Source organism: Aquila chrysaetos, chromosome Z (assembly GCF_900496995.4).
Source record: "Aquila chrysaetos chrysaetos chromosome Z, bAquChr1.4, whole genome shotgun sequence".
In the NCBI taxonomy this organism is placed as follows: domain Eukaryota; kingdom Metazoa; phylum Chordata; class Aves; order Accipitriformes; family Accipitridae; genus Aquila; species Aquila chrysaetos.
Genome location: NC_044030.1, coordinates 73,283,267 through 73,571,624, shown reverse-complemented (window position 1 = coordinate 73,571,624; position 288,358 = coordinate 73,283,267). Strand labels below are relative to the sequence as shown.

General features: G+C 40.8%; 3 protein-coding genes across 9 annotated transcripts in view; 2 read left to right on the top strand and 1 right to left on the bottom strand.

Annotated features, from left to right (window-relative positions):
• The window catches only part of WDR70 (WD repeat domain 70), a 143,717-nt gene extending 57,619 nt beyond the window's left edge, over positions 1-86,098 (top strand). For all 3 annotated transcript variants that reach the window (XM_030003416.2, XM_030003415.2, XM_041120828.1), the window contains exons 10-18: positions 25,401-25,575; positions 47,373-47,472; positions 53,774-53,858; positions 54,925-55,063; positions 71,906-72,006; positions 73,483-73,562; positions 75,744-75,860; positions 76,241-76,403; positions 84,279-86,098. In XM_030003416.2, the coding sequence (XP_029859276.1) occupies positions 25,401-25,575; positions 47,373-47,472; positions 53,774-53,858; positions 54,925-55,063; positions 71,906-72,006; positions 73,483-73,562; positions 75,744-75,860; positions 76,241-76,403; positions 84,279-84,363 (1,045 nt within the window). In that variant the 3' untranslated portion in view covers positions 84,364-86,098. The remainder of the gene's footprint in view (positions 1-25,400; positions 25,576-47,372; positions 47,473-53,773; positions 53,859-54,924; positions 55,064-71,905; positions 72,007-73,482; positions 73,563-75,743; positions 75,861-76,240; positions 76,404-84,278) is intronic.
• Positions 86,099-108,276: 22,178 nt separating this feature from the next.
• Positions 108,277-128,161, bottom strand: GDNF (glial cell derived neurotrophic factor). Of its 3 annotated transcripts, none has more exons than XM_030005395.1 (3): positions 128,056-128,161; positions 126,561-126,758; positions 108,277-111,167 (listed from the first exon to the last, which is right to left on the bottom strand). In XM_030005395.1, exons 2-3 carry the CDS (start codon positions 126,730-126,732, stop codon positions 110,683-110,685), a joined length of 657 nt encoding a protein of 218 aa, XP_029861255.1. In that variant the 5' UTR covers positions 126,733-126,758; positions 128,056-128,161; the 3' UTR covers positions 108,277-110,682. The 3 variants fall into 3 exon arrangements, with proteins under 3 accessions (XP_029861255.1, XP_029861258.1, XP_029861256.1); XM_030005398.2 differs by having other exon boundaries at positions 126,660-126,758; XM_030005396.1 differs by lacking the exon at positions 128,056-128,161 and adding an exon at positions 127,122-127,293.
• On the top strand, positions 127,662-269,762 carry LOC115337259 (cuticle collagen 2-like). 3 transcript variants are annotated; one of them, XM_030005401.2, is made up of 2 exons: positions 127,662-128,137; positions 269,694-269,762. In XM_030005401.2, exons 1-2 carry the CDS (start codon positions 127,769-127,771, stop codon positions 269,697-269,699), a joined length of 375 nt encoding a protein of 124 aa, XP_029861261.1. In that variant the 5' UTR covers positions 127,662-127,768; the 3' UTR covers positions 269,700-269,762. The 3 variants fall into 3 exon arrangements, with proteins under 3 accessions (XP_029861261.1, XP_029861260.1, XP_029861259.1); XM_030005400.2 differs by lacking the exon at positions 269,694-269,762 and adding an exon at positions 243,455-243,542; XM_030005399.2 differs by lacking the exon at positions 269,694-269,762 and adding an exon at positions 129,107-129,223.
• Positions 269,763-288,358: the final 18,596 nt, after the last annotated feature.

Sequence of the window (288,358 nt, the reverse complement as noted above, 5' to 3'; positions counted from 1 at the left end):
TTTTTCTTTTAAATTAACCTGCTGTAACTCAGATTCTTACTTGGGGATAGTCTTTAAATGCACTTGACAGTTTCTTTTGATTCCAGGTGATTAAGGATGTAATAGTATCCTTAACTAAAAATTCAAATGAAGGCTCGTAGAATTGCTATTGTAAAAGAAATATTTTGAGACGTCGTCTGTTTCTTGTGATTTATTCATGGCATTCAAATTTGCTCTACATTTAAAAAAAATAAATCCTATAAGTGGGATTTAACTGTAATGTATTCTAAGTTGTGGTTGTTAGGCTATTTGTAAATTTATTACTTCAGACTGCAGATATATGGGTTACCAGCAGGGAGTCTCATTGTGTTTTGTATGACTGTTCAAGGACACAGTGTGAACTCAGACTACATAAGAAAAAGACAGAGTTCCTTCTGACTCCTGTTTAAGACAAACAGAAGCTGGTCAGCTTACACGGTTGGAATAAGCCAGACCCTAGACCCGGGAGTTACAGAATAAGTCTGAAAACTCCTCTTGATAACTTGTGTAAGTTCATGTCCACCTACGCAATTGTTAGTGAATACATGTAACTTAGAGTAGCTCACTTAATTTTGTTTTCCTTGTAAGTGTTCCAGATGATGGCTTGTTAAAACACGTAATACCATGTTATAGGAAGGGGAAAAAACCTTATTTTTAAACAAATAGTTTCATTATTCTTGGATTAGAGGTTAATAATAATTTTGTTGGGCTTTTACAGATTGTTCAGAGTTTGTTAGCTTTTAGTTGCAGAAGGAAGTAAGAAATTTGTCAGTTCTGTAAGTAACCTGGTGATTAACCTTAAGTGTATGGATGAGTAACACTAATTAACCTAGAGATTTAGCCAAGGAGTTCTTTATTGAATGTATTTTTTAAACTAGGTTAAATCTTGTGCATATATTCTCAGAACTGTGTAATGTTGCTTTTAGCTTTCCAACATTTCAAGTGATTAGAATAAAAATGTGTCAAAGGAAAAGGCAGACACAGAAACTCAACTGTCTTCTCCATAGAACTTCAGTAACTCTGTCTTTAAAAGTTTGCCTTACAGATATGATAGTTTCAATTTTCACTAATTTGGCTGTTGTTAATTCATACCAACATTTCACTGTTTTTAAAGCATACATACAAAGCTCTTTTCAGTATTGGTATTAACTTGATGTAAACTTTCTTCTTGCACAGGCTGTCTTTACCTTTATGGCTATATGTTGCCTAGAACTTTAACCCACAGCTATTCCTGAAAGATCAGTCCCTTTTAATTGCATGTACTCCTTGCCATTCTACATAAGGTTCAGATACAGTGTGTGATCAACAGCATCTTTGTCTTTTTCATAATGCCTTTACCACATTATTCGGGTTTATTTGGAACATACACTTACTAAGGCAAGGGTCTGTCAATTTATCAGCAGTATGTTGAGCATGTCTACAGAGCTGCAATAAAGTTTGTAGTAACAGAAATGCCAACATTAATGCATTGACTAAAAGGGAAAGAAAATTTTGAAAATGAGAATGATTTTAAAAATTACTCTCCTCTCTAGAAATACACCTGAGCAGAGTGACCTAAAAAAATACCCTGTGTTTTAAGACATAACTAACTCCTTGTTTATATCATTCCAAAATATCAGTTGACTTCTATGTTAAAGGAGGAAGAGGAAACGGATAATTTTGTTTTCATTATTTGGATGTTTTCTTATCACAAATGTGATAGGTAGTGCTGTATGAATAAGCAAGAGAGCTCAGCGATATTAAATGTTCCAGCAACAGGTGTTCTATGTCCCTACTCTCATATATTTTTTCCTCTTAGAAGCAGAATTGCAGCGAAACTTGAAATTTAGCAGTCCTGAACTTTGTGATTTGTCATTGCAGCTAGGGCTGTGGTTGCTTAATAGCTGGTTTACTGTAGAAAATTCCTCTCACAAGTCTTCCCTCTCTCGCCCTCTAGTAAGTTAAGCTAATGGTCATACTCTTTAAAAGGTATCTTAGAGAATATTGACTGCCATCACCAAGTGACCTCTGTAATAAGTTATTTAGGGATAAATTGTGCGTCAGTGTAGATCTATCTCCAAGTAATTAGATGGATTTATTTCAGTGAAGCAGCTTCAAATATTCAGAAAAAAAATTTCACATTTAAGGTACAATTTAATCCTTAGACTTTTGTGAAATGTACGTTTCAAATATGAAGCTACTTGCTCCATGGGATAGGGTGTTAAATGGTTTTTTTTAATCATATACTGTTGCTTAGTATACGTTCTCTGTGTCTGAATGAAAAAGAAAGGGATAGATTTCTGCCACTTGGAGTGTTAATTAGAATAAGTGATGACCATAGAGAGTGTTCAGAAAGGAGAAGTGAATACATTCTTAAAATCCTTCTTTTCAGGTTTAAAACTGTTTTGACAGTGGTAGCTTAACTATCTTTTTTAATGGAACAGTTGACAGTAAGTGTAATTAAGTTTGCAAATATGACTTGTAGTTTCAAGCACGCAAAATATAATTTGTGAAGGACAAGTGGTATAGATAGTAGTTTTGCGTAACTTCCATCTAATGTTTGCAGGCATTGCTGTTTAGAAGAGTTTTCTCTCCTTCAGGACATCCGTTATGTCCTAGATACTACTTGTGGGGGCTTTTGAAATTTGATACATCTTAGTGAACAGCACTGTTTCATGATCACTTTTATCTCAGCTACCTTTCACTTTTTATATGTTAACCAATTCCATCCTATAAATGAGGTTCACGTCTAGAATAGCTGCTGTCTCGTTTCCTTCCAATTAGCTGCCTTGTTTCTATGTCTGTGTAGGTGGCAGCTATCAGTATATGACTTCTCCTTCATGACCATTGTTTTCTGGCAAGTGTTCCTTTAGTTAGGCCCAGAACTGCATAAAGGCTTGATAGCTTGACAGAAAAGAGTTTTGAGCAAGGTCTGGAATAGTACTGCTGAAGATGGCCAGCAGTCAGTTTTCCTGCCCACAGAGCAATCAGTTGCTCTTCCTCCCACGACGCTTGTCTTGAACTGGCAAGCTCCCTTCAGCCCAGATGATTCTGTTTTCATTCAGTTGATGAGGTCTGTGCCCCATAAGCTTTAGAGCCAAGTCACCTACTAGAGTTCACATACTTGCTCCTTAGATTTTTTTTCCGTGGTAGTATGTTCTCAGGAGAGCATGAGATTTGGTATCTCCAGCCTGCTTGGCCATGCACTGTGAAGGACAGCTCTGCTGGCTGTGAAACTGGGATTACATGGCATTTCTCCTGGATTTAGAGAATCTAATCTTCAGGTTACATACTGTCTGCTCACTCTAGGTTGATAGCTTCTCAGCCTAAGCTGATTACACTTTAAGTGAATACAACCCTGGAGTCTGTCTGGACATTGTTAAGGCCTGGAATAGCTTGGTTGACAACTGAGAACTGTAGCTATAATTTTACTTTTCTTTCTTGAATATTTTAAGTATCACTAATACTGTGCATATGAAAACATAGGTGAGAGCAGAATCTGGACTTGTGCAGTCCAGTGTAAGTGTAATTATATTGTTTTGCTGTTATACAGAATTTGAAGATTTTGTGAATAATGTATTGGAAGAAATATGACAATTAAACTTGTTACATATACCGACCTTTTTTTGTTTAAAAGCACCAAACAAACTACAACACTGAAGAAAGCTTTTGGATAAATATTATTAGTCTTAACACCTTCAGTGTGTTAAACATTTTATGTGTAATAAATACAGTTAACACTGATCAGTCTGCAGCTTTGAAAACTGCTGAGATCATTAAGATAATAATGCCAAGGCTACTACCAAGATGTTTGTATAAACTTTCTTTAGAACCTAAGCTTCAACACTATATTTGTGTTCACAAATTTGAAGACTAGTTGGCAAAGTGTACTTGAAAATAATTACTAATGTTTCACCTTTATCTAGGGGATAATTTAAAAATCTTTGTTTTATTGTAAAGTCTTAGGCTTGTGCTTTTCTGCAGTTTCTAGATTTAGTTCTTAAAAGAAGCTGCATGCAATAGAGCATAGGACCTGCGTTGGGGTCCGAAGTTACTGCTCCCCAGAAAGGTCACCCTGAATTATACCTAGTTGCATCATACTGCTTTATAGGGTAGGGAATGCAAATAAATTGAGGTGAAAAACTGAATTTGCCAGTAGTGTAGTGTGGCTTGGAGTTCCATCCTAGGGAAAAAAAAAAAAAAAAATTCTTGCCAAGTCATTTCAAGCATATATGTATACAGGTGTGTATACAAATACATGTTCGCTTCATGTGCAATATTCCATATGAAGATGAAATTATGAAGTTTGAAAATTTTTCTTCAAGATTTTTATGAAATACGTTTTTCCCAGGACAGTTACAGTTTAGGCAGATTTTCAGAATTAATTTAGAAAATAATAGAATACAGTTCCATTCAATGATTTATTTTTAGTCATATCAAAGTAAAGTTGTTTTTTATTATGGCAAGAAACTTGAAAGTTCTTTTTTGTGTCAGATGACAATATACATTAAAAAAAATGGTTGGCTTATCTGGCAAGCACAGAATTTAAATACTCACAGTACTTCAGTGCTTTCTGAACATGTTGCTCCTTTTAGAACAGTGCAGTGAGCAGAGCAAGAAGGGACAGCCTTTTCAAAGGAAGTCAGCTTTTGCTAGTCAATCACAACGTTCTTAGCTTAACATGGAAAGGCAGTAGTTTCAGTGCACGTATTTGCTTCTTTTGTCCCAGAACACTTAATATTTCACTTCTCACCTGTATTGTGCACAACTTAAGTTATATGGATAACCTTGGGACGTGTTCTCTAACTCCTTTCTGTTAAAATGAGACAGATTGGAAAAACTGTTTAATTATTACATCTTTCCTGGTCTTGGCTCACTTTGACTGAGATGGGTTAGATGATACTTTTGAGTAGACCCATTAGCAGATCTGAGGGGTAAGTAAATTCTGGCAGGATAGAAATGATGGGAGACTGGAATTTTTAATATTTCTATCAGCTCAGCTCGATAGCAGGTAGGAAAGAAGACAGGAATTTGCTGCTTTTAAAACTAATAGGAAATTTCCCATGTTTTTGGTCATATACAGATTTTTAAGCAAACACTTCCATTGGGATGACTTTGTTCCACAAGTATCTTTCACTAAGACAATTTCCTTTCCTGTCCTCTCCCATGAAGAATTGATTATGTCTTTTATTATATGAAGATGAAATCCTTTCCTCTCAAGTATTCACTGGTTATTTTAACCTATAACTCAATTTAAAGGACTGTTTTCTCATGAGATATGCATCTTATTTGAATGACCAGAATTCTCTGATTATTTTAGTAATAATGGGAAGTACAATAGACTTAGTAAACTAAACTCAAATGTTTTTGTTTGATAATGAGAAAGCAAAGTAGGGTAGACAAGAATTTATTTTGGCACATTTACTTACAAAGATAAAATATGTATTCTGTCTAAGAAAATAAAATTAAATTGCCATGATTAATGTTCAGATCTGATTCTGTGTTAAAGTTATGCAGTAATGACTAATGATAGCTAATATCCTGTAGATCAAAATTCTGGGAAAATATTTGCTTTGGGTTTTTTGACATTTGGAATTGCAGGTAATTTCATTGTTTGTATAATGAAATTCAAAATTGTTCCTCTTATCAGGGTCCTCATGATAAGGACATATTTATGTCCTAAAACATAAATATATGTTTTAGTTAAAATCCCACTGATTAGTTACTTGTTTAGTGCCTAAGAGATGTACGTCGGGTGGTTTTTGTTTTTCATGGAATGAATTGGAACAGTCTGAAGTTGCATTTCTCAATTGGTAGTCTTTTCAAAGCTGTATATATGGTTTCACTGGATGATGGTTGGTCTGGAAATGCTTTCAGTTCAGAAAATTCTGTTTAAGGCTGATAAATCCCATTTTGCAAGTGGGATAGAGTAACATGGAAATTCTGTATGGTTTTTTGTGAGAGAAACTTCTCTAGTTTATTTAATCAAACATTTTAGAAATTTTTGTATAGTAGCCATTGGTAAGTTACAAGTAGTAAATTACAATCCAAAACCTGTTAATTTTTTTCTGTTAATTCCAGTGAGTCTTGTTTGTGACTTTCAAAGGATTAATCTTCTAAATACATGTGAGACTTTTGTCATATCTCAGCTGGACTGGCTAATGGGAAGAGATCTTAAAACTGGTCATCTGAAGTAATCAAAACAACACGTTCTAATGCAGTTTCATAAGATTGGACTGTTACCTTAAAACTTTTATATTTATATAAATTATTTTAATTAAAACATTTTATTAGAGAAAGTCTGAATATTTCTAGCAAAATCTGAACACTAAGTATTAATCACTGATAATGAAAGCAGATTGGTTAGTGAACTGGGTGAAGACAACAGCATGTGAGGTCATACATGGAGAAGAATATTTTCAGAAGTAGACCTCTTTCCTGAAAGTTATCTAGGGTTAATTGTATATAAGCTCTTAGTATGAAGCTATGGAAGAGCAGATACACATCTTTTTAAAATCCATACATACACAGAGAATTAACTCTTACTAATGACACTGGTAAAGGATATGATGTTAATGTTTTGTTTCAGCAATTACCATTGAGACTACAGTTGAGTTCTGTGTCTAGTTCCAATGACAGCAGCCTTAAAAGGAAGTTGAAAGACAGTGAAAAGAAAAATGTCAGAGAAGAATCCTGAAACTTTGTTTAATAGAGACTCAAGGAGCCGAATGTGCGTCAGTTTATTGAATAGGATATTAAGAGACTTGGCAATGATAAAGAAATATTGAAATGGAGATAAAATGTCTGAGAGTTGAAATTTCTTTAAATTGTTAAAGACATAACTAGATCCAGTGACTGGAAGTTAGGAAGGTTTGAATAGGAGAGAAAAGTATTTCTTTGTCAACAGAGGGATTATGTGACTCTGGAACTGATTATTAAGGAAGGAATGCAGTAAATTTTTTACCATTTGTAGCCTTCACATAGAAATTGGTGGATGAAATTTCTCTTTTAATCATCAAACAAACCAGTGAGCTCAAAAAGCACCAGTTAATAAACCTGAGATTGGAATGGGCATGTAGATTTCTTGGTGATAAAAACTGATCCAACTCATATATGTGACTTAGTTACTGGTGGATAAGGGTTTGGGGCTTGAGCTGTGAATGTCTGTTAAAGTTATTCAACTTTTTGAGGCTAGGAAGAAGTCCATACAGAGAACTTCTTAGGGTGGCAGAACTGTCCAGGAGGAACTTCTGGTGGGGAATGGATATAATCTTCCTGTAGCACATCAGTTACAAGATTTTTTTTTGCTTTTTCAGTTTCTTGTTATCTCTTCAAAATCAATCTGCCTCCACAGTGTTATCAACCAATTCCTCGTTGACTTTTTACCTGATTTTTTTTCCCCTTGCTGTCTCTGAATCATTCCCCAGTAGATTGTTTTACAGTCCTTTTATGGCAATAATGTTAATTTTTTAAGCTAATTTTATCATTCAAGTATTTGCTAATAAAGTCGTATAGTAAATGCATTTCTCTTGAGAGAGATTATCTTGGTTTTGGAAACCTTTCATCTCCTTCTTGAAATCTTTCCAAACCTGTGATTTGTGAAATCTTCTGTTTGCTAGGACAGAAAACATCTGATTGATATTCTGCAGTTTAGCTCGTTAATGGTAGTGGAAACTTCTGGTCAGCTAATCTCTACAATTAAGATCTACATTAATTGGTGTCTGTGTAATTTAGAACCTGCTGGCAAACATTTCAGTCTCCTGAGATTGAACTTTTGGTGAGATAAGATGCAGATCTTATTTTATCATCATAAACTTACTAGACCATATACTTTTCTCCCTTCAAAATAAATAATTTACTTATACTCATTTGTAGCTTCCTCCTGTTGTATGATTCACAGTGAACTAAAGGGATAGCAGAATAACAGGTACTGAATAGTTTCAGAGAAGAAAAAAGGTCTTCCCTTTTTTGGTGGTACACACTAAGCTTTAAAAATTAATTCTTCTATCAGCATGTTTATTGTAAATCCTAGCATATAATTTAACTTTAAACAGAGTTGGTTTGAGTTAAAATTTGGCTTTGGAACTTTTTCGGGGAGTGTTTTTTATAAAAAAATACTTTATTTTTTTCATCCAAGTTATAATGATTCTGAAAACAGATTTAATTACTTGTCTATAAATTGATGTTTCATCCCAGCATGTGTCTGTCCACACCATGAGCTGCTTTTCCTTTGGAATTTTCTTCTTAATTTATTTTAAAGACACTGAATGAGTATAGTGCTAATATAAAAATACATTTTTTGTAGTTGTCTTTTTGGACCATGAAATCATACTTGCCATTGAAATACAGTGTGGAATATTTGTTTCCAGTTCTTGCATGCAGAGACACTACCTCAGAGGACCAGAGTGGACTCATACAGTCCATGGCCAGGGCTTGTTTGCTCCAGAAACTTTTCCAAGTAGACAAAGGCTATCTCGTATATTTTACATAGCTCACATTTATTTACATGAAGTTTAGCCATTGAATTAAGAAGTCTCCCAGTGACTCTAGAATAGCTAATTTTTAAACCCAGGACCCAGGTTTAGATGGATCTAGATGACATTAATAGTCTCCTGAGCACTGTACATGAAAAATAATACTATAGTTTAGTTTCACAGATTCTGGTATTTTGAGGAACAGTCCATGCAGTTGTAAAGTAGCTGTTTCACATGCAAACTCCCATTTTTTTTATCCTCTGCTGAAGGTTAACACCCTTGTGACAGAATAGGTGGAATGAGTGATGTGAACATTACTCATCTGCTTTGGTAGAAAGTTGGTGGCTTCGTTTAAAAAGCCTTCTCATCAGGTTACATTCAAATGAATGATTTAGCAATGAAACAGCCAGATGATAACATCTTAGACAATGCCAAGTAGATTTTCAAGTAGATACATAATACCATCTATTTATTCAAAATACAAATAAATATTTAACAGGTGCTTATTTGTTTCCCTGTTTCTGAGCCTTTAGTCTGAACTTGCTTAATACTAATACTTCAAACTCTTTCTGGTTCTTTCAAGTGAAAGGTGAAGTACTCATGCATTCTACCAATTTCAAGAGTGTAAGGTCTTGGGAAAGTACAAAATATTGCAAGGCTTCCAAAAGCAGTAGAGATGTGGTGGATCTGCCCACTTTGTTTGGAAATGCCTATAATTATATGGAATATAACTTCAAAGTTTTCCATGCATATTCAGTGCCATAATATAGGAAGACTTTAAGGTAGTAAGCCTTGCAAGGCTTTATTTCTTGTAGTGACTATTTGTGAACCAGAAGTTAACTTAAATAAGGCACTCTCAAACTGTTGCAGATAATATTACTTAGAATTAAATATCAAATGTATGTGACTAGTGTTACATTCATAAGATTCAAAGCAGGAGGAAAGTTAGAGGTACGTGAAGTAACAAAATGATATGGCTTCAAAGAAATCAGATGTTTGTGTGCATGCATGCAAGTAAACACAGAGAGTAAGGAACTGATAGTCTTGTACCTGGTCCCATGATAAAATAATTTTTTAAAATAATTTCTTTTTATTCCTCTGTCAGTTACAGAGGTTTTAGGTCTCCATCTCAGTTTTCACTTGCGTAAAATACAGTACTTTTTGCTTCCACACAAACCTGGTTTAACCAGTATTTTATATACTGTGTGCTACAGAGTTTTGCTTAAATATGTACATTGAAATACCATGCAGATTATCTAAAAACTTGCTCTCAGGAGTTGCATGAGGTAAAAATAAAGCAGAATTGGTATTTATGAAAATCAAATTACGCAGGAGGATTTGTATATCCACCTTATATATCCTCACATAGTTGGTGCTTTATTCTTTATTTCAGCCATTGCAATTCATCTGTTTCCAATTATGAGGCTTAGGAATTACATGTGTCAATTATGTTAAGTTCTGGTGACTTTTTTTCTCCTGTCTCTGAAACAGCACGAGTTCTCATCCTTTGGCATAGAAGCATGGTATTTTGGAGGAAGAGGGAGCATTGTGGTTGTGTAGGGGTAAAGTTCTGTTGCTCTGCTAAAAATCTCCTGATTAGTCAAAATTATGAGTCTTTGGAAAAATCACCTCTGGAGACTTGCTCATAATACAAGAGTGCCTTCATCAAGAAATCACTGCTATATCACGTGTATGTAGTAATTTGTACTGCACTGGCATAGTAGTTTGCTTTTTGTCTTGACATGTGTAAAGGTGTGAAGTCCACTCCAGATATGTGAGGATGGTTTTTCCTAGACTGACTTATCTATTTATAGATATATATGCAGTGCAGAGCTGATTAAGAGAGCACAGCAAATGAGCAGGCCTGGATGAGAGGAGTTTGAATAATGACTGTGCTGCCCTTGCTGAAAGCTGTATGTTTACAAAAGGGTTAGTAGAGCTATTTTCGTCTTTATAAACTATGTACGTTTATATTAATATTTTTCTGAAGTTTTTCTTGATTAAAATGTTCATTGCTGCAATAAAAAATAAAGTCAGTTGTAAGAGCTTGCATTTGAGAACTTTTTTCAACTGACATTTTTACTGCATAACTTCATTTTTAAAGGGTTTATACAGTTTCAGGTAGATTGTCTTCAGAACTAAAAATTAAGGAAAAACTTGCTGCAGTGCAGAGAAAATGGGAGACCAAAGCATGCAAAATTGTGCCAATTCTTTTTCTTCAGGTATTTAAGCAACTCTAGCTACTATATTGTCCATGGCTCTGTGGAAGTGAGTGTGGCTTGTGCTTTGTCCCTAGGCCCTATGGAATGGTTTTAATTTTACAATCCATATGCGTTTATGCACATAGACAGGAACAAAACTCTGCTTTCCACAAAGCATGGTTGAAGTGAAGTTGATCAAGTGGTTTTTACATTGCAGCTTATGTAAACACAAACTTTTGCTGAAGACTAGGTTTTCAGTTAAGCATTGTGCTTTGATATTCCAATTCATTTCGAGATTCTGCCCCTGGTCTTATATATTGACTCCAAGACCAGATCAGTTTGTTTTTCTGAAATGATAAGTTTAGAATTTCATGTTATCCACACCTTCCAAGTTTATCATATATGAAATAGGGGAGGCTTATTCTGTTTGTCAGTGTAAGACGGAGAACTCACCAAGGAAAAGCTAGGGAATCCACCCAGTGGTGATGGATCATAAATTAAGAATTTGTAGTTCCTTCACAGTAGTTTGAAATACACATATATGCACATCTATCTGATGTGTGTATAAATGCAGTGACTTTAGTAAGCATGTGAAGTTGTTCATGTTGTTCCTGTGCAAACAGCAGATGTGACATTAAAGTATAGGGATTTTTCCTCCATTTGGAAATGGAACTGGTTTTGTAAACTTAGTTTACAACTTAACATGATTTCACCAAAGGCTGAAAGTATCTGGTAAACTTACAATTCTTACACTAACTTCTCCGCTGCTACTGTACACACTTTCAAATAAGATGGTTCAAATTTTCCAGTGGTAGGAACTGAATGGCCACTTAGGAATGTCTATCCTGGGCTGTGTAAAACCAGCAGTAGCTTGTGGGTCTAAACAACCACTCATAGGTATGTGAAGAGGAGGTTTTGATATCTCATACACTTCTAAAAGCTGTTGTTATCTTTCCACAAAATTGAGGGTGCCATGCGTTACAAAATTGTGGAAGGGCCAAATTCAGCCTGGGATCACCAGTCTGGCCTGTTTGCATATATTATTGATGGCTGTCTTGCTTCAAGAGAAAACACATTTGGATTTTAAACATTAAAGTATGCAAAAATTAAAAATTGTATTTCAGAAATGGCTTATTTTTTAAGAGCTTCCTTAGCTACATTTTGCCGTAGTAGGAAGGAGCTAAACATACAAAGTGTCCTGAAATTGCTTTTCACTGATAGCTTCCAGTCAAGTGGAAGCTGGCAAATTATGTCCCAATTTTCAAGAAGGGTAAGAAGGAAGACCCTGGTAATTACAGGCCTGTCAGTCTCAGTTCAGTGCTTGGTAAAAATATGGAAAGGTTATTCCAGGAGTTACTGAAAAACACATGAGAGACAACGCAGTTGTTGGTCATAGCCGGCACAGGGTTTTTTGGGATGTTAGCAAAGCTTTTGCTACTGTCTGTCACAATATCCTTCTGGATAAAAAGTCCAGCATAGAGCTAGGCAAGTCCATAATATTTTGGGTGAGCAATTGGCTGATGGGTCAGGCTCAAAGTGTTATGGTAAATGGGGTTACATTAGGCTGGTGGCCAGTCGCCAGTGGGGTTTCCCATAGTTCAATTTTAGGGCCAATGCTCTTTAATGTTTTTATAAATGATCTGGACAGAGGAATTGAATATACATTAAGTAAGTTTGCTGATGATACTAAACTAGGAGGAGCTGTGGACTCCCTTGAGGGTTGAGAGGCCTTACAGAGAGATCTGGATAGACTAGAGAGCTGGGCAATCACCAACCATATGAAATTTGGCAAAAGCAAGTTCAGGATTCTCCATCTGGGACAGGGTAATCCTGGTTATATGTACAAATTGGGGGATGAGAGGCTAGAGAGCAGCCCTGCAGAAAGAGATCCAGGGGTTTGGCAAGTTGAGTTGACTCAACAGCATGCCCCGGCCCCCACAAGGGCCCGCCGTGTCCCGGCGTGCACCAAGCCCAGCACAGCTGGCTGTTCGAGGGAGGTGATTGTCCCACTCTACACCGCACTGGTGCGGCCCCACCTCGAGCCCTGTGTGCCGTTTTGGGCGCCTCAGTGTAAGGAGGACATCAGACTGTTCGAGTGTGCCCAGAGGAGGGCAGCCAAGGTGGTGAAAGGCCTCGAGGGCAAGACTCAAGCGGCCGAGGTCGCTTGTCTTGCTCGGCTTGGAGAAGAGAAGGCTGAGGGGTGCCCTCATGGCTGCCTGCGCCTTCCCCGCGGGTTGGGGGGGTGGTGGGCAGCGGAGCGGGAGGTGCTGATCTCCTCTCTCTGGGTGGTCGGTCCCTGGAACAGGCTCCCCAGGGAAGTGGTCACGGCACCAAGCCTGTCAGAGTTCAAGGAGTGTCTGGACAAGGCTCTTAGTGATATGGTTTAGTGTTAGGTGGTCCTGCGAGGAGCAGGGAGCTGGGGTCGATGATCCTGATGGGTCCCTTCCAAATTGAGATATTCTGTGATTCTAAGAAAAAAAGAATTAAAAATGTTGCCGATTCCCCAGGTAAAAAGGAAGGGTAGAGCTGGGCATTTACACTCATTTAAAGAATAGCTGAATTATTGAGGAGGCATCCATGAGTTCTAACTAGAAAAAAAAATTAGTTGAGAATCTTCCTACTACTTGATTGACCTGTGTAGGAGGGCTTTCAGATGCGAGTTAAACCTTGATTGCTGTGGAGTATTGTCGTGGTTTAAGTGCAGCCAGCAGCTAAGCACTGTGCAGCCACTCACTCACTCCTCCCTGCCGTGCTGCATGCCCCTGCCGTGAGATGTGGAGGAGAATCAAAACCAAGTAAAACTTGTGGGTTGAGATAAGAACAGTTTAATAATCGAAATAAAAATATAATAATAATAACAACAACAACAATTATAATGAAAAGGAAGATAACAAAAAGAGAGTGAAATATAACCCAAGAAAGACAAGTGATGCTGTCTTGCAATTGCTCACCACCTGCTGACTGATGCTCAGCCAGTCCCCGAGCAATGATCCACCCTTCCTGGCCAACTCCCCCCAGTTTATATACTGGACATGACGTCACATGGTATGGAATATCCCTTTGGCCAGTTTGGGTCAGCTGCTCTGGCTGTGTCCCCTCCCAATTTCTTGTGCGCCTCCAGCCTTCTTGCTGGCTGGGCACGAGTAGCTGAAAAATCTTTGACTTTAGACTAAACACTACTTAGCAACAACTGAAAACATCAGTGTGTTATCAACATTATTCTCCTACTAAATCCAAAACACAGAATTATACCAGCTGTTAAGAAGAAAATTAACTCTATTCCAGCTGATACTAGGACAAGTATCCAAATAGGTGTGGGGATAGTTGCTTGTTAACTACTTATGAGTGCAGAAGGGAGTGGAGAAGTAAGACATGTCATTTACATCATGTAGGAGTAACGGACTTGAGTCACCAACTGAAGTTTCTGCAGTTTTCCCAGTATCCATCTCCCAGTAGCTCTTGAAGTCAGTGATACTGATGCTAGTTGTATGTCTTTGTTGTGATTTTGAACTTACTTCTAGTCTTACTAGCTTTTGAAGACATTTATGTTGGTTCATAGAATTTTAGATATAAGAAGTGTGGGTCCCTGCCAAGAATATTCATGTGCTCTGAATACATTGTAAAGCACCATTTCAAGTTGTCTGGACTCACAGAATAATTTAGGTTGAAGAGGACATCTTGAGGTCATCCGTTTCAATCCCCTGCTTTGCGCAAGGCCAACTTAGATCAGGTTGCTCAGGTAGAAGCAGGCTGTGTAGTGAACTAAAAGGTGAATTTCTGAACAGACTGAAATTTCAGGGCTTAAGGCAAACAGAAGGCTAGAACACTATAAAGTAACGTGTCAAACTCTAGAGCTACTTGATTTTTTTTATCGGATTGGTCTATGAAACAAGTTGCTTGTCTGGTCTTTTTTATTTAAGAGGAAAAACAGAGTGTTAAAAATATTTTTTAGTTGTTTATGTCCTGTCTTTACTATTTTTAAATCTACACATTTTCAACTCCAACAAAACAATAACATTTCCCACATTGTGGAGAATATAACTGATATGGGAGCGTAAGTCCCTTAGTTTTCATCTTCAGAAATAATAAAATTTAATACTGCTTTGTCCACTAACCTTTTGCTTTAGACTTTTAACCATACACAAAAGTCAGAAAGGAATATAGGGCCTCCTTCAGTAACAGCAATATTGTGATGTGGGCAGACCATGGTGATGAACATATGAAAAAGTGATGGTCTGCGTGGTTATCCAGACAAATACAGGACTGTATCATGACTCTTTGGAGACCTGAGGCTAAGAACCTTATTTCTTATCTACAAAAGATGCTGTCTTCCTTTCTGAATTTGTGGGAGGAGGAGGGAAGTGTCATACACTTTGGTGTGTATTCCAGAAAATATGATAAATACATATATTTGTATTTACTTACACTTTATGTGTTGTAGTTTGGCCTGGTCTTTATAAGCCTTTCATAAGTTTTTATGAGGATTGTACTAAAACATACAAAGTTTGTTACTTCATACATAAATACAAAGTAAAACTCACTTAAAATTTTCTGTAGCCCAAAGTGCATAGATAATCTGTACAGCTGAGTCAAACTTTGCGTTGTTTAGAATAGATTCTTTAACTTTAAAAATGAAAATACATTTAAGACTTACAATTTGCTCTTTTGTGTTACTTACCTCTGTTAGATTGCGGTTCATTGTTAATGGAAAAGTGGCTGTTAGTGAGATCTAAGAGGGCAGCAAAAACAGTTAAAACTAACTGTCATGCATATAGGATCAGCTGAGGTGTTGCTTCAGAGAGACTTTAATGCTTGACAGCTTTAATTTAATTTCAGTTGAGTTTTCACTGGTTTAATGGAGAGTTCTGCTGAGTGTTAGTTCTGATCTAAGTTATTTATTGGAGTGAGGAAGAACTTGAGATCCAGATGAGCCTTAACTATTTTATAGCCATGACTAATCAGCTTTTTAGAAACCATCCTGTTTTCCTAGTGATTTACTCTTCCTGCTTTTGCTGTATCATGCAAGACTGCTCTTGAGTCATTTCAGTTCATGCAGGTGACAGTAACTTGAACTGTTGAGATGTTCTTTACCAGAAGTCTTCCCCTTTGATCTTAATGAGATGTACCCCACAGGGAGATTGATTACATCTCACTCTTATCTTTACTCAGGGGGAGATGAGATCTCAAGTTTGTTGCCTTCTTGCCCCATTTGGAAAATGACACAAAATATACCTCCTTTTACTGTCACAGCTTTCAGAAGTGAATCACGTAACATTTGTAATTCATCTAATGTTCTGTATCGAAATAATAATATTGAAATTAGAAGTTGCTGGAATAGTAAATGAAGGAATTCTTGTGTGCAAAGTGCTACATAGTCTCAGGAAAATACCAGTGCTCAGTTTTTTTAAATAGCACAGCGTTAACATAGACTTTGAATTATTATTATTTCAAAAGCATATTGACTCTTCATAGAGCTCAATATACTTCATTAAAATCACTGAACCTGTTACTCATTGGATGAAAAGATCTTAGGGGCGTGGTTCTCTAACCTACGCTATGGGTGGTTTTCTGAAGACTTGCTTAGATACTTTACTGATTTGAACTGAAGAAGTGATAAGCTTTCATGCAAGCATCCATGATTGCCAACCTAATTGCTGAGGCAAAGAAAAACAACCTCTTTCTCCAGTCAGATTTGTATGTGAAGGCTTCATCAACAAGAAACAAAGCAAATTAGTTGTCAGTGCCAGCGAGAAAGTAATTCAAAACTAACAAGTTTTTTTTCTCTTAGTGCAGTCTAGTTGCCCAAATGCTCATCACTAATGCAATCAAACATATTCGCTGTTTTAGAGAAATACAAAAGGAAATACTTTATATTTAAGGAGATACTAAGGGAGAAAGGCTTATAGAAATGTGGGCACGATGGGCGTGTTCAGTTTTTGCCTGTACATTGGCCTACAGAAGGGGTTTTGTCAAATAGACTGAATCCATTATAACTACCTTGAGTTAAACTTGAGAGAAAATTCTTCAAGGAAGAAACCATCACACCCACACAGTTTGGAACACCTAAATGAATTATTTTTTAGTAATCTATAAGCCCTGCAACTGTTGTTTTCAGTATACTATATGCCTTTAATTTGGAGACTGTTTTCTTAGTCTGAAGAGGCCTTTTTCTGTATCGCTCTTTTGGTAATCTAAACAGTCCTGGAGCATGTTTGTGGGTTTTTTTTAAATTCCTCAGTGATTTGCCTTCCAATTTATCTTCTATAGAATTTGAATTTATTTAAGATAGTGCTCAGTGCAGTGCATTCTCCTTTCAATAATATCTAAAGCTTTATTTAACATAATTTTCCTTTTATGTAATTTATTCTTGTGCACTGGTTCTTGAAGCTGTTTGTTGGTTTGGTTTGGAGGGTGGGGGTGTTTGTTCCCTCCCCACCCCAACAGTTATCCTGTCTTCAGAATGTAATCACTGTTTTTAGATTTATTCTATTTTTCTGTATTCTAAGCAGCACTGAATATAAGATGTGTGTGGAATCTTAATCCTCCTTCCTTAGAAGTATGGACTCTTACTGGCATAATAATTGCAGGCCTTTGTATCCTCTACTGCTGCTTTCTGTCCAGCAGTTAGCTTAGTTAACCTTTTCTGTTTTTCCATAATTGATCTGTTTTTCACTTCCATATTCCTTCTTAGCTTTCTTTTTTCTACTTGAAAGTTCATTCCCATAGTATTTCTTTTCATATCTTTTCTTCTGAGGTTGTAAAATTTCTCCCACCAAGCCTTTTGTTTTACTTATGTTCAGACTATTTGTTTTGATGTGAGGAAAATTCTGCTGGGCATTAGTAACTACATTGGAACTTTCCAGTAACTGTTAATGGAAAAGACATATAGTAATGTTACTCTTTTGTTTTTACTCAAGATTTTCTATCATTTACTTTCCTCTTGATCCTCTACCTTTCTGTATATGATTTATATTTATATTAATATTTATATTAATATGTTATCCTGTCTTCCAGGATAGCAATTACATTCTGAGCAGATTGCTGGTATCCTCATCTGTTAATAAAAACGATGTATTATATGTAATGTATTTTTTAGCTGGTATTAATTATGTAAGAACACTTGATTTACAAATAACTATTTCAAGATCTATACATCTAGCAAAACAAATCAGATATAAGAAAACATATGTATTCTTCTTTAGATATGTTAAGAGCAAGTGTAGTTTAAATTTTGAGGGTCTTTTGAAAATCTGTGAAGAAGGTATAGATAAAAATCTTTTTAGAAAGGAAAAAATGTCTTGTAAAACTTTTAGGTCCCAGGTGAAACTTACTGGCTTGAATTAAAGCATTCAGAATCTTTGAAGTTAAAGACTGGAGATAGCAAGGTATTTATCTGAATTTTGCATTGTGCAGTATAGTTCAGTGGGCATTCACAAGGGAGAAAAAAAGTCTAGAGCAGAATATTGGAATCTCTTTTATGATCCATTCTGAAATCTTCCCCATTGTGTGACTGAATGCTCTTTCTTGTGCTTTGAGTTAACAGCTGCTGTTGATAGTTGATAAATGTCAACATTTATAATGCAGGATTATGTTTTTTCTATGTTGTATTTTGTCATTCCTTCTCTCTGCCAATCTGAGTTTGAAATATGGCTGCTATAATCTTTGACTTTGATGGAATTTTGGAGTTGGTCATTTTGATAAGCTGATCTGCAAATACTTTGGGGAAATTTTCAGGTTTTAAAAGAAGTAACAATGTAGTTTAAAAAAAATTGTGCAAAATACCACAGTGTATTTTTTCTATCACTTTGGACAGGCCCCTAGAAGGGAATAGCTGAAATAGGTAAGTCATTCATATGCAAATACAATATCACTTTACGTACAGGATCTGCTGATTCAAGAAATTGAGAAAACATAGTCTTTCCACATTGGCTTGCTTTGTACATTAGTTGTGTCTCCAGCTCTGCTTGTATTCTCCAGGGGTGCTCTTCCTGTAATGCAAAAACTGAAGCAAGGAAGAGATGCATAGATGATGCCCCCTTGTTCATCACTGCATGGTCAAGGGCCTAATTAATTGTATGGACTGAAGAGATTCTTTTCTCTTATTGATAACCTTGAGGAAGGAAGGGACTGGATGGCTGAATGACTTAAGCACGTAATTTCTAAATCTGAGTTCTGCTTGGATGATATGTGCCAATATTAAATTGGTAAGATTTGTAGTATGTTAATTACTAGCTTATTTCTAGGAGGTTTGTTGCTACTCTTAAATTTTTACCCTCTTGAAGAATGCCTTTTTGTATTGTTAGCCTGACCAATGGTTTAATCTGGGAAAACACAAAAATTACTCAGTCTGGAAAGCTTGTGAGCTTTGCATTTTAATAAAAACAGACTTATTGTGCCATAAGTAAGAGGTTCTGTTGTCAAGTATTCTACTGTGTCTTTACAACTGTGTGCTTATTATAACCTGAAAGGGGTTATATAGAAGTATTGGTGGGTAACTCGTATCTGAACGTATCTGTTGACCAGTTCCTCAGCAAGAAGTGATTATATGTCATAACTTGCTCGTATTTGCTGCTGCTGCGGCTGTTTTCCGCTTGTGAACATGCTGCACAGCTGACTTGAAAGCAGTCATACCAAAGCTGGCATGCCATTATAACTGTTATATTCTGTTCCTTGCTTTTATTCTCCTTACCCACTCTGTCTCTTTCCATGTCTGCTCTTCTCCCTGACCTCCATTAGGGGTTCTGGTTCCTTAGCCCAGTTGATACTCATTCATAGCCAGTTCTTCTCTGTCTCCTTTTCCAATTTAGTTTTCCTCAAATCTTGCATATATTGGCCAGCATCAGGTTTTTTGCTTAGAAATTTAGAACATCTACTCTCCATTCTTTCTCAGACATGCTTATGTGTCATTTCAATTTTGAGTTGGTTGCTGTAATGGATTCGGATGGGACAATGGGAGTAGTTCCCATTCATTGTTATTAGATTTTAATCTAATCCCCCCCCCCCCCCCCCCCCCGAGTAGTCATTATAATTCAGCTGTAGTTACCCAAATGGTGGTAATCTCTCCTATCAAAAAAGGGCTACCAATTTTACTTGGAAATAGGGAAAAATATAGTTTCATAGTTGCTTCAACCCATTTGAAGCATATCACATAAAAATGAGTTTTGATGGTTTTGTTTGTTTCTTACTGTGGCAAAATGTTTTATCTGTTAATGTTTCTGTTTGGTTTTTTACATTTAGGGATTATTTAAGTAATAGAGAAGCTGAAGAATTGTTATAAATTATTAAGTTGTGTCATTTTTTTTGACAGTTCCTTCCATAGTTATGATTTTACTTATGTTTGATGTGACTTTTCTTGTATTCTGGTTTAAATTATTTTAACTCTGTTCAGATGCTGGGAGTAGGTAGCTTATTTAGAAGCTTTTCTGCCAAGCAAGTATGGAAAGTTTCTCTGGATTTCTCCATCTGTTTGTGTGTACAAATTTTTTCAGTGTCTGGCAGGTGATTCAACTGTCATTGGGTCCCATGTGCTCAACAGAAGAAGTCTATAACTTACTTCTGCTGAAAGAGGGCAAAGAGAATACAATAATGAAAGTTTTCTTGCTGACATAGTCTTGTACCAGCATATGCACGAAGTGCATGTTAACAGAACTTTTCAGCTATTTCTTATCTATCTATTGTCTTTACATACTCTGCTTTAGGTAATTTTTCACCATATTATGTAAGCATCTTAATTTCATTCCTGTGCAGGTAATGTTGGTTTATGTCATAAAAAAGATGAAAAAAAAATCTTGCTTTAAGATCAGTTACTTTTTTATAAAGAGGCTTAATTTAACACTTTTAAAAATGTGTTTTCTATCACTGATGACCTGGAATTCTGTGCTCTGCCAATAAATTCCATTGCAGCGGTAATTATATGATGATTTTAAAGTATGTTATAGCTTTCCAAGGTAGCCTTTTGGGCAACCTTATATTACAAAAGGTAAACACTACAATATATTACAAAGATAAGCATTGTAATACAATTACTAGATGTACGACATTAAGCCTGATCTGTACTTTTAGCAATAATGTATTCTGTTGTATTTTTGTATTTTAAGTGTGATAAGAATAGACTTAATTATTAAGAATAGACTTAATATATTTATACTACATTAAATGCCAGTAGCATTCAATATTGTGCAAGACAGTATTGCAGTCCAGTAGAAACAGAGGAGATGGGACAGGCAGAGAAGCTTAGTGGAATTCAACAGGTCAGGACTTTAATGTTTGAATTGGTTTACTCCTTGAATTCCAGCAGATTGTAGTAGAATAGGATTAGAATGGTCAGTGGCTTGCTGAATCAGGACTTAGAGAAATTTTCTGTGCTTGCAGGCTGGGAAATGCAGCTACATAAATACCTTTAATAATCTGTGTAATAGAGCAGCATTGTCAATAATTAATTTTATTAGAAATTTTGACTTAGTAATAACACCATAAGAACATTAGAAAAAAGGGGGGAAAAAAGAGAAAAACCGTTTGTGGGGGAAAAAAAAGTACACCCCACTGCGCATGCCGCCCCCCCCCCCCCCCCCCCCCGAACCCCAGTAATTGAATTAGTTGTTTATTATGGGTCATTTAACTTCTCAGTGGTCAGGAAAATATCCACATTACCTTTCCAAAAGAGCATTCCCATCTTTTTCTAAGTTGCTTTGAATTGCTCTTGGCAAATACAAGAACTTTATAAAATCTGTTTTCCAGATGTGGAATCCACCATTTTAAAAAGTTAAATTTAAACTTGTGTATGTGGAGCCTTTTTCATGGAAGTTTTCTTTGAAAAGAAATTTATGACAGATAAATTAAAAGTATTTATGTGACTGTGTGTATCATTCAGTATATTAAAATTTGATTTGATGACAGAATGACATTATATGTTGGACAGATAGTTTAAAAAAAATCCCTATATGATTTTTTTACTAAAGAACAAAGTTTCATTAAACATAGTTTGTTTTCAGATGGAAAAATCCTCATTCAGGAAATGTTTTCCTTTTGTTTTCAGTGGAGTTCAAAAATATCTCGGTTATACCTATCAACAGATAATCATTAGTATAATACTTCTGCTAAATGCTGCAACATAGAGTGTGAAATAATGCTATTCTTTCATCCCACACTTACTTAGGCCTAGAGAGATACTCTCAGTAAAAGGTTTTTTTGACCAAAACAAGTCTCCTGGAGCTGATCTGATTGATGCAGGAGTAAAATTTTTTGTTTGTTTCAACACAAACAACATTAGATTGGACCCAGAGTAGGTCAGGATGTGAAAATGGGACCTCTGTAATAATCTCAGTTATTTTTTTGTTATGTTTGAGGAGGAGGAAGAATCATTAAATGGTACAAAATATTCTGTAAAACAATAGAGGCATGATTACAAATTGTGCTCTGAGTTGACTGTGATAAGGTATGGTGACTGAGGGTCAGCAGCAGAAATGTAGAGAAAATACAGAAGCAGCCTTAGTTAGCATTTGTTTGCCATATTGCCAATTTAAAGACATCTTCCCTGAAGGAAAATTGGTTGGCTTTCTGTGCTTCCTTTCTTGTTTATCCCTTTTCCTTCTGGCTAGAGTGGAGGAGTTAAATATTAAGAAGTATTAGGTGTTGTGAGGGAAAGGGACTGGAAAAAGGCTTCAAGTAAGTTTCAAGTGTGAACAGTAGATGGGGGAAAGCATCGAAGTGCCTGCTGAAAGAAGAGATGGGATGCTGAGGTAGTTATTGACAGAGCATGGAGGCTAAAAGGGGAATGTCAGAACAAATTAGGCTATGTCATACTGAGACTGTGTGATGAGGGCCCTTAGAATGGGGTAGTGAAAGAATCTCCTGGAGGTACTTCAGTGATCCCTATGTTTCTAGTCCATCACAGGTCTGAAGGAAAATATAAAACATAGATAGTTTGTAGATGACTCCTAATGTTTTGGTTGGTGGTGATTCAGTCAGAAACTGTGGGCTGATTGATTCATGTGGTAAGCTGAAATTTTGTCTATAGTATTATGAGATGTGTTTGCAATATGATGTCCATTTTTTGATAAAAATCGGAAATGTTTCCATGAAGAATAAAAATACTTAAAAGATCTGAAGTGAAAGAAGAGATTAAAGAGCTCAGTCTTAGCTCAAGAGTTAAGGGCACTCTGGGAATGGTTGATCAATTTGTAAGTAATACATAGGTGATTTCTTATATAATACTTCTTTTATGTTAGTCAAAAAGTTTTATAGTTAGATCCAATAGCAGCAAGGCACCAGTAAACACACATTCAGTGTGGAGATATTAAGAAAACATTTGGGGGATGTTAAACATACCATAGGCTCTGCAGGCATTTTTAACAGGGCATGTAACTCTCATGTGAGGGGGTGTGGCCAACAGTCGGCAGCAGAAGCAGCAGCTCAGGAAACTTGGATTTTTTGTCTGACCTGCTGATACTACAGTTGATTTAGGGCTCACATTTTTTTAATCTGTGTTATAAGAGAGAGAACTATACAACTGTTACTTCTTTCTTTACAGCTGAAAAGGTAAAATGAGTAAGGTTTGAATATGCTCTATAGCGTTGTGAATGAGTTGAGGTTTTGACAGGACATTGGGCCCTAAAAAGGGGAGACTGAAGGATTTTAAAAAGTCTTTCTGTGCCAGCAGAAATGAAGGATTAGGATGGTGAAGGATTCTGATTATTTTTGGAATTGCAGCTGAGATGCTTGTGAGGCATATTAGATAAAAAGGCAAACGGGGAGGCAGGCTTTAAACTTCCCTGCACATAACCATGTCACCAGGTACACCATCTGAGAAGTGGGTATGCCAAGGCAGTCCTGGGAAACTTGCACTGTAAGAGAGGAAGTAGCTTTCCAGCAGGAAATGGCCATCACAAGAGGAGGAAGAGACCTGGAGGTACAGGACATTCAAATGGGGCTCTGTAAGGATTGAATATTATGAGGGAAGGGAACTGGAAAAAAACCTCAAGTTTTGAGTAAATATCAGAATGGGAGAAATTGTCAATGGGCCTCTCTAAAGGTAGGAGACTGAGATGGTTATTGGCAACACATGGAGTGGAAAAGGGGAATCTCAGAATCACATAATGGTTGAGGATGGAAGTGACCTCTGAAGATCCTCTAATCCAACCATCCTGTTCAAAGAAGGGTCACCTAGGCACTTAGCATATGGCCATGTGCAGACCAGACAGGTTTTGAATAACTCCCAGAAAGGCGATGCCATAATCTTGCTGGGCTACCTGTTCCATATAGCAGTGTGGATTTATTTAAGTGACCCAGTGAAAAAAAAGAAAGAAGAAAAACCCCAAAACCCAAACCAACCATCAGAACGCTTGCGTGTCTTATGCTAGAGTTCCAAATAGAGCAATGAAGTGATGCCTTACAGATACAAGATTTGAAGACTTTTAAAAATGAGACTAATCTTGACTTTATTATGGACAACTGGAGATTCATTTTATGTCAGTTACTGATTTCTCATTACTGTCATTAAATGTGCAATTAAATATAACTTCTATGAGCTATTTCCAGCTCATTTTCTTGTCTGTTTTCTCCTAGAATTATATATATGTCAGGTCTGTAGTCTGTCTGGTCTTTCAGATCTGATGGAAGTTCCTAATGTTATGCCACAGTGTCTTGTCTTGTTCTGGAGAGATGGCAGCCTTTGTTAAAGTGGTATTTGCTTTGCTAGAGACCAGTGAATTACATGCTGTTGGATCATAGGCAATGTTTGTATAGTCTAAACAAATGAGGTTGTCTTGAGAACTTAGTGATTTTTTTCTTTCTAAATTAATGATCTTCCTTCCTTTGCCAAATCCTGAAACTCTTCTCTGCATTAGATGCCAGAAGAGTTTTGAATTTTTTATCTGGAAGGAACTCAACATATTAAATGGACAGAAAACATTTGTATAAGACAGTTAAAAGAGTCCACCTGTATCTCAGTGGTTTAGTTCTCTCTCATTTGGATGTTTTTGTGTATCTAAGAAACATTGAAGATCCAGGCAGATATTCTTTTTCCATTAAAATGAAAAAGGATGTATTTATTTTGCTAATAATGTGGGAAAAACTCAACTTGAAAAAACAATGTTACATAAATGAGTCTTTGTAAAGTTTTACAACAGAATTCTAAGACCTTCAAGATTAGTGGAAGAGAACTACAATAATATTACAATTAATTGTTTAAAAATGCCTTTTTAAAATAAAGAAAAATCTGAAGAATAACCAGCCAGTTAAAAGCAAGTTTATCAGTTGTTGTTATGTCAGAACAATTAAGACAATCTGTTTAGTTAATGAATTTGTATAAACATTCATGCCTGTTTCCCGAAGTCTTCTTTCTTCTTAAGGACTGAATACTTTCATCTTCCTGATTTCCAGTGACAGTGGAGACTATGTAGTACCTGCATAGTAACTTTTTGTCGTTTGTCCACTTGTAAATAATTTCTATGTATTTACACAAGAGTTTGGGAAGAACTGATTTATTTTGTTTGTTTGGTGTTTTTAACCCTCACATGCATGTTAGTGAATATGATGTTTCCTACTTGAAAAGTTGTCATGTTAGTTTCATGACTGCCATACCATATCTTAAGTGCTATTTTGCCATTACAACTTTATTTGCACAATATTATATTTTTGCTGAAAAAGGTGTTTGATTATGTCATAAGAAGAATTATTTCATATGTATTAACTTTATCTAAAACAACTCTTTATTTAAACCTTTTTCCAGAACCGTGAGGACGTGGGATGTTAACAATGAAAAAAAGCACAAAAGCGTATTTAAACCACGATCAGTTCAAGGTAAACGGGTGATTCCTACAACTTGCACGTACAGCAGAGATGGTAAACTTATTGCAGCTGGCTGCCAGGATGGCTCCATCCAGATCTGGGATAGGAATATGAGTGTAAGTCAAGTTTTTGATTACAATATATGCTACTAATATATCAAGTGCTGAATGTTGAACCTGATAAAATAAATTTTGGTAGATTTATACTTATATTTTACACACCACCCCCCCACAACCCCCCCAACAAAAAAAAAAACCCTGATTAAATCATAAGCAAAATTTAATATTTCTTCTATATCTCTACAACTGATTGTTCAGTGTGCTGCGATTCAATTCAGAACACTGAGGAAACTCTTGGCAGTCTGTTTTTTAAAAAAAAAAAGTTGGACACATACGTGTATTTAGAATATTATTCATTTAAGATATGATGCTTGTGGAAAAAGCTGTAATTTCTTGTTGGTTCTTAAGTAATTAAAAATGTATACTTCCATATTTTATTTGAGATACTGAATACATTAAGCAGTAACTCATAAAACTTCATACCGAAATCAGTTATTCATCCAGATAATAGGCAGAGAATAGTATCCAAGCGGGTGAGGATAAGGGTAATGCTGCACATTAAATGCCAAATGTTGTTACATTGTCTTGTGTGAAAATTAACAGAGGCAAATTTGAACAATTTATGTAAATACAGTGTGGTCAGAAGGAGTCAGAATGGGAACTATTTCAAATTCTTTAAGATTATGAAATATACTCTGTAATTTCTTCTGTTCATATTGAACTTAAAATTGAATTTCCAGTAGTTACGAATCTAGCTAATCCTGCACTTCTATCTAATCCTGCACTTTGGTCACAGCAACCCCATGCAGCGCTACAGGCTTGGGGAAGAGTGGCTGGAAAGCTGCCCGGCAGAGAAAGACCTGGGGGTGCTGGTCGACAGCCGGCTGAATATGAGCCAGCAGTGTGCCCAGGTGGCCAAGAAGGCCAACGGCATCCTGGCCCGTATCAGAAATAGTGTGGCCAGCAGGAGCAGGGAGGTGGTTGTTCCCCTGTACTCGGCACTGGTGAGGCCGCACCTTGAGTGCTGTGTTCAGTTTTGGGCCCCTCGCTACGGGAAAGCCATGGAGGTGCTGGAGCGTGTCCAGAGAAGGGCAACCAAGCTGGTGAGGGGCCTGGAGCACAGGTCTTGTGAGGAGCGGCTGAGGGAGCTGGGGCTGTTTAGTCTGGAGAAAAGGAGGCTGAGGGGAGACCTTATCGCTCTCTACAACTGCCTGAAAAGGGGTTGTACTGAGGTGGGGGTCGATATCTTCTCCCAAGTAACAAGTGACAGGACGAGAGGAAATGGCCTCAAGTTGCAGCAGGGGAGGTTTAGATTGGATATTAGAAAAAATTTCTTTACTGAGAGGGTTGTCAGGCATTGGAACAGGATACCCAGGGAAGTGGTGGAGTCACCATCCCTGGAGGTGTTCAAAAAGCGCCTAGACAAGGTACTCCAGAACATGGTTTAGTGGGCATGGTTGATGGTTGGACTCGATGATGTTGAAGGTCTTTTTCAACCTAAATGATTCTATGATTCTATAACCAACAAAGAATATGTACAATTCTTGCTACTACTTTATAATCCAAGGGTTAGAGCAATCAGTGCTCCTTGTTGCTTTGTGTAGTATAGTTTACAAACCAGTCCAGTTCCAAGAGTTTAATTTTGCAATGTCAAGTGCAAATTCACCAGGCAAAGCTTTACTGCTTTTAAAATTAATCATCCTAATAATCATCCATATCTCCTTTATGCCCGTCTTACCCAAAGAATTGATGCCCAGTCTCTTTCACTTCAGTGGGATAAGTACTTATGGCATGCATAGGAGGAGAAAATGAGATTGGGGTCAATTTTTTTGGAAGCCAAAGTAAGATTACAGAGGAAGTGGGGAGGGAGGGCAGGATCCTTTGAATCAAAATGACATCATAAATCTTTGAAAGCTGTACAACTCCAATAGGATGGCTTTAGGGAAATAATACTGAACTAATACAAGTTACTTTAGTCTATTCATCTTTCAAAACATTTGATTTTAAAAAGGAAAACAGGCAATTTAGGGAACTTTTCACAAAGATTGAATTAAATTTGATTGCTGGAGGCAAGAGGAAATGTATAGATGTAAAAGAAGAAGAAAGCCTGTTGATCATAATCAAAGTACAGCCTGTATTTTGGCATTGTCATCTATTTTTATTTCTGTTTTTATTTCCACTATAAACCCAGTAAAACTTCCTAATGGCATTAAGCTTGAGAATTCATCCTAAGTGTAAACTTGTTCTAACAGAATAATAAATTTTTCAGAGACTGGCTTTCATCACCTGTGTATGTTGTTTATTTTAACATATACAGTATTGAAATATTAAGCTTTCTGGTGTAGTTTTAACAATAGTGCACTTGGTAGTCTGCTTTTTCATGTGCTTTTCCTTTTGAACTTTTGTGTGTCTATAAGATGACATATTGCAATGCTGATTGAGTGCAGTTTAAGGTGATTATGAATAATTTAAAGATATATCCTGTGCATATTGTGCAATTTTCAACTGGTGACCCCTGTATAACCATGCAAGACTAAAGTGATTTTCTAGTGGAAATGAAGTTGGTAGTGTCCTTGGGTTTGTATTTTTAAAGCCTAAAGAATTTTTGTCTTTGCTTTTGTTGGTGTCATTAAGAAATGTGCAAGATTTTTGTGTAAAGAGGCAGTGTGAATTGGTTTTTTAGTGACATTCTTATCTAAAGCTGCTGGTACCCTCTGGAAATCTCCGTGTATAGTTAAAATCAGGCATTTCAAAAGGCATCTTGATGAAATAATTAAGAAAAGAAAAAGCTTTCATCTTACATTTGGGGGGTGAGGGAGCGATAATGAAAAAAAAAAATTTAAAAGGAACATGTGTTCAAAGTAGGATTTAGAAAGAGGAGGATGGGATTGACGCCTGCACTGGGATGATGAAAACGCTTACTGGCCTGACAGGATGCAGAGAGGCTTGCAAAGACAAACAAGAAAATGTTAAGTCATGACAAAGTGGTGCAGTTTTGGGGGTATGAACTATATGAGAGACAGGAAAATAGGTAAAGCTGTGGAGAATCAAGACGTGAGGGTTAAGCTGCTTGAAGAAATATATAGTAGAAATACTAACTTCTGATTTTTGAAGAAGAATCTTTTTAATTCCTATCCAGCAAGTATCACTTGACTTTGTTGAAACAAGTGTAGAGCTGTATACACAGATTTTGCTGTACTACAGTACAGCTCTGTTTCAAGTCAAAATTAAGACAGCATTTGTGTTTAACTTGAGAAGGCTCTATTGAATCTGTAACAAAAATCACTAGTGTTTGAAAGCAGAAAATAGTTGCTATAGTTCCTTGTACTCGATCAGTTAAGAATGATTCTGGCATCATTGTTTTAGATACGGATTTGGCACATACACAGCAGGAAGGACAGATTCAGGAAGGTGTTTAAAGTTAACTGTAACTTAGTTGACCGTAGTGCCATGCGAGAGCTGATCTGATAAAGGCCTGTTTTGACTGTCTGAATTCATTTTTGCATTTAAGCAAAAATATAAATGACATTTCAACCCTGGTGTTGAATGCCCATACCACTGTTCCTGCATACGACAGTAGCAGCACAAACTAAATCCAGGAAGGTGTTCCTACCAGATATTATGGCTTACATTATGTACTATGCATAGTGCCTGTTATCCAGGTGTCTGTGAAGGTTTTGAGACACATTTATTTTTGACAGGAGTAAAAACTCCTGTCTAACTCGGAGCCCACTTCAGAGAGATGGAAGTTTCTCTTTGCTTCAGTGAAAATGTAAAGCCCCTGCTTTCCAATAGGAGAAGGGTCATGAAAACAGCAGTGCCAAGGGCAGAAGTGGATACCCTGATAGGAAGGAGGGTCTGATAATGCCACTTCCTAGAGTAAAAGGGGCACTCATTAGAGGCAGGCACACTGCTGCAGTGCTGGTAGGAAGCCACTCCTCCTCTGGGTGTTCACAAAGACCGTACCACTTTACGAGGTGGCAGAAGCTCCGTGATGAAGCTCCCAGAAATCATCTTTGCCACTGTAGCCATAGTTTCTGACTGCTGGTTATAGGTTTATTATCCTCTGCTCCACATAGGACTTGCTAACTTTACACCTGACTACATGAATCCTACTGATGTGTCTATCAAAGGGCAAACAAGTTAAAAATCAAACTTGTGTGTTGGTGTCCCCATCACCACTGTGGCATCACTTGCCTTTGCTGCTCAGTAGTGTAGAACTTGGTGCAGAATGGTGTGATTAAATAATTCTTTGAATATTTTTTTTTTATTTATAGAAACAAGATCTTTTCTATCCCATGTTTTATCATCCCTGCTGAAGTCAAAGTAGCTGTTTGTTGTAAGTCAGCATCATGAGTTAGTTGTTTTTCCCAAGCCACTTAGAGCTGCCTCAGTATCTGCTTTTCTTCAATTACGTTGTTGTGCCTAGGAAGTGATTTTGATTGTGATCAATTTCCTTCTTTAGTTCTGACTGGTAATGCACACCTTAAGTGTTTCATTCAGTTTTCTGCTTCCACAGTTTTTTTGGTGAAATTCTAAATCTCCCAGCTGTATGTAGTGAGAGTAAAAACACTTTTGGAACTTTTGGAGGAAGACTTTTTTGGTCTTCATGACACTGACATTGGTAACTTGCTAATGCTGAAGTTAGCCAAATGCATTCTGGCTCTGCCTTGTCTTTCTCCAAACTTCCTCAGCATGAACATGATCCATTATAATCACCTGCCTCAGAGGATTTTTTCGTTTTGTCATAAATCTGTGTTATTTTCTCATGTATGTTATTTTGTCAGTCCATGGTTTTTCTTTAAGGTTCATGTACATGTGCATTTACAGTGCACATTAGCAGAATGATCTGTCAGTGTCTTTGAAATATTATGAACACTGTCAACTTGGCTTAAAATAACAGCTTCAAAAGACATAAAAAATCACTTCCTTCAAACTTCCAATGAACAGTGGAAACAATAGTGTGAAATAGTCAATCATAACATAATACATTAGGACCCTCTCAATTTAAATGTTCTGAGATGTGGAGAAGGATCTGGCAAATATGGAGAGTTGGAGAGTGTTAGTGGTCAAAATAAGTAAGATAGGACCTTGAAAATTGCTGATTCACAGGGCAGTGCAGTAAAACCGCTAGATTTACCTGCAGTTCAGATAGGTTCAACTTCCTTATCTTGCCTGTGCTTGCCCATTCAGAGCTTTTTGCAAGACCGGTAGTAATACATATTGCTGAACATGCTGATCCGTGGAGCCAGTCCTTAGTATCAAGAATGAAGTGTGTCTTGCAATCAGTAAACCTCTGTGTGCCCAGTTTTCCTGTGTAGAAGTGGGAGTATCTCATTCACAGAGATACGGAAACACTGAAGTCGTTTAGGTAAAGACTTATTAGTACACTTGGTGGGGACGTTAAAAATGTATTGTGAGTTAAAGTTGATAAAAATCTCTTCAATAAACAAAAAAGCTCCCCTCATTTTCCACACTAAACAGGAAAGGATTGAGGTGTTTTTCATTGATTACAAATAGGATTTATTAGCGTGAAAAAGTTAAACTTCTTAGTTAGCCTTTCTTAGTCTTTGAAACCACCTGATGAGGCTACCTTTTATGTGAATTTTCCCTCCAGCTTTTCCTGGGTGCATTCAGCGTAAACAACTTCTCTGAATATGGCAGCCTGAGTCATGTTTAGCAGTTTCACACATCACATATTTTATGGTATATCATTGCAGCTGTGATAGAAAAATATTGATAAGGATGTTGGGGAGGGAGAGTCTGTAAGGAGTGGTGATGTATTTTAAATGTCTTTAAGAAAACAGCTTGTACACCCAAAATCTTGTTTGTTTTTTTCTAGCTATATTAAATTGGGTCTGTCTAGAAATCTTGAATAATTTTTATAAGCCTTTAGCTATCTAATGGCTGCATTGTAAGTAGTAAAGAATGAGCTTTGACAGATATATCTGTAATAGGTTTATCTTTTTATGTAGTGTAAATCTGAACAGGAAAGATGCGATGTTTTATGATTTTCAACATAATTTAATTCTCATTAAACACAAATTGATTCAGTGCTCAGGGAGATTTTTATAGCTAGTGATTAACTTCTATTTTTTTACTTTCTTGTTTCATAAAAGACCTAGTGGCAGGTTTAACTCCATTCTTCAGCTATTTCATGCTCAAAAGTGAGCATCTACTACAGTATTGCTGAACTACTGCTTTGCTAGTCTTTTCTTTTTTCCTGGTTTTAAAACCTTACTTTGATTTTAAATTGCTAGAATAATTCATGTATTTTGATCAGTTTTAAATTACTTAGCTAAAGCTCAGAGTGATTTTGCAGAACTTAAAATGCACAATAATAATGAAATCCAACACTATACTAATATACTGCCCACATGAATATCCCCAAAAGTGGTGTGATCAAGTCGTAATCCCAATAACCTGTTTTCCACATGCCCTTAAGCCACCCTATCCTCAAAATATAAGGGGAAGAAAAGTGGGATGTTGCAGTATGCACTGAAGTTAAGCAGATCTAAGCTCTGTACATTTTAATTACAAATACTCACGTTAAAAGTATTTTCCAAATAATTGCATGATTTATAGATGTAAGATAAATACATTTCTATATTTAGTGCTTGTTTGCTTTGAAAGGGTTTTTGTAAGCTTTAGTTTTGTGGCATGCAGTATAACGTTTTAAGGTAGAGTTTTCAGAGATGAAAAGTTTTACAAGTATTGGAGCTATTTTTAAGAAAAACTGTACAACTAAGGACACAGATTTAGATAATGCAAAAATATCATGTAAGATACTTCCCCCCCGCTCCCTTCCCCCCGCCCCCCATAAATACTGTGACCCTTTTGTTTTGGAATGGGAATACAAGCCCAGATCTTATTTGGAAATTTTTTGGTAAACTTTATTTTGCTGTTCTTGATGGATTTTACAGCTGATGCTGCCAAGACAGAGTAATGAAAACTAGTAGTAAGATCTGGGACTTGCTGTAAATATTTTCTTCATTAATTGGAAGGTCCTTTGAGGGGATTTATACCCATGCTTTGGGAAGACAAGATTGTTGGATCTTTGCACAGTTACAGGATGTTTTTTGCATATGCTGACAAGCAAAAGACATAGCTCTCAAGAATAAATTCTTGAAATGTATGTCTTATGTCTGTCTACTAGAAAGCTTTACTAGTGTGCATATGCCTTTGTAGATACAGTTTCTACCAGGCAACGATCATAGTGTGTCTCTGGCATCTGGTCTATCACAGCATGCCAGGATTATGCTCTTTTCACACCAGCTAGATTTTATTCATTATTTTGGCCATGGAATATTCACTTGTCTATTTGGATATTTTGTTTTGGTTTTGCTTATATAGAATTTGGGGGTTATATTGGTATCTTCACAGCATTAAAATTATTCCAGTGAAATGTCAAAATTTAATAAAAACAACTTACAATGACTATTCTTAAATTTGCTGAATATCATTACTACAGCTAAACAGCAGGCAAAACTTCCAATTTCCCCCAAGTATGTAACATGCTTCCTGCTTTGAAGAGGGCAGTCTGCCTACGTCTGGAAATTTCTTGTGTAAATACAAGATGAAGGATATCCAAATATACTATATTCCCTTTTCAAACTTAAGGTAAGTTTTCCATATCCATAATATCCCACCCTTTCGTTCCATATGTGTATGTGCCAGACCTCTGCTCCAGAAACTGGAAATCACACACAAGCTTGCCAGCAGCAAATATTAACAGATTCATATATTATTCCTTTTTGTATACGTCTAGTTTAGTCAGTACATCACTATCTATAGCCTGAAGCTAGCTGCAGTAAAGAATCTGACAATCATATGCTAAGATAAAATGTGCCCTGCTGTATTTCTAAGTGCATTTCTCTCTTATGTAATAAACAGTTTATAGTTAAGAACTATCTAAATGTTTGCACTATCTAATATAGTGATGAAAGGCAATTCTAAATCTCAAAGTCTGTCACACCCCAATGAAAACAGCATAAAGGATTTTACTTTGGTTTCATGTATGGTTAAAGGAAGAAAGCTTATCCCACAAGGATTGTATCTCTTTCTTTGATTTACTATTTAGAAAAATAACAGTAGAGCTTACAGAAATAATTTTAAAATGACAATTTGAGAAGAAAACAGTAGGCATTGTAGCAACATGATTGGCTTTATTAATATTGTAGTGTTATTAATATTAATGTAACATGAATAATGTTACAGAAATAGATAAAATAATGAAAAATAATGAAACAGTCTTCTTGAGCTAGCTCTGTTATTTTGGAGAAGATTTTCCTTTTATGCAGAGGCAAAAAGTTAAAAGTACAGATGCTACGTTTTGTTCTAACAAGAAGTGAGCTCCAGAGTGGTCTGGTTTATCAGAAAAATGGCTTTGGTCTAGAGCCTGATAGGATTTGTAAATTACAGAAAGAATTTTGTGCTTGATGTGTGTATTAGGAAGCTAGTTTTGTGTCCAAATGTTTCTCATTGTGGTTCATAGTATGTCACTATTTCTTGAAGCCAGTGAGGAGATGAACAGCAGGTTTATACTGTGAATTTCATAAAAGCAATGAAAAGTATATTTCTGTACAACTCTTGGTCATTAAGTTTGTTTTATTAGACAAGCCTAAAACTCCTATTTTTTAAAATACTTAGGAAAGGAAAGCTGGTACAGCTTGATCAAGTGGATTTATTTAAGAACAAAGAAGGTAGGAAGTAATGACTTCTGATCTGTGGAACATTATGAGTGAATATTAGGTACTTTCTGTCTGCATATGCTTGCTCTATCTCTTGGGTTAATTTATGGGCCCTTCGCCCCCTTCCAGCTTCATATTTGGATATATCTCTTGCAGGCTTCATTTTCTCATTAATTCATAACTTTTAGAAAGCTTCCTATTTTGGGATATTCATAAAGAATAATGTGAAGTGAATTTTAGAAAATAGTGTACTAGGAGCTAGCTGGGTTGGGGGTTTAGGTTTGGGTTTTCTTAATAGAAATTAGAAGTAAGGGTTTTTTTAATGAAATGGTAATTTCAGACAATACAAAATCTCAAAACTAAAATAATGATTTGGAATTTTTAAAGTTTTGAAATATATATTTCCCATCTCAATTCTTCTCATTACTATAGCAGAGTAAACTTTCCTTTTACCTCTTATTTTTTCCTGGTCTCATTTTAAATATTACCAAATATCTAACTTTTCCAGGTCTCATGTAGAAGATTGGTAACAAATTATTCCCATTTAAGACTTGTGGGATATTCATGTATTCCTGTGTCACTGACCACTATCAGAAAGTGGATGCTGGCCTAGGAAACCAATAGTTTAACGTTGTGCGGTGCTTGTGTGTAACCTTTTTCATAACTGTTTAATTTAGAAAAAAATAAACTTACCAAAGAGAAACAGACAGAAAAGTGTTTAAAATTTTTTTTAGTTCAATTGAATAAGAGTGGTTTATTTTGAAATATGCTCAGTTTTATGACATTAAGAAATATACTCATATTTTTAATACAAAAATATTCCCCATGAATCAGTTAAAAATTGACAAGCTAAAAAAAAAAGATAAATTATAATGAACCATAGCTTTTGTATGTAACATTAGGTGACATACACTTGACTCAGAGGAAGTCTGATAAAAAAAAAACACTATTTCTACATAGAGAACGATTGTTTCATGGCTGCATCCATGAAAAGATACACTTCTGTGAGGATACAATTTTAAATGTGCTTAAATAGTTGGCCGTAGTACAGTACTGACTGTGCTCCATGTCTAAAGAACATCTCATAAGAGTTAACTTTAATTTTAAAAAGTTTGCATGGCATTTGTAGAAAATTCATAGTAAGATTATAAATCAAAGAAGTTATTTTTGTGTCCATGATTATCAATGAGAAGATAAACTACAGAACTACACTATCTCTTGGCAGCAGGTACAGAACTAAACCAATCATATGAAATGAAAAGTATTTGTAATAATATTATATTCTTTGTAAGACAGCCTTCAGTGAGCAAGTTTCTTTCAATGCTAGGTCTAAATCTCATAATTAAAACCTACTTGAATATATGTGAGGCTTTCTTTACAAATAAGTAAAACTTCTTCCAGTGCAAAATGTTTTAAAAGAAAGGGTTTGTTTCGTGATCTCCCTGTTTCCTAAAATTTGTTTTCAACAGATGTTAGTGCTAAACAGTTAGCAGAGAGGGTGGTGAAATAGGTGGAGCATTGTCCAGCTGTGTTTTATTTAATGTATGAGTGCAGTGATACTACACAGACTGAAATCGGATACATCCATGGAACAGCTGCCTTCCTTGAACCAACTTCTAAATTTCTCATGAGATAGAGAACTAGATTTGGAGTTGGATATGACTACCTATATATTTCACACATTATGCATAAATACATATACAGTGTCTCTGTGTGTCCAAGTATGCCCACAAACTTACAATGAAATTCTAGTTTAATAGAATTTCTGAATGTGTGTAATCATTCTAAGAGGTAGTAATTTAAACAAGGTACTCTTTGATAATTCAACGTATGTAATTTTCATTCAGATTAAACAATATGTAGGCGATTAAAAATTGCCTTTCTGGTTACTATTTCACTTTTTACCATGTATATGTATCACTTCCAGATTTGGCTTATGACAGTTTTGTGCTCAAAGCAGTCACCTGTCATCAGCGCTAAAACTTAATTTATATTTAATTTTCAGTTTAATGCATTTTATTAAGGTTGGGATAGGATGGCCAAATTAGAAAGTACTGTGCTGGTTCACATACGAAGAGTGAAATATTCTGAAAAAATCCAATTTGTTGTATAATCACGGACTGTGCTTTTTATGGACACTAAGACCTCCTGATGAATGAAGCTACACTGGTAAGAGCAGATAAATGGCACTGTATCCTAGCTCCCTAGTCGTGTTTCATTGTCCTCACCAGTATGCAGGTGTGTGGTCTTGTTTGGAGACCAGATTGAGCCCGAGACCTGTAAGCAAACTTCACCTTGTTGAGGTCACTAGAGTATACTGCTGTGACCTTTATAGAGGCTGTTTCACCAGGGCTTGCAAAAGCACAACTAGTACAGGTAGTGTGTTCCTGCCCTTGTAATGGGAGGACTGGCTTATATTCAAGACCACCTTCAACAGCCTGAGTGATTTTTCAGAAGTAGGGACACCTGTTTTAGTCAGCAGAAAGCATTGCGTTGCCAGCCATTGGTTGTCACTTGTCACAAATGTGCAAATGCCTGGTTGATTTTGATATTTGATGTGTGAAAGTGTGGTGCCAAGCTGGGTAGGAGTTGACAGGGGTGTAGGAATGTTTTCTGTACTCCAGACAGGTCGCTGTTGTTTCTTGGCTATTGCTTTGAGGTAGGAGAGCAAGGCAGGGCTGTGCTAATGTGTGCTGCTGCCTGCATGTATAAAACAAACTTCAGTTTTGATTGTTCTCCTTCCGAAACAAATGTGGTAATGTCAGAAAATGAATCCTTTGATGTCAAGTTGCTAAGAGGTTAACACCGACAAACAAAAGCAAGGCAGTGTGCAAACTCAATGGCTACTTGTCTCCTTTTTTTTTGTCATTTTTAAATGATAGTTTAAGTATGTCCATATGTGTTATGGAAAAGGGAGTGGTGGGTATGTTGGTTTTGACGTTTTTCTTTATGTGGGTAAACCACAGATGTGCTTGAGGATCAAGTGAATGATCTGTAATTGCTATTATTGGAAGAATATATATTTAAGTCATTGGTAAAATAGAGCTGTTAAAGAATACAAAAGGAGGCAACAGTGGACTGTAAAAATAAAGAACCATCATCAAGGAAACAAAGAGGGAAAAGAAGCCAAAGTAATAATACTGGCAACGGGTTATTGATTGGATTTATTACAGTGTGGTCTAGAATATGTGACAGAAAGGAAATGATATGTTGTGATGTGTATAATAACATTTTTCTTATGATGAATGGTTAGAAGAAGTTAGATCTTCCAGGGAAATTGAGGAGATATGGTATACAAGTAAGAAAATCAGGAACAGCTTTCATCATGTTGAATTTAAGTTGCCAGTTAAGCATTCACAAAGTGATGTCAAGATGAATTAAGATGTTCAGTGGACAGAGAATGATGTACCTTTTCTTGGAAAGTACTTTAATGGCATGAAAATATTGGTAGTCGTGGTTGTGAATAAGGTTTTCAAAAATACATTGTAGAGTGAGAAGTTCAGTGACCAAGGGGATTGAGTAATGGTGAAAAGCTAGTGAAACTGAGAGAGAGAATATCATGTACCAGAGGGAACAGTGAAGAAGGGAGCCAATGTGTAGAAGGTATACAGGAGATACTGGATCTCGTAAAACAATGAAGGGGAATAGAAAATAAGCACTTTTTTCTAAGGCTGATGAGAATGAGGATGGATTAGCATTGTTGGATTTGTCAGGGCTAAATCTGTTGAGACTCAGGAAGGATTTTAAGTGGGATTGACAAGGAATGAAGATGGAGGAGAAGGCAGTATTGGATGAAAAGGCCAAAGTATGAAAAAGAGTAATGGACAGAAAGAAACATGGAGCTATTTGGTGAAAAGTGGCTGATGCAAATGAGATTTCTGAGATACAACTTTCACAAACAAACGTATCTCCCTGTTCTCTGAAGTTGCCACTGCTGATGGAGAAGAAATATGAATTTGCCAGGCATGAGTGTGAAATACTGTGCTGAAATGAAACTGGAAGGCTAGGATGAGAAAATGGAAGGAATCTTTTTGTTGGATGGAGAAGAATTTTAGGGATGCTAGTGGTAAGAGAGAACTGTAGTCAGGAAAGATACTACAGAGTGTCATAAAAAATGGAAATAGGAAAAGAAGAGAAAAGAGGGTTTCAAAGCAACATTAACGGTAGAGGAGAAGGCTAATTGCAGAATGAAAAATTCTGTAGCAGTTCTGTACTCCTCAGAGACAAATTGGTATGGAGATACTGCAGCCTATTTGAGGGAGTCTTGAATATTGATTAGGACATTTTTACATTACCATAGTTTTGATAATGAGATTATTATTTGTATGAAATGAGAAGAGATTAATTGATTTAAGGATGTTAATTCCAAACAGAAGAATTCTATCCTCTCATATTTAAACAGTAATCTGTCTTTAATGTCTATTAAAAAGAAAACTAATTTTAGAAGTGATCCATGTTTGAAACATATTCAGGAATCTCACTGTAGAACAGCAAGCCACATTATTATGAGTTTTTTTCCCTCTACCTGATGCTTAGGTACTTGATTGCTGCTCTAGGCTAGCTTGGAAACTTGATACGACAGAGTGCTGTGCAGTGTAGATGGATAAATATACAGCATGTTTTAAGATGGAAACATTCATTTTCAGGTCATTTCAATATTGAGTGTCAGAAATCAAATCCAAGTATACCCAAGCCTCATCTTGCAGAAGCAGTGAAATCTGGGGTTTAACTTTAACTTATTTTACAAAGTATCTTTAATCATGAAAGATTTTAGGGGGTTTTGGGGAGTTGAAGTTGATGCTATCACAAAACCTGGCAATATTCAGTTGTAATTTGTTGTATTTGAACAGAACCACATTTTGTCAACAACTGTATGTTGTATGCATGGAATCAGTGATTAACACTGTAATATTTTACTTGTAAACCCAGTAGATATGTTATCTGTAACTTTGGGTTTGAAGCTAAGTGGGAATTTCTTTCTTTTCCCTGTGGAACACGGTGTTTAGTTAGTATAAGCCACTTGCAGAAAACAATTTTCGAAAATTTTTTCCACCTTCCCTATTTTTTGCTTACAAATCTGTAGGGTTTTTTATTTGTTTGCTTATTTAGCTAGTCAATTATATAAAATTATTGTGAGGAAAAAAAGCAATGTCAAAGAAGTAATCATGAAACTGAGCTAGGAATATTTCTTGAAAAGAAAATGAAGTTTGCTTGAGTTACCTTTTTTTTTTTTTTTCTTTTTCCCAACCAACTTCTTACTTTTACATTTTACTCATACATAACTTTGGGGCCTAATCCTAAAGTTGCTGAACTCATCAGGTAAATTCTGAGTTAAAGGTAAATAAAATTGAGGGCATTTAGCAACTCTGCATCTTGCGCATTAATAGCAGCATATCTTTAGTTATTAAAAAAATGCATATCCCCCATCATCCACAAGTGCCCACCTGACCTGTAACAGAAGAAAAGGAGTTTCCTTTAAATTTTCAAAAACAACTTCTCTCAAGAACTTACTTTGCTGAATGATGATGGCATTTTTTGTTTTTTAGAGGCTTAAAAAAAAAATTTCAAATATGTAGGGTCCTTGAAAATCAGTGTTAAGTACATTGAGCTAATAATCGCAGTCACCTTATGCAACATTATTTATAAACCACTGAGGCTCTGAGTTAAAAATGCTCATTTTATCACTGAAATACTTCATGTGGCAAAATACCACTTACCCTTTTTAACCGAGACATTCTTCCTTCCTCGCCTTTCCACCCAAATAAATAAAACCAAATCCATGTTTTACAAATTTTATATTATTTTAAGTAATAAATAGAGAAAATACAGCATAATGGTTTGCAGTACATTTTTGTCAGAAAAATCAAATATTGTAGAAGAAAGAATAGCTCACTATATGTTACAAGAAGTTTAGTGAAAGTGACTGTTCATTTCTTAGAAATACACACATCTTGTTGGAATATACATGTTTTAGCTACTTTTTTTCAACAAGTAAGGAAATTTATTATACAGCCACCTTTAATAATGCAGGGCACTTTGATAACTACAGCTTTTTTTAGCTCAAGTGTTACTGAACGAGAAACATTAGTTTTTTGTGTATTTCTGTATATTTTCAGTTATATTTCTCTCTATTCACACTGTACCCCTATAAGATCACTAAAATCAGTCTTAAGCTTTGGGAGCACTGAAGACTGGAAGAATATGAAAAATTATATTGAATTATGGTGGGAATAACTTTGTGGTAGTTGCTTTTTAAATACACCTTTGTAGCTTCTTTGTATTTTTTCTGTTTATATTTTTGCTTGTTCATTGCCAATAGGCAAAAGGCTACTTCTTATTGATATGAAACATCTGGTGTTGGCATAGATGGTTTGAGGCAATCTGTGGACTTTCAGTGGGGTTCTCATATATCTTAACTAAATTTTTAATGAAATTTTTACAGAATAACATTGATTAGATTTGATTATTTTCTGGAAGACAAAGGAACCTTCAACAGCTGGACAAGCCTAAGAGTGATTATTTTTGAGAGAGGCAAAAGGAGGGTTCAGGGTTTTTTTGTTTTGTTTACAGAAGCCATATTTATGATAGTAAAAAGGAGGAAAATCATGAGTTTGCTAGGATAGCATGGGATGGGTTAGATAAGTTATGAAAAGATAAAAAGGAACATTTCTTTTACATCCTTGTACGTTTTTCTCATGCAGTGTAAAAAATCCCCAAAGGAAGCCAACGGAATAGTTTCCAAAAGCTATTTTTATTAGTAATATTTATCGGTTTTGTGGCCAAGATAGATTATTTTCTCAAATGCAAAGTTTGACAGTGCAGCCAAACATTCAGCTGGGGTTTCATTTTCAAACCATTAGGCAAATATTTAGCAATGCTGTGAAGAAGCCATCCTTCTAAAATGGTTTCCTAAAATCTTTCTTGATGAATTAACTTAAACAAGAAGAAATTGTCTCTGTGGTCAGCAATATTCTTCGACATTGAATGCTCTAAGTGGTGAAGGAAGTATGGGCAGATAGGAAGGATTTTCTCATCACTGCAGTGGTTCAGAGACTTCTCTAAGGCAAGCCAGCCTGCTTGCTTTCTTCTTTTGTCTAAAGCCTCATGTAGTCAAATGTATCAGGTGCCTTGCCTCATTGCCTTCTGTGTAGATGTTAGAGATTTTTTTTCGATAGAAATCTACTTTTTGTATCAATTGGAATTAACAAAATGCTAAATCATTTTTCACCTTGACTGACTACACTGCTGTATGGCTTCTGTTCTAAGAATTCTGTTTTCCGTAACAGCCCAACATTTTCTGACTAAGCATTTCACACTTGTGTTTTTATTTTCATTCATAGTTCCATCATATAATGCATGATTCATTGCAAGGGATTGAAGATTTTATAAACTTTAAAATAGTTACAGAGCTATTATGTTTTCTATTTTTTTTTTCTGGTTATGTAGGTTTTTCATTGCAAAACAGTTGCTCAAGAAAAACTGAAGAATATTAAAAAAAAAAAGCCAAATCTCTTATCTGTTCAGTAATTTCAAATAGCTAGGAAAAATTCTCTATGAAATACATGTGAAAGATTATTGGAGGGTATTGAACCACTGCTGAGTGTGAGAGATAAAGAAATCCCAAAGACTTGCCTCCCCTAGAATAGCATCCCTCCACCCAGAAAAAGGCCTTAGTTGCAACAGGTGAAAATATAATGGACATGCAGGACAGCTAAATACTATTGCCAGTCAGATGTCCTGGTTATGGCAAATAAAGTTAGGTTACTGTATTCATAGTTGGTTAATTAGAATTGAGAGAAAGGAAGGAGTGTTTCAGGTCTGCTAATGATACTTGTAGATGTCACTGAGTTAGAAAATCATGGAGAAGAGCAAATCATGTAGCATAGAATCATGTAAACACTAAACCCTCAAATTTCACAAGTTAATCTTGTTTTGCATCAGTATGGTCATTACTGAAACAGCATCTATTTCTACACCACGGGAAGTGGTATTGAAGAGCTGTCACATAAATTGAAAGTTCAGGGATCATGTTTACAGAGACTTAAGGAAAGCATCTGATATAGTCTGCAACTGCCTACTCAGGGAAAAAATTGAGAAATTCCTGAATTCAGCTGGCATATGTAGACCTGATAATGTGTAAGTGATATACTAAACCCAGAAAGTACAGTTATGTTTCTTTTCTGGATTATAATTGAGAGCAAAGCAAATATGCTTCCTTTAGTAGAGATGGTCGAAGGGGGGATGGGGAAATAGCCATTTGGAGAGTGTAACTCATGCCCTGGGAACCTGTCTGTCTTGTCAGCTGTGATCACAGCTCTGAGATTGCTGGCTGTCTCTGATGGGATCACTTTCAACAAAGACCTGGACAGCTTTGTTCAGTTGTGACTAAAAAGGTTTCTGGTTTGTTTGTTTTATTCTTGCAGCTTTATAGCTCATGCCTTTGTCACCTTGAGACTGGCCTATGATAATATGTTATCTTGGAAGGCTTTTATGTTTATTAAGAATTATCTTTTTTGCAGTTGAATATTGTCAGTGTCAGCTAACTTATTTTGCTGGAAGTATCTTAGTTGGGTGAAATCACCCGTTTAAATCTCAAAACAGCCATACATGGCTTGGGACTTGCCTGTGTGGCATCTCTGCCCAGCTAGTCTTGCCCTTCTTGCCTCCTGTTTGAAACCGGTGTAAATCCCGATTTCCAGCTCTCTCAAGGAGCATTGGAAACATTCCTTGATATGAAAGAGGGGGAGGAGCACGTAAGCAAGCATAAGAGGCATCTCCAGAGATGACCTTCCCTGTTCAGAATACACCTTCTTTGTGCTGGATCAAATTGGAGTAGATTGCACATTGCTAGTGGCGCACTCAGTATTGGATAGAGTTCCTTTTGCTGTAAACACAATTGTGGTTGCGTGGTTGATAGTTCACACTAATAAATAAGTAAAATTTTGTTATATGTCTGTAATACGAGGAAAGATTGATACAGCAATCTTTGTAGATCTCACTTTCCCCAAGGCCTCCCTTAATTTACTGCCTCTGCTTTTAAAAAAATCTTGAAGATGTTAGGAATAAGAAGGAAGAAGAATGTTCTGGCTGGGTCATTCATTGTTTCGTTAAAAGAAAAAAGGTTGGGGGAGCATTATAATCTTGGGAAGGTGTCAGCTTACTGTGAAATATTGTATCCTAGAAACAATGTGGAATGTTCAAAAATTTTATTAGTTAAGCGTATTGTTGATTTTCTCATGGATGTGGCTTGGATTTCTGAGGTGAACAAACTGACTAGGTCTATCTTCTGCTTTTCCTAGAACATGTTTTATTTAGGATTCTGGAGAAGAGAGCAGTTGTGTGGCGCAGAACTCTAACCATGCGGCTCTGTTGTAGGTCATTTATTTGTGATAAACACTTCATGTGGCCACTGTCGTCTTCACTTCCCATATTAGTCTTCTTCAATCCACCCAGATTTTTGTACAAAGGATGTTTGTTAGTGACGCTCCAGTCATGTACCTTCTCCCCCCACCACTCCCCTCTCCCTTCGCAATCCATTCTCTGGCTTCCTCTTATTTTCTGGTTCTCATCCTCTCTATGAGGACTGCGGCGATATTGCAAACCCTGACATTTATCTGTTATCCTAGTTTTTTTGATACATGCAACTGCGTCCTTTCTCACATGTGCTTCATGTTTTCTGCCTGTCATTTCATGTTGCACACAAGTCCAGTCAGCTGTAATTGCTTAACAAAAATATATGTGCTAATACAAAGCTAGAAAGAAAGTGCTTACATTGCTGGAGTTAGTTGCTAGAAAGCCTTCAAACAAGTTGCAGAAGATAGAGTGTGTTAGTGAAGAATTTGCTGAAATAAATAAACCTTTAAAAAATTTTACGGAGTGATGAACTTGTCAAATCTTCAATGGCACATGACTAGTACTCCATAATAGCAGGCACTTCTGCAACAAAAGGAGAGGGGTAATGAGGTAGAAATGTAGATACACTTTGCCCTAATTATCTTTACCTCTTTATCTAGTGTTTCAATGCTTTCTCCTTCCCTTTCAACATCAAACTTTTAAATTGTGTACATTAGTTCTGTTGTTTCATGTCTTTCCAGCAACAAACATTCTGGTAACAATTTTTTTTTTGCTAATGATTTGTTAGCAAGATTAGACATCTGTTAAAAATGTTAAGAGGCCAGAGGCCAAACACATTATTTTGTTTGAAAACTGCAGTGAACATTTGCCAGTATATGTAAAAACTTCTTGTTCAACCTTCTATCATTTTTAGACCAACCTTCAATCATTTTAGAATATTTGATTTAGTATTACAATTCAGGGTTATATTCCTTTGCAGAATAATATATGGAGGGCAAGCTTGCAGAGCTCAAAGTTAGGAAAACAATCTTTTTACTGGTAAACTGAGCAAATTTATTTTTAAAGACAAGCAGAATTGCTGATGCAATCTTACTGTCCCTTTCAGACAAGTCTTGTTTTACATGAAATCCTAAGGCATTGAAGCTGGGTAGAGTTGGGCTAAATTTGTTCTGTTGTTTTCATTTTTGTGATTAAGGGGCATATGTCTGAGTCTTGGATGTCTGTATGTTGCTATTTTTCTTTTTCTGTGGGACAGTTGAAAAAGGGTAAGAACTGTTCAAAGTAGAGGTACTTCATTGAAGGCTCCATAGTGGGGGACATATTTAAGGTGAACTGTTTAATTCCTGAAAGATACAGTTCAGGTTTGATTAATGGATTCATAAATTCATGCTAAGTAAAATCAGTATCTTTGACCATAGAAAAATAACAAAACTCTTGAAACATTATGTGATTTGCTATCTATCTACACATATATAGATGTTTGGGGTTTTTACTAGTAAAACATAAAAGAAGAGGCCTTGGTGCGACCCCAAATCTTTTTCTTTATTTTAATTTGTATCCAAAACAAAACAAAAGGAAGGAATTTCAGATTGATTAATGATGAAATGAAAGAAAAAAAACCCCACCCTTGCATTAAGTTGGTCAGAAAAATGAAAAAAATGTTATTTTAAAAGATGGATATCAGTCTGACATTGCCAGGGCGGGATGGGAGTGTTGAGTAGACAAGTGTTGTGGAGCCCAAACAAAGTTTTTCCAATTTATTTGAAATAGCTAAATACCATATTATAATCTTTCTGTCATTTCTTTAAGGTGTGATTATTAACCATTTATGATGTTTTTGCAAGTGTCCATGTTATTTCTTAGACAGAAAATACATAATTTTACTTGCTTGTTAATGTTTAACAAATATTACAGAAAATTTATTTTCTGATAGCCAATTCACAGTTTATCCTTTGTACGTTACCACATACTTGGGAAATTTTAGTTAACTGGATGCATAAAGTATGTTTCTTAGTATTTACAAACACCCCCACCAAAGACGTAGAGTTGTAAATTGCAGTCTGTTCATAAGAGTTTCTCCGGGATATGCACAATTGGCTGGAAGAGACAGTAATTTCAAAGCAATTACTACTGCTAAATGTAAGCTATTACATTCTATTTCCAAATACTCTAAGAAGCATTTACTTGGTGTTTGAAATCCTCCTTTGTTGAAGAGTCATTTGTGGAGGAAATTACTTATGTGAATCCTCTCAAAACTTGACTAAATCTGCACACCAAAATAAGCTTGCAATCATTATTAATGTCATTACACAAAGATTCTCTAGCTTTTGGACTGAATTTAGAACAAATATTTGAAAGGGTAAACAACATTAATTACTTTACTAGCTTGGGTGTTTTGCATACAAAATAGCCCTTAAAAAGTGCCTTAGTAAGGTGCATAGTCAAAAATTAGAAGATACAGTAACTGAGGATTCCTGTGCAAGCTTAATTCAGTCCATGTGTTTGCATTTCATGACCACAGCCTCTTTTTTTATTCTATAAAACTGTGTCTCTTTTAATGTGTAGATTGGATAGTAATCACTAAGCAGTGACAAAATACTGCTCAGTATTTTGTCTTCTTACTGTTTAGGGTGCGATTCTAGATCTGACTTAGTTCATGCTTTTCAAACCCTCCTCTGAAAATATATGCTTCTATGCCTATTTTTCTGTTTTGCTCATCACTGGTAAATAAAGGACTTTAAGGCCACTAATTTCTCTTCTTCCCCTCTATATGAGGAAGGGCATGTTTTAATCCTCGTCTTACAGATGAGAAGCTGAGATACAGTTGTACAGACAACCTTTAATTCTTGAATGTTTTATTTTACAACTATGTAAATTAGTTTTGTGTTAGGAAAAAAGGGCAAATGAGAAGTGTAATTTCCTAGGTGTTAAGAAAGGAGTCAACCTGTCTCAAATTCCTTCATCTCTGTCTTGTCCCTTTTCTTCCATTTTCCCTTCCTGTGTATGAAAGGCATCTTGGTATCTTAGCTGAGACCTTTGCTTTTGGTTGGGAAGTAGGAAAGCTTGATTTTACAAAAGTGCTAAAATTTAATTACAGGTTCCTCCCTTTTTAATAGAATTTTTAGGGATTTTACTAAATAGTGACTTAATAAATAAGAAGTCAGCTCTACACGGGAGCAAAATGTTAACTTGAAAGTAATTTCTACCTTTCTCTAGGTTTATCAGCAAAATAGAAATAAAAAATAAACATACATTATTCCCAAACTTGAATTTTATTGTAGCTAAATGGAATACAAACCTCAGAATATCTGAACTTTGTTCTATTATATAAGCCATGATTTTTGGCAGGGATTAAATTTGGCAAAAATAAATTCTTCCAATCCTTCTTTTAAGTCCTTTCCAAAGTATTTATATTGTATTTTGGTATTGTTTGTAACTATGAGCCTGCTTTGGGGAGTGTTGAGAACTATCTTAAAAATGTATTTTTACCTTAACCAGGTGTAACTTCCTTTATTCAGTGCTAGTGGGAGTTTTCCAGGAGTGCTGACGCTATGTAAATGTGGACTGTATAGTTAAATCCATGAAAAAGTAAAATTTTGCATTCAAGCTTTTATTATGAAAGCCTATGCTAAAACATATATGACATTTTTAAAAGGCTGTAGAAATATTTAGCTTCTGTACCTGCTAAAAATGCAGGGGTTTCTGTTTAAATGTAGGAATAGCAACAGGGTACACAAAATGCTACAAATAAATGTTTGTCTTATCTTGATATAAGCACATTTTCTAATGTTTTATTTGTTTGACAAACAGGTACACACAAAGTTCCACTGCAGGCAAGCTCATGCTCCGGGCACCGACACTTCATGCTTGACATTCTCTTATGATGGTACTGTCCTTGCCAGCCGGGGAGGTAAGTGATTGAAAGAACCCTTTGATGAGTTGAATGTAAGACAATTTTAACTTTACTAAGTGAAATGGTTCAGTAAGCAAACCATTTAAATCGTATCATCATTAAATGTAATTGTTTATGATGGAGGTAAGGTAGTGAAATCAGATACTAGTGATTTAAACCTGAAGTGTTTCACAATTTACATCTTTTATTTTGATACACTATGCAATGCTGTGTTCCTGAAAGCGCATTTTTCAGCGGTTAAGGAATATTTTAAGAGGACTTTGCTGTTTATATTACACAGTTCCTGATCTCTCTTCTTGTCTAGCATTAATAATACACCAAAAGGAAATTATTAGCTTAATTAAAAATAAAACTAGTCCGGTTTTGTTACTTAGTTCTTTCTGGGAAGCTTGCTACCTCTCAGTAACAGTATCTCTATTCTGGAGTTATTCATTCCTCAAGCAGCTTTCTTATGCAGTGTCCTTTTCTGTTCTAATTGGAATTTTTATCTAATTTATATTATAAACATCAAGAGGTGATGACTGGAAGTGAGTGGCCACGATGAACTTGAATGGCAAAAAAATTTGAAATGTCTACCGGACAGGAAAAAAACGCCTGCTTTTTAAACTTCATATAAACCTTCTATAAAAAAGTCTTAGATAACAGAACAAGTCTTGAGAAGGCAAAGGTGTATTTGAAAACTCATTCACTCCGGTATTAGATGTATTGGACAGGACGGTGTCTGCCTAAGACAGCTTTTCACACAGAGATTTGTCTACCCAGTATTTCGCAGGCAGGTGCAAGTATACAACCCAAGCTGTCTGGATGGAAACCAGCTGTAACCAGAAGCTATGTGTATGCATTAGCATGGCCCCAAGGCCAAATAAACAGGTCTAGGGAGAGGCAGTGTATGTTAATGTTGGCTAACATTGTGCCTCACATATGTATAGGACATCTGGTCAGTTTGGTACTTAGACAGAATGAGATTACATATACAAAACACCAGGACAGAGGTATTCTTAGACAGCAAAAGCTCTGAAGCAGGGGGTGCGCTTTCAAGCCAAGTGTTGTAGCTTGCAGTTGTTTTGTGTCCTCCCACTCCCCCTGCCCCTGATGAGTAGAGCGGCACTGGTGGCTTTTACAGCAATACACAGCTGCTCTTGGATGCTACCTCTGACTTCTTTGTATGTCTTGCCAGGTTTCTAAGATTCCAAACATTATGTTCCCCAGATCACATCTTTCAGAGTAAGATGATGGTAGTCTTGTCCTTGACAGCCCTAGACTTAACTAGGGCACGCTAACGGCACTTGGATTGTTTCTTAATTGCTGTTGAGGCTCTTGGATGCAGAGTTCTATTGCCACTGTACTCATCATGAATGAGTCCTAAGTGGTTGAGCTAAAAACTCTCAACCTTGCTGGTCCTTACTGAACCAGACATTTACTGTGTGAGAACCTTCTCCTCCTTGGAAAGTAGGAGTGAACCATCTGTCTTTCTGTTCCGGGCTAAGTGAAGCACTGCATCTGACTGCCAGTAGTGTTGGCCCTGAAAAAATGCACACAGACATACTTTGTAAGATTTAAAGAGAAACCTCAGTGTGCTTTTAAATATTAACGGCAAACACGATTAACACTTATGTGAGGAATATTCACTAGTGCTGTCTTGAAACCTCCATTTATGTAAATTCTTTTATGTTTCACATTTATGAATGTAGATCACATGAATGACCTTTGCTTTTTTTTTATTGCATGTGGCACTTTTGGTTGCCTGTTCTTCCTCATCTGTCTCCAGATTTTGTGTCGTGTTAAACAGACTTTCACTTACTTATGTTTTATCTACCATACTCTGCTCTAAGCTATGTAAAATGTTGATTGATTGTTTGCAGAATGTAAGACTGTACGGAAATTTGGCCCCTCAGTGTGGATAAAAGTGCTACCTTTGTCTAGTGTATTAAAAGAAAAAGCTCTGTGTCCACTATGCTAGAGAATAAGGAGGAATCATACCTTATTTTGACTTGTTTGGTTAGTGCTTTAATATGAGTATTGCTTTGGATCTATACCAACAAAAGCAGATGTGGATCCAGCATTCATAGATTAACACACCTGCCAAGTGCTGAGGATCAAAGAGAGGATAGCAGTTTGGGGAATGGGGACTTTCATTGAAAGCTTGATTGACTCTCCGGCATTTGATGTAGATTCTGTCTTGGATATGAGAGAGATGAGGCAGGGCTCAGCTGCAAGCACAAGGGAAAATGAAAAGCTAAGGAGCTGCTTATGAGAGTTCCCAGTCTTACTGTTCTTCGGTATTAGGTAGTAACTTGACAAAAACTTAAGAAAGTGATATTTTTGCACACTTGTAATCATGAAAGTAATTTTTCCTAAATACAGTGAAGATTGTATCTGAGGAACGTTTTCTTTGTTTAAAAGTGAAGAGATAAGCATTAGGACTAGACTTGGGGTCTTATAAAAATTATAAAAAAACTTTTTTTGACTTCTGATATGTGGAGTTTGTTTTTGTCATGATATGAAACAATGACTTTATTAATTCCATGAATCTCATGATAGCTATTAGTTGGATGGTTCATTTATTTTCTGTGGTATGAACAGTGTGCAGAGTCGTGGCATCATAATCAGTAAACTTATATAGGAAAATAAGTTCACTGTAGTTAAATCCAAGAAAAAATATTCACATGTAAGCCTATCAGATAGCTTATGCAGATACATGCTTTCTTTTGAGCTCAACAAATTTTTTTTTCTGTTTCCTTTTGATGTTTTTGGTTTGGGGTTTTTTTTTCCAGGTTTAGCTGTATTTCTCTTTTCACAATGTTCTTGAGGAAAAATAAAACATTTAATTTTGAAGTTGGTTTAAAAAGTAGAAGCACCTTGAGTACAGTTTCCTGTGACTTTCGATTTTGTGTAGAGTAATAATATATTGCTCTTTATGTTAAATACAAACATTAGCATTTTAAAAATCAAATGAATTTATGTCAAGTAATACTTCTTGGGAGCTGAACGCTGATGTTCATTTCAAAAAATGCCAAAAATGCATTTGTTAGCTTTAATAGACATAGTCAACTATTTGTAACACTTGGAGCTGAAATGGCTTTCTCAGAGTCTTCCAGTATCCTTCACTTCCATATGTTTAAAGAGGATGATGCACTTAAATATTTGGCCAGGCTGGTATGGATGCAGGTGACAGTAAGAGCTGTTCCAAGCCTAAGTGCAGAATCCCCAATTTCTGACTTCCCTTCGAAGGCCTTCGGCTCGGGGTGAGTGTGGTCCTGACCTCTGTTGCCTCCGAAGGTCATTCTTTAGCTGTGGCAGCTCCCCTTGCAGAACCAGTGCAGAACGCAGAAGCATATACCTTGTTCCATAAGGTGCCTCTCCTCACATACATAGTATAAGCCTTCACAGGAAGGCTCAGAGTTTATAAACATATTCTGGTGCTCCCTCATGGTAAGCCTTGTTATGCTATGCCTTTCCTATGCTGTATTTTCTTTTTTGAATTCTCAATTGCTATGTTTCTTTGCTTTCCCCAATGATCTTTGTGAATTTCTGTCCATGAGCTTTGCTTTCAACATAGGACTCCCTCTTAAAATAGGAGCTTCTTTAAGGGTGTTGCTGACTTTAGGCTTTTTGAGTTTCTGGCAGCACTTTTGCTCCTTTTGGGCCCACTTGCGTCCATGTACTTCTGGTCAGTATCTTCTGAAAAGAAAAAACAACCATGTAAGATCTTTGTAGTGTCTGTGCGTTGGCCTTATTTTGACTAAAAGCCATTTGCAAAACACCTATCCTCGCTCACTAAAGACTTTTTCTAACACCTAATTGTTAACCTCTTGATAAGTCCAGTGCTCAATACCATTGGCATAATGCTGTCTGACCTGATCGTATCAGACTAAAGCCTGTTTATTGATATCCTTCTTATTAAAAAGGCAAAGAATAGAGTTTGAAATGCTACTAAAAGCTATAAAAGCTTTAAATAATGTTGCCCGGCTTTAGAGAAGTCTGCCACTGAGAAAAATACTGAATTATGTGAGTGGACTATTTTGAATGCTTCATACTGAACTGCACAACGTCTGTTTATATGTTTTTATTTAAGGGTAACTATTTTTGTCCATGTATGAAATAATTAAAAATAGATTAGTACTGCTACAGCTCTCATAAAGAACCCCCTTAAGCATCGATGGAAGGATGCTACTGGAAAAAGTCCTTGCTGTTGTGGCAAGTAAGTATGACTGTTTTCTTAGTGATGGTGATTTCAACTCCAAATGCAGATTAGATTCACGTACCAATAGCCGTATTTTCAACACAGAAAATTTTAATTAGGAAAAGTGAATCTGAGCAAATGCTTAATGATGGTAAGAGTTTCACAGCATTGGCCTAGTCATTCTACTAGCATTTCTCAATTTCCAAATACTTAATCATCTATTTCTGCACAGTGTAAGACAGTGTTGATTTGAAATCAACCACAACTTTTTGAGTCCTTCTAGAGTCTTCTAATTTTTCAAACCAGCAGATCACATTTTCTTTTTAGCAGAAGTGCTATAGCTAAATGTCTGACTGCATCTCTCCTGCTAAAGCCTGGCAGGACTACAGCTTGAAGATCATGTCAAGGCTCATTCCACTGGGAACAGAACAGCCTTGGCTGCTAGCCTTAGATCTGTCCCTACTCAGGAGATTTGCAAAATGGCCAAATGGTATCCTTTGCATACATTTATAAAATGCTGGTGCTTTTGATATAACATCTTGCTGATAAGTGTTTTTCTGTTGGGTGTGGGAGGAAAAAGGAAGAGTTCGTATAACAAGACGAAATGTGCTTGGGATGGAGTCTACTGGGAAACAATAAGAAAATACATATTCCCAAAATAGGGACTCAATATTTTTCTTTCTTGTCATTTTTTAGCTTCCCAATGAACAGAAATATACTCTGCTCTAGACATCATTTATTTAAGTTGTCCACTTCTTAAAAATATTTTGTAGTAAGGAGTTATCCTAGTCTTTAATATAAATATACATGATGTACGAGGCCACACATTACTGCTTTCCCTGTAAAGGGTACTGCTGGCCTTCATTTCTTATGTTACAGCATGTTACTTTTTTCTTTTTTCTTTAACATTTTATTTCCAAGGCCTCCTTTAAGCTCTTGATCTCGAAGGCTGTGAATGAAACTTTTAGACAACAAAATTGCTTCCCTGCAAGGTTTGTGCTTTGGAAGGAAGCAGGTCTGTGGATTACCAGTCACTTGCCTCCTTTTTCCTCCTTGGTCAGAAAGATTTTGTAACTTTTTGTCTGAAATTAATCTCTGGATATTTTTAAAGGTAATTGTTGTTTGAAAGTCCTTCTTTTCACCCTTGAAAGCACTGAGGCACTGATGTCAAATGCAAGGAGATGTCTAGGTGCCCAAGTGAGGTGCTTCAAAGCTCAACTTCTGTAGCTCGTCTCATGCTGGAAATATGTATCCCAGAGGGATGATCAGCAGAGATGTAGATCTCTCTGAGAATAACTAAATAATCTCTTTTCTTTTTTTCCTGTTCTCACTTTGTTAATATGTCATAACTTTTCAAAAAGGAATAAACAGCCTGACTTTTACTAGCCTACAGTCCCACCATGTTTATCAAACACAGATGAGCATTGCTGTAAATGTCTTGCTGTAACCTCGATTTTGGCTTTTATGGCCAAAGGTAGTGTAGAGGACTGTGAAAAGGTTTTGTTATAGCAAGTGTGGGTTCACTTGCTTCCCTTCTCCGCCTTCCCCAAGGGTTTCTGACTGATGCCGGGCCCTGTTCTCCATATTGAGATTGCAGTTTGTTGGTGTTTACCTGCTAAAGAAGGGGAAAGATTTCATATGCCTTCCATTTTTCCTGATCATTTTTTCAGGGCAGGTGGAAACCAGACACATAAAACTTGTTTACTTTTTGATCTAGACCATCCACGGTAACATTTTAATTTCTTTCGATATCTTAAAAGTTAAATTTACTCCTAGTAGCAAAGCACCAATGCTCACAAACACAGAATATGTTAGTGTCTGGGGAATCTGACTGCACTGTGGCTGATGGTTCTTGGTAGGAGGCATTGCCATGATGGAGTTGAGCCACTGAGTAGAAGTTTCTGATCTACTGGAGTATAGCAGGTGGAACTTCTCATCCCTGCACTTTCTTAGTCATTAAGGGACAAAAAACTTCCAAACCATCCCCATTTTGAATGCTTCTACTGTGTCATGCTGTTCTTTTTGTGTCTGAATTAGAGGATTAAATTTTCTGCACATGTCTAAATTCTTGACTGAAATTCTTTATTGCTAACCTTCATCCCTTTTATTTCATAGGAGATGATACTTTAAAGATATGGGATATTAGACAATTTAAGAAGCCTCTTAATTCAGCGGGAAGACTGCCCAGCTTCTTCCCAATGTAAGTACACTAATTTAGTCCAGCTATTAGAAATAGCAGTAGTTGTGCTGAACAGGAGGGAATCTACTGGAGTTCTCCTCCTCCGTTCTCACTAGGTCCAGAACTGTGCAGCGTTGATTCTTGGCTACTTAGGACTTCACATTGCTTTAAAAGATCTCATCGTATTTTTTGTGATAATTCATAGCTAACTTTGCTAGTTTTATGCCATTTTTTGGTCTCATATATCTTAGGTCTAATTAGATTTGCAGCTTTTCCGGAGGAGGCCAGTTCATTGCCTTATGTTTGTGTAATGAGATATGTAAGTAATCCTCATTCTTATTTGGTCTGAGATTAATAAAAAGAAGAGCTGGATTGAAAAGTAGACATAACATGAAGGTGCATGATATGAATACAGATTATAATGTTAGAAGTGCTGATGACTGTATTCTTTGGTACTAAAATACCATATTGTACTGCATAGCGCTAAGTATCGTATTTAATATTGTTATTGGTATTACCTGCATCTCTATAGCTGTAGCACAGCCAAATCCAACTCTTAAGGACAATTTATACTTTTGAAATAAGATCTTGGAAAGGCAGGTCATGGACAGCTCAATCTTGACTGCTATTTGTAGCATAGAAGAATAGTAAACAGACAAACATTTTGGGGCACTGTTTAAACACACTGTCTTGCATCATTGAAGAATGTGTCACCGGCAAAACCAGATTTCATGGTTGATTTATTTTTTTACTTAATGATGATAAGCAGGTTTGAAAATACTTTTTTTTGTTTGTTTCTCATGTTGAAAATTTCACAAGACTTTTGTTGGGAGGAGAATTTTGTTGGGAGGAGGATTTTTAATGGATCTGCCAGTTTTGCACATTCTGTGCACAGCTGTAATTGTACATGTAAACTGTGTCTGATAATTATAGTAGTAGTTGGCAGCTGACAAAAGATTTTTTTAAAGCTTTGTCTTAAAAGTATTAACAAATAGAAAGGATTATTTTTAAGGAGTGCAGTTTATATTTAAGTTCCCTATATATTAATTAATGGTTTGCCCTGTATGATGATTTGTTTCTTCAACAGGACAGATTGTTGTTTCAGCCCAGATGATAAAATACTCGTCACAGGCACCTCTGTTAAGAAAGGTGGAGGCAGTGGGAAGCTTTTTTTCTTTTATCGGGAGACATTCCAGAAGTTGTATGAGATAGAAGTTACAGATGCGGTATGTATTTTAGTTTTCTTTTGTCAACTATTCAAACTATGAATGAAATCACATTCATAGGCTTTTTTCCCCTTGTGCAGGTAATGACCTACTAACACTACTGTAATTTTTCTACTCCATCTTTAAGAGGTAGAGTGGCCTGAATAGGTGCTACTCTCCTTTCAATTAAAAAAAAATAAAACAAAATCTTGGGACAAGGTGTTTAAGCACTAGGAGGTCCCTGCTTTGGTGTTACTATTGCATTTCTCAAGGATTTCTGTGAATCCTTCTAGGTCTGTGAAGTGAGGCATGAATCCTAAAATTCTTACATGTTTATGCTGTTTACTCCACCAGTTATCATGACAAAATGCCATATTGTGACAAAACTCCTACTTGTCCGTCAAACTAGACTTGTGATTAACTATAGAATGTATTTCAATGGACTCTATCTTGTGTAAATACAACAGTTTCGTGGCAAAAGGAAGGCATCATTAGGAATCCCTCCATCAAAAATACCATTCTCAGCACTAATATAAAACCCTAAAATTATGAATCTGTAATACAGAATAGTCTCTGTATACGCTGAACTGCCTACCTATTCCCTTGCGCAAAAGGAAAAAGCTTAATATCGTAGTTGAAAAAAGGTCCTTTCACTCTTGTGGTGTACACAAGTAAGCTTGTAGATTATAACAAACAGCAGTGGAAGAAATTCAAACAGAAGTGCCATTGCTTAAATATGGCAATGTATGCTTAAGTTCCATTAGTTGTTGCAGTCTGTCAGATAGCAACTTTGTTGCTTTGTTTCAGGATATTGTTTTCTCCTTCTGCACTTTTCTTAACCCAGCACAGCAGTCTTTTCTAGCACAGTGGACCAAAACCCCTTGTGCTGGAGATAATTTATACAGAATTTACATTTGTATTTACTTTTCTTTTCAAATCCCGTTTTCTCTTCTAATTCATCCTAAAGCAAAATCGGCTTACGGATGAATTTGTTATATACATCATTTCTGTGGCAGCAGTCTTGCAAATTAAAAATGCAGAATTCTTGTCAAAGCAGAAAGCATGTGTTTTTTCTGGAGGGGAAAAAAAACCCTTGTTTTTATTTTAAACTTGTATATTAAATACAGTTTTTATATGACATTCGAAGTTTTACTTAGTACTAAAGAATTTCTCCAAAGATAGCATAAACTGAATTTTAAATTTTTCTCCTATGGAACATACCAAACCTCAACTTAACTTACGAGGATTTGTCATGAATTATTATTTTCTGATACAAGTATTATAACCAAGTATTGTCACCTTTTTCTGAGACAAAACGTGAATGCCTCAGTATCCCCTCCAAAACCTCATGACAGAGAAAAGGAAAACAGCTATATAAGATAAAGTGCAAGAGGTAGATTGTTGTAGGAGCTCTTCTGTCCTTGGGCACAGGAGACAAAATAGCTTAGCGATTCCATTCACAATGAATTTGCACTCCTTAGAGCTAAGTGTCTGGATGTGGTAATGATGGCATCTCCATTTAATGGTGGTGAAGTCAGTAGCAGTGTACAGAAACTTCACTTGAGCTTTAAGACTGCAAGACTGAGAAGTTTGTCAATGGTGGATCCTGTATCTCCAAAAGAAATGAAATAGTGAGAATTACCACTCACCAAGCTACCTGTTTTGTGTTCAAAGGAAATATAATTTTCATTTGCTAACCTTGTCTTCAGAAAATTGGTTCTTTAATTCCCTGAAATAAAGGGTCTGTTTACATGCTGAGATAGATAATGCTCCAGGAGGGTCCAGCAAATATTGTTTTGCTCTCAGCTTCTCTCAGAATTGAGAGGTAAATTTCTGTTCTACTTCAAAATGCGAGAGATGTGGAGCTGAGAACCAACAGTAGGAAATTGTTGGAAAAACAAAATTAGGGGTCAGTAAGGGACTTCACTGGGGCCACTCATGTAGTAAAATTTTAAGTATGTGTACAAATCTCAGCAGGTTCATGATTTTATGCTATAAATTTGTATAGGTGCTGATATTTATATGGTACTTTTTAAGACTGTAGTAAATTACTTTTGTCTATAGAGTTTTAGTGCTGCTGTTTTTCTTCATTTGTAGTTATAAAATTTAAGACTGTCATTCTGCTGCTTTGAATATAATGGATGAAATGAAAATAATGGAAATAATAGGTGAAGAATTGAGACTTATAAATGCTGATTTTACGACATAATTTTTAGTGAGTCAGCACTAATAATATCTCTACAATCAGTCTTTCTAGCTCCCAGCTTCAACACTACACAACTAAGAAAAACACAGTTAAGCATATCAACCTGAATCTAAAAGAAGAAAAATTACTATAAGTGGTTTTATAAAATAAAAGCAGTATTTGTTATAAAATAAAAGCAGTATATTTTTTCAAGATCTTTCTATTGTTTGTATCTTTCGGCTTTTTCATTAGTGTTCTTGTCTTGTTCTTCTCAAATTACAGTGTTTGATGAAATATAAACACATAAAGGCATGCTAAAAACAAATGAATTTTCAAGAAGCTGGCTTTTGTGTTTTATAAGCAGTACATGCTGTTGGAAATATCATTGGGCTATAAATTGGTAGATTAATATCTTGTGTGTAGTTTATCAAAGTTTTTTCAGCAGTGCAGTAATTACTTGCTTTTTACAGTCTACTTTCCTAGTTTCAATTTTTTTCTTATACTCTCTTAAAAATGCAGATAGCAGTTAGTGTAATTAAAGATAACACATAATGTTGTCTAAGACTTCAGTTTGTCTTCTGTAACTCAATATCATACTTCTTTACCTTTTGTATGTTACGTAGTGCTTAAATATGTAGTTTCAATATTTCTATTTTGGGGTTTTTTAGGCATTGAATAGATGAAGTTATGCTATGCCAATATGTGTAGTAAAATACAAATACACCAATATGTATCTCTGCAAAGAACTTGATCTGCTCTCATTCCTCATGAAAATAATTTCAGTTATTTCAGTTGGATTTAGTCGCAATTGCTAAAGAAAAAGTGCATCATTAGTCATTTATTTCAAGTGTAAAATGAAAATAGTAAGACTTTTTAAGGGCAATTCTATACCAGTTTAGTGGTAGAATGTGTATAATCATAATAACAGAAAATCTACTGTGAAGAGAAAACATAAACTATTAATGTGTAACTTTTTTAATTTCACAATGATTTTTTAAAGGAAGTGCCGGTAAGCTTAGAAAATTGAAAAACACTAAAGAGCAGTAAACATTATCTTAAACCTCCTTGGTAAATAGCCAGTGCAGTTGGCCTTTGAATGAACCTAGGGGGTAATGGGAAAATATTTAATGGGAATGTTTGACCAAAGCTGTGTCTGGCATTCCTTTTCATCATACCACACAAACCTTTTTTCACCTTTTCTTTCAAGTTTTCATGGGAAAACCCATTACTGTTTCAGAGCTGCTGGAGTGAAACCTTGTGGTTTTACTAATGGTCTGATTAGTCTCTGCTGTTGTGGCTAATACAGAATATTAATTTGCTTTTCATTCCATGTATTAGCCTTTTTTTTTTTTTTTTTTTTTTGGCACAATCTGTGGCTAAACTAGTGACTATATTGTTGTGTCCAGTATTGAATGCCATCCCACCGTGTAGGCATTGGATCTTCTGTAGAACTCAAGCTTCTTGGATAAATAGCAATACTTTTTGAAGAAAAACTAAATAAATGTCCGAAGTGGTGCAGGCCATGGGCTCTGTCTCTGACCAGTAGCAGTGTGCCAGCAGGAGGACGTGTGAACTGGGCAAATGCACTATGATGCTTCTCTGACTATCCTCTTCTGCCTCCGGTGATCTGTGACTTAAGAGATATACCTTGATGCAGACATAGGAATTTTACAATTAATAGCACTCAGTGGATTTTTCTTCCATGAGTATATCAAGGAGTGAAATTACCCATGTTGCAGGTTACTGGCAGGGTCATTAACCTACTGCAGATTAGATCAAAACTCAGGGGTGGGAGCTCCTGCCTCTCCCATTCTCATAAAGAAGCTGATGCTCTGCGTGTGGTACTTCAGCCTTACTCTGGCTCAGTTTGTACTGTGACCATACTTGTGCATGCTGATCTGTACAGAATTCTTCTCTTTTTAACAAGAACCGAACTTTTAAAAAGCCTGTTATGCATGTGCAGCTTTTTCATAGTTTTTCTGTCTCTGTTTCTTCTATCTTGACAGTATTATCTGTGAACGGTCCTTTTGCTCTCAACTCAAATATCCACAAGAAAATATTTATATTAAACTTTCTCAATTTGAGCATTTGAGTCTTATTTTATGTGACTTACAATTGCATGCAGAATGTTTCTTCACTCCATATAGATGGATGAGGAGACTTAAACAGATGTCAGGAAATATAACTGCCAGAAGAGGGGTACAAAGTGTATGCACAGAAACTCAGAGACCATTTCCCTTTCCTCTCATACTATGTGAGGAAGGAAGACCTGTAGCTGCTTTGGGATGAGGTCTCATCTTTTGGGATGTGGTCTCACCTTTTGGGATGTCTGCAACTACACTCTTTTTCTGGAATGGAAGGGAGATTTCATTGTCAGATGCAAGTCAGGGAGGGTTTACTTCAAATTCTTGGTTTGGCTATGCAAGTATGAGATCTTCATGGGAACCAGTTAAAAATACCTAGTGTATAGGAAACAGAGTTGGGTACAGAACATTTCCCCCAGTGTCAATTTAATTTAAAATAGCTGTGGATAGCCACTTGAATCACTCTCACATGTCTATCATTCGTTTGGCTAGTTCAAACAGATCACCCAGTAGTTATCCTTATTACAGACAAGATTGATTTTGGCAGCAGTAGAGCAGTCACTTTCCCCATATGGAAAGGAGAAGTAGTACACCCTGTTACCGCCAAGGAAGAGGGGGCACTGAAAAAGCAAAAAAAAAAAGTTGTACAATTACAGAAATTGCTATTTTTAAATGAAAAAGTAAGTAATAATTTAATTCAAAAATGAGCCAAGATGATGAGATTGTGTACATTATAAAATGAGATGTGCAAGTTTTTAAAATATCCTGCAGGTTTTTGTAGATAAGCGACAATCCAAAAATGTAGATTTATGGTTGGTTTGGGAAACCTGTTTCTGTTAGGAGGATTCTTCAATATTTTCTTAGTTTCTCAAATATAAGCAAAAGTTAAATTATTAAATACTTCTCAAAATACCTCTAAGGGATGTTTCAGGAAGGTCTTCTGAGACAAGCTATAAATAAAGCTTCTTTTTAGACTAAAGAGTGAAAAGGAAAGAAGGAGTAGGGAATATGAAACTTCCAGCATCCTTTATGCACAGTTGATACAGGATGGCAGTGTTTCTTTTTTTGACCTCAAACGATATCATTTACTATTTATAAGGTGCAGTAATATTGTAAAGGGCTTTTCCACTGTGGCCCATTTCACTAAGATTTAAAGCTTTTGATTTTAAGAAAAATAAATTCTTTTAACTTCTGGAAGAGATCATCATGCTACTTCTGTGGGGTTTTTTGTAAGCCATTTATTTTATTTGAAAGGAAAATCCACATTTTCCACAATAAGGAAGTAAAGACAATATTTAAGGTCCAGTAAATTTTTGTACTGATTAAAGTAAAAAACCAAAATCTAGTATAAAAGGTGAATCACAGAAATGTGTTTTTGTAGTGAGGTAACTTGTCAGTTTTTATTCTATGCTTTCAGATATATATAAAGACAATGTGGTCCTTCCCTTTTTATATCTTGAAGCAGCATGTACTTTGTTTTAGGGGAACTGTCACTAGAGGTTTGAAGTATGCAAGAGAATTAAACTGTGCAGGTTTCCTCACTGTAACAGGGAGTCAGGGTTGTATGCGAAGGTTGTCTGCCTTAGTTTTGTGATATACTGTGATGAAAGTGTGGCTGTAATTTTAACTGAGCAGGTGCTTGAAAATATGCCCTACCTTGCAATTACAAGGAAAACAGTTTGCCACCTTGATTAAGTCACTTCTGTTCATTGAAAAAGGAAAGTGGTCTTCAGGGGCTCAATTCACTTCTAAGAATATATTTTATAGCTGTACCTTAAAAGGTAAGTGATACAGCATGGCTATCCATATGTTCTATATTGAGATCCTGCTTTAAATTATTGGCTTCTGAAAATGTTTTTAGGCTATTTCTGGTTTCTACATAGAAAATTGTAAATTTTATCCGTTTCTGGTCCCTTTTATATTGAATATTTCCACACATTTTCTAAGTCATGTTTCACAAGGGAAAAACATTAGCGTTGTTTCCTCTACTACTGTATTCTCATGAGTATTTTAAATCTAATGATAGCAGGTCACTGCATTCTGGATATTCCCTAACCTCCCACCTTATTTATTGTAGTTGGCTCTTTTCCTTGGAAGAGCTCCAGGGGAATCTCAAACCTGAAGATTTTTGCAATTGGGGTTTAAAGTAGATTTTTAATATAATATTAGTATATTTTTATTGTGTGAGCAGCCTTTTTTTTGGATCAGAGCGTGGATAGTGTCAACATACGAGTGTTAACCATCTTTTTGCTCAAAAGAAGAAACAAGGTGGAAGCAAACTGGTAGCATTTGTAGTTCAGCTTCGCAGACATTTGGAAATGGTATAGTCCTAAATCTGTTCTTTAATCTTTTTTTTAAATAAAAAATACAGCAGTTTTGCAAGAGTTACTCAGTCTACGTTTTTTCCCCTCCTCTGGTTGGTGGGTGCATCCAGGAGGCAGACCAGCCTTTCCCAGATACAGCAGCGTGGCAAGCCAAGTCGTTGGCTTTTGGATCACTACTGTGCTGTAAGACACCAGCGAAAAGAGATTACAGAGTGTGCGGATGGAATTAATGTAGTCTCTGAGCAGCATTATCTTTCTATGATTCTTAAGGTAGAACTTTTGTTGTTCTTGGAGGGGAGCAGATGGTTAACATAGCTGATGTTTCATGCAGGTCTTCTGTGGAGAAATCAAGGAAAGACCTATCTATATAAAAGCCTTTCCTTACTATTCTAACTTTATTGGTTGATTTTACTTTCCATTCTGCATGTCAACCATCATTATTAATGATCCTTGATTATTATGTAGAAATAGTGGTATTTCTGCTGGTAAGATTGCCATTAGCTTCAGGTTAGAATATTGAGTTTCTGATATTTTTTTTCTATAAATTACAGTTGCATAGAATAGGAGAGAGAATATCTCTTTGTACATTTGGGGAAAACTGTGCTGAAATGTTTGCTTAAAACTCTCTTAGCCCTGTTTCTGAAAGGGAGGAAATAAGTGTTTCCTTTTGAAGCTTTGAGATCTTGAAAACAGGTAGGAGTCACTCTGCTGCCTGTAAGTTAGAATGCTTATGGGCCTTTCCTGCAGCCCAGCATCATGAGATTGTTAGTATGTTTTGAGGCATTTTCCTCTTTTAACAAGTAGTGTATGCATTCTTGCTGACATGTATTTCATAAGCAGTTGCAGAGAAGTTTTCAATCTGTGAAAACTGTGAGCCACTTCAAACATGCCCATAAAGATTTGTACAAAGACCAGATTTGTATCCCCTGTACAGCAGTCTAAGTATCTGAAGTTTCGAAAGGGTTCCACACCTTCATTATAAAATCGAAAAGCTTGAAAGCCACTGCTTAAATATCTTTCCTAATTACAGAAATTTTTTTAAAATGGCAGTAGCCAAGCAAGGATGGGGAGCACTCGTTGAAAAGATTTTGTGGTAGTGGGAAGCTGTCTTTAGCTGTTAGCCTCCAAATATTTTAATGTTTTATTAAAGACATAGAAATCCTTTGAAATAAGTACATTTTTTTCTGAAATAACTTTGTACATTTCCTTTCTCTTCTGGGAATATGTATCACTGAAGTCAGATAGACTTAATGTTGTGCAAGTTCCAGAACCATAGAAGATTAAGCTGGAAGGCACACTGAGATTTGATTCCGCACTCCAGCAGAAGCTTGAAATTGCTTACCCCTCTCAGATATAAAGATAATATAATACAAATATAGGCTTAGGTAACAGGTAATGATAATCTGAAAGGTAATTACTGTTTCTTAAAAAAAGATACTAATAAGCAGTCAGGTTTCCTAGGTAGTATTGCTTAATTATGTTTTAAGCTCTTACGTGTTTAAAAGATATTGCATTGCACAAGCAGTTCTTCACCATGAATACGTAGGGTTTTACAAGAGGAAAGACAGAATAAATATTCTAAATAAACTGCATGCATATTTGCCCAGATTTTGACAGACTGAGGTTTTTTTCAGAAATGTTGGAATTTGTAAAAAGTATAGTTAAGATAAATATTCAGTTCAGTCAGAAAAGCCCCATTTGGCCACTGCTGTGGTGACCTGTCCTTACAGAGTCCACGACCATGGTCAAAATGTCATTTCACACGTTCACTATCTTCCCTGCTGACATGCCGCTTATCTGCCTGTCTGGACAGCCAACTGCAGCAAATCCAAGCAGCACTGTTCAAACAGAACCCATCACATACCGTCACGGCCATTGAAGCAAAGCTTGCACATAAGAAAGAGCGAAGGTTTGTTTAAGCTTTTCTTTTCCTAACTGAAAATATTTTCTTAGAGCAGCAGCTCTTGCTGTCACTTTTTTATTGTATAGCTTCAGAACAGATTCTGAAGGAATTATTTATTAGATTGTAGTTTAGGACAGGGGTAAGCAGTAAGGGCGAACACAGGCTGGATTTGTTTCTGTTTTATCCCCATTCACTTTTTAAGTATCTCCAGGGCTAGACCTGATCTTTCAAGCTAAGATTCTAAAGATTTGTTGGACAGTTTTAGCAGTTTGTATCTGCTGTATTCTTTCTGCACTAGGAGTATTTAATTTGGCTTCCAGGATCCTTTATCCTTGAACTGGAGAGTTTTATGTAAGTAGCACAACATGCTGTAATATAGATCCTTTTTAGATTTCTGTTTTTCTTACATAGTTATTTTGGCCATTGTAGGCTGTGGGGATTCACCTGACCAAATATAGATGTCTAGAGCTGATCCAGTCACCCTAGGCTCCTTTTCTAATCAGCAGAGAAAAATAAACACATCCAGACTGTCATTTTATCTCATCCAAAAATAGATATCTAAAATAGGTTAGATAAAGGCCACTGTAAAATGCTTATTTCTCTTGGTTAACTATAAAGGGAGGTGAAAAGTTGTAGGCATTTAAAGAGTAGACCTCTAAAGATTAGAAGTGTAGACATCTTAAGCTTAGTGAGGTAAGTCCCACCTAAGATCTCCACTTCCCTCCACTGAAGTTTATTCTGCCCTGCTAAAGCACTGGGACGTTTCATCTCTTGTGCTCTGACTTCACCAATAGCAAAGTAGAAGACAATGATTACTTTTGCACTCGTTCCTATTGATTTAATGATTTATGACAGTAGGCAATTTACAAATAAATACAATTTACTGCCACTCTATGAAAGGATTGCGCTAGCTGAGAGTCAAGTCTACGCTCTCTTCCTTGCTCCTAATTTCCGAACATAACTGTCAAAACATCAGCAACTTCACTTTAGGATTACAGAACTTTATCTAAATTTTAACAAAGGTTTTTTTAAATCAGTGGAAACATCACATGAAGGAAACTTCAAAACCCCATGAATTCTTGCTTCAACAGTTAGATGCGTGAAAGCCTAGGATTAGCATGTTCCATTTCCATTTTCACTATTTATCTGGAATTAGCAGTATTTTTTTGTAGCGGTAATTTTCAAGGAAATCACTTCTGCTTTTTTGAGTTTACAAGTGGGATGTTGGCTGCACATTCACCACAGACAGAGTATGAATATTAGCTGTATGTCAGCATCATTCAGTAGAGATTTCCACCTTCTCAGGGTGGTTTTCTGTGGGTCTGGAAGTAGATAGATGCATCTTCTCCATTTATCATATTTGTTTGTCTGTACTTTCATTTAAGCAGTTTTCACTAATAGCCGTGGGAGCAGATATTAATTTAGTGAACTTAGCCTAAAAGTCTGACAGCTGCGGATAACTAAGCAATCAATTCTGGCATTTTGGAGCAAATGTATAAGCAGGCTGAGTGTTGAGAACTATCAGAGAACAGTGAAAGGCTGTATGTGAGGTGAAGAGAAAGAAAAATTCAAAAGGGTTATTCCAACAGTGCATGACTGATACGGAAGCGTGTTTTTCTTTCCTCTTCCCTGCATGGCAGGAGAAGCTTTACTAATGAACTTGAAAAAGCTGATACATTATCATGCATTATCTGAAAATACACTTCACATGAAACGTTCATTTTCAAAGACAAATGTGAGGTATTTAACCTTAAAACTTAACTGTCTTTAGGGAGAAGGGGTTGTTTCCAAAGAAAACAATGCCTGATTGAGAAGCAGTAAGACCTCCTGAAGGAGGGAAGAGAAATTAAAACATCATTGTAAAATATGGCCCCTCTAATTTACTTTTCATTTTGCAGTAGCAAGGAAAGAATATAGCCCCATTGACCTAAGTACTGCAGAAGTGTATGGTGATTTGTATTTATGTCAGAAATATGAAAGTCCTTGGAATGCTTTGAGAAATGGTGAAACTTGATATCATGCCAGTCTTGCAGCAAACTATGACCTCCATATTCCATTATATCAGTATATGCATACACACACTCGTGTCTGTTTAATAAAATTTTGCTAACAACAAAAGATTGGCTGTTATCTTAGGGTTTGTATACGTATAAAGGTAGTTACATTTTGTTGGATATCAGTCAAAGTTTCAACTGAAATGGAAAAAAAAAAAAGAAATCGATGCTTTTGTACAGCTTCAGCTCACAGTCATGTAAAATGTTAGTATAGGAATACAAGAAGACAATGATGGAGGGAAACCTTAATTTTTCCTAGCTTTCTTGCTGTAGAGTGAAAGAGGATAGAGGTAATACTTTCAAGAGACAATCTTTATATACGTTCTCCTTATTTTGTTACATAACGGGCAGACTTACGTCTTGGTAGATTCAAAAGATACTAGTGAGATTAAGTGACTGCTCAGGCTCTGGAATGTGACAGAAAAATATTTTAGGCCTAAGAATTAATGTTTATGTGAAGGCTATACATACTCTATAATATGTAGGAACTAGGAATGCTTGCTGTATTTGCTCAGGTTTTTTTCTTAGTATGCTTTATGTATGTTTTCCATAGTGCATCCCCTCTGAAGCTTCGCACAACCCTCATAACCTCTGCCAGATCCTCTTCCTAATGCAAAACATCTCTAACCCTTCCTAGTCCCTCTTACTAGAATTTATTAACCTTTCCTCACCATGCTGCCTCCAACCTGTACTGACCCCACCGAGACTGCTCTTCCCATCCTGGATCTGCTCTACCCATGCTGTAAAACTGAATGTTTTTTCCTGAAGCACGGGCCAGGGAACTGAATTCTGCCTTCACTGCTGCAGTCTTGAACCAACTCTATAAGCAAAGATCCAGGAGAATTCTTTCAATCCTTGACATCAGTCTGTAGTTTATGACCTTACCAGCTTCATGGTTTCATCTTAGGGGTAAATTTTCCATTCCTATGCCACAAATCATTTTAATCTTTTCTTGCTGACCTTGTAAAATGCCCTCTCAGCATTGTTTACTCCTGTCAGGGTGTTACCCAAGGGCTCTGGACAGTTTCAGTTGAGGTAATTAGCTTTTGTTTGCTGAGAAATCTGCTTCGGTTATTCTTTGCTTTGCCTGTTAAACACAGAGGTATATTTCTAGGCCAGAATAAATGTCCCATTCTGTGTTACAGAAAATTATATTTCAGGCTTCAGTTTCTCATTTAGAGGCACTGCTGCTAAATCCCATCAAAGCACTGTTACGTGCATAGTACCAGCAAAGCCATTTGTGTAGTTGCCTAGTGAGCTAACCCAGATGGAGAATAACCTAACAGAAAGACTATTTGGTGTAGTTTGTTAACCTGCAGCAACAGCTCTGCTTATATTATACAAAGGGAAACACACAGGTGAGAAAGGACTGTTAGGGGTGAGACTATTTACGAACCACCCTAGAATTGCACAGGAGCTGGGACTGCACGTGTCTCAGAAGAAATGCAGGTGGAATAGCACACAAGGGAATAGTGATATCATCACTTTTGCCTGCCACCTTTCTACGTATTTATGAGTTTTAAGGTTTAAGATTACCACCTATTATTAAAGTTTTAAATTATTATAGGTAAAATTTTCTAAAACTGGAGTTTATTTTAAAAGAACTCGGAATCTGAAGCAAGTATAGCACTTAGTTTAAAAATAAAGTAAAAATTATGTATTGTTCAGGTAATTCGTATTTTCTATTTAAAACAATAGAACAGCAACTTTAGAAAAAGTTATGGCTAGTTTCAAGAACAATCAGTAATATGTTCTTATTTTATTAGGCAGTTGTTTAAGAAGATAAACATTTTCATCCAGATTGCAAAAAAAGATGTCTTTGTAATTGTGTAGATAATTTTTTAATTGACTTTCAGCTTAAGTAAGTATTACAAGACAATCTGTTGCCTGAAAATAATTACAAAGGCCTACTATCGATAACATCCACTGAATCTGTTCTAACCTCTTTCACAGTGACAGTGAAGAAGGTAAATTTGGAGTGTTTCTCTTTCAGTTAACATTTTTAATATTTACCCTGCCTGACTTCACAAAAATATTTTCACAGTCTTTTCCCAGTATTTCCCAATGCAGGCTACCGTGTTTGTGTGTGCAGTAGACATTGCCAAAGGCTTTTCAGATTCATTTCATTTGAAGCTTTTGCAACAGCAGAAATACCAAACAGCTTTTAAATTGTTACTAGTAATTGTCTTTTTTAATTGCTGTAGTTTCAGATCTTACGGTTACGAAGCTGGCCACATCAGTTCCGTGGATAAAATTATTTTCAGGATTTTTATGACAGGCTTCCAGGACTTCATGCTCCAAAGATATACTGTCCAAAACATCCACCCATTACATAAATCTTTTTTTTAAATGTTGATGGTTTTTATGTGATTATATATTCTGCATTTTATCATTTTTATTTGTTATAATAAGACATTATTTTTCATTTGCAAAGGTGAGATATGACCTGGAATTTTTTGGATTTCAGAATCTACATAGATTTGTTTCAGCTTTAAATGTTGTTAGAAACAGGTTAAGTCTTTCTGTGTTGAATGTTTGAATCTAGAATTAGTCAGCTGAAGTTTTTGTTGTTGTTCCATTATTCTTATTTGCTGAGTCTTGAAGCTGTCATCCACAGGATTTCCTTACAACCAGTACTTACGGTTAGTCAAGTCTTTTGTGCTTGGTTTCCATAAAGCAATGTTAGGCAATTTAATTCCCTGCTCTTTTACTTCTATTACCAGGCATGACACCACCTTGGTAAGTGGAGTGAGAGCTTGCAGTTTGCTCTTAACTGCTGAGGTTATTGCTTCCAGGCTAAGCTCCTGTCTTGGGACAATTAAAACTGAAGTACCACCTTGTTTGTTTTGGGTACCATTGCAGAGCACAACCTTAAAAGGGTTTGTGGAATGGCAAATCCCCTTTCCATCTCAGAGAAACAGAAAGTGGCAGCAAGAAGCCCATGGGCATTTGCATCAGGCAAAAGAGCATTGCCAGCAGGTCAAGGGAGGCCATTATTCCCCTCCACACAGCCCTGGTGAGACACATCGGTGGTGCTGGGTCCACTTCTGAGCTCCCAGTACAAGACAGAGATGAACATATTAGAGTGAGTCCAGTGAAGGACTGCAAAGGTGATGATTAAAGGCTTGGACTATCTGGCACAGAAGGAAAGGCTGAGAGAGCTAGGATCGCTCAGCCTGGAGAAAAGGAGGCTTACTGGGAACCTTATGTATAAATACTTGAAGAGGAACAGAAGGGTCAAGCAGGTAAAGCAAAGCTCAGTGGTGCCCAGTGGCAGGACAAGAGGCAATAGGCACAAAACTAATTACAGGAAATTCCACTTAAACATAAGAAAATGGTTTGGGGTTTGGTTTGGTTTTTCTGTGGTGGGAGTGGTCATACATTGTAACAGGTTGCTCAGAGGGGCTGTAGCATCTCCATCCTTGGAAATATTCAAAAGGAAACTGGACAATGTCCAGAGCTACCTGTAGTAGTTGACCATGCTTGGAGCAGGGGGGGTGAATTAGATTATCTTCAGAGCTCTCTTCCAACTGCAACCATTCTGTAATTGTGTAAAATTCAGTATCAGTAGGTGGGTATCTACCAATGTGCATAGGTAGGCCAAGCCAGGAAAACACTTCTTTTCCTGCTATTAACATACTTATTTGCCTGGAGAGCTGGGAGGTCGGACCTTCTTTGAGCTGGAATTTGATGTTTAGCATTTCCAGCAATAAAGATTTCTACCTGAGTTACTCTTAAGTGTAAACCGTAGGAAAGTTAGAGGCACTGAAGGATAAATACTCTTTAGGAATTAATTATTTTTGCATGATAAAGATTACCCTTTACCCCTCACTCCCAATGTTAAGAGCTAGTCTACAATGATCCCTTTGTTGTATAGTTGTTTAGAATTTTGATTTCTTTAGGATTAATTGATTGGGAAAAATTATTAGGATTTAGTTCAGGAATTCAGTATTTTAGTCTTTTTGAAGTATTGCCCATTTCTAAAATAATCTGAACATCTGCATAAGTAGTTTTTATTATTTCTTGTAAAGTAGGTTTATATGCCAGTGGATTAATAAAATTACTTGCATGTTCAGAGCTTGTATTTGTTTAGTTTTTAACAAATTATATTCTGGGGATGTTTTACGTTTTCAGAAGATTTATAGGGCTGCATTTAATGGCAGTTTCTTTTGCCTGCTCTGGAGCACGTGCCGTGGTGGTTTTAAGTGTGCTGTGCATGTTTGACAAGTTAGAAATTTAGCAATTCCCATCAGTGCTGAGCCACGCTGTCTCAGTCTTTGTTTTTGTTGGCTGGTATCCAGTACCATGCTATAAAATACATTTACTTGACAGTAGAAAGTGGAGAACCACATTAACTACAAAGTTTAAAAAGGCTGGCTAAACACATGCAATAAATATTAATAAAAGAAAAGGCCACCCACCTTTGACCTTCAATACTTGTTATTAGCTTTGTGTGTTTTAGAGTTACTGGAGCATTTTGAGCATTACATAACAGTAGCTAAGATTCTCTTATTTAAATCAAACAATTTATTAGCAACCCTGTATTGCTTATTTTGGTCACTTGTGGCAGGGATCATGGACTTAATGCATTATCAAAATTCTACTTTGTACTTCAGAGTTACCTGTAAAAGGATTGTTGTCCTTTAGTTGTCTTGTAATAAGCAAGCCAGGTTTATTTGTACCTGTAAGTAAATGGGAAGGTATAATGTTGTATGTATAGCAATGTAGAAAGAGCATGTTTTACAGAGGGACCTTGTAAAGAATGGTCAGTTGATTCATGTAAACTCATCTCACTCAATTTTTCTTCTTAAACAAGAACACAAAGCAGAAAAACAACTCAGAAGAGAGTCATCCATCATCTTGTAGTAGAATGAAGTTCTGATTTCTGATGGCTGAATGGGCTTCAGAATTTTTTCAATATTTTTTATGTTATGTGCCTCATAACATTAAAAAAAATGGTATCTAGACCAAACCAGAAATAGTATGGAACACAAAATGCAAAGTGATTCAGGAGTTGCAAGAGCTGATACATAAATAACCATTCTCTTCCAGATTAGATGGTTCTTATCTCCCAAGTTATAGGGCTATATTACACCCCTAATTATATTTTAACTTTCCTGTGTTTCTCCTGTTAAGACATGAGTGGTTCCAATTTTGTGAATTTCATGTGCTGTATTATGTAAAAAAAAAGAAAAAAGTATACATATAGATACTTCAATGATAGATGGATGATAGTGTTTGAATATTGAATTATTAGTTCACTTTGAGAAGAGTCAACTCTTGACTTTTGAAAGGAGAAGTTGTAAGCTTGGTGGAAAAAACAGGCTAGAAAAATGAGCATTGTTCAGTGAAATACTAACAGGATGATGCATCTTGCTAGCTCTGGATACATTTATTACATAGGTAACACAAACACTGTTAAGACCTGTCTTCAGTCTGGGACAATATCCCTCTAAAGAGTTACTATCTCTCAAAAATAGATACTTTTTTTTCCCTCAATTAGTCAGATGCACATACAGGTTTTGTGTTTAAGATGTGTTGTCCTTCATGGCAGATTGGAGCCACTTCTTCGGCTCACTCGAGTCAGAAGCTCAAGTCTTACAGAGTTTCTGTGCTGGCCTGCTGAATCAGACTGAATACAGTAATCACATGGAGATTCAAAGTCACATGGAGAACCATGCTGTGTGCATTAAAGAACAATACTCTTAATGTCTGAAAATTAGTTTCTCCACTGACCAGCTGGGTGACAGAGCTGTGAGACATTGGCTTCAAATACCAAGTTCTTCTGGGCGTTGTGGGGAAGAAAGAACTGAGACTGAAAATCAACTACTCTTCCGTTTCTGCAGTCAGCAAGTGAAAGGTCAGCGCTGTGTGAGAAGAAGGGAAAAACAGATAAAGTAAAGAACAGGGTGGAAGAATTAAGAATTAAAAATAAAAATGCAAAAGTCATGAAGGCCTGCCTTTTGCTATATCTGAAGCACTTCATTGTTCTCCTTCAAATCCCCCTTTAACTTTCCATTTCCATTATGCCCACGAAGACCCAGGAGCAGTCAGCCTGTGGAAACCACTGGTTATCACACTGCCACCAATCTGTACTTCCTTCTCTGCCTACATCCATGTGTTGTCACTCCTTTTACATTGTATTCTGCTCTGGAGAGGAACTTTTATTCATTCACATATTCGCGTATTCATTCACGTGCCTAAGCTTGTTCCTGCTGCAGTGTGACTTTGATCCACTGTTTGACAATATGAATATTAATTCTAATTTCTGGATGAATGACCAACTAACTATCAATGTGTTGCTTTATTTCAGAGTGTTGTGCGTTGCCTTTGGCATCCCAAGCTGAACCAGATCATGGTTGGTACAGGAAATGGTTTGGCCAAAGTGTACTATGATCCTGTCAAAAGCCAGAGGTACGTAATCGTGATTAATGATTAGGAACATTATTTTTTTCTCAAATTTAGCCTGATTCTGGGGTTCTGTGATTATACTAAGAAATGAGGAAAAACTGGTTTAGTAACATTTGTTTTGCAGAGTTTTACTTATTTAGTAAAAGTAGAAAGAAAAAAACCAGAACAGTTTGTTTCTGAGAAGTGGCACATTTTCCTTTGGGCTTTTCATGGTGTAGTATGCTGGCTGTGCTACCTGAATTTACAAAAACTTTCATTTTTTCATTGCATGAAGTCTGGAGTAAGAATAACCAACCTTTCATCTGATCTCTTGGAGGTTGCTGGTGTGGTGTTAATAAAAGGATATTTATTGTATTTAGTCATATTTTTGATGTCTTTTTTTTTTTCCTGAAGTAAAAATCTTGTTTAGAAGCATTAACTTAAACTTCAGTGTCTGTGAAGTAATACTGGAAGACCCAATTTGAGAGGGGACAAACCAAGGAAGCACATTGCCATCTTTCTGCTAGTCTTCTCCCCTACCCCCACCTGTCTTGTGTGGATTTTGCCTGTACATCTAATGGAAAGGTGGTAGTGATCCATCAGAAGGTGACTTGTCAGCCTGGAATAAAAAGAAGAGGACTTAACTAGTCTATAAATACTTCTTTTGCAATTAATTTGCTTTTACTCTCTGGATTGGCTGAAGAACTGGGGCATACTTCCTTCCTGTCAGCAGAGCGGAACTGTACACTTACCTATACTGAGTGGTATGAATAGGATGTTATTCCCCTGTATGCACTCATCTTTGTTTCACTGGCATCCAAAAACATACTGTGTTACAGTTCACAGTTTCTGGATACTTACTGTGACCTAGACACTTGGATGTGAAGGTAAACTCTGGTTTACAAGATTATGAGAAATAGGTTTTATTTTTCTGGTCTTTGTCAATTTAGAGAACAAGAGAGTTGGTCACCATTGTTTGGACCCCTCTCCAGCGGGCAGCCTGAGTCTCCAAGGCACAGACCACAAGAGCCCTAGCTCAGTTTTATGCCCAGTTTGCTTCCTGGTACTTACCATGAGTGGGAGGGTACCACCAGTTTAAATCAGTCTTGCTGCAGCCAGGCTTATGCAGTCTTTCCTGCTGCAGTGTTCCAGACACCTCTGGTTAGATAACTGCCACCTCTGCTGCTTAGGAAGAGTACTAGGAGCAAATCATTGCCCATGTTTGGAGAGGAGCGCTTTCAATGTGCACGCTACAAGTACTGTGGACAAATGAAGTGTGAAATGAATCTTCCACCCTTATTTCCACGTGTCATATAAACTGCTCTGTAACAGAAACACTAATCTCTCTACCCTCCTTCACATGTGCATGGACAGGCAAAGATACACACATTCATGAATATTTAAAGTGCTACATAATTTTGTTGAGACTATGTCTTGAATAAAAAATGGTTTCTGTTTGATATAAACAGACCAATGGAACTGCTGTATGTTTCCTCCTAGGGGAGCAAAATTATGCGTGGTCAAAACAAAACGAAAAGAGAGACAAGCGGAGACTCTTACACAGGATTACATTATAACACGTAAGGAATTTAAACATATCTTTATAGCAACATCCTTAGCTCTTTCTCAGGTTTGAAAATATTTGCAGATCATTTAGCTTTGTATTTTCCCCTCTAAAAAGTTGCAGTATTTCGTTAAGTATTGATAATTGGTGTGAGATGTTTGTGCTTTTTTGTAGGCTTGCACAACGAGGAAGGTATATATTCTGTATGCTCTGTAAAGTTATTAATAATGGTTGGTTTCTAGATTCCAATGCAACTGAAAGCCTGAAAGGACAACTGCCTTAAAACCAAAACAAAATAAAACAAAACAAAAACCTCCAAAATTTTGTAGCTCTCTTAAATCTTCAGTTTTGAATAACTAAATTGGTGAGTGTAGATGGTTTTAGGAAGTGTTTTGCCACTTGGGAACATTAACAGTACCAGTGGCAAAATCAGACATTATAGATAGGTCTTGAAAAAATTCCAAATGATTTTTCAAAATTTAGAACTTGCCCAGACTTATATGGGGTTTATATAGCTTAAATATCTCTCTGGCCTCAGGACTATACTTGTATAAGACCTTATGTTCATATTAAGGCTCACTGATGCATAATAGTTGTCACTGTTACTATAAAACGTTCAGTGATCTGCCTTTTCCCAAGGGCAAATTTTACAAGGGGACAAGGGGATTGACTGAGAGATTTTGGACCTCCCCATTAGCATTGCCCTGCGTAGTATTTCCTCATGTGAAATGAGAACAGTCACACAGTTGTGCTGTCCTGCTTCTTTTCATTCTCTTCCAGTTCCATGGTGTTCAGATTCAGCTGTGTTTTCCAGTAGTCTTGGAAATAGCTAAAACCATTTCTGTAGAACCAAGTAGTTGTTCGGCAGCTTAATAAAGAAAAAGAAAGTTTAGAATGAGAAGGTCTGGGCAGTCTTGGTAACCAGGCCCATATCAAGGCACTGTGGTTCTGGGTTCCCATCTCAGGTCCTTTCCAGCCACAGCTGTCTCCTACTTATCTCACTGCTGCAGATGTCCAGCTCCAGGTTTTGAGTAGCTGTGGGTAAAGTAGCAGCTGGCAAAGATCAGGGATATTCATCTCCTTTGGGACCTCGTCTCAATCCAACCTTACTACAGCCTTGACTATATCAGCACATGGTCTATTATCTAAATACTTTGTGTGCACTGTTTTTAGTGTTTATACTGTACAGAGCTTTTGTGATTTTTGAAAAACTTTCTGCTTAAAATCCAATGGAACTTGTGTATTCAGTGGCATTTATAAATGCCATTCAAAGATTTGGGTCCCAATTGTGCAAAGTTTCGGATTTTTATCACTGAGGTTTGGCTGTTTAACTGTTTCTTCCACATCATTTTGAGACTAAATAAGGATGCTTGCGTATAAAGGATTGTAAGGATTTGCTCTGCAAATTTTTAAGTTTGTTGCATCTTCTAGAAACTTTTCAGAGGTTAGATGTCTGTCTTTTAAGCTTACAGATAGAACTGGAAACAACTGAAGATCTCAGAAGTCCTTTTGCAAAGTGAACTGACCCCTTTTTCCTTCTCCTTGTCCTCTTTTTTGTTTTTCTCTCTTCTTTTTTTCTTTTTCCTTCCAACTTCTAGCTGCTCTTTAATCTCAGGAATGCTGTTTTGAGGGATTAGGTGTTACTTTTAAAACAGGAATATGCAGTCGAGGTATTCTTCCAACCTTGATTAATCTCCTAATTTAAGAAAGAACATGATTGTGACTTCATATGCACAAACATTACATTTTAGATCATTGAAGGGATTCCACACCTCTCTGTTTCAGATCCAAGACTGCATCTGGGGTTTTGTCATGCTCTTAGAGTATTAGAAAGCCGTAGAAACATGGAAAGTTCAGAAAAGAGCAACCAGTTGGTCACAATGCTAATGTTGAGAACTGAATGACAGAGGAATAAATTAAATATGCATGAACTGTGCAAACAGTATTTCAGATGAAAGGCTTCTGCCTGAAGGAACCCTGGAAATCTGGCTGCTTTCATCTTTGAAAAATTCAGCAGAAAGAAGCCCTCTAAAGTATACCTCAGTAAACCACTGCTTGGATACAGAAAAACTGGGAGGCTGCTTCTGCCACCTTTTCCATTGCAAGGAATAATCCCAGTCTTTGTCTTTGTAATTAAAACCTTAAAAAGAAAATGGAATTTCTAACATTTCTTTCTCTCCAAACTGTGACCCTTCAGCCCATGCACTTCCAATGTTCCGTGAACCACGACAGCGAAGCACAAGGAAACAGCTGGAGAAGGACAGACTGGACCCCATGAAGTCTCACAAACCTGAACCTCCAGTAGCAGGCCCAGGTAATCTAGGCATAATCATTTCAGACTGTCATATGCCAAAGGGACCATCATGCTTGGGTCCTACACTCATTCAGATTTGCATTCAAACTGTTTTGGGTGGCGACTCTACTATGTATGTACGGGCAGTGTCCAGCAACTGGAAGACGTTGGCCTTTGATTGGAGTGCTTGCCTGGAATAAATCAATAATCACAATGTCTTACTTTAATTTATATGATCAGTAAAACACTCAGGTGAATGCAACTCTAAATTAGACTCTTCCTATAGTATTAAATAACTTCTTTGTATCAGATCGCTCTTACAGACACAAAACAACACTTCTCTGTTTATTTCTTATATATTTTTCTCTAAAATACTCCTTCTTCTGCTTTTTTTGCTACAGGTCGTGGTGGGCGTGTTGGAACTCATGGAGGTACCTTGTCATCATATATAGTCAAGAATATTGCACTGGATAAGACAGATGATAGCAACCCTCGAGAGGCTATTTTACGGCACGCAAAGGAAGCGGAAGAGAATCCATACTGGGTTGCTCCGGCATATGCTAAGTAAGGAAACGATTAAAAATACAAGTAATATTTGTGGAGGCCAGTGGGAGTTTGGTAAAAATAGAAGACACACATTTTTAATGGTATGCTTTGCCTTTTCTGGATTGCTGCCACGTGTATGTAAACCAAGAATATGCCATACTCTTTTATGAAGATAATTAGAATATGAAGAGTTTCCAGGAGGTTAATTTGTTGAAATTTGACATTTCCATTTTTAACATGTACCTATCAGTGCTAGAAAATTAATTTAAAGCTTTCTAAGTTGATTAGAATTTAGAATCTTCTCCAAATCAATGTCTGAAGTTGCAGTATACCTTTTAATAAGGTACTGTCCCATTGACAGACTGGGATGATAAGTTTTCTAATATGCCTTCTAGTTCTGACTGATTCTTAGGTTAAACCTTCAAAATATTTACTTCATGTTATGACAGCACATTTTACATGATTTCTTGAATGTCATAAGTTTTTATTTGAATTTTTCCTACATAAGGACCTGAGTACCTGCTTGAATTAACTTGGTGTTAAAGGTATAGCAATATTAGATATTGCACCGATAAAATCTCCTACCAAAAATTCAATGTAAAGAAATAAGTGTTCAGTTGTTGTTACATGAAGTAAAGAGCCTCATCAAGATTATGGTAGTAAAATCTCAGTAATCCCACAGATGGTGACTTACTTAGTTTAAATTGTATGTGTGAGTGTGGTATTTGTGTGTATATGTTACAATGAAAATTGTGCAATATGCTTCTAGAATGCTTTCTACCAAAGATTTTTGTTTTCTAAAAATAGAATTCAGACCGTTAAACACATTCACAATAGTACTAAAATAAATACTAAAAAAATGCATTTCATACTAATAGCCAGAAACTGTCACTTTAAAAATTACTGAAATTTTCACATTTTGTCATTATTGTTGATTTTTTTTCTTTTTTTGCACAAAATCATCTCTCTAGTATAAGTAGTATTTTCAAAATGCATAAGGAAAAGGTTTGGAAGAGATGAAGTAGTCTGCACAGAACAGTCTGCCAATAACAAGCTATTTTTTCTTGTTTGCACCCCAGTGTTTTATCTCCTACACTGTATGTTCATTAGTGTTTTACTGGCTGTACTTTCTTTATTAGTGTTTAGCTCCTTAGTGAAATAATCACCACCTCTGTCCAGAAGTTCAAAATATGTTAAGAATCATAGCTGTTTCTAGTGGTGACACGACTTGACCCATGTGTTCACAAAGATAGCTGAATAGCTATTCCAAAGCAGCTTGAGAACATCAGTGACCTAGCCTGGCTTTGACTGGGTAATTAATAAGTATGGCATACTGGTAATTAATAACTATAGCATTTGATGTTGTGCATCAGATCAATGCATTATACAGTATCACCCTTGGTACCAAGGAAGGATTCTTCCTGATTCTGTAATAGTTGTTGTAATGAATATGCTAAATATCGATTTTTAATTGTTTGAGAGTTCACATTTGCTAGAGGTGAAATTTACTTTGAATGTGTAGGCACCTGGTTTCATTTGAGATGTGCAACTATCCCATCTCAAAAGTAAATACAAGCACACATTCCATCAGGTAGATGGATACCTCAGTATATTTTTGGCTCAGTAACTTCACTGATTGTATATTAAGTTTCATCCCTGACACCTGCAATGTAGTAGACATGAAAGTTTTAAAACATAGCTGTATTACAGAAGGCTTACTGTGTCAGGTGGGCAGATCTCATTACAGTTTCTTGTTAAAGATGTAGCTGCAGGGGAAGAAGAGAGCTGGCTGAGAAGTGGGGAGGATGCGAGTCCAGACTGCTATTAACTTACACACCAGACGGTGATATGTGTGTGGGGGAATGGGACTGCAGCCAACGGCATGCTGCCTTGATGGTTTTGTCAGCTGATAAATCTCAGGCGAAAGAAACTGCCATTATCCTTGCTTTAAAAGCTTGACTTTAAGATGTATTCTATGCAAAGAGCATTTTTTAAATTATTATTGTTGTTGTTGTTACTACTGTTGTTATTATTATTGGCTAAGACACTGCAATGCAAACCTTTTCTTTATAACTGTGTTATGTTCTTAGTTTTCAGAAATGGAGGTCTATATTGACAGCTGCAGACCAGTGGTGGTCAGAGGTTTTGTTAGCTGCTTGCCTGCACACACAGATAATATAGAAATCTGTGTTAATTATATCCTATATCTGACTTTACAGGGCATGTATGTTTACCCTGTGTATATAAAGCATATTACAGATGTACTTATGGATGCATCTTTAAGAAAATATGCAAATTACTAGTAATTTATGTAGATTACCACATAATACTGGATTGTAAGAGTGTCCCTGGTGGCCCTGTTGAAATTGGGAGTTCGTAATAACAAGCAGTATACAAACTAGGGAAACTGGCTGCTTTAGCTGTAGCATAAGATATACTCTAGAGTTAGGAAAGGTGATACTCTGATACATACTTAAAATTACATACTGTCTTGAGACGTAAAAAACTTACATCCAGTACATTTCATTTTTTAAAATAGTGTTTATTCTTTTTATTCCTTTATTTCTCTGCTATCCGTTTTTCCACATTTCTTGTAGTAAACTTTGACTTAAATATGGTATAAAACTATCCACTGGATATATCTCTTGTTTGACAAGGCTTTTGTTTTTATGTTGTCTAACGGATGGTTATTCACTTAATAGTTACTTAATTGTCTTCAGTATGGCTATTAAATAATTTTAGACTGAGAAGACTAAGAAATGCTATTTTTCTGGTTGATCAGAGTTTTCATAACTCTGATTGTGATGACTGGGTTAGAGTTTATCTGGTCCTGATTCATACTGATTAGGTCATTCTAAATCAGATAACTGATTTCATGCTTTTTAAATTGTGTTTTCATTTCAATAATTCTTCTAAGAAATACCTGCAACATGACTTTTGCTGTTAGTTTAAAAATTGTATGTTAAAATATTTCCTTTTTGTTGGAGTTAAAGGTGCCTAATTTATTCTCAAAGCCAAATAGTAATTTGCATTATGTATCACTTGAAAATTTTTCCAGGCTTGTTGTCATTACCCTGACCTTTCTGTTTCTCCTAAAATTTGAGCCAGAAAAGGAGGGGGAAGTATGTAAGAGGCAAAAGAATGGGTGAGAAAACAGATTCTGCTGAAAAGGGAACTGGGGATGCTAAGAAGTACATGCTGAATCAGGACATGATAGGTCACAGAAGCCCAGTGTGAATAAAGTGTCAAAAAAGATGTGATCAACACAGGAGAAAAGTCATAATGAATGAGGATAAAGAAAAGATCTTGAGATTTTTCAGGAAAAAGCTTGTTAGAGACCTTGGCAAGAGCTGTTCCAGTGGAGTGAAAGGAAAGGAAGGACAGATTGAAGATTTCAAGTGAAGAACTACAGGAAAGGAACTTGAGGCATCAGTTGTAAATGTTTGAAAATTACATTCTTTGTGAGCTGTTTGTTTTAACACAGCTGTACAGAGATACTATAATGACTTCAGATGTCCCTCTGAACGATCAGCAGGAATTACTAAGCATTGTAGCTGGGGACCAAATCAGGCCCAGATGTAGCTCCCTTCTGTACCATAGGGGAGGTGAGGGTGAAATTTCCCTCCCCACCAGGATAGATCAGAGTTCTTAGAAAATGCCTTTCAGTTCAGAGATGTTGCCCCTATTTTGCTGTCTTTGTCATTGCTGCTTGTCACAGGCAAAAGGGGATGACTTGAAGCACCAGCCTGTGGCTGTGGTGTGTTCACTGAACTTTTTCTCAATGGCAGTACCAGTGTGTAAAGTGTTAGTCATGTAGTGGCTCAAGTATCTTTAGTTGAAGAAGCAGGACTGAATAGGGAGTTTTGTAACAGTGATTTTGCTGGCACATGTTGGTATATTTAGGCTAAATCTTTTTTGGAAGTTGGTAATTTTGAGAGGGAAGCCCCTGAGAAAGTCTTTTTTCTTCGTTTCAGTGCAGTATAAACAAAAATTTCAAAAGTTACTGTGACATGAGTCACATGCCGTCATATGCAATTGTCATCTCCAGCTGGTTTAGCTGTAGCAGTATTTTTTTAGCTGCTAGTCTATGAACCTGAGATGTCATTGAGCTACTTTTATTGGATCCCTGAAAGGTAACTAAAAAAACCAACTCATAACCAGAGGGATTATGGTGACTCTAAAGCAGTCTGCATGGCCCCTGGAAATTTTTTAGGGGGCTGCTTAGCTGAACAAGTTGAAAACCACTGAAATAAAGAGAAGCATGCAGTATGAATAAATCATGTTAGTTTGTTTTCCCATTTTTGTTTGCAGCCTGTTAGTGTAACGCACAATAGGAATGCATTTGTCAGTGTATGAGATACTGGTTTCAGCTGACAGTCATGTGGAAACACAGGATCATAGAATAATTTAGGTAGGAAGGGACCTCTGGAGGTCATCTAGTCCAACCTTCTGCTTAAAGCCTGTTTGCTTAGATCGGGTTGCTCAGGTCCAGTTAGATTTGGGTTGTTCAGGGACTTGCCTAGCCAAGTTTGAGTATCCTCAAGGATGGAGATTCCACAACACCTCTCTGGGCAGCCTGTTGTGGCAGTTTGGATGGCAGGCATAGTATGCCCTTGCTAAATCCATGCTGGCTGTTCCCTATGACCTTCTTGTCCTTGATGTGCCTGGAAATGCCTTCCATGGAGATCTGTTCCATAGCCTTCCCAGGGACTGAGGTAGACCATCCTGTAGTTCCCCAAATCCTCATTTTGCCTTTCATAAAGATGATGATGTTTGCCTTTCCTAGTCATTGAGAGGCTCCCCCAATCACCATGACCTCTCAAAGATGATAGAGTGCCCTTGCAGTGACATTGATTGGCCAGCTCTCTCAGTACCTTTGGATCCATCCCATCTGATCTCACGGATTAGTGTATGTCCAATGAACTACGTACTCCCTGTCTATGTCTTCTTCTTTTGTTGGTAAAGTCTCACTCCCTCCCAAAGATTCTGCTCATAGTGTAGGGGTCCTCGGTGACCTGAGAACAGACCTTCTCAGGGAAAACGGAGCCAAAAAAAAGCACTGAGTATCTTGACCTTTTCCATATCCTATGTTAGTGAGTTACCTGCCCCATGGAGCACATTTTCCTTAGCATTCCTTCGGCGGTCAGTGTAGCTGTAGAAGCCCTCAGTGTTGCCTTTGACATTTCTTTCCAGTTTCAACTGCAGCTGAGCTTTGGCTTTCCTAACTCCGTTCCTACATGTTCACGTAATGCCTCTGCTCCTCTTGGCTAAGGCTGTCCCGGCTTCCTCTGTGTTCTTCTTTTGGGGGGTTTGGGGTTTATCTCAGTCAGAAGATCCCTGTGCATCCATACTAGGCTTCTGCCAGACTTTACTTTCTGCGCATGGGACGGAATGTACTTTGAGGAGGTTGTCCTCAAAGATCAACCAGCTCTCCTTGGGACCCTTTGCACTCCATGGAAGTATCCCATGGGATCTGCCAAGCGGATTCCTAACAAACTGAAATCAACCTCCAAAGTCAAGGATAAATAAAATTGAGAAAGTTGATGGGCAAAAAGAACACAGCTTTCCACATGAGTTATTTAGCCCTCAGAAATAAAAAAATTTGAAGTAGTAAACCTGTTCCAATAATTTTGTATAAATATCAATCATGCAGCAAACTCCTACTACACTAGCAATCTCTAGTGCAATTACTAAGCAGAACAATTTGTGTTTAAATTAAATGATCCCTGCTGATAATGCTGTAACAAAACCAGTGTTTTCTGTGCTTATATCTTTAAAATGGTCAGACATGTCGTTACCCTAGGTGCCCCAGTTATAGCTGTGTAGCTTGTGGAGGTGGAACAGTTTACATTTCAGTTGAGCTGCGGCTACAGCCATTTCACAGTAATTTTAAAAAACAAGAGAGCAAGCAGCCTTGATTTCCTCTGTATGTTTTTGCTTTAGCTGGTTACTGCTAGATTATGCTAGAATTCCTTTTTTTCTCTCACCCCACCCCACCCCCAGCTTTACTGGACTCAGCAGCATACTTATATTAGCTGAAGTCTGTAACTTTTCTCTGTGCCTCTCCTATCCTGGAAAATATGTACGTAGGTTCTGCTGCTTTTTTTACAAATTAAGTCATTCTTCTTGGTTGGAAGTTTCTAACCACAGTTATGACACTTGCAGGTTTTGTGGTCAGAAATGATTAGTTGTATTTTGCTAACAAGCATCTCAATACTGACCTGATGTGATCCTATATGGCATTTAGATACCTTTTGTCTATTGTAATAAAAGGAAGGTACACTGTTAAAATGGGCTAAGTAAACTTGCATCAATATGTTTTGAAAAAAGAAGTTTCCATACATTCTACCTCTTCAGCAGCTAACAAAATCCAGTATTTCGGCCAATAAAGCCTTCATCCCTGGTGTCTGTTTTGGATTGAATGATGATGAAAAAAAAATTTTTTTTTTTTAAATCCTCCTTCAGTGATTGGTTAAGTAGAGTTTATGTAACTATATTCTAATGAAATTTTTAATTGAAATTTTTTTTTTTAATCATAGTTCTGCTTTCCATGGAGAGCAGAATGACTCATCTAACTTCCAGTAGTGTAGGTCCTCATCCAGGTAAAAGATCTGACATAATGGGACATACAGCCTGCTCCCATGGATGATGTGCCAATAGAGTCCTGCAGTAGGACCATCTCTGGAACATCTTAGTATACTCCTCACATCCATGGCAAGCTTGGAGGATGAAGGAGAAGGCAGGCTGGTAGAAAGATCCTGTATATAAGGGAAGTTGTCTTTGACTAGTTTTGGTGACTTTAAATCTATTTTGTGCCACACATTTAACAAGTGAAGAATCCTGCTCTTCAATAGCTGATGGCTTGCTATTACTTTTCGACGTCAGTGGCAACATTGAATTTTGCCTATTGTGTTAAGTAAGGCAGATGCAATTTTGTTAAGGTTTATGCATTTTGTAGAGTCTGCCAAATAACAGTTGTTATAATAATAGTGCTTCACATCCTTAGACTGCTGTAAAAACATTAGTTAATACATTAATGAGATGATGACTGCCTTGGCTGCATTTTATACTTTGTTGTGTCTGTTGTAACAAGAAGTCGAGCACAGCTAGCCTCAGAAATCTAGTAGTTTCAGCTCCACAGTGATTGAGAATTAGGTTGGAGAAGGGGACCATTCAGTGATTAAAGTGTAAAACAGGGGAACTGAATGTCCAAACAATTTATTGAAATGCTACTTGATACTGTGTTCGTTTAAAAAGTAATCAATAATTATTTTTATAAAGTTTAAGTGTTATTTAAAATACAAGTAAACAGTGGAGGAATAGATACCATCAAGCTTGACTGTAGGATACACTGTGTTCTCATATGAAGATCATTAGGTTTTTTATGTTGTGGTAGTGCTGGATAAAGTCCCTGGAGGGGAAGCTGGTTTTTTCATGCATAGGTTAAGCCAGAAACCTGGCTTAGCTGTTCTGTTTTCACTTACGCGCTGCTGTCATACTACAGTGTATCAAAGTGGAGGTTTCTTTTTTTAAAATCATGGAATGAGAAGACCTGTGGCTCCATTTTTCTAGCATTGTATTGAATTGAATTGTTCCTCCCTTCTCTCTTAATTTTATTCATGGAATACACAGATAATGATTGTGAGCTGATAAGGAAATAATACTTGCAAAAGATGTGTGTTTGTTATGCTTGTTCTTTGCCTGAGAGCTGCAGGTTTCTTCACTTCTTAGGTTAGTTGATAGTTTTATGTTGAAAATGAAAAATGGGCAAGTCTAGGATGCTCTTTTTTTAAGTATGGAAAGGATGCCATTTGTGTCTAGTGCATGTCTAATATAGTTCCTGATAAAGAATTGTAGTGTGACCATTATTTTAATCATTTTAATATTTTGTAGAACGCAGCCAAAAACAGTTTTTGCGGAAGTGGAACCAGAAGATGATGAAACAGACAAGCCAGAGTGGAAAAAACGTAGAATTTGAAAAATTCAGCTTAAAGAATAATTTCAGAGCATTTGAAACAAAGTGCAGCATTTATTTCTTTGCTTTGGGTAGTGGATCAAAATTTGAAAGTAAAAATTACTTCAGTTCATAAAACTTGCTGCAGTATAAAAAGGGATTGTTGTATTACACTGGATTGTAATCCCACATCTGAATTTTGTAATAAGGAATGAATTATATTGTGCAAAGAACTCCTCTCAATGTCAGTTATTTAGCTTCGTGATTTAAATGAAAAATATTTCTTTATAAATAGAACTCTAGTGAATTCATTATATTGCCAAATGTTTTTTTAATTACTGCCAACTTTACAAATGCTGTGTCATGACAGTGTTCAATGATTTCAAATATATAAATAAAATATTACAGTTTCTCAGACTCCTTTTTATTTTTTCTAGTTAAGATCTAACAAATTACTCCCTTCGTTACAAGTGTAAAAGAAGTTTATACTTTCATTTAAATTAATTAATGTGGAATAATCCGGTTTAGTTCATTTGTGTGCTCACACAAGTTCCAATTTAGTTCACACTTCTGTCTGATTTTTGAAAATATATTTTCTAGTGTCTATCCTTATTTGAATGATGTTCCTTTTAAGTATGTATAGTATCTCACAGTAGTATTTTGTACAGCTTTTATTTTGCAAAAATGTGAAATAGGAATGGACAATTATATATTTTGGTTTAATAAAACTAACATGTTTATTGCCTAGTTGATGCAGAGTTTTGTTCAGGCTTCCTGTCCCTATTAGTTTGTACTGGTAAGTGTCAGGATAGAGCAGAGCTGTGTATTTATTACCAGATCTTTTGTATCTATTGACTTTGTTGTATGCCTGAATTATGCATATACTGCCTCACACTCTCGGAAGACTGGTACTATCCATTATAAAGTGGTTTCTTAAATATTGAAAGTTTTCATTGTTTCACAAAAAATTGCAATTCTGAATGTCATAAAGTGAAGGACAGATTTAAAACTAAAGTCCTTTAGAGAAGGAGAAAGGAACCTAGGTTAGTTTTAGGCATTTATATTGTGATTATAATAATACACAATATGCTAAGTATTGTGATTATAATAATATACAATATAGCAAGTACTCTGCATTTCCACTAAGATTAGAGAGTAATAGACATCATAAACAATCAAGCTTTCTTAATTATGAATAGATTCTGAAGGCATATTTTAAGGCTATATTTAGCAAAGCACTTAATCACCTTCCTAACCTCAGGCGTGCAGTCCTGATAGTCAGCAGAGCTTAGATTTTTTTCTTTTTTAAGCATTGTTCTGCATCACTATTTCATTGTATGATTTTCTTTTCCAGGCTTATCTTTCTTTTTCAATTATCATTTTTGTGCTTTAGGGAAAAGTAAGCCTGACTTCAAAAGGTGCAATGAGCATTGGCATAACATTGCCACGACAAAATATTTCCACTGCTTTCACTCAGTGTAGTCTTTTGATAAGAGTGGACCCTCACTAAATAATAAACAACTTGTGTTTGTCCCTTGTAAAAATATTTTATTACATGCTTATGTAGAATAGCAAACCAGAGCTTAATTTACAATTGCAGCTGTAATATGTAGAATGAAGCTCTTAATACCTAGGTGGACAGTAAATGGAGGAGAAAAAGAAGTACCAGATGAAAAGCAGCTGTTGTTGAGAAGATGTGCTAAAGACCTCCTTATGCAATGTACCCCTCAGCAAATAAACATTAAATGGCATTGTTTCATTTAAGGCTATTTTTTTGTCTTTTTTTCATGCAAATAATGCACTACAAAAAAAAGTGTTTTCAAATAAATTTCTATAAATCTTCAATAAAATTTTTAAAATATTAGTATGTCCTTGGTTTTAGGCTGAATATTAACAGTTTGTCAGTTCTATTGTTAGTTGTTCACTGAGGCAGTGTGGCTTAGGCAGCAGAGCTGCAGGGAAAGACAGGTGAGGAAAAATGCTGCAACTGTTCTCTGAGCTTGATGGGAGGTTCTCCTTCTATGTTATTTATTTGTATCAGCTAGGTCTTGTTTCTTAATTCTTAGAAGAATGAGTTCTGTAAGTGAACCCTGCAAAAGTTCTGTTAGAATTTCTCTAAGAGTCCGTTGTGACTTACAGCGATTAATTATCTTGAATGAGTGTTTTAGTGGCCTAGAATCTAAAAGAGTGCCTGTGCAGGTATGTATTAGAAAGATTTAAAACTAACTTAAATTGTACTTACACCTTCACTCTCAGCTTGGTTGTTTTGCCATAGTCCTTACACTGGATTTTCAGGCATGTTCACCAATAAGGCAAATAACACATTTTTAAAAGAAGTTTTTAATCTTCAACAGCTCAGTGGTAAGAGATAATCCAGTCAGGAAGGAGATATGAACAGTGTGCTTGACCATACTGGGGTGTCATGGTTTAACCCCAACCAGCAACTAAAGCACCTCACAGCCGCTCACTCACTCCCCACCACCCAGTGGGATGGGGGAGAGAATCGGGAAAGAAAAAGTGTTGAGATATGAACAGTTTAATAGGACAGAAAGGAAGAAAATAATAATTATTATAATAAAATGACAATAATAACAAAAGGATTGGAATATACAAAAAAAATTATGCACCATGCAATTGCTCACCATTCACCAACAGATACCCAGTCAGTTCCCAAGCAGCGATCCGCCCCCCACCCCGGCCAACTGCCCCCAGTTTATATACTAGACTTGACGTCACATGGTATAGAATATTCCTTTGGCCAGTTTGGATCAGCTGCCCTGGCTGTGTCCCCTCCCAAATTCTTGTGCCGCTCCAGCCTTCTTGCTGGCTGGGCATGAGAAGCTGAAAAATCATTGACTTTAGACTAAACACTACTTAGCAACAACTGAAAACATCAGTGTGTTATGAACATTATTCTGGTACTAAATCTGAGACATAACACTATACCAGCTACTAGAAAGAAAATTAACTCTATCTTAGCCAAACCCAGGACATTGGGACAGCAGACCTTTGAATTGTCCAGGGAAAAATCTTAACATGAAAAATATTAACATGATTAAATATTTGGTGTGAAAGATGGAACTCTACATGCAAACTGGAATATTAGAAACTATACTTGTATTAATATTTTATGAACCTAATTTTCTTTTAAGCTTCACAAAGGAGCTAGGTTTTAGTAACTGCCAAGCTTTAATCTTGGTCCTCCATGTGTCCATATTTAGTGTTAATGTGGCCAGAGTCCAGATGGGCTTTTGTTTCCATATTTCTGAAACGAGGTGGGCTTTTTTTGTTTGCTTGCTTCCTTACAAGACTTGCTTACAGAGGTGCCACAATCATCACTAGCTTTTTCGCATGCAGAATGGCTTCCATGGTGCTTTCTCCAAACCTGGCTTTTTCTTTCCATGTTCTGTACAGCTTCTAGATGTTTCTTTATAGCAATTTATGGTCTTCTGTTCTTTGTGCTAATGACTAGTTAAGACCAGCTGTTAAGTACTACATGCGTGTTCGTAGGACCAAGGCTTTTCCTGCCACATCATTGCAGCCCACGAGCTAGTGGTCAGCCTGGTTTCCCATTCCTTGTTTGTGTTGCTGCTGTTGGTATAGAGGTCTTAATTTGACTGTGTAGTCCTTTGTCTTGTCCTATCCTCCTTATTCCTTTGTCCTAACTTATTTTTTAAGTCTTCTGCAACAGGTGAGAAGATTGCTAAGGCTGTCTTTGAGTCCTGGCACTTTTCCTCTGGCTCTTTGCAACTACTTTATGGTTGTTTAAGTTCCTCCGTGGCCTACTTCCTATGACCTATAATTTACTGAAGATGATACTTTTGCCTCTGGTTTTTGTGGTTGATAGCAAGAACTGTGAATTTGTGCCCAGAGGCCTCCAGTCATTGGTTCCTTGCTTATAATTACATGCCTAGTTTGACGTTCTTTGTCACACCTGCCTTTTGTCTGTTGGGCTATAGAAAAATATGCATTATGGGAAGAGAAACCATGAATCTTTATCCTGTCAGTTCAATCTCTGCTGGACCCTGAGGAGTGTTTTGCAATGAGTGGCAGTGCTAAGCCAAACTGCCATCCTCTTGGTTAGATCTTTATCCATTAGTTTCTTTGACCTCTGATGCCTTTGGGGGTGTCCAGCTTGAGACATTTGTAGCTCACATCCTCCTTTAATACTGAATCATTTGAATTTTGATGTGGCCTGTTAGTCACAGTAGTGTTGCGAAATCCCTTTTCTATTGCCTCATTATGTTAAATGCCTGTATGTCCTCCTAGCCTGCTGCTCAGCAATGGGAACTTACTGAAAGCCCTACAGTTACCCTCATTAAAAATTAGCAGGCTTGTTCTGACTTTTTACCATGGGTAGGCTAGGATTTTGTGAGGTTCTGTCCCCTGTTATTGACCCCTGAGCTGCTCTCATCTGTTGAACTGTTTTATGCATGCATGTAAATAAAGAGCTGTATAGCTGGCTAGCAGAGATGTCCTTATGTTTGCCTGGCATTGAAGCATAGACGCATCTTATTACATCAGTTTTTAAATCTGCTAAGACTTTTGGCTAATCCCATTTAAACAGAATTTTGTATACAATATGCACTTCAATCCATCCACTGGGACTCCAGCATCTAATTGCTTCAAGCAGTCTGGATAGCTCTGAAACACAAGATATTTCTCTGTCCATAGCATATCATCCTGGTTGAAATTTGCTTCGGTTGTCAAAGCTTCCCATCCTACATGCAAAGGTATTGGAGCATGCTGACAGTCTTCCACTTTGGCAGCAGTGTCTTATACTCAAATCAGCTTGTTGGAATCTCCATAACCTATGTGTTGCTTGAGTGCCTTGGCAATAGTTTATGATTTTTTTAATGGCTGATGATCAGACCGTATGTTCATCTTGTACTCAAAAGAAGGCTGATTCAGAAAGCATAGCCAATAAGTGTCTGTTTTGGTTTTGGTTTTGGTTTTTTTTTTACCTTAGCTATCATGCAGGGCTGTTGTATATCAGGGCTGGTACTTAATGATTTTTCTTACTCTTAAAAAAGTATTCCTGCGGGCTCTGGCCTTTTTCCTTGTTATATCATGAAATAGTAGATGCAAGAGATGAATACCTGCAGTGGATAAACTGGACTGGATGGGTCCTTGAGAAGTTATGTAGTCCATCCTTGACTCAAGTTACAGTTATACCTGAACCAGTTCTGGCACATTTATTGGATCCACTCTTTAAATGCTCCCATGGTAGACACCGCACAATCTCCCTAAACAATCTGTTCCAATGCTTCATTCTTCTTAGTAGTAGAAAATTTTTCATAACCTCTAAGAAAAACATTCTTGCAACAATTTAAGCCCACTGTTTCCTATCCTGTTCCCAGCAGCCATGAAAGTCAGTTTATGACGTTCCCCTTTGCAGCAGCTTCTTATTATGTTTTAATTTTATTATCTTCTCCTGTGTCCCCTTATTTTTTCAGTTTTCCTTTATAGTTTATATTTTCTGGCATATCATCATTTATTTGCTTTTGTCTGCCTTGTTCTGATTGTCCACATTTCTTGAAGTGTAGTGCCTACAATGTATTCAGTGTTTCAGATGGAGCTACTTTTTTAGCACTAGTGAGTAAACAGGAAAAATGTTTGCATGTCTCATTACAGTCACTTTTTTCTCTGTAGTTTGGCATTACAGGTTTGTGTTCGGGTTCTAACCCCCTCAAACGCCAGAACCTCCACTGCAAAGCTGCTGCCCAGCCAACTCACTGTCTAGTGGTTATGTATTATTCTTAAGTGTTGGATTTTGTCCTTTATACTGAATTTCATTGCATTTTCTCAAATGCATCACCATTTCGTTCAGATTATTTTGAATTTTCTTCTGGCCCCAAAGTGCCTGCAACTTTTTACAGCCTCTAGTTGTCAGCAGATGTAACAAATGTATTCTTTGTTCATTCAACTAAGCCACTATTGAAGTTGGCGGTTAGTGGCAAATCCATAAGGTTTCCCATATGTATGGGAGAGAAATGTTTCATACAGTGTTAATTTTTTTAAGTGTTCATAAGCTTCTAGTTAATGTACTCAGAAATTTTTGGAAAAACAGTTGGCTTTCCTAGAAATTGTTGGATTGTCTTCATGTCCTTTGGTTTCAGGATTTTTTTAATGGCTCTGTCCCTTTGTGTCCAGCAGGAATCATTCTGACATTAACAGTTAGATGTGGGAGACCTCAAGACCTCCTTGTGTTCAGCATTTCAATACTGTCATGGTTTAACCCCAGATGGCAGCTAAGCACCACGCAGCTGCTCAGTCATTCCTCCCCCGGTGGGATGGGGAGAGAATCAGAAGAGTAAAAATGAAAAAACTCGTGGGCTGAGATAAAGACAGTTTAATAGGTAAAGCAAAAGCCATGCACACAAGCAAAGCAGAACAAGGAATTCATCCACTGCTTCCCATGGGCAGGCAGGTGTTCAGCCATCTCCAGGAAAGCAGGGCTCCATCACGCATAACAGTTACTTGGGAATTAAAAAAGCATCACTCTGAACATCCCCCCCTTCCTTCTTCTTCCCCCAGCTTTATATACTGAGCATGACATCATACGGTCTGGAATACCCCTCTGGTCAGTTGGGGTCAGCTGTCCCAGCTGTGTCCCCTCCCAACTCCTTGTGCCCCCCCAGCCTGCTCGCTGGTGGGGGGGGTGAGGAGCAGAAAATGCCCTGACTGCGTGTAAGCACTGCTCAGCAGTAACGAAAACATCTTGGCATTACCAACACTGTTTTCAGCACAACCCCAAAACACAGCCCCATACCGGCTACTATGAAGAAAATTAACTCTATCCCAGGCAAAACCAGCACAAACACTCCACATTCTGAACATATGTCCAGCCTGTCCCAGTTAGGTGTTTTGATCCTGAATTCTCACTTACTTTAATTCTTCTTCTATAATAAAAAATGTCGTCTGCTATAATCTTGTATAATCTGTGAGTTAGCAGTAAGGGCTAGCCACACACCTATAGATGTACATCTGGTCTGTTCTACGCTAGGACTGAATTACTACATTCACACCTGCCAAGAGCAGTGATACTGCTATGAGATCTGTTGCCTTGCTTGTGGTGGTTGTGTTGCCCACACACTGACTTCCCAAAACTCCAAGGATGATGGAAGCAGCAATGTCTCTTGTTCCACAGCTTTCCTGTTCACCATCTGCTCTTCCAGTGGCCTCAGGAGCATTTTACTGAAAATCAACATCTTTGGGCATTTTTCTAGCCCATTACTAATGCTTGTCAAGATCACTGGGACTGCATTGCAGCTGATTTAAGAACACAGGAGTGTACATGACACTCAGCTTGCAGGTGTTAGGTTACACTTAGTGTACGTGTTTCCATAGTGCTCAAATGCTGAGGAGCTTGGAGCTTGTTAGAGATCTTCTCTGGAAGTCTCTGTCTTCAGGCCACTGTCTGTACTGCTATTCCTTGCATGCCACTGACCACCCAGTATCTCTGTTTCTCACATCTCCAGGGGCACCGTTGTTCCTACACTGGAAATTGTATCTTGGTGTTCCTCCTTGATTTCTGCAGAGTATGCATCTGGCTGTGAAAAGTGCATTTCTGGTCCATCCCCATCCTGGGTTACTTAGCTTGATTCTGTGGATCTCTTGTGCAGCTTGGGATGCCCTTTAGTACAGAGTTGCCATTGCTAGTAAGAGGCCAACGTTTTGGGTTAAGCTAGCAGGCCTCAGGACTTGCCTGGGTTCGGACTTGTCTTGGGCTGCCTGCAGCTTTGTCTGAGCTTCTTCTGTCTAACGAGGTGACTGCTGCTTCATTTGTTTAAGGTTTTACTTAGCTATGTACAATGATGGGGAAACTCATGTTACCCTTCATGGCTCTGTAACTGGTAAGTAGTAACTCCATGTGGTTGTTCTGTGTTGAATGAACTATTGATGACTAGAATTAAAATACCGCATAGAGGAGCACAGGCAGGGGGTGACAGCAGAGGCTTTGAAGGTTTGGGCATGGGACTATACCAGCAGCCCTGGGGCTACCAGGAACTCGCCAGTGGTAATTACTGGTCATTCAGAGAATGCAACTTTGGGAGCTGGATAAGCTGGTTTTAGGGATGGCAAAGAGGAAAAAAATCAAGTATCTAACAAATATAAAGCAGGCCATATATAGTAAATCTGATCATAACGTGGAAATACAGAACAGCAAAGAAAGAGCAAGGGGTTAGTATGTCTTGCAAAATGCATAAAAATAATCCCATGCAGATTCTAGAGTGAGGAGGAAGAAACACCCCACCCCACTCCCCATCAACACCGATCTCCTGGCAAAGAGTTAGGGATGCTAAAACTTGTCACAACACTCATCTTCTCTTTGCCCCTCAGACTCGAGCCATCAGTTTAGGACCCAGAGGGATGGCAGATGGGTGAGAAGGGATACCTACTAGGGATTGTGTGTATAACAATTTTAACTGTATTGTTACACAGACTTTTTCTGTACTACTACTACTACTACTACTACTACTACTACTTGTAGTAGTAGTTGTAGTCGTGTTTGTGGTGTTGTATATACACATGCTTCTTCATCCCACATAAACTGCGCAAGTGGTAGTGCAGCCATTCTACGCCAGTTGGGGATTATTCTTTTTTTGTATTATTCACTTCCCTTGTCGCTCGGTGGCATCCCTCTAGTACAGTGAAACCTAAGTTTGCAATGGTTAGGCAAACAAAGGACTCTGAAACTTAGGAGTCTGCATGTGATTCTAATAAAAGACATCTCTTGGCAAACAAACTTCAGATTTTCTAACACTGTGACTTGTGGCATCAGTAAAGGGGCAACTCTGTGATGAAGTTGATAAACAGTTTGCAGGTGGCTTTTCATTTAAAATTACCTGACTAAGCAGAAGCAAACATCAGGAATATTCCAAATAGAGAGGTCAGCATCTTCAAAATAGCCTTTGCAAGCAAGGTTATCACAATGGCTCTAAGTTTTTATGGCATTTTCCAGTAAGATCTCCTTGATTATTCACAGAATAATTTCAATGCGTCTTGATATATATTTTAATCAAGTGGCTGAGTTAATAGTAAAAACATACATTTATTTTAACATTTTGGGGAGAATATGAAGTTTCCAGTTTGTTACAATAATACCACTATAATTTGTAACAATAAAGTGCCTATAGCCATGTCCCCATATCTTACAAGTACATCACAGACTTGGGACAAAACTGTGTTGTTATTGTAATGATTCAGAGAAATTTAATTCAGTCCTTAAAGGCACAATGTATCAGTCAAAGGAAAACCAGAAGCAAACCCAGACTAAGAAACTAAGGCCCGGTGACTCAGGAATTTTCACCTGAAAATGGCGTGTCATATGAACACAGCGTGAGCTCTTGCAGAAGACGAGGGAACAGGCCATGATAAATAACAGGGCACAGAGATGAGTGGGAGGTGATCGGTGGGATGCTGCAGGAATAGGGAGTTTATGTCCGGTTTTATGTAACATCATTTTAAACTACCCCCATCGAGATCATTAAACAGGATGTTAATGAAATTAACAGATGATGCAGATGAATACTGCAAACACCACTGAAAAAAGAGAAGCAGGAAATAACAAGGAGTGACCCTGACAAATGCAAGATAATACATCTGGAAAACAATAATTCAAAATGCAGATTATTTTTTCCTCTGTGGTGGGTTGACTCTCAGTTACACCAGAGCTGGTGGATGGCAGTTTGTGTTTCTGTGTTTCCTCTGACAAGGCAGACAAAAAAATGCACATGGAGCTTTTGCCAAAAGGATTGCTCCTGACCAAGCAGCTTGAGTGACAACCAGACTGGGAACATAGCATGTTCTGTCTCGCAGCCACTGTGGAGTGCAAAAGTGGTTGGGATGGCTTTCGTCTGAAAATCGGCTTGGTAAATACAGCATAGAGGGGTCTCCTTTTGTGAGCACCAGATGCTAATGTCACGTGTTCTACAAGTTAAAAGTACTCCTTTCTATTTGCAGTCTTGCAAATTTAGCTGGCTTTCTGAGAGGCAAACTCTTTTCTCCTACTGGCTTTAAAAATCTGCTTTGTCTGTCCTGCTGCTAATTGCAGCTCTTCGCATCCTTAAAATCCTAGAGTTTTCAAGGGAAGATAGGAGACTTTTTATCTCTTTCTTTCTGTCTCTAGTTTGGAAATTTTCACATTTCAGAAAGCAATTCTGCTGATCTCTTCCTAGTCATGCTGTTATCCATACAGATGTGCTTCAGGTGCTCTGTTTTAGAGTTTCTCATGAATATTGAGTTGTTGGAACAGATGTTTTTCCCTTGTAAAAACAACCTTTAAACATTTTGGGGATTTATCGTGTCATCCATCTGTCCATTCCCCCTGCCCCCAGCATGTATACAGTATATAGAGATTTCAAGGAAATATATGTCAAGAAAATATGATAATGAAAAAGTAAGCCTAATATTGGATTTGCCAGCCCATTATAAATTGTCCATATGTAGTAAGGTGGAAAATACTTCCTGGTTTGTTAATTTACTAAACAGCCCATGCTTAACTTCCAGATCCACGATCTTTGTAAAATTTGGTGTTTGGACAACGCCAGCACAGCAAGCTCCTGATTCACAGGAGGCTCTTCCTCATCCTGCAGTGACACCACTACTGGTGACTACCACAAGGCAGATTATCCTTAAATGCTAAGGATTGCCTAGAAAATTATACTGAAAAGAGTGTTCTGTGTTACACTGGCAAAAATTACATGACAAAACCTGATGGTTCAAATTATAATCTTCTTGCAGATTAACAGGTCATATGATAAAGTAACTGAGATCAGCTTTGTCTGTAATGTGACAATCATCTGTATACACATATGTGTGTACGCACATTGTTTCTTCTGTCGATGGGGACATGCTATGCAGGGAATTATGCCCAAGGAATAACATGCTACATATCTCAAGTGGTGCATCAACCATGTGGATGAGCAGTTATCTGCGGGGATATTTACCTTAATTAAGGCAGTATCTTCGGTGAAATGTAGAGGACCAGAGAAACTGAAGCTGCCCATGTAATCAATCAAAGGCACAGCCAATGAAGGAACGAGTGGAAGAATCTAGGCTAAGTATTTTAATCTGAGGGACATGAGTCTCCCTCACCCCAGCTGGGATACGCTTAGGCAAAACACTGATATTAACCCTTTGCAGAATGGAACAATGCACCGGAGTAGCCCAGAGAGCCACAAAATGGAAAAATAAAAATAATAAAAAAAGGGAGATATTTAGACTGACATAGTGCTGAAAATTATCTTGGTGAGATATTCCCCAGTGCTGAGGCACCCATTTTTGGTTATCCTCAGCTGTGAAGTTCAGGCTTGTGGGATCCTATTGCACTGACACTTTTCTAGGAAACCTTTCCAGGAGTGGTGGGGCTGGCAGATGGGCACCCCAGGCTGGTTGTAATATGAAGGTGAGGAATGAAGATGATGCACACTCATGCAGCACAGCGCATGGTCATAAAAAAATTAATGAGTCAACTTTCAAAGGTTCCATAATGTTTTCCAAAAACATTGTAAATCATCCTGTAATGCAAGAAAGATTACAGAAGAAGGTTTCAATGAAGGTGACAGCTGTCACATTCCCAAATGCAGTGAGAGATTTTGCTGTTCACAAGGTGATAATCTTTTTGGTTGAGGCTCTATAAAATGTCCATTTGTAGGATTCTTTTGTTAATATTTACTGGCTTTTAACACATGTTTACACTAAAATGATAAAAGGGAAGCTTTACTTCTGGAAATGAGATAAGTATCACAGTGGTATAAATTCTTTCTGTTTCTTTTAACCACTTGTTTTACTGTCCAGCATACTGTCCTACTCTGGCATACAAAAGAGTTTAAACAGTTCTGTAAGAGAAGTTGTTAAATGTTTTTCTTTTTCTTTGGGGGAGGTGGGATGTAAAATAACTTCATCAAATTCTAGAGAGTATCCCCGCTTCCCACTTTCCCTGTATCCTGTGCTACAAGAACCCTTGTCCAAGTTCAGGATTTTATTCTGTTAGGTGCTTCTCAAACTTATGATCAGAGATAGTATCATCTTCTCTAAGAATCTAAATGGGAAAACCAACTATTACTGCAACATTGAAGAAACAGAAATACAAGATAAGGAGAGTTAATCAAAGTCAGATCAGTGGCAGTTCTAGGAATATAGTTCAGCTATTTCAGTGTCCCTTTGGTGCTCTTTATGAGCAGCTCTCTGCTGCGGGGAAGTCTGTAAGACATCTTTTCAAACTAGGGAAATACTCTTATCTTGTTGTAATCTAAATTTTGTGTGTTTGTGCCTGTAATTGAGTTACAAACAATGCTGTGTAACTGCATCTTTCATTGTAATGAAAAACTGAATCCTTCAGGTTTTGGGCATATCGCACTGGCAACTGAGGTTGAAATGGCTCCTTTGGAAATATACCCTGACTGACACATCACGTAGTTCTGCTCTGTGCTTGTCTGCGTTCACTCTGCTCCTTAACTTGGTCCTCCTGGTGCCCATTCTCTGTGCCCAACCAAGGAACTTTTCACTTCCTTTGGGAAGCGAGGGTGCTCCCCGGGTCTCCGCAACCCAGGCTCAGCGCTGATAATGTTTATTACTGAATCACGCTGCACTACTTGGGAGCCAGGGTTTTTTTTAATTAAAAATGATTGGAATCTCAAACGTAGGGCCCTCTGCCTGCAGGAATGAATGCAGGGGCTGCAATCTGACAGTCCTGGGCAGAATCAAGCCTTGCTATTTCGCTTACGCTGTTTATAAATGCGTAGACAAACAGACAGGACCCCAGTGGGACAGTTAGACTGTCTTCCTTGTCCCAAGGCACGATCAGCATTCCTGTTTGCTTCGCTCAGCATTCCTGTATGGTTGGGCTTTGGTTTAATTTTGAATCTGTCGATTAAATGTGATTTTTTTACGGGGAATTTTATAGTCAGTTTTTACCACATGGAGAATTTTTATTGTTAATTACCATGGTATCATTAGACAGAGTAGATGTTTGGGGAGGGAAAGCTGTGCACAGCTAGTTGCCCTCTGCAGCACAAACATTCAGCTCCCAACATTAACATGATTTGTTTGACTCCTACTAACACCACAATCAAAAATATTGTGCCGGTAGCGCAGAGTGAACTGGAGTTCAAGAGCCAGCACCCCTGCTAATGGAAATGAGTGCTAGGGAGCTGCCATTGCTTAAGCCAGCAGAGGATGTTGCCTTGGGTTTTACATGTTTGTTTTTCCAGAAATTGTCACAAAGACACTAGTTTTGTTTTAACTAGACAGAAAGCCAGGCCAGAGTTCTGTCTGCAGATCGTAGCACTGCAAAGTGGAAGAAGTGAGTCTGCGCCAGCACAATGTGAGCATATCTCTGAGGTGAGCTAGTTGATTACACAAGGGATGGGGACCAGCTGCCAGCTCTCCCCACTGGAGAACAGTTCTGGGCAGCAGCGAGGGACAGTGTGCCAAGAGAGAAAGTCAAATGTCCAGTATGGGAATGGGGGGAATTAACAGACCTCTGGTTTTGGGGATCATAATATGTGAGTTGGCTTTTACATGTAATCTCCTTCTGCATGCTCCATAATAAAGCGCCTTGGTACAAGCACTGAAGATAGTCTTGTATATTTTCTTTTCTGTAATTGTGAAGAAATCCATCAACCTCTTCAATAACTTTCTACAAGCACAGGAACTTCTGAGCAATTAGCAATTAGAACTGAGATTTAGTGTGTTGAAGTTATTTACATGAAAAACACTACAGAAATAGGGAGGTTTTTAAACCTATGATTCTCATTGCTAGAGCATAGTTATGTAAAAATATCAGACAAAAAGCTGAAGGTAAATTGGATCAAATAGGATCACTGAATTGGTTTTGCATGTGGTGCAATCTGTGGAGCCTGTATATGCAGTGTGCATAATATGCAACTTACCTGGAAGGTGTGCACAGCACCCAGGGTGCAAATTGTGCATAGGATTCCTGCAATGAAAACCTGACTTTCTTACATCTTTTTCAAAGGTGGAACATCCATCTGAGGGATTTCCAACACTACTGCTAGCATGTGTAAGCTACCACATTTAATTTGTATCTGGAGTTTGTACCTATAAATGGCATCAAATATGCATGTGTCTGCTGTTAATTAATTGCAGGGAATAGGGCTTGCAGATGCTGCTGTTGTAGCATGTAGCAAAAACAAATCCTTGTCCAAAAATATTTCTGGTTTAAAAAGAATTTTCATAGATATTTTGTAAAACTACAAGAAACAGCTACTTTCAGCAAACCAGGTGCCTTTACTTGAGCATGTGTGTGTCTGGTGCTTAAATTAAAGCTTGTGTCACCTTGCTGTTTTCTTAAGTCTGTTCTCATTGACTGTCATTATAAAATGCTGAGGTCCTGTGCCATGAGCACCTTTACAACTGTGATGACCAACTAATGATGTGTCAAGGTGATCAGGAGCAGCAGAAGCCTTGAACATGTTTCGAAGAGGGGGTTTGCTTAAGGGAAAATAACACCTTAAGATTTGCGTAAGGAAAAAATTTTAAACCAGGAAAATAAAATAACCTTGGAAGAAGCATCTGGATATTAGACAGTTATTCAGAGCTCATAATACACTGTGGTACACTGTATGTGGCTCACTGAGTAGCTAAAATTAGGTGATTACGTAAGGAGACCACAGCATACATCTGAATAGCTACTGTATTGGGTTAATGATGTCACTCATCTTTATTGAGTCTTTAGCTATTCTATGGCTTGGCCGGGGTGCAGTGTGAATTCAGGAGTCATGAAATCATAGCCAAGTTAAACTTCAGTGAAGTAAACACAACAGAGCTTTTACAAGGGAAAGCAAAACAACTCCCAACCAAAGACCTCCCGTTGTGACTCCCAGGTGATGTTGCTGCCAGCGGTTATTCCCTGTAAACCTTCAGGATAGCACATTTATAGCTTTTAAACCAATGATAATAGAAATGCCACAATGAATCTTTCAGTTTGCAATTGGTTTGGAGAGATCAGTTGAGCTATTGATTTTAGCATTTTGATTGTTGACTATGAAATTTGTTATGTTTGCATTGAGGTCCTACCACTAAGACAACTTATGAACTCTGTACTGTATACACTGTTGACATGTATAAATAAATATGTGTATGCCAAAGGTAAAACGAGAATTAAATTTTATCCACACATACTAATACGCCTTAGCTTTCACACCAGATACAATCCAAATCCAAATTGAATGTCCTATCATACTTTTCATAAAAGTGGTTTATTTTCTCACCTACGTTACATGCTGTAGCTTTTTCACACTTGGCAGTAGTATATATGCCATACATTTCTCCACATAGTTGCTGAGCCTTTTTCTGAATAGTTGCCAATTTTATATCAGGAAACTGAGGAGGACCATCAAGTAAAGGTGTGGATGCAGAGACAGACAGGTTGGTTTCCTCAAATTTTGTGTGGCTAAGCAGCTCTGAGCCATGTCAGCAGTTACTCGTTGTCATGGCTCTGGTGCCTTCATCTAGAACGTTCCTGTTTAGACAAGCTTTGGGGCTGCCCTCTAAAGTTTCTCCATGTGTTCTCTCTTCCAGTGGCCTCGAATTCTGGTATCACAGGCTCTGGCAGACAAGGCCTCTACAAGGCAGAAACCTGGAAGTAAATGAAAGCCTGTTTATTCCTCAGAAGGTGTCCAGACCTGCAGAGTCACAGGGCTTTAAAATGCCAGAAGTACTTGTTTGGCGATAACTTGGCGATGAGCAATGAGTGTCCATGCTGGGAGCAAGGCGTTGATGGTGGCTGCAGTTTGCAGCCCTGGCAGTGCATGTGCAAGCGCCTGTGCTGGCCACAGGCAGAGCTCTGCTCTTCCAGAGCAGAAAGCAAAGACTGCTTTTGGAAACTTGCTCTTTCCCTCGATATCTACTCCCTTCTTTGAAGTAACCGTTCCCACGCGTTTTCTGTCAGGGGTTCCCTGGGCCCCTACTCTCTTTTCACTCCCTTCTTTTTTAATCCGGGAAGCTGCCTGCTTTGGGAAAGTTTGCCTGGGATTGCACTGTAGCCATTTGTTTGCAATGAATGAGAAGCATTTTTCATTTTCTCTGAATTATTGTTGCCAGATACCACGTGTACACATGTTGCAGGCCATCTTGCAGAGGGAGCTGGCAAATCTGCAAAGCTGATGCGCACGGCTTCGGCAACTGAAATGGGCTCCTCTCAGCCAGACCCCTGCTGAGGTCAGGAAACACACATTTATTGCTCTCTGTAAGATTTCAAAAAGAAGGTTTTCTTCAGCTGGGCTGAAATACTGAAATTGCAGCCCGGCCTCCCAGCTCCAAGGACCTTTCTGCTTTCTCACTGCACTCTCATCCGTCCCGTTTGCTAAGCAGTTTTGGCAATTCTCAGCAGCACAGGCAGTCTAGAGCAAGCATTAGGCTTTTGGGGAACACTTAGAAAGCACATGGATGATGAGATTAAAACTGTGCAACTTAATGCAGTATTAGGACTCTCTTTTCAAGTGATTTTCCTCCTCTTAAACTGATGATGTGAAAGTTGTTGCTGTCCTCATTGTCTTCAGCAGGGTGGTTCTGTAGTGGTTAGCTATCAGAAAGGAGTGGCTTTTTTCTGCTTTGTTTTGTTTTTTTTTTTATTTCACCATGTCCCAGAAAGTGTGAATATGACTACCCTGATTAGCATCCCATCAGTTGGCTGATCACAGGACTTAACATGATGGACACAACCTACTTGCAGACTAGTATTGGAAGAGAAGTGCCAGGAGTGGGTAGCTAAGGATTTCCCTGATGGGATATTTCATCTTTGCAATGCCAGAGCACTTTGTTTCAGCTTTGCCATATAGCCTGAAGTGCTGTGTGAGATCCATGGGAGAGGTGAGCTGAGCTCCCTTTTTTGCTTGCCATAGAAAGCCTTGGCTGAATGGATGGGTTATCACAAAAGGTTTCCGTTTTGCTGAGCTGACTTCTTCTGATGGAGAAACAAACAGCTGAGTTTGAAAAAGCATAGGAAAAACAGTCAATCTTTACTGTTCTTCTTAAAATATTTGTACATGGAAATGCTAAGAAGTCCAAGAAGCAGATTATTTGCTTGGTTCCTCTTGCTAAACAGTTGTCTCTGAGAATCCCTGTAGGTCTAAATGAGGCTGGTAACCACTGAAGCAGCATCTCTCCCCACTGATCCTTGTGTGCAATTCCTTGGATTAGGCTCAGAGGACATGCTTTAACTTGGTCAGCCCTGCATTAGTCAGGCAGTCAGACTAGATGATTGTTGTAGGTCCCTTCCAACTGGAATAGTCTATTCTATTCTGTTCTGAGACTTCATATGGACACAGACAGCCCCACAGCATCAGTAAACCCCTGAGCACAACAGAGGCCGCTACACATTTACATACCACCACTTTGCAGTGTCGTGCTACTGGTAGTAGACCTTCTGTTGGATGTGAATGCAGGCAACTGTTTGTATTTCTCAGTTGCATTGGCCTTGTTGCCCACAGTCACGGTGTCTGTGCTCAGGGAGGGTGGCAGAGGCCAGGCACGGAGAACAGCAGCCCGGTGCCATGGATCATGGCATGTGCAGCTTCTGCATTTGTGTTACTGAGCAGAGCAGGAAAGGGATTTTTCCATGGGGCCTCCTGAAGAAAGGCAAAATCAGTACACACAGTGAGTTTTCACTGCTGCTTACGGCTCTTGGATGGGGATGGATATAAATATCAAGACATCAGCTGGGCCATTTCTAGAGTGTGAGAAATTATTGAGCCAAAGCACTAAAAAGTGAAAAAGAGGCCCTGTTTTAAAAATATGCTATTTCTTGGGAAAAAAACAGCCATAAATGTCATCAACAGGCTAGAGACAAGAAAGGCAATAGTACCAAATGATGAGTGGGACTAGGGGGGGATGTGTGTTACAGAAACCAGGTCTCTCTCTCTCATAAGGAACAATGCTTGACAGTTTGAGAAGAGCTGACAATAAAACGCATGATTAAATGAGCACCAGAGAGCAGACTCAGCCATAAAACTATACATTTAGTGGCTGTCCTAGCTAAGCCACAGCAGTATTTATTGAGTTATAACACTGGAAGAGGTGAATAAACATGACTGAGACCATGTGGGCTCAGAGGGATTACCTTTGTTTTTAAGAGAGGCTTTACCATATTTGCTCAAAAACCTTCACACAGTGTAATTTTAAAGTACACATCTGACCCTGTAGTTAGTGTCAAAGAAGATAGCAGAGATTTATGGTTTATCATGAGATGGGTAAATTAAACTAATACATGAAACTTTTAATGACCTTTCTTGTCCTAAATACAATAGTGTTGCTGTGGCCTCTGATTCTGGCCACTCCTGTTTTCCATTTATCCTTCAGACAGTGGGGATGGGGAAACAATTTTAGGCTGTGCATTATTTCACCTTGTGCAAAAAGTACGTCAGGTAGGGAAATGTCATGTCATGTAACCGATGTTGTGTAGGAAAAATCTGAGATTTGTTTACATTAAATATGGCAAATATCACATCTATTCTAAAAGAATAGACAAAGATTTAAAGGGATTTAAAACCATCTCCGAAGAGCAGCTAGCCAAAGAGATATCATGTCACAGAGGTGCTTCATTGGTTCATACTAGCCCATAATATACAGACTCACTCACAGTCAAATATAAACCATGGTCTGCTACTGAGACTTACTTGCATTGTCCTATAATAGTCACATATTACTGACACTAAGAAATCAGCCTAAGGTGTTACCAAGCCTTTCTTAATAGATTAATGGAACAAATTCCAAGGTTTTGGAGAAGTTTTTTTTAACTATTCCAAATTTTGTTCCACCAGTTGTCAGAATCAGAAAGGGAGGTTTCCATACTCCTTGCAAAAATGCCTTGTTATCACTGGCTTGCTCTGGATTTTTAAACGAGATTCCCACTTGTAGAAATGAAACCAGATATCCTTCATAGGAAAAGACTTGCTGTTAGCAGAATTCGACCTCCTAGATAAACATGAGAAAAAACTGCTGCAGGACTTTCTTCAGCTCCCCCCAAATATCTGCCCCTTAGGTTGTCTTCATTTCTTCATTGTGGTAGGCACACAGTCCATGTGGGAGCCACAGAAACTTTCTCTTTTGGAAACATTTTTGCATTTACCCACTTGTTTCCTGGCCTGACAGAACCCCTTTTTCACTGATTATCACATCTTGGCGGGGTGGCCTGTGCCACATTTCGGGTTCTCCCTGAACCCCTTGTTTGCAGCAGCACTTGGTCACCCTTGCTTGTCCTTGGGCTACTGCCATATCCCTTCCTCCAGTAAGAAGGGCCTACTCATTGCCTATGATGCTTTTTTATTTAAGGCAGCCCTCTGGGTAGCTCCCAGAAGACAAGGTCCCTTTAATTAACTTTCTGTGAGCACAAGACACAAGATTTGTTCCTAAGTCAGATGGGTGCCTCAAACTTGGAGACTTGGGGTCTCCATGCATTGACAGCTCTGGGAGGTGGGTATCTGTTGGTACCGCACAGTGGCCCGGCCCTGGTGCAATGCCTTCTGGCCCCACAGCAACTGCACAAAATGGTTTCATATCAGTAAAATGAAATCTTCTTTTGGCTGCCACTCAATGTCTTGTATAGACCGACACAACTGTAGTTAGTTGGGTTCAGACCTGATATTTGGCAAAAAGTTCGGTGTTAAATGAAGGGGATTCCCAGAAGGATGCAATGTGTTGCCTCTGAAGCCCTGCCTCTGATGAGTCCCCATCCAGGACCTGAAAGGAATTATTGGAAACAGAATGGAGAACAGAACAGAAAATATCAATGTGCCTCTGTGGAAATCCAGGGTTTGCTTCCATCCAGCATCCTGATGGGAGCATCTTCCCCCCAGGAGGAATGTGGTCCAATTGGAAGAGATAGAGGAGGCATGGATGGTGAGAGGTATGAGGGCTCCTCAGATTGGACAGACCCACGTGGACTACGAAGGTGGAGGAAAACTGGCAACTCATCAGGACACGGTAATGTGTGGGCAGTCGATGAAATGGAGGTTTAGTGCCAGCAGAGAAGTGCTTGCTGACATTGCACAGAATTAAATTGCCCCAGAGTGCAGGGGAGCCCGAAAGAATAAATTGACAGAGGAGGACATTGGGTGCCTTCCCAGGGATACAGACCTGCCAAGGGCTGTTGGACACCAGTGAAACATCTGGCTCAGAAAGTTCCCTGAACTACAAATTGTTGGAGCTGGGGTGGGGTTTCCAGGGAAAATACCACTCCCAATTTGCCTTTTTATTCTACTCTTTCCTTTCCCAGCTGAGGGCTACTACCAGAGATAGGGTATTGGGAGATCTTCATCCTTGCCCTGGCTGTGCAGTCACTCTCACCCCCAGAGGACCTGCCTAGTCCTGCGGGTAAGGAGTCTCCATGTCTTTCAAAATTCAGAGTTATCCAGAGTTGATCTCTAAGGTCTGGGGTTTTTTTAAGGAATTTTTTCATCTCCAGATTAAAGCTGCTCTCAAAAATAATACCAAGTGCTAACAAGGAGTGCCTGTTGAATCCCTGTTTGTATCTGAGAGGGGAATGATTTTAACCTGTTTACAGTATCTGTGATGCCAGAGATTAATGTGGGAGTGATGAGACAGTCAAGGGAGAGAAAGCTGTGAGACAGCACCAATGGAAACAGAGAAAAGAAGGGGAAATTAGCAACATGGTAAGAGCACAGTGAAATGTCTTGAATCTCTGGAAATCCCAGGACATGTGAAATAAGTAAGAGAAATTTGGAACAGAAACAGAAGGACTAGAGGGGTTGTACAAGGATCCAGTCTTTGTATTTGTATGTGAATATTGCCAAGAAAATCAACAGCTCTAATATACTTATTTACATTCCCGTGAAACTGGAGTAACTCCACGACAGTCAGTGGAACAGCTCTGGTGAGCACGTTGGTGGCTTTAGACCTGCTAGGACCACCTGGGGATAAGGTGTGCAGCTCTGGGCCAGGGACTGATGTTTTTATCTACCTTCCCTGGGATGACAGAGAGGGAAGTGTTCCTCATCCAGTGTGCTGACAGGCAGGAAACCAAAAATTTGGGGCAGCAGGAGGATACCTGCACCTGTGGCCCAGGGCTGGGACTGCTGTCAAAAAGCTAGAGAAGTTGTTCACAAAAGTTCAGCCCTGTGGGTAATTACAGCATCCCTTTCCAGCCTTCAGAAACCCATCATGTTTTTTGCCATTACTTCAGCTGCAAAGCGGAAAGGTTTCCACACTTGTGACTGACCCTTTTGGGCGAAAGAGAATAAAATGCTGCAGTTTTGAAGTGAAAAACCCAACTGCAAGTGAAGACATTTCAGTGCTGACCTCGAGTACTGGTACTCGGTGCCTGCCCAAGGAAACTTCCCGGCATCAGGCTGAGCTGAGCACTGTGTTTCTCTCACTGGCCACTGCTGTGGCTTGTCCGAAAGCCACTGGGATTAATACTGCTAGAATATATGGTTTGTTTAGCTATTTTTATTGACCCATGAATACAGCTACTGTATAATTTATTGTAACGTTAGTAGTTCAGTCCTGTGATGTTTGCTAGAGAAAATCTTCGCTTCAAGCCAGTGGGAAATTTTGCTAGGGTGAGGAGTAAAGACCTGGCCTCTGCTTTGCCTTTTTTGTTTTCCATTGCAACACAATTAACCTTTTCATTAGAAGAGCTCTGTTCCAAATAAGCAAACTTCTCAATGTGCATTACCGAGCCATTTCAAGCTGTCTCTTGCTTTGGAACAAAACATCTTTGTTCCAGCCATGCATGACATTTGAAGACCTATTTATACAATGTGTCAGCTCCATTTGTTTTCTTCGTCCTGATATTTTCCTCTGTATTTTTGGTTAGCCATCCAGATTGCAAGGAGCAAGGTTGCTGCTGGTTTCCTCCTGTTCTGTTCCAGACCGAGGCACTGGCTGCCTTTGGCCTTTCTCCCCTTTTGCGGGCAGAGGTGAAACAACCCAAAATCAAACACAGTTTTGCCTACTTCATCCTCTCTGCACTGAGACCAGCACCACCAGACAGCTGTGGCATGGAGCGCACAGAGAGCTTGCAGAAGGACCTGGTATTATTACAGTTTCTCTCTTGATGCCCTGCCTGTGGGTGATGATGCCTGCAGGTGATGCTGCCTGCGGGATGTGCATGGCTGCAATCCCTTCTGCTGGAGGGGACTGAGGGCCAGATTTCCAAGTTGTGTCACTAAATATGCCCTCCTGCAAATACCTCCTTTTTCCGTAAATGTTCATAATTTGTCCCAAGTCTTAATCAGCCCTTCTTGTCTGACAGCACAATGCTAACTGATGCAACAAAACCCAATGCAGAATTAAAAAAAAATAAAATCCATATCAAGATGTTGAGTAATAAAACTTAACGTCCTCCTTATTTTAGTATTGTGTAAGTGTAGATAATTATTTAGTTTGGTCCATCCTTTCCCTTGTAAATAATTTATCTAACTTGAGACACATATTCTCCTTCCAGAAGGGACCCATGGTAGTGCTGGCCCTGCTAATCAAGCAGCAACATAATGTCTGTCCCAGCACTGGCACTATCTAGTGACAAATGAAATTTTAAGTCCTTTTTAAAATCTTCTACACAACCTGCCAGCTGAAGGTTTCAAGCTGCTTTAATGCATGCAGAATGCCAGGGAGATACTGCAAGCCTTACTTTAACCAGAAAATGAGGCTGTCAGCCTAGCAGTGGTGTGTCTGGGGTTGCAATGGCAAAACCACATGTGCTCTCTCCAATATTATCCTCACCAGGAAGGTTGGAGAAGGAGTGTGAAACAGCTCCATGCAAGCAAATCTGCTCCTGCCATGTATTATGTAGCCCACTCAAAGCCTTTGATGAGGCCAAGCAAGACTTCAGTGTTGGCCTTGTGCTTCCCCATCCACATAAGAGGAGACAGAAGGTGTGGGCTATAAGGTCAGAGATTAATCTTCAGAGTACCTCATCGTTGTATTTTATGTAGACACTCCCTCCAGCTCTTGGAAAAGTGCATGATCTCCTCTGAATGTGCAGGTCATTTTCATGTGAAACATTTAATGTGTGCCGTATCCAACCAGACTGCAATCAGCAGCCTTTGTGCGTGGTGGCTGGGCTTCTGCTGCAAGGAGCGGAGGCGATGGCATGTGAGGAAGAATGCCTTCAATACCACGTGCTTCAAAAGCAGTGCTTGGGAGCTTTGCTTTGCGTTCCAGTGGCTGGGCCAGAGCTGCGTGCATGGCCTCACTCGGCACAAATGAAACCACGTCATCCATATGCTGTACATTAAGAGAAAGAGTGTTTGATCTCCTGCTCACTGGCTCACTGCTCAGATGCTCCCTCTTCCTCTCTGTAGCAGCTTCGAGGAGTACGGAGCCTGGTGTCAAAACCTGTAAGTCTGCATGCGTTTATCATCGGCTCTGTGATGGGAACTGCAGCACTTAACACAAAACAGTTGAGAACATGTTGCTGGCCTCAGCCACAAAACCTGCCCTCATCTTTTCCGTGATGGTGGCAGAAAAGAAAATTCCTCAAGTTGTGTTTTCCCATTTAAAGACAAAGGGAAAAAGACTGCCAAAGTGGATGGAATTAAGTCCAACTGATGTAATGCCCAGGTTAGCAAAGCAAAATGCAGATCTCCGAGTGCAGGAATTGTGGCTGTGCCTAGCCAAGGTCACCACAGAGCCACTGCAGCCCCACATGGGCAAGGGACAGCTTGGGTAAGACCAGGCTTCAAGCCTGCCACTGGGTTGATTACTGTGTCACTGCTTATCATGCATTTTCAAGTCATTTATTGCAGTGGCCCATTAATGTTATGTTCTGCTAAGGAGCTACAGACATCTCTGATCCACATTAAAGATGCTGGTGAGATAGGAAGGGAAAGCTCCACTTTGTAGAGGACTTGCTGGCCCTTCACCATTGCCCCATGGGGTTGGGAAGCAGGCAATACTGTAACTTGGAAGTGGTACAATGGGGAAGAAGCACAAGCAACAACCAAGTAACAATAGAAATGAGTTTTATTTTGTAAAAAGTTATAAAATGAATATTGTACAAAAATAAAGTCTGTAGAGAACTTTGGTTGATTAACACAAATGACTGAGACATAAATCGCAGGTGAAGTAAAAAACTCCAGAAAAGCACACTCCTGTCTTCAGTAAGGTCTAAAAAACAGAAAAAAAAATCACAAACTTTACCCTTTTGTATTTTGAACATAGTGATTTGCTTTGGTTGCAGCCTCTTCAAGCTGCACAGAAAATGCTTTGGGGCAAGTTTTCAGCAACCGGGGCAAGGGAAAGCGCACCTCTGAGTGCTGCCGCTGGTCAACTACCCAGCAATGCAGCTGACCCTCAGCTTAGCAGGCTTTTATTGCCCAAATCATGCTGATGCTGGTGGTGGTATCAGCTGTACCAGCTCTGCCCAGCATGAAGGGTAAGGTATCCCCATGGCAGTGCGAGAATGGACTTCGTGGGTGGGCTCTGGGGCTGCCCTCCGTCCACCCAGGAAACCAGTGGAGGTCAGGGCTGAACCTGACCTGGTATATCATATACCTGGTATATCTTTCTATGCCTGTTCTGGACTTTTTTGACCTCTAGACCCTTCTTCTGTGGCGCCCCAACAGGCCCAGGGCAAAATGAGTATGGAAAGCTGTTGCATGCATGAGATAAAAGGTCAGACCATCATTTTTTGGTTTTCAGCAGGGATTTTTTTTCTTCCTGTTGTTTTTATGGGAGTTGATGCTTCACGGGTTGTCAGGTATGTCTAGTGACCTGTACTGCTGCTCCTTTGAGAAAAAAAGTCTCCAGAAAAAGAGCTTTCATTAGCGGTCAGTTATGAATGCCTTTGCTGTACAACCTCTCTCATCCTAAGGAAACTGACTGTTCTGCTGTGTGGGTATAATCCTGTAACGTTTCAGCAAATTATACAAAACACTTTGGTTATTTAACACAATTGTTTACCTGCAGGCTATATTAAATCCAGGGCTAACTAGTAAGAGGGATTTAACCTCTTCTATATGGAAATACGGAAGGAAAAGCTTAAATAAATATAACAAGAAATTATAAGGCTAAACGTGATTATTTTCCATCTGTCAATAGTTATATGAGGTCAGTTGGCAAAAAGTGTGAGAAAAATACGTGGCTACATTTAAATACGACTAGAATTAGTTTTCCTAACAAATCGCTAATGATGAGCCAAGTCCTGCGACCCTCACTTGTCCAGAGCCATTGCTGCTCCTGCGCATGTATGGCTGCAGTAATTTTCAAAAGTATTAGTGAACAGGAGGAAGGGCTGCAGGCTTTGGCACTACATTTTGTGCATATAATCAGGATTTTGTTTAAAAGAAAAAAAGGTAAAGTAAGTGATTTTTTGCATTCAAGTTAACACTTTCAATCAAAAGCATGGACCGTTGTTCCCAACTCCATTGTCTCTCTGTATCTTCCAAGCACCTTCTACTTTGGCACCTTTGAAAAGAAACTTTAATAAATAAGGAAAGGAGACTCATTAGTGAACTGTAATAAATAACAATAACTTAATCTCAATAAATATCTTCTGTATATTTATGACTCTGAATGGATGCATTGCATCAAGTAGTCTCTGCTCACTCACAATGACCAAATAGAAATGTAGTTACGCAAGTGACATTAGTCCTTTGTAAACCGAAAGAGACACATTTTTGTGTAGGCCGGGCTTGTTATTTCTCTCACCATACTAGGAAGAAGTGCTTAAAAACACAACGTTTTCACAGGTAGCAGAAGAATGAAATCCTACACTTGTTCTGAAGAAACACAAGATGAAAATAACCAAACTTAACCAGTAAGTGGAACTGTTTTGCTTCATATCGATACTGGCCCTAAAGAACTTGAGAACTGGGAATTTTGATATTTGCCCGATATCATCTTACTTACGAGGTTAATCTTATTACAGCTTAGAAATTGTCCTAAGTGCTTAGGAACCACCCTTCAATGAGCAGCAGCACAATGTGTCTTTCAGTAAAGCTGAGGGCACAGGGAATGACTAAGGTACTCCTAAGCTAGTCCACAGCTAAGCTTCCTGGCACGGATGGTGTAACTACAACACAGTGTGTTATGGCAGGGTTGTGTTTTTAAGCACATTCCTCATGGATCCGAGTCTCACTGATGGTGGACTGTGTCAAACGGGAAAGAGAGCCTGCATGCCATCCAGCCATCGGCATCTCCACCTGAGCTTTTATTTACTTTCCCGTAGAATGTCAAAAGCCTCCATCCTCCTATGCCGCCTCATGCCCTCCCCAGGCTCTCACGACCCCTCATTCTGCGTTCTTGGTCCCCTTTTCTCCATTCTGAGCAGACACATCCCCAGGAACCTTGGTCCCACTCTTTGCATCATAGCAGGAATGCAAAACTGGCACTGCCGCTGGCATGCAGCCATCAGACGCATCCACACCTTTTTGCGGAATGTTTTTTCAGTATGTGGTAAACCAGGTTATCGTCCAAAAAGGACAGGTCATCATCAAAGGCTGTGGGTCTGCAACAAGCTTGCTTCACTTTGTCAGTGACTAGTTTTTTCTTTCTCGTTAAGTTTTTTAAAATTTTGTCATAGGTGGTCTCAGCTGCGTCACAAGATCCACTGCAATACCGGAAAATTAGCTCTTCTTTGGTTTCGTATCCCAGATCCAAGTCAGTCACGTTTAAATGTATTTCTGTTAAGACGCATCCTCGATTTTTGCCCTTTTGATTCCGCCTTCCCTTTTTGCTGGAATTCTCTATGTTTGTGGCTGCGTTTTGCCGGTTTCTCTCCCGCCTAGAAAAAATCGGAGTCTGTTTATCTGGCGACCTCCTCAGTCTTTTAATGGTGGCTTGAATAAAGTCCACTACCTCATCAAACTGATCCGGATAATCCTCTGGCATATTAGCTGTTTGGGAAAGAGAGAAAAGGCTTTGTCACATGTCAGTTGTCATTAAGTTTGTCCATTCGTGGCTCAAGAACGTTAGACACATGCAAGCTGCTCTGCCCATCATTTCACAGCACGTACCCAGGACCCTCAGAAATCAGGGAGAATTTGGAATGGTTTAGATCATAATGGAAACTCATTTGGCCAAAACCAAATGAGATATGTATGTATCTCTGTAGGTGTCTGCTGATGTTTGGTAGCACTTCAGCACATCTTTCAATACTGAATGAGCCCTGTCACAATCGAGGGAAGGAAAAGCATGTCATGATACAAATATTAGTTAATGGGTAGATGAAGCTACTGTAGAGAGGTTTTACAGGCTCTTCCCAGCAAAGCAGCAAAAGGACGAGGGTTCTTTAAAGCAAATTTGTGATATAATTTTTAATGGTTGTCTTTTCACACCAGCAGCAGTTAGTATTGCCAAAGCCACCTACCAATAAGGTTTTTGGGCAGGACAGAAAGGGGAATTTCCTGGGTATAAGGCTGAGCTATTCTTGGCTGAATGCCTGCTTTTTTACTGCTTCTAGGGGATAATTATTATAAGAGCTTTTGAAAAATTTCTCATTGAAGTATTTTGTATCACAAGACGCTGATTAGACTGAGTAGAAATAGGTCAGAATAGCAGTATTATGTTAATTTTCAAGGGAAATGTTATTAATGCATTTGTTTTTTATGAAGTTAACATAAGCTATTTCATTTTTCGCTTGATATATACTCTACCAGGGATAAATTATTCAAGTAAATTAAATGTTGAAGTCAATGAAATGTTTTGATACTAACAGAACGAACCTCTTCAAGGAGGGTGAAATTGAATGTGTTCTGAAATGTTCTCAGATTTCAGCTTTTCAGCATGATTTGGAAAAAAATTTTATTTTGAAACCTTTAAACTTCCCATAGACTAAATCCCTCCGTCTGATCTGCTTTAGTGAATACAGTGATTTAATGGAGGGTCAGGCTGTCAGGAGCCATGTGTAGGTGCTCTTATGTTGTATTATTAATGATTGTCTCTTAAACACATAAACTACATTGCAGTATTGAGATTTTTTTTTTTCTCATTCATTGTGCCAAAAATCAAGACTTGAGGACTCACTTCCTTTGCAGTAAGACCTAAGAGTATGCTTCTTTCTGTACTTAACTCCTAAGTGCCCACTCACATAACAGACCAGTGTCACGCGCGCAGCCCTGCATGTACGGGAGCTCCACCTTCAGAAGGATCCCTACAAATATCCCAAGAACTGCAAACACTGGGAAAGGTGATACCCAACGCAGTGCACCTGGCCAGGGGTTGGTACCTCCACTAAGCCAGGAAGGCTTTCACCTGGTCAGGTGCTGAGACAGGAACAGCTCCTTAAAGGCTCAGCCCCATGTTTCCCTAATGAGCACTGTAATGGACAGGAGCCCTGATGGGAGACCAGGCAGCACAGGCACCCAGCCTATACACGGTGGAATGGACTCTGTTAACATGAGAGAGGAAGACATGAGGTTGCCTCCCACTGCCTAGCGAATGCGTACCTTCATATCCTCAACAGAAGCACCAAATACAGAGGACATGGGGGCAGCAGTAGTGCAAAAACCTGCTGAAACACAGTTGCATCTGCATGTAAGGAGGAACATGGACCCCTCTCTGAAGCAGCCACATCCTAGAGGCCCCCCTCCATGACAAAACAGTGATGGATCAGAAGTAGACAGTCTTTCATGGATGGCTCCAGCAAAATAGTACAGACTAGTAAAAGACTGATGAAGGCAAGCAACCTTGTACCTTCACATAATAAGGGTAGCACATGGGAAGTGGGATCCTATAAACTGTAGAGTTTGGGACTGGGAAAAGTGAATTACACTTTGTTTTACAGATATCCATGCTAACAGCAATAATCTCACAGACCAGCGACTGTCAAAAGACATGAAGGAGGGATGGCTGATATCTATACAGCTATATGAGACCTGAACAAGGCAGGGCCCTGCACCAAGCCCCATATTCCTGCGACACCAACGGTAAGCGCACCCTTTTTACAATCCTCTGTCATTACCTCTGTAGCAGGTCCCAAAATACCTACTGGAGGGGTGTAGCTTGGATAGATGTGTCCATTGGGTGCGCCACCCACCTCTGTTGCAGGACAGGCTGGTCTGGCTACACCATACGAATACTGCTGTGCTGAGCAAGGTCCAGGTCAAAGCGATGGGTGGGCTACATTCCTTAAAAGCAAGAAGGGGTTGACACCTTGCTAGACTCAGTCAAGCAAGATGACCCACGTGGAGCTGGCATACCCCCATTGCTGAAGTACAAGCTTGGCCCCGACACAGTTACAGGCTATGTTGGCTATGGAGAGTGAAATACAACCATCAGGGAAGCCTACTAAGGTTTAACAAAATTCATGCAATGGTCAACCATCAGGAAGGGGACAGGAGGTTGTTACAAGGAAACCCAACCTATACGTGGAGATTCTTGTCTGCAACCTTCAGCCTCATACTTATCCTAAGCCTGGTACACTGCCAGTGCAGTGAGGGGAGTAAGTGTCCCCCCCCTAAGACGGGAGAAACAAAACTGTGGATTACCTGAAGAGATAACAACCCAACTAGGCACATCATTTTTAAACTTGCAATTCAGGTGCAAAAATACCACCTACCCCTGCGACAGTGCTATATGCAGGAGTCTACTTTGGTTAAATATTATTCACACAGTTACAGGGTTCAGGCACTGTCCTGCCCAAGCGAGTCCAAGTGTGCCCTGGAGGTTAGATAAGGAGGAGCAAAGTCCCATGTTGTGGACTGTGTCCCTGCTCAGAGCCAACGCTGACATCTACCCAGGTTCATGCATGATCACCACCCCAACTGCACCAAGGGATCTAATGCTGCTGAGAGCCTTCTGCGCTGCGAGTGGCCTATGATATTTAAGGTGGAGGAAACATACCACAGAAGAGCCCTATGCAATGCTGCTAACGCAGGCATGGGGTGTCAACACTGCAGAAGGTGGAAGCAGTAGGGCAAAAAGTAGATCAAGTAATCAAGCCAACAGCATATCCAACTAGAGGAGCACTACCTACACACATGGACTTGCTGCAACCAGAAAATGGGGTAACTGGCAGCACAATTGATCATGCTAATCTCACTGGGGCTCTAACACAAACCATGCAAGACGCGCTCCAAGCTGTAACCTGGGATGAGGTGTGCATGACTGATATATCTAATAGAGCTGGGGACCCCTGTTCAGCTCATCCACTATTGCAACATCAGGCCACTTGGGAGACTCACTGGGAGGGATGCCAGCACTATGAGTAAGACGAACGCCAATTTTCTGTCTCCAGGGTTGACTTCCCCTTCATCCCAAGGGATTGAATAATATCCCAAGCAGATATCCAAATCTGTCAAGAGGACTCCTGCAGTGACCCCCAGTATTTAGAGATTACATCACTGGAGAAGACAGAAGGCACGTGGGTGATATTAGGGAACCAGTGGGAACAGTGGGCACAGAGGCCTCCTCAAGAAAATGTGCTGGACCTATTCACCCTGGTCAGTGTCTGCTCACCTACAACCACACATGCTGTTATATGTTAACACAATGGCAGCTGTTGTTACTGGGCTACTCAGTGAGTCCTTGCAAGTTGCTGTAAGCAAAAACACCCTTTGCCTGTGGGGCCCCAAACTAGTCATGATCAATGCAACGATACCCTTTTTGGCAGCTTCCAACTGGACTGCCAATGTACTCCAAGTTTGCTTCCATAATTTAGCACTGTTCAAGGAACACCTCCAATCCCCACAATCAGCTCGCAGGGGTTTTAAGGAAACCTTAACAGCCAAGAGTGAAGTGAGAGCTGACTTAGCAGCCTATGCCAAGGTGCCACTCATGACCCAGTAGGGATATTCAGCTGTCCAACAAGTATGGGTGCAAAGCCTGAGAGCCTGAAACAAAATGCTGTAAAAAAACCTGAAGCATGACCCTGGGCACCCAAGTGGAAATGCCAGCATTAACACCAGGCGTGATGGGTTGAAACAAGGCACTAGAGGTAAGTGCTGAAGAAGCTACCACCAGCCATCATACACGAGTAAGCAATAACCACTGACCAAGGACTAAAGATGGTAAAAGGCTAATGGACAGAAGGGAAGGTGGAGAAGACTGACAGCAGGACCACCCCATCCTGATGGGCACTTGGTAGATGTGCTCCAGGGATGCCGAGGCCTTTCTGCACCACAGCCACAACATGCTGAGCACTTTTTTGGTCTCTGCACTGTGGTAACTGCTGCTGGTGGTGGAGGGGGTGCTGAGCCGATCTGCATGGCCAGGGAACACCACCAGACTCATATGGGCTGCCTCGGCATCAAGTGCTGGTTTGCAACCTGAATAAAGCCACTTGATTGAGGGGCACTTAGTTACCCCTCCGTCTCCAACACTCTTTAGAAAATGTTTGTAGTCTCAGAACGAAGGCCAACAGCCCAGCAGCTTTGCTTCTCTAACACTGCATGGACTGTGCTGACTTGACTGTGCAGCAGGCAGAGCGTTCCGTGGGTATTTCACACCCCTGGGAGAAGCACATATTATTATCCCTTCCCATAACATACACAGTTTACATGTGTGTATATGTGTGCTGTATTTACACATACACACATACAAATATATCTAATTATACACACACTTTTTTTTTTCAAAACAAACTAGTTTACTGACAACACTTGCCTTCTGGTGGAAAAGCTGAGAGAACAAACACGACAGATGCCTGTCACACTGTACAAAGTGCCAGCAGAAAATGCTCACATACTACAGCAATAAAAGCAGTAAAGATCTCTGAGCAGGAGTCCTTGGTACCAAGCTCCAGAGTGTGAAGGAATTACAATTTAAAAATCCAGAGCCACCTAGGATAGGTCAGGACAGGATGGGAGTAGCCCACAACAGCATGTGCTCAATATAGGTTAGCAAAGGTTGGCTCACACAGGTGATGCACCTCAAAGCAGGTATTTCCTGAGGGAAAGGACCATATGTTCTAGAAATATAAAATCCTCCCTCAGGAAACATGGGGCCTCTTCGTATCTTGTTCCCAGCATGGGAAAAAGGCTCACAGACCCCACTGGGGCAGTGTGATGGGCTGAGCCCCACCACTTAGACTATGGTGCCATGAATACTCACAAGGCTGGTGCAAAGTCATGAGGTTTCTGAAAGCTGTTTCCTGACCAACCAAGTCACTGGGGAAATCCCTCGAAGGTGGTCTGCGTGGGCACGTGCAAGCATTCTTGCACCGCCTTTGCCCAGCACCCCACCAGCAGGAGCGTGGGGCAGGCAGCGGTGCCTGCGGGAGCTGTGGCCAGCACGTGTGTCCTGCTCCCGCTCATCTCGCTCTCCCACAGCTCCCTTCCACGGTCCCTCTTTCAGTGTCATGCCAAGGACCTGACCACCCAGGCAAGAACAGACAGAGCCTTTTCCTCTGGTGGCAACCAGAGCATGAGTCTGTTCTCTAGTGCTGGTGTATCAAGAATGGGGGGTATGGATGGCAGCCGACATGCTAGTCTGCCTCTGGGTACCTTTTCTGTCTCCCATGTCCAGCTGAACCAGTGCTCTTGATCTGCCAGAAGTTTCTCACATAACCAGAAAATTAATAAAAAAGCAAAAAAGGAAAGAATGAAACATCACAGCACTGGTGCACATGGGAATCTAGAAGAGTGACCAGGCTGGCGGCAGAGCTGATGAACACCAAATGTCCAGAACTCCAGGAGTCAAACAAAAAAAGAAGAAATGAGACTCATTTAAAATACTTATTAAAAGACCAAGAATATTTGCATCTTCTGCTTGCAGTCTGCAAGCTGTTTGCTTGCTTTCTGAACCTTTAGGGCACACTCAGATCATAGTTTTGTCCTCTTGGGTTAGGAACATCCCTCTTGAATGCAAACTTAAATTCTTGACTCACTGCTCTGCTCTCTGGAACCTGAAGCTTTGACCTGCCCGTCCCCGAGCACAGTCCCTGTCCCCTGGGTACTGCAAGAGCTGGCAGCGTGTACGGGCACAGGATCTTGCAGCCAAACACCTGCGGTGCTCCCCACCGGCCTCTGCAGAAAACCACCCTGGAGCTCTGCTTTGGGCACACAGGGAAACATGCCTTCCTCCGGGCATCTTCCCTGCTGCAAACCCCCCAGGGTCTGCCTTTGCATTTCCAATTAATTAGAGACACCACGTGCCAGCACGACCGGGGTCTGATGCCTGTGCTTTTTAGAAGAATAAATTAGACAGTGTTCAGATAGACTTCTACATAAAATAGATCTAAATGAGTATCCAAACCAAACTCGTCACATTCAAGAAAACAGTCTCCATTAAGGAAAAATGGACAATTTATTTCTGTCTGTTCAAATGTGATCACAATTACATTTTGCAAAACTATTCCTTTGATTTTACTAGCAACAGATTTATTTTAAAGCCAAATATTCCCCCGCAGTAGCAGTAACCCAGCATGGTAGAGCAAGAAACCCTCCGTTTGTACCTGACCACAAATTGATTTCAGTGGGAACAGATGGATCTTCAGCTTTTAAGCAAAAAAACCAGTTACTCATTTTGGTGCCTGATTATGGATTTAAAAGGCTAACTACAGTCTCTTCTCACCATGCTGTCTCTTATGGTTTACAACAAAAGCTCGAATTATATTAATTGCAAAATAATAATTTATATAAGTGGGTTTTCCCTTTTTTTTTAATATCATAAAACTTGATGCTTTGAGTTATTTGAAACTGTTTGTACTTTATAGAATAGTTTTCCTTACTGATCTCAGTAAAATGTAATCACATCACTGCAGCATCATTTGGCACTTTGCATATCCTGCACTAAAGTGATGTAATAGAAGGTATACTATAAATGATAAGGTATACTAAAAATGATAAAATTAGATTTTTGTTTTACACTGTAGCTTTTATGCATGCATGTGTGGCAGTGTATAGCTACTACATCAAAATGCCAGGCCAAACATTTAATAAAATTACCAGGATATTTCACTTAGGCACAGCTATCTTTCAATTAGAGGAGTTCAAACAGCAGCATTCAGACTCTAGTTTAAAGTACAATTTCAAAGTTCAAGAGGGTTAAACCAGCTCATTATAATGGTAAGCATTAGTTAGAAAATTCAGATCTAGACCTGTGTTAGGATCAAACAGCCCTTTTTCAAAAACAGTTCTGGTACTTTAATCTGCGCCCTTCATTGGGAAATATTTTAACTTCCTTTCTTTCCTGGTTATTTTTTTAAGTTTCCTCCAAAGTTATACTCACAAAGACGTTTCTTCTTACATTATCTGATAGTGGGAAATAGACAATTAATGTGCCTCTAACAGTGACTGCAATGAATCATCCTAATTTTTTCTTGCTTATGAAGATTACTCTGGTATACCATTTATTCATTGATTATTTTTGTATTTAGCTTGCTTTGCAGTAGTGTTTTCAGGTACTTATTATAGCGGACATGCCCTGTCTGAACACAGAATCCCTCCATCTCACACCACAAAAACGTGCTTTGGCAGACCCTCAGAATAACCCGTTTGTGGAAGCGCGATCTTAGTGAGGTTAAAATTACTAATGTGATGATCATTCTGCTTTGCAAAGTAAAAAAGCATTAACTGTGGTGGGGATAAACAATTTATTTTATTGAAAATGAAATATTTTTCATGAAAAACAAAGCCTGTCATGCAGGCATCAAAGCAAAGGCAGGTGTTAAAAATAGTTATGCTGAAAGGTTCTCAGGACTTAAACAATTAAAATACCACCTCTCTGAGGCATGACTTTGCTTTCACGCCTTGCATGAATATCCATGGGGCTAAGAGTGAAATGGAAACCAGTCGGTTGTGTCCATTAGGAAACAGAGCATCAAACACATCAAGGTCAACTCATCTTTAAATGTTTAATACTCCCTGCCTCACCAGCTCCCAGGACATGCTGTGTCCTCCCCTCTGACTCAGACAGCCCTTAGAAACAGAGCCTCTCACCGGTGTCACTTGTCTCTCATCAAGGAAAAGTGCTAAGTAACCTGGAGGATGACTCTGGGGCCGCTCACACCAGTCAGGTACGGTAAGGCAGCACTGGAAAAAGGCCCAGGGTTAACCATCCTGGTGGGCTTGCTCCTCATGGAGCAGCCAAGATTTGTGTTTGTAGCTCACTAGCTAACCCTGCCTCTTCCCATGTGTTGGTCATAATGGCAAATCTGCAGAGTACGTGGTATTTTCACACTGCCAAGCTTGGCAGTGCCTCCCCTTGCATCCTGTGCCTGCTTTCTCGCAGGTATGAAATGCTGGTTCCCACCAGGAGAAGAAAGGGGAGAAACAACAGGACCATCATCATTGGTCCCAGCTGGGGGAATTCCCCGAGAGCAAGGGGAAACAGCAAGGTCAGATGAACTGGGTGAAGAAAAGGAAGCTGTCTGGCAAGCTGACCTGTCCACAAGAGTTTCTTGTTCTTCATCCACTTCAGGTGGGGTCGTTCAGAAGATCCTGCCCGACATTGGGGACAGTTCTTGAGGTTCTATGACAGCTCCTGAAGCAGCTGCCAGGAGCCTGACTGCACTAGGGCCTTATTGTATGAGGCTGTGCAGGTGCTCGAGCACCCACGAAGCAGTCTCTGCATCTGAAGAAGTTACGGCATAAAAAGTGTAAAAGGGGAAACAGGAAAAAGTGGCAGTGCCCTGCCTGAAGCCAGTGATGGAGCAGGAGCCATACCGGGGCAAGGCACATACCTGCCTATTGTCTCCTTACTAAGGCCTTGTACCCCTCCAAATCCATACCATGCTGAGTAAATACTCAGCTTCCCAGTAAAATCTGGGTTTACACTTAAAATTTGGTTCTGTCCCAACCCTGCGAGAACCTCAGATGAGTACATATGAGTGGGACATGGAATCTGTGACCTCTATTAGCAAGAACGCATACAGCCAGCTAACAGGCATGGCACTGAGACTTTAATGGAGGAAATACTGTTGGTAATAAAAAGAAATTCTCTTTAGCATCCCTGGTGCAGAAGTGATCCAGCCCAGCCCTCGCATGACATCACTAAAAACCCACATCGGTCACCCAGTCCCACTTTAGTGCCAGCTCTCTGAATGGGAACAGCATTCCTAAATAAATAACAGCAGCTGTTCATGGGCTGCCTGTGCTCTTACACTGCATCTCCTGTTGAGTACTAGGGGTGTTCCCAAGGAACAAGCACAGGCAGCAAAGCAGCGGGAAGGGACCCTATCCCCGTCTCTTCCCTGGGGACAGTAAAGCAGAGCCGTCTGGGCAAAACCATGTCTGATGCCCCTCTTGTGGCAATCTTTGCTACAATCAGATTTTGATCTGACCTATAAACAATATGTGTTCTTCCATTGCTGCCTTTCACTACCTGCATTTCCCTGTGTTTACAATGGGAACAATACAAAAAGTTTTAATATTTCAGTTTGGAAAATGTTATTACTATAATAATCAGTCCCTGGCTCTAGGGCATGTGCTACGTGCTCCACTGCAGAAGGTCTCATGTTGGGATGTGGGGACCATGGCCTCCCAGACAGTGCTGGCGTGTGCTCATAAGAGCAAGCACCTTCTCAGCCGCTACGCTGGATCCACACCTCCCCGTCAGAAATTTCCTGAGTAATAGCTGGTTTTGCCAAAGAAATCTTACACGCTTGGGATGGGAGCAGAGGTAGTCCAGATGTTTGTGTGTAGCTTGTTAGTTAAAGGGGATACAACCAGCTTGCCTCTAAAAACGTGGCCACCTGAGAAGATTTGGCATACTGCTGTAACACTGCCTGGCCCAACACAGGAAAACGAGTACTTTGATTTCAGTGTTTGCTTCTTTTGAAGCTTATTCGTGTTCAATAATCATTAAAGCATTTGTACAAGTCCCACTGACTTCAGAGAAATGTACCTGCGGGCTTCAGTTTAAGTGCTGTACCAATACATACACCCTTAATATCTGCTAAATCATACAATGTGGCTTTATTCCTTGAAAAGAATGCTGATATTTGAAATGCCTCACGTAATTAATTTGCTATCCTTGATCTTAAAAACACACATACTTTAACGTGTATTTTGTGTCTTAATGCTTTGTTTGTACCTGTCTAAAAAAAATAAACCTTTCTGATTCTATTTTCTTTCTTCTTCTTTGTAAGCAGGACTGGATTTCCAAGAATCATTGAAATCTTTCCTTTGGTTCCCCTTACCAAATATCACTTAATCAGAGTCTACAGCGGGTTTTATCAAAAATGACTATTCTGCAGTGTCAACCACTCTACCAGCACTAATGTGGCAGTGGCCTATTTAGATGTCTGATGGTCCTGAACATGGTTATGCTGCAATATTTAGTATTCCTCATTTATTGCTTGCCATTAACTTATTACCTCAGAAGTGTGAGAATCCACAACAAGTGTAGTTATGCAGGGTCTTGCCTGTGTACTGCAAGTCTTAAGTTGCAGTTGCTTAGCTGATAGTGTGCGGGGAGGATGAAGACTGGTTATTTGCACTAGATGTCCATCCTTATCATCTGCAGTTTTGGGGGATGGGACTCAATGATCCCAATGGCTTCTCTCAGCCTCTCTAACTTTAAATATTTTAAACCTCCTTTAGCAGTCCTAATCAGGAACAGTATAATTTATAAAGACATTACAACCTTTCAATCCGATGATCCTCTTCTAGTGGACAAATCATGCCTCCCCCATCAATTCATCAATAGTCACTACGCAGCTGAATTCTTCAGCCTTTCAAGAAGGCTTTTGCAGCTTGTCATCTGCAGACTCTGAACACGGGGATTTCTAAAATATATTGAAGTGGCCTATGAAAGGTAACCGAGAAAAGCATGTTCAGGTATGTTATCTAGCAACCCATACCTGCGAAACATCTAAAAGGATCCACACTTCCACTGGGAAGTTTTTGAGGTCCCTAAATTGAAAAGCAGCAAAGACATAAAACTTTAAACAAAGTATAACTCTTAAAATGAGAATAAAAACATATTCTCTTGCACTTCCACCCTTTCCTCCTTAAGTCCTAGAATACCCTTCACAGGAGTATATTCAATATTTATACCCGAGACTGCAGAGAAGCCAGCTTCTAGGCCTACATGCATCTGGATTTAACCAGATGTGTCCTGTTCTTTCTTTTTCTAGAATTTTGCCCATGAATGGGCCAGCCTGAATGCTTGAGATTTCTAGATGCCTACATAACCTGGGTGTGCCTATGCAAACTAACTTTACTATGTTTATATGCTGGCCCAAGGACACAGGCACACTCTGTCTGACACTGGCTGGGTGCACCGGCTGTACCAGATACACGCAGATCAAATGACGCAGTGTGGCACCTGCTTGGTGTGGCAGATACCTCTCCCATGCATTGGATTTACTGCGCATGGGCAGGTTACCTCTGTAGCTTCTGGGCATCTTAAACTAAAGCACATCTGTCACACTGTAGGTGCGTTAAGCAGGAAAGCCTGGACAGAAACATGAGAGTTCTGGTTCGTAACACTGAATGTGCCTAATAAATATTGTAGGGAAGGAAATGCATTCAGTTGGAAGAATAATTTAATACTGGTTTTGCCTTGAAGAGCCCTACAGTATCACTGTTTATTCTAGACACTTTCCATATTAGTTGGTAAAGTTGTCAGCTAAATGCTTAACATTAAATACCCCTTAGCAGCGGTATGAAGAATTTTTAACAGAGGTATAATGTACACATACCATGGTGCGTTATAGCATAACAAACACACCAAAGGAGCTCCAACAACAAATGACCATCCAGTGGCCTTAGAGTAACTCAGATGTTATAATGCAAAAAAACACCTTTTCCTCCTATTAGGAGGGAAAAGTCCATGGTGAGATTTTTCATTTAATTCTACATGCTTACCACTAGATCTTACTAAAGATGCTCACTTGACCAAGAGACTATATATCATATCCTGGATCTCAGGATACTCCATCCTCACATACACATTGATTATAGCCATACAGCAGCAAGCAGTTACAAAATGTACTCGCTGGGAACTGCATGTAAGTCAAACCAAGTGTTTGGCTCCCTCTGCGCTGTCACGCTTCTGAAGCTGCTGACTTAGTATTCAGTTTATAATAATTTGGTTTATCTTTGCTCTGTCCACACTTGCTATTTAAGCTGTGTTCTTCCCCCAGCAGACTGTAGCATGAGGGAAACAAAGAAAGGGTTTTCTAACCTCACAAGCTCTACAGCTGCTCTTTGTGTGAAATAACCTACTCTATGAACACTGACACCTAAAACACCTACGAACACTGGATTCATCTCAAATGCACTGCATTTATGGAGGCTACTCTCACTCCAGCCTCCAGTCCACTAAAAAATGCAGAAGACCGCAATTGCCAACACCCTCTGCCATCTCTAATTACTGCCCTGAACAGCAAAGGTCAGCACATTACACCTGATCAGCACAGGAGGTTAGGACCTTGCCTGTAAGCTGGAATGAAGCAAGGGTTCGAGCCAATCTGAAAGGGATGGGGTAACATCAGGTGACCTCAGAGCACTGCAGGGAAAGCAATCCCACCAAATGTGAAGACAAAAAGGTGTCAAGGGCCTGGGAAAACTGATCTGTGCTCCAGCAATGTGTTTGGCCTGCCCTTAGGAGCAGGACTTGATCTCTAACCCCTACTAACGCCTGCTGCAAGCGGTATACGAGTGACCTGACCTCTCTGGAGTTAAGAGCAATGCGCACGGAGCGTGGCTACTACTCCCCACCCAGCCTGCATAGGGATTGCTTTGGGGGACAGCAGTGCACCCCGCTTTGAATGCACACAGCACCCAGTCCTGCTCAGCACCCACACACTGCCCTATGCAGATGAGCCAGCTTGGGTAATGACAGCACTCCCACTGCTTTGTGAGCTGCCTCTTGCAAAGGCCCTCGGCGAAGCTGCTGACCAACAGCATCCACAGAGATATTAATACAGGGCAGATCCACCAGCAGATGAGCCAGGGAGCTGCAAGCACGCCTGCATGCTCGTGGCACACTGCCCTCTGCTTGTAAGAGAAACCTTGAAGAGGACAGGGAAGTCAAGATGGTGTAGAGGTGACTCCTTCTGTATATTGTTATATGTCTTCCATGTGTTGAAGGGTGCATGCCACCAAATGGTAAGCAGAGAGAAACAAATATGTCAAAGACACTGATGGTGGTGACTCGAACAAAGTACCTCTGCAGTGGGAAAGCAGTGATGTGCCCAGATAGGATCAGCCTCATGGGCTCTGTTGTTTGCAGACTGCTCTGCAGGCACCACACACTTTCAGATCAACTAAAAATGGCGTAAAAGTGGATCAAAGTATTTCACTGCTCTCTTACAGCCGCCTTTCTGCAGGTCTCCTCTAACTCATCCGACTTGGCAATGTAGCAGAGAGGAGTTTCTGACTTTTGGGCATGGGTGCTGCATAAACTGCTGCCATGCAAAGACCACAGGAACTCCCTGGGGTTTCCCCAATTTCCATTGTGACGAACAGCACTGCTTACTTTCCCCTTACAGCCAGGCCTGTCTATCTGTGATCTGCAGGGTTAAGAGATTGAGACCAAACTATCAGCCCTTTCTCAAATGACTATCCTGGGCAATAACCTGCAACCCAGCTCTGCCTGGGAAAGCCTACATCTGTACCCTGGAAACACAGATTTCTGGAAGAGACTGTCTATTGATACTACCACCGCTCAGTTAAAACACAGGTCGTCTTTCTTCCCACTTCTTGTTTACCTAATCCACAGGCAAAACAGATGCAACAATGAGAAGTTTTGGACAGTAGGAACAGACAAGACTGCTACTGCTACCTGGGCCCTTGAGCTGCTATGGTGAAACCAGCTCCCCAGGAACCACTTTCCCAGAAGTAAGTTTCAAGATAAAAGCAGGCATCATACTAATACTATCACCCTGAAAAGATGGAGCATTAATGTTCCCCCACTCTGCAGCTTCTGCCAGACCTACAAACTGACTGGTGCCGCTCCCCCCCCCACAATGCTCTTCTTGCCACCGGTGGTGCAGCAAGCTTGTGCAGAGGGCACCAGCATAGTGGCCTGAAAAGCTGATCACTGACTTTTGTAGGACAGTACCTATCCCACCATGCAGCTCGCCGTGGACAAGGTCACCGTGACGGCCCCCCAGCCCTGGCAGGCTGGAGCCCTGTGAGGAAGCACTTTTGGCCAACCTCCCTGCCTGGAGGGGCTGAAAACATGTCAGGGGCTGCTGGTCTGGGACGGGCGGAGGCAGCAGCCTAGGCAAGATTCCAGCAGGGGGGAAACACAAGCAAGGAAAGGAAAGAGAGAAGACTAAATGAGGAAGGACATAGATGTGGGTGCAGAAGAGGAGATGGGTGTTGGGGAGGGAACGAAGGAGTCATGGCACAGGATTCCCCACTTGGTGCCTCCACGCTGCGTTAGCCTGGCTGCTCCCGGAGAGACCATAGCAGGACTGCCTGTGGCTGGAGCTGCGGCAGGCGCAGAGAAAGGACATGCCTCCAGCTAAGGCGATAAAAACGAATCCCAATTACTGGATACTTTCTGCATCCTGCAACGAGCTAAACAGAGAGGGCTGAGCAAAGGCAAAGGCAGCAACCTCCAAGCTGCGTCTGTGCCTTTGCTAAGTGAACATCTCCACAATTCATGTGAGTATTTTGCCACTTCTGAGTCATATTAGTTCTCACTTTAAAAAGCCACCAGAGTTAGCGTAACGCTCACATACCACTGTGAAAATCCTGTATCTGCTATTGTAGGAGACCTATTATTAGCGAGGCATTATTATTATCTGTCATTTGGACTGTAAGCTGCCTTACTGTGAGCTGGTTCATGTGGATTGCTCTGCACCAAGCTCCTAACCCTGCCACCACTACTATTCTGTAAATTTCCATGCAGACACATTAATTTCAGGATCAGGATCCAAGGAGGATTTAATGGAACTCAGCAGCGCTCTAGGATGTGTACAGTGCCTCCCACCATGGAGTCCAATCTCCATCAGGACTTGCGCCCACTATAGGCAGTGAATAATTGCATTGGCAGGTCTGAGCAGGGAAAGGTTGAAGCGGTGGGGAAGGAGTTTAAGTGCCTGCGCTGCGAGGTGTATGCACCTGATCCTGCTCCCGGCTCCTCTGCATACAACTACCTTTCCCATCTCTCCAGGTTTTTCAACCAAAGGGATCTTAGGACTGCCAGGAAAGTAGGACTGGAGGTGGGGGGGAAGGGGGAGCATTGCCACCACTATTGCCAACCCCAAGCTTTGGAGGATGACTTGGTTTGGAGCTGCTGGAGACAGACCAGAGCCAGTGACCCTACCTGGGGGAGAAGTGGGGGCAGAAAGTGGGGGGGGGGGTCCTTTCCTCACCCAGATGCCTGAGCAAAGGGGAGTGGGTTTAGCAAGACAGACAGCAGTGGCTACGAAGGGGAATGTTTCTTACAGTCACTGTGCACAGCATAGGGAGGCAGCAGGCTGGTGGGGGAGAGATCGTCTTCAGGCCCCTCTACCACTGAAGGGGGCCCCTTGACAGGCGTCTTACCGGTGGGCAGGGGCGAGGTGGAGACCGTGTTGAGCAGCACCACGCAGACAGCCACAACATCCCATAACTTCATCTTAGATCTCCTTCCAACACGGGCCCCTGGCAGAGAGGAAAGGCAGGGTTAGCCCCCAGCTGCTGCGCTCCCCCGGTTCTGCCCCCTCCCTGCCAGCCCAGAGACAAAGCTGAGCAGCCTCGCACCCCAGATCAGCCTGGTCCACGCTGGCCAGGCCCAGGGACAGAGCAGGGGGAAACAACCTGTGCGCAGCTCAGCCTCCCACCCTTATTGCCTCCCAGAGCGAGGGAGGTGGGCTCTCCCCAGCGAGAGGTGTGGGAGCAGGAGGCACAGGATGGCTTCCAGCCCCTCTGTGCCCAAGCAAGCTGCTTTGGGGGATATGGGCAGGCAGGTCCCATAAGCCTGCGGGTGGGGGTGTGACCGTGTCCCTGTGCTGGCAGGCAGGTCACCTTGTGCTTGTCCTCCTCCAGCACCCGGGCAGCACCACGGCACCTGTCCCTGGGCTGGGCCAGGGCAGACCAGGCTGATCTGGGGTACGGGGATGTGCAGATTTGTTGTGCTACAGGCAAACCTTCCCTTTCCCTCTCTTCTCCTTCCCTTCTCCTTTTCCCTTTCCCTTTTTTTTTTCCTGTTTCCCCTTTCCCATACCCTTCCCAGTCCTCTTTCTCCTTCCTTTTCCTCTTTTTCATTTTTCTCTCCTTTTCTCTTTCCTTCCCTCTTCACTTGCCACCTTTCCTTTCTCCATCCTCTTCCTGTTTCCCTTCCTTTCCCCTTTCCCTTTCTTCTTTCCTTTTCCCCTTCTCTTCCCGTTTCCCTTTCCCCTTGTTTCAGTATTTCCTTTTCCCTTCCCTTTTCCCTTTCCTCTTTGTTTCCATCTGCCTTTCATCTTCCTCTCCTTCTCGTTTCCCTCTCCTTTGCTTCGTTTCCCTCTCCTCGTTTCCTCCTCCTCTACGCTTCTTTCTTTCCCCGTTCCTCTTTCTTTTCCCCGCTCCTTCCCCTTCCCTTCTCCCTTTCCCTTTTTCTTCTCTCCTCCTCGCTCCCCGGTCGCCCCGCCCGCACTCAGCCACGGCACGCACCCGATGCCCGCCGCCCGGGGATGGCGGCCACCCCCAGCCCGGTTCCGTTCGGCCCGGACGGCGGCACAGGGCAGCGTCCGGCCCGGGGGGGGCAGCCCCGCCGGGGGGCACCCGCGGCGGCCCCGGCTCCCGCGGCGGGGCTCGGCTGCCGCTCGGGGCCGGTGCGCGCTTTCCCCGTCGGCCGCTGCCTTCGCACCTCGCCGGGTCCGGGGGCGGGGGGGGGCGGCGGGTCGGCCCTGTGCCCCCGGGAAGGGCGCCCGCCCCGGCCCGCCCGCCCGCCCCGCCGCGGCCCCCGCCTCGCCCTCACCTCTGAGCTGGTCTCGTCGGACCCGAGATGGACATTAACGCCGGGGAGCCGAGTGGCCGGACGGGCGATGCATGTGGGCCAGGTCGGGAGCCGACTGCCGGGACCCTCTTTGCGCGGGGGGGCAAGGGGAGGAGACGTGTGTGGGGGGGGGGGGGGCAAGGTCGCAAGTCTGGATGGAGGCAGAGGGGAGCCGCCAGCACAAGCCCCGGCGGCCTCCCCCGCCGCCGCCGCCGCCGCAGGTGCTGTGTCCGCGGCAGGAGCGGTGCCGCGGGGGTGTCTGCCCGCTCCGGCCCCGGAGCCGCGCTCAGCAGCGGCGGGAGCGGCCCGAGCCGCGGGGAGCGCCGCCTGGCAGCGGGAGCTGGCTCTGGGTGCTGCTTTTGGGACCCTGCCTGGAAATCTGAGAAAGACACTCCATCAACAACTGCGGGGAGTCAGATGAAGACATCAGGGCTCCTGTAACGCCAGCTGGTCCAGCACCGCGGGGAGCCGCGCACCGCTCGGACACGCACGCAACGGCGGGAAGGAAAAAACAAAAAAAACCCCAAACCAACCCAAAACAAAAAGCCCCACCAAAAAACCTCACCCCAGCGGAGGAGGGAAGGGAAAAAAATAACTAAAAAAAAAAAAAAAAAAAAAAATCAAACCACCCCCCTCAGCCTGCTGGGAGAATCAGAGGCCGGCGCTGGGATTTGTAGAGCCGGTAGCAGCAGCAGCAGCAGCAGCGAGGCTTCCTCCTCCAGATCTGGGGTCCCGTCGCGGCGAAAGCTTAGATCCAAGCGGGGAGCGCGGCGGGAGGCCGGGCCGGTGCCGGGGAGCACCCGCTCCGGCTGCCCCGGCTGGGCCTGGGCGCTCCCGGCTGCCCGGGCGCCGGCGGGGCTGGGCGGGCGGGGGCGCGGGGCTGGGCGAGGCGCGGGGGGCGCCGCACCCGCGGGCGGAGGGGAGCGCGGAGCCGGACGCGCGGACGCGGGGGCTTTGCCAGGGCGACTCGGCGCCGCAGATGGATTTATAGGGCCCTTTGGCAGTGACGCGCCCTCCGCTGATTCGCTTTCAGACCCAAACACACGCTGGCCCCCCGCACCGGACCCCGCGGAGCCTCCAAATATCTCCCGGCTGAAGTCACCGGCCCGACATACCGTGGGCTGCGCGGCCGCCGGCGCAGCCCCGCGGCACCCGCTGGCCCCGCGGCGGCGGCGGCGGGGCCGGGCCGGGCCGGGCCGGGGTAACCCAACACCGCGTCGCCGTCCGGCCCCCCCGCGCCCCAGTGCCGCTCCTCCGCGCTCCCGCCGCCGCGGACGGGCGGACGGACGGACGGACGGACGGGCGGCGGCGGGCAGGCCGCCCCCTCCTCGCCCCTCGCCGGCCGCAGGTGCCGCCGGCGCGGGTCGTCCCCCGGCAGCCGCGCTGCGCTGCGGGGCCCCTGGGCGCAGGGCGGCCCCTGCGCGGCGGGCGGCGGTTGGTCTCGCCGGAGGCCGCTGCAAAGTCGCTGTAAACAGTCTCGGCTTTCAGCCCTCCGCCGTGTATTTATGACTCACCCAGTTGTCCGGAGGTATGAGGTCCTCATGTCGCCGGTGCTATGAAATTAACGCGGCGCAGCCCGGGCGGGCGGCGGGGGAGCGCGCAGGGCTTGTGCGGCGGCCGAGAGACCGGTCGCTCCGTCCGCCCTGCGCTGGTGGCTTTTTAAAAATTTATTTATTTTTCGCTTTCGGGTATTTGTTTTGGAAGGGAGGCGCTGGGCTATGGGATGGACCCGCGAAACCCCCAGGACACCGACCAGCTTAGCTCCCGGAGCGCGCCGCGCCGGTACAGCGCCGAGCACCGGAGCTGCGGGGACGGAGGGACCCGCGCTGGGCACCGCCGGGCCGGGCCGGGCCGGCGGCAGAGCTGCCACGAGGGTTGTAACCTGGCTGCGGTTTTGTTTCCATATTCCCCCCCCCCCCGCCCCGCGTGTGTGTATGTGTGTGGTTATGGTCGTGCATTCACGTGTGTGGTTACGGTTGTGCATTCACACGGGTGCGCACCGGCTCGTCCCTCTCTCCCGCGAAAGGCGAGCAATCCGCGGGCAGCCCCGCCGGTGACTGCTGCCCGGTCCCGGCCCCCCCCGCGGGCGCGGCTGCCTGCTGCGGCGGGGGCGGCCACGGCTGCTGCCGGGGAGTCCGGCGGGGCGGGGAAGAGGGGGGAGCGGCGCCGAGGCTCGTCCTGCCCGGGAACCGTGGGCTGCCTTTCCCCGACTCTGCCCCCACTGGGCCACCTCGTCTGCTGTATGCCCCTTCCACTTTCCCTCTCCCTTCCCCTTCCCTTTCCCTTTCCCTTTTCCCCTTCCCCTCCCCCTTTCCCTTTCCCTTCTCCTCCCCTCTGCCCCATTCCCCTGTGTATGTCCCAGCCAGCCCTAGCCCCACAGTGAGAGGATGCAGGAGGCAGGTGGGACCGGCTACAGCTGCCTGTCCCAGGCTTTCTGCGAAGTCCTTGCTGCACTCCTTGCACCCTCTCTGCACCCCTTGGCTAGGAAGTAGGATGAGAACCTCAAGCATGGACCCCAGAGCCAGGCATGTGCACGCCAACAACACTTGTTTGCTCTTCTTCATCAGTGTGAAGCATGCAGAATCCTCCAAGCACCCAGTTCTGGAGGACATCTCAGGCTAGGGGCTGTAGGTCTGTAGAAGGGGTCATGGTCACCTCACCGGGTGAAATGGGAGTAAGATGCAATCCCTGTGCCCTCCGCAGTCTGAGAAGTAAAGGTTTTTAAGTTGTGTTTGTTGGAAATTTGGAGGGGTCTGCTAACGTCATCTGGATGGGCTGCCAGGACAAATTTTTCTGCAGGAGGCATCTTCTAAATTTCCATCAGATGACAAGACGGAGAGATGAACACGAACCTCCTCACGAAGCCCATTGAGCAGCATGGCTTTTCCATCGCTGCAGTCATCTGCCTGCTGAGGGGAAATTTCACAACTATCTTCCACTAAGTGGGGCATTTGTGATGAAGGGGGCAGCCTTTCTTGGGAACATGTCCCCCTCTCTAGAGGGGCAACAGATTTGTGACTCAGAAATAATACCTGAATGAATTACTTTATTAGATTTTTTTTAAATTTCAGGCTGTTTATTTTTGTAACTGTGCCAGTTGGGGAAAGACTAATTTGCACAAAAGAGATTTCTCATAAAAACAGTGGAGTAAAATACTTCCAAAAAGTTTTCTGCCGTTATAAATTTGAAACAGTATTATACATCAGTACTCAGTTAAAAGTCATCTTAACTTTTTTTCAGTACAGACAATCCAGTGATAGGCACCTGGAATAAGAGTTTCTGAAGTGCAGCCTCTACAGACAGCAACAAATGAGTGGAACAATGACAGAACAATCTGTTAAAAAGAAACAGGGTATGTGGTATCCATACAATAAAGACACAGCCATCTGATAAATGCATCTGTTTATATACATGTGCACATCAGAAGGGGACAGGAGAAGGCATTACAAGAAGCAGTGGTTGGTTTGGCTCAGCGATACCATTCAGGTTGTGCTACCTCTGCCACAAAGTTATCTACGCATAGTTGTGAGGTGGGTGATGGATGCAAGAGCTGTATGCACGAAGTGCTGTATGCACTCAGTGCCCATGTACACGAAGTGCTGTGTACACCGAGTGCCATATGCACAAAACCCCATTCCCAGCTCCCAGCCTGAACAGAGCAGGCAGAAAAGTTAGAGGAATGGATACAACGTGGTGCCTCTGTTAGGGGTCAGGGACTGAGACATGTCGAAATCAATGTCTCAGTTACCCCATTAACATGCAGTGAGATGGAGTCCTAGCATTTTAACTGAAAGACTATTATCTAAACCTTCCCTGCACATACCGGATAAAATGAGCTCGATGCATTATTCCTTTCCATAGGTTTTGTCAGTTCTAAGCCACTAATTTTCTTTAAATAACATCAGGTAATGAAAGCCAAGACAGAGATGTGGATCTGTAATACTGCAGGAGTTTATTTTTCCTTGCTATTAAAAGCTGCTGAAAGCCTGGGTTTTAACATATGTGTTATTTAGCTCACATGAACCATAGCAAAAGGAAATGTTATGCAGATGTCTTAGCTGCACTAATAGGATGGTCGAAGTAAATGGAGAGTAAACCCGCTAGTTCTTAATCACAAAAATAATGTGCCTGCCTCTCCTTATGCTGCTGTTGTGAGTCTCTTGGTAAGGTGGGTTACTAAGAGCCCTGCACACTCTTGCTTTGTGGAAACTAACGCAGCTGCTGGAAAATTTCCATAGTTCTATTAGAAGCTAACAAAAGCTACAAAAACTTAAGAATTGATTATATTTTTCTATAGAGATCATGAAGTTTTAAGCACAAGTGTTTAGGAGCTGCTTGAGAGAAAACTTTGGTGAAGAAAAAAAAAGAATTTCTACTCTCAGGTAAAAAACCAGAAAGAGAAAAATGACCCATTCAGACCTAAATAAAGTGTGTCTTTACATTGTAAAGGTTGCCTCTTTTAAAACAAGCTAAAAAGCTGCTTGACATTATGCAGTATGGCCTCATTTTTTGTTTATGTATGTCAACATGATGTATAGATCTCTTAAGATGTCAAGCGCTCCATATTGTAATTTCTGTTACCTTTGAAATATGAAACATGATTTCTTAGTTGCACTATGACTGCTCAGGCAATAAGCAGTTGTTTCTTTGGTCTTAGTAACAGAGGAGATTGTGCTGTTGTTGAAGCAAGTGCACTTGAAAGTCATCAGACTACCAGGGAAGTGCACCGAGCAGCTGCACGCCTAGGGAAGCAGTAGTGTTTTGGGCTACAGCTGCCTGATTGTGCATGATGTCTAGCGCCCTTGGTCATCCCTGGACCTGCAGGAACTCCCTGCAGGATTGGGCCATTGCATGAAACTCAGTTTTGAGCATTCATTCCCTTTCTTTGATTTAAGATGATTAAAGTTTGTATGAATTCATGTGTTTTGGGGACATGGGTGGCCATTCTGCCCTGCACTGGCATCCAACTCTCGACCTGCCGTTCCTGCATCCTATGGTACGTGTATTATGGTGACTTAACTGGTGGGCAAGGGGTGAGACCTTAGTTTAGGTAAGAACCAGAGTGAAAATGTGGCAGCATAGATAGCCCCTCCTTGAGCAGTGCAGGTCTGTTGGAGCCTATGAAGATTTGCTCAGGTGCCCAGCCTCTCCTGGAGCCCAGACTACCTGCATTGCTCAAGCAATCTAGTTAAAGCTAGCCCTAATTGCTGTGTTTATTAGAATTACTGTGAGCCAGTGCCAAGCTCTGTTCCTTAGCCTGGGGGCCAGCTGCTGCCGTTTGACCACATCCTTCCCATTCCCTCCCAGAGAGGGTGGCTGCATGCACATAGCCTTGGGAGTGGCTCCTGGTCCCTGTGGACTCCTGCACCCGTGTGGGGATGGGATTGCCTGGGATTGCATGGGCCCCAGCACGCCGGCAACCATTCTCCTAGCTTGATAGCATCAATGGTTGGGCCTGGCAGCATCCCTGGCAGTGTTTATTTTCCCGGGATAGGCGTAGTCAGAGTGTCTCCACATGCTTCAGGCAGACCTTCCAGTAGAGTGGAAACAAGTCCTAAGCAGGGGCTCTATTCTCGCTGAGGTGTGAGAAGGAGAGAAGACACCCTGTTTGTAAAATTGGTCTGGAATGTGGCAAATGGGGCTTAAAAGCAACCTTAACTTTTCTTCTCTTTGGGTAGGTATTTGCAGAACTCTATTGTAGATACCTGCTTGTACTGTTTAACTTGTATTTTTATAGGTAAAGTTGAACATGCAATGGGGAACACTGTAGGCAAGTTGCGTTTAACAGTTCATCTGGGCAGTGTCCTGTGCCCAAATTCCCCCCATAACTGAAGTTCCTTTATCCTTTAGGAGGCGTTTTTCGGGGAGATACTAGCAGATCATGCAAAGCTTTTCTGCCAAAGCCTTTCATGCAGTAGCTCTCTAGCAGAAAGCTACTCAAAGAAATCATGTATTTGGGACCTATTCGAGTTGCACACTTCAAAGAGGTGCCTGATAACAGTGTGTTTAAAACTTGCTAATTAAAAGTAATTGTATACAGCTGTGACATGCTGCTACTGTTTTAATTGGCATTCATCACAGCTGCATCTGTATTATGCTGTCACTGGGATCCTGGTGTATTTACTCTAATCTCAGAATGTGTCACCTTCTGAGAGATTAGGAGGTCATAAAAGCATGAGAGCAACATATTTGTCAGGGTTGAAGGTCACTAATCTGTGCCGAAAGCAGCCAAGAGGAGCAAGCCATGCAGAGGGACAACTGGAACAAGCAGCGACATTTTGCAAAAGCAGTGAGCTTTTCCATTTGGATTCTCTCTCCCAAGGATTTTTTCCATTTTTCTGAATTTGTTTTCTGCTGTCAGATGTCAGTGTAAGACATAAGGAAGGTGAATCAGAAGTATTCATTAGCTCGTTAAACTTAACTTCTGCCAGGCCAAGGGTGGTAAAAAAACCACCCCCCCCCCCCCCCCCAATCAAATTTTACAAGATTTGTAGCAGAAGCTCCATTCTTTTGGAAGAACATCCCTCCTAGCCTGTTACTAAGGGTAGGAAGAAGCACCTCAGCAGTCTGAATCATTGTGATACATTCAGCAGAGTATTCAGCTGTTTGCTTATGGCAGAGTTGCAGCTGTAACTGCGTTGTCCTTGTAAACCATTGGAATGTCAGATAGCAGTGGTTATCCCTAGCCTGGGTGGTTAGACAGATGTTTCTGTTAGGGTGAGCAGAGACACATCATAATTCGGATTGGTTATGAGACCAACTGGGCTATAAATCTTCTGCTCCTTGCTTATGTGTGCTTTGTCATGTAGAGACAATTAAATGATACTTTTTCTCTCCTTGTGAATGTGGAATTATGGCAATGTTTGCTTAATTTTTTTTTTTTTTTACATAAAACAGTTATAACGTGTGCTGACCATCAGCTTGTAATGCTTCAACATGCTGGCTTACATTGAGAAAACTTCACTATTTCTGAAACTAGAAACATTTCTTTGGTTTCTGTGCTCCGAAAGAGGCATTCATGAATATACTTTCACAGAGCAGAAGACTTATGATGTTACAAATTCAGAGGGAATAGCTGACAGGCAGAATAGGTATAACAATGATTAATAGAGCTGTGAACTTACCCATCTGAAAATCTTCAGCAGTTAGGAAAAAAGTTTTGAAAACTTGAGGCTGTAATCTGGCACCAAAACGCAAACTGACACATTTTATTTATACCAGGCTCCTTTTAAAGTCACTCAGTAGGAGCCAGTCACTTTTGCTTTGATTTTTGTCAAGTCTTTGCGTGCATCATGCATAGACCTCTGTCTCTTTTAGCAAGGAAAAGCGTGGGGTACTGTACCATGCTCTTGCCTACATCTCCAAGCTCTCCATAGTTAGTAACACTCTGAAATGCAATGATGTATGTGATCTTCAAGGAAGTTCCTCTGAAGATTACGTTTAGCATCTCAATTCAGCAAAGCAGTGAAACATTGACTTTGAGCCAGGGATGATTAGCATACTTAGACACATGGAAGCTTCTTGCTGAATTGGTTCCTGGATCTTTAAATGTCTCAGCATGGAGTTATATTTACACTGCTTTTGTGCAGGCGAGGTGAAAAAAATAGACAGTATTAATCAGCAAACTGAAATAGAGTGCAGCAATTTAGGAATGTAGAGGTGTGTAAGTGAGGGAAGGTGTGAAAGAATCCCAAATTCACAGGAAAGATACGATCAGTCATTTGTAGGCTGGAAAGAAATGTCAGAAATGTTATAATTTGCAACACAGCTTCAGAATAAAAAATAATCATATTGTATATCTTGGGATGGTAGGATGCTACACAGCTTCATGGATAACTGTTGCTAAATTTGCTATAAACCTTTCCAAGTATCAGCTGTCTTAGGTCCATGAAAGTCAATACAAAATCAGTATTGGCAACTGGTCTGCTGTTCTTACTCCAGCAATATTTCCATTGGCTTCATTGCGACAATTTCCTGAGGGACTGGTTGCTTCCAGAGTTAGTATGGTGCTGCTCGATGAGGGATAGTTCCAGCAGGCTTGTGCAAAAGCTATTTCCCGTGGAGAATTATTGCTGCCTTGGGTCAAATCACCCCCTCATTCCCACTCCCTCTCTTTTCAGATCCTGTCCCAACATCACTCTTCCTATAAAATATCTCACTTGTACTATCTGAGCCACTGTATCAGGTTTTTGAGAACTTCTGGGTTTGTTGGGGGAATGGAAATGAGAAATGGAAACAAGAGACATTATTTTTGTAAGAAGAAATTCACTCTTGTGCAGGAGTTAAGATTATATGATTATTAGCTAAGATCCCAAGGAATTCACTTTTCTGGAAATGGGTAAAAGGGGAATTTCCCCACAGCCTTCCTTCATTATGTTTCCCTTTGCGTTTTTCTTCTGGGATGTTTAGAAAGGAGCCAGGGAAAAACTGGCAGGTCTCCTCAGGAAGAGCATGTGATATCATGGTGGGAGCTGTTAAAGGTTGTTGGTTCAAGGAATCAATTATTTTTTGCTTGGCGTGTTTGAAGCCAAACTTGCATTTTTAGAGGGGGGATGAACCTATATTGCAAGACACTTCCTTCGTCTGTTCAGGAAAAAAACCCCAGTCCTTTGCTATAGGAATGGGGTCAGTTGTCAGAACAGTACAATGCATGATGAAAAATCCAGGGACACTAATCAAGGTAGCTTTTAATGTGAAGTCGAATTACCCCAAAAAATCAACAGATTCCTTAGTTCAGAGAAGTTCCCAAGATATCAATCTATCTGTTCCTGAAATCAAGGAGTCTTCACTTTCTGAAAGCCCAGGACACAAGCCCAGTTTTTGCCCCAGTCTCAGTCAAGATTTCAGTGGCATTTGGATCCTTTGATGCTCCTTCACACTTGTCTGACTGTGTCAGGATGGCCACAGCGGCTCTCACCTTTCCATACTGCAACCTTGCCCACTTCACTCTCTCCAGGTGCTGCAAGCAACACCTCCTGCCTGCTATTAGTGACCCTTGCATCGCTTTTCACCCCTCCCTTTATAGGTTCTCTTCTGTGCCTAAAACCTGCTATCTCCTCCTCTGCCACCCAGTCTTTAGTCTTCGATGATGCTCTCATCACGGCCACGAGGGGCTTGTGCCTGGGTGCTGGCAGCCAGCAGGTGTGCAGCTGGGAGCACCCACTCTGATCATGGGAGTACAGGGTGCAGGTACCAGGCACTGGTCCTCTCTGCTTGCAGCTCCAACACTTACCTCTCTGCTGGCAATATAAGAGGAAACAATCACTTTAAAAAACAACAACAACAAAAAACAAACAACAAAAAAACCAACCCAAAAAACCAAACAGTACCACCCCACAAAAACCCTGACCTCCTCCCCTAAAAACAAAACAAAGAAAAAGAAACCCCAGACCAACAGAACTGTTTGGTACTGAATGCTCTGAACACGTCATTTCATCTCTGTTCCCTTTATGGGAATTCCAACAGTCCTTATCACATTTACCACTTTGTACCAAGGTGGCTACAGCTTTTAATAATTTTTTCCTGTGTGTTTTTGGGGGAGAGAGGGACCAAGGGAATGGAAGTAGACAAACACAGACCCTTGACACTGATGCTTTTGGATCATCTTCTGCCCCTTTGATGTTGCCTTCTTTTGGGAAAAGCCCACTGAAAGAGGTTGAGAGAGAGAGAGATGCTGTGGGTTAGCAGCACCCCCAACCCCCTCCACCCCCCCCAGCTTTGGCAGGCAGCTTGGGTGCCCAACTGAGAAGCCAATTTGCCACAGGCTTTTTCAGTAGTTCATAGAGGATACAGAGGGCAATTCAGCCACCTAGGAGACAAACAGCAGCTCTGTGTCTCTTCATTGGTGTTAGAGAAACCAGAGGTGACCAGTCTCATCAGAGGCATCTCTGCAAAATGAGCTTGGATGTGAACAGGTCTATAGGATGGGAGCAGTGGAGAGAGGATGATGCTGGGGTACGCATTGTTGGAAACACACACACCTGACCTGCAGTGCCCTGCAGTCCTGAAAGCCCTTCCCTCCTCTGGCTCCCTCCCCTGCAGCCGCTGCTGCTGGGATGGCTTGCCCACCTAATTTCTGACATATTTCTGGCCTAAGATTTCCTCTCCTCTCTCTCTAAGCAGTGTCCTGGGATGAGTGCTCCTCTTGTTCAGCCCTTGCTGCGTGCATACACTGCACACATGTAAGCAACATATAGATATTCCTTCCTCCGTAATTCCCCAGAGCACAGTGGCCAGAGGGGACTTAGCTGTGCTTCTTCTGTCCTCAATTGTGCCAGGGTTTCTTGGCAGAAGGTTTGCAGGCAGCTTCTCACAGAAGAAGATATAGGCTGCGGAGAAACATGCATCTTGGCTTCTTCCCTGGCACGAGGGGAAATGCAACACAGGTGAATGGGAAAATGCAAGGGCATAGGCATTGAGCACAGCAGGAAATATTTAAGAATCACCAAGTTTAATGAATTCTTGCTAAGCTGATGATACCTTAGAAGACAAATGCTAACGGTGGTGTTAGGAGTGTGCAATCTCTCAGGTAAGATCCCCTGGGATGTCAGCGCCTGTCTGACGGGCAATGGGAAGCAAAGTGCCTTCAGCTTTCAGCAGCTGCATTCCCAATAACTGGCTGTACAACCATCAAAGCTGAAACAAGCTCTGCATAATTTCTCTGTCTGCTCTCTGTGTATCTGCTGCAGTTTATGCTGACTAGGAAATGGGAAACGCATGGGAGTAGCCCGCCCCCTTGGCTTCATCACAGCTATATCAGTTTTCCTGCAATACTTGGAGTTAACTTGGCACAAGCAATTTTAGCAAACTTCAATACAATTCAGGCAACAGTTTTTGTGTCATTGCCAGTCTGTGAAGAGAAAATTAATTGCAAAGGTAATGATCTGTCTGAAACAGCTGATTAGTTTTTGGAAATTATCTGAAGTGTTGGTTAATAGGCAAGTTTTTACTGTCATCTGTGATAATATTAAATAATATTAAATCCTACTGTAAAACATGGTAAGCAGCTGTATTCCTGGTGTTTTACCTGGGAAGAGACCTAACCCAAAATTTCTGCATGGGGAATAACTCTGTAATGAAGCCTTTTAGATGGGGAAAATCAGAGTCTCTAAGGGCTGATTTTAGACTGACAGCCCAAGGAGCCTGGGACAGTGTTCAGAGAAGTTGGCTGCTATATGCTGTGTTACATTTATTTCCCTGTGGACTCAGGCTTCCCGTGTGTTGGGAAGGTCATTTGTTTGCTGCCCTGTCTGTGGGGATCCCCAGAGGCTTGCAGCCTCTTAGCTGATGGTCCTTGCTCACCTGAGACCCTTCATCTCCCCTGGTGGGTCTCAGGGTCTCCTTTGGGGTCACTACTCAGGCTACTGTGTCATTGTCTTGGCTTCTGCTCTTATATCTGTACATGCTTCACTCAGGAAAATTTTGTGTTTTGGTGTGGTATCAGATGTTACTCATAAGCCTCTGTGTCACTGCTTTGTTTTAAAATTCTTATTCTTTCTCTATGCTGCATCAGGGACTAGAAAATCTAGAAATTTACCCTTGTTTACATCTCCAGCAATTGCCTGGGGATCTGCACCCCTTTTCCCCTGACCTGTCTGTCTTGGTGCTATTTCTTAAGGACCTTTATCAGAGAAGCATAGGTTCAGGAGGAAGATTTAATGTTTGAGTCATTGGTTTTTCCTGCGATGAACTCTAACTTTAACCTTTTTAGAAATACCAGCATGTCTCCTGGACCTGCAGCTCTCCCATTTGAAATACTTAACTGTGTATTTGTCTCGTTTGGATATGTTGTAATGAATTGAGCTGGCCGAAGCTCCTTCCTTAGAATATAATAGTAACTTCTTTGATTGGGTGTCTTTAAATTATATTCAGTATCTGATAATTTTTAAAAGTTAAGTAAGCGTTGCATCTCCTAGCTATTGCATTAGGAGATTTAAGTAGTAGTGTGTGCACAAAAGCATCATGATAAAACATAAATATCAAAACAATAAAATTCAAAGCAAAATAAAAGGCTTCTCACAGGCTGATGACAAAAAGTGTGTTTAGACTTTTTAAAGGGGATTTTCCCAAGGCTGACACAAGTTAGTGGAAAACTGTTTATTTTTGCCAGTGCACCTTTCTCTGACAACAAACTGTTTGTTTCTAGCTGTTTTTAACAGTGGTGCCTCTCATGCTGGTTTCCTGCACACAAAAAATTGCCATAATTTGTTTTGCACATGCTTCCAGGGTTCCGCCAGCCACTGGTGAATACTATCCTACTTCTTTGCTTACATTCAGTTTCAGTATTTCCTTTGAGGTAATTTGCTTTCTACTGACTCTGTGAAGCCCTTCAGGTTTCTCTCTGTGCAATTTGGTCACACCTTTCGCACTCCAAAGGGCCAGCAGATAGCAGCCTGCTTGTCTCACCAGTTCATAAATTTATGCGGACTGGGCAGCTGCTACTTCATCCATGAAAGTCTCTGCCCAAAGATGCCAGAGATACTGCTGCCCTTTCACTCTTTAAATCAAAACTGAAAGCTTCTTTCCCACAGTGCTCTCATCTGTCAGCTGGACGCTGCATGCCGAGCTATTCTATTGTGGATCATTTGGAAAGCATCTCTTAGCTATGATCCTCAGAGGAGTTGAGACCCCCGCTTGTCCGTGAACTTTGGTGGGGGTGAAGTGGCTTTGCAGGGAAGACCCCTGTGCTGGAAGGGGTGGCAGGTTTCCCACTGACCAGAAAAGGAGCAGGACTAAACTGTTCTGTTGTATTCTGCTTAAAAATCAAAGGTCACTTATGATCAGGATGTTCTAAGAAACATATCTATTAAAGGAAAAAAGTGTTCCATTACTGGGCACAGGTGACAAGATAAAACAGTCCAGCAGCTTGATTAAAATAGCTTTTCTATTTTTAAGGGCAATTCCCTTAAAAGAATGTTTGGCTTCTTTTGTGTGGGTGATAAAATTCTGAAAACCTCTCAGGATAGCACTTGGATTTGATTTTCTTGATTATAGGACAGTAACTATTGTGCTTATAGGCTTTCAAAGCAACACTACTCTGAAATAAACCTGCTGGACTAAGTACATTCATTTGGTTGAGACATATTTTTGAGCACTTAAGTTTTACTCATTAAATACAAAACCTGATGCAAACTGACCTTTAGCTCTCAATTGAGTCCAAACTATTAGAAATTCAACAGTTACGTTTCCAGTAACAATATGAATTGCTGAATGTTCTGCATTTAAGTGCTGGAATAACACACGCACTCACATGCATGTGCCCCCCACCCCCAAAAATACACAGGAGTGCCGACAGTAGCCTGGCTAATGCCATGGGAGATGCAGGATGGATTTTGTTAAGAGGAGAGGTATAGGGCTGGTCCCAATCTGGTGAGTTCGTTTATTCATTCTGCAACAAGATCAAAACAGTTTTAGTAACAATGTCAGCACACCACTGCTGCTGTTGACAGCAGGAATAAACACCACCTGAAGGGCATGAGAGATGCTGCCGTGCCCCACTGCCATGGGAGGCAGGATCACCTCTGTTCTCTATGCAGGATGTGCCCAGGAGATCTCATCATGGGTCAGGCTTCTCTTACACTAGGCACTATATGAAGAGAAAGGAAAAAGATGAACTAGATAATCTACCTGCTGTTAGGATGTTGTCTACTTGTATGTATTTAGCATAAAAATATTCTTTTGTGTCTTTTAAGAGAGAACCCATTGGCTTTTAGGAGTTACCAGTCAGACCTTGAATGCTGGCCCTGAGAAGCGTGCTGAAGAACCTGGAGTTCTTGATATTGGCTGTGGTGGTTAAACCATTGGTTCACATCAAATTTTTCTGCCAGAAAAACTGTTTTTAAAAATGCATTAGCTAGGATTCTTTTATGAGCAGAAATCTTAACTTCTGGTGGGTTTGAAATATTACACCACCAGCAATCATAATATTGTAATCAGTCATTTTACATTGTGATGAAAATGAGCAGGAGGAAAGGAGAAATGAAAAGTAAAAAGAAGCTCTGTTTGATACAAGCAGTCTTCACATCTGGATTTTGATCAACTCCATATACTACAAAAAACCCTTCTGCAGACAACTAATGACATGTATTAATGACTCTAGATGCTGAAAAGAGCTGTTTTCTGCATGCAGAAAATAATTATTTCATAGAAATGACTAACCTTTTCCTCTTCTGAGTTTACCAAAGGTCCAGTCATCACTTAGTATATGCAGATGCTGAATTACTGGGACCAAACTTTTAGCCTGACTTGATCAGGTATGACACTTCTGCCATACAGAAATTTGAGTTAGTTTTGCAGTGAGTAATTTGCACCTTCATTTGCAACTATCTTGGAGTAAATCTTTATCTGCAGCCAAAGGTTGGGGTGCTTAGACACCATGCCTGCAGCCTGTGCATGCAGTGACTTGCATGCTTGGTTTGCTCCCCATGACAGGGGCAGTTGGTGCCTGAAAATTTGTCTCTTAATTAAATGCAGGCGCAATTTGAATTTTGTCTTTTCAAACTATTCCCATGGAGTGGGGGGAGATATTTTTTCACTTTCATAAGTTAAAAGCACCAAAAAATATGAAAGCTAACTGCTGAGTTTTGAAACATGGCCCAAATGCTGTGGATAGACACAGGTAGAGAGAAAATGGGTAAGAGGACAAGCAGGCAGAGAGCTGCACTGTGGCTGCAAATACCATATTTGTTCTGTTTCAGGCCCTTGGGGTAGGGAAAGGGAGGGTGGGAGCAGCTTGGCTGGAAGGGGAGAAGGGAGATGGCTAAGAGTAGGTGTGCAGTGCAGAGGGGTGAGGGGACACATGGGCAGTGCAGCTGGAACGGGTGTGGGGTGGGACTTGAGCACAGGACCAAGCTGCACTGGGCAGAGGATGTCCAGCCAGTTGCAGAAATGTTACTGGGGCTTGTGGATCCTTTCTACTACAGCTTCTGGTATTTGTGAGTGGTGCTGCTGCTGAGTCAATGTATTTGGAGGGAAAGGTAAAACTACACTTGAATGCTTCCTACTGGACCCTGGAAGGTGTCCTCTCCATTACTGTGGGAGAAGGGGGGGTGATGATCAGCCACTTAGACTTTTCTTTCTTCCTTCTCTGATGTGCCCAACCTTGGTGTTGCTGAGAGCATGGGTAGAGCAGAAAACAGCCCAGGACAGTTCCTAAAGAGGAACCCTTCATTGGATGCAGAGGGGAATGTTGCCACCAAAGACGAGGAAAAGGCTGAGGTACTGAATGCCTTCTTTGCCTCAGTCTTTAATGGTGAGACCAGTTATCCTCAGGGTACCCTGAGCTGGAAGACAGGGACAGAGAGCAGAATATACCTCCCATAATCCAGGAGGAAGCAGTTAATGACCTGCTACGCTGTCTGGACACTCACAAGTCTATGGGACCGGATGGGATCCATCCGAGAGTACTGAGGGAGCTGGCGGAGGAGCTTGCCAAGCCACTCTCCATCATTTATCAGCAGTCCTAGTCAACAGGGGAGGACCCAGATGACTGGAGGCTTGCCAATGTGACGCCCATTTACAAGAAGGGTCGCAGGCAGGACCCGGGGAACTACAGGCCTGTCAGCCTGACCTCGGTACCAGGGAAGATTATGGAGCAGTTCATCTTGAGTGTGCTCACACGGCATGTGCAGGACAACCAGGGGATCGGGCCCAGCCAGCATGGGTTCATGAAAGGCAGGTCCTGCTTGACCAACCTGATCTCCTTCTATGACCAGGTGACCCGCCCAGTGGATGAGAGGAAGGCTGTGGATGTTGTCTACCTAGACTTCAGCAAGGCCTTTGACACTGTCTCTCACATCATACTCCTTGAGAAGCTGGCAGCTCATGGCTTAGACAAATGTACTCTTTGCTGGGTAGAAAACTGGCTGGATGGACGAGCCCAGAGAGTTGTGGTGAATGGAGTCAAATCCAGTTGGCAGTGGGTCACCAGTGGTGTTCCCCAGGGCTCGGTGTTGGGCCCCATTCTGTTTAATATCTTTATCAATGATCTGGATGAGGGGATTGAGTGCACCCTCAGTAAGTTTGCAGACAACACCAAGTTGGGAGGGAGGGTTGATCTGCTCGAGGGTAGGAAGGCTCTACAGAGGGATCTGGACAGGCTGGATTGATGGGCTGAGGCCAACTGTATGAGGTTCAACAAGGCCAAGTGCCGGGTCCTGCCCTTGGGTCACAACCACCCCATGCAGCGCTACAGGCTTGGGGCAGAGTGGCTGGAAAGCTGCCCGGCAGAGAAAGACCTGGGGGTGCTGGTCGACAGCCGGCTGAATATGAGCCAGCGGTGTGCCCAGGTGGCCAAGAAGGCCAATCGCATCCTGGCCAGTATCAGAAATAGTGTGGCCGGCAGGAGCAGGGAGGTGATTGTTCCCCTGTACTCGGCACTGGTGAGGCCGCACCTCGAGTGCTGTGTTCAGTTTTGGGCCCCTCACTACGGGAAAGACATGGAGGTGCTGGAGCGTGTCCAGAGAAGGGCAACCAAGCTGGTGAGGGGCCTGGAGCACAAGTCTTGTGAGGAGCGGCTGAGGGAACTGGGGCTGTTTAGTCTGGAGAAGAGGAGGCTGAGGGGAGACCTTATCGCTCTCTACAACTACCTGAAGGGGGTTGTAGTGAGGTGGGTGCTGGTCTCTTCTCCCAAGCAACAAGCGATAGGACGAGAGGAAATGGCCTCAAGTTGCAGCAGGGGAGGTCTAGATTGGATATTAGGAAAAATTTCTTTACTGAAAGGGTTGTCAGGCATTGGAACAGGCTGCCCTGTTGGGGGGCATGGTGGTGTTGGGTTGACAGTTGGACTCAATGATCTTTAAGGTCTTTTCCAACCTAAACAATTCTATGATTCTATGAAACTGGTGACGAGCAGGGGGAGTGCTCTGGTGAGCAGACAGTGTGGTTTTCACCACCCTGGAGGCTGTGAAATGAAGCTCTGCGAGGTGAGTGATCTTGGCAAAGGTTGCAACATCTCTGTTCCAGAGGTTATTAATCTAAATTCTGCTTTACCTTCGTGTAAACTATTCCTCTCTGGAGCAGCCTGCACTGCCGCAGCTACACATTTGCTTTCACAGACCCCAGACTGTCAAGCAACCTCACACAAGCAAGCCTTGAACTCATGTGACTGAGCTACATGTGTTTACTTTGTTATAGGTCAACCACTTGAGCCTACCCTCAAGATGAACTTGATGTTTGCGGAGGAAGGGCAGCAGCTATGTAATACTGGAACAGGCAGAAAACAGAATCATAGCATTGAACAATAAGAAAAATGCTGGCTGTCTTAACTAGGTATATTATTGCATATGAGTATATACACCTATAGAAAAAGTTAAACACTGCAGGAGAGTGAGACGACTAGAATATGGAAATCAGGTAGGTGAGGCAGGAATTTCGCAGTGCCAGCTTCTCATAAAATTGGAAACAAGATCTCTACAAAGAAGCATGCATCTGGTAAGTACTACAGAAAGGGAGCAAAACACAGCCATAAATAAGTGTTATTTTTGGCCCATTGAATATGGCTTAGCTTTGCACATGCTTAACTGCTTTACCTGCAGTGACTGATTATGATGGTGAGTCAGGGACAGAAGAATGAGTTATGTGGTGGCAAACCTTCCTTGACAATAAACCTGACTGAAAATACAAATAAAATTTAAAATGGATCTAAATTACAATCACCCTGAATTTAAGATTATTTTTTTTATGCCACAAGAACAGTAGTGAGGGCTTTGGTATGAGTTATTAAGTTGTACAGAAAAAAATTAATATAAACTCTTGTCTCAATAAAAGAAATTCATTTGTTCTAAAATGTTGCCATTTTAACTTGAGGAGAAAGGCTTAGTTAAACAGACAATTCCTGTTCCTTTTCATGTCCTGAGATTTTAAATGGAAGAGCCAAAATGACCCACTACATTGACTAGCTTTCTCATAATTAAAATCACAAAACTTACTACTGCAAACAGATATTCAAGCTTTTTCTATAAAAACCTATGCAAACATAAACACTGCTCTCTCTGGTAGCTCTTATTATTTGCATCCTAGCTTTACAAGTAAATTGAGGATTTGGGAAACAAACATTAAAGACTGAAGAGAGCTCATTCAAGCAGCTCTAAGAAACCAGTATAAGTGAAAAATTCCACTCTTCCTAGGTCTTGGGCTGTCTTAGGGTGAAAAAAAAATCCTGCGTAAGAGGTTAGGAACAGACTTGGTATTTTCTGTGCAAGCTGCTTCACAGACCTTCCACCCTTTGCTAGTCCTTAACCCTTTAAAATAATTTCCTAGGTGACCCAACATGGTATTGTCCCATGTCTGTACACTCCTAGTTCCCTTTATTCAGTGGCTGGAGTGGCATGGTAACCCTCCAGAGCTGTGGTGAGGGATACTGGACGCTCGCTGCACAGCTCCTGCTGGGGTTTGCAGAGGGCAGCTCTTCCCTTGATGCAAGTGGGAAAGCAGCCCTGAAGCTGGTGGGAACTCCTGTTCCAAAGCACTGCAGGGATAAGGGCAGCATTGTGCCTTCGTTTGCTGGATGGTGGAGAGCAGCCTATGTGTAACTTTTAGTCAACACAGGCACGCACAGATAATGGACTGTTTCAGCTGCCTCTAGGGAGCTTCTGTTATAATCTGCCAGAAGATTCCTTCTGTGGTTTAAACTTTGGCATATGAAGAACGCCAATACTTTATATATACAAAATGTCAGTTATGTGCCCTCAGGCAGCAAGCTAAAAATGATATTACCCTGTTGATGGATATGGGTTTAGATAGTTTCAGCCACAATAAGTTTCTTGATTTTAAATCCTGAAAATGGCTGTGCCCGTTGGCTAAAGTAAAAATTGCAGAGTGTCACTGTTTTTCCACTGATTTCAGAGTGCTTTGACTAAATCACCAGGGAGAAAAATAATTTTCTTACAGGGACTAGCATCCAATGTACCAGTAATGCACAGCCATGATGCCTTGCATAATGCAGCGGGATGAATGAGCTGCTACCCAAACTCTGCTGACCTAAAGCCTGATGGTGCTCCCGCTGGCTTCAGTGGCATTCGATTGTGCAGTGTTACTGAGTTTGCTACAGACAGTGATCCATAACAAGAAAGCGGCTGATGTCTGCGGTCATTGCTGCAGGAAAATTGCTGCTGCCCTGGGGGAAATTGTGTGTGACAATGAACCGCAAGGCAAGGCTCATGGTGCATACTCCCAGTGCTGCTGCCAGAGTAGCATGCCCTGAGACAGGCAGAGTCAACAGAGGACAAAAGTCTCAATAGCAGAAGCCAATCAACAACCATATGCATCTTATCCACAAGATGAAATCACTGTGCTGCAGAGAGTTACTGACAATAAACAGCAAAAAAACCCGCTAAACATAAAGTGCCCATTTCTTACTTACAGCAAAGCCACTTTATATCCCTCTGGAGTGTGTAAGTGGTCCTCAAAGGGGAGGACACTGCAGTAATTTACAGCCAGTGTAGAGCTGTGTTATTTTACAAACGAGACTTGGACCCCAAACAAGTAGTAGTTTGCTGATTTTGAAGTTTCTCATGCATATAGACTTATTAAAAAAATTTTGACAACACTTTAGTAGAAGCTTTAAATTACTAATAGGAATTTAGGCTGGAGGTTTAAACTGCTTCAGTCAACAAAATTTCCTGGGATGGACAGCTGATGTTCCACAGCTGGAAAAGACCATGGAGTGCCAGCCTCTGTGAAAAAGCCTGTCTCCAGTTTTAGTCAAACTATTAGCATCCAGGGTTGTGTGATTGGTGAAGTCTAAAGTGAGTGAAGATACAGAAACCCTGGGCCAGACTTTTGTCTTGCTCATACCAATGTAAATCCAGGCAAATTCTCCTCAGATCAGTGGAGTTATTCCAGGCTTATATAAGCTTAGCCAATATCAGAGTCTGATCATTTTATTTTGGGCTACTGGAATTCCCTAAGTAAATAATGTGGACAATTGTGCAAATTCCCATCATGGAATGAAGAAGTTTTCTACTAATAACCACATCAGTCAGATCAGGAAAAAAAAGGAGAAGAGACAGATGGTAGATAACGAACAAGGGTAATGAAAGAACTGAGCTGGGAGACAAAAGAGAACTCCATGAAATCTACAATGACATAAAGGAATTCCTTAAGCCAAGTATAGCTTGGGAAACAAAGATATAGATAAAAGACCTGTGTGAGCTGAGTAAGTACTTTCCTCATGCTGTCCCCAGTCTGGGCACCCTGTGTTTGCAAGTATGGCACTGCTGAAGATTTTACCTCATCTGCTGTAGCTGCTGAGTGTTGTGTCATTTCTTAGGACTGGATGACTGCAAAGATCCACCAGGGCCTGCATCCACTCCTACCTTATATCTGGCCATAAAGAAATGTAAGATCTTCTGCTGGCATAAACAGCGCAGTCACCCCAGTTACTGGACAGCCTCTGGCAACTGCAGTTCTGCCCCTGAACTCTTAACTGTGGGCTTAGGGCAAATGTAATTTTTTGATAATTCTTGAAGGAGTCCCGAAAGTCTTGTTGTCTTCTACAGATCAATATGAAATTGTCTGTCTGCTGCTCTTTTTACTAAAAAAAACCATTTCTGAAGTTTGTCACTCATCTGTGAATCAAGAAAATTATATAAATATACGGAACTGTATGTTCTAGTATATGCTGAGTACAAGGCCTAAAATTATATCTTCAAATAGTAAGTTATATTTTGGTTATATGTGTGGTAGTGTAGGAAGTATTTGCATAGCATTTTTTTTAATTTACACAGAAGGACATAAGTAAAACAGTGTTTCTAAGACATGCTACATGGCTTCATGAAAGAGTCCTTCCTGCGTGGGTAAGCAGGTGCCTCTCTCTGGCTTACTGACAGGTCAGCTGGGTATTTTCCCCTTTCCCTCAAAAGATAAAGAGAGTAAAACTAAAGCTGGCCGGAGTAGATGACTTCACTCTGTGGGATCAATACTATAGCCCTCCTGTGAAGTTCTATACCAGGAACTCTTTCAGAGCAGAGTGCTTTGCCCCTGCCTGCATCTGCTTTGCGGAGGTTGTAAGTGAGCTCTGGTCGATGTGGTAGTAATTTCACTGATGCTTTTCCAGCACCAGTTACCACAGAAAATGATTCTTTTCTGAATCACTTCCCTCTGTATGCAAAACTCAACTGAATGGAGCAAGAGTTGGAGAAGAGAGACACTAGCAGGCAGTACTACCTTTTAAGAGTGATATCACTTTTCTGAATACAGTAATGAAATTCTAGGCCTACTCAAAAACTCCTGTAAACTATTGAAATATGTGTGTGGAGAGCAGCTCATTTAAAGTGAGTAAAGCTTGTTGAATCTTCACAACTTGCAACTTTACAACAAGCTAGAGAAAGAGGTCTCAGTGACCAGTGGATTTGCCGTGTGACTAATTCAGGATACTGTCTGTTTGCCTTGAAAATGATAAATTTGCTCTCTGATTTGACAAGTGATAGAAAATACTGGTGCAGCTGGCTACGTGGGACTTATACAGAAAGCCAGTGTTACAAGGCAGGTGGCTGACCATAACAGCTGTGTGCACCTTTTAATGGAGCCATAGATGGTTGAAGAACTGACCAACCAATTTTAGCATCTGTTTTCCACTTGGTGCTTTTTTTTGCCAAACTATTTTTCTTATGAAGCAGCCCTAATGAAGTGAATGTCATTAAAAGCTCTTCCACAATTGCTATTGTTTCAGAAAGTTGGGCAGGGATATCATTTAAAAACACACAGGGTAGCAGAAATTTTTTCATGGCCTGAAGACAAACAGGCCTCCCATGGCAAGCGTGGCCAGGAATTTTTAAAGGAGCCCTGGGAAAGGATATGAATCACAGCTTGGATGGCTTTAGGGGTGGTGCATGAGTGGGACAGGACATACGTAGTCATGTCTATGCAGGAGAGGAGTTGTAGCTAGGACAAGAATAATAATTTCCACAATATAATCTAAGGGCTGTATAGGCAGGGACAAAACTGGAGTGGCTGAGTGGCTCTTCAGGCAGCACAGTGGGCTTATAAGAAAGACAGAGACTTTTTACCAGGGCCTGTAGTCACAGGACAAGGACCGACAGTTTTAAACTGAAAAAGAGACATAAGGAAGAAATTTTTTTACAATGAGGGTGAGACACTGGAACAGGTTGCCTGGAGAGGTTGTAGGTGCCCCATCACTGGAAGCGTTCAAGACTGGATGGGACTTTGAGCAACGTGGTCTAGTGCAGGGAGGGTTGGACTAGATGACCTTCAAAGGTCCCTTCCAACCCAAACCGTTCTATGATTCTATTCAGCTCCACCAAAGTATCACTTAAAACTCCCCTGGCTCCTTTCTCACCTTCCTTCCTGGGTATTAACTTTTTCCTGGGACATATTTTTCAGATGGGTATAGGAAGTAAGCAACAGAATGAAATGTGAGGTTGGATATGAAGATGTTTTGTATACCTTCATGTATTATGCCTCCTGATGATTATACAGCTAGTTTTCCAGATCCCTTCCATGGAAGAGAAACAGTAAAATGCTGAGCATGTGAACTTGTCTTCTAAATCCTCCTGAGAAGCATGTGAGCGATTTTCCATTCCCAGTTGCCCTGTGCTAGGGAGGTAGAGGGCCCAGGTGGGCAGTGCCAAATTGCAAGGACCTGGACTTGTTCTGATCCATTCTTGCTGCTGTACCTCTGTGCTCTGGTCACCTTCAGAGGTCTTTTTGGCTCTTTGTGGCTTTTTAGAAACTCTACCTGATGTTGGTAATGCTAAAGGTATGCTCTGATCACCTGTTCCAGAGAGGAGGGTTCAGAGATGTCCTCACACGTTCCTTTCTACTGCTATGATTGTATTTATTGTAATCACAGGTACTATTTTAAGGTAACTTCTGTCTCAGCAACATATACCAACTGCTTAGATTGTACACTTGTCCAAATACAAGGCATGCTTCACACTGCCTGGGGCCTCCAGCAGAGATGCTTTGGGGAGACCAGCTGAGGGCCAAAAGATGAAGTGAAGGCCTGATCTTTCAGGACTGCAAATTGTCTTGGGAAGGTTGATAAAGCTAACTGGCTTGATGCTGTCCTGTGCCTAGGAATTCCTGCAAAAACCTTACTCGGGGACCAAGGTTAATCTCTTAAATATCTATTGCCTAAATCTCAGACTAAATTCTGTGTGTCCCATTTTGTGAAGAGTTACAGAGAAATTAAGCTGTCAGCTGTATATATGTGTGTGTATATATATATCTATACATAATACACATGCATCTGGGAGATCAAGCTGCTAGACATTTCCCTCAAAGATTGCCCTGTTGCAGTCTATAATTTCTGTGGGGAGGTAGAAGGAAACAGATTAGCCTTCATACAACACAAATGTAGGGAGGAAGCCTTCACTGGCCTTGAGATTGTGATCTAGACATAAACAGTAATTTGGTTCCAGCACTAAAATGTACACCCAACTGAAATTTGATTTTACTGCTGCAGGCAAAAATTTGCTCATATGATTTGTAACTACCTACATAACTACCTCTTTTAACTTCCTGTTTAAGGATTTATGAAGATTTATTCCCTGCCATCTCAGTTTGACAATCTAACCAAAATGGCCGTTTAATTTAAATGTTCCTGCTAATTTGTCTGTTTGCTGTGGTTTTAACCTCAATTTGACTGGTTTTTAGGGCTCGTTTAGATGAATAATATTAATAGCTATTTAGTCTTAGTGGCACTGTAACTCAGAGCACACTGAGAATTACCTCTGCTTCAAGTCTAATGAATAGGATAATGAGCCTGATGATTAAAATAATTAAGGCTAGTGGAAATAACACTGGTAGGGAACATGGTTAAAAAGACTGCTAGGCAAAAACAAAGGTTGATAGAAAATTCTAACCCTGTTCCAACCCCCTTTTGCATATGAAATATAAGAAAAAAACCCCAAACCCTCTAAATTCTTAAAGCCATATATGAAATTGGGAATATCATCCCTTTTGTGATATTAAGAACAGAGCTCTACCTCCTTGGGAGCCTATTGCGTGAATCTCTTTTGGAAGGACACATCTCTTCCTTGCTAGGTAAGGCTGGATGTACATGAGGAGCCATTGTATATAATCCAGGATGGAAATTGTAAGTGTGATTCCTTACTAGCTCCTATATGAGCATGGGTGCTCGTCAGAAGGTTAGCTTAACCCACTTCAAGGCAGGCTGCACCAGTGGGATGATGCATCTCCTCTGTCTGCTCCCAAAGGCCATGGCATCCTTCAGCTACCCCAGCTACTGCCAGTCCAGCTGTGTCCTCTCCATCTCCTTGCCTTCTCCACAGTCTGGGTTTGGCCTTTGCCTCCTGCAGCTCTAGGACAGCTTATTGTAAGGCAAAGTCTGTTCCATCTGGTGGTACCCCATGCATCTCATAATGTGTCTGCACAATTTCTGTAAAATATCTTATTTTAGAAAGGATTTTTTTTTTTTTTTAAACTGTGGATATTTCTGTCTGTTTAAGGAGGGGAGGATAAGACCAGAGAAAGAGCCTTATGTGTAGGCTAGTGAGTATTGAGGTACCCAGGGTTTTACTCCTGGTCTTTGAGGAAATTTTTCCTACCTACCCTTAGCTCATAGCCTTTTATATATCCTGGACTTAGGCAACAAGCATGCCTTGAAGATAATTATCAAGACCTTGGAGTTGATTTGAGCCCATTTATAGTACGGATAGGCTTGGTATCCTCCTAACATCTTGTGCTACTTTGGTCTTTGCACTGTTTGATGTCTCTTAAAAGCTGAAGTTCCCATCTGAAAGTACAGGGAGGTTCTTGTACCTAACCAGATATACAGAAAGGGTTATTCATGAATACTGCTTTCAGAGCACATGTTGAATCCAGCAGAGTGGAGGCAGCTGCTTGGAAATGTTCAGGCAAAGATAATAATTTTATGCCTGCAGATGATTCAGGATGGATAAAACTACCTTCAACCATTGTTAGTGGGTTATAACCATTCTTCACTTTTAAGCCAGTATCGTCCAAACTCTAGACAGCTGTCGTGGCAGCAGGTGGTGATATTTGGTATTGATACTTGGTGCTGACTGTTATCCAGTGTTAGAGTCCTGCTTCTGTATGAAATTTATTATTCACTGCAGTATGATACACAGCCATAGGAAAAAACAGAGAAAATACTGATCCAAGGGAGATGTTATGAGGACATGCTATTTGCCATTATTATTTAGTTCACTGAATTTCTCCTATTGGGAAAGACCGAAACTATCTTAGCATAGTTCTCAGGACTTTCACCACTTGTATGGTGAAAGTGTTGCAAAAAAATTATTGTGAAAACACTATAATGTATCAGCTGATGCACAGAGGTAGCAAAGAATAGCAGTCAAGTGAGGAGAATGGGTATCTTTCCCTCTCCATCATGCTTGTAAAGGTGACTTAGCTCTGTGTCCTGCCTTGAGCCAGGGTTGAGAAAGCCTAGAATTTTTTTTCTCTAGGCTTTCTCCAGAACAGGGGTTTTTGTGCTGGGAATATAGCTGGGTAGGACCAGTGCATCTGGGATGGGTATCTGGTCTTTAAAGAAAGAAGAGCTGGGTGCTCTCAATGATGTATTGGCTATTTCAGTCTGAAATTTCACCAGTTGCTCATGACCCTTCTCACAAGCCAGGAAGGGCATGGGTTATATTCACAAGTCTTGGTTTAAGACTCATGGATACACAGTAGATCTGACATAAGCTGCTCTGCCATGCCTCAGATTTCATAATCACAGGACAGTTGGATTCCTGACTGGCTGCACTAGGCAGGAATTTTGGGTTCCAGTTTACGCCGGACGTGTCAGAGACATGCTGGCACTTTCAGCCACTGATTTTATGACTGTCTCACATAAGGATTTCTGGTTCAGTTATTGTGTTTTGTAAGTGATCTATACAGCACAGGAATAACTTTAATACCCACTAGAGTAATTATCAAAGCATGTGGTATCCTGATGACACACTTACAGCTTCACATGAGCTGGTAGATGCTCTGCTGACTGTAGGCCAGAAAGTTAAAATCCTCAGCCAGTCAGCTGGAAAGAAACTCCCTGCATCTTGTCTCTTTGGGCATTTGCATAATTTTCAAGTTTGGAGAATGACCTGTTGGGGAAAGCTTGGAAGCATCAAAATTTGAGGGCAGGCACACAACGCAAGCCCTCCCTCTTTCCACCAGCCTGGTCAGGATGGTTCAAGTCCCTTGAGCAGGCAGCAGGCTTCAGTGTTGCTCTCACAGAATTCAAACACAAAAACCTGGACTTCAATGACAGCAGGGTTTGGCCCAGGAGTTTGAGGGGAGCCAGGAGCCTCACGGTCACTGAATCAAGTGAATCAAAGGCCTTGTTCAGCTCCTTGGAACTGCTGGCACCGCTGCGTACAGGGAAAGAACAGCTCTGCAAGGGAGAGTGTGCAGGAGTGGAAGGCAGCCTCACAGAGCTAGTTAGGGCCAGCACTGTGACAGGGACAATGCTTCATCAAGGTGGTAGGGTGTGTGGGACAAACCTGCACCTTCAGGAGCTTCTTGCTGAGTAACACAAGTACACATGCTGCATGAACTCCTCTGCGTGCACGCAGGGAGATATGAAGAAGGTATATAAACATGTACCCTTCACATGTCTTCCACACACCTCAACCCCTGTATTGCTGTCTTGGTGGACTCCTTCTACTAGATGATTTCCAATGTTTTGTACCGTGCCCTGCAGAAGCAAAAGCATTTTATCATTAATCTTTCAGCATGCAGAGAAAAAGAGGATCGTTGAGCTCATCTGAACATTGGGCTTTTTATTTATCTCTGACCTTCATCTGGGACTTACAGGAAGACAGAAATTTTCTTGTGTCGCAGATCTCCTTCTTATGTGGTGAGGGAGACTTGGTTCTGACTGTACTGTGGCCTGTACATATAAACCTGTTTCTTAGCAGGAGTGTCACAAATGGTGGCCTGCGAGGGCATGTTGTACAGCTGGCACACACAGCCACATTTTCCTTGGAGTTCAACTAAATGTTTGACTGTAATGGTGATTGATGGCATGTAAGTAATGCTGAGAGTTGACAGTGGGGCAGGGTCCAAAGCAGTTTGGAAACCATTGCCTTGGAATGTGTACTGAAAAACGAGGGCTGTGATTTATCATTTCCTTCAGCGAAAAACATTTTAGGCAATTCTGACATGAAACAGTTAGCTCTATCGGATACTTGTGAAGATAATCTGGTGTTTGCTATCATAGCTCTCTTCAGCAGATGGTAAAGGCCAGGTACTAATTAAGAAGCACTAGAAGAAGAAAAGAAAAAAGCTTTAGGTTGACAAAATGCTACATCATGTAATAAATAGCATCTTATTTATTATTTCTGCTAACAATTATGGACTGGAATGAGACCTCTCATAAGGAGTAGATCATGCCTCCATCTGTCTACTGCTGGGTTATTTGCCTTGCATTTGCAGCAACTAGTTCTGGACTTGTTAAAGGCAGATCCTGGAACATTTGGATGATTGGGACCAAACTTCAAGAGCAGTTTCCCTCCTGTATTGTTATTCACGAGGATAATGGCTGTTCATGGGGCTGAGACTAACCACTCATCCATTTGCAACTCTTCTAGGTCCTCTTTAGAAAGAGTGCTGTTTTGTTCCTGGATAAACCTCTGCAGACCTGAACCGGATTTGAAATATGAAGCCTAAAATGAACTTTATGAATCAACAGATCAGAGATACTGAGTTGTTGCCAGAAAATATCTAAAAAATGAGCACATGAAGGAAGAATGTAAGTTGGTAATGAATAATCAGAAATATTTTTCAGTTGAGGGTTTGATCTAAAGTTCTCTGAAGTTTCTCAATACCAAGACGTAAAAACAGCTTTGACTTAGCCTTTCGCTGCCCTCCCTCTTTGCAGAGGACAGACTAGAATAAGGGTGTGAGTGCAGACCCGGGGCTGCTTTGAGGTGTGGAGATACAGTGGTTCTGAGGTGCTGCAAAGCTCTTGGGGCAGCCCTTTCCATCAAGCTCCCAGAACTGGGGCAGTGCAAAATTAAATTTGAATACTCTGGGCTGCATTATCAAATTGCACCAATAAAGAGCATACAGCTGAATCTGAAAGAGTACTGCTAAGATGCAAGTACAAAACAACCTCAGTTTGTATGAGCCTGGAAAATGGAGAGAAGCTAAAACCAAAGAAGGAAGGAAAAGACCAGGCAATCCTGTATCAGCTAATAGTGTCAAATGAGGCAAAGTGAGGGAAATTCTCTGGGTATGTGCAACAGTTTAAACCATTGAAATCAATCAATGAGGGCATCGGTACAGTCAAAGCTGCAAAGTTTTATCTGATAAGGGCTGAATAAAGCAATTTAATTTCTGATGTATACTGATTGGTGTTACACCAGAGAAGGATTTGGCTCCTTCTGTTAAAAAAAAGAGAAAAGAAAAGAAAAAAAAAAAAAGGAAAGAAAGAAAGAAAGAAAAAAAACCCACCAAAACCTTGGCTCAGAGAAGAAACAGAAATGAAATAATCTGCTGAAAGTTTCTCAGAATCTGTACTGAAAGGACATATTTTTCCATGGGAACAATTAAGAAGTGCTCTAAAAATAAAGTTAAAAACACTTTTCAGTGTTTCTAGTGATCTACCTAACAGACATTCCTATTTTGGAAGGAATAGAAGCAAATTTTTTTTTAGCTCAATAAAACGCAAGCAGATTTGCCTCATCATTAAATGTATTTTCATTTTCTTGTATGTCAAGCCATGCTTTAAACAGGTTACTCTTCTCATTAGAAAGGACAACCTTTTTTTTTTTTTTTCCCTCCTGGCTTCCAGAAACAAAGCTGATTTTTTTTTGGTATTTATGCGCATTATTAACATTGCACGTAAGTGTTTGACTCATTTGGGAAAAACTTAGTGTACCAAGAAATATTTATCAGATGTGATGCAGATCTAGATCAAATAAATATTTTTTCCTTGTATAGTAAATTGGTTTTGTTAGTATAAAATATGTGCCTTTATTGCATGCAGCTGGCCCTCCTTTAGTTGCCCATATCTGTGGGCAGTTGTGGTAGCCTCTTCCTCGGGTTTCTGGTAGTTTCAGGATGGAACATTTGGATTTTTTAAAATATCACAATTATTGGATTATTTTGTGTGGCTTAACCAAGTCATTGAAAATACCATGCGGTCTGTATTTATTAACAAAACACACGATCCCTTAGCTTCCAGTATATCTTAATTTATTTGTCTCAAAATATTGGCAAAACACGAGTTGTAAGTGTAATTTCCATTGAGCAGCAGTTAGCTTAGACACAGAAATCTAGGTTCAGAGTAGCTAGCAATACTAGCTCTGCAAGGAATTCCTAGCTGGCCATGGTCCTCATGCCCCGCCAGTCTCCTCATAGGCTTTAAAGGTATAAATAGAGAGACACTGGCATATCTCTCTTCCTGCCCTTCCAAGCTTCCAGAGGGAATGACTCCTACTGTGCTTTGTTGCTATAGAAAGGTCTGGCTCAAGGTTTGGCGGCTCAAAAGACTGTATAGGAAAACATGTTTTTGGCAGGGGTTAAAAATTACTATCAGTCTCCCTTTCCGAAAAGGACTGGACAAACCTAATGGCATTGATGGACAAGGCCTCAGTATCACAAGTGACTTTGGCTGGAGGTCCTACAGAAACTCCAAACATTGGATGATTTGAGAAAAGACATGTCCTTTCTTCAGTGTTGTTACTGGCAATCTCCTCCTTCCTGCCCTGTTACTGAGTATGAGATAAAATGCCACATTTCTGAAGTGTTAGTAATGCCACAGGATGATAAAAATTTAAGCCTATCAGACTGGAAATTCAGAGGAAAACCACTTCTATTTAGACTCCTACTTGAAATTCTGCAATTTCTTCAGTGTAATTTTTCTGTCTGATAATTCTCCATCATTTTCCCATGCTGTACTGCAGGGCTGGGATTTGTTTCTAGCCAGTAAGGACTTTAATAAAGAGGAAGATGTTTACAGGAAAGAAATCCTTAGTCCTGCAGTGTGTAAGGATCCTTTTGAACACTCTCTCTTTACCACTCCCTTTGCATTATTTTTAGACTTTTCTCTGGCTTATCTTTGTAATTTCTCATTCTCCTCCTGGCAAAGGTTCTCTTCTTGAACTTCAAGGGGCGAGTAATTCCTGGTGAAACTACTGGATTTTTCTTATTTTTTTGATGAGAAGGAACAGTAGTCTAGTATTAAATCCAATGAACTTTTTGCTATATGAAGCTCTGGGGGTTTACTACATCCTCTTTTTGGTACTCTATTTGGCATCTCTGAAAGCTGTGGAGTTTTGGTCTTATTCCCCTCATCCCTGTATGAGAAGTTTCCACCCTAACGTGGAGTTTGGAAGGGCTTTTGTACTCAGGGAGGTTTCTGAGATCGTAGAAGTCATTGACAGGCTAGAATGTGTTTTAATTAAACCCTTCAATATTGTGTGAAGGGGAAAGGATATTGAGAAAGGAAGAGCTATCCTCTTTTCTCAGTTCTACTGATCATTGGGATAAGCCCTCATGTCTTAAGGGGCTTAGTGTGGAAGAAAATCAGTCTGCAGCTGGACAGGGAAGAGGGGGCTACGCCACAGTCTCAGCGCTTCGCCGTTGTCAGCTCTTGGTAGACATCACCACAAAAGTAAATTTTAAGGAGGAATCTGAAGGAGGACAGAGAGGCAGCTTTGTGATTGCTTGCAGGGAGCTGCTCCCAAGTGCGAGGACTAACGTGATGAAAAAAAGAAGGTACTTGTTTCACAATTTAGCAATAGATTATGGCAGTTTGTAATGGGGCCATTAGGAAGGGCCTATCTCTTGTGTTTCATTTGGCCTCTCAAAATTGGGTGGGAGCTGCAAGGCAAGTTGGGGTAGGCAGTGTCTGGCCTTGCAAGTGCAGATGAGGAGTTATAGCTGATCATATAGAGAACAATATGCAGGTGATGTAATCTATAAAATTACAGGAAGGAAGCAGCAGAAACTTTGCCAACAATGACGGCTGTCTCGCATTTACTTATTTCTCCTTCTATTTTTAATTCTTTTCTATGTGTCTGAGACTACTAAAGGTGATTCTAGGAAATAGTGGGGATGATGGAGGTTTTTCTTTAAAAAATAGTGATGCACTCATTATAATTGCATTAGTGGTTTTGATAGGTACAGGTGTCGAGGACTTAGTGCTTTCTTGTTTTGGCAGCATGTTTAGCACATATGTTATCCTGTAGATATCATTTTCCATGTCAGGGTTTTCTTTCCTTATGTGAAAGTGATAAGAGTCTCTGTGGTTTCCTAAGGCTTCTTTTCTGCCTTTAGGATTAGAGCTAGTTCAGATCAGCACCCAGACACTATGCTGGCAGCCTTTTTTCTATCACACTAGCAGGGACAATATGAAAAACCCCTGTAATTGATAAAAGTCACTTTGTAATCTTACTTGCTTCTTAGTCATTCAGCATGGATAGCCCTGAACAGAACAATACAAATAGAAACTAATACAGAAAGCGGAAAATATCACCACTTGTGAAAGGGAAAAAGAGGAAAAAAGTAACTTTTATAACATGTTTACAACACTATCAATGAAACAGTTCAGCTTAACTAGTGTAAGATTCTTTCAACCAAATCTGAGTTGTTCTGGGAGTATATAGGTGCCCAAACAAAGTTCCTTACTGGGTCAGTGAAGTGCTTCTAGATAATAGGATAAAAGTTATTGCAGATTCCCAGCAGTTTGGTGAACTAGCAAGTGATTTGTCTGTGTTGCCAACAGTAAAACTGCTGACTGGAAACACAGCTTACTACTGTGCATGGGAACAACTTTCTTCTATTTAATGTTGTTTGATAAATATATATTCAATTGTTGCCTTAATAAAATGCTGTAGAAATCCCTGTGGTAGGATCTGCTTAATGCAGTCTGTCCTGTGCCACCTGCTGTGCTTGCCTGATGGATGCCATGCTTCCATTCAGGACTTCTCCCTCGTAACTACAAATGTGTGAACAGAAAAGCTTTTCCAAGTGCTCTTATTTACAGTCCTGGAAAATGGACTGAGATCAACACACAAGGTCATGAGGTGCCTAGGGAAAACTGTAGTGCTTATTTCCAGAGACATCATAGTGGCATAGCTTCTTACTCACTCACAAGCTGCATATGACATTGTCATTTAAAATGCATTCTCTAGTTTATCCAGAGCTGTTTAGCAATTCAAGGTATGTGCCTTTCATGGAGCTGAGTTGTTCATATGCTCTGTAGAGCATTGATTTTAATTGGCTTGAAACAACAGAGCATTTGGTAGTTGGTTTGTATTTCATAAAAAGACATACATGCCTAAAAGAGTTGGCTAATTGTGTGTTTGAGTGGAATGAGAGGAGTAAATAAATGTTCTCCCAGCACGGGCTATCCCACTGAAAGAAATACAGCAGAAAACCAAGGGTCTGGGTTTTGTGGCTTTGGAAGAATAAATCTGTTGTGGTTTAACCCCAGCCAGCAACTAAGCACCACACAGCAGCTCACTCACTACCCCCCACTCAGTGGGATGGGGGAGAAAATCGTGAAAAGAAGTAAAACTCGTGGGTTGAGATAAGAACAGTTTAATAGAACAGAAAAGAAGAAACTAATAATGATAATGATAACAGTAATAAAATGACAACAGCAATAATAAAAGGATTGGAATGTACAAATGATGTGCAGTGCAATTGCTCACCACCCACCGATCGACACCCAGCTAGTCCCCCTAGCAGCAATTCCCCGCTCCCACTCCCCAGTTCCTAAACTAGACGTGATGTCCTATGGTATGGAATACACTGTTGGCCACTTTGGGTCAGCTGCCCTGGCTGCGTCCTGTGCCAACTTCTTGTGCCCCTCCAGCTTTCTCGCTGCCTGGGCATGAGAAGCTGAAAAATCCTTGACTTTAGTGTAAACACTACTGAGCAACAACTGAAAACATGAGTGTTATCAACATTCTTCTCCTACTGAACTCAGAACATAGCCCTGTACCAGCTACTAGGAAGACAGTTAACTCTATCCCAGCTGAAACCAGGACAAAATCTTACCCAGAAAATTAATCAGACTGACTTCAATGGGAGTAGCAGGACATGTGACTGGATTACTCTTAAAGAAGTAACAGAATCAGACCTAAAGTGTATACCTGCTGGTTTATACCTGAAAAGGCATTGTCTAAAGCAGCCACAACAGGGGAAAAAAAAGCCCTGCTTACTAGAAAAAAATTAAACGAGGTTGCTTTATTCCTAATTTAAGATATATCAGCCAGCAGTCTTGGACCTGAGAGACTGTGTTCTTACAGGATTCAGCTGGTTTAGAGGAGCTATGTTGATCACTACCCATGGTTATGTCTACACGTGGTAGATGCTACATTACAACTTACAGTGGGTCATACACAGAATATATCAAGCTTTGAGTGCGTGTAAATGATACACGGGTTGGACAAAATGGGTGTCTACATAATTCCTAACATGGGAAGAATTTCTTAATGTGAGGGGAGTACCATAGCACCGAACACAGTTTGAACAGAGCTGTATTAAGCCAAATAGTGCCGTAATATGGATGCAACGACTTCCCTGAAATGCTGTTGTGGAGGTGTTAGGGCAAGGCTAGCTCAGGACTTGGCTGCTGCTGTTCTAGAAAGGTTGTTCCCACCAGGGGCAGAAGTGGATGTTTCTGGACTGCAGCTTGGGTTGGTGTGGGAGTGACGTGCGGGTGCCTGGCTGCGAGGAGAGAGGCCCAGCACTCAACTGCTCTCACCTCTCCCTTCACCCTGGCTGCGGGTGCAGACTAAAGGAGCAAAAGGGCCAGGCGCGTTCTGCTGCTGCTGGAGGTTCCACAGTTAGTTGTCTACTCTGCTTGTTGCTGGGGCTGATCCTGCTCACTGCTGCTACAGGTGTGTGAAATAGATGGTAAGTGCACACAGTATTTCACACAGCCCATTCTCTAACGAGTGCAGTGTAAGCCCCTTCTGTTGGAGAAAGGCTGCAGCCGTGGCTCTGTGGCAGGCTTATTTGTCTGTCTGGATCTCAGTCAGACAGACGCTTGTTTGCTAGATGGACAAATTGTCTGTCTTTAAAACCCAGTGTGAAGGATATTGTGAAGAAAACAACCTGCCACCATTCTCTCCCATACCAGTATTTCAATGTCTAATGCTTGCTCGGCTTGTCTTGTGTTCAGTGATCCTTTCCTTTATGCTATGTGCATTCATGTTGCTTAGGATCATTTGTTTTTATTTTGGTCTTTCTAGGAGAGGCTGTGTAGAGATCGGGCCCAATCTGGCTTCCTCTAAAGTCTGAGAAAATATTGGCCTTGAACCAGCAAAGCACTTACGGTCTGATAATGCTCCTATAAAATTCAATGGCAAGACTCCCACTCACTTCAGCAGTGCAGCCCAAAGTGCTGGGATTATTCAGTTGCTTGAAGTTATGTGTGTGCCCGAGTATTTTGCTGTTTGGAGTGCTAACAAATAAAAGCAGGTCTGGAAATAAGGACTTCCATGAAGAAGGCCACTAAATATTGATCATAAAATATTTTCTCTATCAAAGCTAAAAATTAGAATGTCAATGACCTTTTCTGCCCTGGCAGCATTGGTACTTGGCGCAAAGACTCAGCCTTTTTGATCTGCCTTGGGCAAAGTTCTAAGTTGCTATGGTGTTATTTAATGGTTTTGATATCTGAAAGAAATGAATTGTGGGATGTTTCAGGAACTGAATAGAAATGGAAACTGTAAATTCTTTCCTGAATCTGAAATTCAAAACGAAATTGTGAAGAGAAACCAGTGGAAATACTTGCAGGGCTCCAGAGACAGCACAGCCATGGAGTCCCATCTGCTTTACCTGACAGTATTCAGCTCCTTTGGCTCCAGTGGTATCAAAGTCTGTAAAGAAAAGTAATTTTTAGCACTGTTTCCTGTTATTTTGACATCTTCTCCCTTCCCTTTACTCCACAGAGCAGATGCTTGTTCGGTGTGTTTATCAAAGTGTCAGCCCAGTCTTGCCACAGCTCCCATGAAAGGCCATGCAGAAACGCAGACTTAGGCATTGAAGGTTTTGGCACAAAAGCCACTACACTGTGGGAGGTGGAAACATAACAGGCTTTGGACAGGCCCAGATCAGTATCATTTAGACAAAAGGTAGTATATCACAGCTAGAAGGTGATTTTTTCATTCTGCTCTTGGTTAAACCCTGATTAATAACATACTCACACCGACAAATGTTGTGTGCGCTGGTGTCAATGGAACTTTTGCCACTGAATTCATCTGAGCCATGGTTTTGCCCACAATACATAAGGCTTCTTGGTATACCTGACTTCTAGGTAATCTAGTTTCCAGGTATTTTGCACTATAGTCTGACCAGACTTATTAAAGGACTCCTTATTAAATTCTGGTTTTGCATAAGCTAATGCACAAAAATGTATGCATATGTAATGGTCTAGTTCTCATATACACTTACTATAACAAATTGAAATTTTGGACAGTGATACAACTATTGCATGTAACTATAGTACCTCTGGCTCCACATCTGATGAGTGACTGCAGCTACCACTCAAAGTGAGGCCCTTGACTCCTGAGCTGTTGAAAACCATGCCTGTAAAATCTGAGGCTACCAAAAATTAGTGCTTTAAACAAAGCGCAGGATGTTCTGATAGTCATCAGATCCCTTTCAGCAACTGTTCTGCTTTGCATTCTGCCCACAGAAAATGTGTATTTATAAAAAAGAAGTGAAAAAGATCAGCATAAACAAATATGCCTAATCCCTAATAAAGGGACTGCCAAAAATAAAAATTTACCAATAAAAGTAAAGAAAAAAAAAAGTTGTGGTGTTGATGCCATCATTGACTTGCATAACACCACCACTACAAATCTGCATATATACTTTGCCTTTTCAATGGAAATACTGAACTGCAGCCCTTGGAAATGTAGTTTCACATGAGCTAGGAAGTAATATACCCCACTGAGCTGGCAGGTAGCTGCCAAACAGGAACTCATGGCTTCGGGTCCTAGCTGTATTTCTGTTTTGCTGTCTGACCTTGGGTAGGTTTGCTAAGAGGAGAGGCAGTGGGTTTTAACTGCACCAGCTCTTCTGCATTTGATTCCTTTGTATCTTCTTGTCCGTTAGGGGATAACAGAGCTCAGGGGAACCAGTGGGACTTCCCCATCACAGGGGCTCTATTCTTAAAGGCAAAGAAAGCTCCGTACATAAATTATGTGTACTAATATACTGTTCATCCCACACTCCCCATGACATCCATAATCACCCAGCAGGATTCAGTGTGTGTTTCAAGTGAACATGAGCCACTCTAGTTTAAATCAATATGTCCAGTCGCTTTGCACTATCTCAGTATTGACACTCACTCCAACGTGCTGCATGACAGTGAACAGCTGACAGAATAAATCAGGGATCCTGGACATGACAAGAACTCACTTGACCTTACTTGACTTGACCTATAATATCTTGTTGGCGCGGGAGGAGAGTAGGCTTTCTCTAGTAAAGTAATCATATCCTCACTAGTTTTTCTTCGTCCTATTCAGAGCATGGTGTTGTGTGTGCATGGAGTGAGGGGATTTGTGAGGGAGGAAATACCTTTTCCTTCTTGAAGATTATTCTAGGAAACCACAATATAAATCTTTATTCGGTAGAGAAGTATTTGTCCTCTGAAAAATGTTAATAGAAAAAATCTTGTATAAACTGAATTGGAGGGAGAGTGAGAAAGGTCCAACGCTTTACTGCTGAGCCTGATCATTATTTTGCACTGGAGAGACTAGAGAAGTGTACATTTTAATGACTATGTTTCTACAAATTATCACATGGGGTTAACTTTGCATGCTAATCAGAAAATAATAACAATAATCTACTGCAAGAGGACTAGAAAATGGGACAAATTTCTCAAACTTGCACACTCTAGCTCTTCTGTGCATTGGAAATCTGACTCAACCAACCACGTGTATGGGGGGAAGCGTTCAAAACCTAAAGGCACATGAAGTCTTTGCTCATATAAACTTCCCTGTGCCAGAATGGAGGTTACTGAGAGACTTGGTGAACTAGACCATCAGGCATCTATTTCTGCATCTTCAACAGGCAGACATCAGACAGATGAAAGGGATGCTAATAAATGTTGCTCCGATAGTATGATTGTAGATGAAAAAAACAGTGCAAGCGCATTACAAATTGATTTGTATTTTTCCCACACTGTTTTGCTCTGTTTTAACTGAAGTTATTACAATTGCAATAGTGGCAACAATTTATACTAAGTATTACTTTAGGTGATGAGGCATCTTCAGCATGCTAGACTCGGGGCAATCCAAAAACTTACAGTAATGTAAGATATATTTCAGTTTAGCTGCTGCAGGTCTTACAAGTCCATTCAGACTGAGACATTGCACATTTAATTTCTTCTGCTGTTTTCATTGTTCTGTCAAAACTGCTTTTCTTTTAATGGAAGCTCTTGTGATTTCTGAAAGAACTTAGTAATAATATAACAAGAAATATAATTTTTCCACCCTGATTCCCGGTGAATTATTAAATAATGCGTACCATTAATGCTCACATATAAATTTCTTACTGAGGTTCATGACCTGCTGGACTTAGCTCCCAAATGTTTGAAATGATGGCACTCATTTTTTATACATAAAACTTTGGCATGGATTCTTCCCTTTGTTTCTAAGCTTTGTATGCTCACAGTCATGCACAGGTTTTTCCTTTATATTATGGGTATATTTATATTTACCTATTTGCTCTTTAGTAATCTTGCCAACATATATGAATATTTGACATATAATATTTGAGTCATACAAGTGCCCACATTTTCTGGAAATAAGATGCAGTATCAAAGTACTTTGAGACAAGATCAGTCCTCATTTATCTGAAGTGAGTCACAACTGCGCAAGAGTGAATTTAGTTTACTAGAGATAAATTAGCCATACCATCCTGAGAAATTAATCCCTACTTTTGAAGAATCATTTGTTTAGTTTCATCCAGGGTGAGAGAAGTATTGCAGCTTCAGTAACAGTCATATACGCAGAGAACATCACCTGTTACTTTGTCTAAACTTCTAGGGGTAAAGGCAATATTCATTAAATAGATTATATCAAGGTAACAGTGAGAGCTTACAGTTTCAGGGTTCTGATTTTCTTTCAGACACTTTTTCATCCAATACCTTTGCTTTTTTTTTTTTTTTTTTTTTTTTTTTTGTCTTGAGGAATTCAGGTTTCATCCTAGGATATCAGCTTGGTACTGTGTTAAAGAGAATGATAGATTCTTGGGGAGTTTTCTACTGGCAAATCTCCACCGGCTTCAGTGAAGTTATGCTTATTTACATGCACTGAAAATTTGGCTCAGTGCCTGGATGTGTGATAAAAGTTATCTACCTGCTCCTGCTTTTTCAGATAGAGACATCCTGTGCATATCTTGGCTTTCTTCTTTCCATCCATTTAAGTCAGAGGGGGCCGCCAGATAAGGAAAGCCTAGCAGATATGAATAGTGGAAAGCATTAAACTGATATGAGTTTAGCAGGAAGCTGCTTTAAAAAGGAGGGCTTGGAAATGTTTGCATAATGGCGTAAGGATTGAACAATGACAAAAGTGGCTCTTCTACCCCAGAACAGATGCTGAGGTCTTTAGTTGTAACCATTTCATTTGCCCAAGTGTTGTAAGCTTGTTTTGGAAGACATGCTTTCACATTTATGCCATTTTATGGAAAAATACAAAACCTTTGTCTCCTGGAAAAATCATCTCTTTCCCCAACCGTGGTGCCACATGTCAGTGGCAGGGAGCACTCTCTAGATGGCAGGTCTGCCTAAAAACTTCTTGTGTCCGTGCCCCAGCTGTCTAACAGCCTGTTTTCCTAGTGTGCACCCAAGTTTTCAGTAATTTGCCAGCATTTTCCATTTAGGCTTGGTACTGCAAATTGAACAAGGACATATTCGTTCTTCACATTCTGTCACTGGTTTTCATTTAATTTCTTCTTCTTTTTTTTTTTTTTTTTTAATAGCCAGAGGCCACAGTCCCTCTCTCCGGGAAGTAAAAGTCCTGACTTGCGACTGGTGTTGACTTGGGAAGTGTATGCCCTGCACTCTCCTGCTACATGTCAGGGAACATATTTTGCTAAATTCCATTTCAATGCTACTTATTTTGGAATTATGTGTTTGAGGTTTCTGTGGAGCTTCTTGAATTACTCGTTTATAGCAATGCTGCAGGGTGTAAATCATAACTCGTTTTCCAGAATTTTTTTTCCAGTGAGGCAACACAGACAAATTCAAAGTAGTATTTTCAGATGCAAAAAAAAGGTCTCTCAGTAATCCAGTTCCATGCCTTAAGATTTTAAGAGATAACTTTTATTTTGAATGATTCAGGTCTAATGGGAGTTCTTATTTTCTGCCATGTAATCTGAATCTCGGTATTTTCCTTCTGAGCCTAAATATAATTATCTGTTATATTATACTGACTTTAACTGATTTTACGATAGGGAATTCAGGTGCAGGTGCTCAAAGCAAAGGGAAAAACCAGAAATACGATGTAGATACATGTTAGAGTTACATTTCAGAGCAGTATTTTACCACTAATGTCTATGGACATCAATACTGATAGACATGAAGTTCACATTTTTCAAAAAGATCACCGTGCCATTTTATTATTTGTTTTGGGTTCAGGGACAATATTGACCAAAATTACTTTCATTGCTAAAAGAAATATTTTTCACAAGAAGTGATATGTTTTAAGGACATGTGTTTAATGTCAAACATCACTGCTAAATGTGTGTTTCTTTTTAACTCAGAGCTTATGACAGGTTAGCTTTAACTAAACCCTGTTTTGTGTCATAAAATATATTCCTGTGTAAAAGCAATGGCAGTTACTGTACAGGTGTGTGTGTTGTGGCCAAAAGAGAAAACTGTAAAATTAACAAGGAACAACTGAAAAAGGCCACTGTGTGTTTGGGTGGATTGTCCCAAATCATCAGTAAATATTATCCTTTTATACAACAGGACAAACTCCAGAGAGAGTGCATTTGGTTTCTAGTGGGTGAAACCTGAGTTTCAAGTAGAAAGATCTTTGCAAGGATGGTATATCTGGCGTTCACAAGAGGTAGATGAAAGCTCGTAGTGGTCTAGGATGATAGCAGGGGATGGGTGGCCATAGAAAGTCAGTTCCTGTGAAGCACTAAAACTCCATCCGTTTTCATTGTACACTTGAAGTGCTGAGACCTGCTGCTACAGTCATCATTAAAGTTAGGATTTCCAGGGGAAGCTATGGAAATTCAATTCACATCATCCAAGATGTCTGCAGCGAGGCAGATCTGCTGGGAGGCAGGAGACAGTCCACCAGCTAGTAGAGGAGCCCCTGCACACCCATGTGCCTCTCTCTCCCTGGGCGGGTGCTACCAGCATCAAGGCATGATGTATGCGTGAATGCCGACACCGCTTGAGCATCCCGGCTGTGTTTTAGAAAGAAAACAGAAGCCTGACGAGGGCTGCCTGCTGGCGGGAGGGAGTAGGGTCAGGCTCTATTTGGAGCTCTGACATGGGTGGATGCCATGGCTCTGGAGAGGGGACAAGAATTCGGCCACGCTCCTGCAATTAGCATTTCCAGCTCCAAGTGGCTCCCGCTCTACATGTGCTTTCTTGGATGGCCCTTCCGAGAGGTCTAACTTTGCATGTGCTCAATGGGGGGAGGCTTAGCACCCAGCTCCAGGTTTTGAATTTCACAGAAGGAGCCAGAGACTTAGAGGCCAGGTATTCGGTGCCTAATCTGCGGGGGTTAACTCTCTTATTGGATCTACCTGCAAGAATTTGACCTCGAGGATCACAGCTCCAATTAGACGTTGTAGGAAATGGAAAACCCCACGCCCTCCCCCGCATGCGTTTTTAAATAGTTATATATATAGGTCCACAGCAGTTCTTTGTGCAGGCACGTGTGGGGATTCCAATGATAAGCCCCCAGCAAGCTGTATGCATTGAGCAAGAGGTTCTGCTTTGGAATGCCATGGGAGAATTTAATGGCATGCTGCAACCTCCTCTTCCTTGCTGCAAACGTTTTCTTCATTTACCCCTAATTTCAAATTGGCTAAGAACTGCGTTGCAGAGCGGAGAAGTAAATGCTGCTTAGATTAGTTCCTTTTTTAAACTTTGCTAATGAGTTTAGCATTGTGATTATCTACTCCTTTATACTCTGAAAATGAAATTAATGAGACTTTCTCCCGAGAGCTGAGGGATTGGGCTGACAGAATGTGACTTTAATAGGGGGAAAAGAACAGCAAAGACTTCACATCACTGCGTGGCTTTCTGCCTATCCACCTACACGTGGAGACAACTGTAGAAATGAGAGTCAGTCAAATTGCTCCTAATTTCTGCACTTGACACAGCATTGTTTTCTACCTGCCAGCAGGGCTCTTAATGCTGGGTTTTCTGTCAGGCCCATCCCGAGCTGACCGAAGTGAAGGAAGAGTATTGCGTCAGGCCTTTTCCAAGGTTGAGAGTCAACAGAAACAAAATTAAAGCCCCATTGCTGGGAGGAAAAGAGCCAAGTTTTGCTGCAGGAAACCCACACACATGCAAAGGATGGTAACAAGGTCCCATTCCCATTAGGAAGGCAAGCAGCCACGTGGTGGCTTTTTAACACACTTTGAGGTGTTAAAAAATGTCCCGATGACCCTGCACCATGCAGGAATCCCCCAGTCCCTCACCAGGGCCTGACGTTAGGTGTGGGAACACCACCTGAGACCCCTCCTTGGGCCCACTCTCTGTGGCCTACAGCCTGCCCAGCACAGGCCCTGCTTGGGCCCGGGTTGCTAGGTGACCCGGGGCAGCATAGCAACCGGTCGCCCGCCCGCCCAGTGGCTGTAGCCAATCACGGTGGAGTTTGGCAGCGAGCGCCATGTTGGGCCCGGGACCCCGGTGTTGCTTGGTAACCGCTGAAATGGTGGCTCCCTCCTCGCCGGCTGCCTGCCTGCCTTGCTGCCGTCGGTGTGTCTGTGTCGCCCAGAGCCAGCAGGCATGACGCACCGAGGTACGCACAGCCTGCGCCAGAGTATCCTCTGTTGAACACAGAAGGTGCACACAGAGGGTGGACAGTGCTATGCAGCCCCCTTACCCTCATTGCACGGAGCCATGCGAACCACCCCACTGAGGCCACGCGCTCGGCTCTAATGTGTGGTACTGGTATGCAGCCACGTACAGGGCTCTGTGCAAGGCACAGCAGACTCCCTCCTGCATCAGGCATGGGCTAATGTGGGCTACAGCACATCAGAAGTGGTAGAATGGTCCTAGGGGTGGACATGTTGCGGCACTTGCAGGCCTCTTTCCCCCTTCCCCATTTGTGCCCTGCTCACTTGTGGTGCTGTTAAGGGTATGTCCTGCTTGAGCACATCATGCTCAGTGCAAAGTCTGCTGCCCAGGTTGGATTGGGCAGTTCAGCTGGTGCTCTTGGGCTAGACCTCCTCTTTCCTAGGCTTTTGGGGGTCCAGAGATGAAAGAGGGAACTTGAGTTCCCAAGACCACTTGGCAGACAGGATCTTCACTGCTGTTCTAACAGGGAACACGGAGAATTCGTGGTTGAGATATTTGACTTGTCAAATGTAAATGCTGCCATTGTCATCTCTACTTCCAAACTGAGAAATGCTGTCAATCTGCAGCATGTATTTTACAGGGCAAGATGTTATAAAATGACTCAAGGGAGTCACAGGTTTAGCTTAATGTAAAGCAGTATTTAATTGAATGTTTTGAAACAGTACTGGGATCAACGTTTTCTAGAAACAATTTTAAGGCTTGTAGATGTGATATAATGGATAGCACAGGAGTTTCAGTTTGAGAGCTTACAACCCCAGACAAGGAAGGAGTATGTGAGGATACATAAGACTTGAGGGCAATGAACTGCCTGACTTTGTTTTGTTAGCCAGGTCACCTGGGTCTCATTAGCTGCAGTCCAGGGCTGTAAAAGGCTTGGGTGTCTTTTTGAGCCAAAGAGGTAGTTTGTGAGACTCCAGGTGGGAGCATGTCATACCAAAACGTAAGCGCATTAGAATGTACTTCGTATTATTTTCCACCTCTCTTTTTATACCTGTTAATATTTTCTTCAGTTTGGTGATTGCTCTTTGTGAAGGTCAGCATGATGATTTTCAAGTTATAGCAGCACTGGACAATGCAATGGGTATTCAGCGGTGCTCAGTCTATTGTCGTTTCTAAGATGCTGTATAGTGGCACCAGCATTGGATTTTTGTAAGTCTAATAAACTCTACTTATTTACTAGGCCTAATTATTCAGAATGGGTTTTGCATTATCAGGTTCTGCTTTGCACCATAGCCACTAGGCTTTTTTGATACTATTTTCACTAAATTGAACTCTTCCCCCATTTTGCATTATATTGCATTTACCACCATTGGTTTTCATCTGGCACTCTCTTCTCTGCTTGTCAGCTTCCTTATTAGCCTTACTAGTCTTTCTCGGGCTTGGTGGACCAGAAGGACCTTGTTTCACATTCCAGTGTTGCCACCTTGGTATTGCTCTTCTTTGGTCCTTGCACCATTAGGAGCTCAGAGCATGTTTTTAGAATAAACTGTGCACAACATGGATACTTGTCTCTGTCATGTTCCATGCAGTGTCTGGAATCTTCACTCACTCATCCATCTTCCATGTTAGACCAGTTACTCTTCAGGTAACATCTGGAGGATTATTTATTTAGAGATGCTCTTACTTATTCATGTGTAAAGCATCAGTGGAATGCTTTCAATTCAAAAACAAAACTTCCGATAGTTTAGAGTTTATGGTATGACTCGTAACACAATATATTTATCAAGTTGCCTTTTAGATTTATATCCTAAAGTTGCACAATGATAGCTATCTAAACCTTGCTTCAGTAGGTTGAAGTGCATCATAGAAACAGTTGCATAAACTATTTTGCTAACGTTTTTTCTTGAACTGCTTTTCCCTTGATTTTTTTTTTATTTTTAAAAGATGTAGGATTTACAAGTTTGGAAAACGTGAATCTCACAAGTTTGTGGAAACTCAACCTGACCAACAAAGATTTTGCTGACACCCTAGCATCACACATTCAGTGGTTACTGTGATGTTAAGGAATGCTTTAAATCTTTGTTGCCAACATAAAATCATGAGAATTGTACTCATTTGCAGCAGATTTGATGTTGGCCTATTGTGTAAAGATGAAATCTTAGCATAAAAGCCTCAGTAATGAAACTGCTCCAGAAATTCTGCAGGAAAGGAAAGAATCTCATTAACTTGAGTGAGGTTTCGATTAGGATCTGTATCCATTCCAGTCTTTAGAAACAAACATAAAACCTTCAGTAACAACCTCTGGACTACTGATCCATAGCAGTAGATGAGATATTTTGGAGAGAAATTCAGGAGATAACTTGACTACAACATTTATACCTTATTTCTGTAGAAGATATATGTAATAAAGGAATACACTCATTTACAAAGATTTTTTTGTATATTAACTTTCAGCCCTGGTAGTCAGAAAGTGCATAGTTTTAAGATGGAGCCAGTATACGTGACAGCAAAAAGTCGTTTGTATTGCAGAACACTGAAAGCCAGAGCTTTGAAATATGCTGTAGTTTTGAGATAGTAGTTCTGAGGCCTAATTCCAGATGTTTTTGGAGTATGTAGAAAGGAAGGCTTTTGACTTCATTTTTGTAATGATACTGGCAAAAGAAGATGGCAGGGCAGTAAAAATGAAAATTTCTGTTGTTCTAATAGTCAGAAATCAATGAACACTTTGAAATACAATTTTATAATAAAAAAGAGATAAGGATTCTGCACTCTACTTCTCTGGGCAGTTCCCTTCATTACAGGGGATAAAACCACCATAAAAGAACACAGAATCAGAACTAAAGGGTAACATAAAATGGGAACAGCCTCAGAGAATCAGTCTCTGATTACAAAAATTCCAACTTATTCACAGAAGAGGCACAGCAGAACTGAGCCTTATTTGTAGAAATCGTGATGATCCAGTCAGTAAACGCCCACATTTTCTCCTCTCTTGGTGTTTGCAAAGGATGAGATTTTTTCTCAGTATGGCTTCTCAGCTGGCTCTGGGTAATACCAGGTATATACAAGAGCTTCATACGTCTTGTTCATACTGCCCTGCAGAGATCTGGAGCTACTGCAGAGACACCCAAGAGCCAGCCCTGGGACAGAAGCAGATGGAGCATAATTGCTGAGATACAGCAGTGGGTTGATGTGAACCAGCTCTAGCATGTCAGTGTGGTGCTGCTGAAAGTCAGGGCTGGTTAGCTCAGGAGCATCATCATCCTGGGGTAGTTGGACTGAGCTAGCATAACTGGTGCTACACTTCGCTGCAGGCCATACCAGTGTGGATCAACAGCAGTTCTGTATTTCACTACTGAGGGTAGAGATGCCTGAAGTCCATGAAGCCTAGGCCTGAGGATACTGTTCCTTAGTATAGGGTGCACACCTGAGTAAGTGCATTAGTAGAAGGCTATTGCAAATACTTAAGACCAAACTAAGAACTTAACTTGTTAATAACTTGTTCAATTAGTCATTGCGGTGTCCTATGCTGTGTTAATTCTGAGGGAACCAGTGAACCTGGAGATGCCCAAGTGATAGGCCTGGCGCTATATATAGTGTCCTAAAGGCTTTGAGTACAGAGGTTTCAGTTTGCTTAAAGCCTCTCAAAATCTTCTTAACTCTAAAAGATAAAAGAGAAAAGGAGACAGCTAGATCATTTGGAAAGTAAAAGCTTTGTTTCAATTAGATTCTTTTTTCCTTTTATTGTGGAGAGTTTAATTTGTCTAAGGAAAGCTCCCATTCAGTAGTCTTTCAGATGCAACAGTTAATACCTTTCCTTTTTGGGAAAAAGAAGACGAGTTGGGTTCGGTGGCTGGACCTGATGTTGCTGCTGTCATTAAAATCTGATTCTCTTTCTGAAAGCAAAGCAAGATAAGCAGACTGAAGATGCAGAAAAGAGCAGTAGAAATAGCAAACACAGACTCTGAGTTTCTGACTCTCAGAGAAAAAAGCTACAGTCGCTACAAAACTTGGCAAACTTACTAGCATCAACCTGTTCACTGAACACTGGTTTTAGCTTCCTGTGAAGACACTGGATCACACCATAAGACACACTGTGGTCTATCTAAACCAGACTTTTCTGAGGCAAATGGCTAAAAAAGGAGACATAGCGGAGGGAAACAGGGTGTGAAGGAGATGGTAGGCAAAAGAGGGGTAGGCAGGGGAGAGGTGGCAACAGGAAAGAAAGAATCACATCTGAGGTGGGGTTTGGGGTTCTCCTGTCACTGGTGGAAGCTGTAATGCCCAGAGGTCGCTCTTCCTGATGTTCAGAGCATGTTTAAGGAAGTTATGTGTTCTGGCATGGTTTCAATTATTCTTTGATCCCCAAAACTCTTCTTTTGGAAGGACTCTAAAGAGATGTGGCTTGAATAGTCCACAATTTCATTTATCAGCTGAGTATTAATTACTTCTAGTACTTCCTTTTGGGCTTACTGATTTCTGCTGCCACTCTCATTTTTTTAGCAGACTTAATCTTGATGCAGCCCTTGGATGGCATTGTCTGACCATTATACTGGATTAATTCAGTCTTTCTCACTCTTACTGGCCTTTATGAACAGTGTCCTTAATAGGTTTAGTTAGGTTCTTACGGGATCTGATCGAAGTTTGAATGTATGCAAGGAGCTGGTGCCTGCACTACTAGCACTGTTGGTTTTCAAAAACAAGGAGTTAGTTTGTCAGAATTATTTTGTATCCTGAGGCTCTCTTGTCTCTAATGGCTGATGTTTTGCCTGTCTGACATTTTCTTGGACAAAACAAGAGTCTTGGTGCTTTCTTTCTTTGAAGATGTGAGCAGCATATTGCATAATCTTTAGCAGCATATGCCTGTCTGGTCTGGAAAATCATAAACCTTGGTGAGGCTGTGTTGCTTGTTAGTGATCTTGTTTTCTATCATGGTGAAGCTCAAGCATACCCATCTAATTTGATGTGCAGACTCTGTTCAGCTATAGTGTCTTTGATTGTCCATCATGTCTATTGTACAATAGCCATGTCCACCTCATTCCAGAGTGGGTAGTTTTGTTCCCATTGCAAATCATAACTGCTTTGTTAAGGGTTGTTTGTCAAAGGTTTCAATCATCTGTCTCCTAGAGTTTTTGACTTTGATCCTAGTGACAATCTAGTTCATGTTATGGACCCGGCTTGTTATCCTTTCTCCTCTTCATTTGTCTACATGAGGAATTTGTTCTGCAGGTTTATATCACCCCCAAACTCTTCTAGAGCTTGGCCTTCTTTCCACACTCTATTTAAGCGGACATCTCTCATATTTTTCATTTTTATGTGGCATGCAGAACTGTTCCCATTTCTTAAGCACAGTTTCATAGTTAGCCTTCTCTGCCAGAAATAAATGGAAATTGATGAAGGCAACAAGTGCTTCCGAAGCTGCTGCTCTCTGCAGTCTGCCTTCTGCTGGACCCCTCCACTGGCAGATACAGAATGAAACACTATAAATGCTTTCCAAAAGTTTCTTCTTTTGTGGAGACTTTTAACTTGGTGGTGGTCATAATGGGAGGAGAGAGGAGCTGGAAGTGTGTTGAACTGTAGGCTTGTTTTTCCCCACATAGTATATTTGGTGTGTAAAGGGGGATGCCTTTTTTTCCCCCTACTGTTACGGGATGCTCGGTTACCCATCAGTGATTGCAAGAGATCCACTTTATTCTGTGTTCTGCGTCTGTACTTAAGGATAAAAAGAGCTTCTCTGTGTGTGTTCCAGACTGGAGTGCAGTGTAGAGATACGGAGGTAGCTAGCTCAGGTACTGAAAGAGATCAAAAGATAGAAGACTGCATCAGGTTAATTAACCCACTTCTTGGCTTGGACAGAAGGAAGAAATCTCATAGATGTTATTTCTCACCCACTGATATCCTTAAATACTACAGTCACAGAGACCAGAGGGAAATCTTAACCGAGGAAAATAAGACAATGAAGAGAAGGTAATGTGGGTTTGTTACAAATGACTCATGACAAGCTAAATTACGTGTTTGGTGGTTATCTTAATGAAGAAAAGAAATGCCGTGCCCATACTGTTTTTTTTGCTTCTGTGAAGTTTCCTTCTGAAAAACTCAGGAATGTGGTGGAGGTGTAGCTGCCATAGTGAAACTCTAGTCTTTTCTGACTAAGGTTAAGTTAAACAAATATAATCAGTAATTGCTATTTATTCATTGCCAGGACATGCTGATGTATGAGGAGCCTGTACTCAAGGAGGATTCAGTGTTTCTCAGAACCTTCATTATTAACTTTTCATAAAAGTAGTCTGAGAAGAGTCATAAATGTTTTGGAGAATAGGGCTTAAAAATACTTCATGGGTGATAACTGTTGAAGAAGACTGAAGTCAGTCAAATGAAGTTTCAAATGCAAACGAAGCATGTTTCACATAAGAAAGAGTAAATATAGAATGTGGGAAATCTTTTAGGACATGAACCCATGGAGAAGTATCTGGGGATTATAGTCAATGGTGGTTTGAGTATGAGTTGGTAAACAGTGCAGCATTAATGAGAAAAATGGCTACTATTGTATTTCATTGAACTACCAAGGGTATTACACGTGAAGCAAGTGTTCTTAGTTTGCTGTAGTCAACACATGATTTGTAGTACTGTGTTCAGTTCTGGGCAACATGTTTTAAAAAAGACCCAGACAGGCTGGAGAGAGATCAGAGGAGAGCAGCTAATGTGATAGATGTTTTGGAAATGAAGACTTATGTGGAAAGAAGTGAGAATATGTAATGCAGAGATGACTGATGGGAACATGGGACCTGACTATCTCACATCAAAACAGTCTTACAAGGAGAAGCAGCATCATTGTTCATGTTAATCCAGGAGGATGGTAGAAGTAGTTGTAGACGAAGCAGGAATGAAGATATAAATTGAGCAGGGAGGGTTTGTTAAGAGAGTGGAACAAAAAAGACAGCTGCCACGGGAGGGTTTGAAATTGCTGTTGTGGGATGCATTTCCAGCTAGAATAACTATCCATCCATCAAGGACAGCTTCTGGGCTTAAAAAATATTTCTGCGAAGATGCAGGTGGCTGAGTTACACAGTCCCTGATTCCTGTCAGATCCTAAAACTGGCTAGGCTTTCCCCTTTTTGTCTGGCATCTTCCATCCTTGCCTCTCCTTCCTGCCTCAGGCATGGCCCCAGCTGTTTTGCATCAGTGAAACACTTGGCTATTTCAGTGACTTTAGTTCAAGGAGTGGCATTAGTGGAGGACCTGGAACTACTCTTGAGTTAAAATCTGGGTACATGAATCTGCTTAGAGATCTTGGGAAGCATCTGTAGAAGCTTTTGAGTGCCTCAGGCAGTGAAAGAAGTATCCAGCAACTCAGGAAACTTTGCAATCAGAAGCAGCACGGCTGCCCTGATGCAGTGGCTTTTAGCTATGAGCCTCACATCCAGTTTAATTAGTACCAGGCTCACGCCATGCTGAGGCGATGTCTAGTTTGAGGGTCCAAGATATGGCTTCTGCACAGCTTTGCCCCATTCTGTGGGTACATGCTAGCATGTTTGGCTCTAACTTGGAGCCCTCTACCTCATTCTCTGTTGCACCATGTGGACATAATCCCCATTTTCCTGAAATGACTGAGAATTAAGTGCTTAACTATGTGCAGAATCTGTCTGTCCTGAAGCTGTTCTCCTATCTGTTACAGGCTGGTCTTGATGAAATAGGGCTTCCGGTGATTTATAACAAGGTATTCCCATCACACTACAGGGCTTGCTGATATGCAGTCATCTAAGGTTACAGAGCACCTCTGTTAGATGATTTACATAATATAACCCAAGGAATAAAAGCTCCAGGCCCAGGAACTGGATTTCTGCAGGATTCTAATCTGTATGGAACTTGTCCTTTAGAAAATACTTGAAATACTGATAGATTAGTCCTTGCATCAGCTCAGTCAACAAGGGAAAAATTTTATCCCAAGTCTCCCAAGTGGAGACAGTGTGATGAAATGGTTTAAGGAACTACCAGCTCTCCAGGCAGTGTTTTGGCTCCCACACCTTGCATTTTTCCCTCAAACATTCTGAACACTTGGATAAAAGCAAAATATCTAATAGGAAAACAACCTGGGGGACGAATGCTTGTCCAATGCAAATCAGCACTGTGAAGGAACAATATTGCTGTTCTCTGTCCAGTAACTTGTTCTTTCTTGGCAGTGTTGTCCCACAGAAATGTGTTGTTTTTCCCTATTACAAGATCAAAACCTTTCTCTATCAGCATACCCTAGCCATATATTTCTGACTCCTGTCTAATTTTAGTGGAACCGTAAGAGGGTTTTTTTGGATAAAACTTGGCCATCAGCAGCTGAATGCAGGAACACAAAGAAGTCTCAAGGCATCTGAAAAAGGCAATTTGATGATTTTTGAGGTAAAAGGGTACAAACAGTAGTAGAAGTTGAAGACATTTTATGAGCACTTTTCATTGACATCTACGACTTCAAAGCATTTTGAGGCATTTTATTATTTAAATTTCCAGGTCAGTGCTTAGGAGGGTGAATTATACTATATATGAAATATTTAAAAGGAAACGAAGAAATTATGATAAAACATTCATAGTCATTCATGTGCATGTGCAGACATATTTAAATTTACCTAAAAGTTTTGAGTGTTTTTTTGGCCTGCTCAGGGTATTTGTTAATGCCAGCGCTGGTGTAGTCTAAATACTATAAATAGTCTTCTGATCAGCTGCATTAAAATCACTTTACTATGGCTTTAACCAGTGACCTCTGTTTGTTACTGCCAATAATACATTACCTTCTCTTGCTGGGTTTCACTTACACTTCAGGAGTATGTTCTTTTGCCAGTCAATTGTGCTAAGTATGTGGACTCCCTAAGGGTAAGTCAGACTTCATATTTGACTCCCTTTTCCCCCTCGTAACATGGCAAGTGCAAATATTTACTGGTATTACTGCTATCATTTATTTTGCTAGATTGCCAGGCTGCCTTCAGAGACAAGATATAGAGCTGGAAGAACTTTTGGCTTGTGTCATGGCCATTCTTTTGTTCAGAAGAAAAATAAAGAACAGAACAGTAAGGTGCCCAGGAGAAATGTGGCACGTCCTGCACTTGTGTTGCCTGTGTAAATTGAGGCTCTCCTTACTGTCCCAAGAATTTAGCCTATGTGGACTGCTGTGGGTCTTTGCAGATGGCATTTGTCACTGGGTGTGCTCCACACAGCCAGAAGCTCCATTTGCCCTGGGAAGAAGGGTGTTGTTGGGCACTTCTTTGTTATCTCAACAGAGAGTGTCAGCTTCTGTGGGAACAGTAACGACGTGTGGTCTGCTCTGATCACATCCACTTTGCTTTGTAACTTGCTGACTGGTGCTGTAGCCAGGCTAATCATGAGGTGAATTGGAGTGCCAGAAATTTGTCTTCCCCTGCTGCCATGGAAGTGCTGCTCTGTTTTCCCTCAGCCTGGTTATGCAATGTGAGGCACGACCTACTCATAAGTTTGTTGTTTTGGTTTAATCTTGCATTACTCTTGTTCCTTGTTGTCTCTCATCAGCTTGATATTTCCTTAGTAAAGCTTTTGGATCAGCTTTTGAGTTCAGCACTGTTGTTGGTGTGTTCCTACGTAAAGTGTAGAGCAGCAGGTTGCTGTAGCTGAAAGACATGTTCGAGACCTGCAATTGCTAGAATGGCTCCTTGTGGCCATGAGAACATAGGTGGTAATTTAGAGACTTTTACACCTGCCTTGAAAGGGAAGCTGTTTATACAGCCTGAGCTTGTGGCAGGCCGTGAAGGTATCTTACCTTCTCCAGGCCCTAGCTCCTGAGCTTTGTTCATTTGTGCTTCAGGCCCAGGAACCATCACTTCAGGATGGTTTTGTGCTTACCTCTTTGGGAGGTATCCTGCTGTATGCTCATATATGACAGATGAGACAGATGCCCAAGACTTTAGATTTTAAAGGTTTTTCTTAGAACAGCCTTATTTGTTTCAAGCCATTGTATTAGATGCAGTGGGAAAAATCCTGTTGCACACACTGACACAGTTGCCATGCAGGCATTGCAAAATCTTTTGTATTTGGCTTAAATGAAGCAGTTTGAATGAGCCACAACCTTTATGAAGAAAGTTATCCACACAAAACTGAAATGCTAATAATAACTGTTTGTATGCAGGGTTTTATTTTTCATTGTAGTCATTGGCTGGCGAAACTGATCTCTGCTTCCCAAGAAACATTTTATTCATTTTCTGGTTGCATTTTTGTCAGCATCCCAGTTCAGCTTGGAGATTTTGTACTGATGGTAATTAGTTTCAGCTCATACTTACTGGCAGGCATTTCTCCAAAGCAGTGAAAATAAACAGAAGTATAATAGCATTTTTAAAAGAGTGCAGTGTTTTTGTTTTTAGAAGGCCAGAAAACAAAACACAAATACAAAAATACAGCAAGGCATCGTGTGTAAATTCAATACTGTAAAGAAGACAACAGGAAAATATTGAAGTGTTTTCAACCTCAGCTAGCTGACTGCTAAGGATTATATCTTTTTCATGAATATCTTTTGATGGGTAAAAAAAAAAAAAAAAAATCCTTCCAGAATAGGGACTGTAGCTGACAGCTTAAAGCTTTTGCACTGAGAACCGAGAAAAGTTCTGGTTGTTAATAGAAGCTTTTGCTGATAATGGCTTGAAGTTCATGAATGCTAGAAGTATGTTATTTCTGGTGTAAGGTTAAAAAGAGCATAATATGGTATTCATTAAACTATGCAGCCAAAAATAACATCTGTCTCTCATGAATAAGGGATAAGGTCTCATTTTATATCTCTTCATATTTGAAAACAGTATTTTTGCTAGAAAATTAGAGGGTTTGTGCCCTTTAAAAAACAACAACATTAAATATCAAAGTAATATGATCACACCATTTTAGCAAAAAGTGATAAAAATATATGAATGTTGGTTGAACTTGGTTGTAATAGCTTTGGAAACTCTAGTCATGATTCTCACTGCCCAAGGAAACCTTTGATTTTTCCAGTAGGCCACATGGGTATTTGCCACATATACTGGAGAGGGAACTGGATCTTTTAATCACAGATCTCTTTGGGTGCTGTGGAACACATCTACAAAGACATAAGGTTCAGGCTGCCACTGTAATGGCCTGAGTCTGTACAGAACCGAATGCCTTTTGGGAGGTTCTCAACACCTTTAGGTTCTTCTGGTTTAGTGCATGGGATGTGTCCACCATCACTCGTATTTGTCAAATTCATAGATTTCAGTTGCCTGGAAATTATTTATAAATTCATCTAGAATTCAGAAATTTGTTTTATACAGAAAAAGAAGTATTTTAGGAAAGCATTGAAATGCTGCAGTCTGATATCTTTGAGGAACAAAATTTCAGCATTCCGCTGTGTTCCATTCAGTAATGTGCATGGATTTGTTGCTACTGAACCCCCCCCTAAGGTTAGCTTTCCTTCGCCTTTGAAATTAAATACATCACCTGAAAGACATTTTTGCATGTTTTGCTGGATAAAAGTAGAAGGTTTTGTCTCAGGGTGGTGAGGTTTTTGCTTTACCCAGCTCTCCTAAATCAGTTATTCACTCTGATCTCGTCACCAGCACAAAATTGTCATAGGCCCAGGCCCTGCTGCTGCACTCAGGTGAAGGCAAATGATTCTTGCATACATCTGCATTGGATCCCTACTGCAGTAACGTGGCACTGGGTGTGTGTAGATGTGTGCCTTTTGTCCTTGTAGAAGCAAGCATCAAGCCATCATGTTTTCATGACTAAGGTTATCTTTCTCTAAGGTGTTCTAGGTTAGTTTTTGCAGGATAGCTGTAGCCATTTTCAAGACCAGACTGAGAGCAAGTGAAAGCAAGCTCTGTAAGGCAGATGTGTAATCGGAAATGTCCTTTAGAAAATGCCAGACTTTGTGGGTGAGTTGGGTGCTAGGTACCCTCAGATGGGCAGATTGCAGGCAGTCCGTAGACTAACTGTGGGTCTGTGTGTGGATGGAAGTCAGTAGCTCAGAGACCCTGCAGTAGCCTCCTGCTCCCCAAATGATCTTTAAAAGGGGGTGCAGAGGCAGCGACTGTGGCTTGTACGGTGCCAGGTCTGCTGAGTGTGTGTGAAACAATGTGCAGGAAAAATGATGGATAGCAAATGTCACATTGCATTATAAATATGCATTTTTCATGGTTCAGGGCAAAAATGCATCAATCAATAGTAAACACATTTTCTGTTTGGAACACCTGTTACAATTAATTCTGGATAATTAGTTATATTTTTTTAATTAAAACCAACAGCAACATGGGCATTACTTATCTTCAGCCTGATTTTCATTTTGATATCACACAAATTCTTTTGGTTTTGATTAAGGGATTGTAAGCTCTATAACAAGTCCATAACATAGGTCAGAGAATTTGGCTGACGTAGGAAAAAGACGGCTGTTAAAGAACAGGTTATCTTGATTTGTTAGTCTGGTTTTTATTTCCTTTTTTTCCCCCAATCGGAATTTAATTAGCCAAGGGTGGTTTAAATGCAAATGGTGCAAAATAATGTTATGAGTGGATAGTAATTCTGTAATCTGTGTCCATTTGGTAATAAAGTGTTTTTGTATAAAAATGCTTAGCCAAAATGGAGGATTGGAGCCACATGTTACCATTATTCAACCTTACAAATTTAGCTTGGTTCAGGATGAGTCTCAAATATATCTGGAAGTAGTCAAAGTTTTCTCATTCATATGCTGCAATCCTCCTAACCCAAATAAAATGGGTTCAGAAATTTGCACTGCTGGGGACTCTCTGAGGGCAACATAAAGCTTGTTGCATTCGTGTTGTGGTGCCCATCTTTTAGCCATTTTCCCAAACAGCAGAATTCGCAGTCCTGAGGTAGGCAGCTAGGAATGTCTGCCCACTGTGCAAGGAAAGGACAGAACCGTTGAGCTGGGACACTAAGCAAGGGGCTGATGGAGAAGCTGCGGATGTGGGAAGCCTTTCATCCTACTCTGTCCCTCGAAGAGGCTTAGGCAGCTAACTCTGAAGGAAGGTGCCTCTGTCTCTTCTTGGCATTTGCAGCCATGAATCTTTTCCTGCAAGTAGGTGGGTGGCCAGGCCTTTCTCACATAAAGTGCAGCTGGAATAGGAGGAGGGGAAGGAGTGTGTGGTGCATTTGCACTTCTGGCAAACAGCTCTGTCAGCAGAGATCTGTCTGAAATAAAGGAGGGTTATGTTCAAGCTCCTGCTCCAGTGAATATTTAATTATCTATGCAAAAATAGGTAATTATCTAGCTTTAGTCTGGTGGTCTTTCAGTTCAGCAAACCATCCCAAATCAGTTATTCACACAGTTCTCATTCGCTCCAGTATCACAACAGCTTCAACAGGAGACATGGCATTCCTTCAAATGCTCAATAGCCTAGTGGTTAAAACATTTTCTTGGAAGTTGTCTTCAGATCTCTGCTCCAATTTGTACCTTATGTGGCTTTGAATTTGGTTTATTTACATCCCTGTACTTCAGTACTTTGGTTATTAGTTTATTAGTTATTTAGCACTTTGGTCTACCCCACAGCTTTAGGCTTCTAAATAAAAATAAGAAGGTGGTTCTGGCATCAAGTCTGCCATTTTGTGAGTGGTGAAGTGAGAAAAGTGAGTTCTCTTTCTTCCTTAAAATGCAGAGAGTACCTCATGTGTGAAATCTTAAACTGTGGTTTAAATTTGAGGCAGGAACTGAGCTGCACAGTACAGTCATGATCTCTGCAGCTATGTGTATGGCCAGGAGCAAAAATGGATTTACCTAAGAGATGTTTTGGTGAAAAATTTAGGGTTAAGCATACACAGGCCAGTACACACATGCATCTCTCCCACACTCTGATATGGTAGTTGATACACCTTGTGCCCTAGAACAGTATAGTTGCAGCAACGTGGCTCTCTGCTTAAGCAAAGAGAGGTACTTGTAGAGGTAAGCAGAGCACTGGAGACTTAAATTTTTTCATGTAGGTACCCATCTCTAAGTCCTTCGAGTGTGAACATGAATGTGTTGTATTGTAGTGTGGTCTGATGGTTCTGAGCAATTTCTTAGAGGATATCAGAGTAGGATTTGGTGTTATTAAGCTTCAAGATCTTGAATGCATAGTCAAGCAGTAGGACCTTATCTTGTTACGTGCTGCAGAAGCAGAAAAAACTCTCTGCACCAAAGAAACTTGAAATTTAAATATAGGATGAAAACAAAGAAAGAGTTGGTAATCATGGTCCTAGTACACTAGTTAACATAAGCCCTATTGTTATCAAAGTTTAGGTAAAACATGTGGAACATGCAGTGAGCTGTGGTAGGAAAAATGGGTTATTTGGCTGGTAGTTACAGTGTGTGTGAGATGTACTATTGGGGAAAGCCCAGAGATGTTAACAAGCAAACCGTGCTGGCTGACAATCTGGGCAATTTGAAGATGGACACTGATGTCTTGATACTAAAGGAGATGGTACCTGAAGGATACTAAAAGGCATTTTCAGTATTGGTCTCCCTTGTTCTTGTTCCATTTGTCTGAATATTCAACCATGCAGAACAAATAAAATCAGTTGTGTAGCATCTTACCTAAGGTGACCATGCAATACATATTAAGTTACTACCTTAGTGCTGTATTAACTTTTGAGACTTAAGATAGGATTCATTAAAGGCAGCATATTGTGCAAGGAGCTACTAAGAAATACCATAATGTAGAGTATATTGTATGCCTTGCTCCTGAGGGGATTAGAACTCCCAGATCTGGAGGAAAGGGCCTGTGTTTCCCACCACTTTATTAATGCCTTAAATCACAGTCCTCTAATCTAATCCATATCAGCTGTACTCTGAACAGGCGAAGACTCTGTCCTTCTGATAAGACTCATGGCTGTAACCTGTAGTCCAACTTGCATGGAAAGAAATAAGGAGTTGTTCTCACTGCATGTTTTAGGTCTCAGTTCACCCTGACACCTGGAAATCTGCTTTTCATTGAAATCAAAGAATAATTTCCTAGGAGACTGATGTATTGAAAAGTACTAAGGCGAAAATGTCAGCATTAACTTCATATTTTCTTGGATTTCTCTGGTTGTCACAGATTTAGCATTAGACAGGGATAGCTTTTGTGTTGAATATGTCAGGAAAATACTTTTATTCTTGGTATCAGGATGCAGAATTACACTATGTTCAGCTAAGTTATACTGTATGATTTGTTTTTTATTTCAAATTTAATTTAATAAAGATGAGTCAATTGCAGTAGCTAATACAGACTTGAAGTTGCACAGGAAAACATTTGAGGATGTAATCTCTGAAATACCCTGCATGGAACATGAACCTCTTTTCAGTCTACCTTAAGATTGTTTTCATGTAGTTTTTAAAACTTAGAAGTGGAGAAGCATTAGTTTTTAAAAGAAAAATAGTCAATGCAGCGTATTTTCCATTTAATTAAATGAACTGAGTATACACGTACAATGTGGATTCCAGATTCTTTAAATTTTACACTACTAAAAACTGGTAAGATGCCAGAAAAAGTTAATTGAGAAAGAGATACATCCCTATAAAACACATAATATGATATCTGTGCTTCAAAAGACAAACCCATTTCTGGTCCCTATCTAGCACAAATTTAACAGATTCCACAGGTTGAAATCAGAGTGTTTTGTGACAGGGCTGCAGCAAAGAGACACGAAAACAAGACTGGGCTGAGAAAGGGAAATAGGAATTAAAAAGCACTTAAAATAACCATAGTCTGTGTATGCAAGCAACTGTGGGATGACATGAAAATACTTGTCAGGCATTAAAGAGGCCTCCCAACAACTTCATGAAGTTGCTTATTGCATTCATTTTACAGATGGGTTAAACTGAGAAAGCATGAAATTTAAATGGCTAGGTCCCATGAGGAGTCATTGACAGAGATGAGAACAGAAGCTGTCTCCCCACACTGCTTCCCAGTATTGACAAGAGCAACCATTTTAAACTAAATCTTTGAACTTGGCTTACAAAATCATAACTTTTTAAAAAAATACTGAGATAAAAACAGAGATAAAATCCTCAATGTTTCTTTAATAATAATAAAAAAAATGGTTTCCCTATCCAGAAAAATGGAGAGAGGGTAGCACTAGCTGAAAAGAAGCAGGATTTCTCAGAAACTATTAGGAGGGGTTTGTTTTGAAGCCATTTCTAACCTTTATGCTAGAATTTCTGTTTTTACTGAAAAGACCAACTTTTTCCCCTAAATTGGAGTGTTGGTACATCTGAATTTGTACAGAGGAAAAGATGGGAAATAGAAGGTCAGCCTACTCTTGGATTCAGAGAATACCAGCGAAACCACGGTTTTGGTATGATGCCAATGTAAGCAGATTTACACCAAATATCCTATCTGGAGTGTTCATAACAAGTTATTCCCCGAACAGAAGAATTGAGGATTCCTATGGATTCCTGATCTGTTGTCCGTACAACGCAGGCCCTCCTGCAAGACCCCTGGTTCCCTCTCCCTGCCCCTGCCACAGCTGTCTCTTTCCCTGTGTGCTTTGTACAACATTACTGGTGTGCCCTCAGTTTTGCCCAGTTCCTCACTCACTCTCCTCCTTTAACACCCACAGGTCTGGCCCTTCACTTCTTTGGGCCCCACAGCCCCTCAGGTTGCCCATCACAACCCAATGTCCTCAGCACCCTCTCCCACCTCCATCCTGCCAGCCTGGCAGCAGGCAGCATGTGCAGTGATGCATTGGGGACCTTGTGCGCTGCTTGAGGGGCTCATGGGCTGGTTAGATGCCTGGCCTGCCCTGCTCAGGACTAAGAGGATGAGGAATGAGAGCACCTTGTCTTGCCATCAGCAGAGGCAGTAGTAGCAAATCTCTCTCTCTCTCTTAATGGCAGGTGCTGAACTTTCTGTTAAATTCAGCTGAAATTGGTAAAGGGATTTGGGTACTACTAGGGGAGACCTAGGAGACAGATGGATAGAGTCCTGTTCATACAGATATCACAGCTACATAAACATCATTTCCCTATGCAAAAAATAAAGCACTACTTTATGAGCTATGTTGTTTAGATACCTACTTGATTAGTATTATAAACTACTTGAATCAATAATTATAATCTATGGAATTTGTGATAACAGGGGGATGTGCAGACATACAAATGGCAGGAGTAAACTTACCCATGCTAACAAAATTCAATGACCTGCATACAAAGATAGGAGAAAGGAACCTCTCAGAGAAATTTTGAAGCCCTTTGTGATGCTGCTGACAGAGAAACTGAGGTATTCATTTGCTGTCCAACAAATCGATGTCTATGATACAGGAGAAGTATGATGTGCTTCTGTGGAAAAGCCCCCTCTTTTCATTGGGGACTCATAGAAGTTTCAGGAATCCAGGAGAAAACTCCCAGTCACCTCAGCAGGCTTTGAAAAAGTACAGAAAACCTGCTCTTACCTTTCTAGGCACTGATGTGAGTATTCTCAATCATTTTGCTGCAGTGACAAACTCTGGATGGAGAAGGAGCTAAAGCTCAAATGAAAACTAAACCCCACTAGCACTATTTTTAAAGCACAATTCTGCTGCCATGGATTTTTTCCAAAAAATTTTTGCCCATCTGTCCATAAAACAGTTTGCCCTGGCCATATTTCCATCCTGTAAAAGACATTTCACATCCAGTTGAGTGTCATTAGCTGCCCTTACTGCACCCAAAGTTCTGATGTTTTGTCACCTCCCACGCTTGGGCCAGAAAAAGACCCCATCAAAACCATTCAGCAACTTTAATGCCTCCTCTGCTTCCTTCCTTTTTGTGTTCTACAATTATACAGGCAATGAAGCACAGCTGTAACTAAAAAGCAGAATAACTGTACCACCATTGCTCAGTGATTTGACTTCTGAGGGAAATACTCATTTCAGGACCGTGAGATTGCAATAGACTTCTGTGAGTTTTTTGCATATTTTGCTTTGGTTTCCTCTTGGGAATATTTCAGTGTACGGTCTTCATGTAGCTTTCTGGCTTGCCGATTACAATGTCACTGCTGGAAAAACATTTAAACCTAAACCCCATGTTTAATCTATTGTGCCTATATTATGACAAAGTTTTATTTGATCTTGGCAGGTCAAACATCTTTGGGGAACAGTTGAAAACATCTTTCTGCACATATTACTGTCAGTCTGAAACAGCTCTCAAAAACTAAATAACTGCAAGCTTCAGTATAAGGCAGCTGTACATTGATTAGACATAACACTACGCTGCAGAAGTACTGCATCTTAGGTTAGCCAGGCTGATAACATTTTATACTATTCTGATGTGAGATTATGTGATGTCTGCTAACAAGACAACAAAAAGTTTAAATGCATTTTTACTAGAGCACACAGATTAATATTACAGCCTTATCAAAGCTGAAAAGCATTCTGGATTTTCTGTAATAGCACTAATGCATGCTGGTAGAAAGGGACAGGGCTGTGAGAGGTACCAAGTATGGGCCAAACGAAGGCAGAGAGCCACTTGTGTCAGTTCTCTTTCTAATCAGTAACAGAAAATAAGTGTACTGAATGTGAAGGTTAAGATTAAAGAAAAGCTTAACCATTGAAGTTAAGCTTGTGGAATTGGAGGGCAAGTCATGCTGGAAGTGAACAAGATGATATGGCTGTGGTGAGTCGCACATATCTGTGAGACCAGAGCAGAGAGAGACCAATTCCAATTAACGAAGTGTTCAAACACACTCAAGTTCAGCCTGTTATGCCATTAATATTTTTGGCCTTAATGTATACAGAACTCGCACTCTTAAGGATAATTATGGAATGCCTGCGCTTTGTAACTTAAACAAACTTCGTTGCTTAAAGGATACAAAGAACTGTAAGCCCAGGCACGACCAAGCCATGGTATACAAGGAAGCCCAGAATAAACAGGAGGCTGAAGTGCCGGGTCTTGTGCTCAAACAGATCTCAGAGGTGTTAGCAAAGCAGCAGTCTCTCCTCTGCCACTTAACGTGGTGTACACACCACATCTCATCCTGGGGCTAGCAGGAGTGGTGAAGCTGTGCTGTCAGGAGCATCTGTGTCCAGGGAACGTCTGCAGTTGGAGGCACGCTGTCGCTGCGCTGCTTGCAAGATGGTAACCCTGCCCGTGATGTTAGCTCCCTCCCCTGGCAAGTCTAGCTTTGCTGACACTCACTGGGTCCCTCAGTGTCCTTGGCTTACTGATGAGCTAGTCGTGAGACGTCAAGGACGCTCATGCATGGTGCAGACAGCTGCATGTCTACTCTCGGGAAGGCAGGATTTATAGCCCAGTCCTGTCATTACACTGATGCAGTCACATGGCATCTGGATCGCAGCTGGTTATGGAGCAAGCTGGGACTGTGAGGGACTGTTCATGGGACTGTAGATGTGTTCTGATTCTGCATGTGATGATGATTTTAAGGACTTCTTCCACAGAAAAGATAAGGGTTAAAAAATTCTCCAAAAGAAAGCAAGGGCAACAAATATCAGTTATCTGTTTCCTTTGTTGGCTGCACTCCAGAAGGCCAAAGAGCTGCTATTCTGTGTATTTCTTCCATGTCACCTGAACAAAAATGAAGCATTGTAAATTAATTACACTCAGAAAAGCTCCTGAGGTTGGGCAAGTTGCTTGACTTCGTGTAAACTCCTGGGCTTCTGACTATTAGCACTGTCTTCTGACAAATGCAGGAAATTCTTGCTGTACATCTTGTATATCTCTGGAGAGGGAGAGAAACACATACACAGAATAAATATTCCTGAAAGAATTAGCTAACAAACCCATCATGGTAGAACTGGTCCTTGGAAATAAGTTTTCTTTTCCACTTTGAGTTGTAAAATTGCTTTTAAAATTCTGGGATTTAGAAACTATTTTATGTTACTTACAGAAAATGTCCCTATAATCCATTATTTAATTTTGCCACTCAGAGAACACATTTGTACAGCCCAAAGATTGTCACTTCAAAAAAAAGTCTGTTTAACTCTTTCCAAATGCTACATTATTTTTTAATATGTACTTTAATATCATATTGCTGGTCTTTAGGTAATTGCATCTTCAAGTAATTGCATCATGGATTTATGATATGATTTCTATGGTGCTTGTTCCTACAACAACCTCCTCAACTAGGATTCATTTTGTTCTGCTGTAATTGCATAGCAATATGGTTTGGTACAATGTCCTTCCCCATCCAGTCGTTAAGAAGACAAAACTCTCACATTGATTTTGTGCATTTATAGTCAAGGAATTGCAAAGGAAAGAGCATTGATCTTAAAAAGGCTTACAGCAACAATCATAATTTGCAAACTACTTCAGTACATAAAGTAATACACAGGCTTAGTGGATTGAGTATTGCATGCATCTTGTTTTTCTGTACTTTGCTTTCATGATTTGAACTCATGAAGAGTTCATGAGAACTGGGAGTATCTTCTAGAAACCTATTGCACTAAATGCCATTCTGCAGGCATTAAGATTTTTTTTTTAAACTGAACTGAACTTGTCATTGACTAACAGGTTTTTCTTTTAAATTAATAGAAAAATACCATTAGGCTGTAACACTGAAGTAGATCTGCCCAGCCTCTGTGTGTATATACTGCTTAGAATTTGCAGTTTTTTCATTTCTGTTGTTTGTAAGACATGTTATGCCTAAGCATCCTCTGAAAATGCACCCAGAAATAATAGTATAATCCCTGGGTTATGGTTTGCACACAAATGCAGCTGACATAGCAGCTTGCTATCCATCAAGTCTGCTATTGCTTGATAGCACACATGGGAAAATACAGAAAGTGATATACATACATACCACTTGCCTTGTCACAAATACAGACAAGCATTAATAATTTGACCATCCCATTGTTTAGACTGATTGTATTGGGCTGGGATCAATTGCTAGGAAGGCAAAGGAAAATCATGAGGAATTCAAAGAGTTGGTCTTCTTTCTGAGACAGTCCGGTTCCACCATGGTCTGTATACAGTGGTGGATACCATCTACCTCTCTGTTTAATAACCTTGAATGCTTAATATCGTACGAGTATATTTGTAATGGCTTCATCATTTAGGCATTGATATTAAACTTACACAGGCTTATCAATTGAAGTAAAATAAAAACAACTGCATTGAAATGTTAGGTGGTTAACATCATGGCGATTGATCTGGATTTCGGAGTCTCACACACTGAAGTGTGATCTTTCTGATGAATGGTGTATTTTAGGATCAAAGATAACATTTTTGTTTATTTTTAAATAGAATTAGGACAACAATAAAACTGAAATTTGTCCAGCAAGACAATGAAATGTGCGAGCGATCCCACTGCATTACTACTTAACGTGCTCAGAAATAAGCATTTTCTAAAATACCTTCTTGAAGGGTTCCAGATATTTTGCTCGATTTTGTGTATGTAAAAATTCTGCAACAATTAATAATGCAGAATGTAGCATCTAATGCAGGGGTGGCATATGAAGCTTCCTATTTACTAAAATAAGAACCTTGAAACCACAGGAGGAAAAAGCATGGGAGAAATGGGAGAGCTACTTGAAATGGCAGACTTGCAGAGTGAGACAAGGCAAAAAAAAAGAAGTGACTATTATTGTCTGAAGATAAAATCCTGATGCTGCATTTGTATTTGCAGAGGATAACAGATTATTTTAGAGTAAAAATTGAAGCCTTGAACTCTATTGAAAGTGACCGTAAAGCACAGAACACTTTTATGGGCTTAGGGCTTGCCTCTGTTTTCCAAGGGCAGACTTGTGTCCTGGTTGAAGCTGCCTGGGGTATCATCTCCTGCATTGGAAGTGAGAGCAAAAGTTCCTGCTCCCTTACAGTGAGTTGCTCTGAGGGTAGAAGGGGTTTTCCACTGGGTAATTATGCTTGTTACAACATGAAGAGAGAAGCAGCAGAGGACTGGAAAGTGGAAATCCATCCACTGCTCAGAGTCCTGTTCATGGGTCAGCTACAGTCCTTGGCTTTTCACAGAGGAGGCATGGCAATGACAGATGTGTGTAGCAAGGTGATTAAGTATGAGACTGGCAGGAGCTTTCAGGGAAAGGATGCTATATCAAGTAACCTAGAGACCCTGAGCTTGGCATGATCCTTCTCCACATACAGTAGGGTCTCTAGCATGTACAAAGCAGGTCTCAAACATCCACACTGGCTTTCTGTGTGTAATGCTTGCTCAGTGTCCTTTGAGCATGGGCCTGAATATCCTATGGGTCTATGGAGTAAAATGGCACTGAGAAAGGGGGCTAAAAGGGAGGGGAGAGGTCTTTGTATTATAGCTATTCTTGTAATTTATATTTCCCTCATCAACCTCTGGAGCTGTACATTCTTTGAAGAGAAATCATCTTCTTTATCATCAGCTGTGTTACCATGGGCTGGAAGGAAATCCTGCACTGTCATTGCAGTTGGTACAGAGAACTGCAGTCAGTCAGCTTTGATCTGGCTGCTGTCACCAGCACTGGTTTTCACATTAATTTCAGTGACTTTGCTGGCATTCCACTGATTTGATTTTAATGTACTATTGTAGGTATGAATTCCATGTGGACACAGTCTAGGCAGGGTTTGTTTGTTTGTTTCTGTTTTGAGGGTTTGTTTGTCTTGGAGATTATTTTAGGGAAGGGCTGACATCCTCAGCCTGTCCAAAGCAAAGGCGGACTGTAGCCTTACTACCACAGTGCAAGGATCCCATTTGAAGCTTTCTTCTCTGCCAGAACAGGCAGCCAAATTACAGCATGGAATCTGACAACAGAAACTTCCTCAAGTTTCTGTTTTTTTGGTTTTGTTTTTTTATTAAGCCAGCTTGAAAATATGCATGTCCTACCATATGCATTCAGTGGAGAATTATTTTCACTGTTGTGGATTCAGGTTTGTGCAATTCCCATATATATCCTGAATCATCATTTGAATCATAAAGTTTGCTACTTTGTCTATTGAAAAAGTCTGTACAAACAGAGCAGCATCAATTAGACTGAGTGAATGATCCCCCCCCCCTTTTTTTTATACAGTGCAATGCAAACCACTGAAATATCATAAGTTACATGATGAGCATGGATCCTACTTCAAACATAACTGCTACATAAGGCTGTTGCAACATCCAGCCTTGGTGGCAGCTCTGTGTATGGAACTTTGCAATTCTCCACACATTTGCAATTATAGAATTAGGAACCAAGGTGAAAGTGAACCTTTCTAAGTGTTAGTAAGAAGGGAGTCCTTGGAAGGCCTCCTTGGGGAACTTTGACCATGAGAATTAAGGGGGCTGCATGTAGAAATAAGTGGGCTTTGTTGCTGTCTCCATACCAAGGCTGAGGAGCTGATGTGAAGACTCTGGTACTTTGCTTCTCTGCTTTCCGGACAGAGGAAATTCTTCCATGGCTGGATATGCTGCTATTAAACACTTGCTTTCTCATTTGGTGTCCTTTTCAGATGAATATGTTGTTTCTGTTCTCAGGAGCACGCACTTCTGTACCTCAGCCTGCAATGCTGCAGTAGTTTGACTATGCTCTTTATGATGGACAGCTAATATCTGGATATTTGAGAACAAGATGGTTTGTCAGGACTTTCAACAGCACAAATTCACCCAGCAATATGTTCAGCTGTTTTCTGATGGAATTGAAAGTAAATCCAAAGTATTTTGCTGCTGTTGTGACTCATACTAGACACAATTTGACTGATTTTTTTCTTAAATAAAAACAGGCTTATCAGTTTACTCTGTCAATGAAACACTTTCTGTCCAACAATTCCATCTGCCACTCCAACACAATGTACACCATTAGTTTGACCATTTCTATTAGCTGTGTTGACTAAATACATTTTTAAGGTCTTCAATCCTTTCTGCTCTTGGGGAAAAAGAAGTGTCTACTAGAAAACATCTTATTTTGGATTATTATAATATAATTTAGTGGCATATGTGTATAGTACATAATTTTTTCAGTGGAGAAAAGTCACATGTGATGAGTTCCAAAGCCTACTATCAAAAGGTTGTAATTCTGTGCTATAGAGGTCAAGCCTTAATTAGCTTTACAGCATTTGATTTTTGATTCTAATCTTGAAGCATGGTTGTATTGACTTTCAGTCTTCCATCTCATTGATTGCAGCTCCAGTCTTGGTATTTAAACAGACATGAAGAGCAACAGGGATTTGGAAGGCATTTAAGACAGCCAGAAGGATGTAGACATTTCTGGAAATGGATGCAAGTGAAGCATGAGGCTTGATTGTAAAACCCAGCTGACCTTGTTACCACTTACTGTCTCACTCTTCCCCACGCAAGCAGACTGTAGCAGATTAACAGAAGCCAAGAACCTGATTCTGTGTATCCCAATTTATTTTAATTTGTAGATAGGATCAAACACAAAGCATTTCAAAACATAGACTGAGTTTTGGTTTAGACTTCCACCATTTTTTGGTATTTGATGAGAGTAGCAATGACTATCTTTCTACCTGCATTAAAAGGTCATTTTCTAATACTGTTCAATACAGCATAACTTGGTGTTGTGTCTGTCCACTTTCACAAGGCATTTTCTGATGCAAAGCACAGCCTGGTGAAATATAGGTCAAATACAGTCTGAAATGTTGAGAAGCAAACTCCATTATTTATAGTTAACTCAGATTGTGCTATGCCCTGAGTAAGCAGAGCAGGAGGCAAACACAAACAGCTTACTGCCTAGAAACCTGGGATGGGGAAAGGTACTAGCAAAAAAACAGAACAGCAGAGCAGTGGCTGGAAGCATCATCTTAGTTACATAAAGTTTTAATCTTTTAATTTTGAATGGAATTTTGTTTCTGTAACTTAAAACTCTGGTCAGAGGGTGTTAGGCAGTGATTATAACAGCAGACTGAGAATCTCAGTTTGAAAATATCACTTGCTTTGAAATACTGTTTTTCAACATGATGCTCTAAAAATTATCTATTAATGAAATGCAAATATTTAAAGGGTCCAAATATACATTACCCTTTCTTTTTTTGTTTTCTTTCTTCATTGTTCACTTCTGTTGCCTGAGAGCAATGAGCTGAATGCAGTTTTCTATTCACGAGGTGCCTTAGAAACCTCTGTGCCTTGTAGTGCATTAGCCTTGTTCATGAGGTATGCCCGCTGTAACGCGCTATGTTGAAACTCAGTTTCAGATAATGTTTTTTCTTGCAGAGTCCCATTTCTTAAATCAAGACACATTCTCCCTGAGATTTGTTTTAATTTATTTACAGGTTGAAATGTGAGCATCCACATTTACTACTCTAATTGCATCTTTGCTGTCCTGGTCACAAAAAACATCACATAGCCATCATGGTAACAAAGTAGATCTGTTGTTTCACGCCTCCTGACAAACTTGGGCATGTCTTGGTTAGAGAGAGAGTGGGGTCCGTCCCAGAGGAGACAGCTGAACACCCACACAGCATTAGCCAGCTGCATTTGAAGACAGAATTAGGAATACAATGAAATTCCAAAAGAACAATATTAGATTGGAAGAGAGCCATGAAATGACTTAAACTGGTGAAACAACAAAAGGGGAGGCACTGTGGGTTTCCTGTGACAACTAATGCATTGTCTCTTCCTCCGACTAATAGTCTCTTGTAAATTTTTACAGTTTTTCTTTCTAAAGCATGTGGAAGGATACAGTAGACTGAACTTCTGTGATCAAAATGGTGTGTTAAGAGTACGGTTTTGTTTTTTTTTTAAAGATACTCAGAAGCTGCAATTCTCCTTGGTTCATATCCTCAGGAATAAATCAATGCTGAAATCAGTGTCAGTATCTCCATGGGCAGGAAAAGGATCTCACCAGCCCAAATCACCACCTTTCCTGGCTCTTCAGAAACAAAAGCAGAACAACTGAATTGGAGAAAAACTGCTGTCAACTGTGCTGCTTCTTTTTTCTCAAGATGATAGCTTATTTTGGCAGAAGAATTACATATCATTGCCAAAAGTGAAATAAGGAATAGAAGATGGGGAAAACCCTGACTGCCATGAAAACCTGTGAAATGACATGAATATACAGCATTTTGAGTTCCATCTTTATGTGTCCTCCCAGAATGTGAACGTGATTTGAAGCCCTCCACATACAAGTCTTTTTTGATTGCTAAAGATTCCATCATTGCCATCATTGTTGCTTCTGCCTGAAGGGTTGAAGAGTGCCAGAGGTTTGAAGAGTTGTACACTATGTACTAAAGTTGGATTGAATGCTGTAAAAGTGCAATATTCAGGGGCTTTCAACCACCAGTGGCTTCAGTGCTAGGGCTTCTACCTTGGTACTTCTATCTTGTTTGGGTCACAACTTGTATCTCTGGTTTGGGACAACCATACTTTGGTCTGGAGAGCACAATCAAGCAGGTAAATGCAGACAGCATTTGAAAGATGAATCCACAAGGGTACAGTTAGCTAACTGGATTAAAAAGCATTACACCCTGCTAACCCTTGAGTTTACCGGTGCTGAGACTTCAGTGCAATAGGATGTCACCAGCCTTGGTTGTAGTGCAAGTGATTACAACATAAGGAAGCATTAGTTCCACAAGCAGATCTTCATTAATGACAGAGGTTTGGAGCTTGAATATGGCTTGAAATAGTATCTCTGGGATTTTTCCCACTCAGGTTGAGATCCAGTTTGGAGGAAATATGTCAGGACTGAATCAATCATGATTAGTAAATATAAGGCCTGGTTCTGGTGTTTTATATTTCTAGAATGAGTTCTCTTTCAAATACAAGGAAATGGCTCCAGCTGCATTATACTTCCTGTTGATGTTGATGGGCTTGATTCTGATTTCAAGAGGATTTTTGTCAGTAGTCAAATGTAGCTTAGTGTAGTAAGTGCTGCCTCTGCAGTGCTAGTATATAATTTGTGCTCCTCTGAAACTACACAGTTCAGCATTGTACAGAAATAAATTGCACTTAAACAACCTGAGCCAGGAAAGGTGCCTTTCCTGTTCCTACAGTACAGCACTGTCAGGCTGTTGAAGTAGTTAAAGGCATTGCAGGTGCCTTAAAACCCCATTGCACTGACAAGGAGGTCTCTTTCATTTTACTGGAACATTTTTGAAAGCAAAGGTATACCCAGTTACGAAATTTTTTAAATCGATTTGTATAATCTACTGTATTTAATAACTGTTTGCAGTTAAGGAAATATATTTAGCTTTTTAGTATGTGCCCAAAACCCGTACAGTATTTAATTTTCTCAGGAAGTTAATGTTCCTAGGATGCATTTCTTTGTGGTGAATGGATTGCTCCTGCCTTCTGGGGTCTTTTTTATTCATGGACTGTGTTGGGGAAGCTTTTGCTTAATTCCAGTTGTCCAGACCCTGCAGCTGATTTCATCTCTGGTTTGCTTGTGAAAACAGATTCAGATACTCATTGCTCATTGCTAACAGGCAGCACAATTTTGCATTGTAGTGCTCATGGTCCAGTACCTGGGGCCTGTTGCCACAGACCTCTGAAGTCTTTTTCTATAAAGGGTAGGTGCTGCCATGCATATATCCCCTGGTGCACGGCAGCATATTACATTGCTCAGTGCTAGCAGGAAAAACAGTTACATCTGCACCTCCTTGCAAGATCTACAGCATTTCTTTGCAGTAGCAGCTTCTTCACTCATCTGGATGAGTTTGGATCAGGGTGTACTGCTGTCACTCCAGGATGAAGAGCTCATTCTCAGGTCTCCGGTAGCAGAGCCAGGCTGTGCATCTTGGATGCATAGTTAGGTAGCTACATCAGGGCTCTGGTTACATGGCTACACATGCAGGCCAAGATCAGTAGCCTGACTGTGTGAGCTCAGATGTTGTTCAGATCCTACTTTCCAGTATCATGCCTCTCCAAAGAAAGGCCAGCCAGTGAAAGACTCTCAGGTTTGGCTGCCTGTATCCCTCTAGCAATTTTTCTGCTTGCAAATGAACTCTAGTTGTATAAGAACTGGAGGGCTTTGAAGAATAGAACTGGTCTCCCTTGTAGTGGGACAGAAGCAAGGCCAGCACCTGCCAGCATCATTTATGGGACCTGTACTGTTTCTTAGTCATAGTTCATCACACCTGTGGTTTTTTTTCTTCAGCTGGATTTTGTCAATGTTCTGACTATAAAATTGTGGTTAGAGACTCACTGCGTCTGACTGCTGGGAAGGAAGAAGGAACTGTACAAGGTAGGCCTTGAGATATATACCTCAGCCAGGGTGTATTGGTGGTGGGTTCTGGTTTGGCCTGGGCGACAAGGAGAGGGCAGAAGTCTCCATTACAGAAATCCGAAGCCTTACTTTTGTGAATAGGGTTGGAGTCCAGGGGGTCCTACTTTGCTTTGGGTACTCACTTCACCTGGGTTGAAACCACAGAGCTAGGTCAGTGGGGCTGCACAAGAGGCCTCAGGCCAGGGGTACATAAATTCACAGTTTGATCTTATTATGACAATCAAACCAGAGTAATGACAATGAAGAGCTGATTTTGCAACAGAAGCTCAATTAGCAGAATGACAGTGGTGTAGAGCTGACATTCCCTGTGAGGTCTTCTGGCTATTGTCTATGTAGTAGATCAAACAGTGCTGGGCACTGGACCCTGATCTTCAGTGTTGTTAAATTGTTAGATGGCCCCAGGCATGACTTTTACCTGGGTTAACTCTCCCAAACTCTGTGGGTGGTGTGGGAGTTAGTACAAGAGCAGAATAACTCCAGTGGGCAGTTTGGTGGCTATGTGGGTTTGATAGCATAGACTCATGTAATTTAATGCTAGCTGGTCTCAGTTTAGAGAGTGAAGCATTTAATTGCTATTATGGATGTAGCCCATTGATCCAGCTGTAGCACATCGGAGGAGGTTCTGTTGGAGCTGTTGTCTCAGGCCTGGAACAGGCATGCAGGGGACTTAGGAATACCTGGGACGTGGTAGTGAGGAAGCTTTCAAGTGGCTGGGTCTTTGGTTTATTGTGGATTTTATTAGTATGTAGATAGATAGATAGAATAGACAGGCAGATAGACAGATAGACCAATAGGTAATATAAAATATGTAAAAAGTTACTTATGTCATATGTATGTAAGTATATATAGGAAGAATTTTAAATAACATTTTTTTCTCCCTTTCTCATTTGTTTCCCCAGAATCCCCCCACACTTGAGAAAGTGGAAGAACCACAGTTAATGTATATTTTTGTTGTAATTGTCCAAAGCCAAAACTAACTGAGCAGAGGAAAGCTTAATGGCCCTGGAGGGAGTCCTAGAATATTGTTTTATTTATATTGGAAAATAATCTTTGCTGCAGCTATGGACTTTGCAGGCTGTGCTGCACAACTGTGGGTAGCCCTGAGTAGTCATAAATACATTCAGTGCAGCAAGACAGTAACGTTTCATAGATGATCTCTGGGGGACATTGAAGCTGCAAATTTCAAGGGTTAATGGACCTATTTCTCTTTATCTTAACTCTTCTGCCTGTTATTGAGAAATTGGCTGCTTTCTTCTTGATTTTAAGAGAAGATGACACACTAAAACCATTTTGCACCACAAGGCATTCTGAGCTGAGTTCATCACCAGCCAGACACAGATCTCGTGAGTAGGACTGAGTACTTCAGGAGCATAACCCTATGGCAGTATAGTTGGAAATGGTAACAGGCTGCTCATGATCAGCAGTTGTACAGTGTTTGGGATGCAGCTATTTGACCCAGAATGTCTGTCTGTTGGAAATGTTATGCATCCTTTGCATCTCCTCTTAGTCTGATTTACCTGTATTGGCTGAGCTGCCCCAGGAGTCCTCAGAGAGCATGTGTTCTGCTATAAATTAGCTGCTATGATGCAAATGAGAATTTTGCTTGATCTCTCTTTTGGATCAGGAAGGGATCACCCAGACCCCAAACTATGTTTTGGCAAGTTATAATCCAGGACCTTTATCTGCAGCACAACCTATATGAATGCCTAATTCTAATCTTTTGTGGGATGATCATAAATCAGAAATGCATCAGTCACTACAGGTTTAGAAAGTCTGTTTATGTAGTTGTTTGGTGTCAGGCTAAAAATCCAGGTCCTCTCACTCACATACGCGCCTGCATTCAGAGATACTTTAATAGCTGTCTCCCATTGATTCCCATCATCTGCCATGAACGTGTCCCCAATCCTTTTGTTGAAAGGAGGAGTCTAGTGATGTGTAAACCTTTCTCTGCCTGAATACCAGGGTGTGTCTTGATCTACAGTTTTCAGTTTACTTTGGGTTATTACTGGCTTCAGGACCATTCACAACAGCTGTATGGCAGATTGCTTAGACACCACTCCAGCTAAAGCAGCGTTGGCTGCGAATTCTTACATTCCGCTTAATCTGTGTCATTTTATTTTGCTGAAAATCATCAGGACCTCTCTCTATATGACCTATCCTCTATTTTCAAGCCCTTCAATTCAAGCTGTGCATTTAACTGTGTTTAGGTACTATGAGTGGGTTTTGTCTCCTCGCCTAACTTGGCTACATAGAAGTGAGGCATCGAGGCTTAGGTAGTGGTTAGGCTCCCTCTATAGTCAGTATCAGATACTTACCTTAGAAGGACATAATTTTCTTTTGGATGTACCTGTCTACCTACCTAGATGAGATGCCTCTATGACTACCATAGATTTAACAGAGAAAAAAGGGGCATCTAACTCTTAATGTACTAACTCTAGTAGCTCCAAAACATACAATATTAAGATATTAATGATAATTTACAGCCGGCAAAATCTTAAGAGATGCTTGATCCTCTTGACTTCTTTAGGATAGGAGGCAAAAATGAATTTTTTTGTTGTGCATCACCTCCATAACTGAGCTCCTTAAAGAAATTCTGAAAAGGGGCTTTTTTTTGAGGTTTGTTTTCATTTTCCAGATGGCATTATTGATATTCAGGCACAGAAGATCTGCGGGTTGGCTGAGTCTTACTGCAAGTTTGTGAACAGTCAAGTTATGGTCCAGATCTCCCTCCAACTCTCTTGGTCAGTAGTACAGTCACCCCAATCTACAGGCAGATGCTGGGCAGCTGTGACCACATCACAAGCTGGTGCACCATATTCCAGAGCTGGCAGTGGGAATGGGAAGCAGAGATTGTAGACCCTCAGACATGAGTTGGGAACAGAAGAATTCAATGGACCAATTTCAGAAAAACAAAATATTCCAAGGAGCTTGTTTTATAAGACCTTTACTGAAATTACTGATTTCTGTGAATGATTCTAATTGACACAATGCAAATGTTGTAGGAAATAAATACCTAAGGAATAAAATTGCTTAAAATAAACAGAAGAAATAGTCTTAATACTGAAATACCTGTATGTGTTATAATGCTAAAAAAAATAAGCAAACTCCTACCAGGGGGGGCTTTAAATATGAAGTTGATGAGAAGGGAGGGTCTATTGCAAGTCCAGGTGGGAAGCTAAGCGTGAACATCAAATGGAAAGACACTGCCTTTTGTTATCTGATCTCTAACGGAAGGTTCCTTCTATAAAATACAGCAAGTGCATGTACTTAATTTATCAAAATGTTTATAAGCATATGTGGTCAAGCCTTTAGCCTTTTTATTTAAATTTTGGGTTACCTCAGCAGGTCTGATCTTCTTCTTTGGTTAATCCTAGTTGTATAAGCAGTAAATTCATTCCTTCTGTCACTTCTGACTTGTTCCTGCTCTTTCTGAATCTTCTTCCATTGGCATCTCTTTTTGGCCTTAGACTAAAAGTCTTAATTTATACAGCATTTGACAAAACATTTCCAGAAGTGTGTTAGCATTATCTTCCCCTCCAGTGAACTCAGTACTTGTTTGTACAGCACGTACTGCATAAAGTCTAAAAGGTGTTGAATATAAAGGCTCCTTGGCTTCCAGAACAAATCTGTATCTGTGTATCTCATCAGAGCTGTCTTTCTCACTCCAGGCTGGTAAAAAATGAATTGCCATAGAGCTTAGCGAAGACCAGTTGTTTTTGTGTGTACATCTTTGTAGCTCCGCTTGTAAATCTGGCTTCTTGATTGTTTGGAAGGTGGTCCCAAGTATCTCCAAGAAGGAAAGCATTACAAAGAGCAGAGATGAATAAAAATATTAATGTTCCCAGTGACTGTTTAGAAGCCATAGTATTTGATTGCATTCAGGAGAAGTTTCCTGTGTGTCTATATAGTACAAACTGCAGATTTTAAAATGGAATTTTTGTGCCATCTGAAAGAAGTTGCTGTAATCTTTTAAAGTATTTTGAGAACATAATATTGGGGTCTAATTTGCACCTTCTCAGAATGAGACTGTATTTAACTCTGGCTACACCAAAACATTTATGAAAATGTTCTCTTGCTAATCCAGCTTGTCCAGTTCACATCAGCATTGGTTACACTGCAGTGTTTGACACACCTGCACCAACTTTAAACCTGTCCAAGGAGCTGAGTAAATACAGAGACTATTTGTCCAGACACCACTTTGCTACTGAGATTTTGTTGCCAGCTATAGCTGAGGTGTAAAATCAAGGCCAGCTCAAGGATAATTTCCTAAGATGTAGTCAGTCCAGGAAAGGCTACCTGGGAGCAGAGGGGAGATTGCTGTTTAAGTAACAGAGCTGACACAACAGCTGTAATACACTCCCCAGTAATCAGACTGGAAATGCTGTCCTCTACTTTCAGGGTTTACAATAGGTTAATCTGCTTTGACCTGATAACCCTTTCGACTAGCATGGCTAATTTCCATAGCCAGCTGAACACAGCCATGTATGCCACAGCCATGTATGCCACAGCCAGTGCCTTTGACTCTCCTGTCTGAGTGACCAGTTGCCCATTGATTGGGGGATGACTTTTATCCAAGTTCAATCCTATTCCTGTAGGTCTTGTAGCAAGCTTGACTCTGTGTGAACATATGTGTAAACGCATATGTATGTACGCATCTGCTTTTAGCGAAGACATCCTTTAAATTCCCTATAGAACTGGAAGTCAGCCTTGGTTTTAAATATTGCGAGGTTAAGCCCTTTTCCCCCTCTTCCGTCCCCTCCCCCTGAAAAAACCTGTACATTCCTACATTACATCAGCATTTAGGATTCCTAGAATAATGAATAACAATTGTATCAGATTGTCTGACTGCAGTTCATGCCAAATTTGTGCAACAATTAGAAATGCAAAACCAAATGTTTTCACATTTCTAGTACGAAAACAATGCAGAATGATGGGAGAGAAGTGTGCGCTTTGAGCTTCGCTTTGCAAAAAAACCTCAAAAACCCAAGCCCCAAACACTTGATCCTGCTGAATTTTTAAGCACTTACTTAGTCCCAGGCATGTGAATAAACCAATTGGTTTTCGAAAATTCATGAATGGACTTCAAGGATTTGCTTAAATGTTTTGCTGGAGGGATCATCAGGGATCTGCAAGACAGAGCCCTTTATTGCTCTGTCAGGCCTCTTGATGTTTTCAAGAGTAGCTCACTAAAATTTCCTGTCAAAGCCCATGCAGAATGGACACAAATTTGCAGAGATTTTAGGTAGGGAGGATGTATGGTGAGGGTGCACATAAATCTGTTATTTTCCTGAGACATAATATCCTTTCAAAGTATTGAAACAAAACTATTTGATGGATGTAGGATCAATTTATTTACAATGTGGTAGTCTGGCCAATCCAGAGACGTGGACATCCTTTGACAGCACTCCCAACTATTCTTTGAACAAGCAGAGAAGTGTGTCAGAGGCCTTAGTTTTGCTCATGCTGGGCCTCCTCCAGGATACCACTTATGGGCTTCTGAGTCAGTGGGGCCCCTGCTCATGATAATGAGAGCAGAACACACTCAGGCCTCCAAAGCCACTCTCCCAGGCAGGAACTGCATTTGTGGCAATCAGGATAGCAGAGGGAAAGACAAAATAAGTGTCCTAAAGAATGAATCTGTAAGAAAACTTGTAGTTTAGACTTTTATTTTGTAGCCAAGGAAAAGGAACGAAACAATGTCCAAAGAGGTGGGCATAGGATTTGTCAAATATACTGAACCCTGATGTAGGAAGCAGCTTTAATTTGCTGATAAAACTCCACTATGTTAATTTCTATCAGAACACTGACTTGGATAAAATCATACCACAGATTCCTTAGTTGGGTTTTTTTTTTTTTTCATGTCCTTCAATCGGTACAAGGGGTCCAGTCCCTGAAGTCAAATGACATGTCAAATTCGCAAGAACAATCCATGACATTCCAAGAAATGTTGTCGCAAGGTTAATTCAGTTTTTATTGCTTTGAAGAGAGACAGAGATTACAGTTAAAAAAAAGAAGAAAAAAAAAGGCAGTGAAAAATGGACAGACACAACTTTGCTTTATGAAGACTGATGCTGCCAGTTTAAAAAAAAAAAGAAGACTAAATCACACTGCTCTATTTTTCCATCCCTCCAAACAGGATAATGGGGAATACAATCAATTTATTTCCTGAAGGTTTTTAATGCTCTGCCTTTTTTATAAGGACTCTGATTTTTGCCATGCAGTACGTTTTCTAACAACAGCAAACGGGAAGGAAGAAATACTGTACCAGGCTGGTCCTGTGCCAACCCCAATCCCATGATGTTATTTATCTATGTGTGTTTTGTAGGTATCTGGGTGATACAGTCATACTGACCATGCGGTCATGGGTCTGACGGAGAAAGCTCCAAACGCATTATGAAGTTATGTAAATCAAAAGTAATATCTTGTAGATCAACACGAAGTCAAAAGGCAAGCTGTATCCTATTATTCAGCCCTATTTTACAGACTTAGTTCAAATGAATTGCTGCTTATATGTAATGTGCTAGGAAAGGAGTATTACAAATGTCTATCACACTATGTTGAATCAAAACCTGGTGGAGTTCAGTAGCATAGAGCACTTGCCAGATTAAGATATTAGTTAATTATGTCAAGGACTATTGATAGAGAAGTTAATGAAGAAGAGACCAAATCTTCATTGTCCCACTGGATAGTGCTGCTCACAAATGGAGTTTTATTTAGATGACTCTCAGATACAGAAACCAGTGTTTCTGTGTGAGAAAACTGCATGTTAAATTAAGGTTTGGTTGAGAATATATCACAATTAAATGATGACAAATGTCAGCTGTCTGTGTTTCATACAAAGAAATCCTAGTAGCATCACCTTCCTATAGGAAGAATATATGATGTACAACAGAAGATTAAGTAAAAGAAACTTGAAATGAAAGCAAAATACCATGAATAGCCCCTGCAGTCAGAGATTACAATAAAATGTCAACTGGCTTAATGGGGCAGGTCATCTACCTCTTCCAGTAAACATCTTAATTCAATTTGTTGTCTACAGACAAGCATTCTTGTTCAGGGATCACTATAGGAAACTGAAAAATCTACCTGAATTGAATTTCTATTACTTACTTATGCTTTTCTTGAAGGTGCATAGTCCTAAGTATGTGGACTTAAGTGCAGAGCATTCACATAAATCACCTCAAGCCTATATGAGGAATGATTTAAAAGCATATAGTCCCCTTCCCCCATAGCCTCATATTTGATTTCCTATCTAGAATTTTGAAAGTATTTAACATAGCATCTGTAAATATGAGCTGTGATTTCAAAATTGGTGGGCATCAGTCTTGATTTTCTGCCTCTTTAGCATTTTTCTGTAGATATTCAAGTGAAAGTTTTGCTAGAGCAAACAAGAATTTTAAATAGTATATTTTGAATTGCCTAGTAAGTAATGGTACTGGGTTCAAATGTTTCCCCAGCTGGCTTCCAATCCTAATTTGTGTACTCATCCAATTTTAGGCCTTCTGGCTCTCAGCAACTTGGTCCAAGCCACCCTATTTTCCCCAGTCATTTCCATTTTTTTTCCTCATCCTTGCTAGCCTTGCTCCTGGCCTTTGGGTCGTGTCTGCTCAGGTTAAAACATGTGCTGCAAGGTTACTCTGTGGTAAGGTGGTAAATACACATATTCTAAGGTGTAGCATAGGCTTACTTTTACCTGTCTTTTAGATTGCTCTGAAGGGCACCGAAAGCCTGAATGTCACCTCGCTTCCTAGCAATATGGATGTTAAATGTGTTAGATGATCAGTAATATGAATATAACCAAAAGTCCAGTTGCCATTGCAAGTCCAAGGCATTTAGTACCTTAGGTGTTGATGGTTATTTAAAAGCATAGTCAATAACTTGGCAGTCCCATTACATGTAAAGCTGTGAACCAGCAACATGACAAAAAATCTCTTTTCTCAACCTCTCCTTCACATTGCCTCTTCTTCAGCAGCTGTCCCCAAACAACCTGCCTTAGAATATGTCCTGAGGACCCATTTGTCTCTTTTGCAGCAGTGGATAATTTTTTAAGCCCCTGGAGAACAGGAGTAGAATCTGAATCCTGTATTTCTGCAGGGCAGAACAGCTCAGCTGAAAGATCGAGCAAACGCCCAGTGATTAGTGGATTGAGGGGTGTGCTGGGGACAGGCAGGCCAGTGGGTCCCTTGCAGTTGCTGTCTGACAGCTGAGCAGATCAGCTGTAGAAATTGGAACCAGTCAGAGCTCAGGGAGGAGGCTATAAATTTGGGGGCTGATATCAAACCTATGGGCTGATTAATTGGGATGTGGCTGCTGAGGAATTGGTGCTCTAGTGGCTTTGGTGGCAGGCTGCTGATTTTTCAGTCCACTTGGAAAGCTGAGGAGGTAATTTGTGTTTGCTCTGTGAGTCTTGTGCCAGGCAGCTGTTACCACTCTCCTCAAGCTGGGGTATCCAGGTAGGTGTCTGGAGGCCCTGTTGTAGGAAGAGAAAACTGGAAAGGACTTGTTGGACTGCCTAAGACTGCAGATGCTGCCTTATGTGGAATCCTTCTTAAGCTCCCTGAGCTCGGTCTTAAATGTAGGGAGCTTTTCTGCTTGTGCTCCTCTCATTGGAAAGCTGCTTGTTTTGGGGAGGGAGAGTAGAGGAAGCCACCGTGTGCTTGTGTGAGCATCAGTTTCTGCAGGTGCAAAGGTGGGTATTGGAGTAGTATTGCCATCTGACCAGCTTGCTCAAAATTAGCAAGATTACAATGGAAATATTTGCTATAAGTATTTTGTTCGCTAAGATGTATGGTTCTTTTTCTGAAGGTGATGCAATTCTTCCTGCTGCTTCCATGTAGGGATTTGCATATCATACCTCTAAGGCTGCAATGTGGGAAGATGTTTCTTCTCTTTTCTGTAAAGTTCAAACAATACAGACACATAATCTCCTTCCTTCTTTTGTGTGGGTTGGGTCACCTGTGACATTTTAAATCGGAGATTTTACTCTTGTTAAGTTTTAATTTAAACCAGTTTCAAATTAACTCAAAGCCTAAAGGTAAATATAAAAAAATTATAATCTGTTTACAAACTTTTAAGAGTCTTCATATCTAGGGCTGTACCCGAATGGTTGCAGAACACATGCCTGACTTCAGCTGAGACCAGGCAGGCACAGAACTTAGTCCAGACAGTCTTCTGGTTATCGGCAGTATCAACCTCAAATGTGATAACGCCATGATGTTTATGACTGTGTATTTTTCTAAAACCAGCAGATAGTTCTGATGCATGGTTCTAACTGACCTCCTTTTTCCAGCTTTAATAACTGGTTACTTTTAAACAAAATGAAATGATTACTTCATGGTTTAAAGTGGGCTTTGGAGTCCTGGTATGCTTCTGCTTAGCTTGGTAAATGCACATGTCTTTTTCCACTCATAATTCAAGAACAGTGAGTAAAAAAGTATTTTGAATGTTTGGATGCCAAAAGAGAAACTTTTATTTTGCCAGGTATCAGTTTGGTTGAATTTGGATGGCTGAATAGTTAAGTCCCCATTGGGAAACCCACAGGTATTATCAGAGATCAAAAACAACTTTAACCACAGCAGCATCCATTAGCAATTCTGTAGCTGCTGTATAAAGGACCTTAGGAGGCCAGCTAGCACATGGCATAGGGTCTGGTCCCGGTGGCTTGTCCTCTGCTGCCTCTTCGCTGTATTTCTCCTGAGTGAGCAGGGTGGTGGCTGTTTGGCTCCCCTGTGCAGCTGGTTTCTCCAGCTTTTTTACGTCATCCCTCCCACTAGAACCAAGAGAATTATGACACAGAAAGCCCTGGTGAGTGAGTTGTGTTAGCACTTATGGGCTGCTTTTCCCATCCTCTTCCCCTCCCAGCCAGGCTGGCTCCCAAACTGCAGTGCCCAAGGTATTCTCATGTCTGGTGTTGCAGGCAGCAGTTACTCACCTGGAGCATCTCAGGGCAGGCCTCTCTTGCGCTCCCCTGCTTGGATCACGTATGTAGTGGGTTTTGTAATTTATAATTTAGCAGTGTATGTGACTCATCATCAGGCATCAACAGGGAGATATAATGCAGCAATCTCTGTTGTTAATTCTTTTTTTGCTGCTTTTAATGTGATCCTTTAAAGTGCACTTGTGTTCATTTGAGCTTTGTAGGTGTTACTTTCATTGCTGCCAAGAGGTTTACAGTTTTGATGCTGACTAGCTGAATTTTTGACATACTGCTCTAAGTTGGCAAATGCCTGATCAACATTTACTGAGATGCAGAAGGACACTGATCTTATAATGTATAAGTCTATGCATTCATGGCAAACGCGGTTATTTTAAGAACTTTTCTCCTAGTTACTGTAATACTGCCTGTTAACAGACTGAGCTGCAGCAGGATTCATTTACAACAGAATGAACTTGGATGTCTTTCCAGCATGGTAGTAAAGTTTAAGCCTTGACTTAGTTAAACAATATTTTCTTTACATGCTTTGGTATAAGCATTATTTAGAAATGGAGAAATGCCCATTTTTGCTAGCCAAGGCTCTTCCCTGCTGCTTTAAATGAGTATATGTCAATAAACTCTAATGCAATTAACTGAACATAACTTCCGTAGACTTTGGTGACTTTGTGTGTCACGTGCTTTGCATTTAGGGGTGGGAGTGATAAGACTTGGGCTCATGTGTTTGGTTTTGTAGACTCAGTCCAGACATGAAGTTTCACCAGTTTGTCTGGTTCATACTAGCATTCCTTGTCACTTCAGAGAGCAAAGCCTTTACTGTAAAACTTACGTAAATAAATCAGTTCCAGCTCCCTCCTCATTTGTGAAAGGAACAGATCTTGTGTGACGGTTTCCCATTTTACAGTTCAGTGACAAAAAGGGGAATGCAACTGCCAAAAGCATAAGGCCAGATGGCCAAGAGGCTTCTCCCTCCCTCATTCCTTGTCCCAACCCTGGTGCTAATTAGCCAGGGAGAAGGGGGAGTCACCTTCCTCCAGGCAACCTGCTGCAGATGTTCTTTGGTATACATAACACAGGTAAAGGCAAGCCATACTTAGTGAATAGGCTTTGTTTTTCTTTCCACCTATTATGAAATAAATAGGAGAGATAAGTAGTCATGGCACAACAACAAACACTGGGCAGGCTGGATGGGCAAGTGTACTACGTTCCCTTCTTGGCTGTGGGGAGTCTTAGTGCTGGAGAATATGGACTCATCCTGTGGGGTGACTCTTCTGTCAAAATGTCTGGGGCAGTCCCAATGCCTACTGGTGGTTTGTGTGTTACCACTGACACACAGACTGTCACACAGGTAGCCCCAGTCAAGAGTGAACCCCTTACCTTGCCCAATTTTGGACCCTGCTCCACAGCACTTTCAAGGACACCAGATGGCACAAACACAAATTTGACTGGAATAGGATTACTCATAAGAAACATCATCATAATTTTGCAAGAAGTCCTAACTGAAAGTTGAAAATTGTTTTTAAAAAGTTGTATTTCATATTGGAGAAGTAATAAATAGATGGCTCCCCATCTGCCTACTTGGAGAGCTGGGCACAGTTCACTTGCTGTTTACAGCAGGAAATGGAGCTGCCAGGTGCATCACTGCCAGCCAGCACAGAAACACAAAAACATTCTTTTTTTTCCTCAAAATCTTTTCCACAGTAACTATTTTTGGTATTTTACTTTTTTTCTATGATTCAGGTTATTTTTTATTATAGTAGGGGTTTTCCAGTTCCTTGGCAGTGGCAATAACAAACTCCAACCCCTAAAAGAAGAGTTCTAGAGAAACTCTGTCAGAGATTCCATAAAAATATCTTTCGCTGAAAACTCATTCCTTACTTGATCTGGCTTCTCATAATTTTGTCATTGCTGCACATTGCTGCCTCTGTCAGCCTTTGTGATAGCGCCTGTCCCCTGCTGAGGCTTCTTTTGGTTCATTCTGAGCTTTTTTTAATGCATGTGTTGGAATTTTCTGTCTAAGAAAAACACCTGCTTAGCAAACAATGTAAAAAGACACAGCAGACTCAGCTATGCAGCAAACTATCAGGTTGTAGCAGTTATCTTTGGTCCGTTAAAATTTCATGTTCACAATGAAAAAATATAACATATACTGTTATACTTTTCTAATGGAAACAAAGAATACCCAAGTGACATTACTAGTCCTTGTATTTACTTTTGCTTTTTCTAGCTGGGAAAAGAGTTGAATTCTCATCTGAAAACAGAAGGTGAAAACAAAGGATTTCTTGAACACTTTTCTGCAATTCACAGGAAAAGGTAGTTCGACTCAATTTAAGTATTCAGTTGAAATCTCTCAATGAAAGTCACTATCAGTATGCAGTCATCAGTTCTATCCTAGGGAATAAAACTCTTAGCTGTCGTCTTGTCAACAAGATCAATTGTGAGCGTAAGCAGTTTTAATTAATTCCTTAATTTTCAAATGAAAAAGGGTAAGAATATTGAAATGCTCTGCTTATAAAACCAGCTACCTAGCTCCCTCTTGAGTCAAGATCACTGTGCTCGGACCAAAGTGAAATGCTTATCTTTGTTTTGGAGAATATTTTTAAATTTTGCTGGATTTATTTTGTATCTACTTACACATAAATTACATCAAAATCTCTTTCCTGTTAGTTTGAAGATCTCAAAGTGATGCTTCTCTGCAGAGGACATACATTTTAATTTCAGCTCTTTGCATTTACATATCCTGGGCTGAAATGTGGACATATTGTCCATTCTTATGATCTTTATTTATTCAAATGCTAATTTATATAAAAACAATACTCTGAAGTACAAAATCAGGGGGCCAAATGTTCAAAAGCACAACAAATAGTATGAAATGTGGTGAAAATTTCCATTGCAGAGTTCCCCCTATTTTTGTAACAAAATGGTCATATTTTAGGTCATAAGTTACATGCTGATTAATCTGCTAGTGAGGTGTGCCCAGGCTGGTAGGAACTACAGTTTATCAGTGCCCTGCTGGGTCTGGAGGTGAAAGGAGGTAGTTTGTGCTGTGTGCCTGTTGTTTCTCTATGTAGGGGACAGAACTGTGCAGAAATGAAAATCATACCTTGATTGTCTAATAGGGGCTAATGCACGCAAGTGAAAAGAATAGTGCTGTTGTTCTTCCCTGCTTGCAAGAGGAAAGGATTAGTTAGTGAAAAGCATCTCCTGGGGTGCAAGAAAGACTGAGGGGAGCTGGGGAATAAACTCAGACTTGCCGGCTGCATTGCCTCACAGGTGCCGTCGGAGTGCAGAAGGAGCATCTCCTGGCCTCCTTCTTCGTTCACTCTGGGGAGAGACTGAACCTTAAACTGAGGCTTTGAGGACTTCCAAGATTTCTTTTTTTGCTTTGCTTGTGCTTCACAGGGCTTTGCTTTGCCTGTTCCTCCCTGCTAGCTTTCCCACTTCCATCTGGTTCTGGCAGCCTCCAAGGGGCTGTGAAGGGCTTCTCTGGCATGGCCAACTGAATCAGGAAATTTTTTCTGCCTTTGGAGCCTGCACAAGATGCAATGCTGCTTTCCTGAGCAAGTGGGAGGGGAACAACTCCAGATGGTCGACATTTCCCACACTTGCTGCATGATGAGGAGAGCATTGAGAGGTGGGACATAAAGAACCCACCCTTTTACTAGACCACTGGCACCTTTTTGGTGTTCAGCCCTGACTAAGCTTCTTAGGAGAAAGCCTGGGGTTAACTACCTGCGGTGCCTGGGTCCCCTTCCAGGCTTGTTTGAGACAGGCCGTTTTCCACCTCTGAGGAGAATTGCCCCATTAGGAGGGTACTGAGCTCATCCAGTGGGCTCAGACTATTTTCCAGGCAGAGGAGTCCACTATTCTTCTGTTTGAATTACATTTGCTTATTTAAGTTTCTTATTGTAAATATTATTCCCCACAGAAAAGACGCCTCCCCCCCGCCCCCGTTAAACCTTACTACCAGCTACTAATCTGCCCTATAAATGTAATTTGTATATACAATAAAAACAGGACCAGATGGGGCAGACACATCAGTGGTTCGGTTTGTATTTCTCTCCTGTGACAGCTGCTGCCTAGTAGAGCTAATGTCCTAATGTCTTCTGGGGAGGTTACGCTGTAGTGGTACTGTACCTGCATAAATCTTTTCCTCATTCATTTTACAGTACAGAAGTAATGAAGACTGTTAACAAGAGATATGGCACTGGCAATATTTTTACTCAGCTTTAATGGTTCTGAAATTTGAGATCCAAAATGGCCTTCATTCTTTATTAGTATGATGATGCTCCTACAGCTGGTAGGAGTAAAGTTGGCTGTTCTGCAAACAGAGTCCTGATGGTTTCCACACTAATTACCTTATCCTCTGTTACCGTCCTGTCAAGTGATTGTTATGAATTACTTTTGACTGCATTTAAGGAAATGTTAACTGCATGCATTTAAATACATAAAAGTCTGGATAGTAAAAAGCTGTATACCTTTGTACTTCCTGTGTGTATTATGGTATATATGTAATATAAGCAGAAATGTATTAATGAACACAGTTAAAAAGGAAAAGTGGATATAAAGAACACTATGATTCATGAAAGAAGGTGGGTCTGAGAAGGTTAGCTTTTTAATTTCTTTTCTTTTGGATATTTATCTTTCTATTTTCATACCTGTGCAACAAATTCTGGAAGTTACTTTTCTGGCACAAAAGTGCTCCTGGGTGTGAAAATACATACATCTCAGAGTACCCACATAACCATTGTATCCAGCAAAAGGGGAGCAAAAAGGGAAGCCTGTTTTTACACACAGCTTCCAAACCCTACTGTAATAATACAAGGAAAAAAAAAAAATACAGGGAGTGTGTATGAGTACACTTGTGAAGTCAACGCACACTCAAATGGGTGTGATTAATTGTGAAAATGATAATTGTTTTCAGAAGAGACTTTTGAGTATTCTGCTAAGTGAAAATAGTCTGAGGGTGGTCACCTGCATTTTGCAGTGCCATAAATTTTTAGTTGTCAGGGATTAGTTTCTAGCTTTTATTGTTTCTTATCTGTGGCAGTCATGCCTGCTGTTCTGAATTTATTTTTATTTCCTTCCTATATCACATTTTGTTGCCAATTTGTTAGATTTTTCATTTCTAAGTAAAGCTTTCAGTCCCATGCTTTCAGCAAATAAATTTAAAAAGTATGTTGGCTTTAATGATCTCATTCACTTGGGGAGTTGTTAGTTGTGTTCTAGAAATGATTTGTGTGGTCTAACTAGACTGGAGTAACTGTCTTTAATACTAACTTGATTACCTCTTCTGTGCCGTTTTCCAGCTAGAGCATACACTCAAATACCCACATGCTTCCAGTGGTTCCACATGCTCCCATTGACTATGGTAGGATTTGCAAGCAATATATCTAATTGCACTTTTCATTTTGTAGTCAATAGGCATATAAGTTAATTGCACAGTTTTGCTTTCATTTTAGGGATACAATAAAAATTGATTTTCCATCCTTCTGACATTCGCTAACTGGGCAGCACAAAAATGCTTCAACAGATGAATGTCCAATGTTTTCAGTAACCAACATTCCCACTGCTTTAATGGTGGAACCAATTTTTGGCATGATGTGTAGTTAGGTGATGTACTTGCAGATACAGAATTGTATTCTTCCCTCTTCTTTGAAATACACTCTTAGTAAAGCTGTGGATTTGTGCAATACACAGTTTGTAAGTTGCTGTTCTTTCCCCCCCGCTTCTCCCTCCTCATTTTGAAAGGTCCAGACCAGCTGGGAATGTTAGCAGCAATAGAAATGAAGTGCATTTGGTCCTCTGGGCACCTCTCCACCTGATTGATATAAACATATATTAGAACGGTTCTCAGAAATTGCTTTGGGGCTCGCTGAAAACAATCAGGTTCAAAGCATAGATTGCTCATAAAAACTCTCTTATACACCATTAAACAGTCAGTATACCATATATTTCTGGCTCTTCCTTCCTGTCAGGATGCCTTGACCCATTCACTGGCTTAGCCATATAAGCTCTTCCTCTGTTAGCCCACCTTTCTCGGCACTTTGGCGTACTGCCATTCTCTGAGTTTGGCCAGTTAGCTACACCTCCCCTATGGCAAGCCATATGGCATTTGCCATAGCCACAGCTGACATACTCTGTGTGACTCCGTATCCATGTGGCAGGAGGTCTAAATTGTCAATATGTTTACTGCTCTTGGCAGATTACATATAGATATGGAAATTATATCATTTGATAATTTATAGCAAATGAAGTGCATATTGGCTACTTGTGACTTGGTACCCTTTCCAACTTCTTCTGAGTTGTCTGATCCAACACATGAAGAGGTAATGCTACCTAACCCCTCTAGGAGAGAGTTGTGCTGTAAACTATGAGCATGTATAGATCTTTAAGATTTTTGTCAAATTTAGGTGTGGCAAATGACAAAGTTACTTCCCTCAGCTGTCTATCCCATTAACTTGTTGGCGATATTTGCCCACTGTAGTAAGGGCAGCAAAAAGGCAAACAAGTATCTATAACTGTGGGGACACGTTTATGATTGGGACACCTTTAAGTGATTCCTACAAAACTGAACATTTGCAGCAGGGAAAGTACCATAGGTACTCAGGAAAGGAAAGAGCAGGGAATGGGCTGTAGGCCAGTGTTAAATATTCTGCTGATTTGCAATTGGCTTGCAGGTTGTTTTCCAAGTGGCTATGCTAGGGGCAAAGGGACATGGCTACTACCTTCTAGTTAATGTGGAAGATCTGGGAGATGTTTTTGCTATCTGTTTCAGCACCGAAGATTGTCAGAGAAGGCCTGAATGGCATTGATAAAGTTCATCATAGGGCAGCTTAAGAAAACGCGACAAGAACCAAATCCAGGCTTTCTTGTGCCTGTGTCAATCTCAAAGCCAGCAGAGAAGATCATATGGAAACTATCAGCAGACTGCCCTGAAATCTCCAGCCAGGTGATTGATTGCATCTGTGGCTGCAGGATGGCCACAGTGACTAAAGATGATGGGCATCCAAGTATTTCCTGTTCCTTACAGTCACAAAGGGTTGTATTCCAGACCGTCTTGGTTTAGCATCATTTGTCCTTAGGTGTGTATACACGTCCCAGTTGGATAAAGAAACTGCAAAGCTGTGGGATCAGCTGTCAGTACGCAGAGGAAGGGGAGTCAGTGCATGAAATTGAAGGAGGTAGCTATGGTGACTAATTAATAGCACTTGCCACTTTGAGTTAGGTAAAATTAAAACTGTGTGGTTTTAGTTAAACCTGTGTGCAATCAGAGAAGATGGTCATTTGGATCTTGAGTTTGGATCAACTTCTCATGATGTTAGCAACCAGTAGAGAAGTTTGGAACTGAAATATCTTGGAATATTTTCAGAGCTGGGGTTTGGATTTGTGCATCAGTTTGGGTGAAGATCATTGTTGAGTTTTAAGAGGTGATATGGCCAAAACAATTATAAAATATGGTCTAAGGCATTGTTAGTGATCTTTGAGGTCTCAGTGGTCCTGTGATCCTTAATGGACACACTGATGTTGAAAACCGTCTGTCCTCATGTTATTAATATCCAAGATATGTTATTTTGGTCACTGAAGTCCCGTGAAGTGGTTGCATGGGCTGTGTGGCTGAATGCAGTAAAGCATATTCAGAGACATTACTGAAGACAGTCCTAACTGGCATATCCAAAAGAAAATTTAGGTGGAGTGAGCTGGATTTAAAAAGCTGTCTCAATTACTTTTTTTGCAAAGACAAATAGACTTACATAATCTAGCAGTTAGGTGTTTGCTGATTTGTCTCTCAAAATAACCAGTGTTTGGAAATAAATTGTGGCAGACATACTGACATCTTCATACTAACTGATGTGCTTTAGTGGGACAACTTAAGGAAAAAGGATAAACAGTGTTATAAACAGAATCTGTGATGGGCTGTAACGCTACAAATTCTTAATGGCATGCAATTGGTGATGCCATTAATCATAAACAGCAGACTTAATGTGTGAGTTGTGTTGATGGCCAAATGAGTGGCAAAAACATTTTTGCCACATGCTATCACATTTTAGGAAAGCTGAGTAAGTCACACCCATAAGCTGGAGAGCCCTATGATAAATTGCACTTTTGAACGGGCTTGCTATGTGCTAATACACCAGTTGTCTAAATTGCTTTAAAAGGTGTCATCTTAAAAGAAAAAAACACAACCCCAAACCAATAATCTGTTTTTCCTCAAAATGTGACCTACTAAGCCAAAATCATACCCTTGTATGACAAACAATAATGGGTTACTAGAGGGGACTTTGACACTTATTACAGCTAGAGATGGAAACACTATGCAGTCAAAAATCCAAGAGGGCACATTTCCAGTAGTATTAAAGTACTTGTTCCTAGACACAGTAGATCATGAGATATTGGCTCTTAATCTCTTAGCATTCCTGTATGCAAGAATGCTATTTCAAGACATTAAAAAGCTTTGAGAATGTTTTAATGATTGTTCTCCTTTCACTGACATTAGTTCTGGCTGTTTTCTTAAAAGCACTCTCAGGCAGTTGTTTAAATAGTCGTCCTTCAGCATGAGTGTGTACAGTAAATAGTGGCAGGTTTTTTGAGGAAGCCTTAACCTGTCAGTACAGATATCATGACTAAAAGGTAGTCTCTTCCCTACTTTTGCCAGTTAAAGTCCCCCGCTTCATGCCCACTTACCATCACTGTCTCTTTCCATGGCTGTCTAAACCACATGTCTTCTGCAGCTAGTGTGCTCGCTTGAATGTAACAGTGGCATCTGGCTAATGTATCACAGCTACGAAGCATGTCCAGGTCATAGAGATGCTTTAGGCCTTGTACTTCCTAGAGGGTGGCCGGGAGGGCAAGAGCACCACTAAAAAGCCTCTCCTAACTATAAAACTTGGACTTGGTATTATTGCCCATATCTTATGCTTGTATTCACTGGGGCTGTGAGTACAGCTGTTTTCCAACCGAAGCAGAATTTGTAAGACTTGTGTATGCTGCCTCCGGAAGTCTGTTGGCTTGTGTGGCTGTTCCTGAGCTATCAGCAAGTCATGTGTATATACGCTGTGGGTTTTGGACAGTCCTCACTGACACCTGTCCTGCTACAGCTTCACTTCTGTATGTGTCCATACTAGCCTGGGTATATCTCTCCCCTGCAGCCAAGCTGAGGTCACTGCTCCAGACTGCAAGAGAGGTATGCTAGTGCTTAAATACTACATAGACAGAGTAGTATAACTGTCCTCAGCTCCAGCTTTTACAGGGCTGCTCACTGCTCCAGACATTTGGAGCTTGTTTTCTCAGCCATTGTAGATGATTTAAACAGATCTGGCAGCCAGGCAACTGTGAAATCCCTGAAGTTAAATTTTAGTTTCCCTTCAGAGAGATTTTAAGAATAAAGCACAACTTATGGAGCAGTGGAAATCTTTCAAAGGAAGATGCATGTTCCTCTTCAAGAGATGCATCCTATCAACACATTCTTTCCTATTTCTAGACCAGGATGCTTCAGAGATGCATGCTGTTTTCATATTTTACAATGTAGTTCATAACTTACACTGTCTTAGTTTTAGGAGTTATTTTCAAGGTTGCTTGGGTGAATAAAAGCTTAAGCATGTGAAGAAATTACCCCAGGTTGTCAAGTTTAGCTAATCCATGGTTATCTACTGATGTCAAAATAATAGTGTTAGCTTCGTTTGCAAAGATGTCCGAGTACCTACACTGGCTAAAGGAGCGTGCAGAGACAGTTACCATGGCTGTCTGTGTAGTGCAGTCCAGAGGTTATTTTGAAAATGGCGATGTATGCCTGAAGGCTAATAAGTGATCTTCATAGTTTCATAAATGTGTCTACACCTAGTCACACCTGTGAGTGAGCTAAGCTGTTGGAGAAAATGAGTGTAAAAATCAGACCAAGCTGGCTTGCAGCCCTACCTTGCCTGTCTGTTGTTCTGAAAACTTAAGTGCAACACCTGTGAGGCCAAACCACAGTGCAACAGGGTAGTTTTGACTGTGCCAAGGCTCTTGTCCAGGTTTCATGCCCAGGGAATGGCAGCTGCCATTTAAGATGACCTGTTGTTGCCCAAGCTTAAACATCTGTTCCATCTGCTTAAACAAATGGCAGTCCAGGGGAGAGGGCACCAGTCCTTTTAATTCATGCACAGGGTGCCACTGCCTGATCTAGGTTTACCACAATGCCAGTGACTGTGGCTTCGGTGAGATGGAAAACCTACCTACCACTTCCTCCCCTCCTGTAGCACTGGTGCCCTAAACCACTGAGGAATTTAAATCAGTATTTTTTTCTTTCAGTGGATCCAAAGACATGTTACAGGCACAGCAGATTGTTGCTTTGGTGCAGTCCTCCTCAAATATGTGGTAGCTGATATCCTGCTCTTTGTGGTAGCAAATATCCTGCTCTTGCAACCTTCCCAGGAGCTGATGGGTTGCGCCTGCTTCTGGAGGACACAGAGCAAAAAGTGACTATATCCAGCTGCCTTTGTATTTCCCAGGGATGATACAAGCAGTAAATTTTACAATAGCCTAAATTAATCAAAGAAAAGTTCACTTCATTAAATGTTAGAGACTGTTAAACTGCTAGGCATTATTTAAACATGTGATATTTCAGAGGTGTGCACTGACAGGAGCTGATCCATCTAGGAAATTCTCTATTAATGGCAACTTCCAAAGAAAGGTGCAGATCTGGTGCAAGAAAGTGCAGGACTGTTGCGTGTTAGGTAAGCTCTGATTTTTATACACCCAATTCTTTTTTTTTTTTTTTTTTTTTTTCTGAAAAGAAAATACTCTGACACCCACACAATTCCTTTACAGTAGCGCTGGAAATGTTCTGTTCTATTTTGCACTGCTGACTGCCATGCTGAGTATTTCCTGGAGGTTTTTTTATGCTAAGTATATTTTAATAAAATTAATGACTTAACCACATGTCAGTTTGAATCAACTGACTGGGAAGAATTTAGTTTCCGTGTCTGCTTTCCTTAATCCTGGTGCTTAAGTGGGTATTGGGATTTTTGCTGTTCAGCAGCAGAAACCTTGTATTCAACCATCTTTGGTCTCCATCTGAATGTGCATAAATTCTTGTAGTACATCATGGTCCTGACTGAGACCTGCCAAATGTACAGATCAGGAGGCAGTCTCTGCTCTAGAGAATGTATGATCTAAAGAATCCCGTCAAACTGGATGTACTTCTCATTTTTCATTGTCTTTGGTTCAGAGTCTATTGTGCTATTAAAAACCATTTTTGTTTGTAGAAGGTTACAATGAGCACATTCACCTCAGATTTAATTGTGGGCATCGTATGTTTTTCATAAAACCAAAGTTTCTATAGTCAGGCTTGCAGAAGAATTGAAATGTGCCTGTTTTAAAAGTGAGTTTCTCTTGCATGTGGTTAGGGATACTGTCTTGGAAATGGCATTCTCAGGCTCAAAACTGAGAAGAACCCAACGTTCATTGACACCAACTGTGATATTAGTACCTAACTTGTGATTTTTGAATGTTTGAGGTTTGTGGCGCTGAAGAAAACATATGCAATGAAAGTTTATACTGCTATCTTGAAAATGAGCTATGCTAGAAATCTAAGGAGTGAAATGCCATCCAAAAGAAATCCTGAGTAGTAATTTAATTTAATTTAATTTAATTTGTTACCAATACATGTCACCACTGTCATTAGCTGAATTATTAAAGGTGACAATCTCTTGGGCATTAGAGGGGACTGTGGAAATCCCCCATTCTGTGCATGCAGCCTTTGTGGATCTAGTAATGCTACACTTAATTTTGGAAAAGAGCAGAAAGGTGACAAAACAGTAGGGACACCTAATATATAGGAATGGCTTGTCAAGCGGAATGGATATTTTGTGGTTCCAATTTTACACCTGCAAAGTTCAGATTTGTTAGGGCTCCTATCTAGCAGCACAACCACATGTCCTTGTGCCTGCCCTGTCTATTGTGAGTGCAGCTTTGAAGAGAAGTGGAGCAGAGAGAATTTTAAGCTTGCTTTGTGTCTCTCAATGCCATCTGAGGAAAAGGTATTGCTCTACATGAGAATATGTTCCAGAAAAAAGATCATACCTATTTATAGAACAAATAATGAAAATGAATATCAACTTTAGTTTGCAATCTAGTATCTCCTGTTATTTCAAGACTTATTTAACTTCCAGGATTTGTGAAAATCCAACTGCAACAAGAAAGTGTAATTTCAAACTGTCAAGCTCCAAGGCGTGTTGCAGCAGATAAAGGATATACAATAACAACATCTATGGTCAGTTGAGTTCAGGCTACATACTGGCATTCTGCCCTTGAAGATACAATGAAGATAAGAACAAAAAAATGTTAGTCAATTAATTACTCAGCATATAAGATTACTGACCTTGACTTTTTACCAAACTTTGAGACATCTTTTTATTTCTAGGGTCTACATAAACTGCATCTAAAATACTGTAATTCTTCTCTCCATGAAATGCCTTTATGAGGCACAGAGGGTTGTTCCAAAGTGCAGGAGTTGCTCGCTGTGTATCACCTATTCAGCACAGGGAACTCTGACTGCTTAGTTTATCTCCACAAGGATGACAAGTCAGTCACATACAGTTGCTCCAACAAGTCTTTGCAAGGCACGTATTTCCATGCAGATCTCTTCTAACCCACTGAATAAGTAATTCAATGCTCCAGGGGAGTTTGAGACACACTGATTATTATTAATGTGCTCTAGCCACCACATTTTAGACCTTCTGAACTAGAAGCAGGAGATGTTATCGGTATTGTGGCAACGCAAGAGACCACACACAAGTAAAGAGTGCAGGTGCAGTTGGGGAAGGAAATTCAACCTTGTGTAGCAGGTCAGAGTAAAATCCTGTGTGTACCAATGGGAAGAAAGGGGATACATTGTTACTGAGTTGTACTGATGCAAAGGGGTTATTTTCGTCTGTCTAGGAGCTGGTTTTCTCCCTTTTCACATCCAAGCACTTGCTGGGGAAATAAAACCAATTCATAAATGGAGAAGAGGCTTGATTTGGAATATTTGCAAATTCAGCTTTGCAAAGCTTTCTTTCCTTTGTAGCTTTATTGTACCATTTTCTCTGCCCTGCTTCTTCTGTTTTCTGTGTCTGCAGGGTCAGGTAGAGATACCTGAGCTGACTTTAATGATCTGGGAATAGCACTGAAAGCAGCTCAGTGTCAGCAGCCCAGTGCGCCAGACTGGCTCCCTCATTCTGCTAAGAGAAAAAAGCCTGTCCTTTACCTCCAAATAAGTGTTGATAACATAAAGCCTGAGGGACATGATCTGTCTCTGCAGGGTTCCCAGATCAGGCTCTGCTTGGTCTCTCACTTCCTCAACCACGTCCGCTCTCAGTCTCACATGCTCGCACCTTCTTTTTTTGTCTCTTTGGGGACATGCATGACAGTAGGGCTAAGAATACTTTTGGCCGAGAGCTTCAAAGCTACCGCAGGAGACAGATGCATCATTCTCATTGAAGTTCATGGGAGCTGTATGTCTAAATTCTCCATGCTGCTTGGAGAGTTTCTTTGTAGTGGCTGATCTACCAGTACCACTGGAGTACTGCGATCCAAATAACATGCGCGATCAACGATATCAAACTGATGAGCTGCTGATATTATCTTGGACGCTTATTCAACTCCTACTTTGGGCTGCCCTGTGTAGCCTGGTGTGGCCCAGCTTTGTGCTGTCCTCTGCCCTTCCCGTCCCCTGCCTCACCTGAGCTGCCCTCCCCGCCTGCCTGCTTGCCAGCTTCCGCTCCGGAGGACGATCTTCCCTTTGCCCAGCAAAGCCCTCGTGCAAAACTTCTATGCAAGGGGAGATCTATGGGGTCAGAGTATCCTGGGAATGGAAAAGTTTTCTTGAGGTGATCACATGTCCTTGAGATCAAGGGGGAATATCAGACCTTCTTACGCTGCAGTACCTGTTGCTGTGTAGTGTCCCTAAATGATGTTGGTCTCATGGGGGAGAGGGGGCATGGACAGACTCCTGTCTCACTTGCAGGAGACTGTGCAGACTGCCTTGCTCCTCCCAGAGGCTCAGTGGTGTTTTGATGCCTTTTTTGGTGTAAGTAAGAGATTGGCATGGTATTGTCCATCACTAGTCTGCATATAATTAAACTGCTGTTTTCTAACTAACTGCTTTACCTGTGCATTAGTCATACAGTCATTATGCGTAAAACAGCTGGAAGATCTATTTGTTAGCATCACTGATCCTTTATGGTTTTCAAAGACTCTATTTTATTGAGAATAATAAAAGTGGAATTAGGATGCAAGTGTCTCTGGTCTTGGTTTTATGCATGGATTTAGTGAACACTGTGTGCTGCTTTGTCTAAAACCCCTTGTACTGCAGTACTAACAAGAACTAGTAGGAGAATTTAAAGGGAACAAATCCTAATTTCTCCATGAATAATGTAAGTGGTACCTGATTTGGCATTTCTCTTCTATCAAGTCATCACCCTGACTTAAGTTTCTTCCAGGTTTATTTTCACACACACAAAAATATCTTCCAAGCTTTTTATGAAGACTGGAGACAGAAATCTACTTTTCTTTACATGTTTTTTTCCAGTGAAATCTGCTATTTGGAACTAATGGACAAATATTTATAATCTTTAGTCCTGGAAACCTGAAAATCAAATGAACTTTGATTTTGCATTTTCCCTCCTGTTTGGACAATCCAAAATCTCCTTCTCTCCTGTCCAACAGCAATAATAGGAAAAAAACCAACCCATCCCCCAAAAGATAGCATGACTTTGTGAGAAAAAGATTTTCCTTTGAACCTCTTTTCTAAATATATCACTGTCTTCTACTGCTGTGAATTTTTTTTTTTCCTGCATTTTTCCTGTTTGTTTCGTATCTAATCGAAAAGCTGCTTAGATTGGGAGCTGTTTGAATTGTGTTTTGTAAGAAGGCGACTGGAAATACTGCATGGTCATGGAAGCCTTCTAGGTTTTGTTGAAGACATGCTACTGCCAGCCCCCAGAATGACTTGTCCCAAGGGATTCACAGCTGTATCAACAAGGCACTTATCTGTACCTGAGGCCTCAAATGCTGCAGACATTGTAAAATACATTTGCTTTCTAATAGGCTTTTGCTTTGTTTTTATATATGCAAAAAAGCTGCAACAGATAATATCATGGGTTGATTTAGATAATGCTGTATTACACATTGAAACAAATGATTATTTGGCTGCAGACAGGAAAGGCTAGTTGGATGTTGGAGGCTTGGGCATGTTGCAGATATGGGATAGTAATGTGTGAGTATTCTGTAACTTTAAGGCATCAAACTTTTTAGCCTTTGATTGTCTATAACTACTATCCAATTGAGCTGGTTGCTCTTCTTCTGTAGGTATGAGGGGAAGATGCATGTATAGCGACGTATCCTCTGTCATGGAAGTACCCCACAGTGAAAGTGTAGTGGCTGGAATTAAACCTATTTGTTCTGTAGCTGATTTACTGGGAAGTTGCTATATACGGTTATTGTTCTGAGAAGTGTCACTGTTGCGTACTGTCAGAGACTAGCCCATTCTGAGATTGGAACACCCTGAGAAATCTGATCTACATTTGAAGTTGGCCCTGCTTGGAGCAGAGGGATGGGCTAGGTGACCTCCAGAGGTCCCTTCCAGCCTGAGCTATTCTATGATTCTGTCAAAGTTTCCCCGATCTATTCAGGGACGTTATCCTGTAAAGCCTCCATCTGGCCATGTGTTAATCTTGGACTGCATGGGCCACACAGAGAACATCAGCCTCTTCCATGCTAAATCTGGCAGGTGAAGAAAGAAAAGTTACAGTGTGTGTGCAAACCATGTAGCCATAACAGATCTTATAGATAAATCTAGAAGGGTTAGAAATGATAAAAAAGAATGTCTCAGCTCTGAGAACAAAGCTGTTAAGAAATGCAGTGAGCGGGCTTTGCTGGGGAAAGCAGTGTATAGTGCTTCATTATCCTGCACCTGACCAAAGATACTGGATCAACAAGTGATACTCACTTGGCATCACTCTGTAAGTGGTAGTGGATTAAAAGCATTCCTGTTTTCAGCTGCAGTGATAGCGAAAGTGTACATGATGGTGGCTTGGGATAGGAATGGAGCATCCAGCATTTATATTTGGCACATAAAATGACAGAAAAATAATGACTTTGGAGCAAAACCTCTCCTCCCTGAAGCTGAAAAGTTGTAAACTCAGCTCAAAGTAAAAGCAATGGCTATAAAAATCTCTTTCCCATTGTATGGTATTTACTGGTGAGGCATAAGGATCCTAGCTGCTGTTTAATAGATTTAACACAGCTGCGTAACCCTGGAAAATGTCATGTCCTGAACCTTCTTTTTTGGTCATCAGATTTTGTGGGGAGAAAATAAAATGTCCTGCAATAGTAGACAGGAAGGGAGCATCTGCCTAAATTAGGCAGGTTCACAGTCCCATTAAATTCTTTTCTGCTCAGTTGAATGCTTGGTATGTTGTGGCAGACTTATCAACAAAATGGGCCAGACTTTGAAGAGCACTCCCCAAGGAACTACTTAAATGTGACACTCAAAGAGAAGCTTTAAAAACTAACAGGAATTGTCTGTTTGTTTTCTTTAAATTGTTAATCAACATAGTCTGTTGTTACTAATGGGCAATTAATAAAGACAATCTAAATTCCCAAGAGAATAATACATGTGGCGTCCAATAAAGCTAGTGCAATAGATGTGCAAGTGCAAAACCTAATCAAAAGCCTTTCAGTCTGTGTGACCATTGCTATGGAGCACAAGGGACAGGGAAGGCGCAGGTGACGGAAAAGGAGGAATTCCTTTGATGGCTATGGCAATTGTCTTTATTTTTGTGATAACATGATAATTATTTTTCTTTGATTAATAGGACTTGCAAAACTAAGAGTGTTGGATCCCCGGAATTCCCTGTTCCACAGTGTGTGTCCACGCTAAATATTTTTTTTATGTTGTTACTGAGGTGGTTACTTCAAATTTAACTTGCCATTTGTTCATAGTGTAGAATAGGTCACTATCCAAGCTCTGAGAAAACTTTAATTAAGGCAATAAAAATGTGAACATGTGATGAAGATGGGAAACGTGTTATTCAAGTGATGGAAATAAGACCAGGATGAATTTATGTGAGAAAAGGTGTTGGGAGGAGGATTGGAAGGAGACTGATAATCAGGGTATGGGTGATATTGTCAAGTATTGGAAGTGGTATGAGTGTGAAGCCAGTGATAGGAGGAAGTGAAGGACATTCTCTTTGGTTCTTTTTAATTTTCCCAATACTTAAAGTTTAAAAATGCCCAAAGCTTTCTAACTAAAAGAGAAAAAACCCCACCCAAACCAAGTTTCAATGATGATTGTGGAGTCGATGCTGAATTTGCATGGGGCCATTATTAGCAGTCTTTACATGAGAGTATTTCCTCAGCCCTGGCTTAGGGCCAGAGATCTATTGGACCTGGGTAAGTGCAAGCTCTTGGAGATTCACTTTTTTGCTCACTAGTGCAAGGAATTCTTTCCTTTTTGTGCAGTAAGTCTGTCTCCTAGGACAAGATGGCTTTTTTCAGAGCCTGTTAGCAGAGCTGCAGGAAGGACAAAAATTAGTTAATGAAGGGGCAAGTGAGATGTTCTCATGTGCGAAACACACTGGAGATCGTCCAGCACAAAGCTAGCAGAAGGAGAAACTGGAGACAGCAGTTACATGAGACAAAAAAGAGAAGAATATCAGAATCCTAGGTGAGATCTGGAGGTTGTGAGAGGATCTGTGGGAACTCAGTAAAACACCCTAGTTTATAGTTTCTTTTCAGGGACGCTGTTTCATTCTCGCTCTACTGGCTTTGCCCAGGTAGTGTCATATAGGAGACATAACTGATTAATGGAGTACAGTTGTGCAAAGCAGAGTATTCAAGTGATACATGAAGATACAGACAGTTTTGTGATACCATAGCTAACAAATCATGTTGAATGTTCTACTTTCTAGCACTCCCCTATGCAGGTGTATATGTTATAAGCTGGCAGACAGCACATGCTGAAAATATACTGTACCTAATGTATATGTTTCTATGATTTATCTGCATGGTTTTCTGTACTGTACAACACTTTGAGGCATTTTTATAAATTATGGCACTCAAACCCATACGTAATAGTACTTTAGTACTTGCTGTCCTGTAGCATCACTTTGGGAATCCAGGGGATATAATACTTCCTTTGGAGGAGAAATATCTATCTATAGCTGCATCTGCAGCAGAATTTGTAGCACTTGAAGGGAATGTGATAAAAAAAAAAATCTCTGTTCAGACTTACACTTAAATATTTGGTTTTACACTATATTTAGGACCGACTGGCTGTCAGCCAAGACAGAGCCTATCACAAATCTAAAACACTAGGTGGAAAGATCATGTGACTGGCAGTTTAAAAAAAAAAAAGAATTTTTTTCAAAATGCTTCTTTTGTCAGTACATCACTTGATATTGTGCTATTAAAGTGCATGGGAAATGGTGTTACTGCAATTTCTTCAGAAAATATCTACCAGGCTTTTTTAGTCATGTTAAGGGGCATTTCTGTTAATGGAATATTTGGGATTTCCACCAAGACAAAGCATGTTGTTTGTTAAATGAAATGTCCTAGTGCTCAGCAGTATTTTGCAAGCAGAGCCTCATACAAGAATGAAGGCGAGGTGATGGTGTATTTCCCCAAGCAGTGCTGGACCTACAGTAGGACTCCCACACAGTTTTTCAGTGCAGCTGTGGGAGACTTGCTTTGCTGCTTTGTCTCATTGACATGGGGTAGAAGTAATCCACAGGTACATTACCAGGCCAGTAATTATAGACAGCAAGGTCTAGGCACTAGGAACTAAGGAAGTAAGTATCAGCAATATTTAAAAGCCCTCCCTCCCTAAATGAGTAGTCAATTATTTTAGATGAAATGAGTGGTTTAACTGTCCTGACTAGTTGGTATGGATCTACTGTTTGTTACAAGAGATGGTGCCTCTCTGAGTGGGAATTGCTATCCCCAAAATCCTCCTGACCTTTTACAGTGTGCTCATGGCCTCTTACTCGGGAGCCTGGTTCCCAACTTCCCAGTGTTTTTACTCCGTCTTTCAAGGTACTTTGCCTCTCTCTGTGCTAGTCCGTCCTTGCACTCATATTACTTAATATGTGCGCACCTTCTTCATAGGGGTGGATAGCTTAACTAATCAATGCCTCTGAAGAACTCAGATCTGGAAGAAGTTACAGAAATACGAAGTCTTATGATGACTTCAGATCCATGCTACTCATGTAGCAAAGTTAGAAGGGAACAATATGCCTTGAGTTGCGCTTGGGCAGATGCTGGTTATTCTCTGGCATGTATGTATCTGCTCTTTTTCTCACGTACACACAATGTAGAAGCTAGAGATTGAGGGGAACATTTTTAGAAGACTAACTGCAGGAAACGACATATGCTAGTTTGGGACCAGCAATCCCACTTAATCATTTGGATGCCTTCAGCACCTTTTGAACTATGATGTTTTACAAAAGTCTTTTCCAGGTGTTATGGGCCAGGCTCTGTTTTTAAATGCTTGGCAAAAGCAAGGGAGTTCTTGCATCGGCTCTTGGATATGCTTTATTTTACGAAGTTTAGGCATAGAGAAAGATTTCCCGTGGAAGATTTGGGCCAAGAAAAAGCACTCTCCTGCTGCGGTGTCTAGCCCAGATAATACTATTCTTCATCACCCTTATGGCGCTGGCATGCTGAACGCTATCTGTAGGCATACAGGGCTTGCACGAAGCACTCCCTGACCTTCCTAAACTGCAGGCAAACCTACACAGGAATGATCTTAACTTGATACACCACCACCTTTCTTCCAGGGCCCCACCCTGTGCCTGCAGCCATCTCTGGGTAGAAGGCAGCAGCTGGTTAATAGTGCGGAGGAACAGTACATGATTGTTTAGGACAGGAAGTTGCAATATCCACTTGCAAGAATGTAATTGCTTTAAAGCTGGAACAGGGCCAGGACGGTTGATTCCAGCTGGTAGGAACAGCTGCAGCTGCGAAGGCAGCCAAAACCGGACCTGCTGCACAGAGGGGAAGGAGAGAGACAGAGCTTGCCAGCAACCTTCTGAACCCAGAAGTGTGCAGGGGAGGACCCTGCCCAGATGCCTCATCCTCCCTGCTTCCCTGCATAGCCCACAGGGAAACCTGCAGAGGAGCTGGCCAGAGACTGCAGCCAGCCCCAGCCTGGGACTTCTGACAATTAAAGGACTCTCCAGAGTTTTGCCTGGACTACAGCTACCCATGCTGATCGCCTGTTTGTGTCCACACTCCCATTCCCTTTTGTTCAGCTTCTTCAGCTCAGTGTCACTCCACCCTTATCCCTTTGTCTACCTCTTTTTATGGCAGCTTTCTCCATTTCATCAGCTAAACCTTCTGGCCAATCCCCCTCTCCAATGCCAAGGAACTACTGTTTTGCATATGTTGTGCTGTCCAAGGGCTTGTGTGTTTGCCACCACTAGGTCTCTATTTGGTCCATAAGATCCTTCTGTGGGGCCAGTCTGCTGTTACGTTGGTGTGGCACCTAGCACAAAGCCTCATTCTCTGCTGGTTCTTAAGGTGAAATGAAGGTTATAAGTAACAACAAACTTTGTTTGCATTGTGATAGTGTCTTGGGAATCCAACTGTGGATGGAGCATGCTGGCTTAAACACACACCAAAACCTAACTCAGTGGTCAAAGGATTTTGCTGCCTTTGATACTAAAAGTCCCTAGGATAGGAACTGACCACATGAATCCAACTTACATATTAAACACAACTGATCAAACAGCTATTTTTTTGAACTTGAAATCCCTATTTGAAAGCCTTAGCAGAAAAAACATGGGACTGAAATGGGTATCATGCCACTCTGACGCAACAGTGGCTTGATTTTGTGGCTGGGCTGTGAAACCACATGTTTTGCATACTCGAAACTTTCCAGGTTTTCTCCAGCTGCACTTAGATTTTCCAGGGTTGGTTTTGCAAGTAAAGAGGTGTGTGTGACTTCTGGAAGTGTTAGAGAGCTTGGCAGGTCTGCCAAGCTGTCTAATGCTGTCTGCCATGTACAAGCATGGAAAATAAAAATGCTTTTCCCTTAGAAAAATCTGTATTGCCTGAAGGCTCTTTGTACTCAGGACTGCTTCCCACCACCTTGCTGTATGCCAGAGAAGGCTATGGTCACAGAATTGCTTCTCCTTCCCCATAATGCCAAGTCTTCAATTAGCCCATGTAACTTCTGTAAGGGCAGGTCCTTTACCCTTTGGCTCTCTTGAAGTATCATGTTGGGGAGCTGGATACTTGATACGGTTTCTTAGTACTCGTTTTTTTTTAATTCACCATAGTCTTGATGAAAAACACTTTGATCTTACCCAGCTACCTTAGCCTGGTTTAAATTAAAGGAGAGTTTTGGGAATAGTGCCAGGAAAAGTATTTACAGCATCCAATATAGGCAGCACAGTTACAAATGTTTATAAAAGAGGTAGGCGAAGAAATTACAGAAAGGGAACACTTAATCTAATCACAGCAAGCTCATATCTAGCAGGATCTTTTGGGTTTTGGCTAACTTGTCAATGCCCCAAACCCCTTGTCAGGGTTTTTGCTGCCTTTCATATCTGCAGCTCAGGGAGTGCTCTTCAGGGCCAGCTCTGTCCTGGCTGAAGGGAACAGCTCTGTACCATCTCTCTCTTGAAGACTTCCTTTCACTATCACTCTTCCACTAACTCTTAGGCAGAGCCAGCTTTATGCTATGTCCTCCACGGATTTGACACTGCTCAGATGGGAGCTGTGGCCTTAGTGCTTTCCTTTGGTGGCAGAGCTGGGAACATGTATGTTTCTGTGGCTCACAGTTTCCACCCACCATGCCTTTGCATTTCCTGCCAACTTGTATAGTAATAAATATACTTGCTCTAAACCCATAAACAGGATCAGTGATGATGGTATCTAGCTCATGACTGAGACCAGGTACAGGGATAATCAACCACATGGAAGAAACAAAGGTTATGAGATGCTTAGCCACACCAAATCTGACCTTCAAAAGATGCTCTAACATTCATTTTTACTCAGATTAGAAATGAATGTTTTTTCTGTCAAATGAGGTCTATGGCTACATCTTTAAAAAATGATAGGCTCCATTTGAAGATAATTAATTTTCAATTAATTTTTGTATGGACAATACAAGGCCGAGTAAGATAAGAAACAATGCTATAGAAAAGGTTGTGTTCTATGAGATTGAGAGCTGATACAGCTGGAAAGCTTTCCTTTCATGCTTGGATGTCACCAAGTGATTCTGTGACAGTCTTGCACATGCAGGGACAGAGCACTCATGCAGGCATGCTGGCAATACTTGCTGCAACCTCCTTGGGGTAAGGCATTGGATCATGCTGTCTGGTGCCATCAGACAGCTGCACTGAATATTCTGAAAATCATCAAAAAGAGTATTTTTGACATTTCTTGATCCACTGTCCAGATCCATGGTCAAATTTAACAGTTTTCCTGTTAGTTGAATATACCTAATACATATGAATAAATGTAAGAAATCAAGATAAAGAAGCAGCTTGGTTGGCTCATTGCTTTAATGTATATTCTGGGAGGAATTGTATTTTTTCTAGTTTTTGAGTAGTTGGTGAAAATGTCCATTGATACCTCTTTGGCTAGATCTCATTCTCGTATTATTTGCCATATGTCTTGATGTTCACTCGGGAGCTCAGACTGACCTTACATGGTGGAAAGATATGACCCCTTTTCCAAATGCAAGGCTGTAACCCTCTTGTCCTCTACAGTGAGCTTTGAACATAAAATTTCTCTCAGTTGAAGTAAAAGTTTGTTCTACAGCTGTTGGCATTGACTGACTTCAGTTACTCATTTATAGAGGTTTGTAGAAATGACCTGGTGACACACTGTGACCCATTAGGTATCTATGGCAGCACAGTTTTGGGGAGAATGTAGAGCATCCAATTCCATGGATGGAGCCAAATTTTTAGACCAAGAATAGAGATCTTTTTTTTAAATGTAGACATGCTGCTGTTCAGAGACAGACACTCCAGAGGAAATTCACTATAGTGTTGGATTTACAAACATGAAGTCCAGCTAGTGCTTCTCCAAAGGTTTGGTTACCACTGTTTCTGCAGTTCCACACACTACTGAGAGAGCAGCAGAGAGCTTGCAGTCCATGGCCACCTCCTGTCCCTTTACTGATTGCATGACACAGGAAAAAGGCATTGGTGGGAGCACAGAGGTAATTCAGATCACTTCTTTCCTTAGCTTTGAACAGCCAGTAATTATGAAATTGAATCACAACCATTTACATGCAAATAAAAATGTAGTACTAGAAATGAATAACAGCAAACTGTTTTGTTTAAGTTCATTCAACATCAAAGCTGAAATTCAGTTCAGCCTGCTTTGTGAATTTAGTTTCAGGGATCAATGGGAGACTGCTATTTGTGAAAACTCATGTGAATGAATGATACATTGGCTTGCCTTTTTAAAATGACTGCAAAAACCACATATTAAATTGCAGTCAATGGTAATGTTTTGGAATTCATCCTACAATGGATACATACAAAGTGGTCTTAAGTGGGTAGGAGAAAGCCTTCACAATCCATATTGTAGCACTATAATGTAAGCTTTGAAATTATGTATTTACAAATGTAATTCCAATTACTTTACAAACTATTTGCAGCTCAAACATTATTTGCTGAAGAAATTTTGCCCAAAACATGAGCCAGCTTGTTCTGGTGGGTACACAAATGAGCAGGGAGGAGCAGCAGAGGGTATGGAGAATAAGCTGCTGGGCATGGTAGGCTGTTGTAATGTGAGGCCTCAGCCCCCAGCTCACAGAGTGTATATGGGCAGAGGAGGAAACAAGAGATAACTGAATTGTTGCAAAACATGGGTTATTTAGATATTAACTTATGAGTTGCTTTCTTGTGTGTACCACGGAATAACCTGATGGTGAAATACTGACTTTAAATAAGATGTGTTTTGATCCAGTCTTCCAGCAACATAGGGTGGAGACAGCTTCAGAACATACTGTAATAATAAACACCTAAACCACATGTATTTACCTGAGAAACACTTTCACTTCAAAAGACTTATAAATGTCTCACTGTAACATTACTGGGTTTTACTGAACATGTGTGCAGAAAATACAATAAAGCAGTATTCTAAGTGGGTTCTTTGTGTTTAGGGAGAATGCCATAAAATGTTATTTTAGGTCTCATTGTTCGAGCAGAGTGATGCCATTGCTCGTTACCTATCTGTGAACTTCTCTGAAATGCCTCTCTGTGAACATAATTAACTAAGGACTGACTTTCCACAGTTTGCTAAGAACAAAAAAGGCCAGTATTAATTATTTGTTGTTTGCTATTCAGTAGGTCAGTTTTCTTGTAGTTTAAAACACATCCATTTTTCAGTTGGATAGTCTGGTGACAGTTTGGTTCTCTGAAGGGCTCTTACAACACTTGAGAGGAAACCTGTCCACTGGTATCTCTTCCTTGCAATGTTTGCTATCCATCCACAGCTAGCAGAAAAACGGTCAAAGGAATAAATCTGTAAAAAGCAGAGTGCCTGTAAACAGCTCCCATAGAGCAATAGGGTTCAAATCCACCAAGGACTGTATTCAGATGGCTAAATGGTTTGACTAGCTCCATAATTCTGTGCAAGCCAGAAAGAGAAATAGATGTTACGACCAGAAAAGCAAAGTCTGATCAAATATGGTGGCTGGAAAGGAGAGAGGGGAGCTGGAAGTACTCTTTCCTGACGCTGTGCCTGCCAAGGCCTGAGCACGCTTATGTTTCACTCTTACAGATCCCACTCCATGCTCCTTTTGTAGGGAGTTGTCTATGGGACAGCCCTATGGACCCTCTGCTCCTCTGGGGTCCAGGTGAGAGTAACTGACTGGCAGGAGCTGAACTGGTGTTCCTGGGTGGGAGTAGAGCCAGGCAGTGGACCCTTAGACATAGTAGCCTAATGACACTCTCAGTACATGACCTAGTGTGCTTGAGGATGTGCATGTTCTCTGTCCAAATGAAAGGCTTTGCCTGACCCTCTCATCTGTTCCGAAGGGTGAATCTCATGTGGCAGGTTTCTGATAACTCACTTTGATGCTGCTGCTGAGGCATGGGGTAGTGGGAGGCCTGTAATGTGCTTGAGATCTGAGCTGCCAAGGACTCAAGGGAGTTTACTTAATCGGAGATCTCAACCAGAATCTGCTGCAGTCAATGGAAGACTTGCATTGACTCTAGAGCTTTTTGGATCAGGTTCCAGATGATTAATCCCTCATAAACAAAGTTAAAAAAAAGAGGATTCCAATGAGTCAGGCCTGGAAGAATGACAAAATTTGGTCCTATGACTGTCATACTCATTATAAACTGAGTTACATGGTTATATAGCCTCTAATTATCTTGTAATCTTCAGTGCTATGTGAATATTAATATTTACATACCATCTGGACATGTAGTATGATTGCCATGTGCTATATTTCTGTGAGTACTTGCCCTTCCAAGAAATGCCTGTTCAAAAGTGGATCAAAAAACTCATATGGGAGAATAAAGTTTAGCCTCTCAGGAGCAACTTCTAAGTGCATTGCTGAAATGCCAGAGTTGAGTATGATATAAACTGCAAAAATGCTGACTGGGAGGGGAGGGGGGAAGGAAGAGAAAAGAAAAGAGAAAAGAGAGAAGAGAGAAGAGAAGAGAAGAGAGAAGAGAAGAGAGATGATGAAAGTGAAGAAGATGAAAGTGGAGAAGAGAAGGACAAGGACCTTGAGTTCAGATATGTTCGTCTGCAGCTTTCAACTGAACATTTTTATCCCAAGCACAGTTTCAGGCTGGGCGATGAGTGGATTGAGAACAGCCCAGAGGAGGATGACTTGGGGGTGTTGGCTGACAAGAAGTTCAACGTGACCCAGCAATGTGCATTTGCAGCCCAGAAAACCAACTGTAGCCTGGGCTGCATCAAAAGAAGCATGACCAGCAGGTCCAGGGAGGTGACTCTGCCCCTCTGCTCTGCTCTGGTGAGACCCCACCTGCAGTACTGCGTTCAGCTCTGGGGCCCCCAACATAAGAAGGACATGCACCTGTTGGAGCGAGTCCAGAGGAGGGCCACAAAGATGATCGGGGGCTGGAGCACCTCTCCAGTGAAGACAGGCTGAGAGACTTGGGGTTGTTCAGCCTGGAGAAGAGAAGGCTCCTTACAGCAGCCTTGCAGTACCTAAAGGAGGCCTACAAGAAAGCCCGAGAGGGACTTTTTACAAGGGTGTATAGTGATAGGACAAGGGGTAATGGCTTTAAACTGATAGAGGGTAGATTTAGATTAGAGGTAAGGAAGAAGTTCTTCACTGTGATGGTGGTGAGGCACTGAAACAGGTTGCCCAGAGAGGCTGTGGATTCCCCATCGCTGGAAGTGTTCAAGGCCAGGTTGGATGGGGCTTTGAGCAACCTGGTGTAGTGGAAGGTGTCCTGCTTATGGCAGGGGGGTTGGAACTAAATGATCTTTAAGGTCCCTTCCAACGCAAACCATTCTATGATTCTATGATTTTTAATATAGTCAGGTTTAATTTTGTGCTGTTAAAACAGTGAAGGCATGGTCAGACATAGGAAAGCCTAATTGGTAGGACATTCAGCAAGAAGGGGGTAATGTGCATTGTCTGCTCTCAGGTTTATGTCTGTATTTCACATTACACAATTGACATGGGTTTAATTCAGCTTCTTTGGGCATTGATCCCAGGCTTGTGGGATTCTTAGGAAAGTCAGCAAAGGTGCTCACTTTCGCTGACTTTTGGTGAACAAGAGATTGTGTCAGAAGGCATTGAGCTGTTGCCTGCTTGGGTGACATGACTGTTTTGCCAGCAAGGGCTCTGCTCCCCTGGTGTGCAAAGCCAGTGCACCAAATGCATCTTGTCTATGTATGAGGGACAGTTGTTACTATAAGCAGCAAAGCAGCAGGATTGAACATAGCCGGAAGAACACATTCATTATAGTCTGAGTTCTTGTGTATAACTGAGCAGTGCAGCTCAAAGATGGGCGAGAGAAACTCTCCTCTCAGCCTTTCACAGAGCAAGGGCTGTATCAGAATTAAAATGTGAGGTAGGGTCTTTCCTAAGTGAATGAGTAGAGATACAACTGCCAACATCTACCGGAAACTCATACAGATGCAATCACTGTTTTTACATTAGGGAATTGTAGTCCTTAAGTTGTGTTATGAGGAGGAAACATGGCACCTTGTATTGGCATTGCATCTAGAGGAAGTGGCAAGGGAAGAGAGATCCATGCAGACGTGACATTGCAGCTAAGACAGTGCTATGGGAACCAGGTTAACAGGGAAAGCCTCTTGTGGAAATCAGGCAGCATTTCATTCCAGAACAGCAGTTCCCAATATGCAATTTTTTTGGCCACTGGAGGCCCAGAAAGTCTTTTATGGGTAGTCTGCAAAGGGCTTTCAGCTGTGGATGTTTGTGATGGAACCAGCAGATCATTAGTTTCACAGTCTCTTCCACGCTCCCTGGGACTGGAACAAATTACAACTTGAACTGACCAGCCAGCTTGGAGCCCTCAGTCAGCAGATGATGTCAGTCAGCAAAGTCCTGTATTATATATAACAGACCCTGGACACAACTTAACACATTTCCAAGAAATAAAAAAATTCTTGTCTAGAAGTCCAAGGCTGACTTATCTGCCTGATAGGATGCCTGAGCATCCTTTAAAAGGAATATTCAGAAATCCTGGTATAGAGGGTTGGGCGGAGCAAGTGCATGCTAAGGTGGAAAGGAAAGCTCAGGCTGAATACTGCCATGTTACAAAATGTTTGTTTGGGGCTACCAGGATAAAAAAGTTCCAACTGACCAATCTTAAAAAGATAAAGACAGCCATAATTTTACATGGTGGGCCTGTTGTGTAGAATTTGCACTGTCAATCAGAAAAAGCCTTTTCGCTCTGTGCTCATTGCCCAGGACAGAGGACAAATGAACCAGAGATACCATGGCAGTTGAAGCTAGTTAGTGACATTTGTCCACAGTATTTCCTATCATCTTATTGATGTCCTGACTACTGCACACTTGCTCATGTGTTTGCCTGAGGCTTCTCTGTGTGGTTATCTTTGTGCCTGACTGATGGCTCGGGACCACATGTCTCATAATCAGGTGTTGCCAATCTGGAGTTAGCGTATACAATAAGCTGTGACTGAGTCCACTCAGGTCCAGGAGTATCATGAGCACAGGCCATTTTTCCATAGTAGCAGTCAATGTAAGATGTCAGGAAGCAGGAGAGGTTTGATTCCTACACTTCCATCCCAAGGCAAGGAACACTGAGGTGACTAAAACTGTCTAGGATCTGCCAGATTTTTGCTTAGCCATTCTCAGCTGAGACACAGTGGCTTGTGTGAGTGCTTTGATTCACAGCTGAGCAGAACAGGGTCACTTCAGTTGCCTGTTGATTTGAAACTGTTCCACTTTCTTCTGAAGTGGGCTGAGTGCTCATATGGCAGTTATTTCGTCTTAGCTGGGACTCGGCAATGGACAGCTGGAACATAACTTAGACAGCTGAGCTGTCTTGCAAGTGAGCCTGTGGTTTGCCACTGCACGTGAGCACCTTACAATTAACATAGCAGTTGAACAGAGAGCTTAGATACTCTTCCCAGGCCTGGCAAGCTTTTGGTTCCCTGGGAGGTGAGAACTTTCTGAGGTGCCTGAAAACATGACCTGGCTCAAGGCAAGAGGTTTGAGTGGTGAATAGTCAGTGGGTCTGATGTCTGGCCTCCTCCCAGACTAGTGTGAACGTGCCTTTATTAGTGGGGTTTGATAGGAATCCAGCCCCGTGTCTGCTCTCTGGTGTGACTCCACAGACTCTCTAGTCTGAAAAGTTCAGCTGCAGAAAAGCAGACTGGGTAAAAGTGGTGGGCAGGTGCTGACCTATCAGTGGACAACGTTCTTGCTGTGTTCCCAGGCTCTTTTCTTTGTCCTGCCAGGTACACATGTCTGTGACAAGCAAAATAAACTATACGGATAGTCAGAATATGAGTGGCTAATTCACACCTAATTGCTATGTTTAAAACTACAACATGGCTCAGGACATGCAGACTCTGGTAGTCTGGGGTCGTGGTCATGTTTCTCTTTGTTTCAGTTACAGCACATGGTATCCTAATTCTACAGTTAGAAAGGAGGCAGGAGATCATGCTATGTTGCCCAATGTACATGAATTTTTATGCCATAAATGTTTCCAATTGCAACACTGAATGTCTTCCATCCCTGTCCTCCTAGCTCTTGCAAGAAATCTGGAAATATCTGCAGTAAAACTATTCATGCCCAGTGCTGTCCTAAGCCACCGACAGCCTTACTGTTGTGAACAGAACTCCAAGGCACAAGGGGATGAGCACACTAGGCAGAGACACCTTTGCGGACAAGGGATCCCCTCTTGAAGGTGGTCTGGGGGTGCCTTTCAAAATGTGGTGGAGGAACGTCAGTTTTCTGGTTCTAAATGCTGCACTGCTATTTTCTATCATTGGTAAAAGCAGATTCATTTTTACCCTAGAGGGTGGGCTTCCATTATTTTATTTGTAACAGTTCATATGCTGCACAGAGTTTTATTTTTAACATGTGTTCCCTGGTATATCAATCAGAATGAATTACACGCCTTTAAAAAGTCATTTGACCCAGTACAGGATATTTCTTTTTATACTAGCTATTTGGAAATGTTAAGACTCAAATGACCATGAGTATACTTTGAAGTGAACACTGGCCTAATGATCAATTGCTGAAATTGGCACCTTGGTTGTTTTTGCTTTAGTTGTCTGCTTGAGGTCTCTATAACACACAAGTTGATTGGTTTACAGCTTGGAGGTTATCTTTGACATCTAAAGGGGCAAAGTACTTCATTTTCTACTCTTCCCAATTGGGGTTTGGAAGTAGAGTAGCTCTCAGTCTTGAGAGTCTCCAAAATTTCCCTATCTGACAAATTGGATTACAGCAATTTTGATTCAAACAACCAGGACAGATATTTTGGTCTTGTGCAGACAATGAATCATGGAGGAGTCTCCAAAGCACCAAGGTTGTAGGTTATTTGCCACACAGTATCACCAGTAGGTTGCACTAGAAGTTGATGTAAAGGAAAAATCTAGTGAGTTTGAGTGTCTCCATACTAGACTGGCTAACATGAGGCACCAGTAAGGCTGCTATTTTCAGGCAACACCTTAAGCCCTGGAAATCAGACCTCTTTTTGGAGTCTCAAGGCACCTACAGTCATTAGTCACTTAAAAAAAATCCCGACTCTTGTTTGGATAAGGCTTAAAGGATACTGCAGGGTTATTTTCTTTCCTGCTCCCTGCTCTCGGAATACAATATGCTCTGAGGAGCTTAATCTTATGGAAAAGCAAGGCGTTTGCTGGGTTGCAGTTCATTGCTCAGACAATTCATACAAACCTTTTCAGGGAGCCAAGAAGGAATTTTACCTCCCCCAAATATTTTTGCCCTTTTGCTAAGGACATGTGCAGATCTTGCCTATGTTTGTACAAGAAGAGATAAGACACACATGCCTCACTGTGAAATACACATTGAGGAACTTGGGGTGTGATTTATTTCTGGAATATATAACACCATATTCCACAAGCTATATCCATTATCTCATGCTCTGAGATGATGGTTACCTGTGCACATCAAAAAGATTAATCAATAAACCTTTATTTGGAAAGCAGCAGGGGAGCCGCATATAGCAGTTTTGTGAATGTATCAGAAAAGCCAATTTTGTGGCAAATACAAGAGATCTCTCCAAAATAGCAGCAACAAAACCTTTCCATTTTACACATGGCTACGTTCCTTAGGATATGCCCAAACTGCTTGAGATAACATGAGGATGTGTCTAAATTTCTGGCAAGTTAGCAGTGTCAGAAAACCACCACAAATCCTTCTCCATGAGGTCTGAAGCCCAAAATAAAACCTGAAGAGGCCATAAAAGAAAGGGGTGGCTCCACCTGGTGTGAGATAGCAGGAGGGAATGCAAATTATTATCTACAGTAGTATGAGAGGTTTTAACTTTCTGCTAAAGCTTCTGGAGTTTATTGGTATTGCCAACAACCACTTTAGTTTTTCTGTGACTGTGATGCATTGTGTCCTTGGCAACTGTTAAGGAAAAAGGACTCATGACTCACTTGAAAGCGCTGGTGAAGGGCTCTGTTAGAGGAAGAGACTTTCTACTATACACTAATGCTGGAATTTTTGGAGGGGAGTTTTGCGGACCTGCTTGCCTTCTCCACTTCCTGGGCTTAGTGTGTCTCTGGAGGAAGAAGGTCATCATACTGATGTAAAAAAAGAGGCCTGATCTGATGCTGATGTGGCCAACTTGGGCAAAGCCAGAAGTTTGAATCACTGGAACTCATTTCCTCAAGTTGTCATAGAAGCAAAATAAACTTCATGATCTGAAACAATTGTATTAGTTGAGATTATATAGAAATTTTAAAAGGGAAGTAGGGTCTCATATGTCAATGAAGTGCCACTCCTTAAATAGATAAGGAAGAAGCTTTTCCTGTGATTGGGTCTCTGTAGAATGGAGTTCTTGCACTCGAATGGTGGCTCTGGTCACCATTGGAAACAAAATGTGAGCAGGATGATTCACAGAGGCAAAACCTTTCCCCATGTGTTGCACTGCTGTGTATACATAGGCTATACAAGATGTAGCGGTGGTTTGGTTTTGTTGTACAAAACCTTTGTGCGGGACCCAGCTACCTAACACCAGGCCAAAGCCCCGGAAATCTTTAATTTAGCAGTCTCCAAAAAATAGGGGAAATGATTCTCAGGTTTCAAACTTTCTGAACTGCTCTTTGACTGTTAATTGACTTTGGTGGGACTAAAACCAGGCACTCAAAAATTTTGCTGAATAAGGGTCTTAGGAATGTTAAACTACCAGCTGGTTCTAATTTGAATTACTGTCTTAGTCAGTCACTCAAGTAATTCTGGCACATCTAAAAGGTGTCCTTGCTCGAGTAAGCTTTCTCTTTCTTCTGAGTAGCCTCTGTTTCTGAGTCCTCCTCCACAATTTAATCTGTTCTTCAAGCAGCAGTATTAGCACAAGAATGAAGAGCACTCTGCCCTTGTCAAGACTGAACTCTATAATTTTCCTCCCTTCCTGAATCATCTGTTGGAAGGATGCAAATCTAGGAAGTTATTTTTAAAATATTATCTCTGTGATGGAATATGGCATCTTTGATGTGGGTGACCCATTCAAAAAATACATTCTGCTGGTAAATTTTAAGCCTCTCATTAAAGTTTAATCGTGACTTCGTGATATAGATGTCAATACACTTTAGTTTAACTTAAATGTCATAGACGGTTTAGAGTTAGAAAAGTAGCTGATATTTCAATGGTCACATGTAACTGTTCTGGAAGAATAAAGCTCCAATATTTTATTCTGCTACTGTGCAAGGCTATGGTGTAACTTCTGGGTCCTGTTCCCTGAAACTCTGCATGTACCATGGGGCCAGCTCAGGAAAGAGACATTCCCTCATGATGTCTATGCCTTGTTCTGTTGCTACTGTGGTGAAAATCCTATGTGATTCTTTCTGAGTTTGTTTTAATTTTTGTGTCTTGTGAGCTTTCATATATTCCTGAAATATTCGGAAGGCAATGAAATAGATGGAATTTGTTCTTGGTTTAGATGAAGCTATTCAGAGGACAAGGTATAGGAGAGATGAAGCTTGCCTCTAGCAGTTATCCTGAAATGTGTCTTAAAAAATCATAGCACATCATAGATCCACGATCTTTAATAAATTCATTATGACCATATATGAGCTCCTGCTTAGCACATGGCACAGAATTTAACGAATCCCTTTTTGTCTAAAGCATGCAACTTCTGTTTCAATTCAGGTGTACATGTCTAAAGGACCCTGGTGAAAAACTTCAAGTAGCATAGAATTCACTATTCCTACCCAAATTGTTCAGAGGGTTAATTACAACTGCTATTTTGGCTAAACTTCCATAGTCAATTCTGAAGAGATATTTTTGTGTTATTAGATATGTGCAAACAGTAGGCTGAGGAAACCATGGTTGAATTTCCAATACTGTGTGGTCTTTCCTGAGTTGCCTGACCTGACAGGCTGTTTTGAAGCCACCTTTTCAGTTTCACTCAGTAAATCCTCTAGGTGAAATAGATGGTTACAATTCATTACTAGGCTAACTTCAGACAAGTAAATGGAACTGCACTATGAATAAATTTTACCCATTGTTTAGTTTTTAAAAACTTTACTCTTCTTTTGATTGAGCACAAAGTTCGCAAGGTTGCGGCAGCTCCGTGAAGTGTAGAGGCCAAGATCTCTTACATATTCAAGTGCCAAGGATCCTGCAGGTGGGAGACAGCTTAATAATATATATGTTTTCCAAAAATCCATTTGTTAACTCGTTTATCATCAGTTGATCTCTACTCCAATTTGACTGAGTCTTAGCTGAAACTCTTTCCTAATGTTCCCTTATCTCCATCAGCTTTGGACTTTTAGCCTATGTGGCCAAATTTAAACAGAGAGGCTGTCATGGCTCGAAGGGAAAATAGTTTCATTAGTAGATTAAGTTAACATGCTAGAGTAGGAGGAAGCTGTCATTTTATTTTGTATTTTTAATTTATAGCCACATCCCCAAGAACAAAACCTAGGTTTCACCAATAAACTCAACTGGGTTACATGTGTAAGCAGTTAAAAAAGAATGCTGGACTTTGGCAGCACATCTGTCCTAAATAGTCAAGCAACAGTCTGGGAGTTGCTTTTTATTCCTTTCACTACAAAACCTTTATTATCAGAGTCTAAAAAAAAAAAAAAAAAAACCCTGAAAAAAACCCCCAGACCTAAAAAAGCAATGTTCAAATTTTTTACCTTTATAAATGAGTTAAACTTCTATTGTGATTTGTGGTCCCAAAAGCCCGAGGAACTGCCAGAATATAAATCACTTTAAACCTCCTTTTCCCTCCGGTCACAGTGACAGCATGGTTTCCACAAAGTCACCTCCAAATGCACCATTTGAAGTAAAACTGTGTTCACCAGATACTTGGGTATTGGGAGTTGCCCTACAGAATTTCAAGCAAATGATGGTCCTTTTTTTTGCCGATAAGTTTATTATTTTTATGTACTTAGAAGAATAAAATATGCTTGATCCTGGGATAAGAATGAATTGACTAGTGTAACCTAAGCATCCACACTGAAAGACAGAAGTTCAGTGAAATCAGATTGCATTTCTTTTGTCCTTTCTTACTCCAGTGGATTTTAATTGACCCAAATCTGTGCAAGCTGCAATGTATTCTGATGGATTTTTAATGAAAAAATAGGTTTTTATGAAGACATATGATAATTCTGTTTGGATTACTGCTAATGCTTGATAGTTAATGCTTTCTATTTCTATTAATCTTTCTAGTGTTTTTATAATATGTCTTTTCTAATGCTGACTTTGATTGTGCAGCCCAGTAAGGAGGAGTTACAATAGGAAATTTCTATAGTTTGGGGCATGGGACATTGTACTTTTCATACGATTTTAGAAACTTTTATCCACAAAAGTAAAAGCAAATTACATTGACAATTATGAAAAAATGAGCACTCAAATCATATGGAAATAATTCACTGAAATATGTATTAAAATATTAATAAACTTGAGCCAACTCCATATAAAAGCTGGTTTAAGGCCTGACTGACCTCTCTGTGTCTCCCTGTGCCACCTCACCAGTTTTCCTTTCTGACTGCCTAGTCCCAGGTGTGCCACCAGGGAACAGGAGTGGTGTTTCAGAGGCTCCTCAATCCTATGTGTTGTTAAAGCCAGTTTTTAGTACAGGGATCTGAATATTGCAAGTGCTTACATCAAAGCAGCGTGTTGGGTCCCGGGGTTGGAAGATGAATTAGAAGGAAATGACTGTGCATTTACCCCATCCTTTGTGAAAAATGCAGAAGGTTGTCACTGTGCTTCCCACGAGGTGGGTGAAGCCAGGTATTCTTTGGAATGGAGCAAAACTGTTTAAAAGGCCAATACCTTTAGAGCATGAATGCTGAAGGCACGTGTGAGACAACAGTTACCTCTGTGCTTTTAGCTCCACTAAGTAGAACTTTAAAGGCTTTGGCTTTGATGGATACTGACTTTAATGAAGGTTTCCCTCTAACAGGTGTTCTGTGTTAGGGATGTCTTGGAAAGGACTGTCACTAAAATCTCAATAACATGCTGTAAAGACCTGGGTGCAATTTCCTAACATCTGATAGCAGCCACCTGATCTCTAGCTACTGCTGATCATTTGATTTGTCCTCACTGAGACAACTTTTATCATTGACATCTCTAACATTTCTTCTCAAGACTGAATACTTTGCAGGCTGCATCAACCAGCAAGTAGTTTAAGGGCAGATACTTGCCATTACATAGCAGGTATAATGTCTTTCAAGCCTCTACAGGCTCTACTTGTGCTCAGCATCAAACAAATCAGGCTCAGTTATGTGTATTGCTACAAGTACATGAACATTCTTGGACAGGATGCTTAACAGGACTGTATTTGTCAACGGGTTCTGTCTCTTTTTTGTTTTAGTTACAAGTTTGCAACATCTGCTTGTCTAGATAAACATTCAGGCTGCTTCTGCTTCATCTGCCGGGCCTCTACTGCCACCCACCGTGGGTTGTGGAGGAGAAGCTCCAGCTATGTGGTCAGCTGGAAGTCTTTTGTATCCGTTATCCAGACACATTGCAAAATGAATCACCAAATGATGTTATTTACTCAGTATGTAGAATTTTGCAATGGAAGAATTGTTTTTCTATCAACAAGTAAATCTTCAAATCTTCTAAAGGGCTATTTGCTTTCAGAGGGGTTGCTGGATAATACTGGTTAAATCCTGTAGAAACAGAATTTGAAACATGCTAAACTGAGCTTGAATGATGATCTCTGGAAATACAGAGTAACTGGGACCAGCTTTTTCTTACACTAGTCTCTGAAATAGTATAGGCGTCTTTGAAAATGTCATCCTGTGTTAGACTCCCATCAGTTGTCCCTGCTACATGGAGAGCTGATGTAAGTCACCGCTCTTTGCTGTGATGGGACCCAGGACTTTCCAACTCAAACCATCACATTTGGGTAATGACTTAAAATCATTCATGTCTGATAGTACTTCAGCAATTACATTAGTTACTTATAATTAACTCAGTTGTTGATCCCAGTCAGTTCCTCAAAAGCAGCACCTTCTTTGTTACTGGTGGGATGCTGCCTGCACCCAGCAGAGGCAGGAGGCAGCTGTCACCCTGCCTGCAGTGAGCTTGGGGCTGGGCTGCTGCACCACTCCAGTGGGCACTGCTCTCGTGAGCAGGTCTCTTCAGAGCTGTTCTCACGGCAGCTTTCCCAAACAGTAAATTCCTCTGATATAAAACAGTGCCATGCAAATTTTAGTGTCTTATGTCACTAGTACATGCCAAAACAGTGTTAGTGATGAATCAGTTAACAAAGTTCTTCACCCTGTCCTTTTAGTGTCCCATCTTCCATGTAATGTTTGGTTATATGGGCTTTTTAAAAGCTCCAGTGGTAACTCTCATGAGCAAAGACTTGTGTGCAGCCTTAGATATGTGTAGGCAAGAGGTCACCGACATGCTGGGAAAATCTGCTGTCTCTTCACAGAGGGCAGTCCAAAAATAGTATCCTAACTGGCCTGTATTAACTCTTTAATGTCCTTACACCTTCTCTTGTGCATGTGGTTGGACTGCCTATTTCAAGTGAGCGGACATCCTGCTTTCCGTTTGCACTTCAGAAAAGCGTGATCTTTTGCCTAATGGATTTTAGCATGTTTAGTCATGCATTGAAGTGCAACACTTGATAACGAGCCATCACAGATGCTACTGGGGGAGGACAGGCTCTGAAATATTCATGCTCTAAGTTCAAACACCCTCATCACAGTAAGCTGTGGTCAGAGTCCTCCAGCGCCCAGAAACAAGACAAGGAGGGGAGAGCAAAGAGGTGTGTCTGTTTCCCTCTCCCAGAGGACTGCTGGGTAAAGGATGGGCCTTTGGGCAATCTCTCTTGCCCTCCTAATGTCCTGCACACCCATAGGTAGGAGTGAGGAACAGCAGTACAGCTGCACACCACGAAGGTCCTGCTGGGAGGTGACAGTACACAACAAACAGCCTGTTGAGGTTGGCTCAGCTCCACGCTTTGACTGGGGTTCACTTTAGGCAAATGTGACCCTCGAGTCAGGGAAAGGATCTGTTGCAGGCCGTGCAGGGCAGGAGTGTCACACTGCAGGCTTTGATCAGGACAATCAGCAGGCACTTGGTTCTGCCCCGAGGTGCCTTGCTGGGCTGCTCTGCAAATGGTAAATGGCTTCACTGAGGGCTAGTCCTAGGGGAAATTGTCCAAATAAAGTGGACCCAATCTAAACCCCAAGGCTGTGCTACATCTAGCTGATGGTTCATGTTTCTGGCACCGCTGATGGCCCATACCTGTGGTCAGCCTGTCTTTCACTCTCAGTATGAAAGTATTTTCCCATCAAAGACGCCTTCAGCAGCACCTGCTTTTCAGCTGATACAGTTTGGAGAAAACAAAACCTTTTTCCCCTGCCTGCTTTGAGGGTACAAGAGAAACGCCGAGCTCTACTATAAGTTATGTCATTTTAGATATGTTGCATAGATTTCTGGCTGCTTCCTCTTGTGAAACTCCTCCATTTGGCATTAGAATGACATAGGGCTGGGAGGGTCAAATTTCTTCTTGGTGAGAGCAGGAACTTTGATTTGTAGGTGAAGAAGGTAGTAAAATCAAAGTATTATAAGGTAAAATTAAGATCACAGATGAAACTTTTCTGACATAAGTTGTGGGGAGAGTTTACCAGTCATCCTAGCTGTATTCCCTTCAGCCTCTACAGCACAAAGCAAGAAAAGAGGCATGATCCACAAGGAAAGGACATGATCACACATTTCTCAGCTTGCTGCTAACAACAGTTTTATTAAACAACAGATACATCTTGCAGCACAAGGCATTACTCTGCATGCTGAACTGAGAGTATGAAGGTCACTTATGTGAAAAATGCATGGTAAATACTTATTGATAAGTTGCAGGCGACCACAGAGAAGAGTGAAAAGCTTTATGTGCTACTAGCATAAAACAGAGTTTTTAATCCAGTGACAGCATTAACTCTTTTGAAACCCCTCAGGGTCAATCCTGTAAGTGTGTCCTCATATGCCCAGGATTCATGTGTCTCTCTCCATCTGGCTCTTCTCTCAAAACAGTTTTATGTTGTTCTACTGACTGCAGTGCATATACCTCCCTCAGATCTCTGTGAAAGTAGAACTGAGTCAAGGGACTTCAAGATGAACTTAATAAAGTTTTGAGTGAGACCAGGTGACAGGAAAGCATTTGAAAATGATTATTTTAAAGGGAGTTAGGGAAGAAGTTTGGGCAAAGAGGAAGACATTAGCAGGGCAGTGAAAAATGAATAATTGTTTTGAGGATCCAGAATTAAGTCAGTATAGAGAAAGGAAAAATCACATCCTTAAAAATGATGCAGAGCATAAAAGCAAGTGCTTGTGGTTTACAGGTTCTAGGTAGGTAAAGGGGAGAAGGGAAGTGATTTATCTAGGATTGCTAGTGGACTACTAGCTGTGATCATTGAAAATGGGCTACTATTGATCATTTTAAAAGCTGGATGGGCTTTTTGGGTATGTGTTAACCCAGAGATTGACTCCGTATGAGTGGTATGTGAGTGACATTTTGCTGATTCCAATCCTAGCTGTGTGTGTGACATGGTGTCTCACTGCATTGTTACCTTTGGTGCACTGTAGCTGTTTGCTCTGGATTAAAATGTGGCTTGGAGCTTATGGAGAGTTTAAGACCTGTGATACAACAAGACAGCAGGAAATGGAAAGGGGCCATAAAAGCCAGTGGAATCTGTGTTATATTGGTCTAACATAGCCGGGAAGATCTACTGATACAGATCTACTGTACTGTGTCCGCATGTATAGATAGGGGATGCTGAGCTCCAATGTTTAAAAGAAAAGGCTTTTTGTCCCAATAAGGAACCACCCAAATGCTGCCGAAGAGCCAAAATCTTTTGTTCTCTCCTGGCTGAAACTCACTTTTTGGGTTTTGAGGGATGAGCCCAAAGGGCCAGATCACCAGCTATAGCATTGCTATCTTGCCTGTGGTTGGGCAGAGTTGGCATCACCAGGTGGGGGTGATCAAACCCTGAGGAGCAGAGGATGTGGGCTTTGATGTGGTGGAGAAGGGCACCAGATCTGTCCTTCCTTGAGAATCAGACCACCACAAGTCTAAGCAAGAGTTGTCTTTCAACCAGCTGGGTTATTAATTGATGATAGGTAGTTGGGTGTGCTGTTTGGATTTCTCCTCCCTTTCTTTAGCTATCTGATTTTAATGAAGGGTTGCTCATCCTCTACCAGCCCTTTGGTGCCCATCAGCACATTCCTATCTTCCAGATGGTAAGGAGCCCCTCACAACTGTTATATTTCACTCTCTTTGGGGAGTTCTTCTTTTCCTCAAGAGAGAGCACATCCCAGTCCTACAAAGAAATGGTGGTACATAGGAGATTAGCACAGGGCCATCACAGTGCCACAGGAATGATCCTTATGTTTGTTCATCCTTTTTGTAATAAAACAAATTCTATTTGACTTTTGTAGCAGTGGTGCTTGCGTTCTCATTGCCTCCCACTTTAGCATAGCAATTCTTGGTCGGGTACAGCATCAGGTTGCAGCGGGGTTAGTGTGTGGTAGCAAGAATGATGCTGGGGGGCCTGAAGGAGGGAGAGCATTGCTCTAATTTTAAATCACTGAACTGGCAGCTTCATCTTAGATCAGCTTACCCAGATTCAAAGGATATCACTATGATCTATTTAACTGAAATTAACCTCTACTGATATGAGGCAATTACATTCCAAAATCAGCGACGAACTTCTGCTAATCAGTGCCCATTTGACACTGTCCCTAGGTTTAAGAGCATTACTTTCAAGCTGTGAGAACAGGTTTTTAAACCCAGCTTTGGGACTTCCTGAGTTCCAAACAACTTGTGGGCAGCTGAGTGTGTGTTGCACAGTTTTTAATAGAACATATTCTGCCATGAGATGGTTTTGCAGAGCAGGCTGAGCCTGGCTTGTGACTGAGCTCACCTGGCTCCTGAGCACTCTTGTCCTCAGGAGGGAAGAGTAAGGTAGGAAGCCTCCTTGTGTGTCCTTCTCCTGTGTGCAGTGAGGTCACCCACCTCCCACAATCTCTTCCCTGTGTAGTGCTAGCACTAACATAGCCTCCACAGTCCTGCTCTAAAAGAAGGCAGGAAGAGACTGGGAGAGGCCAGTGCTGGGGACACCTATTTCTGGAAAAGGGCAGAATCAGCCATCAAAGCAATTAATGTCCATCAGTCATGAAGGAGGACAGAAATAGGAAGCCACCTTGTTCACATCCTCATTTAACAATGACTTATGGACACAAGAGAGGAAACAGTTATTGAATGGCAACAGCAGATGCCAAGGCAGGTTACTCTGCTGTCTGAATAGGTGAAACCAGTGGTTAACTTCAGAGGGTGGTAGAGTGTCCTAGAGAAAGGATATGTGGAGGAGAAGAGTAAGCAGCTCTGCTTCTCACCCCACACCTTTTCCCATAAGCCTCTGTAAAGAGAGCTTCCTAAAGAGGCCTATTTGTAAATAAGGATGTCTGGTCACCTAGAATCTTGTGGGTTTGAGGAATCAGCCAAACTTATTGATATTTGACTATGTCTAAATGTCCAGAAGGTCCACATTTAGGCAGTTGTCTGGGGACACATGTGGGTCAGGACCTGTTGGCCTCCTGTTTTATTGTAATGGTTTTCCAGACTGGCAGGTCTTCTGAAGATACTTTTGGATTGAGGCTATGTTTACCTTTGCTAATGCTCACATTGCTGTGATCCTTTTCCTTCTTTTAATATCCTGTGACAATCTACAAACTTGTAAGTTTTCTTTATGTGGCCTTAGAGTCCGTGTGGAAGATTTCTTGTTGCATCTTGTTTTCTGATTCTCATCAGTAGTGTTTCTTAAACTGTACTTCTTGAGGGCTTAGTGCAACAAACTCTACTGTACATTCAAGTAAAGACCTTGCATGACTATAAGGGAAGGTAAGTGGGAGGAGAAGGTAAGTATTGGGTATTTAAACTTAAGCACAGCTGAGCTGCTAAGCCATCTCCAGCTCACCTCCATGCCCAGCATGTTCACTCTCACCATCAGACCTTACAGGTACTGGCAGTGGTCAGTGCTTTGCGGGGTTCTCTCTGGGCTGCTTCAAAACACTTGCTCTTCTCTTTGATGTTTCCTTGGAAGTCCCCCTACAAAGTGGGTCTGAGTAAATCTGCTTCTGCTTGGGTCATCTTGAGTCCAGGTTCAGATTGTGTCCAGAAGCGGCTCAGCATTTGGTATGCCTCAGCCCATATATAGAGGAAAGCAGCTTACTGAAGTCAAAACCAATAACCAGACCTCTGTATTTCTACTGAAAGAGAAATGATGTGGGAAAAGATCAGGCTTTGTTTATTCAGGGCAGAGAAAAGATCCTGTTATTGCTGAGACATAAGGCAGCCGGACATATACATCTAAATGTAATGCTACTAAGGTGCTTGAGAAGCTCAGAGCTGCCAAGCATCCTGATTGCATTCTAGTGTCTAAACCAAACAGAGTGGAAAAGTGCCTCTGTGCTTTAATGACCTTTCCTGGGGTCACATTCTAGTCCCATTCATTTGGGGATGAATTCTTTTTTTTCTTTCTCCCTTCAGCAAATGTTTAAATGTTAATCTTGAGTCTTGGATGAATTTCTGTACCCTTCCCAAAGCCCTCTGCAGCACTCCCACCTCTCTGTTCCCCGTCTGCTGATGCTGACCTGCTACATACCTTATTTTGTATGAGCTCTCAGATAATGCCTGTTTCGGGCTTCCTCCCCATGTTCTCCATAGAAAAAGCTTTAAGAATCACAAGAGCCTGTGTAGATATTGTAGAACTATTACTCTCGTAGGACGCAACTCCCATGTTCTCAGCCCAGTTTCCTCATTGATTCATTGGATGACCTTGGAGAAAGTGTACTGCAACAGGGATTGACTTCATCAGGCTGGTGACTAACTCATCTCAGTCTTGTACTGGTAAAAGAAGGGCTTCTGTGTTAAAGAGATACCACCACCCAGGCCCTATTCAGCTCTTCTCAGTGCTCATTGGACTTCACTCTGAATTTTCTTTGAAGAAAACAATGCCATCTTTTATGGATGAGAGGAGCAGAGTTTGTCAGAACAGAGTGATACAACAGAGAGGCTTCCATCTGCCAAAGATTCAGTCCAACATTGATGGGAAAATCTAAATGAATCTCCTCCAAATGTTACTGATTCATCTGTAATATTATTCAAAACCAGAAATATCTGCATGTTCATCTCCGTGCTTGTTCATAAAGGACTATCCCAAAAGCTCACATCTCTTACCCTCGATTATGAAAGAAATATCTAGTAGCTCTTTTCTATGCCATATTTTGATAGTGAGCTTGGAGAGTGCTTGCATTGGAAAACTGCCCAGAGAGCATTTTATTGGTCACATTCAATTTTAAAATGGTTTATATCTCCCTAAACCCCAGGTTTACAGTATTTAATATTACTAATGGGATGGTAAGATTGCCAAGCATTTATCAGCATAAAGATATCAGAATGGAAATAGTAAAATGACACATTAATCTTTGAGCTCTCAATATGTCGCCACAGAAACACCCGCTGCCCATTATCCAGCTGTTATGAAAATACCAAGTTCTTAATAACAAACATGTTGGAAGAGAGGTAGAAGTGCTGGGGAATTTTGGGAACATTGCAGTTGGCTCAAACCTCCCTTTCCTTGTTCAGTCACAATCAGTCTGGTCTTGCAGGCAGTACTGCCTGCCTCCCATGGAGATAGGTCATTGCCAGGCTGTATTTAAAGGGGAAGATAAGAAACAGTTTGTATTTTTTTTCTTTTTTTAAAAAAATAAAGCCACACTAAGTATTCTTATGCAGGACACTTGGTCTGTAATGACAGCAGAGCTCCCACGGGCTTCACTGGCACTAGGTGAAATTCTTGGGGACCTGACATTTATTGCAAATACTGGTTACAGTCTTAAGGGTGAGCAGGGGACCAAATCGCAGGCTGCCCATGATTTGCAGGGCCATGACTTTGCAGCTAACACTACTTCTAGGCTTGGCCCCCTCTGCCTTACTCCAGGTCCTGACAATACCCATAGCCTATTCTCCAGGGTATGAATTTGAAAATGGAGAAACTGCACATTTGAAATTCCTGGCTGACATCTTTGTCTGATGAGAGGAGAGTTAGCATCGGCTGCATTTGCACCTGAGCCTGTATAAGCCTAAATCCTCCTGCCTCTCAAACTGCTTCCCACAGGTTACCTCATTAAACAGCCTGCTTCTCTCTGGATAGTAAAGGAACTGGAACTGAATAATACATGTATGAAGGTGCTTCTGCCTTTTACTACAAGCAGAAATAATTGGTCTCTTTGTAATAAGCAAATGCAAAGGAATTTTTTTTCCTTCTGACTGGGGAGGCAGAAAATTTGTCTGACACCAAATCTTTTTGGATATATTGGGGCGATAATCTTTCCTTAGAAAGAAGGCTCCTCTGGTACATTCTCTGGCATACTGAGGAACAGGCAGTCCAACCTGAGTAGCTCAGCAGTTTTTGGCTCCATTTACTCTTTCAAACTAACCTCTAGTGAAGGAGAATAAACAACTGTTCCCCAGCTGGGGTCAACCCACTGCCCTCGCTTGGACCAGGAACTGTGCTGGAAAGAGTAGTGCATCATGCAGACTGATGGCTCTGGGCAGAAGCAGCATCTTATCCATAGTTTATGGTACCAGTATTTTCCAGAGGCTTTTAATGAGCAATGAAAGTGCTGCTTTATAACTTGTCTTCATGCAAGTGGTGATGATTTTATTTGTGGAATAGGCAATGGGGTAAAACAGAGATTCTCTTTTTTAATCCAAATGTTCTCAGAAATAGAGAGCAAAGGAAGCTATATGTGGGGTTTTTCTGCTTTAGTATGCAGCCCTGCTTTTTTATGAGTAGTGCACACATGCACTTTCCCTGATGAACAAGGGATTTGATGTTAACTGGTACATATTCAAGCTTACAGTTCTTTGGCATGTCTCTCTAATCTCTTCCAAAATCAGATCCCCTACACAAAAGTGTATTTAAGTAAAACTTTCTCTGTGAGACACTTATTTTAAGCTCCACAGAGGCTTTGCAGGTGTGTCAGAAATAACCAGCGCTCACATAGTGGCAGGGAAAATAAAAAGCTATGTTTATTCACTTAGTGATCTGGCTGCTTGTGTCATCTACAATGTCAGACAAAAAGTCAACACCTCTGTTTAACTCATGTTTCCACTTTCACAGACCTGATATCCTTAAGTACAACTGATACCTGCTGTATATCTTATGAAGAGCCAGGAGGCATGCTTGAAAATCACAGCAGCAGTTCTGTAAGAGATCTAAGCATTCATTCAGTGCCTGTGCATTAACTTTACCAGTTGGGGGCTATCCCACACAAGCATGTGTACAGATAGTAATGATCCTTTGGGTGCATTTTAGAATGGAAAAAAGCCCCAACTACCAACCTTGTGGATTCTTTGATGTTACTTGCCCAGAGCATTTTATTCAACCAGAATAAACACTGTGCTGGGATGATGACCTAGTAGAGCACACTGAAGGGGAAATCATTAATGCCTACACATTTGTTCTGTTGGGCACCATAGCCTAAGAATAAAAAGTCACCCATGGTGATGCATGTGCACTTTGCAGGGATTAGCCCATCTGTATCTTTCCACTTTTTAATAAAATGCCAGCTACATGAGTGTTTCAGCACTCATGATGATTACTGTGTTGTGCATCTGCTAAAACTAATGATGCAAGGAATTTCCAAAGTTGAAACACTTTCTTCATTTTCTAAAGCTCAAAGCTAGAACACTTCTGGGAATTGAATGCAAATTTCTGAATTGAATTAGGAGGAAAATTGGATTAAGAGGTTTTTTTTCATGTTCTAAGAAATGGGAGTTAAATGTCCTACCACAGTAGGACTACAGACAGTAGACCACACACGGTAATAATTCAGAACTAGACAAACAAAAGGACTGATTTATATTTATTTTTGGATGCACAGAATGAATCAGAGCCTGATAGTCTCACTGAAATGAATGGAGGTTTTGGGTTTTTTTTTATACTGTGGATGTGCTACCTGTTTTTCTCTCAAATAATCCAGTCCATTGTTGTGTGTATGTATATACATATATATTTTATTTATTTATTTATTTAATAAGGATTAAACTTGCATTCTAAGCATACATCCCTGTCTAGACCTGTCTCTAGCTGAGGACTAGGCTGCTTTTGCCAGCTCTGTAGTCAGCCAGTTTGTTTTCCTGACCTGATCACTTTTTCTAACATAAGCTAACTGCTTAGGCTGACTGCAGCAAGGCATCCATTTCAGCAGAGGGCTGGTCTAGGCAGGGAAGATACTGTATATAGAGGTAGTGTGTGATTTATGTTGCATTCCTGCTCTGCATTAGCTGTCCATGGAAATGTGCTCAGTGAGCAAATGGTATGGAGAACAACTCCACTCTGAAACTGCCAAACATAATCTGGCTTTGAAAGTGAAGGAATTTCCTGGTGTTGGCAACTGCAGGGTTGCACTAGGGCCGATTTTTTTCTTGGTAAGAAAAATGTAACTCTTCCCTGTCACAGCACTGTAAAGCAAACTCATACCCATCCATCAGCTGACCATTCTTCTGTGGTGCCCAATAATAGCTGTTATGGCACAAAGATCCCAGACTCTATAGCTGCTTGGCTGTTTTCAGAATCAAATTCCTAGTCCAGAAAATATCCTAGTCCTAACTCACTCTTAGGAAAGGTTAAATGTTGGGATTTCTCCAGCTTTTAAGTGAAAAGGGAGTGTCCCAGAGAGCTGAGGCTTAGACCAAGCTGGGTTGGACAGGTTCAAAGGAGCACCTTGCACACCTGCACAGAGGAAGTAACGTCAGCCACTGTAATTGCAGTAATGTGATTCTCCCTGGTTAAAACTGTCTTACAGAGGTTCAGCCACAGCTGGATAAAAAGAGATTTTGGCTAGGCATAGCATTTGAAACTTCAGGAGCAGTTGCTGAATAAAAGACATCCCCAAATACTTTGCTTCCCTCCAGTGAGTACAGCGCAGTTTCAGTAATAATCGGACGTAACTTCCTGATTTCCTCAACTCCTCCTCTCTTCTTTACCTTCAGCTTTCAGCTTTCCTCTGCCTATCCACATCTAATCTATGGCCAGCGCTAGAAAACCGGCATGCATGTCTCTGGGAATGGTGGAACTGCAGCCTGAAGTATCTAAAGGTAAAACCTGCTCATTTTGGAAGCTCATGTAGTTTCATATTCCTTTCCCTTCCAATAGAGTGGTGGAAAGTATGATACAGGGTGAATGAAGCTGGACAAAAAAATTTAATCACTGTCGTACAGTATGCACTTTTCTGAAATATAAGTCCTAACTAAAGAGAATCCTGCAAACTTCTTCTATAGGAATATATTTTTAATAATGTGAATTTTCCACTTAGGTTCAGCAGTGCATCCAATGGTAGCAGGCACGAAGCCAAGTAATAACACATTTCTGGGTCATGCCCTAATGTTGAGAACAAGTTTGCCCTACATTTTGGAACATCTGGAATGATGTGGTGAGACTATCACAATACTCCCATGTCTCTAACGAAATAGCTTTTCCAGTTCTCTTGGCAGAAGGAATATGTGAAGGATCATAAGGCAGGGAGCTGTGTGCCTGTGGCTCAGCTTCACCTTGCTCAGTGGTGCCTGCCCACCACAGCTTTACTCTGCCCTGGCAGGCAAGAGCATAGCAATTCTAAACAATGTTTTATAAAGCAGCATCCGAAGTCCTAGGACAGCTTGAGAAGAAAATCAGGATTTACAAGACCTAAGTAGGACCCTGAATGATTAGCCGTGGCTCCTTCAGCCTTGCAGGCATTGCTGCAGAGAATTTGTTCATCTGCATTTCCAAACTTGTGGTGCACGTGTTTTTAATGGTCTGGGTTGCATTATAGACTGGACGTCTGAACTGAGCCCCAGACTGGTGTGTCTGACCGCATAACGACAGACAGACGTGCCCCTGTTCCAGAGGGCACATAGTCCTGTGTTTGAAGGTGGCTGCCATGTCTGTACAGACCACTTCGGTAGCAGGCTGCCATGTGGGCAGAACAGGTGGTTGTAGGTGGCAGTATCACTTACCCACTGCCATCAGGATGGAGTCACCACATCATACAGTGAACAGTGTCAGTAGCAGTTGTCTGCCCAAGATTATGATCCACACAGGCATGGGATTAAAGCAGATTGCTGGTCACAGCCACCTGAGTCCATAAGTTGCTCAAACGTGAGTGATACTGTGCTAGGAAATTGGCTGCTGGTTCTGCCTTCCCTCTCTAAAAATATTTGTATTCAGTATGCTTCACTTAGCACAACACAGCAGAACAGAAGCTGGTAGAGATGAAGAAACGCAAGAAAATGCTTATAATGTGCTAATAAATGTATATACCCTGAAGAGGAAATAAAAGGAATTTCAGGGCCAGCACAGATTGCTCTGCAAACATCTTTAAGAAAACCAAACCCGAAAATATTTTCCATATCAAGTTCTTTAAAGATGGAAGGGAATACATTGAATACATCTTTCCCACAGGAAGGAGCTCTGTTCCATGTATTTCAGCACAGTGCAATCTTCTATTGACTGCAGATGTAAAAGCAAAGCTAGTGGCTGGGATGTACCCAAGCTCTGGAGCTGTGCTGGGCAGGCATAGAAGTAGCCCAAGAGCAAGTGACAGCAGGAAGAGGCAGTGCTGTCTTGTAGCACTGCAGCTTCTCGGTGTGGGCATCACCGCTGTAACTCCAGGACCACACTACCAGGGATTTTTGTGAAGCCAAATCTTCTGTTCACACAACTTCACAGAAGATCTTGGTTTAGCTAAATCTGTTAACTTGTAAACTCATCCTTCCACCTCCCAGAGTGCTGTGGACACTCTTTCAATTTGAATCCTAAATGTAACCCACAGAGTGACAGTTACTGGGAAAAGCTGGTGCTTAGCAGCCAGCCTACATGTGTTTACTATGAACATCAACTGAAATGTTACAAGTGCAGGATGTTGTAATACCAGCCTGCTTTTCCTCTGCAGGAAACCTCTAACTATGTTTCCCTCCATCTTGCGTCTGACAGCATGTCACTGTTTCATTAGGAACAGTGTGATAAGACACAAACTGGTCTTTCTAGAGGTTTAAATGGAATTTAAAGGTGTCTGTACACAACTGCGGTTTAACTTTCATTATCCTTGAGTAGTACAACACCTATTCCTGTTCACAGACTTAACTTAACTGCATAATTTTCCATGATGCTTTATGGAGAAACCACTTTGACAGGTGAATTCAGCTTTGCTTTATTCCATTTTTATAAAGAGATCAACACTTAAAGTGCTTTTCATAGGAGCTCAATTTTACAAGGGGCCAAGAATCTCTGGCAGGCTACTGAATACCATCAACTCTGTGTTTTAACTATAGGTTTCCAGTAAATATACAACATCTTACATAATTGAGCTCAAAATGAATCTTATCAAGGAACATAGCATGTTGGCTCTGGACCTGTAATTTATGTGAATTTTTGCTACTTTCAGTGAACAGAAGGATGTTCAGCACCTTCCAGTATTGAACATTACAGTCTGGACAGTCATGTTGAAAGTGTTTCAATGTAACAGTCTTTATCAGAGGTTAAGGGTACCAAGTAAATTGCAAAACTGACCCTGAACATGGATTTATTTCATAGTCTTAAAAGAGATTGGTGACACTTAACAGCCTTTTCTACTCCAAAAACTATTTCAAATGAACACTTATATAAATGCATTTGTTCCTGAAAGTCAGCACAGGGAAAGGAACAGTATGTCCATTAATGATATCTCTCAGATTTGGTTTCTGCTGTTGATTTTTGCCTGCTCTGGATACTGTGCCTTGTATTAGTGGTGAACCACAAGAGAAAAGCTTTTCAGAAGTGGTTAGTGGTCTAGCAGCTTCCCTCACCGTTCTAGGACTGCACAGTTAGTTGCTGGTGCCGACACAGGCATCTGCGAATATTGTCACAGGGTTCAATGCTACCCTTGGATAAATAGTCTAAAAACCAAGACAGTGACAGAACCACTTGACATTCAGCAGAGCTTTCATGGTTAATCTGAAAGATTTTAGCTCATTTATTTGTAGTAGGTAGTAGAGCTTAAGGATAACTACAAAATCAGCCCCAGCTGTCTGCAGAATGAACACTGCCATTTGAATGCTCTGGAACTGCCTTTAAATTCTGGCCCAGGTGAAAAGCAGGCATGCTATCTCAGTATTCATGGCTTAACAGCAGCAGAAATGCAGGTAATGCACAGAAACCTGTTAGTGATGCCATGTATTGCAAGAGTTGTGTCAATTTTGAAGGCTTTGGGCATTCCTGAGAACTACCAAAAGTGAAGTACCTCAGACTCCAAACTGCTGCTCTTCCTCTCCCATTTATTGTATATGCAGAGGGACAAATTGGGAACTGATGCAGTTCTAATTTTTTGGGATGTGGCCGAGATAAACTTTGCCCTTCTAACTCTTGTTTTTCTTTCCAAGCTGTGTTGAAATATTTTGGTCCTGTGTAGTTTTTTATTACAAGGAAAACATACTTGCTCTGCACCTCTTCATGTCACCATTTTGACATACCAACCCCTTCTTTTCTCTCCAGGCAGTCTCTGGAGAGCCTGGAAGAGTGTAACAGCTCATTGACTTGCAATGTGATTAATCCTTGGATTAGTCAAAATATGATGCAAACAGATCCTGACCCAGTGCTGAATGCTGTTCTTGCCTGTGCATGCAGTGTTAGGTACCTTATAACTGTCTCGAATTGATCAGGACATCCGGATTTTGTAACCTCATTTTATAACTGTTCCTCTCTCTCTAATTCCATCCTGTGAAGTTCTGAGGATATGTAACAAGAAGCCACCCAGTTACTATTCCTTGCAGCTATCTGCCAGTGTCACCTGCTTCTCTAGCATCATCATGTAAGCATGCACTGTCACACTCCCCGCTGGAATCTTAGCTCGCGGGTTGAGATTCACACCATCACTCAGCCTGACAAGAGAGTTGACTCCTGGAGCCAGAGCTGTGTTTGGGAGCACATGAAAGCACCAGAGTCCCCTACGTCTTGGCAGGACTTCAAGGACTATCCCAACGAAGAGATCTCGACAGCATAGTTGTAAACTCCACAGGCCCCAAGGGCTCAAACACCATGATATTTATGCTGCAGACTGGATTGCCAAGATAGTATCGCTGTTATGCAGACATCGGTCTCTGGGTAAGAACTAGCATTTCTCACACCTGTTAATTGGCATTTGAAAAAATTGAGACTGACTGGAGTGGGCAGTGTGGCTGAGAAAGACAATGCATGCAAAGGCTGTATCCGGTGTTTCTTCTGTTCTCTGTTCAAAGAGACTTCAGCTGCATGGGTACTGCAAATGTTTGTGAAAGCCAATATTAACTGAAGGAATTACATACTGCATTATTGACATTCCTGATGTATTTAGGATGGTGCTTTTACACTCCTTTCAGTCTTTATTACAACCTCAATCTCTGCAAAAGATAAGAAGGCTGGAGCTCTTAAATTAGAAACAAGTTTAGGAAGCACCTAATTGTATGATAAACTGCTGTGAGATTACATGCAGGCTTTCAAATTAAGCATAATCCTTCATAATTTGCTCAGCTCTATCCCTGACAGAAATAGTGTATCTAAGGTAGGTTCTCCACAATGTTTCACCAGACTAGTCTGACTGTAGTAGTAAGCCCAGGTATTTTTGTATTAGAAGGCAGTTACTAGAGCATAAAAGACAGAAAGGTGAAGCTGGGGTGTTTTGGCAGGTAGTGCTTCTGGCACTTCGGGTAGTGTGAGGTAAGTGCAGCAGCACTGAAATTAGTTCATGAAGTCAAGTGTTGACAGCAGATTTCAGACTCAATCTGTTGAAGTAAATAGGGCAATTGACACCTTTAATAACTAATTTTTAAGTTCACTTGTGGCAAAAAAACCCTTAAGAACTTCTGAAGACATCATTGCATTACTCAGCTCTGATTTCAGTATCTTTTCCTGAGAATTGCAAGGGTTATATATTAACATAACATTTAAAAAACATTGGACCATAAGAGGGCATAATTCTATGACCCAGACAGACCACTCCATAAACAGAACAACAGAACAGAATACACAAAATCCTGCTAATAACCTTTAACTCTATTTTTCTGGTCTAAAGACCTGATTTTCTTTGTGAACAAAGTCATTTTAATTTGAAACAATTCCATTCATTTCAAAAAAGTTATAATGAAAATAAAGCCTGTGTCAGTAATGTAAGTGTCTCAACCACGGGAAGTAAACCCCAAACCATCCAGAAATTATTCAGCCTCATGTAAAATACCTGGAAAGTGCTCCCATCTAATAGTCAGCAGCAGTTCATCAGATTCTTAGGAATAATCTCTCCTAATGAATGTAAGAAAAATGAGAACAAAGGGTAAAATTTTTACAAGTAGCTGAAAACGGGTATCCTAAAACTTAACCTCTGCAAGAATTAGTAATACTACTCCTGTTCAGGTTTTCTCCTAATTTTGTCTCTGTTATTAGAATAAGAGCGGAGGAAACAGCATGCGAGGCTACACTGCTGCTGTGCTTGTTCACCCCTCCACCCCCATTCTGGATGTGCCCTCGGACTTGTTGCTTTTTTTGACTGTTTTATGTCAGGGTCTGCCTTTCTACTTTTCTCGCATTGCCTTCTTCATATGGCTTCTCCCGCTTCACGCAGACTTCTGTCTTTCGAGGGAACGTCTCTAGCATCTGAAACCAGCACAAACAGATCCTCCCCGTTGAGTAGAAGTGCGCAGGAAAGGGAGTTTTCTGGAGCGGGGCGGGGGGGGGGGGGGGGGGGGGGGGGGGGGGGGAAGCGGGAACGCCGAGAAGAGACGGGGCCGGCGAAGGGCCGAGCGAGGCGGGGAGGGCACCGCGGGCCAGCGGCACCCTCTGGCGGCCACCGCGCCCCCTCCGGCCGCCGCCGCTGCCCCGGCGCCCGGGGCTGGCCGCTCACGCACGGCGGGACCCTGCCAACACGGCCTGCGAAGGGGAAGCCCAACCTCGAACCGCTTCTGCTCGCTTAGTTGAGCGCGGCGGACCTCGCGATGGCTGTGGTCACGCTCCGTGTCGTACAGCTGGGTGGGCGCGATGCTGCTTACGCGTCTCTTCTCGGTTGTCAAACTCGTTTTCCATTTCTTTGTGAAGGCCGGTACTGATCCTGTGTTATGTAAGTGGCTTCAAAAAATGCTGGCCGCGTTAGTGGCCAAATGCCTGACATCAGAATTTAAAGTGCAAAAACATTTACGTGACGCCAGCCTACTATTTCAGTTGGCGCTATTTTAAACTTACAAATCCCCATTTATTGACTGAATATTCTTGCCACAGCACACTTGTGTAGATTTTTACAGAGAGGGGAAGTGCAGAGTGTGCATCTGGTCAAAGCTGTACTCAGTGCAACCCAAATTCTGAATGCCTATTTGAATTTCTTAGGCAGATCGTATCTTTAGAAATTGCTGCAAGTTTGTGTTGCGCTAAAACTTGGGATACTGAACACTGAAAATGTTGACCTCAATCTGAATTTTTACTCCTGGGCTGCTTTGTCTGGTAATATGTTAACGTGGGGAGTTCAGCCTTTTCCGATACGTGGAACCTCTCACTTGCAACTTAACCCACTGGCAACAGGCCTGCTTTCCTTAGTGGTCTTTCAATGAACTCCAAGTCTGAACTCCTGCACTTGCTGTGATTGAAGGGATCATATTGTACAGATGGGTCTTGTTGCTTCTCCAAATTATTGCTTCTCCAAACTCTATAAGTTTACAAGTTTTGATAACGTAGTAGTGCATAAAACCATTTCAGTTTCTCCCAAAGCATTCTAAGAGCGCTCTTATTTTCTGTTCTTGCTGAAGCTTTATTAGTGAGAAGTGTCCTCTATATGGGGCTCTAGGCAAGGACCTCGCTGTAGTTATTTGAATTCATCTCAGGGTTGAACATAAAATATTACAGAGATTCCTTTAGCAGTGTTGAAATAGCATAACTGAGCATATCTGATGCTGACCATGCATATGATATTCCCAGCAACTGACTGACATGCCTTCAAAAGATCAAATTCAGCCTTCCTTGCATGATGTAAGATAAAAATCTGGCCTAGGATTTAACTGTACCTGGTAATTAAGTTTAAAGAACAATAATGCCTCACAAACTTCTCCAGGCCTACAGTAAGCATGCTGGAATCTTGGTTGCCATTTCTGCAAACTGTTTACAATTCACATACCTCTGCAAATCCAATCCTGATCTCAAATTGCTGCTCATAAACAACATAGCAGAGATTTGATGTATGAGGGCATGTTCTGAATTCCCCTATGCTAGCAGTAGTGTGGGTAACTTCTAGCATTAAAAAACCCTCTTAGGTCTCTTCTTATTACAAGCAGTGCTCTGTTAACTACTGGAATACATCTCAGCCAAATTTTTTTTTTTTTTGTGACTGGTGGTAAGAAGGCAGATGTAACATGCTTTATTCCCCTCTTCTGCTAGCTGTCTGTAAATAAGTATTCTTCACAACTGGAGGCAAGGCAGCCTCTGTTAACTGTCTCAGAATTTCTCTGGCAGTGTATCAAAGCCAGATGTTTTTAACCTTCAAAGCATGATACAAAGCTGTTATTATTTCAGGCTGTGCTCTTACTTAATCTTAACAGATCAGTGTTTATTAGTGAAGCTTGGTAGTGCAGTGATAATTAAAAATTAGGTAAACTCTCCTGTTTCACGAACTGTATTTGTAAGGGAGGAAGGAAGATCTTTGAAGGACATATTGTTCAAATAAGAAAGAAATAAACTATTTGCCTGCATTTACTTGACTTAACAATATACATAAAATTGAGGGCTCTATCCCCAATTATTATTTCATGAAGACAAGTGAACATCACAACACATATGCTACCCTAGGGAACTTCAGAAATTTTGCAGAAGTGAAGTCTGAGCTGGTTCTAAAAGAATTGTGTTTGAAGAGAGACTTAGGGGCAAGAGAACTGGGAGAGGAGAACTGGGATATACAAGACTGAAAGGAGAATTGTGCAAGGTCAAGAACAGAAGCAGGTGTCTCTGATTTTACCTTGCTCTCATTTACCTGTGTTTAAACTGATGTATGTTTTATGAGCTCCCTGAAATCAGGGGAAAGGCTTCTGTCCTGAGCTGGGATTGTTCCCAGTGGTATTGATTTAATGGTAAGTCATTTCTAAGAGACAAGGGATGGGGGCCCTTAAAAGGACTAGACATAGCAAATATGAATTCAGACAGGAATACCCATCTTTAATGTAGCCTAGTCTCAGGGCTGTAGAAGCTGGTTGTCATTGGCCCTCTATTCTTGGATTGTTATGTCCCCCAAGGGTGGGTTTGCTCTTGCCTGGGGCAGCCACTGGGGATGGGGGATGGCATGAAGGAGCACAACAGAAGAGAGAGCTCAGTCCAGGCTCTGTGGCACCACTGCAAAATGACCTTCATGTTATTTCTTCTTCATGAGAATGATGCTATAAAGGCAGGACTTTTTCACCTTCATTATGTCTCTCACATTCATGTCAAATTCATTTTAGCATCATGGACATGAAGCTTACATTTGCATGTGCTTGGGAGATGGGTAATTAACAATACTTCATGGGATATGTGCATCTGGCATTTGGGAAGCATGTGAGGAGCACAGCACAGGAACCACAGACTAGTGAGTCTTAAGAAGTCTTATTGGAAAAGTTGGTAGAAACTGAGTTAGTTAAAAAATTATATCTGGTAGAGACATGGATTTACATGCCATAGTGGAGAAGGATGGGTGTGACTTTACAGGAAGAAAATAGCACCTCAGGAATGTGTTGGAACTCTTTGAAGAAGGTCTTGATTATGTGAGCACATGCTCATCTCCAAATGACTTTTGACAAGATTTCTCAAAGTGTCAAGCCCCCACCCCCCCCCGCCCCAGTCTATGGCAGATTGAGATTAAAGGTCCTTCAGGGATTAATAACTGGTTACAGGTAGAAATAAAGAGTAGGAATAACAGTCAGTTTTTCAGTCCTCTGGGGATCTGTCCTAGGACTTGTGCTATTGGATATGTTCATTAATGATATAGAAAAAGGGAGTGAGAAGGGGATGACAAATTTAGCATGTGGTAATAAATTACTCAGGGCAGTAAACCCAAGGAACAGCTATGAAGGATTACTTGCCTTGCAGAAAGATTTCATGCTGTTGGTAGGCTGGAGGATAAAATACCTAGTGAAATCTAGTGCTGCCAAACATGAAATGATGCTTTTGGAGAAAAAAACAGGCACAGTGATGGATTCAGCACTAGTTATCTAGTTATCTCAGGAAGGAGATTCATAACATATTTCTGTGAACATGTCAGCTCACTCTGCAGTGGCAGTTAAGCATAGAATAGTAAGAGTTACTAGGAAAGAAAAAGTAAGCAAAAAAGGAAATTCCATTATGCTACTACAGAAATCAATGGTGTGAGTGTATCCTGACCACTGTTTCCAGTTCAGAACTCCTATCACTGAGAGGACATAGCAGAACTAAAAAAAGAAGATATTTCTAAGGGGGCAAAGATGAGCAAAGACTTGCAACAGCATCTGTTCAAGGATCAACTAAACAGGCAAGGGTCCTGCTCCCTGCAAAAAAGATACATTAGAGGGTGGAACAGAATGGATGGCTATAAAACTGTGAGCAATACAGAGAAGTTATATAGAAAAAGGGTCCACTCTTTTTCATAATAATACCAGAACTGGGAGGCATTAAGTGGAACAAAGTAGTGCCAGACTTGAAGTCAAAAGGAGGTATTTCACCATAGGCACTGAAGTATGGAAAACATTGGCATAGGTTTGTGAATGCCAAAAGTTAGCATGGATTAAAAAATATGTTTAATTACTTAAATGGAAGAAAATGCTGTTTGACACAAAGGTAACGTTTCTGGCAGAGGATTTTCTGAGCCAGAAACTGCTGCAGGCTGGGAAGGTCCTCTGGGAAGGCCTGTAACTCTCAGGGGCTGTTTCTGGAGAGGAATGCCGAACTGGGAAAATCTATAGCGTGACCCACTGTAGCTTACTTCCATTCTTATGGCCAGGAGGAGTAGCAACGGGAACAAAGAGGAAAAGGTGGGAGCAGAGTATGGGTTGTACAAGACCCTGGTAACATGCTGAAGTTGTCAGCCCATGCTGGTATCTGGGCTGCTCTACCTTCACCACTGGTTTTACCATGTAACAACATGCAACATCACAGTTAGCGGAGGGAATGCCTCTTTTACTGCACCTGTGCTGCCAGACTGCCATGGAAGAGCAGAAAGAGTTTGCACTCTGGGAAACACACTCAAAGTAGCAGGTGACTTTTCTCCCAGGCACTCAGGTGTAAGTATTGTGTTTCTCACAACAGTTCTGCTTAATGTTGTGTTTGTAGGATTAGCTGTCTCCTTGGATTAGTGTCTGAGTAACTGAATATCCACGACAATAGCCTTTTTTTCCACTAGATGTCTCACAAAGCCAGTGATTGCAGTCATTCTGCTCAGCTGGCACTTCTTTCAGCTACAAAAGTTTATCGTCTTTAAAATAAAGGGGTTTACTAATATAAATGCTTTATTCATCTGTATGCTGATGCTTGAGATAGTACTGCATAGTAAGCTTAATATTCCAAATCACGTTTATTAACCTAGATTTCAGTGGGAATGTATTGTTACAAGCTGGACTTTCTTCAAGGATCCAAGTCAAGCAAGTTGTAAATGTCTAACTGGACCACAGGGGACATGAACGAACAAACCAGCTTAGGAGCTGGTGCTTCTCAGGCTGTAACGCAATTCTGCACAGCTCACAACACAAGAGTTCTTTTCAAAGCTGCTCACATCTTGTTATTAATGGTGTTTGGGGTTTTTTGTTTCTTTTGGGGGACTGCCTTTGTAAGGAAGGCTTTTGCTTTCAAACTTCCAACTCTTCCCTCTCTAATATATGTAAGATGTAATACAGAGATCCCCACATGCATACAAGTTACTCTGCTTAGGGTAGAAAGATCTGCATATTAACTCTTCCACTGAGGATATGGAGATTTAGTTGCCTGAGTATCAGTATCTTTTTGTGATGTACCTGTAGCCAAGAGCTGCTGCTCGTGCTTCAAGACAGACAACAGTGCCGAATGCATGAGCTAAAAGCTGTTGCAATTACTGACTCTACAGCTAGCGCAGTGCCCTGGAATTCCCTTTCTGTGGTACCTAGGCAGCTAAATTGGGTTGCTCTAAATGTTGATAAACTACATTTACAGTGAAGAGATTAATTTTGTTATTTTTGCAGTAGGAATACTGCTCAAGAAATGGCTTAGTAAGTTTTTTATTTGGTTTTTTGTTTGTTTGTTTGTTTATTTTTTTTGTAATAAATGCAAAGAACCATAAGAACATTTTATCTGACATCCTTTACAATGCAGATCAGAGATACAGGTTGTACAGTTGCTAACGCGTGTATTCAGAAAGGTCTCTAGAGCTGTTGAGTGGAGTGTTTGTTTGCCCAGAGTAGCATAGTTTCTAGAAAGATACCCAACTTTCAGTGAAAGACTGCAAAATACACTATGACACTAGATGTGTTGTTCTGTTAACTGATTACTCTCATTGTTAAAAATATGTGGGTTTCTCCACACTGAATTTGTCCAGCTTTACTTAGACACTGGACCTGATTATGCCTTTCCATGTTAGGCTAAAGACTACCAGAACCAATATCAAGGCCTAGGAACAAGGTTACTGCATTTGCTCTACATGGTGATACACTTTAAGACCCGTTACGGTATCTACGTGGTACAAGTTTATATAGAGATGTAGAAAAGAGACTGCGGGAACCAGATTTGGATTAGGAAGAAGATTATGTTCAGAGTCTTGACTATTACATCCTTTGGAATGGTTGTCCTGTCAAGTATCTCCTCAGTTAGAGCTTCAGAAAATAATATAAAAATTATTTAGAGTAGCATGTTTTAGTGGGAGGGGAAACCTCTGTGTTTTCACAGCCCTGCCTGGCAGAGCCTTTGGTAAAGTTCAAATGAAGAGTGAGGGTTGTCTTCTTGAGATAATGTTTATCTGAAATCACAGTCTCTTTTTGAGGGGCAGGTGGCTGTGTAAACCCAGATAACCAGATAAATCCAGATAATCCAAAATAACTGCCCAAGAACTTTTATGGCTATTGCAGCGTTAAAATAAAATAGACTAACAAAGTTTATCTTCCTTGTTGGTAACAAAATTTTTAGTGCTCCCTTTTTTCTCCAAGTGCATCACAATGTTATCTTCCCTCTGGAGAATGAAAATACTTCTATATTTTCAGCACATTCTCAGCAGCTGTTGCCAAAATCTGGAGTTCTTTGACTTCATACTTCTACTTACGCCATGTCTCCGAGGAGACTTTCTAGCAGGCTTGGGGTGAAAGAGGCACTAGATACTTTGGCTGCACAGTGTGTACTGAGGGGAGATTTGCTGTGTGGTGATAAGAAAGCAGTAGAGGAAGTGGTTTAGATATTGACCCTCAAGTTAAAAAGGAGTAAAATCTGGGACAGCAGAAGGAAATTCAGGAAACTGAAGGAAGAAAAGAGCTTGTGAAAGATGGTTGAGACAGGAGTGGAAAGAAGTTTCTCTTGAAGTTGGGAAGGTTTTGAATAGACCCAAGTGAGCTAGTTAGTTCAGCAGTATTCTAGGAAGGTGGGACAATGGCAGGCAGGGGCTTTCCTGCACAGTAGGTCTGGCCTCCTGTGGGACACCATATCACCTAGACTCAGTCCAACTGTGTCTGGAAACTACTTTATTCTTGCCCTATGATTAGTCCTGTTGCATGACTTGCTCAGACATTTACTTCTTTGCTGATTTCTAATGTTCTGATTTTCAGATTAAATTTGCTCTGATGCTGTTTGCAACCATTTTTTTTAAGTCGGCAGTGCCCTTTATTTTAAATAACTTTTTTCTTTCCCTCATTTTTACTATCAGAATATAATCATAGACAGAAATAGTTCTCTCAGCCATCATTTTCTTAAATTGTTTAATCCAGTCCTGTAAGATAGTATCTCTTCCTTTTTTTATAAAAAATGCCTCTTCCTTAAGCATTTCCTATTTAAATCTAATACATTTGTAAGTGTTTGAAAACCATTATTGATTATCTGTGAAACCAGCATAACACATTCAAAAAGAAATGAGGCTATATTATTGTAATTTTCTTTTAAGTATCTGTAAACATACTTGTTCTGTCAGATAGAAAACAGTCTCTCCCAAGCCTTTGTAAAGTAGACTTTGAAGCTGAAATATGTTAGTTTAAGGATAGTATTTTTACCTCTTGTTTTTATTCTGCTCTGGTCTCTCTCTGTGCAAGTTTTTGTTGTTGTTGTTTTCCACTATAACACATTGTTCTTTTCCATTGTATGTGGAGGACTTGAACTTCCAGATCAGAAATAAAAGTTGCCTAATGGAAGTAATATGTCAATTAGTCAACTACCTCAGTTACTGCATTTTGCATTTCAGAAGAACCTAATAATTTCCATTTTTTCCCCCACTGAGTTTATTTTACAGTTTGAAAACACATTTTCTTCCAAGTATCTCATGAAATGACACCTGAGTAAAAAGTGCTAGAAAGGCATCAAGTTTGCAGAGTTAAAAGAGTTTTTCTCTTCCTTTGGTGATTTGTTGTCATTGTTGAAAAAGGCCTTTGGGGGTTTTGTTCTTTTGATGTAGAGATCTAGATGAAAAAAAAAGATGTATATTATTGGTTGAATAAGTACACTCAAGCCTGATCCAATACACAGTGAAAGCAAAAGACTTCCATTAGCTTTTATGGGCCTGAGTTGGTGCCCTTTAAACATTAGCATCTCCTCCAGTGCAGCAGTTGATAAACTGCTGCTGATTGTGGGCTTTGAAAATGGATTATGCTGGGTTTTTTACCACTTCCAACAGGATCCCACCAAGTTAATCGTTATGCACCAATATCCTTTTACAAAGCTAAGAGAAATATTTGCTCTATTAGTATATTAGTCATGTTTTTCCCCTTGCCAGTGTCTCTTTAATTGCACTCTCCCTTTCCTATTTATTATTTACCTCTGTAATTGTATTTTTTCAGTATGCATAACCTGTTGGGATATAGTTGGTATGAAAGGCACCATAGGAAATAAAGTTTTATAGCATAAAGAATTGTTTTAACATGTTCAACGTATTGGCCATTGATTTAATTTTTATTGTGCTCTGAAATCATAAGCCACTTCAACAGCAAACTCTCATGTCCTTAACAGCAAATAAGCAAGGAAGAAATGAATAATACATTTTATTTATGTTGCTTCCTGCAAATTCCATCTAAGCCCATCGGGCAAAGATTTAATTTTCATTGCACTGTGTAGCTAGCAGTTGCACATCCATAATCTACCACAAAGTAAATAAGATATTTGTATTGCTGCATTAAGAAAACTTTTGAGTTTTTTTCTTTTTGTTTTTGAGTTCAATTTGTACCCAGAGATCTGACTATGGACAGATATGATGAGTTATATGTTCCAATGGAGGTGGGTGAAATTAAATTATATTTAGGCATCTAAAGAAATGGTTTTGGATAGCCAGGCCATTAATTTAGGTACCCAGCTTAACTAGCTTTGATAATGAGTGTTGATGTGACTTTTCTGCAGATGACACACAAGTGTTAGAACAGGCTCTTGCTTACTCCTACCACAGTCATCAGACATGTGTACCACACAAGTCTTAAGAATTGAATTTGAATGTCTTGCCAGCACTGAGATGGCTATCTGGATGTTAGTAAAATGAGGTATCATTCTCCAGCACACTCCCTTTCTGATCCATCCTTCTTTTCTGTGGCTTGTTTCCTCCATTCTTGCTAGCAAAATGACCTAGGGATAATTTGAGCTGTTTGGTTTTTTAACAGATAATGGTCTTGTCTAGCCTTTTCTGCCTTTGCTGAAAAGCAGATTTGAGGGGTTATTAACAAAATAGTTACACAGTTTTAAAGAAGTAACAAGACAGAAAAAGGAACAGGCATAGGATCAGGATAATGAACTGAAGCACTGTTGTGACAACTTTTCAGGCAGTAGAACCCTTCCACTAAGCTACAGCCAAATGCTTGTATTAACCCAAATGCTTATAACTCACACTTTCTGGTGCCTGCTTTGCTTTGAGTTCATCTATGCTAAGGATGGGAAACCCACTGCAAAATAAGAAACATTCAGAGGTGGCCTTTGCGATGCCTAGAACCACTCCTGTGGCACAGATGGGGCTGAGGCACCACCCAGACATAGAAGACCCCAGAGATCTGGACTCTACTGAGTAGTTCTGACCCTGCATGGCTGAGGGGCCTTCGGAAAGTCACTTCTCTATAGCTCAGTTTTCTTATCAGCTATGCAGATGTAACCCCTTCCTAGTAAAACACTTTCAGCTCCACTGATGGCAATCTGAGAGCTGGGGATTGTCAGTACTGTAATGCAGCATGAGGGTGTGTCCACCATATTCTAGTGACCTTGCAGGTAGACACTGCACATAAAACAGCTCTGTGAAAATAGTCAAAGATATTCACCAACAGCTTAATGTTGAAACTGATCTGAGGGAGTTTTCTTCTACAGACAAGTGAGAGCAAGTAGAAGGGCTCTTCTGAACACAATATAATGTGTATAACAGTTCCCTTTCTTTCAAAGGATTGACTTTGTGTCTATCACCTGTGATGCTGACAAGGCAGAGCTGGACTCTTGGTAGCCAGTCCCACCTGGTACCCAAGGAAGGTTGGTGTCATCACACTGAAGTTTTCTTCCATGGTTGCCTGTAATACTCAGGAAGAACGAAACAGGAGACCTCTCATGGTCCTATGCCCCTCTATCCTGGGGGCCCTTCTGAACTCTTTTTGTCCTACAACACCCTGGGATGATTTTTCCTGCTGCAGCAGTTGGCTGTCAGTGAAATACAAGGGTAGTTCATATGCTTCATTACTATGGTTTCCAGCTATTTGGATCAGTTACCTTCACTCATGTTCATAAGCTTTCCTTCTTACTGCAAAGGACAGGAGCTTACTTATTTTCAATGGAAGCTGCCCCTCTGAAAAGGAAAATTTAAACTTTGAATTATTCTAAATCTTCCTGTGTGTCTTCTCCTTGGAAGGGGATGAACTTTGCATCTTGTGCAGGACTCTGCCACTCACCAGCTCTTAAGCTGTTCAGAATTTATTGCCAGGTTACCTTGCTGACACACAGGTTTCCCTTGAACGTTGTAGCAGAAGTTAGGATACAGCTTTGCCGATCAAGCAGTGATATTGAACAACAATAGCACTATACAAGATTAGAAATATTTTTCCAACCAGCAGCTCTTGGCAGCACAATGCCCCCTCTCATCAGGCAGTGCCTATGGATGTGCAGAATACAAAGTCAGACTGTGTGCAGGAGCTGTTTAACAGAACAACACTATGCACTTTACCAACTATAGGCAACAGCGGAAAGGGGAGTGGGGCATGGAAAGTCAGACTGAGAACAAAAGTTAGCTCTTAGATACAGAGTGCAAATCTCATAGCAGCTAAGCTCGTCATGCAAAGACCCGTTCAGTAAGAGCAATCCTCCCGAAAATGCACTACAGGAAGCATTCTGACACAGAAAGAATATGTGTCTATGCAATTTACCACATGGTAAATTGGATACAGCACAGCTTTCGATCCCTCTGCAGTAGTGAGGCCCTGTGCTATAGGAGAAAGGATCATCAAGTAATGCCTGTGCAGAGATTTCTGAGAAATCAGCTCTGGAATGATGGAAGGTTAGAGAGCTGCTCAGAAGTGTCTTTCTCCACAAAGGTGATCAGTCCATGGGATATGCAGGGGTGTAATATAATGCCCATATTTAATAACAGGTTTCCACACATACCCCACAGAAATCTCTTTTGCCTCTACACTGGTGCTACATAAACTGTGTGAGAAAGAAAATGTATTTGGGGGTCTCCTTGGTTTTTCTTTAAGTCTGGGCAGAAGTCTGAGACTGAAGACCTCAGAGGCACCATCCTTCATAACAAATGGTCCTAAGTTCCTGTTGCTATTTGATGATTCACTTTCCACATGAGAATCAGTCTAGTAGATCCCATGCTCCTCCTGTTTCTCCTAAAGCTGGACTAGTTATCCAAAGGGCCCAAGGTGGAAGGTGATATGCAGAGTGGTTGTGAGATGTCTTATGATAATGATGGCAGCACATCCAGCTGGGTGCCATGGGGATTTCTCTGCCCTGTGATGTCGCATTGTGGTGATGAGGTGATAACCAATCAATGTGTTCTATCTCCTCCACAGGGAGTAAATGAGATGAGCACCCACAGGTGAATTAATGTGAGGTAACCAAGATACTGAAATTCCCTCACCAGGAAAACAAGCCTGTTTCAGGGTGTGATCTTAAACCAGTGCAGTGAAATGTGTGCTTAGGACTGCTTTGTTTAAACCAGCTGTATCTGCTGTCCCAGTAAACGAGGACTGCTTTAACTGCTTGTCTGGAACAAGCCTATCCCAGACTGAAATACAAGTGTCCACAGAGAAAATTGCTTGAGGTTCGCTGAAGAGGGTCTGTGTGTGGACAAGTCCAGGCAGCAAGGGACCCCTCTTGGGAATTCTGGTACAATGTGGCTGTGCAGTGTCTTTGCTCAGCTGTGACAGCTGGGCTGCACTGGGCGGAAGAGGAAAGAACCACATCTCATGTGTGTCCAAAAACCCACCGGGACTCCCAGTTTGTGAAAAAAACTTCAATTTCCATATGCCAGGCTTTACATGCAGGTTTTTCTTTGTTGCTCATCATTAGAGCACAGAAACAGCTGCACACAGCAACAAATTCAGCCTCCCAGTATCTGTGCACAGGAGGGCAGGACCCTTCTGCCGCAGTACAGGGATGCAGCCCCAGGTTCATGCCCTGTATCTTTAGGAGAGCAGCAGGGAGAAGAGAGCGAGCAGATGTTTCCCCAAATACTGAAGCTGTTTTTCATATACATTTTCCAATAGTAACTTCACCTGTTCCCTTAGTGTATTCAAATGACTACAAATTCAGAGAATATAACAATGATGCACTAAGAAAGACACTGACCATAGGTAGGGTGAGTCAGCTGGAGCTAGTACTGCTAATGCAGGAAACCACTTTCATCCTTTATTGCTATCATACGCTGCTGTGTGTGTTTGTGTGCATTTTTAACAGCTTGAGGGTAGAATAAAACTAACTTCATTCCCTTGAAGAAAAATATTAACCATCTGTGACAGAAAGTATATGTTCAGCAATTGCATTCCACGTATATTTATTTTCTTTGCTTTTTAAATTATTTATACAATTACACCACCCACAGCTTCGTGGCCCTTTGCACTCAATGAAAAAGTTTCTCTGTGGATAGGATTCACTCTTTTGTCTCTGTCTCTCCTACTGTATGTAGGAGTTGGAGAATCTAGTGTATAAAATACAGTGCAATAACAAAAGAAATGACAATCGATGGTATGAGAAAGGTGAAATTTATATGGCATGAATACCTCAGAGCAAAAAAGAAAAGACTTCATTTCTGGGGAGGTAAAACAGAGAAACAGAGAACAATAATATAAATGCTCTAATAAGATGCAGAAATAGATCATATTCCTAGGCTTACTCTTCTGATTACTTCCTAATAAGAAAATACTCAAGTTTTTCTAGTGATCTAAATCCAGTCACAACATTAGTTGCTTTTCACTGATGAATTCACAGTTTGATGGCCTGAATTTAAGAGAATGGTGGAATCTACATATCCTGCGTTATCAGCTTCTGAATCAGGTGTTGTTCAAACACTCAGCTGAACCACACTGACAAGGTAAAAATATAAAGGCAATGAACCTGAGGCTGCACCTTGTCCTTATCAATGCTGTTAGCAAACTTCCCACTGGCTTTAATCTAAATCTGTGTTTTGTCTGTTAGGTTGGAGAAGTTGTTATTAACATAATGCTGTGTAATAGAAATGTTGGAAGGGAAAAAAGAAATAACAAGGACACAAATTTTATTGTGAAATCTAATCATTATATGTTACAGAAACAATAAGTAAGGGTTCTTGAACTGTAAAACATCCTTACAGTTCACTCTTTAGCAGATTTCTGTGAAACTGAAGATCAAGAAAAGATTTACATTTTTGTCTCTGAGAATTTCCTTGTTGCATTAAAGAAAATTAAGACAAATGAGTAACATGATTTTGACTCTTGAAAGTTTTCCAAGTTTTGCAACAATACCATCAAATTTTGGACTGTTACTGATCTATCTGTCCTTTGAAGGGTATGTGTTTCCTTCTAGTTGCTACCAACCGTCCTCCAGAAATGCTACTTTGGACCAAAACATTCTACTTTAAATTGATATTTCCTTGCACAGTGATATTTAAATGACAGCCTGAGTTACAACAGAAATTCGAAACTAAGCATTGACATTTTGAAATGAAGCACTTTGATTAGTTTCAAAATGTTTTGGAAAATGGAAATATTTTCTCGAAATTGGTATTTTCCCAGTGGTGGATGGGACTATTTAAATTAGAGAATGCAGGAAACTTTCCTCCTACACTAATTCATCTAGTTGACTTTGGAACTTGAGAATGAAGCTGAGGCAGGTCTTTGAAAGAAAACTGAGTGGCTAGAAAGAAGAATAAACTCAAGTATTCTCTCCATCTGCGCAATATTATTTCATATCACACATTTTCTGCATTTTGCAAAGCTTTTCAGAGCAGGAACAGAAGCAGACTATACATCTGTGCAGTGTTAAGCATAAAGATATCCTGATTTCTGCCACTACAAACAAGAATCAAAATGGTTTTGTCCAGTTCACTGGAACATTTAATGAGTTGATGTATAGGGCTTCCACCCATGTCCAGAGGAGGTAGCTTAAAACACTCATTCTAGCCTACCATTTTTTTCCAAATACTTCTCAAGATTAAGTACTGGGAGCTTCTGCTGCTCTACAGCAAGTTCCAGGCTGCTGCAGTTGTAGCTGTGTCACTCATCTGTCTCAGAGCACTGATGTCTAACATGTTTCAGATCTTTCTTCAAGACCATCACTTCCCTGCACTGAGTCAGATTTTCTGCAAGTTTTCTTGAGGTGAAAAGAACTCATGCTCCAGACAAACTCAGCCCCCTTGTGCTGGATCCAGAGCTGATGCTAATCTTGCTAAGCTTAGAAGCTCAGCTCTTAATGTCTGATATGGTAAGCCAGTCTCATCCTGCTCCAGTTTCATAGCTAAAGATATGGGATTTAACCTTACGTGACAGTTTTCATCCCGAGGAGCCAGTTGTTTCGGCTGGATCACTAAGGACATGCCTGAGATGAGCAAAAGCAGCAAGACAAGGTTGGTAATGATTGTCAGCCAGAGCTGTGGTATGCTTAAACACACTGTCCCAGCCTCAGTGCTGACAGTTAGACACTGGGATTGCCCGTGTAGTAAGAACTGCACAAGGTCTTCTGACTGTTTAAAAAAAAAAAGTAAATGACAGGCTGACTCAGTCCTCCCAAACTACGCTGTCCTGTGTTTCACCTCTTCCTAGTCTTGCCCAAGTGAAGAGATGCAGGTAGCTGTCAAGCTTGGCTTTCCAGCCTGCTCCAGTGTCCTCCCCACCATGCTGCATTGGATCTGCACCAGGCTTAGCCCACAGCACAAGCAATGTGCTCTTGCTCATTCCTCTTCTCTTTAGCTCCCTGTCCCCTAAACCTGAACATGCTGATAAGAAAGCACAGTCTGTCTCCATATGTTAAGCTTTACTGTGCTTCACTGTCTGCTACAGCCAAGAAGCCAGTACTGACTCTGGTGCACAGGAGAACCCATATTTCCCCTGGGATTGCTGTCCCACAAGAGGGGTTTGGCACCCAATATGCCATGAGCCAATCTTACACACAGAGGCGAGATATTTGTTCACTTCATGTCTGTGCAAGGATGGGTGCCAGGTGGTAACTCCACAAAGCTGGCACCCGTCTCTGCGCAGACATGAAATAAACAAATATCTTGGCCCTGTGTGTAAGATTGGCTCATTGCATACCAGGTACCGAAGCCCGCTTGTGGGACAACAGTTTCTGGCAACCCAGGTGGGACGGCCATTTTAAGCCTTGCCTGGATTGTCCTGCTGTTCCGGACAGGAGACAGGGCCGGGAGGGACTCCAGCGTGCACTGACCTTTTGATCAGTGAATCCACCGGTTCTTCTCTACAGATGGACGACATGCAACCCAATGGTGCAACGCCAATACGAGATGTTTGAAAGGAGGCAATGGACTATGGAGGTGAGTAGCGGCTTTTTTTTGTCTGCGTAGAGTCTAGACTTGCTCTGCATAAGATGCACCCAGAAAGGCCTGCAACAGATTCTGAAAGAGATTCCTATTCTGACAGGGGGTCAGACATTGGTTAGCAGCTTTCAGGGTAGCTTGGTATTGCTCTGCATAAGACGCACCAGGAAAAGGCCCACAACAGAGTTTAAATAGAGGAATCCTGGTCCGATGAGGGGTCAGACGTCAGTATAATATGGGTAGGGCTGCTTCTACCAAAGTACCCCTGTGTACTCCCTTAGGATGCATCTTAAAAAATTGGAAAAAGTTTGAAGGGGATCCCCTAAAGAAAGATAAATCAAAAGCTTATTGTGCACAATGATGGCCTATGTATGAATTGGAGGATGGAGAAAAAAGGCCAAAGAATGGATCGTTGAATTATAATACTATTTTACAATTGATGTTGTTTTGTAGAAGGATGGATAAATGAGTTGAAGTTGTGTATGTTGATTTGTTTTTCATCTTAAGATGTGATCATGAAACCCATAAAAATGTGGATTTTGGATGATGCTGATGGAATGTATTAGCAGAAAGTGTTAATAGAAAGGGAAAGAAAAAGAATTGTTGTATTGGAAAAGAATGTAAAAGGAAGAGTGTGAAGGATGGTGGGGAAGCTAAAGATGTGCAGATGTTGGTCCCAAAGGTGAATCCAGTAAATGTAGAATGAAGGGATGAGAAAAGGAAATCACAGGATAGTAGTGACAGTGAAGATGAAGACCAGCCCACTTCCAGCTCAAGACCGGAGAAAGAATTTTAGCCCAGTCTCAGGGAGAACAAGGAGACAGCATCCCATCATACAACCTCCCTTGAGACAGGCAATAGGGGTGGAGGATCAGCCAGTATTTGTACATGTCCCGTTCACTACCTCAGATCTATTGATTTGGAAGCAGTCAGTGGGGTCCTATTGAGAAAATGCGGAAGGAATACCCACAGAAAGAAAAATTATTTGCTGAATCCTCAGGAAAAGGGGGGCCAGAATCAAATACTAACCTAATTATGCTAGGGACATCTGATACTGAGTGAAGGGGACTAGGGGAGAATATCAAGATTTCCCCAGCCAATCCCATCGTTCCTGTAAAGATGGGGAGCAAAGTTACTGATTTCCTGATAGATAGTGGAGCAACCCGTTTGGTAGTAACTACTTGTAAGGGACCTTAAAATAAAATGTATATGCCCTCTGTTGGGGTCATGGGAAAATGAGATTTTAGGCCATTTTTAAAACCTATGGAATGTACAATTGGAAATACTGCTTTGACTCATGAATTTCTATGCCAGAATGCCCCCTCCCATTCTTGGGATGAGACCTATTGCATAAATTGGAAGCACAGCTAACATTTTCTGATAAGTCTATTCAGCTACACATGCCTGAAGAGACAGCATGGAGAGCTCAGTTGTGTCTATTGACTGAAAAGAAACAAGAAGACACCAGAATCCCAGGGGAAATTTTGGGTGCTGTAATACTCCTGGTGTGGGCCTCCAAGAAACCTGGATGAGCCAGGAACACTACTCTGGTAAAAATTGAATTAAAATTGGGAGCTCAAACGATAAGAAAAAAACAATACCCTATGAAAACCTGATCTCCTATGACCAGGTGACCCACCTAGTGGATGAGGGAAAGGGTGTGGATGTTGTCTACCTGCATTTCAGCAAGGCCTTTGACACTGTCTCTCACATTGTACTCCTTGAGAAGCTGGCAGCTCATGGCTTAGACAAGTGTACTCTTTGCTGGGTGAAAAACTGGCTGGATGGATGAGCCCAGAGGGTTGTGGTGAATGGAGTTAAATCCAGTTGGCGACCGGTCACAAGTGGTGTTCCCCAGGGCTCGGTTTTGGGGCCAGTTCTCTTTAATATCTTTATCAATGATCTGGACGAGGGGATCGAGTGCACCCTCAGTAAGTTTGCAGATGACACCGAGTTGGGAGGGAGGGTCGATCTGCTCGAGGGTAGGAAGGCTCTACAGAGGGATCCGGACAGGCTGGATCGATGGGCTGAGGCCAACTGTATGAGGTTCAACAAGGTCAAGTGCCGGGTCCTGCCCTTGGGTCACAACAACCCCGTGCAGCGCTACAGGCTTGGGGAAGAGTGGCTGGAAAGCTGCCCGGCAGAGAAAGACCTGGGGGTGCTGGTCGACAGCCGGCTGAATATGAGCCAGCAGTGTGCCCAGGTGGCCAAGAAAGCCAACGGCATCCTGGCCTGTATCAGAAATAGTGTGGCCAGCAGGAGCAGGGAGGTGATTGTTCCCCTGTACTCGGCACTGGTGAGGCCGCACCTCGAGTGCTGTGTTCAGTTTTGGGACCCTCACTACGGGAAAGACATGGAGGTGCTGGAGCGCGTCCAGAGAAGGGCAACCAAGCTGGTGAGGGGCCTGGAGCACAAGTCTTATGAGGAGCGGCTGAGGGAACTGGGGCTGTTTAGTCTGGAGAAAAGGAGGCTGAGGGGAGACCTTATCGCTCTCTACAACTATCTGAAAGGGGGTCGTACTGAGGTGGGGGTTGGTCTCTTCTGTCAAGTAACTAGTGATAGGATGAGAGCAAATGGCCTCTAGTTGCACCAGAGGAGGTTTAGATTGGATATTAGAAAAAATTTCTTTACTGAAAGGGTTGTCAGGCATTGGAACAGGCTGCTCAGGGAAGTGGTGGTGTCACCATCTCTGTAGGTGTTCAAAAAACATGCAGACAAGGCATTTCAGGACATGGTTTAGCAGGCATGGTAGTGTTGGGTTGACATTTGGATTTGATGATCTTAAGGGTCTTTTCCAACCTAAACGATTCTATGATTCTATGATATTAGAGGCCAGAGTGGGTTTAGAACCGTTGATTAATACTTTTGTGCAGTATGGACTGCTGCGGGAATGTCAGTCAGAGTGTAACACCCCCATTTTACTAGTTAAGAAACCTCGAACTCAAGAGTATTGGTTGGTACAAGACTTGAGAGAAATTAATAAAATTACAGTTGATGTACATCCAGTCGTCTCAAATCCTTACACTTTGTTGTCAGCAATACACAAAAATGTTGTATATTTTACAGTGCTAGACCTAAAAGATACCTTCTTTTGTATCCCCTTGGAAGAAGAAAGCCAGAAGATATTCACCTTTGAGTGGGAGAGTCCTACCACAGGGAGGAAAATACAATTCTGCTGGATTGTGTGCCACAAGGATTCAAGAATAGCCCGACACTGTTTGGTAACGTACTTGCCAAGGAATTGGAAAATTGGCAAGCTAAGAATCCTTCCATTACTTTGCTACAGTATGTAGGTGACATCCTACTTGGGGCAAAGACTGAACAAGAATGTAAAACCGCAACTATAGATTCCCTGAGTTTTGGGGAACTGGCTGGATATCGGGTATCTCAGAAGAAAGCTCAAATGATACAAACCACTCTTACTTAGGATTTAAGATATCTCAAGGAAGAAGAAAACTAGGAGCGGAAAGCTTTGTTGGATAGCTACACCACCCCCCACCCCCACCCTCCCCCCCACCCTCCCCAACCTAAAAGAGAACTACAAGGATTTGGGGGAATGGCTGGAATGATGTAGACTCTGGATACCAAATTTTAACCTGATTGCCAAACCATTATATGTGGCTATGAAAGGGCCCAGAGAAATTTTGGAATGGACACCAGAGTGCTGGAAAGGATTTGATTCCACTAAAATATGGGCATGAGAGGCAACAAGTAGCATTGAGAGTCCTGGCTCAAACTCTGGGAGGCTGGAAAAGACCACTAGCTTACTTCTCCAAGCAGCTAATCAAGATAAGCAAAGGATGGCCTGCTTGTTTGAGATCTGTAGCTGCAGTGGTGGTGTTAGTTAAGGAAGACTGGAAATTAACCTTGTGGCAGCCTGTCACAGTTTTTATACCACATGCAGTGATAACTGTGCTTGAACAAAAGGGTCGTCATTGGATCTGTCCTAGCAGGTTAGCCCAATACCAGGTGGTGCTGCTCAAACGGGACGATGTCACTTTAAAAATGTCTTCCACCTTTAATTCTGCCACTTTAATGTGGGTGGATGAGAAAGGGGAACTGGAACATGACTGCCTGCAGGTTATGGAACAGGTATACCCTAGCCAACCTGATTTGAAAGATGCACCATTAATCAATCCAGAAATTGAACTTTTTACAGGTGGAAGTACCTTCATGGTGAATGGAGAACAGAAAGCTGGGTACGCCATGGTAACCCTACAAGAGGAGGTTGAAACACAAGCATTGCCACTCAATACCTCTGCTCAGAAAGCAGAGATCATAGCTCTAACTTGAGGTTTGCAGCTATCCAGAGATAAAAAGGGAAACATATACACAGTCTCCAAATATGTGTTTGGAGTGGTACACGCACATAGAGCCATTTGGAAAGAGTGTGGATTGTTATCCCCTCAAGGAACCCCTATCAAATATGAACCAGAGATTTTAAAACTGCTGCAAACTGTTCTAGGACCAAAAGAAGTTGCAATTGTACATTGCAAATCTCACCAGAAAGGACAAACCAAGACAAAGGAAATGGAAAGGCAGATGAAACAGCTAAAAGAGTTGCAGAAAGGGGATTATTGAATGGGGCATTGGTCCCACCAAGAGAAGTTCAATGGGAACCTCCAGAATATTCTGAAGAGGAGGATCGGCTTGCCAAATATTTGGAATGTACCAAATCAGAGGAAGGTTGGTGGGTAACTGGAAAAGGACAAGTATTGATCACTACCCCAATGGTAAGAGAAATATTGAAGAAAACCCATAATGAATCCCATATGGGAGCAGATGCTTTGGTTGCGGGTGTTAAAAGATATGCTGTAGGACCAAAAATGCAAAAATTAGCTGATGTAATTGTATGACAATGTCAGCAGTGTTGCAAGAATAATCCAAAAATTCAAAGAAAGCCTCCTTTTGGAGAAATAAGATGAGGTCAAATCCCAGAGAAATACTGGCAAATAGATCTATCTGAATTACCAAAATGTAATGAGTTTAAGTGTCTTTTGATTTTGGTAGATACTTTTTCTGGGTGGCCTGAAGCCTCACCATGCTGTAGCAACAAATCTAGAGAAGTAGCTAGAATCTTGTTCAAAGAAGTGATTCCAAGATTCGGCATCCCAGAAGGGATGTCGTCAGACAACGGGCCTCACTTTATAGCTGAAGAAGTTCAGGGGGTCTCTAAGTTCCTACAAATACAATGGGATCTACATACCCCTTGGAGACCCCAATCAAGGGGGAACGTAGAAAAGATGAACCAAACCCTAAAGAGACAGATCTCAAAGCTGTGTCAGGAAACACAGATGAAGTGGGTAGATGTCCTACCTATAGCATTAATGAGAATTTGGATCACTCCTAGAGTAAGAGAAAAGGTGAGTCCTTTTGAAATACTGTATGGAAAACTGCTGCATATCCTGCAAACTCAATGACAGGAAAAGGAGACCAAATGCATGCAAAAGGGGAAGAAATGTTGGTTCATTATTTATTATCCGTGTTGCGGACTTTGTCTTCCTTACGTAGGTACCCTAACCAACAAGGCCCTTTGCATTTAGACTCGCCGGTACATGAATTTCAACCTGGAGATGAAGTTTACATCCGCACCTGGAGAGATGAGCCTTTGAAAGAAAATGGAAAGGACCTTACCTGGTGCTACTTACCACTTATACCACTGTGAAAGTGAAGGGTATAGATTCATGGATACACTATACCCATGTGAAGAAAGCTCCGCAGAAGGAGTAGATCTCTGAAGAAACGGGACCACTGAAACTGAAACTCTCTCGATCCCAGTGAACTGTAACTGGGACTCTGAGAAGTCATATATTGAGCTAGATTGCTAGATTGTATGCAAGGCCTAGTATCCTTGTATTGCGTTTTGATAGTTGTTTTCATACCTTCGTTAGTGTATTTGTGTAAGTATACGGATTTCTTTGGAAAAAGAAATGAAGGAACTAAGGGGGGGTAATACTCCTCTGTTGCCTATGGATATAGATAAAGTTAAAAGATGCCAGAGTGTTCTGTGGGGAACCAGGATTTCTATGGGAAAAGAACTTGCATTTTGAATTATTGCAGAAAACTGTACACATCTTACGGGTTTGAAGAAATATTTAAGTGGTTGACTTCCTGGTTCGCCTTTTAAGTTTGTGGGTAAAAGGGTTATTGAACCATATAATAATTGCTTTAGTAGCTTTGTGTGTATTTATGCATTGGTATCTTGTGTTGCTAAATGTTGTTCTAAGGTTTATGAGAAAATAATTTGAGGTGAGACTGATATAAGAGAAACCACATTGAGGTTCCTCTTTTATAATCTCAAAGGGGGGAAATGTAGTCGTATGTTTGAGTTATGGCCTAGCCATGGTGATACTGCTCAATTCAGGGTTAAACATGATGCATGGTCCTTCAAGCAGGAACAGTACTCCATAGCTTTACTATGCAAGCCTGATTAATTTGTATAAACTATGCAGGCTTTGCTAATGACTATGGCCTTGAACAGGGAATTAAAGACTGATGAAAGGAAACATTCTGCTCCAGAAGGTGCCAAAGGCCGGATGATTGCCAAAGAAGCATGAACTAGGAGAAAGGTAAAGGTGGCACGGGGAGATTGTGACCACTGACTCAATTCAAGGCTGGAAGAACTTGCTGCCCCACACCTGCAAGAAACATGCATGCTAATTTACATAGCAAGCGAGGCTAACCATTAGTAGGTGAGAGGGTGACTACTAACCAATGAATGTAAATTTAGGCGGACTTTTACTAATCCTGTAACAGAATAAATACATTGTAGTTCTTTGGTATGGTGTGCCAGCTTTGTGGAGTTACCACCTGGCACCCATCTTTGTGGAGAGATGAAATAAAGAAATATCTTGCCTTGTGTGTAAGACTGGCTCATTGCACACTGGGTACTGAACCCCGTTTGTGGGACAACAGGATCGTGTGCCTCTTCCCTTCAGGTGTTAGCTTGCAAGCTTTGCACTGTCATAACACAAAATCACAAGTCTGGACTTATTTTGATTTTTTATTAGTAGCTGGTTGATGCTGGTAACCAAATAGAAAATAAGACTGTTATCCTGGAATACAGCAAAAAGCAAATGGCACTGACAGTTGCTGCAGATACCCTGAGTTAGCTTCTCATTTTCTCAGGGAATGGAAGAAGGTTCATTTTTCAGGACTTTGCTGTCATCTTGCCCTGTGAGTAAAAGCAGAGTGCAGCCCCGTCCAGCTGCACAGGTGCCAGAAAGAGCAGTCCAGCTCGCAGGGCTCCTTTGCATGAGTTCACTATAGCACTTGGACATCCCTTTTCTTCATCGCTCATTCTCTTTCAGTGACTTTGTGATAGTGCAAACACCTCCTTCGGAAGTCATAAGGCCTCCTGACTTGCTGGTAAGCACTAAGTTGTGCTGGATAAGGGAGAACCCAACACTTGTATAACCCCTCACTTCTGCCGCAGGCTTCAAAGGTATGTGTGTGTGTGGGTTCTCTCCTCACACTGAAAAAGTGGGGTAACTTCAGGAATGTAAGTTCGTACATGGATATCATGTTTGAAGAGTTGGTTTTTTTAGTAGAGCCTCTAGCAATAGGACAAAGTGTAATGGTTTTAAACTAAAAGAGGGTAGATTCAGACTAGATATAGGGAAGAAATTTTTTACAATGCGGGTGGTGAAATGCTGGAACAGGTTGCCCAGAGAGGTGGTACTGCCCCATCCCTGGAAACATTCAAAGTCAGGTTGGACAGGGCTTTGAGCCACCTGATCTAGTTGAAGATGTCCCTGCTCATTGCAGAGGGGTTGGACTAGATGACCTTTAAAGGTCCCTTCCAGCCCAAACCATTCTATGATTCTTACCAGGCTAATTCCTTTAAAATACATATTTTCTGGTTCCAATGTAAAACACCATAACACTTATCTTTATAACACGAGGTGAGACTGCCACAAGCCATCGCTGGGCTGTGAACAGTATAAATAGGACTGGAGAGGTTTCTCCTGACTCCTCTGAATCGCTGTCCTCGAAGTGGAACTGGGGAGGCATGGGGACTATGAATGTTCAGAAATAATATTATTGGCTTGAAAATCGTGTAAAAAATACCCAGAAGAATCAATTTGCTTCTCACTCATTACCTTTTGCTGTTGGATTCTTTAGGATTTGTGCAGAACAGTTTTTCTCCAGTTTACAGCAAATGTGTTTTAAAATTAAATCCTTAATTCTTCACATGATTGCGTAACTCCAGGAGCTGAAGTTTACAATGCACATGAACAAGCTGGGTAAGCTGACAAACACACAAGGTGTACTTCATTAAAAAAGAAAATCCCTTCCCTCCTCTCCAGGCCAGGCAGCAGTAGAGTTGGGAGTCAGCCTTGGGCAATGAGTTGCTGGCCAGTTTGTTCCTGGAGCAGCACAGCTGTATCATGCTTCCTACCCAGGAAAGAGGGATAGTAAAAGAGTAGGCCAGAAAATGAGGTATTAAGAATGCTGTTATTAGGTCAAGGCATGAGGAATGTTAGAAAAGGCCCCCACAAAAAGTCTGTTGCCTCTTTACTTGAGTATTGCAGTGTAGACTGGCATTGAGCCTTTCAATGTACCAAAGTGGCCCTGTCTTGGGTGGTTAATGCCCACCCTCCCATTCTGAGCATGTCACTCTTTCTTCCCATCCAGATCGATCTCAGGTCAACTGCTGGATGCTGCTCACCTCAGCAAGCAGAAAAAAAAATCACTTCAAACAAAATCTTTCACAGAAAGTTAGGGAAATATTAATTCACTGCACTGCATGTATTCCTTTCTTTGCCGAAATATATATTAAGTCCACACCTTAAATCACTTTGATATTCAGGCTTTATGGTCACCCCAAATATTTCCTTTAGAAATCAAGGCATCCAGAGCTCCTATAAATTTTCAAGAGAACTGTAGTTCTGAGCTGGTTCCTTTCCTTTGTCTTTGAATTCCTATCTTTAGCACTCTCCCTAGTCTTGTTCCATGTCCTCTGACCTTACATACCCTGCACACTTACAGACTTGGCTCTAGTTTTTCCCGCTGGAGTTTTCTCTTCCTGGTCCTGTTCCATCTGCACTCAATTCCTCTGTCTATCAAGATGAATCCTCTTTTTGAATGTGCTTCTCAAATCTTCCTGTTTGCAGTTATGCTAAACCAATTTCAGGACTGTATCCATGTACTTTCATTTTTGCCTTGCAAACAAAGTGGATAAATCTCCTCTGTTAGTTTCTTTTCTCTTTTCTTTTATGCTCTGTATTTGTACAGTTTCTCTGTTTATGGGCAAGGCTGTGCTAAACACTCTTGCACTTGTCTCTGACCAAGCATTTTCTGACTCTGGGTGATAAAGCCATATTGTTATGTCATGAATGATAGTACCACTTTCTTGCACACAAACCTCACTAATAATTTTTTTTTGTTCTTTCCTCCTAGTGATTCATGTTGGGTATGAAATTACCTTGATTATGCATTGATCATGCACATGGTTAATTAAGCATATTTGCATACACCATTTTGGCAGCTGCACAATATTAATCTTGCTTTGAAATTATGGCTCTCACTATTTAATAGATTAACTCATTACACTGAAGATCATCTCATTCAGTCACTAGAAGTAATCCATTTCACATCTCCACCAACTGCAATATGTCCATTTCTACTAACCAATAGTCACTGAGCTACACAGACTTCCAAGGGGAGAAATGGAGACATGGGTCACCTAGGTGAGGTCAAGGACATCTCATAGACCTAATACCCTACAAGCAAGGCAAAATTTGCAAGAGTCTGTCTAAACTAAGTCATGGTTCTCCCTTGTTCTGGGGAGAAAGGAAGGAACAATACAGCCACTGCTGGTATAGAGGCCTTTCTCCTTAGTGCTTCCATCAGTTCAAAGGGGAAAAGTTTGGCTGTGGTATCCCATCTTTGACCATCCTTTCTCTGCCTAGTTGCATGGTAGGAGCAGCAACCACCACAGGGAGTGGTTTTATATCTCAGACTGAGCTGCAGTGCTCCAGGGTGGAGGTCAGGAAGGACAGCATCAGCTATGTGTACCAGATAGTGCCAGACTATGAGGGAGGGGGAGAGCTATAACCTCCCCTTTAGTTTATTTACACAAATAGGAGTGAGTGGAAGGTTTCAGTCCCTTTTTTTATGAGAACTGCTCTTGAAAAGGCAAATGTCCCAGTTGCCTGCAGCTGTCCTTCAATTTTCCTGATTATCCATGTGCATTTTCCCTTTCTGTGCTAGTCATTTTCTGGTGGTTACTTCCTCAGAGTTTTCCAGCCTTTTGATCTTCTCCAACATCTTCCAAGGTAGAGCCTAACTGACCCAACAAATCTAGGAAAAGAGAGCAGTGCCTTAAGGCTGGACTATGAATCTCCAATCTAAGCTGAGCTGGACAGGAGGAGCAGCATCACCTTGGGTGGAGATCAAAGTGTAGACTTTAGCCTTACCTCCTGTCCCCCTCCCTTGGTCTGGAAAAGCTCATAGCTCTAGCCTATGTAATTTCCCCCTGGCATTTACCATCAGCCCCCGACAGCGGCTGGTTTCTGCAGGAATGGGAGAAACTAATTTTTCTCCACTCTACCGCTGCCCCTTTCTTTATGTAAGTAAGGCACCACTTTCCTTCTTGTGGTACGGGGAGAATGAGTCTTTTTAATTCCTTTGCCCACTAAGTTGGAGCAGTGTCAGTTTAGTTCTCAGACAACGTGTCACACCAGCAAATAAATAAATAAACCCAAATGATCCCCTACAGCTTTCACAGGCCTGCACTTTAGCATTTGATTTCTGAGGCTCCCTCTGTAGCTAATTAAAAAGGCCTGTTTACATTTTGTTTCTAAGTGCTCTGCAGGACATGCAAACTATCTTGTGTACGTACAACATAGGCAAGGAATTTAAATGCTCATAACATGGCTAGGTATTCACAAGTGTTTAAAGAGAAATAGAGTCCCTGACCTGAAGCCCCAGTGTATGGCGGCATTTCTGAATCCCATTTTTTGTTTGAAATCCTTCTTGTTCATAAGAAGACAATTAGACAGTTTTTTTACCCCCTAAAACAATTTTGCTTTTTGTTTTTCTGGAGTTCATGAACAATGGATTTGCAAATAGCAAGAGAAGTGGTTACAGCATGTGATTATAACCAGCAGCTGCGCACGTCTGGAAGGATTGTCATAGCCATAGTGACACCAAGTCTTTTGCACTCAAAGGTGACAAATCTGCCAGTGGAGTTGAGATGTCCGTGCTATCACAACTGCTTCAAAATTCAGGGCCTGATTGGAGAACAGCTTACTATCGTGTAGGTGTATTTGCATGCAAGCTGTGGATTTTCTGGTGTGGGTTCTGGGCTCTGTAGCAAGCGGTGCTGCAGGGCAGCTGTGAGCCACAGCCTGAAAGCCAAAGCATCCTGGGGAGATCAGAGGAGGCAGGGCACTGCAGACACCCTCTTCCTGCTGTGGCTTTTTGGCTATGCTGGATGGAGAAAATAGTAGTTATTTAAGAATTAAAGTCTGCATCAAGTCAGTGTCAGTTTAATAGTGAGAGCAAAGGTTACAGTACTGGTTTTCAGCAGTAATATTGATGTAATACCTCTTAAAATGAAGATGAAAACATTTTAGGCTCTTAATTTTGTGCCACATGGGCATCATGCACTAGATTTGGTTAATCAAGATCTTGATGTACCGACAGGCTATGGAAGAAGGAAATATATACAGTTTATTGGGCAGGGAGGTTAAAACAGTGAGCCTGGAATAAGTGAAATTTTATTGCATCTAAAGAAGACAGCATTAGATGGATCCAAGTGGCTCTCTTAACAAATAGCATGGCTTACTTCTGGGATTGCTACAGGAATAGAAATAAATCAAAGAAAAATTTTTCCCACAAAGCTACAGAACAGTATTCTTGAAGAAACAGACCTAAATATGACACGGGCAAAACAGGGTTCAATACATTTTAAATTGGCTGAATCCAAGAAACAGCATGATGTCTCACAGATATGATACAACAGATGCAAGCTTCTATTATTTCTGTTAACAAAGTGCATCTGGAAGCCTGTAAAGAACTGACAAGTTTTTATGGACTTAAGTTTGTTCTGTACTTCTTTCTTTTGAAAATAATTTTTTTTTTTTAATCTGAAGGTAGCCAAAGGAAGAACAAACATACTTGTATCTTCTTTGTGTGAAATAAAAAGTCAAAATAGTTTGTAACATTAAGTATCGTGTTAGAATACTTTTAATTAATAGGAAGACTTGATCATCATTGTCTTTCACCTGGATGAGGTGAGAAAAAAAAAGCCTTGAAGATTTTGAGGAAGGGTTTGGAAAACACAAACATCAACACTGGAATCTTATTTTGTAAGTAAGGTGTTCATCTCTACTCCCCATGCTGCTGTAGGGTAACGTGTTGGGGCCAGACCCTTGGTCACTGTAGGAGGCTGTGTTTTTCTGAAGGTGATGTAGTCTCCAGGGAGCTGTCCTGACTTAAACCCGCAGAGGATCTGATCTAATATATTACAAGAGATAATATGGTTGATGCAAAGAGGACATACATTTATATCCTTATTAGCCATCTGTCTGTTTGGCAGCAGCGATGTTGACATCAGGAAAGGGGGCTGCAAAATAAAGACATTGGTGGCATTTGTTGCTATGACAGGTCCAGACAAAGCCACCAGTTTAGAGTTACATAGCAAATAACGACTTGGTATCTCCTCTTAATAACAACCTTGGATTTCCTGCACCCAGTGGCTATGAGATTTGACTCTTCTATGTGGAGGGTCCTTTTGTGAAAAAATAAAAAAATATATAATAGTGTCACTTAGTAACTAGAATATTGAAAAACAGCCCAGTTCATTCCACTTAATCTATAGTTATTTATATGCATTTTATCACTGCTCTGTCTTGAGCCTGATTCTGAACTGAAAAATGGTAGTATAAATCCAGAACAGCTCCACTGATGTGGGTAGAGATGGATAGATTAGTCTAAGTATAAGCTCTTGTATTTTCCTTTCTCAAGCTGTGTAAAGGTCAGTATTTACTTCTTTCTCCAAAGAATGTAATTTATCCAATTTTTGATAGTACTCATCACTTACTAGAACTAGAACATACTAGACAGGTTGCTGTTATATATA

Coding starts and splice junctions, on each gene's coding strand:
- GDNF (XM_030005395.1), bottom strand. CDS start 126,732: ATGAAGTTATGGGATGTTGTGGCTGTCTGCGTGGTGCTGCTCAACACG. Junction 111,168..126,560: donor CTATGCTGTGCACAGTGACT/GTAAGAAACATT, acceptor TTTCCCAAACAG/CTAATATGCCAGAGGATTAT.
- LOC115337259 (XM_030005399.2), top strand. CDS start 127,769: ATGGCGGCCACCCCCAGCCCGGTTCCGTTCGGCCCGGACGGCGGCACA. Junction 128,138..129,106: donor GGGCGATGCATGTGGGCCAG/GTCGGGAGCCGA, acceptor ATTCGCTTTCAG/ACCCAAACACACGCTGGCCC.